Source organism: Eumetopias jubatus, unplaced genomic scaffold (genome assembly GCF_037043125.1).
Source record: "Eumetopias jubatus isolate StellerSeaLion01/CBP00866 unplaced genomic scaffold, mEumJub1_p1.0 scaffold_7, whole genome shotgun sequence".
Classification (NCBI taxonomy): domain Eukaryota; kingdom Metazoa; phylum Chordata; class Mammalia; order Carnivora; family Otariidae; genus Eumetopias; species Eumetopias jubatus.
In genome coordinates, this window is record NW_028274813.1 from 65,169,195 (window position 1) to 65,457,552 (window position 288,358).

At 36.4% G+C, this 288,358-nt stretch overlaps 2 protein-coding genes, 1 non-coding gene and 1 pseudogene across 3 annotated transcripts; all 4 read right to left on the reverse strand.

The window, feature by feature from the left end:
- Positions 1–1,081: 1,081 nt before the first annotated feature.
- On the reverse strand, positions 1,082–101,536 carry SCFD1 (sec1 family domain containing 1). The gene is made up of 25 exons (XM_028114876.2): positions 101,440–101,536; positions 95,594–95,664; positions 93,236–93,324; positions 90,442–90,532; positions 85,042–85,164; positions 83,610–83,697; positions 79,594–79,683; positions 77,350–77,405; positions 76,286–76,371; positions 73,688–73,787; positions 62,618–62,757; positions 59,638–59,728; positions 59,006–59,079; positions 58,225–58,306; positions 41,741–41,837; positions 36,986–37,056; positions 34,854–34,933; positions 30,995–31,057; positions 25,607–25,682; positions 16,383–16,436; positions 12,749–12,801; positions 10,024–10,057; positions 8,469–8,534; positions 3,366–3,434; positions 1,082–1,292 (listed from the first exon to the last, which is right to left on the reverse strand). Exons 1-25 carry the CDS (start codon positions 101,495–101,497, stop codon positions 1,269–1,271), a joined length of 1,926 nt encoding a protein of 641 aa, XP_027970677.1. The 5' UTR covers positions 101,498–101,536; the 3' UTR covers positions 1,082–1,268.
- LOC114218006 (U6 spliceosomal RNA) lies at positions 81,746–81,849 on the reverse strand. The gene has a single exon (XR_003611089.1). It is a non-coding gene; the product is annotated as a U6 spliceosomal RNA (small nuclear RNA).
- A 1,981-nt stretch (positions 101,537–103,517) lies between the features above and the next one.
- Positions 103,518–160,458, reverse strand: G2E3 (G2/M-phase specific E3 ubiquitin protein ligase). Its single transcript, XM_028114873.2, has 15 exons — positions 160,341–160,458; positions 145,549–145,589; positions 140,117–140,214; positions 137,553–137,654; positions 134,206–134,330; positions 132,858–133,023; positions 125,504–125,610; positions 124,337–124,453; positions 120,854–120,978; positions 120,623–120,755; positions 117,666–117,973; positions 115,393–115,574; positions 111,785–111,957; positions 107,660–107,850; positions 103,518–106,873 (listed from the first exon to the last, which is right to left on the reverse strand). The coding sequence occupies exons 2-15, from the start codon at positions 145,583–145,585 to the stop codon at positions 106,617–106,619; spliced, it is 2,121 nt and encodes a 706-aa protein (XP_027970674.1). The 5' UTR covers positions 145,586–145,589; positions 160,341–160,458; the 3' UTR covers positions 103,518–106,616.
- Positions 160,459–187,414: 26,956 nt separating this feature from the next.
- LOC114217942 (ATP synthase F(1) complex subunit gamma, mitochondrial pseudogene) lies at positions 187,415–188,303 on the reverse strand (annotated as a pseudogene).
- Between the last annotated feature and the right edge of the window lie 100,055 nt (positions 188,304–288,358).

The window sequence follows — 288,358 nt, forward strand, 5'->3', positions numbered from 1 at the left end:
CTCCTGTGTCTTTAATGTAGTTTTAACCTAAAAAAATTTTCTGGACATACATTAAAGTCTAACTTCTCTGTTCCTGAGGAAACTGGGACATTGCTTTATCTTCTTTACAGCTCATCACCTTGATTAACATTACTGTCTCTATTAACATTGTCTCCTTAAGCCCTGAGCATGAAACCACTTTGATCACTTTGGCAGATGATGTGGTGCTACATACTGAATGTTTGTGTTCCCTACAAATTCTTTTGTTGAAGCCCCTACTCCCAATATAATGGTATTTGGAGGTGGGGCCTTTGAGAGGTAATTGAGTTTGGTAATTGGTAATGTATTATAGCAGCCAAAACATTAAATTCTATCTCAAGACCAAGTCAGATTAGTAGGCCACTACCCAGATAGAACTCTTGGACTTATGAGGGTTGGGAGTACAGAAAGAAACAGTCTTGTGAATCTTGCTGTTTTATCTATTATCAGGATGTTATCTATAACATTACAGATTCCTCTTGATGAGGCTCATCAGGAGGAAAAGGTCTCTGGCCTTTTTAATAAGAATTTTTTCTCTGGAGGGATTGGCTTGCTTTTATCTTATAGCTGCCTTGAGTTTCAAGACTGATCAACATTCCTTATTGGTGCTGCATACCAGGAAGGTTTGAACCAAATTTAACACTTGATTTTACATACTTTTTAGAACTTCATGGGATAAATGTTTGGTCCAGTCTAGATGCTGTTAGTTGCTGCCGTTATATAAAGAAGGGATTCTGTGATAAACTGTACATAGGTGTGCCAGAGGAAAAAGAGACATTAAAGTACCCACTTCAAGTCTAGAGGCAACATGGGGGACCAGGAAAACATGGGAAGGTAATTTTACAATTAGAATGCATTCAAGTAAAAAAAAAAAAAAAAAAAAAGCATAATAGTAGGAGATTCATGAACCAGTCAAGCAACATTTGCATTTTTCTTAAATTTTCACTGGCTTCAATCGTAACAAATGACTTTTCATATTAATATTTTAATATTATATTCAGGCAGAGTTTTCTTTCCTTCCTAAGCACTTTCTCATTTGTCAAACATAACAGGAGAGAGAATGTACAATTTTAAAAATTTATTTCTGAAATACTTTATTTTAATTAGTACACATTATATTAAGTATAGAATTTCCTTAAAAATCAACTCTAAGTTTCACTGTTAGGACACTGATACGAAGAAGAAAACATCTGGCTCTTTTCACTTTTTACATTTATCCAAGTAGACTCTCATATTAAGGTTCTTCTGTGTTATTTCTGTCCAAGTTGTGACAGCTAAAACAAAACATAACAATAACTTTATTTTAATCACAAAAGAAATTTATGTATTCAAACATTTGTAAACACCTTAAATATGTATGCTTTAATCATGGTAAAATCTAGGGTTCTCATTTATTGCATTTGTACCTAAAATAATAAATTTTCACTCTTCACCACGAATTCAAATGTTTATTACCTGAAGAGTAATAAAGGCTGTCATGTTTAAAAAAAAAAAAATGTATCAATATAGGTAGAAATTCAACTAATGGACAACAAAAACTCTGAGAATAAAGTCAATATTAACTCAGTATGAAAATGTAAAGAAAAATTTCATGTGCAGCTTTACTGCTGAGAGTTTACTTCTCCACATATTTTAATTAGATATTTAATATTTAATACATCATTAAAAAGAAAAAAAAGGTTTTCAGTTCTGGAAGGCTAGGTAAACTACTGGCCGAATTCTCCTAGTATCAGATAGCAATTAAAACTTGAAACAAAATACAAAAACCAACTACTGGAAGGAAATGGAGAGCAACTGAAAGCTGGTGGGTTTTGGAAGAGAACACAGACGGGGAAGGAGACGAGCACTGGCTGAGTTCCCTGGTTCGGTGGCTCTCAGCCTAAAGAATCAGAGTATGGGAACAACTAAAGCCACTGAAGGTAAGAGGAAATAAACGAGACAGAGTGAGGGAGCCCTAAATTCTGTGTACAAACTTTTCCTAAATCTACGGTGAAACCCTGAACCACGCACAAATGAAAGAGGCTAAGAAGCAAGATGTGAGCTGCTGCCCAAGAGACAGAGCTTGACATTTGAGTCTAACCAAATTAATTGCCTGCTAAAGGCCCCAATCAACTCTCCAGAAAAACGGAATTCAGTTTCCAAAAAAACATTCACAATGTTAAGGGTACAATCTAAAATTAATATATGAAGGAACAGGAAAATGGGGGGAAAGACAGTGGAGACAGACAGTGAAATGTATGATCTGTGTGTTGCAATTAAAAGACAAGGGTTTAAAAGCAGCTTGTGACAACTATCCTCAGTGAAATAATGGAGAGTATGTTCACAATGAAAAGACAGAAAATACCAGCAGAGAAATACAAAGTCTAAAAAAAAAAAAAGACAACCCAAACAAATATTCAAGAACTGGTAAGTACATACACCACTGTTCAAAAAAGCAGAAAGGAAATAAAGGAAAGAGTGAATCTAAAGACAGTACAACTTAAATTATACACTCTTAAGAACAGAATCAGGGGCACCTGGTTGGCTGAGTTGGAAGAGCATGCTACTCTCTTGATCTTGGGGTTGTGAGTTCAAGCCCCACCCTGGGTGTAGAGATTACTTAAATAAGTAAACTTAAAAAAAATAAAATTAAAAAAATCTTAAAAACCTCCAAACAGAATCCTCAGAGATGTATGGCATAATACAAAGTGTTGAACATATGTAATAGGTGAATAAACCCATACAATATGTGGTACATTAATTTACGACAAAGATGTCAGGAATGTACAATGGGGAAAGGACAGTCTCTTCCATAAATAGTGCTAGGAAAATTAGCCACATGCAAAAGAATAAAATAAAATCGATCTGTTTTACACTATACACAAAAATTAGTTCAAAATGGATTAAGGGATTGAACAAAAGACATGAAATCATAAGACTCCTAGAAGAAAACAAGCAGTCAATTCCTTGACTGACATGGGTCTTCTCAGTGATTTTTTTAATCTGACACCAAAAGCCAAAGCAACAAAAGCAAAAATAAATGAGACCTAGCCCAATTTATGACATATTTGGCAAAGTCAGACATGTGGACAGGATATAAGGAAATGGGGAACTGAATTTTGCCTGCGTACACTACTCCAAGTTTAAATTCTCTGAATTTATCTTTTCATAGATTTGGGATAATAGAAATAATGTTATGTATCAGAGTTTTCTGTATAGTTGTTCATGGCAAAACCTTGTATTTTTATAGCTCTATGGCTTTTGGCTTCAGCTGATTCAAATGAATATGATGATTCTCTTGCTCTCTTTTGAAAAACATCAACAGCAAGTTATGGTATGTTAAGAGAAACTAACAAGGTACACTTTACCTGTTTTATGAACTGTGTAGCATTAAAAAGTTCACTGCAGCCATATAAAATGTGTTTGCCTTGTTTCCCCTGTAAAAATGAGAGAGAACTCATATAAGTAACAAGTAATATTTTCAATATTCCCAAGAAGACTGATCAAGTCTAATAAGACTTTATTAATCTTAAAGGTTTTTTTGGGGGGGGTGGTTGTTGAATTTTGGTGTACACATGTCGATCTTAAATTGCATGGAAAGAGGGCGCCTGGGTGGCTCAGTCGGTTGAGCGACTGCCTTCGGCTCAGGTCGTGATCCTGGAGTCCCGGGATCGAGTCCCGCATCGGGCTCCCTGCTCGGCGGGGAGTCTGCTTCTCCCTCTGACCCTCTCCCCTCTCATGTTCTCTCTCTATCTCATTCTCTCTCAAATAAATAAATAAAATCTTTAAAAAAAAAAATTGCATGGAAAGAAGTGGTGAAATGGGCATATTTTTTTAATGTATTAATGTACCCTGTTGGTGCCATTTATACTGAAAATAGAAGGAATCTGATGACCGCCACATTTCACAGGAACAATCGTCTATAAAGTCCTAGGCCAACATTCTTCCAATGTAGGATCTATACTACTTGAAGAAAATATGCCTAGGGTTTTGTATGCTGACAGCAAGATATGGTACAAGTAGCATGAATTGTCACTGCAGTTCCATTTGTGTCATACAGTATTTCTATATTAATATACTCCATTTTGTAACTCCTTATGAATTTCATTCCTAATTTTGGCAGAATGCTACAACCCAATTACAGCAGTCAAAACTGCAGAATTTGGTAAGTCCTTAATACTGAAATTATTATGTATTGTGTACTTAAAGGAAAATTAATTTCTTCTTTAATGTAAAAAGTTTATTCTACAACAAGCAAATACAATAATTCATCAAGAAATAGAATTATGGCTTTGTAATACAAAGGGAGAACATTTTTCTGTGACGTATCAGCTGCATTAAACATGGTTGGCTGAATAAATGTCCTAGCTGGTCATCTCTGAGAACAAATAAAACAACAGTCACATCTCACTCTCATTTTTTTCAAAATGAGATGTTATGTTCAACAACTACATAGGATTTGTCATATAAGTGGGATTCTTGAAGCTCCACAGAATATACTTACACAAGACATTTAAAAAGGTAGAGATCATAGCAAAGAAGAATAAAGAAAGCATAGGGAAACTTTAGAAGGGTCCAGATATTCTAGACACAGCTCCCAGGATCCCACCTCAGTAGCACAGGGCACATTTTATTTTCAGTTGTGAACCACCAAGTTCCTGGTTGCAGGGGAGTCCCAGTCTTGTCCATGGGGAGGATGTCTTTTATACCGTCTGATCATGTGAACCAAATCAGGCTTTCTCCATGTGGTTTCCACACTTACTTGTTTTTTTGATAATAGCCATTCTAACAGGTGTGAGGTGAACTTCACTGTGGTTTTGACTTGCATTTCCCTGATAATTAATGATGGCAAGCATCTTTTCATGTGTCTGTTGGCTATCTGTATGTCTTCTTTGGAAAAAATGTCTATTCAGGTCCTTTGCCCATTTTTAATTGGATTATTTTCTGGTGTTGAGTTGTGTAAGTTCTTTGTATATTCTGGATATTAACCCCTTGTCAGATACACTATTTGCAAATATATTTTCCCACTCAGTAGGCTGCCTTTTCCTTTTGTCGATGGTTTCCGTTGCTGTGGAGAAACTTTTTACTATGATGTAGTCTCATTTATTTTTGCTTTTGTTGCTTTGGCTTTTGGTGTCAGATTAAAAAAATCACTGAGAAGACCCATGTCAGTCAAGGAATTGACTGCTTGTTTTCTTCTAGGAGTCTTATGATTTCATGTCTTTTGTTCAATCCTTTAATCCATTTTGAACTAATTTTTGTGTATAGTGTAAAACAGATCGATTTTATTTTATTCTTTTGCATGTGGCTAATTTTCCTAGCACTATTTATGGAAGAGACTGTCCTTTCCCCATTGTACATTCCTGACATCTTTGTCGTAAATTAATGTACCACATATTGTATGGGTTTATTTCTGGGCTCTCAGTTCTCTTTCACTGATTTCTGTGATTGTTTTTATGGCAGTACCGTACTGTTTTAATTACCATAGCTTTGTAATACAGTTTGAAATTAGAACATGTAATACCTCCAGCTTTGTTCTTCTTTCTCAAGCTATTTGACTATTAACGGTCTTTTGTGGCTCCCTACAAATTTAGGTTTGTTCTATTTCTGTGAGAAAATGCCATTGGTATTTTGACAGGGATTACAATGAACCTGTGGATTGCTTTGAGGAGTGTGGATATTTCAACAATATTGATTTTTTCAATCCATGAACACAGAATATCTCTTTGTGTCTTCAATTTCTTTCATTAGTGGCTTATAGTTTTCAATAAACAGGTCTTTCAGCTCCGTCATTAAATTTATTCCAAGGTATTTAATTTTTTAAAATGTGATTGTAAGTGGGACTGTTTTCTTGATTTATCTCTTTGATAGTTTGTGTATAGAAATGCAACAGATTTTTTGGGTATTGATTTTTGCATTGTGCAACTTAACTGAGTTTATTAGTTCTGACAGTTTTTGAATAATCTTAAGGGTTTTTTCTATGTCATCTGCTAATAGTGACATGAGTTTTTTCTTTCCAATTTGGATACCTTTTATTTCTTATTCTTGCCTAATTCACACTATATGCAAAATTAACTCAAAATGGATCAAAGACCTACATTTAAGAGTAAAAATTGTTTTTCTTGTCTTTTAGAAGAAAACATAGGGATCAATCTTCATGACCTTGAATTTGGCAAAGGATTCCTAGATATGACATCAAAAGCATGAGCAACAAAAGAAAACAAATTGGACTTCAACAAAATAAAAAGAACTCGTACTTTAAAAAACACCCTCTAGAAAGTGCAAAGACAACCTAAAGGATGGGAGAAAATATTTACAAATCACATATCTAATAAGGGGCTTGTTTCTAGACTATATAAAGTACTCTCAAAACTCAATAATAAAAGGGAAAAATAACTCATTTTTAAAAATGGGCAAAGGATCTGAAAAGACATTTCTCCAAAGAAGAAACTGCCTCCTTCATTTGAAGCTGAAGGTCCAAGATGGGTTCCAGTAGTTTAAAGAAAGATTAAATCTGCAATTACCCATATTGTATGTCCTGATGATTCTCATAACATCGAGGGGACAGACAGAATAATTCTAATTCTTCTTTTTCTTGTACAGGTTTTATATATTTTCTAAGATCCCTCTAGGGAAGCAAAATTAGGATACTATTGCCACTAAAATACATACAAAATAATTTGTTCAACAACAGAGCCAAAGACCACTGTGGAACTGTTAAGAAAGGTGCGTGGATACAGGAACTTAAAATATCTGCTGCATGCCTGACTAGCCACAGTACCATGTCTCTACTACCTATACGCCATATTTTTGTGGGTGGAGGATAATAATCAAGGAAAAAAAATAGTAAGCTGAAACCACATACCTATCACTGATAGTCTGATGTTCTTCTGATCAAAGTGACCGATCAGAGAAACTAAAGAAGAATCAACTTAATACATTTCACAAAATTAAAATTTCTGTAATAGAAAAAGGTAAGTTGTCAAAGCTTATACATGATTAAAAATAAGTTTGCAATCTACCAAATGTTCTACTGTAATGTTTCTCCAAAATTATGCCTGTATTTTAGCCACCTGACTCCACAAATGATTAATATTTTGGTGTTTATCCTTCTGGTTTTTCTGTTCTACAAATATTTTTAAAAATGCAGAAAAAAAGAATGCTGGTGAGTGTAATTAAGAAAGCTTAACCAAGACTGGGGGTGGGTGGAATGTATAAGTACAGGATTAGTTTCAGTTGGTCTGTTGCAGCCCTGTATTTATCCCTGGGACCAACTAGAACAGTCATATTGTTGACTCCATGCCACACCTGAATGAAATAGATCAACTAGTGATTAATATAGTCCCAGGGTCACAGATAGACCAGGGGACAACTTGCACTAGCTTGTCAGCACTCTGTATAGAAATTGTACAGATTGATGGTGTGCACCTGGTTCCTGCTATATGACCAAAGAGGGATATAAAAGACACCTCCTTGTACAAGATGGATGTTCCCTGGAGATCATGGCATCTTACACAGATCTTGGTGGTTCACACTCTGAAGATGAAGTATGTCCTATGTAACTGAAATAGGATCCCAGGAGTTGTGTCTGATAGTTTTGAATCTCCATGACATTTGTCTTTATCTCCTGATGTACCAAAATCTTGACCTTTTTAAAGCCTTACATAACATAGGACATAGGAATGATCATTATTTGAAGTGAATAAATCAAGATTACAAAATGTCATTCCAACAACTGATAATTCTGTTGCCCCTGTATTTTAAATGGTGTTTTGCTCTTCAAGTTATACCCTTTCCTTCATATTCTTTTGCATAGTTGTCTGTCACTCTCTGCTGCTGGGAGCTTTGAGTAGCCCTCTACTTCTAATTTGCTACCTCCTGTTTGCTGAAAAAGCAGACATTCCAAGTGTGTTAGAAGTATGTTGCTGATTTAAGTCAACAGGATGGGAGACAAATACTTATTATTCAGGTATGGGTTTGGTAAATCATTTCACCAAAGGAGACTTTTTGGAAGAGGAGCTTATTTGAGGTCTCTGAGCATTTATTTTACTTTTATAGGGAGCAGGGGGAGGGGCAGAGGGAGAGGAAGAGAGAGATAATCTTGAGCCAGACACCACCACCGTGAGATCATGACCTGAGCTGAAATCAAGAGTCGGATACTTAACTGACTGAGCCACCCGGACACCCCATAGTTTATGAACATTTGAAGTCAAATTTAGATAGATAGCTTCCAAGTACATTATATTAATAAGATACATTATTTTCCAGATTAGCTACAATTTTAGGCTAGAAATGTGACGGGAATTGGAAAACAATGAGCATATGGGCATTTCCCCTTTATAAGGACTTTTAAACTACCTCCAGAAGAGGGCTATGTAAGAATCAGAAGAGCCACCAGAGAATGCTAGTATGCTAAAGACACAGAACTGTGAAACATCAAATGATTAAAGAATAAGAAGGCCAACATGTACCTTTATATAGTCAACAAGATTTTGGTATTCAATGTAGTTGCCTCCTCCCACCACAAAAACAATTGCCTAAAAATGCAAACAAAAAAAAATAGGTAAGTTGAAAGAAACAGTATTTTAACTTTTAAGCAATATGGTTTAGTTTGAAGCGTATTCTACAACTTACATAAAAAAAAATACACGCTAGCAAAAGGTCATATCCTAAGCACCTAATGCTACTTCATTTAAAAGAAATTTGTTTCTAAAAAGTGTGTAGAGGAAAATAAACCTCATTCTTCAGTTAAGTAATAGCAAATAAATCTAAAGAGCTTCCTCCGAAAGGCTTTTTAAAATTAGAGTTTTATTGTAGGTAGGAAAAACAAAACTTGGCATTTACATAATTTCCCAAACGGTTCTTTACTTATTTTTATTGAGAAGCTTTTTGTATCTCAAATGAAAACACAGTCATATCTTCACAAAAGCTTGGAAGCCAACTTTAGAAACAAGTTCCACACATATAAAACTTTTACCGCAGTCTTAAACTTCTTTTTTGTGAATTACCTTTTTGTGTCTCTTTAAAAAATTTTTTATTTAAATTCCAGTTAGTTACTATACAGTGTAATATTAGTTTCAAGTGTACAATACAGTAACACTTCCATACAACACCCAGTGCTCATCACAGCAAGTGCACGCCTTAATCCCAGTCCCCCCACCCACCTCCCCCCTTGTAACCACCAGCTTGTTCTCTATAGTTAAGAGTTTGTTTCTTGGTTTATCTCTCTTTTTTCCCTATGCTCATTTGTTTTGCTTGTTAAATTCCACATATGCATGAAATCATATGGTATTTGTCTTTCTCCGACTGACTTATTTCATTTAGCATAATACACTCTAGCTCCATCCATGTTGTTGCAAATGGCAAGATTTTGTTCTTTTTATGGCTGAGTAATATTCCATTCTATATATACCACATCTTCTGTATCCATTTATCAGTCGATGAACACTTTACATGAAAAGATGCTCAATCAACATCACGCATCATCAGGGAAATAAAAATCAAAACCACCATGAGATACCACTTCACACCTGTCAGAATGGCTAAAATCAACAACACAAAAAACAACAGGTATTGGGGAGGATGTGGAGAAAGGTGAAGCCTCTTACACTGTTGGTGGGAATGCAAGCCGATGCAGCCACTGTGGAAACAGTATGGAGTTTCCTCAAAAAGTTAAAAGAACTACTTCACAATCCAGCAACTGTACTACGAGGTAGTTACCCAAAGGAGACAAAAATACTAATGCAAAGGGATACATGCACACCAATGTTTATAGCAGCATTGTCTACCATAACCAAACTACAGAAACAGCCCAAGTGTCCATTGACTGTCAGTTATTTTTAGCTATTCTAAGTAGTTTTATAAATCAGGAAAATATGGTTACTAATATGGTTACACAGAATTGGATTTGTCAAAATTACCATACAGTAACTGTAATAAAGCCATGTTTAAGATGAAGACAATTCTTCAAGACTGCTTGGTCATCTTCCTTTCATTTCAGAGACAGAATTTGTATATAGAACTTACCTCCTGGAATGGATTTTTGTTCCTTGGAACTGAGCTACAACAAAGAAAAACGACAGTGAAAACTTCACAAAGTGCTTTCACTATGGATAAAAGAGGTATTGGGAACACACACATGTACACACAATTAGATATGTATTTGCAATTCTTCCTCCTTCACTTTCTTTGAGGCTGGGTCCTTTAGTTTTGTGTACCCAAATAGTGAATTGGGAAGGCAGAGGAATATGAGGTACATTTATCAGCATCTAAAAGGGAGTAGGGCAATCTGTTAACTTCAAAATAAAACCTAAGAGAAAACTGAAAGGGAGAAGGAAACACTGAGCAGCAGCTCTCAGAAGGAATAAAATCTGGGCATAAGGTAGGTTGATAAAATACATATTTTAGTTGTAAATTATATAAAATTTTACTATATGCAACATAATTTTGCAGTTTGTCAGTATCCACATTTGTGTAAAAACTATGTAAATACATGTATGGGAAATAACAGGAGGAAATGGGGGTTGGGAGGAGGAATCTGCATTTTGCTGTAGCTTATTTCTTTGTATTTCTATATACCATTATATATATTAGCCACTTATTTATATACTTGTATTTTATTTTATTTTATTATTTTTTTTTAGATTTTATTTATTTATTAGAGAGAGAGAATGAGAGATAGAGAGCACAAGAGGGAAGAGGGTCAGAGGGAGAAGCAGACTCCCCGCCGAGCAGGGAGCCCGATGTGGGACCCGATCCCGGGACTCCAGGATCATGACCTGAGCCGAAGGCAGTCGCTTAACCAACTGAGCCACCCAGGCGCCCTATATACTTGTATTTTAAAAATACTCATTTCGTGTCCAAGAAATCTTTCAATAAAGATATTTTTCAAAGCCTTTGTGAGTCAGACATATGTTTGTTTCAGTGATAAAACAGGCTATACAAAGAGAACTTAGGTTTTCCTCACAAACATTTTTTTATTTGACCGAGAGAGAGACAGCAGGAGAGGGAGGAGCAGGGAGCCCGATGTGGGGCTCGATCCCTGGGATCATGACCTGAGCCCAAGGCAGACGCTTAATGACTGAGTCACCCAGGCGCCCCCTCACAAGCAATTTTTTAAAAATTTCAACGAAGAGGAGAGTGCTATTATACCATCCTTAATTACTGAAAGGTCAATTCCACAGCTTTATCATCTTTTCCTCATTTCTATGGCCTGTCTGAATGAATACTCCATAAAAAGGGCCAGAAGCCTACCCGACTGAAACACCTCATCTGTGATTAACTTCCTTCCAGAGTGCTTTAAGTTCCTCTAAGAGTACACATAGAATCAGGAGAAATTTAAATAGCACAGTATTATTAGTTATTAATAACCAAGATCAACTGTGATGAAATAGCTCAGGAGAAGGCAAAGAAGTTTCTATGAAGCAAAATGTGTCTACTTGTTAGCCATATATAAATACAAGGATAAAATGTAAGCCAGAGAATATCAAGACAGGAAAAGAGTTGTAAGGCCAATGTTTTAAAGTGTACAAATCAGTGGTTTTTAGTATATTTACAGAGCTGTACAACTGTCACCACTGTCTAACTTCAGAACGTTTTTTACCACCCTCAAAAGAAGCCTCATATCATTAGTTGTCACTCCTCATTCTCTCCCTTCTAGAATTTATTCTTTGTCAAATTGTCCTTTGCCAGCTGCAGCTGCTCTTAGCAGCTTCTTCTGCAACTTTAGCAGTATTTCTGCTAAGAAAAGAAAATAACCTTTTAAGTTACAATCTAATCTAATGATCTAAAACAATCTAACGGGTGCCTGAGTGGCTCAGTTGTTGAGCATCTGCCTTCGGCTCAGGTCATGATCCCAGGGTCCTGGGATCGAGCCCCACATCGGGCTCCTTGCTCAGTGGGAAGCCTGCTTCTCCCTCTCCCACTCCCCCTGCTTGTGTTCCCTCTCTGTCTCTCTGTCAAATAAATAAAATCTTAAAAAAAAAATAAAACAATCTAACAATCAACTATCTAGTGACTAGATTATCTGTTCTATCGACAAAGATGTAAAAGCTTAGGATAAAGCAGAGACAAGGTTCTAAAGATCCCAAACATAGTAAGATGTAGGCAAGAAACCAGCTTCACTCAATTTTAGGTGAGAAAGAAGATCATTCTATGAAGGTTTTTTCCCCTCCCAATTCTGCCTGTTCTTTCTTTATGTCTTGTAGGCTATTTTTCATACTACCATGAAGTAAATCTTGAAAAATGATATCCATTATGAAGCAAACAGGTACCTTACCACACCATGTTTGTTATAAGATAGAGAAATTATCTGTAGAATGTTTCATTGCCATAAAGTATTTACAACAATCTACGGGGGCCTTGGCTTTATAGACCAGTTAAATAAAAACAACTGGTATCCAACATAAAGTTCCTGTCTTTGCTTTGGTTCAATAAGAATATGCATTTAAAAACACATTATCCAAACTCCCCTCCCCCATACAGTCTGTAATACTGTCATCTCGTCATAAAAAACAAAAACAAAACACCTAATGTATTTTTTTGGTGTGTGAAGGGAAAAGAACCAAAATGTCAAGTAAAATTAGCAGTGATTATCTGCAGGTAGTAAGATTATACATATTGTTTACTTACCAGTTTTCTATATAGTTTGAATTTTTAATAAGCACTTACTGATTTATAATAAAAAATTAAGTTATTTCCATTCTTAGCAGGGTGGAAAGACCTACAAACAAATTACAGAAGAGCTGCTTACCTGTCATTGCCCCGCAGCATTTTGGGATCAAAATATCTATAATCATCAGTTTCCTATTAAAAAAAAAAAACAACAAAAAACCAGAACTTGGTTTCTCTTTAGAAAGTTACCATTTGGCTTTGAGTATTTTAATTACTTAAGCTATTAATCCGGTACATTAATTAAATAAATCTGTGTCACCACCACCACTACTACTAACAGAGCACTTACTATATGTTAAACATTATTCTAAATGCTTTAGATGAAATTACTCACTTAAATCCCCATAACATCTGTGAGGTAGTTACTGTTACCTCTGTTTTTTCAGATGGGCAAACTGGGGTACAGAGAAGTTATGTAACTTTCCTAAGGTCACATAACTAGTAAGTACAGGGAGTCCAGGATTTGAACCCAAGTAGTCTAGTTTCAATGCCCAAGCTCTTAACCACTATACTATACTATACTGCTATACTGTCTTGAAAATATACCCATTTTATAAACCAATATAATTATTTTTATTTTGTTTCTGTTTTAGAATTTTATTATATGTCCATGATTTTATTGAATATACAGAATAACCTAATACAGGTTCATAATCTCTATTATTTGAAACATTTAGAGTTTGGTGTATTCTGGAATTTTGAATTAAAAAAATTTTTTTTGAAGATTTTATTTATTTGACAGAGAGACAGCGAGAGAGGGAACACAAGCAGGGGGAGTGGGAGAGGGTCAGAAGCAGGCTTCCCGCAGAGCAAGGAGTCCGATGCGGGGCTCGATCCCAGAACCCTGGGATCATGACCTGAGCTGAAGGCATATGCTTAACGACTGAGCCACCCAGGCGCCCCTTGAATTCAAAAAATTTTAGTTAGATGATATCATGCATATAACATTCCCAGTTATGGGAGTTGGGTTATACAAAATCCTTCAGTTTTCAGAACTTTGTAGATTTCAGAAGTTGTGGATAAGGGGTTGTGGACTCCATAAAACGGGAAACTAGCTTCTTGATAATAAAGGAGCTGGAAAGTACTGTTTTACTGCTTGCAGTGTAATCACTCCCTAACCTCTGCCTCCCTCTCCTTCCACAGCACAGTCAGCCAAAGGAATCTGTTGTTCTCTGGAGCATGGATGGCCCTATGCAAACCTGACCAGTGAGAAACTATGCATTGGTTGCCACCACCTAGTCCTGTACTCAGTGGTGGACAGTGCTTAACCAATTACAAAACTCTCAGTGCACTCAAAAGTAGCATCATAATCCTTCAACACTTTGCTTCGGGAAACCACTACCAACCAGATTTACAAGATGAAACCTATCTGATATTTTTTTAATTCCCTTCTTTCAATTTATCCAGTCAAGACAAATCAAAGGAGAACACTTAAATAAGTGATAAGAATGCATCTAGAATTAGGATATACAGCCTTTGAGATAAGATGCATTCAAGATTACTAGCCAGGTCTAACTTTGTCCACTTTGCTAAACTCTTTAGTATTTTGCTAATTTCTCTTTAATGCCTCCAAATCAAGTTGTCTATCTGGAAACAGGAAAAGGATAAGAGAAAGTGAAGGTAGCTGCCTCATCTAGATGGATAAAAAAAATGCTTTCAAAGCAGAAAAAATTTACTATTTCTAATTAGTTAAAGAATATGTCTGTAGTGAGGTGCCTGGGTGGCTCAGTTGGTTAAGCGACTGCCTTCAGCTCAGGTCATGACCCCGAGGTCCTGGGATCGAGCCCTCCATCGGGCCCCCTGCTCTGCGGGGAGCCTGCTTCTCCCTCTCCCACTCCCCCTGCTTGTGTTCCCTCTCTCACTGTCTCTCTGTCAAATAAATAAACAAATAAATAAATAAAAAAAAATGTATGTAGTAATGTGTCTTCAGTTATACGGTTAAAGTCACCAGTTAACTAATAAATGAATTTACATAACCTGGAGAAACATCAGAATAAGAACCGTAGTTCAGCCATCCATGTGGAAGGCATGTGTATGCTGGAATGAGTAGTAAACAGAAACACAGAAATAGTAGATTTTTGGTTCCAGTTGTCCTACTAAAAACAGTGTGACTTGGGAGAAGTCATTTAACATCTCCTGGTTTCCTCTCCCCCACATTAAAATTACTTCTAATGTTTCCTTAAACTCTAAGGCTCTGTGATTCCATGAAAAGCATGTTTCTTGCCCTCTTCAATACAGCACAGTGGTGAAAAATGTGGCCTGCCTAGCTCTACCATTTATTAACTTTGTGTCCTTGGGCAAGATAATTAACTTTATTGTGCCACAGTTTCTTCATCCATAAAATGAAGATCATAATAAAATGGTATTTTTCATAGAAGTTTCTAATAAAAAATAAATGAAATGTGAAAATGTTTTGAATGATTCCTGGCACATAAAAAGTATGTAATAAATGTTAGCTATCATCTTTATAACTGTCATTATTCATTATTTCAACTTAAAAATTAGGGATAGTAACAAAATATCCCAAACTTCCTTAACCCCTTGTGTATTTGGCATCTGTCTAAAATTCTCCATTTATTTATATTTTTAATCTTTATTAGTGTTTGGGATAGTATCTTCCACAAATTTAGAGCTTATTATGAAGTAGTAGTCTCTAAGATAATTAGTTACAAATGTATACTTCTCTCAGGCTTTCAGGCTTTTCAAGAAGAGCTACTTCTTCCTATATTCTAGGATGTTTTAAGGGAGTCTCTTGTTACACTACATTGTATACCATTTTCTCTGTATCAATTCCTAGACTGGAGAATCCAATCTTTTTAAGCTTATCATTATAGAACATTCTCTTATTCCTTTCATAATTGCAACTGTCCCCTTTGGGGATGTTTTATTACACTCTTTGTTTTCACATGGGCAAATTTTTAAATATGTTTTATTAATTTCCTTTAATGTTATTATCATCATGTTTTAACAATTACAAAAAGTGACACATTTATCTGAAGATTCTGTTCTTTCTTAGCATGGGATCTTAAGCCTTGCTGCCAAAATCTATAGAGATCCAGATCAATCCAAACTAGGGTTCTGATGCTGCATTTCTTGATTCTAGACTCTTGTGATAACCACCTTCTAGTTGCCACAATAATAGGATGAACTGTTTTATGAAATGGACTGTGATGATTTTCACATTCCTTTCTTAAATTGTAAACAGATAGCTTGGAAACCTAGTAAATGCTAACAATATTTACCCATTTGTCTATTCATCCAACAATATATCTCTCTCAATTTACTTTTCAGCCCAAGACTTTCGTGCCATCTGAACACATGCACTTAAAAATTTCACTACGTACTCCTCTCCTAATTTTCATAAAAGTTAAATTGGTCGGGTACTCTTTATACTACACCAGCTGATGCTCACTAGTTCTTTGTCATTTACAGAAACTTGCTCCTTAGGATGTATTTTACATTTAACTATATATAGAATATAATCTACATTTAATTTGGATGAGAGCTGGCCAGAAAAGTTATAGCAGCTGAGAAAACCAATTCTCATTATCTGTGATAATGGCTAAAAAGGCTCTTTGAGAACACAGACTCTTTCCTTTCCCTCATGCAGTCTGCTGTGATTAAGCCCACAATGAACTCAGATTTTACTGCTTTTCATGTACTGAGTTTGGTATGTTCAAGAACTTATAAGTACCATGTCATATGCTACTCACAGGGTTTGACTTCATCTCCATGAGATTGTCTAAAATACGAGTCACAGGCAGATTCTGTGGAAAAGATAAGTATTTGTTAAATATTAGAAGAATAACCAAAGTTCTTCTCTATTAACAAAACAACTGAATTTTTTTCCCCACAGTTAAGTATGCTTACTTTTCCATTAAACACATTCTAAAATTAAGTATTCTGTGAATGGTGTCATAGATGTAAATACCCCTGGCACTACTCAAGTTTCCAAAGAAAAAATATAATTCTAAATCAAAAGCTCCTTTTGATGTGAAAGTGTAACCAGGTTTTAATACAAACACGTTTGGGCTTTTTGCTTTGTTGGATGTTTGCTTTTTAATATGACCAATTGCAAACTTTTGATCAAATAAGAATCCCATTTTTTTCCCTATTTCCTTTCTGCAGGTAGTAAGAGTTTCTTTAGAAACAGAGTAACTTAAAGTTTGAAAATGTATGAGATTAAAGAAACTCAAGAGTCTTTCACTTCTAATGTACATTCTTCTAAGCCAAAAGGATACTTGTGATCTTTGAAAAATGGGGAAATGGATACATATAAATTTTATTGACCATTTTTGTTTTGCCTAGGATAAATTCCAAATTTCCAGTGACATACTGCATTGTCTTCTGACAGAAGAAATTCCATTTTGAACATGAAATATGTAACACTGGTGTTGGCATAAGACTGCCTCTTGACATGCTTACATGCCTTGGGATAAGAAATAGTATTGTTAAATTTCAATCTGTTTTTACCATTATTTTGAACATAAGACATGAAGTACAGAAAATTTACTAAGTGACTATTATGTTTATTCAAAATGCATTCCTACTGGGATGGTATTCTGCCTACTTTGAACTGATATTTCATTTGTGAACTGTAGAGGATGTTCTGTATATTTTGTATCTTAGAGACTTCCTACAACAAAGGCAACATTAAATCTGATTATTTAAATAAATGTAGATAACACATTACTATTTTACAAGAGTTTTGCTTTCTTTAGGTCATAAAACATTTTACTGTTACCAAAATGGACTACCACTACAAAAAATTCTGCCCAGACAGAAAATATGAATTTTTTTCTTTTTCTTTCTCTAGATTAGCAAGTAAAAAACCTTTTAAGATGATCTTAACCAAGTAAAATTAAAGCTATTTCATTATTCCCTGATATTTGTGTTGGCCAGAAACTTTTTAAATAAACAAAAGCACCAAAGGTTCAATCTAACCGAATGTACTTCCTGAATTCTATTATTTGGAGTTAAAAAAAAAAAAACATAGCTCAAAATTTTACCTTTTAAGTTTTGTTTCAAATAAAATTGACTTTGTACATGTAGGAATAAGTCTAAACCATGACTTTCTCTGAAGAATGGGGGCAGATTTACATCTATAAAAATGCTGTATCCCAAAGAAAAAGCTAGTTGTTATATTTGTTCCAAGTAATGTTAACAAATGATGAAGTACTTCACAAAATAAAAGGAGGGAATAATTTTTTAAAAACATCTAGAGCAAGAATGCATTAAAATTATAAAATTTTACTAAAATTAATTTTATACTAGTTTCTCTATTTACTACAGCTCTCCACTGAGATCCCTGAATTGCACTACTAGATCTGTGCCAGGGAGAAAAATTCAGAAAAGATGTTATGTAATAATAAAGCCCTAAGAGTCATATTACTTTTATATTTATGAAAATAATTGGAAATTTGAATATTTATATCAACATCTCATGATAAATCCTCATGTAGTATAAAAATGAGATTTTTCTAAAAGGTACAACTAAATTTTACTTTATATTTTATAACTCTGCAATACCTTAAGACAAACCCGCTAGTGAACAGGTCATTAAATAATGTAAGAAAAATTTTTTTCTAGCAGAAGAATCCAAAAGTTAATGAGCCCAGAAACAATTCTTTATGTTTTTGTCTGGTCTTCACAACCACATAACACCCAAAGAATCATCTACCACTGCTGTACCATTGGATATTCACATACTACCAGAGATTAAGGAAACCTTCAAGCGTGGAGAATGATAAAGGAAATACATAATTTCCTTCCCATAATGTTAAAGGCATAAGAAAGAGTACTTCAGAAAACAACTTCTGAGATCCTTGTCACAAACTAATGCTCTACCTAGCTTTTGTTCTTTACCTAAATGAAGACTTGAACTGAGTTAATCATTAAATCAAATTAGTTTTTTTTGAGAGTGAGCAAGAATGGGGATGGGGTGGGGAGGGAGGGGCAGAGGGAGAGGGAGAGAGAAGAGAGAGAATTCCAAGCAGGCTCCACGCCCAGCATGGAGCCTGAGCCTGATGTGGGGCTCAACCTCACAACCCTGAGATCATGACCTGAGCCAAATCAAGAGTCAGACACTTAACCCACTAAGCCACTCAGTTAATCATTTAAAAAAAAAAAAAAAAAATATATATATTTTTTTTTTTTGAGAGAGAGATGGGGGTGGGGGCAGGGAAGGGCAGAGGAAGAAGGAGAGAGAGAATCTTAAGCAGGCTCCATGCCCAGCATGAGATCATGACCTGAGCTGAAATCAAGAGTTGGACACTTAACCAACTGGGCCATCCAGGGGCCCCCAAAATCAATTTCATATTAATAATTTATATACAAGACTAATCAACGTTTGAAAAAAACTGAACTATGGCAGCTAAACACTAACAAAGAGAAAACATCAGAACAAAACCATACATGAGACCAGAGGGAGACAAACCATAAGAGACTCTTAATCTCAGGAAACAAACTGAGGGTTGCTGGAGTGGAGGGGGGTGGGAGGGATGGGGTGTCTGGGTGATGGACACTGGGGAGGGTATGTGCTATGGTGAGCACTGTAATTTGTGTAAGACTAATGAATCATAGACCTGTACCTCTGAAATAATACATTATATGTTAATAAAAAAGAAAAATGGGCTAAAAAGAAAAAGAACAAAACCATACAATTTTCTTTGTTCAACAAGTGTTACCTTACTCATCTTCAGAAACAAAAAATTTCTGTAGCTCAATAAGAGGTATAAATGAAATTTAATCAAATAAAAAAACTCATTAATTGTTTAAAAAAATTCCCAAGCATAGTTTTCAATGTTTTTGGAAACTGTTTTAGAAAACAATGTAAAACATTATCATATAGGTTGGTAAATAAATCTCTAGTAGTCGAAAGCCTAATATACTACATAGTGTTGAGAGACAAAAAAGTCTCATACACATGAATATCCTAAATTAAAGATCAGTATTTCTAAAATCCTCAAATTTCAGATACATGAACTAGAAATTTTATCTGGAGAAAAAAAAATCTATTTCTAAAAACTCTTACTGGTTTTATGACCATAGTCATGTTTCATGATTTTAGTCACTGGAAAAGTTTAAACAGAAACAATGCTAATTTTATCTTTGACAGTGTCATTGCTTAAAAGCAAAACTGAAATAAAATATTCACAGAAGTTAAAAAACAATCTAAGAAAAGTAATACAGCTTTACATCCAAAACAGTTAAAAAATTTTTTTCCTTTAGTTCTAGAATTAGCCACTTGTTGCCCTATATTGCCATCTGGTCTATGGTGACTATTTCTGACTCTCCCCTTGCAGCCCTGGCCTTGGGATGATACTCTGATGCTGAAGTCAGCATTGAGGCTGGGACAAGAGTTGCTGCTGTTGTGATTATCAAAGCCCTGGGTAATGAAAACTAGTATGTGGACTTCCTTGAAGAAAATGCTTATCTTGAAGACTGTATTAGCCAAGTAAAGAATAAGATGAAATGTGTGGATACCAGAAACACACTGGGAATGAGCAATTATCAATGATAATAAGGGATAGAAAGTTGTCAGTGAAGTAAAGATAGGAAAAGGGAGGAGGAATAAGATAGATCATCTATTTCCAAAATTTTGAAATTATAAATCAGAAAGGGATCTATGGGTGAATCCCATATCCACATCAATATCTTACAGATGAGGAAATAATAAAATATATAGTAGTATTTTTATTTTGCATTTTTTATACGAATAAATGTTTTAAGCTATAAATGAAATAAAAAGAATATTTATTGTCTATAGTTTCCTACATTGCTTGTAAGAGCTTTGTATACTTTATTGGGCAAGGTAAGTTTTATGCATCACAACTATCAGCTATCACATAATACCACCTGAAAGATATTTACAGATTTGGAATTTATTTGTGTGAGGATACAAGGATGTGATGAGTAATATAGCACAAAGTTGAATAATTTAGAAGTCTTATTTCACTTTGGCTTGTTTGCTAAAATAATCCCTTTTAAAAAATGAATAAATAAATTGCAAGCAGTGGAAATCAGTAGGTTAAAAAAAGAGTTAAAGATGTATCCTCTAGGGGCACCTGGGTGGCTCAGTTGGTTAAGGATCTGTCTTCAGCTCAGGTTGGGATTCTGGGATTCTGGGATTGAGTCCCGCATCGCGTTCCCTGCTCCTCGGGGAGTCTGCTTCTCCCTCTGCCCCTCCCCCTACTCTCTCTCTCAAATAAATAAACCTTTAAAAAAATTATTAAACTGACAAAGACCACACACATATACACAATATATGCACGCACCAGGTTGGGAAGGATGTCAAGAAACAAGCGCTTTAAGTCCCTGCCAGTCAGTAGGTACATCTTTTCCGGAGGGCAATTTGGTAATATTTATTAAGAACAATGAGAAATGCCCACCCCTTTGATTCCATAATTCAACTACAGGAATTTATCATATGGAAGTAATCAGAGATGAATACTCACCCAGAAAAAACTAGCATTTAAAAATTAGGCATATATCCTTCAGTAAACTCATTTTTATGGAGCACTGGTTGTTATATGAAAACAATGAATCATGGATCACTACATCAAAAACTAATGATATTCTAGGTAGCACTGACATCTTCACAATATTTGGCGGGGATGCAGAGAAAGGGGAACCCTCCTACACTGTTGGTGGGAATGCAAGCTGGTGCAGCCACTCTGGAAAACAGTATGGAGGTTCCTCAAAAAGTTCAAAATAGAGCTACCATATAACCCAGCAATTGAACTACTGGGTATTTACCCAAAAGACACAAATGTAGGGATCTGAAAGGATACGTGCACCCTGATGTTTATAGCAGCAATGTCCACAATAGCCAAACTATGGAAAGAGCCAAGATGTCCATCAACAGATGAATGGATAAAGAAGATGTGATACACACACACACACACACACACACACACACACACACACACACACACACAACGGAATATTATGCAGCCATCAAAAGGAATGAAATCTTGCCATTCGCAACGACGTGGATGGAACTGGAGGGTATTATGCTGAGCGAAATAAGTCAATCAGAGAAAGACATGTATCATATGATCTCACTGATATGAGAAATTCTTAATCTCAGGAAACAAACTGAGGGCTGCTGGAGTGGTGGGGGGTGGGAGCGATGGGGTGGCTGGGTGATAGACACTGGAGAGGGTATGTGCTATGGTGAGCGCTGTGAATTGTGTAAGACTGTTGAATCACAGACCTGTACCTCTGAAACAAATAATACATTATATGTTAAAAAAAGAAGTAGACAGTAGGAAGGGAAAAATGAAGGGGGGCAGAGGGGGAGATGAACCATGAGAGACTATGGACTCTGAGAAACAAACAAACTGAGGGTTCTATAGGGGAGGGGGGTGGGGGGGAAGGGTTAGCCTGGTGATGGGTATTAAAGAGGGCATGTACTGAATGGAGCACTGGGTGTTATATGCAAACAATGAATCATGGAACACTACATCAAAAATAATGATGTAATGTATGATGATTAACATAACAAAAAAACTAATGATGTATTGTATAGTGACCAACATAATAAAATAAAATTTAAAAAAAAATAAAGACTAGACTTACTCTTTAAAAAAAAAATGAGGGGCCCCTAGGTGGTTCAGTTGGTTAGGCGTCTGCCTTCGGCTCAGGTCATTATCCTGGAGTTCTAGGATCGAGCCCCACAGCAGGCTCCCTGCTCAGTGGGGAGTCTGCTTCTCCCTCTGCCCCTCACCCTGCTAGTGCTGTCTCTCTCTCTCTGTTTCTCTCTCAAATAAATAAAATTTTATTTAAAAAAAAGTTAAAAAAAATGAAACAAAAGATATTAAACTTTGTTTTTTAATATAGCATTTTTTACTTCACAATATAAAATGAACTACCCTCTGACCCCAAAAAAATCAATAAATATTTCCTCTAATTTGAGTCTGAAATGTATGTCTTATTAACATACACTTTAAAAAAATGACACAGCTCTTCTAGTCATGGCGACAGAATATACTACAGATAGAGATAACCACCAATCATACCAAATTTTACTTTTTATAAGTGAGAAACTGCCTATTTCAAAGTAGTTTGTTATTTGTAATGTTAAGAAAAGCAAAGGAATTTGAGGTTACAGATGCCAGGTTCTTTTTATATACTAAATGAACTTTAAACAAACCAACTTTTGTGTTAACACAATAAAATACTTAAGTTGATCAGTTCAGACACTTCTTACAAACATTAGTGGGCATGTAACATGTGACTCTAAGGTAGTAAGTTAAAAAATCGATCATTTCAAAGACTGAAGTCTATAATTCTCCATGGTATGAGTTATTCTACTACTGTGATTTCCTTGTAAGAGTGAACCGTTACGAAAAATATGTAAATCTCCTTATACATAAATTTAACTACATGTGGTTATACAACAGCCACTCTGTCTGCTGAAAGGCAGACAGTATCTTAGGGGCTGGTGGTTCCCCTTCTGTATCACATAACAAAATCATCTTGTCCATAGTTAATGATAAATTGAGTGGTGTGACAGAGATTTTCTCCTTGACAAAACTCTACGCAGGCTCCCCCGAGCCCTTTCAATGGGGCCTTGACTTCTGAACTCTGTCCATCTTTGCATAGTCTGATTTAAAAATAATCCTGTTAAGTCAGTTTAGCGAGAATTTCTTATCTTCAATACCTGATCACTCTAATATCTGATCAGGTTCCTCATCCTCTACCATCTCCCAGGTGATGTCTGATCACATTTGGCCTGCCTTCAGTAAAGATCCTATTAGGTTGGTTTAGCCAGAATCCTCTTTTATCCCTGATGTTTCCTTTTAGTAATTTTATATCCACTGATCCCTACCCTGATCCTTGGCTATAAATTCCCACTTTTCCTTGATAGATTTGGAATTGAACCCAATCTTCCTTCCCAACTGCAAAACTCTACTGTGGTGGTCCCAATACCTTTTGTAGTCCCCTTGAATGTCTGTCTTATTGTTCTTTAACAAGTGTCATGAGTAATTTTCTCTTTAACAGGTGCTAGACTAAACTGTAAAGTATAACATGTTGGTCTCTAATGTGCCCAACTTCCTATTTTGTATCTTTTCACCTTCTACAGTCGAAGAGAACAAAGAAACTGACTCAGGGAAGTACTATAATCTAGTAAAAGAGTGGATTAAGTACTTAGTAGTAGCTCCTTACTAGGAGAGAGGTAGACTGGGAGGGATTGAATAGAATTCCTAAGAGGGATAACGAACCTTAAAAGTATTCCTAATTAGGAAATAAGGTAAACTATCTGGAATGTATCTTAAGTTTGGAAAGTCATCAACCTTTTAATTAAATAAAACAAATTAGAATTTTTTCACTGTTCTTTACTAATACTACATGGCTTTTATAATAAAACGTTTCCCCAAAAAAGAACTGAATTACCTACTGTATGCAAAGTGCTATTGAAAATTCAAAGATGGGGGAAAAACTGCTTGCCCTCAAGAAGTACTTAAACATATGTCAATTTTATCTCAATAAAACTGGGGGGGGGCAGTAAAAAATAACATCAATACAAAATACTACATGTAAATACTGTAAGAAAGATAAAAGTGTGGAGGAAGTTCAGAGAAAGAAACGATCTATTTTTTTCTGAAAACAAGTAAACACTTAATATTCACATTTGAAAAACTGCTAATTAACTCTCTTTTTAAAATCTGGCCTTTAAAATCCTTCTCATTATAAATTGAAATATTTATGTGTGAAATATTATGTCTCAGATTTTCCTTAAACTATCTCAGTAAAAATAAATAAATGAATAAATGAATATATAACATATATAATATATATATATATCTTACGGAATATGAAACAAGAATGACAGGATGCTGAGTACTGAAGCCTGGTGAAGGGTTTAGGAAAGATTGCTATACTAATGTACATTTGAAAATTTCCATAATAAAAAGTAAAAAACAAATCCTGTTTGAAAAGAAACCAAATTAATGATGACTCTCTGAAGCAGAATATCTATATATTAGAATAACAGAAATTCAAAAATCATTAAGAAGTGTCTTTTGTACAAAACTAAACTATTATTCCAAAATGAAGTGTAAAATCAAGCTATAGTTTCATTACCCCAAAACATAAATTCTACTTAAAATATTTTATCCTAATTCACACACTTTTAGACTATTAAGTTTATTCCCTTATTCCCTTAATATATGATAAACCTTAAATCATAAGCATTAGGTGGCAGTTCATTATTCCAAACAGGGTAAGTTCATTTTCAGTTAATGTACTTTCAGAAACCTGACGGTAGTTAAAGGAAAATCAAAGTGTCAATAAAGTCCAAATGAACAAATTAAAAAAAGCTCTGAACTACACATGTAAAATATTCTTAAATATACCAGAAAAAAAGACCCTTTGATTTTACTTTATTCCAAATATTTATTTACTTTATTCCAAATATTTCCAAATAACTTGACTATATCTAGAAAGCTGTTCTAGCTGAGCAATCAACCTGTCAATATTTATGTTCAAACGTTACCAAAATGGGGGCGCCTGCGTGGCTCAGCCAGTTAAGCACCTGCTTTTGGCTCAGGTCGTGATCTCAGGGTCCTGGGAATCGAGGCTACATCAGGCTTCCTGCTCAGCAGGGAGTCTGCTCTCTCTCTCTCCCTCTGCCCCTCCCCACCGTTTTTCTTGCTCTTTCAAATAAATAAAACCTTTTTTTTAAAGATTTTATTTATTTATTTGAGAGAGAGAATGAGAGAGAGAGAGCACATGAGAGGGGGGAGAGTCAGAGGGAGAAGCAGACTCCCTGCTGAGCAGGGAGCCTGATGAGGGACTCGATCCTGGGACTCCAGGATCATGACCTGAGCCAAAGGCAGTTGCTTAACCAACTGAGCCACCCAGGCACCCTCAAATAAATAAAATCTTAAAAAAAAAAGTTACCAGAATGTTTTCTAATAAGTATACTCACTTGCTGTTTCAATACCAGGTTCTTCACTCCTTCCATAACAAACTGTGATCCTGTATTCATGACTCGTGATAAGAGACTAGGGACAAAAAAAGATCACACAAAGTATAAATTATCTTTCCAATTTGTTACAGATAAAATATTTGCCTGATTATACATGACCTGCTGATGCTCACTGTACCTACCACTTTTATTCTCACTAAACAGAAGTGACCTGAGAATTTTTGCTTTCATATACATCATTGCTGTAATTTTATCTAACAATAAAGGTGATAAAATACTCTAATAAATAATTATTCATAAAATATAAAAATAAAAGCTGTCTTCAAATTAAACATTTTAATTGCTTAGTCTTAGCTATATAGGCATACCTCGTTTTATCTTGCTTCAGTATAGTGCACTTTGCAGATAGTGGTTTTTTTAAACAAATTGAAGGTCTATGGAAACCTTGCATTAACAAGTCTATTGGCACCATTTCTCCATCAGCATTTGCTCACTTCATGTCCCTGTGTTACATTTTGGTTACTCTCACAATATTTCAAACGTTTTCACTATTACTGTATTGGCTATGGTGATCTGTAATCAGTGGTCTTTGATGTTACTACTGTAATTGTTTCGGGGTGCCACAAGCCTCACCCATGTAAGACAGCAAACTTAACTGATAAATGCTGGGTGTGTTCTGAATGCTCTATCAACTGCCTGTTCCCTTGTCTCTCCCCCTCTCCTTGGGCCTTCCTATTCCCTGACACACAATATTAAAATTAGGCCAATTAATAACCCTATAATGGCCTCTAAGTGTTCAGGTGGAAAAGAAGAATTACATATCTCTCACTTTATTTTTTTGATGTCTGATCTTATTTATTTGTTACTCTTAGACAATCTCCTTTTTGACTGGATTCAGACTCAGAGGTAGAAGCTCTCAGAGAGGACAGCCTCCATCCCTTGGCAATCTGGTCCTGGTGTTTTTCTTTGGCCTCCTTCATTCTCTTGGCCAAAAGTCTAGCATATTCTGTAGCTTCTTCCTTGCTTTTCTTAGTACACTGTTTCTTCAGAGCAATATGCCGATGCTTGTGTTGGAGGACATGTGGAGTAACAAGATGTTAAATCTTGGATGCTTTGGTTCCTGGTTTCCTACCTTCTTTGTTTAAGGGCTTTCTTAGAACATACTGGTGGACATCATCTTTACAGACACTGAAAAGTTTGCAGATTCTGCTAGCTTGTTTGGGCCCCATGCAATGATGCCCAGTGATATCAGTGAGTCCAGGAATATCCCTTCCCCCCCCTTTTTCACAATGACCAAGTTGAGAACATTGAGATTGGCGTTCACAATGCAACCTCAGACAGATTTGTGCTTTCTTTCTTCAGTCCTCCTTGGTCTTTCTCCAGACCTCAGGAACGTTCCTTATTCAGCAGCAGGCAGACATGGCCATGGGTCAAGACACTTTTTTTACTGGGAAGCCTTGTCATTGCCACCACTGACTCAGACCACGTAATCTTTCTTCACCCAGAGCATCAGCAGCAACTTCTGTGGCCAACACTTCTCATAAAAGAGGTGAAGTTTGTGTTTATCATCCACTTCAATGAGTTTCTGGCAGCCAGTAGCTGGGAAAGAGATGTTCAGCCGCATCCTGAAGCAGCCTACCACCTCCGGGCACCACGAAAAAGAGCACGTCTCTCACTTTAAATCAAAAGCTACAACTAATTTAGTGAGGAAGAAGGCATGTTGAAAGCTGAGAAAGGCCGAAAGCTAGGCCTCTTATGCCAGTTAGCCAAGTTGTGAACGCAAAGGAAAAGTTCTTGAAGGAAATTAAAAATGCTATTCCAGTGAACACATGAATAAGAAAGCAAAACAGACTTATTACTGATATGGAAAAGGTTTGTGTAATCTGGACAGAAGATCAAACCAGCCACAAAATTCCCTCCAGCCAAAGTCTAATCCAGAGCAAGGCCCTAACTCTCTTCAATTCTATGAAGGCTGAGAGAGGTGAGGAAGCTACAGAAGAAAAATATGAAGCTAGCAGAGGCTGGTTCATAAGGTTCAAGGAAGGAAGTCATCTCTATAAGGTAAGTGCAAGATGAAGCAGCAAGTGTTGATGTCGAAGCAAGTTATCCAGATTTAGCTAAGGTAATGAATGAAGGGGGTATACTAAACAACAGTTTTTCAATAGAGACAAAATAGGACTTCTACTGGAAGAAGATGCCATCTAGGACTCTCACAGCTAGGCGAATTCAAGGCTTGGCTTCAAAACTTCAAGGACAGGCTGATTCTCTTATTAAGGGCTAATGCAGCTGATGACTTTAAATTGTAGCCATCGCTCATTTACCATTCTGAAAATCCCTAGGAATTATCCCTTAAGATTATGCTAAATCTACTTGTGCTCTAGAAATGGAACAACAAAGCCTGGATGACAGCACATCTGTTTGCATGATTTACTGAGTATTTAGGCCCATTGCTGAAACCTACTGCTCAGAAAAAAAGATTCCTTTCCAAATATTACTGCTCATTGACAATACACCTGGTCACCTAAGAGGTGTGATGGAGATATACAATGAAATTAATGTTGTTTTCAAGCCTGCTAACAAACTATCCATTCTGTAGCCTATGGATCAAGGAGTGATTCTGACTTTCAAATTTTCTTATTTAAGAAATATATTTCTTAAGGCTATAGCTGCCACATATAATGATTCCTCTGATGGATCTGAGCAAACTAAACTGAAAACCTTCAAGGTTTTACTATTCTAGATGCCACTAAGAACATTCGCGATTCATGGGAAGAAGTCAAAATATCAACATGAGCAAAAGTATGGAATAAGGTGATTCCAACCCTGCCAGGTGACTTAGAGGGGTTCGGGACTTCAGTGGAGGAAGTCACTGCAGATGTGGTAGAAACAGAGAACTAGAATTAGAAGTAGAGCCTCAAGATGTGACTGAGTTGCTGTAATCTCATGATACAACTTGAATGAGTAAGGAGTTGTTGCTTACAGATGAGCAAAGAAAGTAGTTTCTTGAGACTGAATCTACTCCTGATGAAGATGCTGTGAAGACTGCTGAAATGATGACAAAGGATTTAGAATATTCCATAAATTTTGTTGATAAAGCAGTGGCAGGGTTTGAAGGACTGACCCCAATTTTGAAAGAAGTTCTACTACAGGTAAAATTATCAAGCCCAATGCGTTGCTACAAAGAAACTGTTTGTGAAGGAAGAATCCATGGATGCAACAAGCCTCACTGTAATCTTATTGTAAGAAATTGCCACAGTCACCCCAAACTTCAGGAACCACCACCCCGACCCATCAGCAACCATCAACATCAAGGCAAGACCCTCCACCATCGAAAAGATTATGACTCGATGAAAGTTCAGATGGTTAACATTTTTTGGCAATAAGTTATTTTTAAATACGTACATTTTTTTGACAATATGCTTTGACACCTTTAAGTGACTACAGTATTGTGCAAATATAATTTACATGCATGGGAAACCAAAAAATTAATTTCGAGTTGCTTTATTGCAATATTCACTTTACTGCAGTGGTCTGGAACTGAACCCACAATATCTCTGAGGTATGCCTGTAGTTTTTATTTATTTATTTTTTAAAGATTTTATTTATTTATTTGATAGAGACAGCGAGAGAGGGAACACAGCAGGGGGAGTGGGAAAGGGAGAAGCAGGCTTCCCGTCAGGCAGAGAGCCTGATGTGGGGCTCGATCCCAGGACCCTGAGATCATGACCTGAGCTGAAGGCAGATGCTCAATGACTGAGCAACCCAGGCACCCCTGCCTATAGTTTTTAGGCAAATTATAATTTGAAGAGAATTCCCTGCTTTCCTGATTGCCTTAATACTAAAATAACAAAATTGAAGACAGTAAATAAGATAACTTGTTTTAGGAATGCAAAACACACTAACAAGTTGAAAATATGTATGAGTGTTAAGTATTACGAGTATGTCAAAAGTTACTATTTTCTCTAAATCACAGCAGCTAGATCCAGTCCTGTGTTATACGAGCCCCCCAGAATACATAAAATCTATCATATAAAAATGTGAAGCACAACATACTTAGTGAGTTTTACCTCAATTCTGAAGAAATGTTTATTGTCTGAATTTTTAACAACAAAAATAACACCAACAAATGACCTGCTACATTGGGTTTACATTTGTGGCTTAGTCTCTCACTTTGGATCAAGGGATGCTTTGTGGGATAGAATGGTATTCCTGTATTATGATATCAGAAGGCTAGGAATATCCTTCAAATCAAGATTTTCCTAAAACACATTTATTAAAATTCTCAAGTACGAAATCCATAAGAAACCTAATAGGCTTTTAATATTCAGTTAAGATTTTAAGACATGAAACTGGAAAGTCTATTAAATAGATAAAAGAAATTTTCCAAATAAATTTCCTTTTCCCTATCTTGTCCTTACTCCTCTCTGAAATGAAGAGCTGAACAAGATGGAAAATCCTTTCTTTAATAGAAACAAGAGAAAGTAATCTTTGTTGGAATAAAGAGTTCAGAGGCAATTCCCTAGTACCAGGCAGCTCTGAGTGCTAACCTACATAGCACTGCACGAAGGTGAGGCTAGCTGGATTCATCTTATCAAGCATTTACAAGGTTCTGCCTTAGGCTGAGTGTTTTTGCTTTTTGCAAATTGTTTCATTAAAACCAGAAGCTCAGGGTGAGGCTAGAATAAAACTGTTTTCCCGTTCTAAAAATTAAGGAATTTGAAATAAGTATGGTATAAAAAAGAGTAGTTAGAATTACCTTGCTCAGCTACTTTGAAAATCATGCACACTATAGGATTCTCTGGAATCAGAAGTCAGACCCACCTCTGGGGACTTCCTCCTTGTCATTTAACAGTATACCTAGGTCTATCTTGAAGCTAAGTCTTGAGTGCCTAGCTCCAAATCTATATTACTTATCAACAATGATAAAAGAATAGCTTTAACCTTCATATAACTTCTGAAAATGAAAAATATGTTTTAAGAAGGAAGCAGAAGCCAACAGCTCATACCATGTAAAATATATTAACTTATATTTTAAAATGAGAATTTAAACTTAAGGAAGGCAAAAGCATGTTGACATTCACAGCACAATGAAAACATTCTGAATACAAAGTGTCAGTGTGTTTCTGGGCGCCTGGGTGGCTCAGTTGGTTAAGCGTCTTGGTTTCAGCTCAGGCTCCCTGTTTATCGGGGAGTCTGCTTGAAGATTCTCTCCCACTGCCCTTCCCCCCGCTCACTCTCTCTAAAATAAATAAATCTTAAAAAAAATTAAAATAAAAAAACCCCCAAACCCCCCGAAAACCAAAGTGTCAGTGTGTTTTTAAGGCATGGGAGTCTAATTATGGTCTGGAGTACCAGACTTATTCAATCAGAATTATTAAAAATACTTACCCCATTGGTTTAGTGGTAGTGTTACCATAGCTGGCAGGAGCTGAGGCCATCTTGGCAAAAGCCCTATGAAATAAAAAAGTTATATTAAAAAGTTGATTATCAGAGCTAACATTCAGCATCACAGAATTAAAAACTCTATTGACTACAACTTTTACTATGCAGATATTTTCTGAAAATAGTAATAATTTTTCAACTAATACAATGTTTCAGTACAATTAGCACTGGAACAAGTATACAGATACTGATTATATGATTTTTAATCATGTAAAATGACACCCAAGTACAGTACAATTAGTACTGAAACACTGAGATTCTTAAAAAAAACACAAATGCATTCATTTCCCAAACTTTAAGATTTTTTTCCTTTTATTGTATCTGATCCTTAACATGAAACAGACTTGCTGCCTTAAGAGAACAATCATGTATTGATTAAGTCTCTTTACCGTTCCCCACATTCCATACTCCCTCATCCCCAGACACATAGCTTTACTCATGCTGTCCTTTGAGGGGGATAAACTGACTGCTTTCTTCTCCAACAGAAATTGTGCATTTCCTTTTAAGACTCAGCTCAAAACCCCTTTCTTCATTAACACTATTCTAATTCTACTACCCAATCATTTTTCCTTTTAAGAGTTACATTCTACAACACACACTTTTATACTTAATTGCATATCATTTATTTTCAAATCTTTCTAAATGTCCAGAATCTATTTAACTAAACTACAGAATTCTTGAAGGCTGGGCAAAAAGATGTGGCACTTAGATGTGTTTTTAAAAATATTTGTCTTCTGAGAATATGTTCACGGTAGAGAATCCAGAAAACAGAATGCTCCCAAAAGAACCCTACCACTTTTAGGATCACTATTAGGATTTGTGTGTAGATTCTTCTAATCTTTGGATATATGTATATATAACATACAGACTTTCAAAAACAAAATTGATATCATATTGTAAATACTTGTTCTATAACATTTTAACAGCATACCATAAATATTTTTATGTGACTCAATATCCTATTACAATTAATTCCTAACTATTTCAACTGTTTCTGTAAAAGAAAAAAGTCTACATGTGAGAAAATTTCATGAGAGTAAAAAAGGAATGAGAATCACTAAGATGTGAGAGTTGAGATGCTAAAAATACTCTATTTCAATCTGGACAAAAATCACAATCTTGTTCAGAAAGGAGGACGTGAATCAAATGTTTTCAGAAGTAGACTAGAATTTCTGCCTTCAACCAATATTTATTTTTCACTAGATATATAATGGTACATTTTTATGGCTGAACATTATGCAAACACTAAATACCACCACTGAAGAAAATTTAAAAAACCACTATTTAAGAAAAAGAACTGGTAATGAAAGTTAATGGAAAAACTAGAATATAAAACTGTATCTATAATAATGATTTCCAAGTCTTAAAAAATACATGTAATGTGCATATAAAAAGATATACACTAAAGTTTAGTTGTAGGCTCTGGATGATGAGATTACAGGTAAAGTTTTACTTTATACCTGAGTTCTCTAAAATTTTCTTTGAAAAAGTGGTATTACTCATAATTAGAAAAAAAACTTAGAAATTCAATATTTTATAACCATATAAAATGATGCCCAAGACTGACTTTCTTCTTATAACAAATGTTTGATTAAGGAGTTCCAGACAAATCATAATGTAAAAAAACAATGACAATATGCCACACAGCCAAATGTGTAAAGGGTATGTATATAAAAATTGGAAAAGGCAGTTTTCAGTTTCTCTTTTTAAACAGACATTTGTATGTTTTTCTTATTGCAAGAACACAGTCAAATGAAAGAAATTTGAAAAAGCAGGGGTCTGTCTGGCTGGCTTAGTCAGTACAGCATGTGACTCTTGATCTTGGGGTCATGAGTTCGAGCCCCACGTTGGGGGCAGAGATTACTTAAAAAAAAAAAAAGAGGGGTGTCTGGCTGACACTCCAGTCAATGGAGTGTGTGATTCTTGACCCCTGGGTTATAAGTTTGAGACCCATGTTTGGTGTAGAGATTACTTAAAAATAAAATCTTAAGGGGCGCCTGGGTGGCTCAGTCATTAGGCGTCTGCCTTTGGCTCAGGTCATGATCCCAGGGTCCTGGGATCGAGCCCCGCATCGGGCTCCCTGCTCGGCAGGAAGCCTGCTTCTCCCTCTCCCACTCCCCCAGCTTGTGTTCCCTCTCTTGCTTTGTCTCTATCAAAAAAAAAAAAAAAAAAGATTAAAAAAAATAAAATCTTAAAAAAAAAAAACCTCATTAAAAAAACATCTGAAAAAGCAAACAAAAGTACAGATAATAAAAAGCAGTCAAACTCAAAAAGTCAGCGATAACTCCTGATAACAACTTGGCACATTTCTTAATACAGTTGAGCTTGGAAAGCATATTCAATCTTGTAGTATTAATTATTTTAAGAAATATTGTGATGGTAATGTTTGTTGTAGAAAATTTGGAAAATAAAGATAAGCACACAAAATAAAAAAATTCTACTACATGGAATTACCCACTATTAACATTTTAATGTATGTCATTTCAGCTATGTAATGATATGTTCATACATACATACACACACAGAGATGGATGGATAAATGTATAGATAATAGAGATCATACTGTAAAAACTGTCATCTAAGTTTAGCTCACATACCACCTACTCAAAGACTTTTCCTGATCTTCTCGACAAATTTAACTCTCACCCCCAAGTTAAGATCTTATCACTTGCGCTCCTATGTGGAATTTAAGAAACAAAACTGATGAACATAGAGGAAGGGAAGGAAAAATAGAGTAAGATAAGAACAGAGAGGGTGGCAAACCATAAAAGGCTCTTAACTACAGAGAAAAACTGAGGGTTGCTGGAGGGGAAGTGAGTAGGAGGATGGCGTAACTGGGTGATGGGCCTTAAGGAGGGCACTTGATGTAAAGAGCACTGGGTGTTATATGCAACTGATGAATCACTAAATTCTACCCCAGAAACTTAATACACTAAAGTTAACTAACTTGAATTTAAATAAAATCTTAAAAAAAAATCTTATCATTTGGTGTTATTTTCTTTATATCACTTAGTATATTATTCTGTTCATTTTTTGCTTATTCGTTGATTTATTGTTCCCTCCATGTAAATTCAGTGAGCATAGGGGCCTTCCACATGTTCGCTATTGTATTTCCAATGTCTAGGAGAACCCCTAGGCATAGAGAAGAGGAATCAATGAAATCAACAGTGTTATAAACTTTTTCACTTTATCATATAACATATTCCAGTGTTATTAAATAAGTCTTCTATAACATGATTTTTAACTTTCAATTGTATTCTATTTTATGGAAATGCCCACTGTAGGACATTTAGGTTGGTTGCTTCTAAGATTTTACAACACCAATTACTTCTTTGGGATAAATTCTTATGAGCAGAAGTGTGCGGTCAAAGATTTTTTTTATTTTTATACCATCTAGCAAAAAATTGTGACAATCTATATTTTTATTGGCAGAATTTCAATGCACCAGTTAAGCTGCCTATATCCTTGGCACAGCACTTTACTAAATCTTTGCCCTGTGCTAATCTGCATTTCTCTACCAGTGAAATTAAAATTTTCTTTTAATGTTTTTGAGACATTTGACCCAAACTTTTCAGTCTTTGGTGTTCTTATCTAATCAATAAAGGAAATATAAACTTGTCTAGGAAAGAAAGTTATCACCATTTTATGTAATTTTAAGTTGTGGACAGGGAGGGCCAGATAGGGAAATATTTATGCCACTGGAAAAAAAAAAAAGGTATTGTTAAATTTTCTTGGTAACACTCCCATTTTCTTGGGAACTCTACTTCCATTGTACTCTCTTATATAAGAAGAAAACAAAACTTACTTCCACTGTTTGATATATTGTAAGGGATTAAGGTTGCATCCTGCATCAATTAAAGCTTTTTTGTATTGCTCCAAATCAGCCTGAAATAAGCAAAGAATGGTATCATAAAAAATTTTACTTTTGTGAAAGAGAAGACCATTTTGTTTGTTATTATTAATCAAAAGTTAGACCAAAGGCATGAGTTTAAGTTCTAGGCACCCAAGTAGAGTGGAGTCATATTTTAAGTGAGTCTGTGAGCACCTGAGACAAAAATCACATCTAATGAAAGGCTCCCAAATCACCTATCTAGTATTTTGTCATCCCTCATTGAGTCCAACAGAGCCAGTTTTTTTCTCCATTTTAGAAACAGACTACCTTTCCTTGGGATAAGCACCAAATGAAACACTTGACTTGATTAAAAATATTTTAAAACCAGAAACACAAGGGGACATTGTGACATGACACTGACTGAGGGGAAATGCAGATTCAGGTTTTCCCCTCTCATACGCACTCTCGTGGTCCAAATTCATTAACTGAGTATCAGGTGTCTTACACTTTTTAAACTGTTGTTTTCTCTTTCTTGCTATTTTTGCTTCCTGATGAGTAAGTGTAGTTGAATTCCTGTACTTTATAAGAGACTATCATCGTAGTGACTCCATCATAAAAATTTTACAAGACAAATTTAAAGCTCACCTTCAACCAGAGATGTTTACTACTTTGCATTTTTGGGGCTATCAGGCTGACATCAGTAGTCATAATTTGCTTTAAGCCTCTTAATGATCACTTAAACTTATGAAAAGACATGGTCTTTACCAAAAATAAATAAAAATAAAATAATGTGGTCAAATTAAGGGAATATGAAATTAAGTTTTAAAATCATAAGTTCTTAAGAAAATATTATAAATAGGCTATAATCCTTTACATATATATATATATGTATATATATATATATATATATATGCCTGTAAGAATTCCCAAAAATACAGGTATGAGATATTTCTGAAAAGAAAACCACACTTTCTTACTGAATTAAAATAAAAGCTATATGCCCAAAATAAAGCAGAATTGGCCTAAAGCAAATATTGGGTTTAGCTTACTTACTGTTTTAACATACCCAAGATTTTTGACCAAAAGAAGTGTTAAGATCTACTAGGCTTTTAAAAATAAATGCTACCAGCGAAGGAAAGAAGTTTACAACAATTATATCATTCTAGATGTCATCTCTAAAATTCTTATGCTTGTTGCTCATCCATTAAAATTTCACTGAGTTAACATTAGAGAGAGTTAGCAGATCTCTAACCCAGCAACAACACTGATACCAAAATCACCATTTGCCTTCAAAATCAATTACCTATATATACTTAAAAATTTTTTTCTTCAAAAGCAAATGATGGCCTATGACAGAAAAACAAAACAACAAAATTACCCACAATCCACTCTTCCAGTGAGAAAAAAAAATCTTCTAGAAAGGAAAATTTGTCATTTTCCAATCATTCTGAAATTTATTGATATAAAAGTTATTTGATTGCAAAACAAAAAATGTCAACTTTATTTTTATATGAATCATATGACAGATACAAATCCGAAGTTTAATCTCATTAAATTAAATTATAATATTTATATAACTTTTTGGAACTCTGGGTATTTTCCTACAACTGACTCCTTATATTCTATAACGAACATTAGTTTTTAATAACCTTAAAATATTACCAAATTTATAAAAATATATTACCAAATTTTTACTTTGGGTTAAAGATAAATTCATTGGAAAACATTAGTGGCTATAACTCAAAGAAACAAGAGTTTTTAGGATTATCACATAATGAGAAATAAGACCAATGTTTCAAAAAGCATAGCAAACTTGGTTAACTTAGTTTACAATAGCTATTTTCCAGAAATAAGAATTTTGGCCATTTGAATCCAATTCATATTCCAACAATTTAAAAGTGGTCAGACATTTCATGAGTGGATAGTTCTCTTAGTGACAATAAATATTGCTATAAAACTCAGTAGTAAATAGAACCAGGCTTAACAAACTGTTTTCTATTAAAGAAAGGAATGAGGTAGTTTTTGGCCATAGTGATCTGGTCTTCTATTTTTGAAACAAACAAGTATTTCTCCTTTTGCCCAATAACTGAACAAATAGGACATACCTCAGAGGGTGCTTGCTGTGCACTTATATAATAAATAAGAAACAGCCTCATTTTATCTTCTGGAGTTCCTGCTACATAGGGGAATATAAATAAAAAAAACTTTCATAATTCTCGTTAAACATTATAGTCAACACAAGTATATAAAAATTTAAGGCACAGATACGTGACAAGATAAAATATGGTTCTTGATTTAACTGACAGGATTATAGGCACTATAACTATAACCATGTATAATACAGACATGGAAAAAAGATTAAATGCTGTGGGATTAAAGGAATGGAATATAGAAGTACCTCCATTCTATCTTTCAAAATGTAAGAGATTTACCTTTTAGATATAAACTCAGAAAGAAAGAAAGGTACAGGTAGGGTAATCACAGAATTCTAAAACAGGATACTTCTGAGATGGAAAGGGGATGCCAGTAATAATTATGTAAGGACAACAGATATAAAAATGAGACTGTTCTGGGAAAATAGCTGTATGGTCATTCTAAGTGTTGGGTTACAAAACTTTGGTACTTTTCAAAAGTGGGGTCACTATATATATGTCTCTTTCTGAAGGGTACTGTATCACAAGATTTGGGAAAAGAATACATTTATATTAAAATAAACACTGTTGTATAATACAAAATATATTTGCCTGAAATTGTTTAAGACAAAACATAAGATTTCAAAGAAATTTCTTGCTTGCAGTGGGTTTGATCTGCTACTCCTATTACCCAGAACCCAAAACTGTACAGAGAAACTCATTTATTCTCCCCTCTGCTACTGGGTGTACTGTGGTGCAAAGTGATAAAGCACTGGTCAGACATAACTCAGTTTCACCACCAACAAATAACAATATGCACTCTCACTTCAAAGTGTGTCCTAATACTCAAGATCTTGAAATTGTTATACGTTATTATAGAATAAAAACTAGGAAAATTTTTTCAAAACATGACTAATGAACCATTGATTTTTTTATATGGTTCAAAATCCAGATAACCATTCTCAAATTATCCTTACTCCCTAAAAATGGTAATAAAGATCAATGATGGGTTTTTCCAAAGTTTTAATATTTACAAATAAATATTGTATCTTGGACATTTTGAAAATTAGGTTATGGAATTCAGGGTCTTGTTTAAGTCCTAGGAGAAAGCTGCTATTTTTGTTTAGCAGGTAAGTAGCCTGGTTGGGTTCAGGCCAAAGTTCCTACAGCTTTCTCTGGGTTGTGGTTCCATCACTGATTTATATTTTCAAAACCTTCTGCAGTGCTACTGGGATCTGTCCAACTATCTAGTGGCCTCTATGGGAACTGGGAAACTGTCTAGCCCTTCAACTCTCAGTCTTTGGAATAATACTGTTTAGGATCTGATTCACGTATGTGCAGTTCAGGGGTGAGCCCAGGAATTCATAAACAACTTTACAAGGTTGCTTTCCTGAGCAACTTCCTCTCTGCAATCTCCCTGGTAGTTTCCAATTCCCTTGGCTTTCCCGTTTTGGTGCTCCATCCCAAAAGCTTCGGCTTTAGTTACCTGTTCCATTGTGCATTTCCTGCAACTATGACTAAGCAGTCAGAAGACAAAGAGAAAAAGAGCAATGAGGCTTGCTGCAGGCTCTTGGGACCACTACTCCTAAAATGGGAGAGAAAGGCTCCCCTCCTTCAGAGTTTTAGGGGCCTTGTAGATCCTTGCTATTATTTTTAATATCCTCAGCATCTAGCATAGCCTTTCTAATAGGAGGCACTTATTCTCCTTAAAGAAGAGAGAGTTCCCACTCTCTTCTTCAAGAAGAAACATATTTTATAGTTGCTATACTGTTAATAAAAGCCCTCAAAATTTCTGCTAAGGGTTTTAAGAATACTATGATAAGAGTTGGAGAGTGTCCTGATGCTTATAATGATATTAATCACAGAGACATCAAATGTAAATTATAAAAATGTATCCTTTACAACTGCAAGCACTCTAGAACCTACAACTAGCAGCCTGGTTCCTCTTGTCACACCTAAGTTTCCACTGGAACTGCTCTCAATTTTAAAGTCAGTTTTCTTACTGAGTAATCTGATATATCTTAGAGAAAATTTTAAGCAGAATTCAGAAAGCTTTTTATCTCCCTGAACAATTTGAGAGTAAGTTGTTGACCTGCTGTCCCATCATTCCCAAATGTCAGACATTCTCCAATATAATAAGCTCAATATAACAACTACCAAAATCAGGAAATCAGCATTGATATATTGCTAACATCTAATCCTCAGATGTAATTTCAAGTTTCACCACTAGTCTCTATAACATCCTTTATGACAAAAGGATCAATTTCAGAATCACTTGGTATATACAGCTGTCACACAACACACAGTTATCTTCTTCTGTATGAAACAATTCCTCAGTCTTTCCTTGACTTGCATGGCCTTGATGTTTTAGATTACAGGCTGGGTTTTTTGTTTTTGTTTTGGTAGACTATCTCACAATTAAATTTTGTTTGATATTTCCTCATGATCAGATTCAAGTTATACGTCTTTGGCAGGAATATCACAAGAGAAATACTATATTCTTTGTATTGCATCCTACTGGATGGGGCATTATTTCAATATGTCTCATTACTTATGATGTTCACTGTGATTACCTAGCAAGGGATCTATCATACTTCTCCACTATAAAGTTAGTTTTTCTCTTTGTATTTTGTAGGGAGGTAATTTGAAACTAAATATCTTGTAAAACTTCAATTTATTCATTTACTGTATCTCTATGGCCTGATGGCTTCCTATTTCATTCAGTGAGTTATAATGTTATCATTATTTATTTTGATGCTCATGATGTCATGATCTGGCCACTAGGGGCCTCTTCAAGCTGACTTCTGGGTTTCTTTGACATGTCCCATCACTTTCTGAGTACTTGCTTTCTGACACAAACAAAATGTTCTAGGCTCATTTTGTACTTTCTCTTCCTACCTCAGCCCTGGAATCAACTACTTCTCCAATGAGTCCTAGCAGAAAATGGTATTTATAAGCTAAAATCTTTACTACTGGAGTATTGTTGCCCCAGCCCTTCTTAGTTGGCTGGACCAGGGAATACATATAGGTGTACACACACAGATCTGTATTTATTTCTCTGACAAATACACAGTGAAAACCCAGGTCTACAATGACGCCTCCAATTCCAATCCAACATTACAGGGCTCATTATAGTTTTCTCCCTTTTCATATTTATACCTTCCTTCTCTGACAACAGCAAACCTAGTTCCCTTTGTATTATCTGACATATACACTTATTTAACCAGTCTGTGGTATGTTAACAAATACCCTACCTCTGCAGCCATCACCTTGCCTGCATGGATGCCTTCTCACTCCATTTGGGCTCTGATTTCCTACAATGGACTCGCTCACATGCCTGGCCACACTTCTCACCCCACTTGGACCGATGCTGGGTTGCTCCTGAGTACAGTCACCTTCCTCAATCTGTTAGGGCTTTTATATACCATGCTTTCACATGTGGATACTCTGCTCAAATTCACTGGGACTTTGACACTTCATGGTAGGTCACCAACCTCCCCTTTACCCCATATGTGGTTGCCGTTCTCAACCTGCTCAGGTTCCAACATCTTGTTCTGGGCTAAAGTGGCACCAGACTTCCACTTTGCATGAATGTCTACCTTACCCTGCCATTCTTAATGTCTTTACAAATAAACTGAGAAAGTAAGGGGAAAGAAAAGAGGAAGGTTCTGATTGTTTTTCTATTAACACATTTATTTGCTTCAACTTTACTCAAAACTTACTGTAAATAATCAGGAACATCTCTGAAGTGATGGGCTTATATATTTTGCATTTTTTTCATTACAAAGCGTATATACTTTCAGGAGTTTGAGCCCCACATTGGGGGTAGAGATCAAAAGTGTAAATACCTTCAAAATGCTAGGTTCTCACTACAAATCTAGCTTTTAAAAGTGTGAGAAATATTTATAGCTTCTTAGAAGTTTTTAGGAGTAGAATCTCTAATTACAAACAACTTGGAATTTATTATTTTTCAACTTAAACTCATACCAAACTTTAACTCAAAAACCATCATTCAGCTCAATAACTTGTATGCAAAATATAAACTGAACAGCTTATATACTCTTTTTTCATTTTGGAAAAGCACTGAGATTTGAATTGAAAGCTACTCTGAAATGATCAAATCTCTAAAGTTTAGATAATTTTAGAGGCTAAAACCTATGCAGATCCCATGATCATTATAATTGAAAGCAATAATTATAATACATATTCTAAGTACAAAGAATTGTATCTTGTTTTAAGAAAATCTAACATACAAATACTTAGGTAAATGTAAATATAAAGGGACTGATTAAGGAGTTTCTTTAAAAGCAAATTCCCTAAATATTTAAAACAGAATTCAGTTTTAGATGTATCTTTTTAGGAAACTCTTTAGGGTTAAACCAAAGTAATTAGAAAGTGTATCACTTAGAGACACCTGCTTTGAATTGTCAAATCTTCCTAAAATCAGCAGAAATTGAACTTCAGATATATCACTTTAAATAAATGAATATAACAAGTTCTTAAATACCATGAGAAAAAAGTTCAATGAAATAAAATGCAAATCATTTTTTCCACTTTAGGAACTGCTTTGCTACAAACTTCTCAACAGAAAATAGCTCATTTAGTTATCTCATTATTAGCATGGGTTGTCAGGAAAAAAAATAATTCTATTCAGATTTTACTTAAATTGAAAATGCTGGATTCATCAGCTGTGAGTCTTAACAGTAACCTCAAATTTATGGTACATACCATCAGGGTCTGATATTATATCTAGAAGAGATTTATCCAGAGTAGTTTTGCTCATTATTTTTTCTTCATATTCAAAATATACATCTAGTTTTCTTGCCTGTTTCAAAATAAATATTAGATTAGGCTACATCAAGTAATAAAAACACACTAAGGGCCTCTCAGCTTACAAGTTTCAATTTTCTATGATCAATTTTTAAAAACATTCATTTCCTAATAGAATTTATTTTCAAGTTTCTTACTTTTGATCATATACTCAATGTAAAAAACAATAACTATTTTATCATATCTGACTTTATATATATATTAGCAAAGATAAAAATCACACCAATCTCAATTACTATTAATTAGTAACTAGCATATAAATCATATTGCATTCCATGCAAATTAATGTCAAGTGGTCATGTTATGTTTACTTTTTTAGTGCGCAAATCCACACATTTTCACCTTAACTGGACAGAAAATTACCCTAAATAAATTATTTTCCATGGTTTTTAAATAAACCTAATTTTCCTCATTAATTTTCCTACTTAATACTTTGAAGTTTTAGGTAATGGAAAAGTAGTCAAACTTAGCTTTTCTCTATGATACCTCTTCTAATTTAAAATTTATTAAAATTATCCAAAAGAAGTTAAAATGTTAGGATCTTCCAAAGTAAATAAAAATCATCTTTATCAAGTATCTACTAAATTATGTTTCAATAATACAAAAGAGAAAAGAATATGATTTCTATTGAAAGTGTTAACAATCTAAATGGGAGTAGAAATCATTCATGAAATAAAATCAGAATACTCAGAGATACCAATGAAGAATCAAAACAAACAGAGAACATAAATATATTAAGCTAAAATGATAGAATGAAATAAACAGTTAACCAACTGCAGAGAAGGAAGTAATGTATTTTGACTTAAGTTTTGAAAGTGATTTGGGGACATGAACAGAGTTCCTTTCAGTGAAAGGGATCACACCATGGCATAATCAGAGAGCAGAAGTCTGAATGGTAGACTAAGGAGTGATTTCATATATAAGGTAACAGAAAATCAGTCAGAGTCCTCCAATCCCACTCCCCCACAGTGGCACACAAGGCCAGAATTTTAAATAGATGAAATACTCAGTTTAAAAATCAAAACAACATAAGAAAGTATACTTTGAGACCTGCCCTCACCCATCTTCTCTTCCACCCTTAAGCCTATGAATATTTACTTCAATTATTTCTTCTATAGTTGTCCAGTTCCTTTATGCAAAATGTAAGAAAATAGGGTCTATATCCTAATATTCTTCAGCTTTCTGACACAAAGGGAATATACTATACTCTTCTGTTCTTTACTTTAACTCAACAATATATTCTACATCAGTACACAGAGAATCCCCTTGTCAATCAACTCCTGATAGGAGTATAATAAACTCTGTAAGAGTTTTCCTTCTTATAAACCTTTTGGCCCTTCACAGTCTTCAAATAGGAACTATTTTAGCTATTGTATTAAAGCTACTTTCAGTACCAAAACAGATTAAGAGGTGAAGTCCTAGGAATGGAAAAATATAATATTAAAAATGGACAAAAGAAATGGAAAAGAGATCCTAGGAAAGAGACCATGATAGTGTCTGTGGGAATGGAAAGAAAGAGACAGATATATAATAATTAACATGTGAACGGATATGGGAAGCAAAGTAGTGAAAAAAAGTCAAAGATAACTCCAGGGAAACTAGGATGATGGCAGTAGGAACTATGTTAATGTGAACTGAAATATTAGACTGGGAAAGGCTAATTATCTGTAGAATGAAGTCAGGGAAGAAGAGGAGGGAAGGTAATAAAATAAGGTATTAAGCTGACTTTCAGGCTCTAGTCAACCTTTTCTGTTTCACAACTACTCACTGTATTTAGTTTCCTCTAGTCACATCAAATACCTCACTTTTCATTAAATATCATGTATGCTTTTGGTCCTCTAAGCATAGGCTTGGGTTATTCTCTTAGCTTTTTAAGAATATATTCCTCCTCTGTTACCTGTGCAGTGAATTCTATTCATTCTTTAAGGACGAGCTTCTCTGCAACTCTCTTCAACCTCTGTTCCTTCCCCTTATTGCCCTTCCCTCAATCTCCTTCTTGGCTGGAAGAATTTATTACTCTCTTAAATGTGTACCATCAGCACTTTACATACCTCTTTATAGTATGATCACACTTTATTACTCTCCTTTGTTTACATGCCACCCTTCTAAAAATTGTTTAATTAACTGTTTCACCCTAGGAGTCTAACATAGCATGTGGCTCATAACAAGTACTTGACAAAGTATTTGTTGAATTTCTCAACTAAGAGCAGGACATACACAGATCAAGTAGTTATCTTTAGAAGTCATGAAAGTAGACAAATGAACTTCTAGAAGTGAAAAATGTAAAGAACTGTCTTTGGTGACTTAATATATAAAATTAAGTATGCTAAATGCCATAATGGACCCTAATGTCTGTACCTACAAATCAGTGAAGAAACATGGCTCATTAGATTTGTTTTCCTTTCTTCTTGATATATCAATTTACTTATATTTAAAGTTCTAATAAGCAATGGAAATAGAATCCAAAATAAGTTAGTTTGATTGATAATGGGTAGGGAGTTTCTTTCAGAGGTGATTGAAATGTTCTGAAAGTACATTTTGGCTGTGGTTGTACAACTCTGTGAATATACCAAAAACCAACAAATCGTACACTTTAAATAGGTGAACTGTATGGTATGTGAATTAGACCTCGATAAAGCAGTTAAAGAAAAGGAACTTAGCATTTCAATATATTGATTCCCATGAAGGAGGGAAAAGAGTGAAGTCAAGATTTTCTAACCTGCATGAGAACTAGCATATGTCCAGGTTCTATCTGTGCAAGGCACTTTACTTGCAGCTATGGCTTTCAAATGTTTTTAAACAGAGAACCTCAGGACCCTCTCTCTCAAACCAAATCTTCTGCAGAACCCCATAAAATAGATACAAATGACCCATCAAATGTCCCCACAGTGATCTAGAGTACCAGAGAGTGTTTAAAAACTACTAATTTAGATAATCTCATTTAATTCTCCAAGTAACACTACGAACTAGGAATTATTAGTCCCATTTTAAAGATGAAGAAACAGACACACAGAAACATATATTTATTCAAGGTTACCAGAGTAGAAGTAGTAGAGAGTTGAGATTCAAATCCAGGTCAGACTCCAATGTACACCACAGATAAAGAGTAGGGAAAATTATATTTTCCTCAAGTACAATTTATTGCTTCTTTTGTATATGCTTTATGAAAGAAAGTATATTTGTCAATTAGTACATATTTGGTTTTTTTGGGGTAATACACATAATTTATGTATATGTGGTAAAAGGTTATTTTGGCCAATATATATATTATCTAGAGATCCTTTCTCAGTTTCTTGAAGTAAAGGAAAATACTAAGAGAAACAATTTCTGTAATCCCAAAGATTAATTATTTTTATACAATGTGAGTTCAAAGGAGAATACAATTTGGATAACAACAGTTACATGGAAAACAGACAAATTAAAAATATAAAACAAAATAACGAGGTCAAGATAATAAACAGATTTTTGGCAACTTCAATAAATACCAAGAATAAATAGTAAGAAGGGAATACTACAGAAAACCAAAGGACTATGCATGGAATACAAATTACATCTAGTGAATATGAACTCTGAAAGCCATAAATTTCTCAAAAATCCCTTTAAAAGGGCTAAGTGAAGAATCTAATTTTTAAAAAATTCTAGTGTTTTTCTCCCAATTTCAGAGTTACCAGTGGAAAATCAGCCTGTTTTTCACTTTTCAGTACACTACCTCAACATTTATATTAAATTAACATAACACACACACACACACACACACACACACACACAACTTTTTTGACTGGTGAAAGCCTATTTTGAAATGGAACAAAAGAAGAGGGCACTTTTAAAAACTGGCCTGCCCCTTCACTCACAATAATGGAGAACTCTTAAGAGTCATCTGGGATGTGCAAGTGGTATTCATATTTTGTCTTTTGAAAATCCATTACCAAGGGACATTTGTCAGATGGACTGTACAGGGCATGAAACGAATTCCTTTTTCCCTGTGAGGGATTTTTCCTTCTCTTAACCATTCTTTTCATTCTAGCTACAAACACCACCATTCTGGTGCTCCCTGCTCACTGCTAGCTCCAATTCTCATTCCTCACCTCAGTCTATGACTGCTGATGACAAAGTCTAGAGTGGTATTTCTTGGCCTTCTCTCTTTTCCAAATCCTAATTCTATCCCCTAGCACAAGTCAGCAGTGAAAGTAAAGGTAAGAAAGGATTAGAGTTGGGGCACCTGGGTGGCTCAGTCAGTTAAGTGTTCGACTCTTGACCTCAGATCAGGTCTTGATATCACAGGGTCATGGGTTCAAGCCCCGTGTTGGGCTCCATGCCCAACTTAAAAAAAAGAAAAAGAAAAAGGAAGGAAGGATTAGAGTTATACTTCCTTTTACTATTAAGAATCTCAATATTCCTCTCCTCCAACTTCTCACGGGAAAGAGAGGGGATGATAAACCCTTCTCAGTTCAAAGACAATACTAGGAATATTCCACATAATGAATTAAATAGGGTTTGAAAGAATAGGGATCTATACATCACATTTTATCTACAGGAAAGTAGAGCCTAAGCTAAGATGAACTTAAAACTGTATTTTTATTTTATTTTTTTGAAGATTTTATTTATTTATTTGACAGAGAGACAGCAAGAGAGGGAATACAAACAGGGGGAGTGCGAGAGGGAGAGGCAGGCTTCCTGTGGAGCAGGGAGCCCAATGCAGGGCTTGATCCCAGGACTGTGGGATCATGACCTGAGCCGAAGGCAGACGCTTAATGACTGAGCCACCCAGGAGGCATCCCTAGGACTGTATTTTTAGAATATAACCTATACCTAAGTTGAAGATCATTTATAACCTAGCTTTTCCTGTTCTTTCTTTCTTCTTCACATGTTTAATCCCTATCATCTTTTAGTGCTATATTTGGGTATCCGATCCCCTGGGTGGGTAGCACTTGTATGCTGTATTGTAATAGTCTGCAGTTGGTCTGTCACTAGAATATGAACTCCTTGTGACTACTTATTTATTATTATATGCCTTGTCCCCTGCAAGGTAATGAACAAATTCTCCAAATCTCAACTGCTTTTTATGATATAACAAAATAGCATGTTAATATATTTTCCATTATTTAGGTGTACATTTTGTTGCATTTCATACTGGTGGATCTGAATTGGTTGCCATCATAAAAAATTATGTGGTGCAAAGCCCAGATAACACATGAAATTATCTTTGAAGGTGTTCTATAACACAAGTGGATGAATATATTTACTCTGGAGTACTTGTTCATATGATAGAGTGACTTAGAAATCTTAAATAAAATTCATCTGTGCAGTGATGGACATTGATTGCACTGTCAGGGTGAGGAACTTGGTTAGGATCCTCAATTTTTACAACAGGCTATCAATCTTACCACTTGATTATCTCATTTCCAAATAGATGAATTTTTCTCTCAAATAAGAACACTGAATTTCTAGCATTTCAGGCCCAAATCAGAATATGCAACTTCAACTTCTCTGCTATCAAATTCCTACCAAAAGCCCAATTGAAAAAAAGTAATAACATATTATTTAAAGAATATGCAATCTTTCCACTCCAAATACTAAAATGTTATAAACTTAGACCTTATTACATTGGAAACTCCTAAAACTGCCCTCACTGAATTATATATATTTTTTAATTTTTTAAAAGATTTTATTTATTTTAGAGAGGGAGAGACTGCGTGAACAGGTGCAAGCGGGGGGGGGAGGGGCGTGCACGCAGGGAAGGGCAGAGGGAGAAGAGAGAGAACCTCAAGCAGTCTCCCTGCTGAGCATGGAGCTGGATGTGGGGCTGGATCCCCCTGAGATCACGACCTAAGTGGAAATCAAGAGTTGGACACCCAACCAACTGAGCCACCCAGGTGCCCCTGAATTATATTTTAATATTATACCTTTGACATTCATTAAAGTTGCTATACAGAATTAATTTTATATTAAAAAACAACTATAAAATATTATTTTATATATTATTTTATTTTAAAATTAAGTACACAAGAATTAAAATTATGTTATATTAAAATTAATCACACAAGAGTGTAACTGAAATTAATATACTATACCATTACATCACTTAGTTTATTCTAGATAATGCCCAATATAAGCAATGTATTTTGTGATATGATGCTAAGGAACACTTTGCTTAGAATAAAAAATATACTTAAAATAAATAAATATACTTAAATAAATAAATAAATAAATAAAGTTTAAGGGGTGCCTGGCTGGCTCAGTCAGTGTAGCATGTAACTCTTGATCTCAGGGTCATGAGTTCAAGCTCCATAGTGGGAGTAGAGCTTACTTAAAATAAATAAATAAAAAGTTTTTAAACAGAATAAAAAACAAATTCTCCTTTCTGATAAGAAGGGTTTTGTTTTTTTTTTAAACTTAATCACATCTCTCTCTCTTTTTTTAAATCTTGGTTGCCTGAAAATACAAAGCCAAATTTGAGAATTATCATTATAACTATATGTCACCTATTCCATTTTTATTTCATTATTTTTGTCCTATATGCTATTTGTGAAATCTGCCTTAAATCTGTTTTAGAATACAGAAACAACTTTAATCTATAAATGATACTATATATTGACTCCTAAAAATAAACTCTGACTAAAGTGAACTATGTAATAAAAAATTTAAAATGTATGTGAAACGATCTTTATAGATGAAAAGTATTAAAAATACAAATATTAGCAACCTTATTATAATGAAATACCAAAAACTGCCTTATTTATAATATTTCTGGAAAAAACAGATTTATATGGCACTTGTAAACTATAATAAGTCTTATTTTACTATGACTCTCAGAAGCATTTAGTTTTAATTTATAACAATAATATGTTGAACTCTTAAAAGATATAGCCAGGAAAAGAAGAGTAAATTAAATTTAAAGTAAGCACCAGAAAAGAAATAAGAAAAATTAGAGCAGAAATCAGTGAAATTAAAAACAAAAAAATTAACAGAGAACATCACTGGAACCAAAAGCCGACTCTTTGAAGAGATCAATAAAATTGATAAATATCTAGCCAGGTTAACTAAGAAAAAAGGAGAGAAAACACAAATGGAAAAATATCAGAAATAAAAGAGAGGCCATTACTACTGATCCTATGACATCAAAAGGATGATGAAGGAGTATTTTGAACAATTCTATGCTCACAAACTTGAGAATCTAGATGAAATGAACCACTTCTTTGAAAGACACAATCCATGAAAACTCACTGAGAAACAGATAATCTGAATACGTCTACATCTATTAAAGAAATTGATCAATAATGAATAACCTTCCATAACAGAAAGCATAAAGTCTAGATGTGTTCACTAATGAATTCTAACACTTAAAGCAGAAATTATAACAGTTCTCTACAATCAGTTTCAGAAAATAGAATGCAAATAATGAGAAACTAGATGCTTTCCAGCTAAGATAGGAACAAGGCAAGGATGCCCCCCTCTCACACTCCTAGTTATTTAACACCGTATGGGAAGCCCTTGTTAATGCAATAAACAAGAGAAAGAAATCAGAGGTATACAGATTGGGAATAAAAGAAACAAAACTATTCATTTGCAGAGGACACAACTGTTAATGTAGAAAATTTCAAAAAACAACCAAAAATTTCTGGAACTAATAAGCGACTATATCACAGGTGCAGGATACAAGGTTAATATACAAAAGTCAACGGCTACAGTAGGAAAAAGGCAAGGATGTCCCCTCTTGCACTCTTTCAACTGCATAATGAAGGTCCTAGCTAATGCAATTAGACAAGAAAAGGAAATAAAAGGAATAAAGACTGGGCAAGAAGAAATAAAACTGTCTTTGTTCACAGACGACACGCTTGTCTATATAGAAAATGCCAAAGAAACAACAACAAAAACTCCAGGAACTAGTAAGTGATTATTTCAAGGCTGCAGGATAAAAGGCTAATATATAAAAGCCAACTGCTTTCTGATATATTAGCAATGAACAATTTAAATCTGAAATTAAATAAAAAATGCTATTTTCATTAGTACTCAAAAAAATAAAAAATGAAAGAGTTATAAATCTAACCAAATACGTGTAAGATCTGTATGAGGAAAGCTACAAAACTCTGATTAAAGAAATCAAAGAACAACCAAATAAATGGAGAGATATTCCATGTTCTTTCTAACTTGATCTATAGATTCAATACAACCTCAATCAAACTCCCAGCAAGTTATTTTGTAGATATCAACAAACTGATTCTAAGGTTTATATGGAGACCTGGGAGACCCAGAATAACCAAAACAATATTGAAGGAGAAGAAAAAAGATAGAGGACTTTATGACTTAAAATATAGCTACAATACCTAACTATGTGTTACTAGCCAAAAAGTAGGACAAATATATCAATGGAACAGAAAAGAGATATGCAGAAATATACCCACACAAATATAGTCAACCTATCTTTCACAGAAAAGCAAAAGCAATTCAATGGAGGAAGGACAGTCTTCTCAACAAACAGTGCTGAACAACTGGGTATCTACATGCAAAAGAAAAAAAAATGAATCTAGACACAGACCCTACCTTTAGCAAAAATTAAAAATGGATCATAGACTGAAAGGGAAATTCAAAACTATAAAACTCCTAGAAGGTAACATTGGAGAAAACTTAGACGACTTTAGGTATAGCAAAGACTTAATAGATACAACACCAAAGGCATGATGCACGAAAGAAAAAAATAAGCTGGACTTAGTTAAAATGAGAAGCTTCTGTTCTGTGAAAGATACCGTCAAGAGAATGAGAAGACAAGCCATAGACGTGGAGAAAATATTTGCAAAAGATACATCCACTAGGGGACATTTTCCCCCAAAATATAGAGAATGCTTAAAACTCAACATTAAGAAAATAACCCAGTTAAAAAATGGGCCAAAGATGGGAACAGACACCTCACCAAAGAAGATCCAGATGGCAAGTAAGTATATGAAAAGATGATCCACATCATATGTCATTAGGGAACTGCAAATTAAAACAATGTGATACCACTACACATATACTAGAATCATTGAAATCCAACGCTGACAACACTGAATACTGGTAAGGATGTGAAGCAACAAGAACTCTCATTCACTGCTGGTGGGGATGCAGAATAGCACAGCCACTTTGGAAGGCAGTTTGGCAGTGGGCAGATTTGTTATGAATCTAAACATACTATTATCATATGATCCAGCAACCAACTCCTTGGTATTTATCCAAAGGAGCTAAAAATATATCCACCCAAAAACCTTCTCATGGGCATTTATAGCACCTTTATTTATAACATACATACATATGTATGTATATATACCCATGAAATCATGAACACGATCTAGACAGTGAACCTACTATTCATTACCCAGAAAAGTTTCCTTTGTAATGCCTCCCTTTTGGCCCTCCAACACTCTTCTCCAAGTTACTAGGCAAGCAGTGATATGCACTTTGTCACTACAGATTAGCTTGCATTTTTATGAATTTAATGTAAATGCAATCATAGATTATGTACTCTTCTTTAATGTGGCTTCTTTCACTCAGTGTATTTGAAATTCATCCATATTGTTGTATGTGTCAAAGTATCTTCCTTTTTATTGCTGAATAGTATTCCATTTTATGGATATAATTTATTTATCCAATTCAGCTGTCAGTGGACACTGAGTTGCTTCCAGTTTTTGGTTATTACAACAAAGTTGCTGTGGATATTTGTGTACAATAAACATAGGCTTTCATTTGCCTTGGGTAAACACCTAGGAATGGAATGGCTGGACAAATGATAGGTTTCTGTTTAACATTTCACAAACTGAGAAACTATTTTCCAAAGTGGATATACCATTTTATATTTCTACCAGCAGTGTATCAAAGTTCTAGTTCCTCTGTATCTTTGCCAAAGGTTGGCATGATTGATTTTTTAATTTTAGACGTTTTTAATAGATGTGTAGGGATGTCTCACTGTGGTTTTTGCTTCCATTTTTCTAATGACTGAGATTAAACTTACTTGTCATCTATATACCTTTTTCAGATAAGTCTGTTTAAATCTTATGCCCTTTTTTTAATTAGGTTGTTTATTTTCTTATTGAATGTTCTTAGAAGTCTTTATTTCTCTGAATTTAATCTTTATAACTGGATCTCAGTGACAATGCTTCATCTTCACAAAAGCAGATGGCAGAGAAGTGAGAGCAAAGAGCTAGAGAAAGTTAATTTCACACTTTTTTTGGAGAGTTGTGGAAATAGTCTCCTGAAATTCACAGTGAGTGAGAAGTTAAAGGATATTCCACTCATTCAAGAGCTACCTTTGGTCAAAAATTGAAGAAAACTTCAAGTGCTGATAGTGACTCATCTTATTTGGATAAGAAGAGGTAAAAGACAATGATAGCTTATCCACTGGGGACTTTCTATTACAGAATATATTATCCCCCTCCCTTGAAAAGACATCAAGATCATATGAACATTCGCTTGGTATGTATACTGAGATCATTTAAAATATAGCCAGAGAGGGGCTCCTGGGTGTCTCAGATGGTTAAGCATCTGCCTTCAGGTCAAGTTATGATCTCTGGGTCCTGAGATCCAGCCCCCCATCGGGCTCCTGGATCAGCGGGGAGTCTGCTTCTCCTTCTCCCTCTGCCCCTCTCCCCTGCTTATGCTCTTTCTCTGTTTCAAAAGAATTAAAAAAAAAAAAATACAGCCAGAGAAATGTTCTGATTTCTAGTACAGTAAAATTTCTTCCCTATTGTGATAGGGGAGTGGTGATCAGTTAATCAAAGTCAGTTAATGTAAAGAATGACCAAAAAAACCCTCACAAACCTGTGTTTTGTGTGTGTGTGTATAATATGAAACACACACATACATTCTAAATATGGACTTTTAACTTAAGACCTAAAATACACCACTATCTTTTTTTCAACTTTTATTGCATTTATTTAATAATCATGATTCCTCAGTCCTTATTAAGTTGATACAATTTGCAGAAATAAATACTCCCTTCCCTTTCTGTTGCATATGTACGAGTGGAGGAAGAGGGAACAGAATATGAGAGAACAGGCAACAGGTGTAGGGAGCAGAAAGATAAAGTTGAAGAGATACAGTGAGTGTTTCTATGAACCCTTCCTAAGTAGTACCAACCAACAAAGTATACGAAGTTGGCAATGTGAGCGTTTTCTTCTCAGTGGACTTCTGAAAGTATGAAATAATATGGAACCACATTCGGCATACATTAATTATATAGCATCGTGGTAGATGTTTTCTATCAGACATGATGTATATATTCTTTTTTCCTCAATTTTTAAGCTCCATAGATGACACTATTCATGAAGAACTTTTAGCGTATTATTCAGCAAATATTAATTATGATCATATAAACCAATCTTGCTTAGCAGAAAGCACTACTGGCTGCCATGAAAAGGTCCTCCTTTCAAGTAACACTTAAATGTACACTTGGAGTTTTCAGAGAAAGTTCTTGAAGGACATTCCTCTTTCAGTTGGGTTTACAACTCATCTGCAACACTAAATGCAGATAAAATAAAGATCACACCTTGTTTAAAGGTTTGCACATAAATGCCCCTTGCAAATGTAGCCAATATCTTGTCCAGAGAGTAATGGTAAAGAAACTGTTCTCCTTCAGCCTTTTTCTTCTCCCATTTCCTCTAAAGGTCTTTATCCCAGTGTCTCAGTGCTCCATCGGTGAGTGCGAGGCAGGGCTGCCTCCATGCTGGAGATGCCTGTCACAGAGAAGGTCGGAATGTGCGCAGATAACCCTGCCTTATGCTCATCTCATCAGCTGATATAGGTCCGATACCTTTTCTTTGAGTACAGAGGTTTCACTAAATTTTTTCTTTCCTCCATAAAGCACATCTATAAGGGATCACCTATGATTTCTAGTTTCAGATTCTTTGAAGTGGAACCAAAAAACTTACAGACGTTTGCAAAGCAATTTTAGTATTTTTCAAGATTTTCCCAATTTTTACAGTTAAATTCTTTTTTAACCTAGTACTAATTTAAATAGGTAAATCACCATCTTCAATAAGTCCAAGGTGTATAACCTAGTTTTAAAGAAACAATCCTCTTTTCCTACTCATACAACTGGCATAAATAGTTTGGAATCAAATATAAATAACTCTTAGGTAAGCAAAAAATTCAACCTGTGTGGCATCCTAGCCGCCAGCTGTCTGCATGTGTGGCCAGCAGCCGCTATGTTTTATAGAGGGAATAAAGGGCATCAGTTAATTTGGTGTGTTGACTAGTGGAAATCAGTTAAGACAGTGTATACTTTATTTTTAAAGCTTATCTTCCCCTAGAAGAAATAAAGAAGTTGAGCCAAAGTAAAATAAGCCCCCTGGAGGAGATGCTAAGGTTAAAAGCTAGCACTGCTACCAAGGGCTAAACCTTGTACAGAGTGTAGACCTAAGGCAGTAGTACATCTGCTTGATCAGATGATGTCTTTAGATCTAATTCAGTACCTCTTAACTTTCTCCACAAGAAGCAGCAAAACAAAAATAAAAATTCAGGACCAATGAAGCCTCAATCCATAATAGCTTACTAACAGCTTGTTTTTTGCTGGCTGTATTCAGATGGAGTGTTCAGATGTTAGAGAGCTTCCTCTCAGGTGGGAGCATTAGGGGAAAGAGTACATCATGCCATTTCTATCTCTCACCTACTATGACTTACACATAGGGGTCTTTTCCTTTTCTTAGGTATCGGCTAAAGAGTACTTAATTCAGTTTGACTATGCAGGTGGGACAACAATAATTGAAATAAATTAAAATCTGTCTACAAATTAAGTAATCCCAGGAGTCATTCCCCCAAAACCAGCAAGTGGTGAAGCCATATTTGTATTAGAAATGAAAGAATTGCTAAGGAGAGATTTAAAAGGTATGGATTACTCGAAACAAATGAGAACTCAACAATTTACTCTTTAATCTATTAAACTAAAGTTAACCACCTAAGCCACTAAAACCCTTAGAATATTAACATAATATTTGCCAAAGTTGTTGCAAATTGAGGTGCTACTTCTAGCTTTCCACCAAAACAATGATGGCCAGATAACTGTCACGACTTCTAAAGAAATTATTTCCTTCTAGTATTCTGCTTCAGAAAATGATCTAAGGAAATGTAAAAAGCAGCTATGATCTAAACATCCCAAAAGGAGAAATATGCAAAACTGAAATGAAGATGAATGAATACCAAGGGAAATGTTCTAAGATCTCTTCATAAAAAGTCATAATATTCTTCCTAATAGTAATAAAAAATATTAGGTGAATAAAAGTTTACAAAGAAGTAAAGCTCAAATAGTCAATAAACTCTGGGGAAAAGAGCAAGCGACCATGGAGAAAACTACTTACTTAGTTAATAGGAACATTACAGCCAGAGGTACCTGGTGTAGAATAGTAATAGTACAAATAAACATGCCACTTAAAAGTAAATATTATAAGGCTAGAAATTTAATAATTATGGAAAACTTTAAGAAGAAATTTTATAACCAGCAGTAATGAGAAATAAATAGCAGAATTTACATCCTAATTTTGACAAGGAAGAAGAATAACTTAAAAGAGAGGGTCAACATTACAAGGACTCTTCACAGAAAACATTCCAATTTTTCTCTACTAAAAGAATTTCTTGTATCAGAATATTTCTTAGAGTATGCAGTTTATTAAATACAACTATAACTGATATGTAAATATTTAAGATAAGTATTCTCCTTTATCAATGATATTTAAAGATGTTCTGATGTTGCCTGGGTTTTTTAAGAACGACCCAACGAGGAACAGTGTATCCTATAGAGGGCATCATTTTCCTTCTCCAAGTGAATGTCTTTTGTAGCACGGTTTCTTTAAATCAGACCCTGTTAAAAGTGTGTCCTCCTTGAGTTAAAGCAGAACAATCATCCCAAAATATGTGGCTTTTATATAAAATCACTTAACACATCGAATGACAAATTAGTTTGAACTTGTTTTATAAAGAGAGCCAAATTACCAGGTCTTAAAGCAGAATTATGTGGGTCAATGGTAGCATGTTAAAGTCAGACAGATAGCCTCTACCAGCACAAAATGATTCTGAAAAACTCATATAAAATCATTAAAGTAAAATTACAAATAAACATCATAAAGAATTTACAAATTTTGCCTTAAAAAAAAAAACACCATTTTTCATCTAGACAGCAGTAATAGCTGTCTTTCAATTCCACACTTATTTCTAGAACTCACCCATCACTCATACTCTTCAATTCTCCATTTGAAACGGAAATCAGATCATGTCATTAATCTCCAATGACTTCCCATCACACTTAAATTGCTATTTCTCTTGATCCCATAGTCTATCACTTTTTCCCTCCTTACCATAAGCACTATTAGTCTTCTTTTAGATCCTTAAACACACCAACCTCGTTCCTTGTCCTAAGGCTTTTGCACTTTTTAGTCCCTCTGACTGGATTGGTTGGCCCTGAGATTTTTACTAAGTGGCTCCATGTGATTCAGGTCTCAACCCAAACATCACATCAAAGGTGATTTCCCTAACCACTTAGAGTAGCCCTCTCAGCTGTTCTCTATCACCTTGTTTTTACATCACCTAAATGACTGAAGTTGTCTTATCTATTTTCTAATTTGGATACTTTGTTTATTGTTACTATAATATTAGCTCTAAAAGAATAGAGAACTTGTCTTATTTACCACAGAACTTCCAGTGCCTAGCACAACATACAGTTTCAAAAAACATGACTGAATAAGTCAATTACTTTAGCTAGAATTTTCCCAAACCATAAGCTCTAGTCTCTGACCTGGAGTATGTTCATATAAATTTGTAGCAGGATAATGTTTGTAAAGTTTTATGAATAGGATGAAACTGAGTGCTTTCCACAGGTACAATAATCAGTTACTTTGGGTTACACAAATCAGGTTTGATGGAGGAGCTGAGCTTGGCATATTCCTGGTTTTACAGCTATGAGACCTGAGGTCAGAAAGTAAAATATAAGAATAAACTTTACTAATGAAAAAATACACAAACAAAAAAAAAACTAAAGTCAAAGGAAACCCAAAGAACAGCTTAAATCTTAAAGCCCATATAGGACTATTAACAACTGTCGTTAACTTCTTAGAATTTGTTTTTAACTTCTTGTCTATGTATTTGCATGTAGCACCTAGCACCCTGCCTGGCACACAGCAAGTACTCTAAAAATGTTTAATGGATCATAAGATCCTCAGTATATAATTACAATTTAACAGATATAAACTAGAACTTATATTTTGTTTTGAAATAGTAAATTTTTAAAACTTTTTATATTAGATTCATTCTTCACCTTGTAAGCAAAGCCCTTCTTTCCTACTGAAGGAAATTCTCAATATAGCTCTCTGTTACATTTCGCCTGGTTATATACATTATCTCCATAGGAGACAATGACCTCAGGTGTTTACAGATCTGAGCAACCTTTTCCCATTTTACAAAGATGCTGCATATGGAAGGGAAATATCATCAGCGGAGTTATCTATAAACAGCACAATTATTCTATTTCTATTCCTGTAGGTACATGAAAATAGCAAATATCAATACTGAGATGTGGAACAAAAGAAATTATGCATGTTTAAATTCCATGCTGCACAATGTCCATTATCCATCTGTACTAACTCCTTCCTATTCTTATGACTTTTTAGATCATTAAAAAAGAAAAATGTTTAAGTCCCCTTTCCATAAATTCAAGGTGTTATCAACATCCTTGACAGGCAACAAGCGTATTTAGCTTTTTTACATTCCTTTTTCAAATGTAACATATCACACGGAAAGCAGGGGTCAGTAATAACCATATTCTAGCGTTTGGTCAATCTGTCTTTGAAATTCGGCTCCACACCCAGAGAATAAGTGATAGTAGAATACTGAGGGACTGATTAAGTCAGGCTGATATGGGATAATCATGAACAAAGTAATGAGGTAAAAGAGCTATAACAATATATAGAAAATACAATCTACTTTTTTCAAAATCACAGTACAACAGGAGACAGAAGCTTTAACGGTGAAAGACTCATCTAAAACTAAAAGTTAATGGACATTTTAGATAGTACTATAGTAAAAGGGGTGTCTAACTCTGTATTATTGATGGTTAGACACAGGTCTACTGTTAACAGAGTAAGTGTAGAGATAGAATTGAGGCAATATTGAGGCAACATAATAGAAATATCACAGATTCTAACTTCTATTTACTGAATGTGTGACCTTGGCAAATCACTATTCTTTCTGGATTCTTAAGCTTCCTCATTTGTAAAAAATGAAGGTAATAATGTTGCCTTTGGTAACTGTATCTCATAATGTTATAGTGAGGCCTCAATGGGATCAGGAATATGAAATCATCTTAAAAAGTATAAAACCCGACATAAATAGAATACATTAATACTGTGGGGGGGGGGAGTTAAATTTACCTTTATATGTTCTAAAACAGCAGTGGCAACATTTGTATGGAGATCAATAAGTCTTTTTTTTTCAAGGAGTTCTGGCAAAGAACTACAAGTATCAAAAAATTGAAAATTAACCATTAAATTTTCTAAGAAAATGACACAGACCTTAATAAAACACACACCTGGGTGTTTCCTCTGAGGAAACTTAGAACAGTAAAAAAGTGACAAGATGACAAGTTAAACTATCAACCGAATTTAATCTCTAAGCTTTACCATATACAGTATTCACTACTTTAATATAGGTGAAATGCTTCTTGGTTTAAAGTAATCTGTCTCTTAAATATCATTATTCCACCATTTCACTTTCTGATTCCAAAATCTGGAGGTTTAGAATATAGTCAGATTAATGGAAATACGATTTTACCTATATATCTAAAACACATTTCCTCTCTTCTTGAAGGCATTTCATAAGTATCAGAAAGAAATTGCACTTAACCTTTAGTTAATAAAATAATAGTAGCAATGATAAAATTAATAATAACTTGCATTATTTTATCACCAATACTATCTTCTTGGTAAAAATATCCCCATTATATAATTCTAACTAGTGAAAGAAGCAAATGATTTGTTATATGAAAAAGGGAATTTAAATCAGCTGGAACATGTTAAAAACACAATTTAGTTTTTTTTCAAGGTCTATGCTATTACCTACTATTTCTTATTATAAAAATATTAGCCAAGTTTTTAACGTTCAAAATAAATCTTATCAACAGAAAGACTTAAAGAGCATATATTGCTTACTTACCTAACAGCTGATGTAAGCTTAGCAGTATTGTCAGAAAGCATACTTATGGCTCCTTCATCTTCCCCTTCTAGTCCCTGAGGAGGAAAAAAAGATCTCAGAAGCATAAAAATCAATATATTCCTAAGATCAGTGATAAACACTAAGATTTAAGTCACCCAGAGTAACAGTTCTTCTCCTCTAAGGAACAAACATATCCATTTTTGACAGTTACAGAAAAGTTCTGGTCACCACCCGTCTAATAAGTTGGATGATGAAGGACCAGCGAGTATTTTCAGATAAAGAAATAGGTACAGAGACTTGCCACAGGTCATGTAGTAATAAATGGTAGAGCTGAACTCTGGGGTTAGGTCAAAGTGTGGTAGAATGAGCAGCACTGGAAAATATCTCTCTAAAAGGAAGCCACATTATATATTTTTTCAGACCATAAGTTCAGATGATTCTTTTAAAACACTTTGCTCTTCTCATTATTCAGGTTTCTTTTTGACAAAGATCTTTTATGTAAGTTGAGAATACTCTTCTTATTAAAACAATGAATGGTTTCAAATTTTCATGAGAAAAAAAACAAGTTAATCTCTTTCTCTCTCCAGATGTCCTGCTTCCCTGTAATTCTAAGAAAGCAAAGGAAATCTTACCATAATGCTTTTAAGTCGTTTAACCTCATCTTCCTGTGCTCTGTAAGATTCTAGTTCTTGCTGAACTGACTCTGCGACTTCTGGGAATGGACTGAAACAGTATTGAATAAAAGGAACTATGAGTATGACACTAAAATGTTGATTTTGTGTGCATTCTGAAATATACTCAATGAGGATTTATTTTTAATTTAAATGTACCTATTTGAATTTGAATATATTTAACATATGATATAGCATAAATTTAGCATAAATATAACCATATATCCTTGGATATCTATTTATATTATAAATACTATTTCTTTAAAATGCATATCATAATTCTTATACACCTAAACAAATTTAAATTTATTTCTATTATTTTCATTAACCATATCACATTTTTCTTCACATATACACTGTTAGGAAAAAAAAATAAAATATTTAAGTGACTGAAAAAGAAGAGAAGGTATGGTATATGAAACATCAATTAAATATTACCACCCAAATTAACACAGAGGGTCAGAAGGTTCATATAATTACAAAGATGGCATTTAAAAAATATTTCATGCAACTGTGAAAAAAAATTTTAATTCTGTAAGCTTAATTATCTTAGAACACTGCTAGTAAAAATAGAACACAGATCACAGTTTTGTTGGTCTAAAGCCTGATGTCTTCTTCCAGGCGAGTGTGGCTTAGCAGTAATTTCCATAGACTTCAGACACAAGTGATCTGCAATCATTGAGAAGCTTTGATAGAAAAAATTTCACATGGCACTAATCTTGAATAATTCTAAATAAGTGTATGTTGACCATAAAATGGTTCCTAACGTTAAGCATTTTTCATTTACAGCTTTAGAGCCCAGAAGCTTTTCTTTCTTTAATAAAGAAAAGGTCATTTTTGAGCAGCAATCAATCAAAAACCCTTTACCCTGACATTTGATAGCACTTCATTAATGATAGCACATTTCATCCAGTAGAGACTGAGAGAAATGACAGAAGACCCTGAGAGGATTTTGAAGACCACGGTCCAGTTTTATATGACAACCATAGGCGCTAACCTCAGCTTCAAGAGACTCTATGCTGGCAGAACATAGCACTGAGCATATTAAAATGTGCTGGTTGAACTAGATGATCCTGAAATCTCCAGTATTTTCAGATCTCAGGGCTAACAGACATCATTAACTGCTTATATTTATGGAGTGTTTACTGTATGCCAAACACAAAGTGCGAAGAATGTTTCTCTATTCTCTCATATAATCTAACCACAGTCTTGGTGAGGTACACTGTATTAATAATTAGGACCAGAGCCTTTTGGGATCTTCCAGGACTGGGCTTTATTCTTGCTTTTATCAATTATAACTGGATGACTCTGGGTAAGTTACTTCTTTATATTATTTCACTTCATCTTCATAAAAACCTTCTGAAACAGGGCAACAGGTAGAATTATCATACCTACATTTTACTGATGTGGAAACTGAAGCTCAGAGAGATTTAAGTTACTTGTTTTACTCTACACTATCTGCCAGTGTCTTTGTGCCCATATTACTATTACTATATTTCTAGAATACTGTAGTACGACATTCAGAGGGAGAGTTAGTCAGGGCTATTCTTACAAACAAAAAAATTAAAGTTCTTACTATTCAACTTCTTGGATTGTTCCTAAATGTATAAAGAAAATATTCAAATCTTCCATAAATGAAATTTTTTTTTAAGATTTTATTTATTTGACAGAGAGAGAGAGACAGCGAGCAAGGGAACACAAGCAGGGGGAGTGGGAGAGGAAAAAGCAGGCTTCCTGCAGAGAATAGAGGCTCGATCCCAGGACCCTGGGATCATGACCTGAGCCGAAGGCAGATGCTTAATGAATGAGTCACCCAGGCACCCCAAGATTTTTTTCTTAAGCTTTTTTCTACTAGAAAATATAAATCCTAAAATTAATTTTAAAATATCCTGCACCCTTAAGAAAAAATGTAAATGTAATTTCTTGTAGTTTGTCACTATGGCAAAAAGCATAGACTATGAAATTCCATAGAGAAGAAAATTATTTAAAATAAATTATAACTGTACCCAAATTGCCAGTCAGAAAGAGGAGGACAGGGACTTTTCTCTGAAGAGAAAATCAAATTCCTTGTTATAAGCAATGTGACTTGGCAATGTTAAAAAAATAAGTTAATAAATAAAAAGATAAAACACACAAAAAACCCAGCTGGTTGAATCAAGTCTTATCTTACTTCTGTTTAAACATAAATGAGGTCAAAAAGAACAGCCATATCAAGGACTTGGTCACATATATGGGTACAGTAATACTTGAAATACTCAAAATAATAACATTTTATTTCATAATTGTTGAGGAGCAGCATTCTTTTTCTCTCAGAAAAATGATTTTTTTTTTTTTTTTGGTTTAGAATGATTTCTCTAGCCATAATGACCACTAGATAACTATTTTAACAATTACTGAGACCATGAAATACCCTAAACTTTAAGGGGACATAGCAATGGTATCTGTATATCTGCCTATAAGAAATCACACAACTAACTATTATTTCTAATGTGCTTTAAATAAATGTTTTTCATGTTTAGGTATTCTCTTCTCCACAGAGATCTAAAACTGTTTGTATGAAGGCAAACATGGAACAAAGAGGGAAGATTACACTTCAATGTTTCTCTATCACAAAAACCTATTTTAATGAAAGGCAGAAATGGTCTTGCAGAAGGTCAGTGGGGACAACAACACAATTTAGAAAGACTACCTGTAAAATCTACAAAATCATATGGTATGAGCTTATTGAAAAGGGAAGTGGCCCCTGAAAAACGACAAGAAACAACCTAGGAACTGGGAAGAAACAGATATATCCCAACAGACTAATTATAGCTCCTACTCATTGTGTAGAAGAACCACCATGATTTTTTTGATTTTTTTCATCAAATTCATTAAGTCAGATGACATCTTCATTTCCTTATAAGGGGTGAACCTTTAACTTACTCATGTTTTTCTTACTTACCTTCCTTTATGTTTCTGCCAAAATTTATCAACTGGAGTTAAATCATAAGACTTCTTGTTTTTTCTCTTTGGTCTAGCACCAGCTGGAGAATTTTCTACCCCTGAAGATTCTTCCAAATTAACTCTGTTTAAGTGGAAATCCTAGGAAAAAGTAATCCTTTTTTAAGTGACAGTTCAAGAACCATAACATTTCCTACAACAAGGAAAATAACACAGATTCTTAATGCCTTTTCTAATAATTCTAAGGACAAAATTCACACCCGAAATTTAAAGACCTCCTTCCAATGTTTTGTTACACACAAATGTACCTTTAATATTTATGTGTTTTAATTAAAGTAGTAGATACAAATGATTAAAACTTCAAAAAATACATAAAAATCATGTTAAGGTTCTTGTGTGTCCTTCTAGAAAAATATTTTTGCATATGCCAGCATACACATATCCTTTTAATTTTAAAGAACTGCATTACATTATACATTTTTTGTACCTTACTTTTCTCAAGGAATAATGTATTTTATTATTTTTTAAGATTTTATTTATTTATTTGCCAGAGAGAGAGAAAGCACAAGCAGGGGGAGCAGCAGGCAGGGGAGAGGGAGAAGCAGACTCCCCACTGAGCAGGGAGCTGGACCCGGGACTCAATCCCCGGACCCTGGGATCATGACCCGAGCTGAAGGCAGCCACTCAACTGACTGAGCCACCCAGGCGCCCCTTCACGTAATAATGTATTTTAGAGTTCCTTCTCTGTGTATGTACATCTACCTCATCTTTATCATTGTTATGTAGTAGTCCAACATTTAGACATATCCATTTATTTAACCAGGCCTCTTGATGCTTACTTGCTTCCACTAACAAACATAATCTTAAACATAATATTTGTTTTTATTTTATTTTTTAGAGAGGGAAAGAGAGACAAAAAGAAACAGGGAGAGAGGGGGAAGGAGGCGAGGAAGGGACAGAGGGACAATCTTAGGCAGGCTCCATGCCCAGTGTGGAGCCCAACGCAGGGCTCGATCTCACAACCTGAGCAAGAGCAGGACACTTAACTGACTGAGCTACCCAGGTGCCCCTTAAATAAATTTTTAAACTCTTAGAGAGTCTTAACATTCTGATCTGTTGATTGATGGTTTGTATTTTTTAAAAATAATTATAACAGAAGCTACAATAATAATAGCACTCCCTTTTACATAAATTCTAAGAGCTAGTTGGACCATTATATAGTTATAAACTTTTCTGCCCCACTCATGTGAGGCTTGATTTTTTTTGTCCTTTCTCAGAAAAATGAACACACAAAAACCAAAATAAAAGTTTTTTGTTTTTTTTTTATCTTTCCCCCTTCCTTTTGCCTTAGACCTGGGGGGTTCCTTCATGTAATAACAGTATTTTATTATTTATTTATTTGTTTCTTTGTTTGTTTGACAGAGAGAGCGAGAGAGCACAAGCAGGGGGAAACAGTAGAGGCAGAGGGAGAAGCAGACCTCCCACTGAGCAGGGAGCCCGATGCGGGGCCCGATCCCAGGACCCTGAGATCATGACCTGAGCCGAAGGCAGACGCTTAACCATCTGAGCCACCCAGGCGCCTCATGTAATAACAGTATTTTATGGTTCAACTTTACTCTGAAGAATAGTGAGCTAAAGACAAATTATGGCTATACGGACGCCTGGGTGGCTCAGTTGGCTAAGCGTCGGACTCTTGGTTTCCACTCAGGTCATGATCTCATGGTCCTGGGAATGAGCGCCACGTTGGGCTGAGCTCAGCAGGAAGTCTGCTCAAAGATTCTCTTCCTCTTCCCCTCTCCCCATTCGCACATGCTCTCTCTAAAATAAATAAATAAATCTTTAAAATAATAAATACAAAAATAGTAAAGACAAAATATGGCTATCAATAAGTGAGTGAATGAACAAAAAATAAATTATGTGGAGAAATTATCTAGCATGGCTATATTACGATCATCTTAGCTCTAAGATATGTTCTTAATAATTAAACTTCTAGGTTTTAGCAGATTAAATGTACTGAACACAATTTAATCTCCTCTTGATATCTAGGTCAACATTACTGGGTCTAATACATTAGACCATACCCTGCAACTTTCTCAAACCCTTTATACAGTAATTTACTTCCTTGTTATCTTCCTCTATGGCACAAAAAACAAGAATGCAAAATATACAGATGTCCAATTGTCATAGTTGATTAATAAGTCTATTGACAAAGAGTATACAATGTTATATTTCAGCCTGCTAATACTATGTCTTTCCTATAGACTCTTCATATCCTCACAGGATAAATACATCAGTAATCTTACTTAATTCCTCTTACCTTCCCATCCCCATACTGTAAAAAATAGTTTATATAACATATCATCTAAAGGAAGAAAACACAATAAATAGATATTAACAGCTAAATCTGAGAAGAACTCTTGCTTTAAAAATTAACAAAAGATACTGATAGTTAAATAGTTATGCCTTATTAACTATAATTTCTTTTTTATTTTAAAGATTTATTTATTTAATTGACAGAGAGAGACACAGCGAGAGAGGGAACACAAGCAGGGGGAGTGGGAGAGGGAGAAGCAGGCTCCCTGCTGAGCAGGGAGCCCAATGTGGGGCTCGATCCCAGGACCCTGGGATCAGGACCTGAGCCGAAGGCAGACGCTTAACTAATGAGCTACCCAAGTGCCCTGTGTGCTCTTATTTTTCAACCAGTAGTTTTGTTAACAAGTTACTTTATTTTGAATGAGCTGTGTCATCACCATGGAAAGAGTACTTTACTAGAAATTCTAGTTAAGGGGAACCTGGGTGGTTCAGTGGTTAAGTGTCTGCCTTCGGCTCAGGTCATGATCCCAGGGTCCTGGGATCGAGCCCCACATTGGGCTCCCTGCTCAGCGGGAAGCCTGCTTCTCCCTCTGCCTGCTGCTCCCCCTCCTTGTGCTCTCTCTCTTTCTCTGTCAAATAAAAAAAAATCTTAAAAAAAAAAAGAAGAAAAAGAAGAGCATATACTATTACTGAAGTACTGATGGAACATGTAAAAGAAAACACAAAATGATAAAGGAATAAAAAATGGTAAGAATTTTGAGAATAATAGTGGCAAGAACACTTCCATTGTTTGCATAACAGCCAGGCAAATAAGGAAAATTTTAGTCTTGAAAATTGGGAAATTAGAACATTCTGTGCTGAACTTAATCATGTTGAAGAAAGTGAACATTTATCCACAAATAAAAGACAACAGAATTAGTTTCAACATGATAGAGTCTAACCTGTTCCTACTGATATTCATACTTTGACTTAGAAGACTGGACAATGGTGTCCCAAATCATGAGATAAAATAAATCCCACTGAGAAGAAAAACATGGATAAGTTTTCAGCAGTCTTAGTTTCCTTTTACAAGTTAAAGCAGACCAGTAAACCCAAACAGAGCTAATGTTAACAAAATTACATTTGGATGATAATGGGTGACACCCATTTACGCAGAGCTAAGATTTATATTCACATGAGGAAAAAAAGCATAAAAGTAACTTTTATTTTGGCAAACAATTGAGCCAAATCTAATCAAGTCTCTAGATCTATCAGTTTACAGAAATACTGGGGATAGAGAACCACATCAAATTGTGTACCACAAGAATACAATCAACCAAATGCAGAAATGTAGGAAATTCTTTAGAAAACCAATCCAATTCCTTCAACCAAAAAATGGCAATAAAAAAGAAGTAGAAAGAGAGGAACTGTTGTAAACTGAGAAACTTAAAAGATGTATCAACCAATGCAATGTATGGATACTGTTTGGATCCCTATTTGAACAAACCAACTGTAAAGATGTGTCTTTGAAACAATTAGGAAACACTGAATACAGAGATAGTAGCAGATATTACCAAAGAATAATTGTTAATTTTGTTAGGTATGATAATAAAATTATGGTACTTTTTTTTTAGATATATTTTTGCATAGATCATATAATAATGTCCGGGATAAGATGCATATTGTCTGGGAAACTGAGTGATGCATGTGGGGGGTTCATTACAGTATTTTGTAACTTTGTGTGATTTTATATGAAATATTCCCTAATAAAAGTCTTAAAATTTTATTCATAACAATGAAACAGGATTTAAAATATAACCCACAATCGTTTGCCCCTTGTCATAGTGACTGTGAAAGTATGTGTTGAGATGGGGCCTCATTAACCTTAATTTGGGAGTGACTATGATATGTCAGAGGTCGTCCTTGCTCATCCACATGGGACAAGAAACAAGGAATACCGTGAACAAAAAATAAGTATTTGTTATTTTAATCCACCAAAGTTCGAGGGTTCTTTTATAATGAACATATCCTAATTCAGATGCCAAGGTATTCTGTATAGATTTAGCAATGTCAGGAATTTTGATAACCTTGTTCATTTTTATTAAAGCAGAATTCCTTATAACTCTAGGAATCATGGGCCAGAAGCCACCTGAGATATATTGCTGACAATATGCAAACATTTTCTACCAGTCTTCATGTAATAATCTCAACTTAAGTAACTTATTTCGTCTCTAAACTAGTAAAGAACTTGAGTTGTAATTACTTAGAAACATGCTGTCTAATACAGCTGATACTGGTCAATGTGGCTACTGATCATCTGGAATGTGGCTAGTCTGAATTAAGATAGAAGTATAAAATATATACCAAATTTTTAAGACTTAATATATAAAAAGAAAATACAGAATAGTTTTAAATTGATTATGTGTTAAAATGCTAATAATTTAGACTTATAGGGTTATATAAAATACATTATTAGAATAAATTTCATCTATTCCTTTTTATCTTTTTAATGTGGCTATTAGAAAATCCAAAATTACATCTGTAGCTCATACTTTATTTCTGTGAGACAACACTGATTTAGAAACCCTGAACTTTGGTCAACGGTGACAAGAAGGAAAAGAAAAATATGTACAGAAGACATAAAAAAAAAAAAAAAAGGAAAGAAAAATCTAACTTAGACTATTTATAAGAATCATTTAATTGAAAAAGAAAATCTTTGTATAACGCCCCATCACAGACATAGACATGTCTCAAAATCTTATGTACTAAGCAACTGGGATATAAGGAAAAAAAATAGTAGCAACCTAAAACAGATTAGTAAATAGCAAATAATACATACAGCAATGAATATATAAACATACTAAAACAATACCATTTTTCAACAAATGAAATCAAAGATGTCTTCTTGGATTTCACATAGTCTACACACGTTTAGTAAGAAATTCCCATGAACAACCTAGATTTAAGTAAAAGTTTACCTAAGATATGAAAAACCAAAGCCCAAGTAAAGAACAAGATACTAAGATGAAATAAAGCCCATCCCTTTGCCTAATGGTAACTACTCATTACAGACGAACAATCAAATGCACCCCTCCCACAACCAAGGTATAATAAAAAGGAGTCATGACTTTCTGATTATTTTTGTTTCTTATATCCCAGTAAAAGGAAAGGGGCACTGCAAAGGTTTTCACTAGAAGAGTGTATTTCCCATGTTAAATGACAAGAATCTTTCTGGCACACAGGGAAGTTGTATAAATTTTCAGTTGTTTCCACAGTCTGATATATAAATACTATCAGTGTTCGAGATTTTCAGGCAAAGGTATTTGATATAAAAAGCAAGCTCCGATTTCAGGTTAACAGTTCCTATCTAGAACTTTTACTCCATCTTGTGGAGGTAAAGGGTATTATTATTAAGAATTTTGAAAACTCCAAAGAAACTTCAAAAGCAGCAGTTTTAACAACAACAACAACAAAAATGACATGAGAATAATTTATGATATCCCAGTTATAGTTGTTTCACATCTAGAAACTGCATTAAAATTAATTAACAGGAGCTACCATATGATCCAGTAATTGTGCTATAGGATATCTACCCCAAAAATACGAAAACACTAATTTGAAAGGATATATACACCTCTATGCTTATTGCAGCATTATTTACAGTAGTCAAATTATGAAAGCAGCCCAACTGTCCAATAGATGAATGGATATGGGCGCCTCGGTGGTTCAGTCAGTTAAGCATCTGACTTGATTTCAGCTCAGGTCGTGATCTCAGGGTCACAGGATTGAGCCTCGCAGTGGGCTCCCCTCTGAGCACCCTTTGCCCCTTCCCCCCTTTTCCCCTTTCCCTGCCTGCGCATGCACGTGCTCTCTGAAGTAAATAAATAAATCTTTAAAAAAAATAGATGACTAAAGATGTGGTATATATATATAATGGAACATTATTCAGGCATAAAAAAGAATGAAATCTTGTCATTTGCAACAATATGGATAGATCTAGAGAGTATAATACTAAGCAAAATAAGTCAGTCAGAGAAAGACAAATACTATATGATTTCACCCATATGTGGAATTCAAGAAACAAAACAAATGAACAAAGGGAAAAAAAAAAAGAGACAAACCAAAAGAGACTCTTAACTATAGAGAACAAAGAGATGGTTACCAGAGATGAGGTGGGTGGGAGGATGGGTTAAATAGGTGAAGGGGATTAAAAGCACACTTATCTTGATAAGCACTGAGTAATATACAGAACTGCTGAATTACTATATTGTACACCTGAAACTATAACACTGTATGTTAACTATAGTGGAATTAAAATATTTTTTAAAATTGAAGAAATTTTTTTAAATTAAAAAATAAAATTAATGAGCAGGAATAAGTAAAAAGAAATTGTGTAGTTTATCTTAACCAATCTCTTTAGAGACTATTTTCATAAGACCTAAATATTCTGATAATAATGCCATGAAAAGACTGCCTAAAGGTAATACGGAATCTGAGAACCTAACCTAAGAAAGTTAACTAGAGATGTGCATTGCTCTATTATTTATAAGAAAAACTAAAACCAATAATAACCCAAATGTCCACAGGTACCCACTAGTCTAACCTTCATGCATTAGGGATAACATCTGCTTGGTTCACCATGTATCCCAGAGACTAGCAGTGTCTGGTACAGAGCAGGCACTTAAAAAATATTTGTTTAACTGAATTTTTGGAGACACACGGTTGCCAACTTTTAATTGGCTTACTTGTTTATATGTATGTATGTATTTCTTGATTTATTCAAAAGATTTATTTATTTATTTGAAAGAGAGCCTGAGGGGGGCAGAGGGAGAGGAGAGCAGCAAACTCTGTACTGAACACTGAGCCAGATGCGGGGCTTGATTTCACAACCTTGAATCATGACCTGAGCCAAAACCAAGAGTTGGACACTTAACCCACTCAGCCACCCAGATGTCCCCGCCTTGTATTTCTAAAAGGATTATTTTAACTTCCAAGAATAGGAAATAAAAAATTAGTAAATTATATATCTCACAAAAATACAAGGATAATAAAAAAGGTAAGCACCCACAAATTAGCAAAAAGGTTGATCAAAAAAACTCATTTCATAGCCCTTAGTATTTTCATTTCACTCTGGAACAGTAAAAACCTCAAGGACCAGGATTAGCCTTGTCTGGTTTGGGGAGATCTCTGCCCTAAGTTATGTTTCCCAATTTTCTCTGCTAACAATACAGAATAAGAGCATATTCCTTCATGGTGCAATTACTTGTATATACATCTTATCTCCTATGCTCAAAGCATCAAATACTTTCATTAGAAAAGGAATTAAAAAGACTAAAGTATCTCAATGCTCTGTATAGCCTCCACATACAACCAGGAGTGAAGAGATGACTCCTGATCTGTACCACCCCTTGCTCCCACCCTAAAGCCCCACCCCACCAACAAAATCTAATTTGAGATTAGGGGAAAACTATATCATCATGCCAATCTCTCTATGGCTCCCTATACCACCTCTTTCAGATTCCACCTCTCATCTTATCCAATTCCTAAAACCTTTCTGTCATTAACCTCTAGAACTCATACTCAGTCAATAGCAAAATCTCCTATTCTGAACATCTACTCTAAACTTCCACTGTACTTTCTTACTCTAATTGAACTCCAACTGGATGGATCCGACACTGAGATACCTGCCTTCCTTGCTACTCCCAGACTCTTCACTCGTCTTCTTCCCTAAAACAACTACAGCTTTGAAATTCCTGTCATCAGCCTACTAACAGCAATTCTCACTCAGAGGCAATTTTGCCCCTCTTCACAGCCTGGGTGTATTTGGCAATGTGGGAAGACATTTTGGTTGTCACAACTGAGAAAATGCTACTGGCACCTAGAGGGTAGAGGCTGCTAAACATCCCAAATGCAAAAGACAACCTCCACAACAAAAAAATTATCGGGCCCAAAATGTCAATGCCAATGTTGAGAAATCCTGGTCTATAGTGATCCTGATCATTAATGCCTCCTACAGACCTGCATCAACTTTTCTCTTTCGATCACTCCCACTGATATACAAACATGCTGGAATGTTTCACATTTAAAAATCTTTTTTGACCTCACATTCCCTTCTAGCAATTACCACTTTTCTCAACTGTCCTATACAGCAAAAACTCTTCTAAGTTGCTCTTACCAAAGTTAGTAATAACCTTCATGTTGCCACATGCATTGGTGACTTCTTAGTCCTCAGCATTTGTCCAATTCCTGCCTCCTCTCTGAAAACAGTTAACTCACTGGTTTCCAAAACAACACAGATCTAGTTCTCATATCTCACTACTGGTTGCTTCTTTCTACGTTATATTGTTGGTTCCTATTCATCACCCAGAATTCTAAATGTTGAAATGCCTCAGAGTTCAGTTCTTGGCCCTCTTCTCTATTTATATTCATCCCTTTGGTGGTCTCATTTTATCTCTTGGCTTTAAATACCATCTATAAATGGACTACTCTTAAATTATTTCTCTAGACCAGATGTTTCTCCTGAACTCTAGACTCATACATCTAACTATTTAATATCTATTTGAATATCTTAATAGGCATCTCACATTTAACATGTCTAATACTCAATATCTGATCTTTCCCTCAAAATTTCTCCTTCCATGTCTCTATCTCGATAAATGACATCTGTCCATTTGCGAAGGCCAACACTCCGGGCTCATCTTTGACTCCTCTCTTGGATCTGCATCCAATTCATCAGCAAATCCTATGCTATGCATTCCATATATTATCACAACCCTCACCATTTCCACCCTGTTGTAAGCCACCATCATCTCTTGCTAAGATAATTCCAACAGCCTCCTACTGGTCTCTTGACTCTTCCTATGCCCCTCAAGGAGTCCATTTCAGCACTGCAGCTACAGTGGTACTCCTAAAATGTGTTTCAGATGCCACTCCTTCACTCAAAACTGCATTGGCTCCCCATTTCCCTCAAACTGAAAGTCAATATCCTTATAATGGCCTATAATGTCCTATGCTATACTGCTTCCCATAACCTATTTAACTTTGCCTCCTGCTATTTCCCCCCTGCCTTACTTTGGCCACCTTGGCTGCCTTTCAATCCTTTAAACATATTAGGCATTCTTCTGCCTAGAAAGCTGTTCTCTTCCACATAGCTATGTAATTCACTACCTTATTACCTCCTTTAGATTCTTCCTTAAATGCCTCTTTTTCAGTGAGGTCTTTCCTATTTTCAAGTTACAATCCTGTTCACCATTACCTGCTTTATTTTCCTCCAGAGTATTTTCCACCTTCTAAAATGTCATATATTTCATTTTAGTTATTGCCTGTCCTATCATAATGTAAGCTCCAGGAAGAAAAGAATATTTTCATTTGCTTTCTTTATTGCTAGAACCAGGATCTAAAATGTTTTGTCAGACAGCATACCCTCCAGTTGTGGCTGAATTCTTCTTCAGCCTCTTACTTGACCTCCTAAAACTAGCTTCCATGTTGCATTACTCAGGGTTTAATTCAGTAGTCCCTCTGATTCTTCTTGCCCTCTCAACTGACTCAGAGTTGCCTAGTATTTCATTGACACTCATCCTTACAATCTAAAATGACACAGGACTCTAGGATACAGAAGGGTACAGAACTGCCAATTTTCATCAGTAACCTTGAGATCTGATTTACTTAAATAAATATCTTACAGCTAGAATCTGGGCTTTAAAGAAATAAACCAAACAAAAAACCATCTATTATGTTTTCCATTTCCTTTCCATATGACATTTCAGTCACTCTTTGCAATAATGATACCATTATATACTATAATCCCTAGAGGCCTGGGCTAGAAGTCAGTAAACTGGAGTGCTAGTTTTGGCAGAGCCAATGATTTGGGTTCAAATCATTTAACTTCTGTGTCTAAAATTTTTCTATCAAATGGGAACTAGTCTGGCTTTATTACATAGTGCCTTGTACAGAATTTATTTGTGAACATATTTTCTTCCCATTGACTTTAAAGATTGGGCCTGTTTTATTTATCTGTGTATATCACATGCTATATACAATATTTAGTAGATGAATATATGCATGAATATAAATACAGATTTTTGCTTTAAGCATGATTTTACATATGTGGAATTACCTCAAAAAACATATGGTACAATATAAAAAATGCTATTTACATTTACCATAAAATGAGACTTAACTGATTCCCAGAAAAAACTGAAATTATAGCTTTCCTCCTCAGAGAGAAACTTTACTTCCTCACTATGGGAAAAAAAAATTACTTTGTTAGAAAAATTTTTTAAAGTCACTCACTGAGGGGTGCTTGGGTGGCTCAGTCGGTTAAGTGTCCGACTCTTGGTTTGGGCTCAGGTCATGATCTCAGGGTCGTAAGACTGAGCTCTGCCCGCATCAGGCTCCACACTGGGCATGGAGCCTGCTTAAGAGTCTCTCTCCCCCCTCCCTCTGCCTTACTCAGTGACCCCAACTCGTGCTGTGTCAAAAAAAAAAAAAAAAAAAAAAGCACTCACTCATTTTCCTTCATTCCTTTTCTCCCCATCACTGCCAACAATACAAATAATTAATCCTACACCTTAAAGATTATAAGTTCAGAACTTTACACTTCAATGCTTCACTATTCTCCAGCATCCACACCCAGTGATACCAAATTCCATCACTTTTTTGTTCATATTTCTCAGCTCATCCTTCTCACCTGTGTCTCTGTAGTCATGACGTTAATTTTAAATTAAAAGGACCATTGAGTATTACATTTTAGTAAAATGTGGTATATTTAGCCTCTTACCAGTACATCATGCACCAAGGCTTGGTATGTCCAAGTATGGTGTAAAGGAGTCGCCAAATCTATGTTTCTGTCAACAAGGACTAATAAAGGCCTTTGGAAGCTGTAAATACATTTAAAAAAAATTATGTAACTCAATAACAGTTTCTACATCTCAATTTTTCTAATACTTTCTGGTTTTATCATTTGGACATGAACAGTAAGTATGCTAATATTGACATTCCATAAGTATTGCTTCGGACTACTCAGAGCCTGTGTATAATGCTAGATTATAAGTCTTGATGGTCTTAAAGAAAAAAATCTATGCGAGTACTTTTACAGAGTAATTTTTATAGTTATCAAAGTAAGAATAAGTTGCTTCTACTTAGATTTGTATTTCACATTTTTTTGGAAAAAAAAGGAATAGCTATTGTCAGTTTCAGAGAAAACTATTAGAGTAGGATCTTAAAAATTTACAAAAATGTTTGAGTTCCATAAATTACAAATTACAACTTTTTTCTGTAAACACAAATTCAAAAAGCAGACTATAGAGAAGAGCGTCATGAAACCACATCCCATATAATATATAAAACTAAAACATTAAGCCACGATGGTACCTAATTATATAACTATTATATAACTTACCAAACACTTCATATGTTATTTACTGCATTATTACAACTTAGATGTGAAATAGACTATACTTAAAGCAAAGTGAGGCACAAAGTCATCTGTTGCTATATGTCTCCAAAAGTTGTAAAGGTCTGCTTTGGCAATACTGTATCAAGGGTATACATCAATTTTCAAAAGATACTGTTATATGATTATATTAACTATTCATATTTTGTCCTGCAAGGGAACTCTGACCATTTTAGTAACTCATTACACTGTACTGATTAAAAATGCACTGCACTGATTATAAAACTCTGCAATAAATAAGTAGGAGTGGCACCCTTACCACCTATTATTGTTTATTACTCCAGAGCTAGGTGAAAGGCAAGGAAAGATAGCCTATGGCAAAGTTTCTTAATTCAGCACTGCTGAGATTTGGGGCTGGATAATTCCTCATCATGGGGGCTTGTCCTGTGCATCATAGGATGTTTAGCAGCATCCTATAATGCAACCCACTAAATTCCAGTAGCATCTACCCAATTGTGACAACCAAACATGTCTTCAGGCATTACCAAATTCTCATTGAGGATCATTAACCTACAATTGGATTCAAATGTCCAAAACAATAGTCCAACAAAGTTGCTGACCCCTAATTAAAATAATTTAGAAATGCACCCAACAAATTAAAAATAAGACAACTATATTATAACATAATTAAGTTTTTAGAAATTATCCAAATAAAACAGCGCCTTTGTGTGGGTTTCTAAGGCTTTTATGAGAGCACTATAGAAAGGGAACTGTTAAGAGATGCTACAGTGGGTGCTTCTGTTGGAAAAAAAAATCGGGGCGCCTGGGTGGCTCAGTTGGTTAAGCTACTGCCTTCGGCTCAGGTCATGATCCCGGAGTCCTGGGATCGAGTCCCGCATCTGGCTCCCTGCTCAGTGGGGAGCCTGCTTCTCCTTCTGACCCTCTTCCCTCTCATGCTGTTTCTCTCTCTCTCTTGCTCTCAAAAAAATAAATAAAATCTTTAAAAAAAAAAATCAGGTGAGAATTTGATGTTTCTGTTCTCCTTAATGAGAAGCATTCTGAAGAGTATTTAAGACCAGCAATGAAATCATAAATTATGTGGGGGTTCTAGAGGGGAGGGGGGTAGGGGGATGGGTTAGCCTGGTGATGGGTATTGAGGAGGGCACGTTCTGCATGGAGCACTGGGTGTTATGAACAAACAATGAATCATGGAACACTGCATCAAAAACTAATGATGTAATATATGGTGATTAACATAACAATAAAAAATAAAAAAAAATAAAAAAAAATTATGTGGGGGCTAAGACAGTTGGAACAAACAACTGAAACATGTTAGTGTTAACTCCAAATTATAGGAATAGTACATAAGACAGTAGGAGCCATCTAAACTGACTTGAAATGAAGTCTATGGAAAGTTACCATAGACTTATTATCCCTGGAGGGCAGTTATACTGACTATCAATTTATTTTTACAGGCTTTATTAATTCACTTAAAACTGGGGGTAGGGATTAATTTTCCAAAATACTGTCTATTCCCCTTGAAATAATTCTCAGCCACTTGTGTGGGTTTCTTTACTTCTTCACCCCAATATTGTCCATTGTTTTTAATAAACAAGTATTTCAATGTAAAAATGGAAACTAGTTGATAGGTAGAAATAGACATAAGCATCACAAGTTTTTCACTTACTTCTGTCATTACCAAGAAGCTTAATGATAACTGAAATAGAATGGCTTCTGACCTTCAAGGCCATATAAACAGAAAAATTTCTCCTACAGATGAGAAAAATGCAAAACAATTTCATGGGGCTTGAACTCACAATCCCGAGGTAAGGACCTGAGCTGAGATCAAGAGTTGGACACCTAACTGACTGAGCCATGCAGACGCCCCCAAAACAGAAATTTCTAACAGAAGGTAAATTAAATAAAATATTCCATCTGTATTTCAAGAACAAACTGAGTCAAAACCCTGATAAAACATAATACCTGAATTGGCCAGCTCCAAGTGTATCACCTGTAAAAAGACTGTTTCTTGCATCTCTTAGATTTTCTCGAAGTTTCTTATCTAGTTTCTGAAAAATCAAATTTGATAATAACTCTTAAAGAAAAATTTCACAGAACTTTATATAGGCTAATAAAATGTGTTATTATGAACATTAAGAACATAATGTGTTCTTAGTTTCATAACTAAGAAATTTGGAACTTCTTTACAAAATAGCAATTCTAAAATCTAAGTATTTCAGTTTCTTTACTATTCAGTAACATCATAACTTGGACTTGAAAAGACCAATGCCTTTTTTATTGTGACTCAGGCCTGATTTCACTAACAACCACTTTCCACTGACTATTTTTACTTTAGGTACAGGAATGATTTGCAGTAATGAGCCACCCTCTTACCCAATCATGACTCTGTTTTACAAGGAATGTCTCTATATAGTGATGGCTCCAAGAGGCTCCAGAATAGAAATGGAATATGTGAAAGAAAGCAGCCCTCCACCAGTCAATGATTCATTGTGGCTAATAAAACTAAAAAATGTTAGTGTATCTTCCATCTTTGCACTTATCCTTTCCTTTTCAGTAATTCTGTAATTTCTCTAATCCCTTATTTTTTAATCTATAAAGCAAATTTTTGAATGCCCAGTTTATACTGAATATTTTACTCCAATATAATGGGATAGCAAATGTACTGCATTTTAAAAAGTTATGACTGTCAATAAACATTTGCTAAATGAAGATAAATATAAAATGATCTGGGGGATCAAATAAGCATTACTTGGAGAAACAAGGCAGAAAGACAAATATACATTTTAGTAAAAAAGAAACAGCTAGAATAGCATATTGAAGTAAATCATTTTTCTCCATCACATAACAGTATACAACGATTGCTTTTTTTTGGTGGCTTCCCAAAAAAATAAGAATATTTGCCTTTGGTACTTAATATATAACCCACAGCAATCACATACTTAATATTAACAAAAACACTTGAGGAACTTAAGGAAAACAACTGATAGAATATTATTTGTCATCAATGGATATCTGTATGAACTCACCACTGCTACCATTTCCGCTGCTGTTCCTCTTGAACATCTGATTATAGGAACAGCACCTATTTTAACAACAGATGTTAGCAATGATTTCAGCTCTTAATCAAAATGGATATTTGTAAAATACCTAACCATCAAAAATACAAGAGAAGTATACAATTTCAGGCTAGAAACATAAGAGGATTTATTATCTCAAGAGTAAAATCAAGGTTTCAGAAATAGACCTTTCCATTCAAAAAGAAAATATTAGGGAATTAAAAAAAAAAAAAAGACCATTTTTATATGGCGTTGGCTAATCAGTGTGACCAGATTTCTTTCAGTGAATTAAAACTAAATCAGGATTTGACTCCCTACAGGCAGTTCCAAAGAGTTCACTCACAGGAGTCACTTTAATTTGACTTAATGGAAAAGAATGAAAAGAGATTAGTTAATTTAGCAGTTTGGTATTATTATTCTTGATTTTACAAATTAACAATGAAGGATTGCAGTCTTTTTTAAAAAATTAATTTAAAAGATAAAAAACATATTCTTCCATTAATGTTTTTCAAAAAGCTCCTAAAACATGGCCTCAGTTCAATACTGAATCAGCTCATAGACCTCTTAATTTCTCTTTCTTTATTACTCCAAGTTTTATCAAAGGCTGAATCCTAAAATGATAGAAAAAATCCAACTGCACTGAAAATCTCAGAAAACAAACTGAGAACACTGTAATCTTTACATGCTGAAATTGGTGCATTCTAGACTCTATACAAAGCATGTTCAGTCAACTGCAAAAGTAAAATTGTAGAATATTAGCAAATTTTATAAAACTGTTTTCTGCCAATGGCAAGTTATACATGCTTGTCATATAAAATTCAAATATTAGAAATGTATAAAGTTAACCCTTTGATTCCAGCACCCTAAAATAATCTCCATTAAGAATTAGATATGGACTGTTTCAGATTATTTTTTACACGTAGTCTAAATAAATGCATTTATGAAGAGTACAAAAAAGAAAAATAGGATATTATACATACTGTTCTTAAATTTGCCTTTTTCACTTAATTTTTTGTTGATATCCTTCTATGTCAGTCAGATTGATAGTAATTTCAATTTCTCTTTTGAAAAAATCACTTTCTGAACTCTACAAAATAAAGGCTGCTCTAACACTTCAGTGGTCTTTTTTTTTAAAAAGATTTTATTTATTTGACAGAAAGAGACACAGCAAGAGAGGGAACACAAGCAGGGGGAGTGGGAGAGGGAGAAACAGGCTTCCCGCAGAGCAGGGAGCCCAATGCAGGGCTCAATCCCAGGACCCTGGGATCATGACCCGAGCTGAATGCAGACGCTTAACGAATGAACCACCCAGGCACCCCTTCAGTGGTCTTTTACACTTCTTCAATCTACCTTTACCTTGAAAATATATCCTCAAGGAAAAATAACCTTAATGTCCACAAAAAACCTAGCATTCAGTGAAATTTTGGAGTGTGTGTAGGATGGCAAAACAGGAAGGTTAATTAAAAGACTGAAAGTTGTGTATAGATGTGCTCTGTTTAAAACAACAACAACCTTGTTTGAAGCTATTGAAGGTACTTGAAAGCGGGCAGAAAGTGCAGGGGAGTGAAACTTTGAAAGAAGAGATGTATTTGAAAAATGAGATACATTTTTAACCAGCTTTTCTCCTGAGGGTACTTTGCAGTTTGCAAGGCACAGAGGAAAAACGGCTCAAGCAGAAAACAGAAGACTTAATGAGCTAAGGAATCAAAGACTGGTGTTCAGGGCTGGAAATTAAAGGAGAAAAATCCCTCAAAGAAGGGAGCCCCAAAGCTTACATGTAAATTCTCCTCAAACTTCTGTTTATATCCTAAACTATTCATGGTATCTCTCTTTTCCTCAATTTTCTCATTTGTGAAATGAAGAGAAACTTTAATAATTTAGTGTAAGAGTCATTTTAACTAGGGTTTTCAGTGTCTGCAAAATTAAAATTGCAATTAGAAGGTTTCTAAACAGTAATTAGTAATAGTAAAGCATAAAATCACACATTAGATATTGAACACAAAGTAGCTATAAGTAAATTTAGATGTACCAAAGAAATGTTTAAAATTCTGAGTATAGTGGATTAATGGTATACGTAAATTTAGTGTTTTCTGGAACCTTGGGAGCGTGCCTTAATAGTTATATTTATCTCCATACTTAAAAATGTATTTGAAATTTTTCCTAATGGAGTATTAAATATTTTGAAGAAATAACTAGAAAGATTTGAGAACTTACCCAGGGTAACAAAAAAGCAGAAGAGGCTGTCAACAATAGTGTCCATAACAGTTTCCATCTCTGTGTCTGTGATATCTGGCCTGTTAATAGCTAAAATAACATACAGAGAAAAAAGTTACCAAACTTCTATGCCTTCATAACATTTGTAATAAATACTCAAACAAGTAAAATTTTTCATGTGTTACACTTTTAAGTGAACAAGTATCCACTAAAAACTATTACTAACTCGAAAAAACCCCATAGCACTTCAGTATCAGTAGGAGTGAGTAGTACCAACATCAGAGTAGTACTAAGAAAAAAATCTGCCACATAAAGTATACAAAATTTTTGTCAGAGCAAATAATAAATATCATATTCCATAATTTTATTCACAAACACTAGACGGCCTCAAGAAACTACTGAACTTATTACCCAACTACTGTCAGAAAGGACAATGCAAATCAATTATCACAAGCCCAGTGTCCCATATAATTTTTCTTTTGTATTAGAGTAAGTTATAGGAACTTCTTTTCTGATGTACTACACTGTACTGAAATGGTTTCTAAACTTTAGTGGGTATAAGAATCACTCTAGAAATATGAAAGAAGAGAAAGTTTCACTGGAAGCTATTAAAAATTCAAGATTCTTAGCCATTTCCCCCAACGATTCAATTCAATAGATCTGGATAATTCTAAGAAATCTGCAATTTTGACAAGCACCTCAAGTGATTCTTAGGGCTATACTTAAAAAAATAACAAACATTGCCATGAAAACCATACTTGACAAAGACCTTGCCTTACTCCTCTTCCATCTCTCACAATACCTAGGCCTAGTATTTGACAGATAGATGCTCAATAAATGTTTGTTAAAAGACTGACTGGACTAAAATATTATCTATATAATATTTTAAATTTCCCAACACCCTGAATGCGAAAACAAATATAAAATTCAATACAACTTGTGATTATGAGAGGAAAGCAGAATCCAACTGTATATATTAAAGTATCTAAAGAAAGTATGAACCATCCAGAGGACATAAAAATAATAAAGAATTCAACCACGCAATACAGAATCTGGATGAGGAAATATACTGCTACTTGGTGTTGCGGATTCAAATCAGAAGATAGAAATGACCAAAAGATACAATGTGAATTATGTAAATTCAAGGGACACCAATCCAGGGAAATACTCAGCTCATTCCATCAATCAAAGATGCAGATAAAATCCAAATGGAAGTCTCCAGCCCTTAGGTTCTACACCCTGGTCTCACACCTCTAAATAAGAACTGACTTGAAGAGTCAAAACATTGCCCATCAATAACCTCAACTCACTTATACGTTGACAACTTGGTTTGTCTGAGATAGTAGCCTGACTTTGAGAAGATAAAATCTCCTTCCTTTAAAAGGATAAATTTCCAATCCATGAGAAGTAGGTGAAATAAATAAAATCCATGACAGTAAAATATTATGTTGGGACTAAACTGTTTATCAGTTGAAGCACTTGTGATAATTGAGAGGATTTGGCATATAATTATGTAATGAATAAGAGCACTGACTCTGGAGTGAGTGCCTCGGTTTAGTAATCTGGTTCTGCCATTTCCTTATCAAGTTACTCAGTATCTGTGCCTAGGTTACTTCATCTGGAAAATATAATACTACTACCCACTTCACAAAGTTACTCGGGGGAGTAAACGAACTTACATTGTAAAGTGCTTAGAGAACAATCTATTATTATTATTATAAATATACTACTGAAAATCTGGGGCATACAATTATACTTTAAAATTAATAAAATTATACTTTAAATTTAATAATTTTAGACCTGTGATTCTTTAAGTTGAGAGGTATAAGAAAATTAGTTATAAGTACCTGAAAGTGTAATGAATTTATTAGACTCACTATAAATTTAATTATTTAAAAAATTATTTAAATATTTGGGCAGATTTTGCTTATTAGATTTATAAATTTGTCTGGTCTCATATTTAAAATACTTAAAAATGAAAACACTGAATTTACAAATGCAATTTAAACTGTTTAAGGGAATTCAGCAAACCAAGTTTGCTGACTAAGCTTGTTAATTGGGGCTGACTAGAATCAAGTCTGTTCAATCTGAGTTAATTGATCAAAGAAAAAGTTAAGGTGCTTGGTTGTTTTTTTCTGTTGTTATTGTTGCTGCTTTTATGGAACACCTCATGAATTTGCATGTCATTCATGCACTGGGGCCATGCTAATATCTGTATGGTTCTGATTTGAGTCTATGTGCTGCTGAAGTGAGCACAAGGTGCTTTGTTTTTATACAACCATATTTATAAGTAACAATTTATAAGTTTCACCTAAAGGCTTAAGGAAAGCTAGGTTTTATTTTTTTTCTATTTTTTAATATTTTTTTATTTATTCATTCAAGACACAGATACAGAGAGAGAGAGAGAGAATATTAGCAGGGGGAGAAGCAGAGGAAGGGGGAGAAGCAGGCCCCTGCTGAGCAGGGAAGGGGCTCGATCCCAGGACCCTGGGATCATGACCTGAGCCTAAGGCAGACACTTAACCATCTGAGCCACCCAGGCGCCCTGGAAAAGTAGGTTTTAAACATGTAACTTAAATACTTAATAGTTAATTAAAACTCAATTAATTGTAAATAGACTTCTGTAAGTTAACAACTATTGTCAAAAATCTTTGACACGGGCAATTCAGCAAACGCTTACACCCCTTTAGGGATGTTGTTTAATTTCTAAAAGACAGTATGCTATGGAGCTCAAAAAAGTCAAAAACTGATGTTCTCTTCTCTCAGGGAGCTTAACATCTGGGCCAATATTTCCTAATAGGGTACCACTGGCATTTTGGGCAGAACAATTTTCTGTTATGAGTATGGTTTACACACTGTAGAACATCTAGCATCCCTAGTCCCTGCTCAGTGAATGCTAGTAGCAGCCCAGGCTAACGTGACAATCAAAAATATCCTTACACATTTCCAAATGCCCCCTTAGGGGGCCATACTCTCCACTTAGGAGACAATGAAATTCTAGTCAGCCCCAAACATCTCAATCCTTAAGCAGCAAATTAATGATTATTTGAATGAACTGGCTAATCATATCTACTACAGCCTGTGTTTTTCTTTAAAATATCTGAAATCATCAGTGGACATAACGTTTCAGTTAAGCAAGATGAATAACTTTTAGAGATCTGCTATAAACACTGTATCTAAAGTCAACAATACTGTATTGTACACTTAAAAAGATTAAGGGACAAAAAAAGTGTTTTGCAAAAAAAAAAAAAGCAACATAGATAATAAAATGGGGTGTGTGTGTGTGTGTGTCTACAAGTTTTAATCTACATCCAGGAATGGCCAGTTTACCAAAATTCTGAATACAAACTCCAGAGGTGGTTAGATAGCATTTGATCAAATATCAATATTCAATCCACTAGTAAATGCACAGGGTATAAGAATCAAGGGAGTCTAACAACCTGTATTTGAGAAAGGCACCTATACTTCATTCCACAATAGTGCTATAATAACTACTGACAAATAGCAATATTAGCCAACCTTTTCCGAGTCCTTATTATGTGCCAGAAACCTTTCTAGGCATTTTACACATACTAATTCATTTAATTTCCACAAAAACTCTGTGAGGTAAATAGTATTATTATCCCCACTTTAGAGATGAGGAAACTAAAGCACAGAGAAGCAGAGTAAGTTGGTCTTGTCCAAGAATCAAAGTACTAGAAGATACACTGAATCCTACTACTAAAATACTGTCTTATTTGCCATGAATGAACCACTCACGCAAGCTGCTATGTGGTACCTAAAAGGTCAGAGAATTGGTACTTCATTGAGCTGACAAAACAACTTTATTACATGTTGCTTATAAGTGACAGAATTTAGTCTGAGACTTATTTTCTTGGGTGTGCTTTAAAAACTCTTTTAGAGTTCTACTGCTGTAATCAAAGCTGGCTTTTGATTGTACCAAATATGCTATTTTTTTTTATGGTACATCACTCGTTTTGTTAACAATGAATTACAATATTCCTGTTTTTACATACCACGATATGAAACAAGCTCCTTATTTTGATTACATAATACAAACATATCATCTTCCAAAGTAATAAAATTGAGATACTGATCAAAAACCTAGAAACAAAAGAAAAGGTTCAGAAATAAATTTACAACATATTTTTTTAAGTAGACTCCATGCCCAATGTAGGGCTTGAACTTATGACCCTGGGTCCAAGGGTCACATGTTCTACCTACTGAGCCACCCAGGTGCCCCAATTTTACAATACTGAAACAACATTTAGTTTGATTTAATCAACCAATGGTAAAAATGGAAAAAATTATAATTATATTCAATAACTAAAAATTATACTATTGTAGCAGACTGCCTCCCTGGGTAAGAATGAGGAGTTAGTATCAAAAAGGAATGTAAATAAGGAGGGCAGTAATATTTTCAGAAAACAAAATTTAAGAAGATATAAAAATATAGATATAAAAATTTGTTTAAAGACTGTGGTGGGGATGGGAATTTTTATTAGTTCTGAAGAAAAAAAATCACAATTTTACATTCATTTTAATAACATTTTCCTAAGAAAGTCATAGTAACTATTTTTCCACCTTGGACACTTATAAAGAAGTTATACTAGTTCTTTAGAAGTGCAAATCAGGGGAAAAATTAAGAAAACTCTTTGAAATACATTAAATTTAATTAAACAAACTGAGAACTACTTCTATTATTTTATTTAAACTAATGATAAACTTTGAAAAGAAGAACATTAAGACATAGGCCTCAAAAACTAATCAGTAGTAGTTAGTAGACTATCTAAATCTAACCAGTGGGAAAAAATGGGAAGTAAATACATAGTTGTTTAGGCTTTTATTTGTCCTATATCATTTCCTAGAATTTCATGTCTTGTCCAAATTCAAGAAGCACAGGGCACAGTAGGGCTATAACCAAGAATACATTTACAGATTTATTTATAACTAAGCTGAACCTATCTAAAGAGCAACTGTGATGTAGAATGGCCGGCCTGTCCTAAGTTCCTTCTTTCTTATAATACGCAATATAGCTTCTTTGGGTTCTCTCTTCTAAGTAGATCTGAAGATAGTATGGCGACTACAGTGATTATAAATAAATAATGTCAATATATTTTTAGTATAATTTATAACACAACTATCAAACTATTTCTAAGTCAAGCTAAAAAGATTACAAATCCTAGCCTAAAACAAAGACAGATTTCCACATTTTATTTTTATCTTTCAAATTCACTGAATTATAGGTACCTTTAGTTTGGTTTATTTTGCCTAGTTCAAACTGTAGATAATTTGCATTATCAGAACTCTTTCTAAAAGTAATGAGTCTAAATATTTCTTAGGTTGATTTGGTCCTCTGTAAATTAGGCACCTGAGTCAATTAACAGGTTTCAGAATATGCTAAATTTTACACTAACAAAATGTCATCAGCCAACCAAAATCTCTTACCTTGGCTACTTGTGTTACTGCACTGGCCGCTAATGCTGCATTTGCAATATCTTCCAGTTTACTTCTTGAAATAGCAGAAATAAAATTTAAATAATATGATTCATAGAGTTGATTTCGCAGATCCTAGAAATACAATGAATACTTCATTCTTATGAGCCAGTATAAAGGATGACCACAAATAAAAACCTTTTAGATAACTATCGGAGCAAGATTTTGTCATTATATAAATGACAAAAAAAAAAAAAAATCCCAAGAGAAAAAAGTCATGAAGAAGTATTGGTTATTTGGTTGCCAGATATAATGGACCTATATATTAACAAAGTGATGATATAATATTATCAATAAAATTCTATTTTAATTACAATATCACATAAAACTGCTTGAAACAGTATATCTGCATTTTTCTTAAAAATATCCAGAAATGGCTCTCATATAGTAAAATGCTTATTATATTTTGCAGATACTATCTTCTACTGCTCTGGTCATGTAGTAATACTACATATTTCCTTTGCTGTTCAGACATAATTCCAATGACCAATTCCAGAAGTATTACTTCTCAAACACCCAAAAGTAGTAAAATTTAAAGTTATGCAAATTCTTAAATCAAATTTACTTATGTTTTTAAACTCTAGGCAAATAGGTATCTAAATAACCATACAGGCATACCTTGTATATGTTGTGGGTTCAGTTTCAAACAACCACAATAGAGCAAACATTGTAACAGAGTGAGTCAAAATTATTTTTTGGTTTCCCAGTGCCTATGAAAATTATGTCCATATGATACTGTAGTCTATTAAATGTGCAATAGCATTATGTCTAAAAAAAAAGAGTATACACCTTACTTAAAAAATACTCTATTGCTAAAAAATGCTAACCATCATCCAAGCTTTCAGCAAATTATTACTGATCACAGATCACCATAACAAATATAATAATGGAAGTTTGAAACAGTGTGATAATTACCAAAATATGACACAGAAACATGAAGTGAGCAAATGCTGTTGGGAAAATGGCACTGATAGACTTGTTTGATGCAGGGTTGCCACAAACCTTCAATTTCTAAAAAGTGCAGTATCTTTGAAGCGCAATAAAACAACGTATGCTTGTATTTATTTGAACCTAAGATACTGTCCATTGAAAGAAGCACCATTATGTACCACCGAGAAAGAATTAATGCTGCCAATAAAATTCTATAACACACCATCAATTTTAAGATGCATCTGGTATCAGAGATGTTTAAGTGTCAAAAACGAAGGGTTTGGAGGCTGTGTGAGGAAGGCTGCTGAGCAGGGCAGTGGTTAAACAAAGGTTGCGGGACTGATTAAAGGATGAAGGATTGAGAAATAAGGGGAATGAGAAAATAAGTCAGTATGTGGAAGATACTGGGAATTATGTTTCTCATTGTCATAAAAAGGAGTTACAGATTTGTAAAGGGAAAAAGAAAAAACTAGGATGAATCCTGTATTTCTGAAATGAAACAATTTTGGATATTACCTATCTTTTTATCTAGAGAGATAAGGAAGATTTCTAGAGTTAAACATAGATATAGAGTGTGCGTATATATACATACATATATTTCCTAGTTCTGTCCATTGAGATGTCCTAAGAACTCTAACACCCCAGTAGCAATGCCTACGCCTTATTCCCAGTTACTGATTTCTAAATACCATTCTCTACAAAAAACAACCAGGGCTCCTTAGACAAATGGCTGAATCTTGGCCTAGAACAGAGAAAGTATGAGATGAGACTGAATAATTTATTGTGCCTAAAAATAAGGAAGTGGTCCAAGAATGATGGAGACATTGCAAAAGGACACAGAAATTGAAAAAGGTTGCAGGATATAAGATCAACATATAAAAGTCAATTGTGCATCTATACATTTGCAATGAGCAATCCAAAAAACAGAATTAAGAAAACAATCCCATTCACAATAGCATTAAAAAAATATGAGAGAATATATTTAACAAAAGAAATGTAAAACTTTTATTTGCACACAAGACATTACTGAGAGAAATTAAAGAAGATCTAAACAAATGAAATGATATTCCACGTTCATGGATCAGAAAATTTAATATTGTAAAGATGACAATGTTCTCCCCAAATTGATCTACAGATTCAATGCAATCCCTATGAGATTCAAGTTCCAGGTAGCTTCCTACAGAAATTCACAACCTAAACCTAAAATTAATATAAAATTCAAGGGACCTAGGAAAGCCAAAACAATCTGGAAAACAAAGTGTAAAGTTGGAGGAATCAATTTCCCAATTTCAAACCTTGCTACAGAGCAAAAGTAGTAAAGACAGTGTGATATTGGCATGGGACAGACACAGAGATCAGTGGAATAGAACTGAGAGTCCAGAAATAAACCAATGTATCTACTGTTAATTAATTTTCAATAAAACTGCCAAAACCATTCATGGGAGAAAGAATAATCTCTTCAATAAATGATGCTGGGACAACAGGAGAGCCACATGCAAAGAATGAAGGTGGACACCTCGCTCATGCCATATATAAAAACTAACTCAAAATGGATCAAAGATCTAAATGTAAGAGCCAAAAGCATAAAAATCTTTGAAGAAAACATGGAGATTTGGCCATGGTTTCTTAAATATGACACCAAAAGCACAAGCAACTAAAGAAAAAATCAACTTAAAACTAAGTTTAAAATCAAAATTAAAAAATTTTTGTGCCCCAAAGGATACCATCAAGAATGAAAAGACAACCCACAGAATAGGCAAAAACACTTCCAAATGATATACTTGGTAAGAGTCTAGCATCCAAAATATAGAAAGTACTCTAACAACTCAACATTAAAAGAACCCAATTAAATACTGGACAAGGGATCTGAATAGACATTTCTCCAAAGATGTACAAATGGCCAAAAAGCACATTAAAAGATGCATATAATATCATCAGTCACCAGGAAAAGGCGAATCAAAACCACAATGAGATAACACTTTAGGATGGCTATTATCAAAATGTCAGATAATAAAAAATACTGACAAGGATCTGGAGAAACTGGAAGCCTCACAGACTGCTGGAAAGAATATAAAACGATGCAACCACTTTGGAAAACAGTGTAGCAGTTTCTCAAAAGGTAAACCATATACATGCATATCCATAAAAATATTTGTGTGGGGGGGGTGCCTGGGTGGCTCAGTCGTTAAGCATCTGCCTTCGGCTCAGGTCACGATCCCAGGGTCCTGGGATCGAGCCCCGCATCAGGCTCCCTGCTCCCTGGGAAGCCTGCTTCTCCCTCTCCCACTCCCCCTGCTTGTGTTCCCTCTCTCGCTGTGTCTCTCTCTGTCAAATAAAAATCTTGAAAAAAAAATTGTGTGTGTGTATTCTTCAAATGCTACATAAACAACAAAATGAAAGTAATATTCTATATAAAATTGTCTCCCGCCTTAAAAAAAAAAAAAGTTAACTATAGAGTTATTTGACCCAGCAATTCTATTCCTAGGTGTTAATGGACATAAGAAAAATGAAAATGCATACATACACAGAAATGTGTACAAATATGTTTATAGTAGCATTATTCATAATAGCCAAAAAGTGGAAGGGATTGATAAATCCTATCTCTTTAAAAAATGGCACAGTCAGGTTTATGCAAGATAAAAGAGAAAGCTGGGCATCATCAGCTACATAGGACACAAAATATGTGATCTTCATTAACAATTTAAATACAGTTGACCCTGGAACAACGCGGGGGTTGGGGCGCTGACACCTTGACAGTTGAAAATTCACATGTAACTTCTGATTCCCCAAGAAATTAACTAATAGTCTACTGTTGACCAGAAGACTTACTGAAACATAGTCAGTTAACACATATTTTGTATGTTATATGTATTATATACTGTATTCTTACAATAGCGTAAGATAGAGAAAAGATTAAAAAAATCGTAAGGGAGAGAAAATACACTTACGATACTGTACTGCAAAAAACCAGCCTTTAAGTGGACCTGTGTAGTTCAAACCTGTGTTGCAAGGGTCAACTGTAGGAATTTGATTCAACAGTCAGCAACAAGATGCTAGCAGACACTGTTAGCTACTTATCTAATATCCATTTTCCCCCTCTTCCTTGCTAAAAGAATCCAGATTTTGTTGGGGGATAATACATTCATTTAAATATTAACTTTTGCACCCTCCTTTGAAGTTAATTCTAACCAGTGAAACATAAATAAATTAGAGTCTTCTGGGCATTTCTGGGAAATCTTAGCTTTCCTGATCAAAAGGAACAGTTAGGACTGGCATCATTTATTTCTCCCTTCTTGCTTTGCACATAGATGTGGTATGAGCCTCAGCTGCCACATAACATCCAGGAAGCAACAATGAAGACATTGAAAAGGGAAACCAAAGACAACAGATCAGAAGGACTGAAGGAGCCGCAGTCTGACTACTTCATACAGCCATTATACAAGCTTGGACATCGTACTCCCAGACTTCCTATTATCTCAGAAAAATACAACCCTATTTTTTAAAGTTAATATAGTTAGATTTTCTGGGGTGCCTGGGTGGTTCAGTCGGTTAAGCAACCGCCTTCAGCTCAGGTCATGATCCCAGGGTCCTGGGATCGAGTCCTTTATGGGCTCCCCGCTCAGCGGGAAACCTGCTTCTCCCTCTCCCTCTGCCCTTCTTTGCGGCTTGTGCTCTCTCTCTCTCTCTCTCTCTAATAAGTAAATAAAATCTTTAAAAAAAGATATAGTTAGATTTTCTGGTTTTTAAAGCCAGGTTAAGTCCTAATCAATATGCTTCTTCAGCTAAAAAATTTTAAATCTTTCAGTCTCTTTAAAATTCAAAGATAGTCTCAAAAATCAAAGTGGGAAATTGGGTAAGACAATTTCTGATTTTTCACACTGGAAATCTTAAGAAATTTTTAGTTTTTATTTATTTATTTTTTATAAAGATTTTATTTGATACAGAGAGAGAACACAAGCGGGGGGGGAGAGGGAGAGGGAGAGTAGGCTCCCCGCTGAGCAGAGAGCCCCGACATGGGGCTTGATCCCAGGATCCTGGGACCATGACCTGAGCTGAAGGCAGCTGCTCAACCAACGAGCCATCCAGGCGCCCCCTAAGAAATTTTTTTTAAAAAGATTTTATTTATTTATTTGTTTGTTTGTTAGAGAGAGAGAGAGAGAGAGAGAGAGAGAGAGAGAGAGCAAGCACGCACAAGCAGGGGGAGGAGTAGGCAGGGGGAGAAGCAGGCAAAGGGAGAAGTAGGCTCCCTGCTGAGCACGGAGCCCAATGCAGGACTCGATCCCAGGATTCTGGGATTATGACCTGAGCCGAATGCAGACGTTCAACTGACTGAGCCATCCAGGCATCCCGAAATCTAAGAAATTTTTTGGAAAAAAACCTGTTTCCACATTACAGGGTCGGGAAATTAAGAACCCATATTACCTGGCACATTCTGTCAATATTTTCTTCAGTTGGCATTACAAAGTACACTGCAGGAACATCTGGTATAGGATCTCGATCAGAGTGCAAAAGCCTAAAAGACATAAAGAACATAAAATTCATGTTTTTCTTAGTCACTTATCTACAAATATAGTTTAGAACAGTATTTCTCAAACTAGGAATTAACCAGTTCAGGGACAAGAACCAGTATACTAAAAGTGCTTGCTGAAATTAATCATTTAACCCAGCTTTTTCCTTGTATCAGTGCTAATATTATTTATTAGTAAGATCCTAATGTGTCTTCATCTCTTCTACTACAATCACCTTATTTCTAATACCAATATTCTTCCTGAAGAACTAAAGCATATTCAATATCAATTTTATTTCCAGTTTTCATAGAAATATGGCTGGGGAGTGCAGTTCTTTAAGAGGGTAAACAGAAAGTTGGAAGAGTCTTTAAAAATAATGAAAAATTCTGGGGCGCCTGGGTGGCTCAGTCGGTTAAAGCATCTGCCTTCAGCTCAGGTCATGATCCCAGGGTCCTGGGATCAAGCCCTGCATCGGGCTCCCTGCTCAGTGAGGAGTCTGCTTCTCCCTCTCCCACTCCCCCTGCTTGTGTTCCCTCTCTCGCTGTGTCTCTGTCAAATAAATAAATAAAACCTTAAAAAAAATCATTAAAAAAATAAAATGAAAAATTTTAATCATAAATAAAATCAAATATATTTTTAAATGAAAGATATATGAATGCTTCCTTAAACCTTTAAGACAATCTATTTTTTTATATTTATTGCATCATAAGAAAATGAACAAGTGATCTAAGCATCTCATAGATTATACCACCTGATAGTTTTCTCCTATAATTCAGGGAGTATCTTGATTCAAATATCCCAATATCAAATCACAAAATGTCTTTATTCTTCACTGTAAGATTCTGCTATACTTATATCAGGAAATATGACAACATGATCTTTGTACAATATTCTAGTCATCCTATGAACAATCTTCTGTATGCAGTCTTCCTATACATGCTTCTCTATTGCAATCACCTCTCTATAAGGAAGAGAGTGAAAGAGGCTGCCACTGTGTCTGCATTTCATGACTTCCTTCCTTCTGTTGGGCTGCTGCTACTGACACCAAAAAGATTACACTGTTATGGCAGCCATTGTTATCTTCTTATGCTGGCTGTCCAACTGCCTAAAGGGCTACAACCACCATTTCATCTTCTGGAAACTTAATAACTATTACTTCCTACAAATCAGCCTAAACCAGCTTGCAGGATATAAAGTAACTGACGAAGTATTCTTCAGCAAACAGGGAAGAATAGTCAGAGGCACCCCGTGCAGAAATTCACAAGGGCAGCTGTGTGATCTGTCATCTTTTCATGTCCTGGTGACAACAGCAACAGGTAGCAAAAAGAATCTATTACTCTCAAACTGGCAGACTAGCTTGTCACTCCTTAAGGAAGTACTAAGGCTCATCTCTGTTAGTCACTGTTACTGAGCCATTATGGTTCAGTAGACAAACAGTACAGAATTCATGGTCAAGCAATCTGAACACTGCTAGTAACTAGCTGTACAATTATGGGACAATCACTTAAACTCTATAAACTTTAATCTTTTGTTAGTAAAATAAATGAATAGTTTGGCAGCAATAGTAACCAATGCTTATTAATAAATCACCATTTCCAAGGACGACATCAAGCCAAATATTCAAGTAGAAAGAATGAACACATTACCAACAACAAATTTTTATTTTAAGTCTGAAATAAAAATGAAAGGAAAATCCGTATTCCATATTTCATCAAACCTAAGGTGCTACCAATTTTAAAACATATTAAAATAATTTATGTTAAAATTGACAGAAAAATGCTGCCAATTTAAACATGACATAGCATTAATTAGTAGATCCTAATTTCAGAAATATAAAAAAGTGAAAAATATATTTTAGAATTAATGCAATATAATATTCTATTTTAAAACAAATGCTCAACATAAAATTGTAGAATTTAAGAATTTAACCACATTCTGATATGTTACTCACTGGAAATCTAAAACCACATTCCCACTAAAAGAGCACATTTCAATCCAATATATCATAACGTAATAGAATGAGAATTGGTTATAACTCCATAAATAGAACAAAATGCAAACAGGTTAGAATATCTTGGAATCCTTCAGTACATAAAAGTATTAGTATGTATACATGAATACAGCCCTTCTCCAAATGTTCTATTCAGCCAAGTCTACAAAGCAATGCAATTTGTTTTATTTATCAAACATATCAGAAGTAATAAAATCAAATACAGTCAGTAGTGAAGAAGACAGCACAGATAGGTCCTATGGTGATTAAGTGATTATTTCATAGATATTTATATTTTTCATATTAATGATAAACTAATTTAGATATTCTTTTTAAAAAGTATATTTAAATTGAAGAAATAAAAAATTTTCAGAGATGGAAGAGACCTTAACAGAACCAGTTCTTTTCCTTCACATAAGAGGGTAAACCAGTCTGTATGAAAAGACACAAGAGAGAAAATTTAAATTCTGAAATTATAAAGTCTCAGATTTAGGTATAAAGTAGGTATAAAGAGGTATAAAGTAACTATAAACTAAAAAACTTCAGAAGTAAACATAGAAGGAGATAAGAGAAAAAAACATTTTTTATACAAGTACTGTAGCTAGTATTATTTTCTCTATAAACGTCCCTTAATAATTTGATTTCAAGGTGGCCAAATATATCCTTTAACAAAGTATCTGAAAACAAATGTCATTATTAGAAATACATTAGAACTCACAGATGCAGAGTGATTCCCATGTCTCTCAGCTCTTTCACAGACAGCAGTGGAGAGATGATATCTTGGCCAAATCTGTCATAAATGAGCACCTAGTTAAAATTAAAAAAAAAAAAAAGTGTTTTTGAAACATCACTGTCAGTGAACAGTCGATGAAGAACTCATATTAAGACAATGTTGAAGTATATTTTATTTTAATAAATCATGTATGCTGAATTCTTTTACTTACCTCAATTTAATATTTTCCATCTTTTACTAAAATGTACATTCATGTCATAATCTATTTTTTAAAGCATGCTCACTCAAGGCTAAAATAAATTAATATTACATAAATTTATTCTAAAATATTTTTTCTAGGATAAAAAAGCATACTAGAAACTATAAATATTCATCCGAAGCTAATAATAAAGGACTCCACCATCAACAAACTCACATACCCTTCCCCACAGAGTTTGCACATATCCTTTCTAAAAAGAGAGAAGTAAAAATTAGTCCCTCTCAAAACTAATGTGTAACAAGTGTAAAGAAAATTTGCTAATTTAAGCATCTCAGATTAATAAGATACTCATTTAAAAAATTAAGTCCCTCAAGAGTACTTGCTAGCCTTATTTTGTCATACATTTTTCCACATTCTAAAATATTAAAACTGACATCTTTGAGGGATAGTAAGAACTCTGAGTCTTCTAACTCAAAATTAGTTTTAGAGTTAAAACAAATAAAAGAGAAACTTCAATTAGTGTTTCTTCATAACTACCTCAATAATTCTTTATGGAGTAAGAAATTGCTAATGAGGATGAAACATGCTGTCATAAAAAAATGCTTTTGCTATATGCCAGCATTTCCTTTAGAAAAGCTAACTGGAGGCATCTGGCTGGCCAAGAACTTGCTACTCTTGATCTCGGGGTCATGAGTTTGAGCCCCACACTGGGTGTAGAGATTACTTAAAAATAAAATCTCTAAGGGCGCCTGGGTGGCTCAGATGGTTAAGCATCTGCTTTCGGCTCAGGTCATGATCTCCAGGTCCTGGGATCGAGCCCCACATCCAGCTCCCAGCTCAGCAGGGAGTCTGCTTCTCCCTCTCCCTCTGCCTCTCTCTCTCTTAAATGAATAAATAAAGAAATAAATAAAATAAAAAAAAACCTTAAAAAAAGAAAGGAAAAGCTAAAACTCTTCTGCTCTAGTTATAAGAGGTTGGATGTTTCATCTCTCAAAAGTCTTCCCTCTTTAAACCTCAGTATATTTGTATAATTAATCTTGTATAGAAGTAATGGGAAAGGAGAAAATTTGACACAAATCTGTACCCAAGAAATTCTCAAGCTATTTAATTCAAAAGCTTAATACAGGCTTTAGAAATAATAAATGAGCATTGCTTATGCAAGGGGCAATTAAGAGGATGCCCACAAATAAACATGAAGAAGGTAAAAATTGGGGGATACTCTGAAGCTTAACTTATGAATTCAAAATAGATGACTGACCACCCTTAAAGTTAATTCAAAGGAATTAAAAGGACTCATCAGAGTTTTTGAAACATCCATAACAGTAATCAGGTTGATTTGTTCTCAATTATTAGTAAAAAAAGAGGTATAAAGTAACTATAAACTAATAAGTTTAAACCTAATCAGCTGTATTCTAATCTCTTTGAAGAAAGAAAGTAGGAAGTTTAGAATGAAGAAGCTCAAAGGACAGGAATTTTTAAAGGTTCTCCAGCATTTCTCAAAGGAGAAAGATTATAGATTGCTTTCTAGTCCAATTAACAGTTTCACTGACAGTTTTATAGATCATAAACTAATAAGCTGGCATTCTAGTTTACAGATCACTCTCTCATGAGTTGGTTAAAATGGACCAGTCCCCCTGAATCTGACTAACCTTGAACAAGCTTGCAAGACCCAAATTCAGGAACTCAAAGCTAAGGAACAAAATATCAACCAAACTAAAGACCTACTAGTGAGAGCCAAGAGATCAGGTGGATTCCCTAGATGAATATTACTATCCTTGTCTGTCTCCCTCCATAAAGTGTTTATTAAAAAGATTCACATTAAGAGGCTCCTGGGTGGCTCAGCTTGGTTGAGCATCTGACTCAGGTCATGATCTCAGGTTGTGAAATAGAGCCCTATGTTGGGCTCCTCATTGACCGTGAAGTCTGCTTAAGATTCTCTCTCTCCCTCTACCCCAACTCCACTCCCCACCGCTTGCTCACATGCGCACGCTCTCTCTCTCTCAAAAAAAAAGAAACCATGTTTAATAAAAATACATTACAACTAAAATGTGCTACTGTTCAGCATTAACAAGAAATTCCCTCCAATCACCACCAATAAGAGCCAAGAAAAAGGAAACAGTCCCCATTAAAATATAGTCTCTTACCTTCCATACTGGTTCTCCAGTGCTATTTTTAACATGAGGCACATTGAAATTCAACATACGCTTCAAAGCCACTGGAAATAAAAACAGTCTTATTAAATATTATCATTATTTTTCAGGATTTCATTCCATGCCCCCACATTTATTACTTACCACCTCAAAACAAAATGCACAAACCATTCTAGTAAAACTGATTAATCAGATGACTGGATCTGCAGAAGCAGGATAAGACTTTGTAAGACCATTTCATCAACAGTTAACTGGCAAGTGTTGGGGAGATTTTTCTGTCGCCAGATGAAAATGTGAAAAATGTTCAGGAAGAAGCCTTTCTCATTCCTCATGACAATCCCACACTACATTTTTTTAAGTTTTTAAAAATTTTATTTTAATTCCAGTATAGTTAATATACAGTATTAGTTGCAGGTGTACAATATAGTAATTCAGCAACTTTATACATCACTCAGTGCTCATCATGGTAAAGGTATTCTTTACCCACCCACCCACCCTACCTCCCCTCTGATAACCGTTAGTTTGTTCTCTCTAGTTAAGAGTCAGCTTCCTGGTTTGTCTCTCTTCTTTTTCCTTTGCTCGTTTCGCATCTTAAATTCTACATATGAGTGAAATCATATAGTATTTATCTTTTGCTGACTGACTTATTTCACTTAGCATTATACTGTCTAGCTCCATCCATGTTGTTGCCAATGATAAAGGGTTAGCATCTAAAATATCTTAAGAACTTATATAACTCAACAACCAAAAAACAAATAATCCAGTTAAAAAATGGGCAGAAGACATGAACAGATATTTCCCCACACTACATTTTATAAAAATGAAAAAGAAGTTTTATCAACTGCAAACTCGCAGGGGTCTCAAGAGACAACTGGAGCTGCTGTCTATTTACTGTTGGGCTGAAAGCACAGACGAGAATCTCTTGAAAAACAAAAATTATGTATGATATATTTAAGTGGTTCATATACAAAACCTTCAGACAATAGGTCTATGTTGTAGTTATCTTGCAGTACATTTTATGACCAATTTATCTCATTAGATTCACAGAAAAGTTGTATTGGTTTAATATTATATGCTCCATGGAAAAAGTGAGACTTTCCTATAGATACAGTAGATAACTCCTGCTAAGAAAATACAATTTCTTTTTTTTCTTAATCAAACAATTTTAATCAAGTGAATAGTAAGCAGTAAAAGTGCAATTGCATAAAGAGCCCCATATTTCACATGTTCAAACTGTTTTCCAGTGTCTTTACTTGTAAGGTGTTGAAGGTGGAACCCACTCTTGAATCTTCTTTCTAGTGGTAGAATGAGGTACATATTGTTCTGGAGTGCCACTCACACTGAACTTATGGTTTGTCCAGATGAATTTACAAGCAATAGGTGGTTTTGTTGTTGGAGGATCATCGGTCAGACAGTGAAGCCAGCGATGCACACAGAAGGCTGTGGCTTCCATCTCAGGTGATCTCTTTACTTGTTCTCAGGAAGCCACATCCAGAGATGGCCTTGTGGAGGGGCCCACAGGAATGATTGCAGAAACAAATCTTGGAGGTCTGCCTATAGCCATTCAGGGGGCACCATGCTTCCATCCACATCCCAAAATGTGTTTTTGCCACTCATTTCAGTAGTGTATATATAACCCATCAGTAACGGCCAAAAAACTGCTTGTTGTCTTCATAGTATTTGTTTCCATATTTGTCTTCCCCCACTAAGATACCAACCCTCACATCATTTGCCCTGAAGAAAACCCATAGATAGCCACGGACACCGCCGTGGCCGCTGACCTGCTGCAGCCTGCATTTCAGGACCTCAAAAATACACAGTTTCTAAAATCAAAGCAGTTATGCTCTATATGTTATTGTACTTTGAGGTTTTTATTGCTCATCTTTATGTGTGATAGCAGACTCATAAACATTTCCTAAGGAAAATAAAAATCTCAATATACTTCTATGTGAAGTTGAGAAAGCCAATATTGAAGGAAGGGTATTAGATAATTTAATTTTTAAGATTGTCAGCCCTGAAATCTACTTGGCTGATTTTTAAAAGCATTTGTATTATTAATATTAATCTACAAGTCAAAATCCTACCTATATGATATGTAATACTACATACTGTATACTATATATAGTATATATAATTTATCATATAATATTCAAATCACCAGTGTTATCAATTTATAGTAGACTAATTCACTAGAAAAACGTCTATTAAATGCTTATTTCTTACAGCTGCTTCAAAAGCTTACAGATGTTATATTATATAAACACACACATAAACATACAAAAAAACCACTTTCGTATTTAAAACTGAAATAACATAGAAGGCATAGAGGGTGCTGGAGAATTAACTCTACCACTGAGCTTTAATGAATTCTTTCTCCCACTTCCAGGTAATATAGACATCACCACCCTGGAACCCATGGCCTAACAGAGAGAAAATCTTGTTTCTGGGAACAGCTATTCATATTCTTGAAACAGGACAACTAGGAAAAACCACAGCCTGACCTGCATGTGAGTCCCAGGTGTACAGAGTTCTCTAGAGGTAGCCCTTATCTTACTGAAAAAAAGGTGTTTTAGCAGATATTCCATTTGCCTTCTCAGTCCCATCTAGGTTAAGTTTCCTCAACTCTGACCCTTGGCTAACTTGTTAACAGAGATTTTGACACAGTGGATTTGATTTAATAAAGTACAGGGTCTATATTTAAAGAATGTGTAAGAATATAATTTTACTTTCATCAGAGTAACTCCCTAAAGGCTTAAATCACTGCTTTTAACTGAAATAGCAAACTAGTTTTCTTTACTGACCCTAAATATACCATCCACAGTTCTAGGCTTGGTTAATGTAGTTTCACCCTTACCTGGAATATTTTCTTCACTCATTTGCTATATATTCAACTATACTTACTATTCATTCAACAAATGTTTAGTGATTACCATTTGCTGCTGGACACTGCTCCAGCTGTTGGCACTAAACACAACAGATTGAAAAAAAAATGACCTATCCTCAAGAAGCTTTCATTTTAGTTTGGGGAAAAAGACAACAAAGTAAGTTAAAAATGTAGCATGTGAGATCATGACAAGTGCTATGGAGAAAAACAAAGAGGGAAGAGAGAGTTGCAGTGTAATTTTAAGTAGAGTAGCCAACAAAGGCCTCCTGAGAAGGTAACATCTGAGTAAAGGTCTAAGGCAGGTGAAGGAGTGAGACACCCAGTTATCTCTGAAACACTATTCCAGAAAGAGGTAACAAATAAAAAGGCTCTGTAGTGGGAGCATTCTGGTGTGTTCAAGGAAAGAGGAGAGTAATAGGGAGTGAAGTCAAAAAAGTTAAGTGGGGAACAGATCATTTAGGGCCTTGTAGACCACTGTAAGATTTTTTTGGCTTTTACCATGATTGAAACGGGAAGCTGTTGGAGAGTTCTGAGCAACTATGTGACACGATCACTTTGATACTGTATGAAGAAAAATGAAGAGGAACAAGAATATAAAAGCAAGGAGACTATATAAGAGGTTACTGCAAAAATTCATGATGTTTTGGACCTGAGTGATAGCAATGACAATAATCAGATTGTGGATATATTTTCAGAGTAGAACTGATAAGATTTACTCACAGACCTAATATGGGATATGAAAAACAAAAGTCAAGAAACCTTAAAGGCTTTTGACCTGAGAAACTAACTACAAGGATGGAATTGACATTCTGACCTAAGCAACAAGGACGGAGTTGCCATTAATTGATATGGTAGACAGAGTTCAGAGGAAAAGTCTAGGGCAGAGATATAAATTTGGAGATCATTAGTATATATATAGTACCTAAAGCCAAGAGGCTACATGAGATCGCTGCAAGACAGTAGCTGATTTGTGGCTCTCCAATGCTGAGAAGTGGAGATGTTGAGCAAGAACCCTCAATGGAGAGGCATGCGTGAAAGGCTATGGTTACACGAGATTCTGCCTGTTGTACTAAAGGTAAGAATAAAGAGGGGAGTGTTCCAGGAAACTTTCACAAACGAGATGACTTTTGAGGTAAATTTTAAAAGATAAATATTCTTCAAGCAGGCAAAGCAAAAAAACAGGCATGCTAGTTACCCTCGCTATACCTTAGTTTCCTCATCTACAAAATGGAGACAATAATACATGTAAAATCACTTACAACAGTGCTTAGCAATATTAACTGCTCAATATCAGCTATTATCTACCCAAATAGATTGCAAATTCTTCTGTATCAGTGTCCTGTACTTAGAATATTTGAGAATTCATTTTGATTTACTTCCCAAAACATTCTCAGTAGTCATCAGAGAAATGTTTACTTCTGCTCCTATAGCACATACACAGGGTTTTACCTTTCTCTGAAAATAAGAACTCAACTAGAGTAGTAATTTGATAAATGATTAATGTGGCATAACCTATCTAGTTATAAGGTGAAATCTCATTATAATGAAGTTTATTTCCACAGAAATCAAAATTATACTATTAGATTTTAATATTCTACAAAGTTTCTGCATGTAAAAATTATGACCATACAAATTTCATTTTTCGAAAAGCTCCTTTGTATTGGTTAAGTCTTCCTTGATATGTTGTTTTATTTTAATATGTAGTATGACCTAATTCATTGGGCTTAAGCTGTCAGAACCATACTGCAGACAAGTGGGGCTTCTATTTGCTTACAGATAAAATGTACAGCAGGTATTTCCCTAATCTTACTTATTTAAATTATGCTTAACTTCATCTGATAGCTTATACTAAATTATCTAATGGGAAAAGCAGGAACACAATTCCATATGCACTCTGTGTCATTACCAGATTGAAATCTATCAATTTTTTCTTTGAATTCTAAAGGAAGGAATAAAGCACAACCAAAATTCCTTCTGTATGCCATATTAATTGTAACCATTTATTTTTCATTTCAGATTAACATGCAGAAGAACATGATTACAAGTGACAGAATTTCCAAATATGCATATTCTTGATGGTTTGTTTCTATTAGCTCCTCAAACAGCTTGCCAACTTTCAGGACAATTAGCTAATAGGCATAAACCATTAGTTTGTAGCTAACAGGTATAAACCATGTTTATCAGAAGTTTACAAAAATAAGGAAAAACAAAGTCTCTAAGATGGAAAAAATATCGACGATCAAGGGAAGAAATATGTACCTTAAAAAAAAAAAACAGATTTCACTGTACAAATGGAAGCTATATAACTGCTCTATTGAGGATGAAACTAATAGTTTTAAAATACTAATCTGTCAAACGGTTAAAATGACAAAGCTATTAATTCATTTGCTTTTTGCCATTCCTCAATTCCATTCCGGCAAGCTAAAGAAGGAAATCTTTATCACTAGGCATTTCTCTTCAGATACCCCCAAAAGACTAGTCCAAAGGAGAGAAACAGCAGAACGTAAGCTACTCTGAAAGAATACCTAAATTTTGTAATTGTGGAGGAAGTGCCAAAAACGAAACTCCTTCAACATTAAAACTAGCAGAGAACTGAACCATGCACAGAAACCCAGAGACTTAATAGGTTGCAACAGAGGGGGGAAAATGCCAGCTACCATATCTGCTTGTGATGCCCTTCTGACGCCCAGTAGAAAAGGGAAAGAGCAGGGCCGTAGCAAACTACCCACCCTGAAGCCCATTCTCCTGAACCACATATGAGGGACCGAGTTCTTAACTCGGCATCTTCCCTAAAAACTCAAAAGGGGAGGGGCTCTCAATGCTCTAGGAATCGGACTAAGCCTCTGGAGGGCCGTCTCTGAGCTGCACGCACCGCGACCGAGGGAGGGCGACAAGCAGAAGAAGAGGCTGTCTCCACCGCAGGCGTAAAACCGCAGGGAGAGGGAATAAATCGTACCGGTTTGTCTCTCTCGAATACTGGCCGCTGCAGCCGCCGCCATCTTGACTCCCACCATCCACTGCACGGTTGGCGAGCACAACCCGAGGATTACGTGGCCACCCCGACTGCCCCGGAAGCAAAGCCCAGAGGGGCGGGGCCGAGGGAGGCTCTTGGGGGTGGGATCCCGCCTCCTTCAGCTTTCTTCAGAACTTGGGACCCAGGGAGTTAATACCTGAACACCTAGTGTTTACTTTCAGCTGTGACAGAGTAGGGACTTTTTATCCTATCTAATGAAGCCACAGCTTCTCAAATCGTAGCTGCTTTAAATCGAACTTTTAGGGAGGAGCGTGGTGCTAGTAATTAAACACTAAATTGGTCGTGGTGTTAGTAATTAAATACTAAATTGGTCGTTTTCAGATCTCTTAAATGTTGAGAATGCTCTAGGGGTTTAAGGATCACTAGACTAAAGTAAATGAAGCTCCAGGAACAAAGTAAGCGTTTAAATGCTAGCTCATTTCTGTTTCCAAGTACAGTAGAGGTCTCTCCTTTGCCCACTTTTTCGGGGAAACAAGGCAGTTTTGGAGCATTGCTCTAAATTCTGGCAGATTTCTCAATCTCATCTGTTAGGCAAAATGGTTTAGTTTTATTGTGTTTTGCCTACATGAACACACGAGCTAGGAAGGTACAAAATGGCAAATTGGTATCCTACCTTCCTTTTAAGTAACTGCAAGATCACATAACGGGTAGGGGAGGTTAGTGGACAGAACTGGTATTTTAATACACGCGTGAAGCCATGTGATGACAAAACGTATCCGCTATTGATAACTGATTTTAGTTATTTTTGTGTAAAAAAAAGTTTTTCGACTTTATCGAGGTATAACTGACAGAAACATCGTTAATGATTTGATAGAAGTGTAACACTGAGAAAGGATCCCCCCATCTAGTTATCACATCCATTATCTCATATATTTAAATTCGTTTATTTGGGTGAAAATATTTAAAATCTACTCAGCAAATTTCAATTATACAATAGTTATCAACTGTAGTCACCATATTATATATTAGGTCTCAAACCTTATTCATCTTACAGCTGAAAAGTTGTCACTACATCAAATGAACTATATGGGGAATCTAAAAAAAAAAGAAAAGGTGCCAAATTCATGGAAACAGACCAAGAGTGGCTACCAGGGGCTGGTGGGTGGGAAAAATAGGTTGATAAAAGGTTATGAACCTACATTCTTTACCTTTAAGAATTGCATCATCTCTCATTTTTACAGCTAATTGGCATAATCATTAAGAAATTTACTGTTGGGAGTATTTACTGTTTTCTTCAGTATTATTTTGAAGGAATCACCAATGATCTAAGTGTACTGTTAATTAAACAGAAATGACAATTCCTGCCCTAGGGGAAAGTTCTACTTCATCGTTTGTCTTCATGGAAAGTAAAACATACACTTTTTATCATCTTCCAATATCGGAGAGCCCAATCTTGTTCATCTGGGTACTTTCATTTTCAAATGCAAATCTATCAGCTAACCATTTCAGTTCTATCACAGACTTCTTCCTCAGACTGTGAGTCATATTAATACAAAACATTAAGACAATGTTTAACATCTATATACAGTATATACATATGAAATGATAAAAACTGTTCTGACCAAGGAGTGCACAGGTGGGCAAAAAAAGTATAAAAAAATATATCCCACAAAATAGTGGCAGTAGACAAATAGAACCTGTAAGGCTGAGATTGAGAGAGGAATTTGTTATGCATTCTTAGAATCAGCAAGAATCAAACTATGGCTTCAAAGTGTTAACCTAATAATTTACTGTAGACTTTTAACTAACTGGCTATACCTATGCAGATTTTTGGCTTAAATAATTTATTCTGGCAAACAATTTTTTTACATTAGGGAATAGGTTTTAACACAGAATGTCTCAGAATGGCTCATTCAAGAGAGGTTCTCAGGTGTTAGCCAACAACTGCTTACAGGATCTCACAAATATGAAAAAGACTTGTATCTATTTAGTATTGTCAGAATCTTAACCTCAATAAATCCTAACAAGTTATTTAACTTAGTTCATATAAGCACTTCACATTTAGTAGCATGAACATATTTATTTAGGAAACGTCATTATAAGTATCATGTTTTCTGGTTACATCTGAAGTCAAAAAAGGGAGAGGGGAGAATAGGCTGCCACATCAACTATCACCTAGCATAATATCTGGCATACAGTAGGTATTGGAATATGTTTGGCAATTGGAAAAGATAACAGTCTAAATGAGAACTTGAAAATTGGATCTTTTCAAAGCAATCCAAATTCTTCTAAACTACATATACATTCAAGTAATCCATTATTCAATGTGTTCTACTTTGTATTGCATTACTTGAAGCATAAAACTTTGTATTGCATTGCTTAAAGCATAAACACTAGTTTAATAGCTTATTGTAAAACGATGAAGAATGTGATAATCCCTATATCAAAGAATTACATATAAATAGAATTTTTGTTTTAATCATTTTCTTATAATGACTAAATACTAAAGGCGAAGTCATGGAGAAAACTTACCTATTATAATCTCCTTTACTTAGCATTCAGCACTGAGTTCCAATAGCTTCCACAAATTTAGGGAAAAAATTATTACAAGTTTGGCATAAAGTAGAAGCCAAAGTGAATTCTCAGGTTAGTAATCAAATGAAAGCTTTTTACTTGACCCAAATAATGGCTTATTCATAATATGGAAATTAAATATTACAATGTATAAAATCATAACCCAGTTTCTGACAAGATATTTTAAAGAAACTTTAACCTTAAATACTAAAACATTAAAATGACTAAGTACAAGAATAGTAAAGAACTGTATAAAAGGTCTTCAGATGAAGTTCCCATACTAAAAGTTTTTAAAAGTGTCTAAAAACAATGAATTTAAAACTAACCAGACTATTAACAGTAAATGTACAATAGATGACTTTATGGTTTTCCTTAATATTGAGAGCAATAGAAAACAAACTCGAAATATATGACATTTAGATGACTGAAATAGTTAAGAAATACAAATACACATTTATAAGGCTTTATAGCATAATTACTTTTAAAAATCAGTAAGAGTTGTGTACTGACTACAACAATGAATAGAAAAAGAACATCACAGTATCAACCATGTGACCTAGTAACACTGCAGAAAATAAATAACCTATAGGATTCTCTACCATGCCTTGACTATATAAACTAACCTAAAAACCAAACTTATGTAACATCCTTAAACCTAGAAAATGCTTTGCAATGAGTATGCTTCACATTAAAATGTGAATATCCTAATTATTTACATCACACCTTATCCCAAGGCCCTGTCTACACATAAAATAGTGAAATGAGAGCTGAAATACTGTTTTTAATTATAGTCAACCCAAGCACATTGCTTCCCTTACAACCCCACCCCACCCAAAAACTGTGTGAATGTTCATCAGTTTTAATTACCACTGTAGGAGAAATTAAAACTACAAATGACCCCAGAAAATAGCTTTAATTAGATTTTTTGGTTTCTCTTGGTTTAATGGCTTTTTATAAAAACTAGGTATGGTTGAGAAATATCCAATTTATCAACACATTTGGAATAAAAGCTGTATGGCAAATTTGAAGTTTATATTAGATATTCAAACTTTCTTAATCAATCCTTGAATTACTTTTGATTATCTAACAATTCAATACAAGACAAATAAATGCCTTGTATAATGTTCTTAAAAACTTCAAATTAAAATGAAACTTTAATTTGCTGGGTTTAATTTATGTTTTAGTTTTCCTTTGGTATTAAGAGATACATCACCAGTATCAAATCAGTCCTGTTGTTTTTCTTTGAAAATATCAATAATTTAAGGATGTCTTGGGGAGGATGAGAATATGATGATAGTTGTTACCTGCTTTGTATATAAAAAAATGACGTTAAAACCAACCTCTCATGATTTACCTCTCATCCAATTTAAATTTACTTTGGTGGAAGACCCATTTATGTTTGATAATAGATTAGGAACATAAAACTTTTCCACTTTCTTCTTTTGCAAGAATATGAACATGGGGACATGACTATGGGACTATGTACCTTCAAACTGTTATTACATGATTTCTTATTACTTTTAGATATTCTTTGACTTTTAGTAACATTAATAAAGTTTGAAAGGAAAGGTAGTTTATAGAATGAATGAAACACAGTAGTTAATTCTGCATGGTGAGATTAGAGTGGGTTTTTCATTCTATTTGTATTTCTTTCTTACATATTTTTACATTGCTTATATAATAACAGATATCTTTCAAGAGCAAAGAAGGTAACTGTATAATGCAGTGGTACCAGCTTACCTATCATACAACCAACTTGATAATAAATAACTGTCAAAGAGTCAAATATATCACATGGCAATCCACAGAGATAAATTGACACACCCCACATGATTCTGGATCAGACATAATGTGGCTTAATACCACACATGGGATACAGAGAAAAAAAGAAAATCCTATGATTAAAGCCAAGCCTTTAAACACTTTTTAAGATATTTTCAACTATACTTTATCCACCTCAGAAGTGTTCTTAAGACTATGGAATGTCCATAGGTTCTAGAATATTTGTGCAATTCTGCTTTTTCATATAATACTTCCCATTAGGCATAATCTAATTGCAGTGTGGGTCTGTTTCAACATAAAACAGTAATCTAAAAACATTTTTATCCAATTTAGAGCCATCCTAGAAAAAATACTTATAACACATACCCCAGAATATATGCCTTTGATTTATATAACAGGATTTATCAATTTGCTTTTCTATTTAATGCTTTAAAATAAAATAATTTGAAAATTATATAAAACTAGAAAAATCATTGTGGCATCCTAGAGCTAATGCTAATTTGCAGAAACAGTGAATATATATACCATGCTATTATACTTGAAAAAAGTCTGTATAGCTGTTTTAAAACTATTTATATTAAAGTTTATGACACGTGTATATTAAGAAAATAGAAAAGTATCATCATTTTGACTGGTACACGTTAACAAAAAATTTTTTTAGCTTAAGTGGCCAAAACATTCCTTTATGTTCATATAAACTTTATTGGGCCAAGAAGCTGACAAGTTTGTTCAAATGGACAGATTTCTGAAACAAAAAGTATCAATAGCAGCTTGTAAAGAAGCATTTCTTTGTTCAAAACATTTTAATGTCCAATGTAGTGAGAACTTTCTTCCTTTTCTAGTCTTAGAGTGTTTCTTATGGCAAAGTCCATATTTTCTTGAAATTCTTGATATGTATTGGTGATTGGAAGAGCTAAACAGTTATTACACTTGTTTCCAACAGGAAAATCCATATGAAGGCACTCAATTGAAGGAGTGGGTTTAAATCCCGCAGGTGGAATGGAACTGCAACCAGTTGCAAAAATAAGAATGTCTTCCATTGTTATTGCAGATTTACCATCTGAAAAGTTTACCAAAAAAGAAAATCTATGTTATATATATTACTATCATCATAGACTCTTTCCCAACTAGACAGGGAATACTTAAGAGACTAACATCTATCTTGGGCAAAATAAATCACGAGATCAAGCGCAGTAACAGGAAAATAGTACACTCCATAAATGTTCAATTGAACCTCAAAGTATAACTTAGAAAGTCATTTAGCTGAACTACTCATTATATATTTGAATGTCTTCTCTAATATAAAATTATCAGATAATCCAAGAGGTTCGGGGGCATGATAGTAAAAATAATTTTATGCTATTTCTAGATCATCACTTTTTGATACACTAGTTCATCAAACTCAGAGAGAAAAACTAAATGGTATAAAACTGAATAACCTACCTAAAAAAGAATTTCAACTCAAGGTTAAATATTTCCCACTCTATTAAATGGAATGATTTTACATTGCTAATGCTCAATGATGTTTAACTTAAAACTGAAAAAGATGAAATAAATGATAATTAGCTTTAAGATTATTCTATGCTGTGGCAGTCACCCATATAGTTTTCTAGGAAGAATGTCTTTCACCTCAAATTATCCAGAGGAAAACAAATTGCAAAATTGAAATTTACTCTGTAATCTTTCCTCATCACTTTGAACTCAGTCATATACATTTGACTTGAAATAAATTTTGTAAATGTGGAGTTAGCAGATGAAAGTATTACCAAAAAGCAAAACTCAAAGAAATAAATATACTGAAACAAACGTTCTATGACACTTAAATAAAAATAAAACATCCACATACCCTCAACAGCCTGTAAATAACTGTTCCAAAATCCCAAAGCCTGTACATCAGATAATGTGCATACTGTAAAAAGATCACTAAGAATTTTTGCAGAAAGATTCTCAGGTTTATGACAGAAGATGCTGTAAAAGGCTTCCGGGTAAGTCTGAATTTTTTCCAAAACACCAAGAGTTTTCAGACCCTGCTTAAAACTTAAGAGAAGATAAACAATAAGCCAACATTCATACATGTGTTTGGTATTACAATTACAAATTAACATTTCTAGCTAATTTACTATCACATATACTTAGATGTGAGGAAAATATATAATAATATAGATATACATATGATACTTTTAAGACAATATCAAGTATATTAATATAAAATTAATTTTATCTGCCCACATTATGATTTTATAAAATAGTTTTAAATTTAAAAAATAAAAATAAGCTAACAATTTTTAAGAGGAAAAATGTAGACATGTGAAGTATTTTACACTTCAAAGCTAATTATAGTATAAAATGAAGTTTCCTAGAAACTGCAAAGGAAAAGAGCAATAAATCTTGGCCACAAAAAAATTAAACTTATGTACTGCTACAAAGAAATTAACAAAGACAAAACAAAGTGGGAATATATATGACAGAAAACTAATTTCTCTAATATACAAAAAATATAAATCATTTTTCTAAAAGAACAATTTAATAGGAAATTAGCAAAATATGAATGGATAATTAACAAAATACAAGTAACAAGTAAATTATTTTAAATGCACATTCTCACTAGTTAGGAAAGAATGGAGGTATATTTTTATCTATCAGACTAAGTCCTACCTGTGGCTCTGGTACCCTGAGGAGGCTACCCACCTCCTCAGGTACCCTGCTACAGATTCATCTCCCCTTCTACTGGCTCTTCCTCAAGAGCACAGAAATGTGCTTATCTTTCCCATCTTTAAATGGAAAAAAATTTCATTCAATCTCATGTTTTCCTTTAAGTCAACCTACCTGAAAGACTTAGCTACATTCACTGTCTTCATTTGCTAATTGCCCATTCACTTTTATTCCACTCCTGTCTAAGCCTGAGGAAAAACTGCCCTAACTTATGAATGATCTCCTATGGCATCAGTCTTCTGGTTTCCCTTATTTCTCTGGCCAGATCTTCTCAGTCTCTTACAAACTTCTTCTTTCTTTACTTTGCCTTAAATGTTGCTATTTGTGCCTCCTGGATCTTTAACAAGGCCAATTTCTCTTCTCCCTTACCCTTTCCCATGGCTCTATTTAGCAGGCATATACTCATCACTATAAAATCTATTATTTTGGGGAGCTTGTGTGGCTCAGTCGGTTAAGCGTCTGCCTTCGGCTCAGGTCATCCCGCAGTTCCGGGATTGACCAGAACTGCAGGGAACCCTGCATCAGGTTCCCTGCTCTAGCAGGGAGTCAGCTTCTTTCTCTGCTTCTCACCCTGCTCGTGCTCTCTGTCTCGCTCTTAAATAAAAAAAATCTTAAAAAATAAAATAAAATCTGGCTTGTCTTAAAAAATAAAGTAAAGATAAAACTATCTCTAGCCCAGAAATATATCCAACAGGCTAATGGGAACCATATAGTCCAAGTACCCAGACTTATTAAGTGCAAAAAAAAGTTAATGACCTTACTAAAATCTAAACCATAATTGATGGCATATGCCTCCATTATCCATCAAATGAGTATAGCTGAATCTAAAAGTCCCCCTTAACTATTTACTCTTCCACTTCTTATTACCAAGTCCTATGAATTTCCTTGTCTGTAATCCCTTTTATCTGCTCATTTCTCTATATACCCCTTTACCACCCTATTACAAACTACCTGCAGAGGAACTGCTTTACCAGGTATGCAAATTCCCGAGTTCATTTTCCATGTTGTAGCTCTAGGTATGTGCCAGAAATAAACCCCAATACTGTCATTTAGCCTGAGGTAGACTGGAGTCCTAGCCCCCCAACCCTGCCAGTAAGTCTACATCCTATGTCCTGGAACCTATGAATGTGATCTTATTTGGAAAAAGATTCTAGGCAGATATAATTAAAGATCTTGATATTATCCTATCTAGATTACTTGGGTTGGCCCAAAATCCAATGACGAATGTCTTTATAAGATACACACACAGAGGAAAAGGCCATGCGATATAGATTCTAAAAATAGATGTATTTACTACTATGGAGTGACCTCCAGTATGTATTGCCAATTTTAAAAAATGACTAGAAAAAGAGTGGATGGTATGTTACTATTTATCTAATAAAAGAAATTAGTACATATGCACACATATTTATCTGCTATCATTTAAAAAACAACAAATAATAGGAGGGTGAACAATAAAAGCCACTAAAATGATGACTTCATAAGGGGATGAAAAGTAGATGTGATAAAGATGAAAGTTATACTTCTTTGAATGCAATTTACATCATAGAGCTGAGTTCTTTCGATATACTTTGAGTTTGGAACCATGCAAATATTTTACAGAACTTTAAAAAAAAAGTGAAATTTTTAAAAATCACTAAAAGCAAAATAAAAAATGAAAATAAAATGTATATATATACAGTTGATAATATAACAACACAGAATAAATATTCCAAATGTCTTTAAAATATAGTAATTTCACTACACAGCCCTAGAAAAATAATGTTAACCTGTTTTCAATAATAATATGTTATTGGTGATAATGTTGGTAATGTTACTTGAGACTATTGTTTATGAAATGTGGAATAAATCAAGTAATTATTTCATACTCTAATTCTCCTGTGTTGTTCATAAGTTGATAACAGAGATTCTCAACATGGGACAAAGAAAAGGTTAAAAATCTTGTAGTAGTGAATTTGAAGTATCAGTAAAATGTAAGACGTATTTTACCCTAAAAAACTGAAACCAAAACCAAACCAAAACAACCCTTTTTGTCCTAGTTTGGGTCCACTGAAAAGGCCTAGAAACAATGACCAATCTGGCAAAAATAAGCATCCCTACCATCCAGATTGTAGTTTGGAAATATCATTCCCCATTCAAAGACACAAAGATTCCTCAGTCCAAAATGCACAAAATGAGCCTGAAATACCTTGCTATATACCATATGCCAAGAAAGCTATAAAAGATCATTAAGGTCAACATCAAAAAGAACTCAAAAGAAACAACGTAAGAACATTTACAATGGCCAAACATGGAGACAATGAGAACTCCAGTAAGGTTAAGAAGTGAATGGTTGTGAACACATCAAATATATTTAAATCTATGGGTTAATGATACTGAAAGTTTTTAAAACATGATCACTTCTGAGATGGTATTATGTCTGGAATCTGCTTGAAAATAATCCTGGAGTCAGGGCGCCTGTGTGGCTCAGTCGGTTAAGCATTCAACTCTTGGTTTTGGCTCAGGTCATGATCTCATTGGTTGTGGGATCAAGCCCCACGTAGGGCTGGCTCCACACTCAACGCGGAGTGTGCTTGAGCATTCTATCCCTCTGCCCCTCCCCCCATGAGTGCTTGCTCTCTAAAATATTTTTTAAAAAATTAAAAAAAAAAAGGATAGAAAAGAATCCTGGAGTCAATAATAAAGGTAGGCTAGATGAACAAGACTGGCCACAGGTTGACTGATAATTATTAGATCTGTGTGGTAACTGCATGGTGTACCATTCTGCCTACTTTCATATATATTTTACAGTATTAAAACAAGCAGAAAAATGTGAGAACAACCATAAGTTTTCAAACTTTAAGGATTATGAGAACAAAATGTCTGAAGAACCAGTGCTCTAAGCTAATGAAGAGCAAGACTCGAATCTACCTTGTTAATCAAAGAATGTTTAGTATCTATTACCTCGCAGACAACAGGTACTCAATAAATAGTTATTAAATGAATGAGTAGAAATGGAATAGTTGGCTTACATGCTAAGAATTTAAAAATTTTTTTGATTTAGAAAAATTGTAAGTTGAGATAATGATTACTTTTCCTACCCAAGCATCATACATTTACGCAGTTCTGTATAAAATAGTTAGAATGGTAATCATCCTTAAGACATTAGTTTTAAAGCATTATTTTAAAATAGCATTTAAATTTTTATGAAATACATCTCATGTTATAAGACAATCATTTTAAACATGTAATTTGAGAGAATCACATATAAACAACTTACCTTTCAAAGGGTGCTTGGACTCTCTTAATTACATGGTAAACTAGTATGTCTTTTGCCAACATATATTTATCACTTAATGAAGTTATAAGTCTTAGACATCCAATAAGCTCTAGGTAGTTATAGCATTCATTTACTACTGAGTTTAAGTCAGCCACATTTGTTGCAGTATTTACCTATAACAAAGAAGAAAATATACCCAGTTTACTCACTTAACTTGTGAATGATATTTGCATTTCAAATGACACTTATTACTTTATAGTCAATTCTGGAGAACACCACCGTGGAATAAAAGTATATCAAGAATTATTTTTCTAGAATAAAGGACAATCCAGTTTAATAAATAGTATCAATTTCTGCCTTCAAGAAACCTACAGTAAACTGCCACTTTAATATAGGAAATTATTTACATAAGAGATAATAACTGACACACAACAGTTACATAGCACTAGAGAGGCAAGTGAAATAACCTGAGATTTCATGAAAGAGAAAGAATATCAGGTATCTGGCCTTAAAGACTTAATGAAGGACTTAAAACAGGGATAGAATCAAAAGAGTTCAGGAAATAGTATAAACAAAGGAACACCTGACCATTTATGTGCCAGACACTTCCATACAGGTTAGCTCTTTAACAAAGTTACACAGGGAAAGAAAGATTAAAAATAGGAAGCAGTCAATGGTTCATTTGAATACAAAATTTCCTTTTTATCTCTTCCTTCTAATAAATTTTTTCCAGTGATTTATATGATTTCCCTCATTCACTTCAGGTCTCTGCTGAAATTCCAGAAGTTTTTCAACTACCCTGTTCAAAATACTACCTTCACACACTGTCAGAGACTAATAGTTAGGTAAATATTACCTTTGCTCCCAAACCCACCACCCTGAGTTTTAGTTGACAGCCAAACTTTCCTTGCAGCTAAATGTGGCTATATGTGATTAAGAGCTATCTAAAGGAATGTGAGTGAAAATGTGTCAAATTTCCCTGAACTCTACTTCCATTTCCTCCCTTAAGAGCAAGCTTCATGTAGATGAAGACGATATCCTAAGTGATTACACAATGAGAGGAAGGAATCAAATGCCCTAGATGTCTTGGTATATCATAACCATACTGCTAAAATACAAGCCATCTGAAAGGCCAGACAGCACGTTATGATTTGTGGGCTACAGGATGTCTGTCACAACTACTCAACTCTTCCACTATAGTGTGAAAGCAGTCATAGACACATAACAAATGGGAAATGGGTATGGCTGTGTTCCAATAAAACTTTATTTACAACAACAGAGGCAGCAGGCCAGACTTGGCCTACAGCCATAATTTGCCAATCCTTACACTAAAATCTAGATAACAAATTTTAGAGAAATAAAATATCTGTTGGGGTCTCTGTTACAGAAGCTTAGCCTAAGCTCCAACTTATTATACCTCAAACATTATCTTTCTCTTATTCTTATTTTTACATTTTATTACATGACAGTGTATTATATATTTATCTTCTGTGTTTCCTCTAAAATGTAAATTTCAAGGAGGCAGGGACTTTACTTCACTACTGTATCTTCAATGATGAAACAATATGAGGTACATAGTTATTTGTTGACTAAATGAACAAACATTGGATAGGAGCACATAAAACAGAAATAAAGCAATGAGAGGAGTTGGAAGTCTTAAATACCCTAATGAATAGCTTGAACTTTGTTCACTAGGCAAGGAGAAGCCATTGAAGATTCCTGAGGAAGAAAGCAATGTTATCAAAACTACTTTTAAAAGAATCATCCTGAATATTAGAATAATATCCTAATTGTTTGAACCTAGAAATAATTTCAGTTTGGTATAGTAAATACATTAGAAATAAAAGGGAAGGGGCACCTGGGTGGCTCAGTCGTTAAGCGTCTGCCTTTGGCTCAGGTCATGATCCCAGGGTCCTGGGATCGAGCCCCGCATCAGGCTCCCTGCTCAGCAGGAAGCCTGCTTCTCCCTCTCCCACTCCCCCTGCTTGTGTTCCCTCTCTTGCTGTGTCTCTCTGTCAAATAAATAAATAAAATCTTAAAAAAAAAAAAAGAAGAGGGAAATGCTGAAGATAAACTTCACTTTTAGAGATAAGATGACTTGACACATACTGATAAATGGAATATGGAAGAATGAAAATGGCCCTTTCTCCAGAAAGGCATGGAAATAAGAAATCTTTTGAAAAGAAAAATCAGGCAAAAAAAAAAAAATTCTGGGGAAAAAACAGTTCTGTCTTATTAAACATGTTGGGCTCAGTGTGTTAGAAAGACTCAGACACTATCTGGATATAAAGGACTGGTGGCTCAAAAACAGAGGTCTGGGAATCACTCAGAAAGGTTATGGGCAAGAAGAAGCTTTCCAAATAGTACAGAGGGAGGACTGTTAGGATAACATGGAATAATACCCAAGTTTCAGGGGTAGGAAGAAATGCAGTATTAAAGAAAACAGAAGAGATAAACTCAAAGACAGTGGTGATTATAAAAGGAGGATATGAGGAAGTAGGAAAGAAAGGCCTTTGCATGTGGTGATTTAGATCCCTGGAATCAGCTACAAACTAGCTAACTTGGGAGAACGTTCTGTGGGAACAGAAGCCTGACTATAAGAAGTTAAGAAATGAGTAGGAAAGAGGAAGCTGAGACAATGAAGTTCTACTAAAGTACATGTTTTGGTAAAGAGGAGAAAAGGAAAATCAGTTGAGTTAAAGGATCAATTTAAACTACCATTTTAGGATGACACATCTTGAGCCAAATAAAAGGACACACTTCCATGTTGTTTACTTTGTGATTTTGAAACTGAGGCTTACAAGATTAACTAACATGTCCAAAGTCACACAGCTTATAGCAATTATTTCAAACTAAAATCTGACTTCTGAGCATTTGCTTTTAGCCATTAAACTATCCTGCCTATTAATGGAGACAATGGATAGCAGGAAGAAGGTTAAGAAAGTTAAGCAGGAAGAAGGTTAAAGGAAAAAAAGTTGGATGACTTTCATGGTCTCAATTAATTTCCGAATCAGTAACATGTAGGCAATGATACTTGTAGGGCATTATGATAACTAAATTGAGTTTGTACAGGTAATATGTAGTACAGGGCTATGGTAACTACTTTTAGGTGGAAACATTGAGTCTCCCCATTTGCTTCCATAAAGAAGAAATTCAGCCTGGTCCTTCTCTCCACCTATCACACTTGTCTCCCTGTAGGAGTTAGACTAAGTTTTTTGACTGGTAAGCCAAGTCCTTCCTCTTTGCAGAACCACCTGCCTATAGAAAGTGCACTTTCATCTGAAATCTAGCAGACAATAAGAATCTGCCTTATATTGTCTCTGGCAGGGTAGATAAATCCATCTAATTCTGGGAAGTGTTAACAAACCACTTTGACCACAGACCAAAGTCACATTATCTAATTAGTTATATCAACATTACACCTGGTCCTTTGATCTCTAGTTGTCTGACCTTAACATCTATCTTGTTTGTGAACTCTGCTGGTAAACAAAAATATTAATGCCTCTTGACTACTGCACAAAGAGTATTATTCTATTGTAGATCCAGCATTTACATTAAAATATAACTAGGATGTAGTCTGTATTTTAATAAACAAGTACATTTCTTACCCTGATTATAATTTGTGCCACGTCAAAGTCTGAAACATCATCTAAAATTGGTTGGGTATTTTCTGGTCCATAAACAAGGCAGTTAAACAAGGTTTTAGAAAAGAAACCAGGTGAAGGACCACCATGAACCAAAGAAATGGCAAGGATTTTGCCAGCTTCATAGTAAAGATTCTCCTTCAGAGCTGTAGATACAGATAAAAATACATCAAATATAATTCTTTTATTATAAGATAACCATATATAATGAATACATATACAGTAAATTAAAAATCCCCAAAAAACTAAGACTTAGACAAATGTAAAATAATTTACAGAAACTAGAATCATGTATAAAATACAGATCTCACCTAAATATATTTTTCTGAATACAAAATAACCTATAATAGAAAAGATGTAAATACAGAAAATCTTTAATAAAAATCACATGTAATTCAATCACAATAACCAGTGTGCACACTTTGATGTGTATTTCTAGTATGTATATTAGTATACAAAGAGTTAGACTTTTGCTTTTTTTTACTTACTGTAACATTGTAAACTTTTTCTACATTATACACAATTATTCAAATCTACAGTTAATGACTGATTAAGACTAATTTATAGATGTGCTGCAATGTAAACCATCTTATTACTGGCTACCTTGGCTAGGTCATAATTTCAAAAATATGAGAAACAATATTACAATCAATATCTATTTTCATATTCTTTTTTATGTATCTTTGATTTGATTAGTATAGATTCCTACATATGTTATTAGTAGTTCAAAGGAGGTTGTTGATAAATAGGGCTAAATTATTTTCCAAAATAGCACAGATTTACTCCCAAGAGTATATGCTATCTTACCTTGTCATCATAGCTTTCAATATTTTTTAAATTGTCATTTAAAATGTTTTAGCTACTAAGCGAAGTAAGTCAGAGAAAGACACTGTATGATTTCATGCATATGTGGAATTTAAGAAACAAAACAAATAAGCAAAGGGAAAAAAACAAGAGAGAGAGACACACACACACAAATCAAGACACAGACTCTTAATTATAGAGAACTGATGGTTACCAGAGGGGAGAATGGTGGGGGGATGGGTGAAATAGGTGATGGTGATTAAGGAGTGCACTTGTTGTGATGAGCATAGGTGATGTACGGAAGTGTTGAATTACTATATTATACACCTGAAACTAATATAACACTGTATGTTAACTTGAATTAAAATAAAAACTTAAAAATAAATGTTTTAGCTTTGATAAATCAAAAAGATGTAAATTTTCCTTTATTTCTCTTAATACAGAGCAAATTATTAATAAGTAACATTATCAGTACATGAACTAATAATAAAATCTCAACAATGACCTTATATGCTACGTATTAGCAGTCACAGTTTCTGTATCTGTTAAATGAATTCCAGAGGTTGCATAATTAATCTAAGGATATAAAGCAACTAAAATAGATGTGTACAAAACTGAATTCAGATTTTGTGAATTTATGCATTTATCCACTGTACCAAAACTGTCTAGAGTTAACATTACTGATTATTTGGAGTGATTTTTTTTTAGGGAGTTTAGAGTTAAACAGTGTGTACAAATAAACCTTGGTAGCTTCTCAGTTATTTTAATGATGCTTCAGGCAACAGTAAGGAAGTTCTAGGGAAAATATAAGAGAAAATTCAAATGGAATGAAGTAAGTCTTCTCACTCTTTTGAATTTCCTACTACAGCAAAAGCGGTATAAAAGCTCCTAAAAAAGAATGCTAGAATTAATCACTCTTCTGAAATTCATGTTTTAATTCATCATCAGAAAACAGAAAAGTATCATATACATAAATGTGCATGAAAAATTCTTGAAAGCAAAAATATATCAAAAAAATCTGTTAGATGTGGGCCAGAAAATTATGTGATAAAAATCCTAGGTTGTGAAGAAACATCCGATCTGCAAATTCCAAATATGTGAACAAGAAGGGCTCAAATAATCATCCATTCTATTTGGCCACTCTATTCAAATGAAATTAGAATGAATATAAAGTACATTTTTAAGAAGTTACACTTAATCATAAATTCACTCCAAGGAAGATATTGCTAAAACAAATTAAGCATATTCTTAAATAAAATTTTCACTACAAAATTTAAAGAACATCACTCCCCTTTCTCTACTCTTCTGTGATTCAATCAGTATTTTACAACAAAGTGAACTATACATTTCGGCCACAGGGACTGAATATTAATTCTAACCAGCTATCTCTTTCACATGGTATATTCAGCAGATACGATAATAAATAAAATTACCTTGAGAATTTAGAGACAAATTCTTTGACAAGGACCCTTCAAATATTGGTGAATTCTCAAGATGCTGCATTAAGAGACTTAGGAATTCTTGCTTTGATCCAGGATGCTCTCTTCCAAAATTATCATTTTCATTGATATATGCTACTTCAATTGTGTATGAAGGATTAAAGTTTTGATTTCTGAATCCATCTAAGGCACTATTCCAGATATTGGCTTTATTAATCCATAATCTTTTAGTTTTTTTTTTAATTTGAAATCCCAATTCCATCATTATTGTTGAAACGTCTCTTCTAAATTTACTGCCTTGCCTATAAAACATGAATTTAAACAGAGAGGTTAAGTACTCTAAAGTACTTTACATGACACAGCAGTTAATTTAGCCAATAAAAAACAGAAAAATTAATTAAAAAGGAAATTCTTCCCCAACTCCCACCCAAAAACAGACAGCAGCTGCCACCAGAACCAAAAAGCTATTTGATTTGTTTCTAAATTCTTGACTCCCCAATTTCCTACCAATTAAAATCTAATATAAAAAATGATCTATGAGAATGTTGATAGATCATTATCTCAAATTTGATCAATTCAATGGATTTAGATGTAAGAGTCAGAGAAGCTCAGAATCTCACCCTCCTGGCCAATGGCTATAGCAAACAGTTGCTTCAACGCATTTCAAGTTTACTAGATCCTTTAAAAACAGAACAAATGTAATTTCTCTATGAGAGAACCATAGTTTTAAGAGATTTCACAATGTATTTCTAATCATAAAGTTACTTAACAGTACAGTTAATATTATAAACACAATTCACAATTCTATAGCAATAATTCTCAAAGTGTGGTTCAAAACTAGCAGCAGCAACAGCATCTGGACCCTTGTTAGAAATGCAAAATTTTCCCTCAAGACTTTATATTTAAGTAATCTCTACACCCACGTGGGACTCGAACCTACAATTCTGAGATCAAGAGTTGCATACTCCACTGACTGAGCGAGCCAGGTGCCCCAGAAATGGAAATTCTTGAGCCATACAGCAAGTAAACAGAATCAGAACCTCTGAGCATGAGGCCTAGCAACCTATGGCTTATTAAGACCTCCAGGCAATTGTATGGACTAAATCAATTGTCTCTGCCTCAATTTCTCCATCTGTAATTGAAATTAATGTACTCAAAAGAATCTTGTTTGGAGCAATGTCCCTGGATCATCTTTTCACATCAAGTATAAATTTTTCTCATCGTAAAACATTACAATGCCCCAATGTGGACCAGGCTTTGTTTTTTCTTTCTTCAGACACCCCCTAATTCATTAAAGCAGGTTGCAGGAAAACCAAAGTCTTTCAGAAGACAATCCTTCAGAAATATGCCTTTGTACTGTAGCAGGTTGATTCCTTGTTCCTGCCTGGAATGGCAATGCTGATGTTATTCTTTTAGAATATGATGTTAAAGCATGGAACAAGGAATCAAACTTCCCTGGTATAACATCTTTGGAAACCTACATATTAAAAGTTTTAAAATTAATGTAAACATCTTTTTTGATACTGAAAATATTATAAAAACATCTGTAACAAGTTTTCAGCTAACATAAGTGATATCTTAAAACAGCAATTCTTCACTTTTTGAAGAGTACTTCATATTCCACTTCATCTATAAATCTAGTTATCAAGTATTTTCACAGAAATTCTCTTTACCTTCTAAGTTTTAACTTGATAGTACTTTTTTTAAAAAGAGAGTGTACTCGTGGGTGCACGTGCGGGGAGTTGGGGAGGTGGGGAGATGGTGGGGGAGAGACAGAGGGAGACTGAGACAATCTCAAGCAGATTCCCTGCTGAGCACAGAGACCCACGTGGGGCTGGATCCCAGGACCCCAAGATCATGGCCTGAGTCAAAACCAAGAGTCAGCCAGACGCTTGACCGACTGAGCCACCCCGGTGCCCCTAACTTGATACTATTTTTAACAAAAAAGTACTTCATCATGCTTAGCTACTAATGTTAGTTTTGCTTATTTTTCTAAAAACTCCTTCGCAAAGCTACATATACTTAAAAATCCTAACTTCAGCTGAATAAATACTTGACATGATACTAAGTTGTAATTCTGGTCTTATTTAAATGTTATGATTTTCAAAGTTACTTATTTTACTATGTACAGTGGTGTACACCTGTAGTCCCAAGTACTCAGGAGGCTGAGGCAGGAGGATCGCTTGAGCACAGGAGTTCTAGGCTGTCGTGTGCTATGCCAACTGGGTGTCTGCACTAAGTTTGGCATCAATATGGTGACCTCCTGGAAGCTGGGAACCACCAAGTTGCCTAAGGACGGGGTGAACCAGCCCAGGTAGGAAAATATTTAGGCATTAATACAATACAATAATACTTGTATGTGTGCCTTAAACTTTCTAAGGAGGTGACATTTAGACCTCTGACATTGACAGCAAATATATTAAGCAAATGATGACACAATTTAAAAAAAAATCACTATATTAAATATGACTCCTTCCTTTTAACCAAGTAACATGGTATACTTGGTATTTTAATTTTTAAACTACCTTGAAAATGATTTATAATACATATTTTACATCATGACTCAGTATACAACAAAATAAATTTCATATATATTCTATTTGCAATGCAATCTGATATTTTACATTGTATTCTGTCCTGTTTTGTTTTCTTTTTTCAATGCTGGTTGCATTGACTTCATGATCAAATATTGGTCCTGCAGTTTCAAAAACACTCTTTCAGAATACTAAGATCAGCTACTATTCTAAATATATATATATATAGACACTTCCTAGTCTAATTTTCTCAAAATAGAGCTTTATAGGGATGCCTGGATGGCTCAGTTGGGAGAGCATGTGACTCCTGAGCTTATAGTAGTGAGTTCAAGCCCCACACTGAGCACAGAGCTTACTTTAAAAAAAAAGAGAGAGAGAGAGAGTGTTTTATATTTTTCTCCAATTCAAAATACATACCTCAGTAGATCTTTATGCTGGGCTCCAGGTGACTGTCTGGGTAATTTAGGTGATGATTCTTCCAACAAACAATCAGTTATTCCCACACTGTTAGTGTTGGGTAATGTATGTTTTTTGGCTTTTTGGAAATCCTCTGTAGATTTAAAACCCAATGTTAGCATTACAGATATACAGGAAGAAATCTTAATATACATTTGAAAAAAGTCTTTATTCAAAATTACAAAATATTACCTGAATTGTAGAGAATACCTCTACATTCCAAACACTCCCAATTTTGTTCCCATGATCGTAATGAGGAACAAGCTAAATGTGTTCCACTAGAACCACAACACTGACAGCGCTTTATTTCCCATTTGCTGAGGATATAAACAGAGCAGATGTTTACACTTTAGTATTAACTTGGTCTAATTCCAACCACCTGCACTGCCACAGGCCACATTGTCCATCTCACATATAACCAACACTTCTACCAAAGGAGGGAAAATAGATTATCTGCTTTGACACTACATTACTCTTTTTTTTTTCTATTTCACTTATTATGTTTGTAACCTCTTCCTCTAAATATTCACTAACTTAAAATACCTAAACTAAATATCAACATGTACATGCACATACACAAGACTATAAACACCAGAAAGAACAGGATTAAGAAGGAAAAACATTTTTTATATTTGGAAATTACTAGCTCATAGGGAAATTGCTCTAAAAATGTGGCCAACATGGAAGAAGCAACAGTAAATATATTATCTTACCTAAAATATTATCTTTCACATTCATTGTGAGGAATTACTTCCTATAAACGCTTGTTTAGACACCCAGTATTATGTAGCTCAACAGGGTCCAGACTTATCTTGCCCATATTTATATTCCCCTATTTGTTCCCTTCCACCCCCATCTCCATGTTTCTCCACTGGATTGTGTGATGTATGCCAGTCCATACTCACATTTTCTGTATAGGTGTGGGTGTGGGTTGTGGTGTGGCACCTACTTTTTGTTTGGTTATGTTATACCCTCCATGAATAAAATGGATATACTCCCTGAGTGTGTGGATGCGTAGGTGATGAGAGAGGCAGTTGGGGGCGCCTGTGTGGCTCAGTTGGTTAAGCATATGACTCTTGATTTAAGCTCAGGTCATGATCTCAGGGTCATGAGATGGGGCCCTGTGTTAGGCTCCGTGCTGGGTGTGGAGCATGCTTAAGATTTTCTCTCTCCCTCTCCCTCTGCCCGTGCATCCCGTGCCCCCACGTGTATGTACGTGATGCTCTCTCTCAAAAAGAAAAAAGAGAAAAAAAGAAAAAGAATGAGAAAAAGAAAAAGAAAAAAGGAGGTAGTTGGATACCCTCCTCTCCATTAGGTATAGGTGAATCTCTCTGTGTGGATCTGGGTATGGAGGTGTGTCCTCTCTGTGTGTCTCCCTCACTTTCCCAGATAGTTCTGCCAAATGATGAAGAGAAAAAGGACATCTAACATGAGTGCTTACTATACACCAGGCCCAGTTCTCAGTCTATACAAAAAGTTTAATCATAATTTTAATAGGAAAAATCGCTATTATCCTTCATTTTAAAAAGGAGGAAACCAAGGCATAGAGGGGTGAATAAATTGCCCAATTAAGTTCACGCTGCTAGTAAGTCCCAAAGTGGGGCTTCCAACCTAGTTTACATGGCTTCGGACCCATGCTCCTAACCACTACACCATGGTGCCTGCCTTACAGCAAAACCACCTTCCTATCACGAGAACGAGGGAGTGAGATTACAAAACAAACAAAAAAACAAAAAGCATTCAGATGGCAGGTACTGTGTCCTAGGAGAAAAGACAAGGAATAGCAACCTCAAGTAGCTGCCAGAAAGGAAGGGGAGTTTGGTAGCTACTGACTAGGCGACCAGTAATATATAAGCAATATATACAGGTTAACTAAAACAGCCCAAAATAGGGGCACCAGGGTGGTGGCTCAGTCGGTTAAGTGTCTACCTTCAGGCTCAGTCATGATCCCAGGGTCTGGGATTGAGCCCCACACCAGACTCTGCCTGCCGCTCCCCCTGCTTGTGCTCACATGCTGTGTCAAATAATTAAATAAAATCTTTAAAAAAATAATTAAAACAGCCCAAAATAAATTTAGAAAATATTGAGTGAATGTACTGTTTCTTAGAAATCTAAAGTGCCTTATTATTTACAAAGCACATTCATATACATTATCTCATCTGTGCCTTAGCACAAGCCTTTAGAAGTTTACAAATGAATAATCAGGGTCACCAGTCACGTAAGCAAGAATATACAATACTTGACATCTTCAATAAGATCTCTGCCCTTAAATAATTTTTAGTCTAATGACAAAAACAAATTCCAACAATGTCACTTGCATTGTAACAGGCACATGAAAGAAAAAAACCCAGCCTAGAATGGGAAATCAGGAGTGGTAAGAGATGCTTAGGGAAATTTTTCAAAGCTGGCAAAACATCAGCTGAGTCTTTGCAAATAAGAGCTAGCTTACCCAGCCAAATCACTTTCCATGAGAAACAAGGCTCCCAATATTCTGCTTTGCACTTTAAGTTTCAGCTTGCCATGTTAAGTAAGATTGTATAACAGGGATTAAAAATTTATTGAAATATTCTCCATAAATTCAACAAAACTGGATTTGTTACTGTTTATTCTACATCTTAAAAAATGAAGATACTCTTGATTTCTAGTATCTAACACAGTATATGTACATAGAAGGCACAAAATAATGGTTAAGATTAGAGCATCTACTGACATTACAAAAGAATAATTTTAAATATCAAACACTTTTTATAGTGATCCAAAAGAACACTGCTAGATTACTTTAGTTAAATTAAGCTCTAGAACAGTGCCATCCAATAGAAATACAATGCAAGTCATTTAATGAATTTAAATTTTTCTAGCGACCCGATTTAAAAAGGTAAAAGAAACAGGTGAAGTGAATTTCAACATTCATTTTACTTGACATGTAATCAATATAAAAAGTTATTAACAAGATACTCTTAGTTCTTTTTGTCTTACTATTATGGGCTGAATTGTGTTCCCTCCAAATTCATAAGTTGAAGTCCTAAAACCCAGTACACCTCACTATGTGACAATATTTGGAGATAGGGCCTTTAAAGAGATAACTAAGAAAATGAGGTCATATGGGTGGGCCCTAATTTAATATGACTGGTGTCCTTATAGGAAAAGGAGATTAGGACACGACAGAGGGACAATTATGGGAGGACACAGCTAGCAGGGAATCATGTACAAGTCAAGGAGAGAGGCTTCAGAAGAAATAAAACCTGCCGATACCTCTATCTTGAACTTCTAGTCTCTAAGATTGTTAGAAAACAAGTATCTGTTGTTATAGCAGCCGTAGCAAATGAAGACAGTGAGTCTTCACTGTGTATATCACACTTATAACACCTCTCAATTTGGAATAGCCACATTTCAAGTGCTCAATAGCCACATGTGGCCAGTGGCTACCACATAGGCAAGTGCAGCTCTAGAAAATGAAGGCTCATGAAAATACACCACAGAAAAAAGTTACAACTATGCTGATAGCAATAATTTCTCTGTAAACAGATGTAAACATGTATTTAATAAATATACCTCCTCTCAAGTTAAAACTTTAAACATCCTAAGAGCAAAACTACATTTCATTAACTAGAAAACTACTTCCTCAGCTGACAGTTTAAATAAGTACAATAAGCACAACTGTACTTCCCAATATACCTATCAGGTGCATTATAGTCTCGCCCTTCTTTGCAACGACATCTTCGGACATCACAATGCTCATAGTGCTGCAGAAGTTCTTGATAAGCATTTTCCTCTAATTCCCAAGATGCATCTCTGTAAATGAAGAAAGATATAAAATACACTTTGAACTAAAATGTTACATAAAAGGATTAGTAATGAAATCTAAAAACAAAAACTTTTCACATACTTAGGAACAAGGATAAAACTTTTTCTTCTTAGGATTAATCATTCTCTTCAAGATATAAATCTATTAGTGTCATTTTATCCTGCAGTTATTCTCACAGTGAATTTTCAAATGTTTAAATGAAAAATTGGATATTTTCGGGGAGGCTGGGTCTTGATCCCAGGGTCCTGGGATCGAGCCCTGCATCGGGCTCCCTGCTCAGCGGGAAGCCTGCTTCTCCCTCTCCTACTCCCCCTGCTTGTGTTTCCTCTCTGTGTCTCTGTCAAATAAATAAATAAATAAATAAATAAAATCTTTAAAAAAAAATTTTCTAAAACTTACATTTTTCCTAGTATTTCACTTCTAATTTTTAAATTTCAAGTTTAGTAACATTATTTCTGGATTCCTCATCTTTAAGTATTAAGAAAATCCTTGTTAGGGCGCCTGGGTGGCTCAGTCGGTTAAGTGTCTGCCTTCGGCTCAGGTCATGATCCCAGGGTCCTGGGATCGAGCCCCGCATCAGGCTCTCTGCTCAGCAGGGAGCCTGCTTCTCCCTCTCCATCTGCCTGCTGCTCTGCCTACTTGGGATCCCTCTCTCTCTCTGTGTCAAATTAATAAATAAAATCTTAAAAAAAAAAAAAAGAAAATCCTTGTTATACATTTTAAACCACATCTTGATTCTCTTAATTTATACATGCCATTTTGAAGTCTATTATACTTGTGTGTAAGTCAATTAGTATTGTACACATTTGAGGTATTTATTAAAGAGACTATAAGTCAACTAATGAGACATTAAAGTCATAGTCCCTGCTCTCAAGAACTAGCAATCTGGGAAGGAGAAGGAGGCAGTGGTAGGGGCAGGTTTATATTTCCCCATTTAAGATGACTGCTTCTCTATGACAGACATAAGTGATTACTTCCATTGTTATTAAATTCTACATTTAAATTATCTTTTTGTCAAAAGGCTAAATGGTACTCACTTTTCAGGAATATGAATTCCCATTCTCAGCATCTCTTTCTGAAATATATCACTATTATTGCATATTGTGCATCTAAAGAAAAACACTCCTGCATTTATTGCTTGAACCTACAGTGGAAAACAGAAAATCTATTGTTAACAATTTAACAGGGTATCAGGTCATAAATTATAATAGCTAACAGAACATGTCCTACTTTTCACTTAATATATTATGAAAACATTTTCTATGCTAGTTCTCAGGCTTTGATAAATGAAGTTATTCTACTGCTAAAATTTTGAGATCTTTTTTCCCAATGATAAAAAAAAATTAAGTTAATGAATTGGCTGTTCTTAGCTTTACATGTCTTTCTCAACCTTTTTATCCAATGTCATTTCTGTCCCCACATATCATGTTGTTCATCACTCTTAGTGAATAAAACAGTAAAAATATTGAATTACTTCAACTAGGAGGGATGTTTAAATAAGTGTTACTATAAAACATCCTTGGTTCTGTTTTTAACTCAATCTCTAAGCTAGTTTTCTTCCTAAAAGGGGAGAAGTATAGAACCTACTCTCACTGCTTCAGCAAATAGAAATACAGAACCAGCAGGCAGAGGGTACTCAGGAACAGAAAACTATAAACCTACTAGAAAGAGTAGCCAATCCCCAATTAAAAAAAACCAAACAAAAACTAGTAGCACACATTTAACAACTATTTAACCCCTACTGTGTAAGTAGCAAACACTATGCTATGTACCAAAAAGAGAAACAAAATAACTTAGATCCTACTTCAAGGAATAACTGTTAGATACAATTATAATACTTTGTAAAAGTGTAGTGTGTGTGTGTGTGTGTGTGTGTGTGTGTGTGTGTGTGTGTGTGTGTGTTTTAAAGTACATACATGGAAGAGAAAGGAATAAGTACCTAAGTCTACGTAAGAGCCTGACAAAAATGTCACAGGAATGACGAGGTCAAAGCTAAGTTTGGAAGAGGAAACAAAAGTTTGTCAGGAAACAGGACAAAAGGCATTACAAGGATAGGGAATTGCACATATCAAGTCTCCATGGCAAGAGAGAGCACAATGTGATCAGGGAACTAATTAATAATATGCTTAGGGGGCGCCTGGGTGGGTCAGTTGGTTAAGTGACTGCCTTCGGCTCAGGTCATGATCCTGGAGTCCCAGGATTGAGTCCTGCATTGGGCTCCCTGCTCAGCAGAGAGCCTGCTTCTCCCTCTGACCCTCTCCCCATCATGCTCTATCTCATTCTCTCTCTCAAATAAATAAAATCTTTAAAAAAAAACAATATGCTGGGCGCCTGGGTGGCTCAGTTGGTTAAGCGACTGCCTTCGGCTCAGGTCATGATCCTGGAGTCCCGGGATCGAGTCCCATATCGGGCTCCCTGCTCGGCAGGGAGTCTGCTTCTCCCTCTGACCCTCTTCCCTCTCGTGTTCTCTATCTCTCATTCTCTCTCTCTCAAATAAATAAATAAAATCTTTAAAAAAAAAAAAAAAAAAAAAACAATATGCTTAGGGATTACATGATGGCAATTACATGTCTAACTCAGTAATGAGGTTCAACGGGGAAATCAAAGCCAGTATTGATATAGAATAAGGTATGCAGGAGAAAAGACTAGTAGGCTCCTTCAAAAGTCTAGTCTTTTTTGTTTTGTTTTGTTTTGTTTTTTCAAGTGTCTACAGTTAAATCACAGAAGGTTTTAGGCAGAGGTTAGCAACAAAAAAAGATACACAAAAAATATCTATTAGGTAGACCTGATATACTTGGGAATAGTTTATGAATGATAAAGAAAACAAAAGAATTCAGGTTCAAAGAACACTATTAGTGGGGCACCTGGCTGGCGTGGTTGAAAAAGCATGCGACTCTTGGGTTTTGAGGTCATGGGTTTGTGCCCCACATTGGATGTAGAGATTAAATAAATAAAATTAAAATAAAAACAAAAACAAAAAGTGGGACACACACACAAAGAATGTCAGAGGAAAGCAACAAGTTACTGAAATCTCTGAATCTAATGGGCCTTTAGGAGTAATTGTACACAGATATTAAGATCTCAGTAAATAGATATGATACAAGGGAGTGTCTAATATGGAGGAAAAAAACAACATAGGGCATAAGAAAAATACAAGACCACTGCAGCGATGGAGAAATCCAAACTGAACAATAGTGGCAATTCTCTATATACACAGAATGAAGTTTCCATCAGCTTTAAAATATTAATCTGCACCCTCTCCTTATAAAATTCCAATGTATATACCATTGCAGAGGTCACAAATGATGAAATATGCTTCACTATATTTAATTCTCATGCTATTGCATAGGACTGTTCTTCTTTCAACTCATTTAATGAAGTTTAGAGATTAAAAAAATTTTTCTTCAGGTATTGTTATATAATAGGATAGACTCCATTTACTATTTAAGTATATGTGCGGCCGAAGCGAGCACATCCATTTACTATTTCAGTTAAGACTTGTGACAGAATGGAAAAGGCACTATAGCTCCTTTACAGAACATAACTCAAGAATTATTTCTAACTGGTCTCTAATCAAGTAACAATTGCATGTTCATATTTATGTCACAGACAGGTGTCCATGTGGCTGTGATTTTATATTATATTTGCATAAAGTAGACCTACATTTTTGTAAGTAATATTATTTTGACTTTTTAATGACACGATTAGAAATTTGGTATTTTCAGTGCTCACAGAAAAGCCCTATGAACACTAGAGTCAAGTATGAGAACCCCTCTGTTTCATTACTAACAAATAACTGAAGCAAATCTTTTTTTCTTATTTGTTGAATGAGGCAAATCTTAATTGTTTTGAAAATAACATATGCTTATAAAATGAACAAGATGATAGATTTGGTAGCAATTACATTCATTGAAGTATAAACTCTTAAGATAAATTACTTTTGTAAAATGCTCATACAGTGTGAACTTCTTTCTCATTAGGTAAAGGTAACTTTTCATGATATTTATGAACTGCACTCCCTGGATACTTTTACAAACACTTCTTTATAAGAACTAACAGAATTTATAAAATTTACCCAACAAAACAGGCTCCATCCTGTCACTTTTAACGGAATCCTAAATATAAAAAAGTTTGAGGCTCATGCAAAAAAAATACAAAGTAATCACCCTAATGTTTTTCTTTACCCAAATTGTTTTTATTAATAAAAGAAGTAAAAATGGATTTATCAATCTTCACACAGAACTGTGTAGGTGAAGGCATAGTTTTAAAACAAAATGCACCATATACATAAGGGTTTTGGTTCTGGTCTAATTAACTAGGATTGTCATTCTTCTTCCCATATACCAGATACAAAGCCTAGAAGTCAAGGCTTTGACATTCATATAGATCACCTGTAATAATCCTGCTTATTTTTAGCACTTCCCTTCAGCCCATTTTAAGCATATATATAATTTCATAATTCTGTTTTTTTTAAATGTATAGTTCTTTTTCTTGATTTCATTTAGTTATATACATTCTTGGCCATCTAAATATTTACTTTCTTTATAAAAATAAATCATCAAAATAAAGAGATGGCTTGAGGTTGCTTCAGTGTTCAAGTTTGCTTTTCTTTTTTCCAGCTTTTCTTCAGTTGTCCTAAATATGACTAGCCTCGTTTTATAAGTACACATGATACTGCCACCAAGTCAGGTTTAGATACTCATGGTCCCAACAGTAAGGCATTTAAACTTCTCCAGAAACCAAGGCTGTAGGTACTGCTGCTATTGCTGGTTTTGAAACCCCAATTACCCCAATAGTAATCTCTTGTGAAAATTCTGTGGGACACCAGGCAGATGAAGCCAGCTTAACCTTGTTGCTCTGTCAGTGAGTTAAAAATCTTTTAAGCTTCCTTGTGGAAGATTAACACTGTATTGTGTCACCCACTGCTAAAGTCAATATATAGTGTGACTTTATAGACATAAGTCTTGTAGTATTTCCTGCAATTCACTGGGCACCATCTGTCTGTATGTCTTCACAGAACATCGGCACTCATGAGGGCAAAGTACAGAATAAGTAAAGTTACTTTGTGCAGTTTCATTTCACTGAAGTTTTTTATTTTAAGGCACTGCTTCTCTCAGGTAAGGCTTAAAAAGGGACATGACTGTGCTTAATCACTAAAAGGAGAAAAGAAAATCAGTTAACAAAAGACTGTTACACTATAGACGTAGAAATAGAAAAAATAATAAAGAAGAAAAGAAATCACTTAAACTCAAGAGACAGGTACAGTAGGAAAAGCTTTGGGATATTTCACTACATGTTTTTACAGACAATGCATGCTGCTTTCCTTTTCATCTTTAGACCCTGGATGCTGGCTTCACAGAGCAGAGACATTTTTAAGGAAGACAAAGACAAGGCCAAGAGTACCACGAAATCATGAAGTTTTTCCCCTGTCCTTTGGCACCATGAGGCAGCAGTTTTTAAAGAGTTAAACCTTGTTTCTTTTCTTCATGTAAGTAGTGTTTCACCTAAAGCTTAAAAAAAAAAAAAAAAAAAAAAAGAAAGGCATGGGGCACCTGGGTGGCTCAGTCAGTGAAGCATCCAACTCTTGATTTCAGCTCAGGTCATGATCTCAGGGTCCTGCGATCAAGCCCCATGTTGGGCTCCATGCTCAGCAGGGAGTCCGCTTGAGGATTCTCTCTCCCTGTTCTCCCTTTGTCCCTCCCCCTACTCACACTCTCACTCCCAAATAAGTAAATAAATCTTAAAAAAAAAGACAAAGAAAACCATTGTTCTATTTCTTCCTCTTATCAAAATTCAGTAGTGACATGAGGGGGAAAAGGTATTGGGCACTGGGTGTTGTATGTTAGTGATGAATCACTAAATTCTACTCCTGAAAGATATAGTACACTATATCTTACCTAACTCGAATTTGAATAAATTAAAAAAAAAAAAAAAGGTACTGGGAATACCTAGGCATTAATACATTGAGAATTATCCACAATGGGCTACTGGTAATACTGTACATGGTTAGGCAGCAATCAAGTCTTTCAGCAGATTACCTTTCATGTGATGAATTTCAACTGCCCATGACATTAGATTGAAGTATCATTAGCTCTGTGGGCTGACATTTAACATTAGCACAACACCATCTTGCCATACCTTCAATTTGACAAAATCCTATGAGGCAGTGGAACTTTGATGACAGACTGGTTTCTTGAACTTCAAATGTGATTTTAGAGATATAGGGCCTTTTGGCTCAGAAACGCCTTGGTATCTTACACTGTTCACAGCAGATTAAGGCTGTTAAGAATGGTTCAAAGAAATACAGGCAGTACAATACAACTGAGACCCCTCATCATTTTCTGTGTCTTGAGTCCTTGGTGTTTTGAAAGTGGACCTTTGATCTTTGGGTTTTGGTGGTACAGGATCTACAAATCCAATATTGTCATAAAAGTTATGAACAGCGCTAAAAAATAAAATGTGGTCCTTGGGCTTGAAAAAGATAATTCCTTTGGTTAATGTCAGTGTCAGTCTGGAGCTGTCTATTACAGATTCTCAACTGCTGCCTTTCTTTGAGTGAAGGTATTTGGGATATAGAATTTGATCTTTTCAGGTGCGTTTGAGTTAGATTATTTTCCATTTCATTGACCTCAGATTTTAGTTTATCCAGCTTTTTCTTTTGAATCTAAAATTCTCTTTGAAGTCATTCCATTCTGGCCTTTTGGTGTACCAATAGAGCTTGAGTGTAGGCAGCAGCATCAGATCCCATACTCAACTTCTGTGCTTCACTCATTCTATCCACATGTGCTATAAAGTAGGGTCCATGAGGTGCTGAATATTCTGTTTCTACATAATGATCAGGATGGCTTAGAAGATTTTTAAGTTCAAAGGCAGGGATACCACCCCTGGTGAAACTGCAGGGGTTTACTAGGATAAACTGTAATTTTGAAAGTATATTTTGTATTAGGTTGAGTGATCACTACTTGAGAATAAGTTGCATAATTATTGCCTATTGTTCGACTCACTCATGTACTTTTAAGACTTTCTTGAAATAGAAGAGGATTTACATCTCCTAACTTTAAAAAATACTTTTGTGAATGACCTGTAATCAATAACATTTTATTTTACTAAACAATAATAAAAGCCAAGCTCTAAAAAAAAGTGTTAAACTTAATTAAATCCTTTGTTATTTGGCATTCTATTAACTGTAACTGTCTATCAGTTGGCACTTTCATACATGTACACTATTGTATTTGATGTTATCAATAAGTGAGATCTTTTTAAAAATCTTCAAGAATCTTCTGAATCAAATAAATATTAAAGTGTTTAATGTTATGTGTTTCATGATATTTACTTAAAAACTTGTCATGGGGGGACGCCTGGGTGGCTCAGCTGGCTAAGCATCTGTCTTCAGCTCAGGTCATGATCCTGGGGCCCTAAGTCTTGCTCCCTGCTCAGTGGGGAGTCTGCTTCTCCTCCTCCCTCTGTCCTTCCCCCCGCTTCTCTCTCAAATAAAATCTTTAAAAAACAAAACAAAACAAAAAAAAAGGGGTGCCTGGGTGGCTCAGTCATTAAGCGTCTGCCTTTGGCTCAGGTCATGATCCTGGGATTATGGGATCCCAGGATCATGGGATCGAGCCCCGCATCGGGCTCCCTGCTCGGCGGGAAGCCTGCTTCTCCCTCTCCCACTTCCCCTGCTTGTGTTCCCTCTCTCGCTGTATCTATCTGTCAAATGAATAAATAAAATCTTTAAAAAAACAAACCAAAAAAACCCCCAAAAAACCAGTCATCAGGTTTGACATACAAGGTGGCTTTCAAAAAGAATACCTTTAATTCATTAAACAGTAATCAGTTCCTGTCACGAAGCTGTGATAAAGTGTTTACCATAGTTTTTTTTTTTTCTAAAGGCCTCAACATTTAAATATCTTAGCTTCCAGTTAAATTATCATTTCACATATCTTGGTTTTCTAAGCTTAAATATGTAAATGAAGTTGGGAAATAAATCTGCTTTATTCATTGTGAAATACAGACAAAATCCTTAGTTAAAACAACAAAAACTTTTAAGTGTAAATATACATTAAAAGGTAGTGTTCTAAAGTATTTTAAAATATTGTACACTTCAATAGAGCAAATTTTATATGTAAAATATGCTTTGATAAAGCTGTTTTTAAGTTACAAGTAGAGGTAAAATACACAGGTCAACTCTTTACAATTTAAAATTCAAATCAGGGGTGCCTGGCTGGCTCAGTCAGAGGAACATGCAACTCTTGATCATGAGTCTGAGGCTCCCACTGGGTGTAAGGATTATGTAAATAAATAAGTAAATAAACCTTAATAAAATATAAAACAAATCAAAATTCAAATCAGCTAGGAACAAATTTTATATCAGATAAAGCCTACAAGATAACTTACCTGTAAACAGTCTCTATGAAACCAAGCATTCTTACAACAAGGACTTCGTAATATGCTGTAAGTTGGAATAGGCTCGATAAATTCCAAGCAAATGGTACATGGTAAGGAGTCTCTATAATTATTAGATGTAATTATTTGAACAGGTCGATGTTTCCAACAAAATGACCTAAAATGTAAATTATTTAAAAACAATATCTAATAAATTACAAAACACAGTGAGACTAGCATTACAATTCGCATTTATAAGAGGAAACTCATTTGTACCTCTCTCATAATTAACCTACAAGACTGGAACCTTGGCACTCTTAATCAGTCTCACAAACTATGACCAAGGAGAGCAGGATTTTCAGAATGTGAACCTTTTGGTGGTAAGACTTAACTCCTAGAGGGGTGCCTGGGTGGCTCAGTCGGTCAGGTGTCTGCCCTTGTCTCAGGTCATGATGGGATTGAGCCCCGCCTTGGGCTCCCTGCTCAGTGAGGAGCCTGCTTCTCCCTCTCCTCCCTGCTCCTGCTCTCTCTTGCTAGCTCTCTCCCTCTCAAAAAAATAAAATCTTACAAAAAAAAAAGACTTAACTCCTAGAATTTCAGTAACTAGTATTATGTTGAGAATCCTATGTAATATTGTTAGCAACACCATTATACTCAATATTGTACAAAATTAAAGGAACTTAAAAAGAAATATTTTAATTATGTAACATAAAATACAAATAAAAACTTATTCCTAACCCACTAAATTTATTTCCATTTGCATTTTCTAAACTGCAGTTTTTGTACATGCTAACAATCCATTAAATAGGTCAAGAACACAAAGACTAAAAGAAATAGAACACTCATAATATCAAATACTAAAATTCATAAATCTTGTTTAAAGCTGGATTCAGACAGTAAATACTGTCAGGGGCACTCCAGGGCACATATTTATTTTTTGGATGCCACCAAATTTAAATGCCTTCAATTTACTCAATGAAAAATACATATGGCTCTGTGGAAGAAGAGTGGACCATAAATCTAAAGAGTGACATAAAAATCTAGAATTACATAAGGTGGAAACTTTTACAAAATATTAATAAATTAACAATTTTATATTATATTCCAGAGCTGAAGATGAATATTAATTGTTAAGCCCATTCAATTCTGGCAATTCCCAAGACTTTGCAGACAGAGATGACTCCATTAGGAGGAGGGAAGCAATTTTAAATATATATAAAACATATGTAACATATATGTGTAAACTCAGTGCAGCTCTGAAAAGAAATTTTACAAAGGATTTATATCATTGGGATATCCATAGCCATTTTCCATTTTTCCTAAACATTCACCTTTCATATTCAACAATTAATTAACTCACGCAAAATTGCCAGTAAATTGGAAAATACATTCTCTCTGAAGTCCACATGGGAAATGATAACTTCGTTTACATCGGGGTGCAACACATCCAATTGAAGCACCAGTTTTCTTGCAAATACAGCATTTCTAGAAGAAAATATGAAAATAGAGGTCATAACATACAAAATCTGAGTAATATAGTATGACCAAGTTATAAATGAATATTCCTGGGGGGAGTCTGAAAATTATCTTCATCATACAACAGCTAGGATGACAGTTTATTAAAGCAAATTTCTGAAAAAACTGTTCTCCCCAGAAACAGTCTAAAGACTCTAAAGATTCACTCCTATAACAATTTCTGGTAAAAGAGTCATCGCTAATCTAAGGAAAAGAGAAGCTTCTTTTCCTTCCTACCTGGCTAAAATATTTTCAACTGAAGGGTTTGTAAACATAATGCCTATACATTAAAGTCTCAAATCTCAATAAAAAACACATAAATAGGAAATATTCATCAAGGAAAACAGCAAAACAATACTAAAAACCAATCTGTGAAAAAAATCAGCTAGGATCACCCTATCCTAACCAAATGGAAAAGTGAGATTATGACTTGAGCCCAAACCAAGAGTGGGATGCTTAGGTGACTGAGCCACCCAAACACCCCAGAAATAGAGTCTTTGTAAATGTAATTAAGTTAAAGATCTCAAGATGAAACCAGCCTGGACTTAGGGTGGTCCCTAATCAAATGATTGGTGTCCTTCTAAGTGAAAGGAGAGGGAAATTTAAGACACATACACACAGAGGGGAAGATCAGGTGAACATGTGCAGCTGGAAGCAGAGACTGGAGTTATGCTGTCACAAACCAAGGTTACCAGCAGCCGCCAGAAACTTGGAGAGAAGCGTGGAAAGGAATTCTCCCCTCACAGCTCCCAGAAAGAACCAATCCTTCTGACAGCTTGATCTGGAATTTCTAATCTCCAGAATTGTGAGAACCAATTTGTTTTAAATGACTCAGTTTGCTGTAATTTATTATGGTAGCCCAAAGGAACCAAATATAATTCCACTGCCACTAACTAAAATATAACAGTGGTATATGAATACAAAGACTATTAGATGATTCAAGCATTACTAAGATACAGAGGAGTATCTAAAACATCTTGGAACCCTTGAGATAGCCATTATAAAATGGTCACTGATGAAGGGATTATACAGTCTTATGCTGACCCATGAAATACCACTAGGTTATTAGAGAATACCTTGCCAACCTGAGGTTTTTTCCAGTAAACTGACATATGGAACTCTAGCTTAATGTCGCAAATGGAGACAACTTCTTCAGGATAAAGATATTCTCAAAGGCTCAGAATAGGGGAGCCTGGGTGGCAGTCGGTTGAGCATCTGACTCCGTTTTGGCTCAGGTCATGATCTCAGAGTTGGAGGATGAAGCCCCGAGTTGGGCTCCACGCTCAGTGCAGAATCTGGCTTGATAGTCTCTCTCCCTCCCCCACCCCTCCTGCTGATGCTCGCTCTCTCTCTCAAATAATCTGGGCACCTGGGTAGCTCAGATGGTTAAGCATCTGCCTTCGGCTCAGGTCATGATCCCAGGGTCCTGGGATCAAGTCCTGCACTGGGCTCCCTGCTCCTTGGGGAGCCTGCTTCTCCCTCTGCCTCTGCCTCTCTCTCTGTCTCTGTCTTTCATGAATAAATAAAATCTTTAAAAAAAAATAGAAAATAAAATAATCTTAAAAAAAAAGGTTCACGATATAGTCAGAGAGGATTCAAATGTTTTAAGAAAAAGATATTTCCAAACTGCAAAGAGACCTCAAAAGGTCATCTTTCACCACAAGTTCACTATCATCAGGAGGTTGAGGAATTTTGATACTAATACTCTCACATAGTCCTTAAATAAATGTCACTGCTAACCTTTCTCCCAAGGTTTTCTCTTGTGTCCTACAGCCTCTATTTTACCATGTGGTCCCCAGCATCCTCAACATCTTCAAAAATAATTGCTTCCATTTTTTTTTTTTGCTTCAACTAAGAGAAAGGTCTCTATATGCTTGCTTCCCTTACAGAATTTCTTGAATGAAGCTACTTATTTTCCCATCCTCCTTTATTTTCATCCAGACTTGGCAAGGGTTGGGATTAGGATATGGAAAAAGGCAAGGGGGACAATCAGAACATTATTTTAGTTCTCTGTTGCAGGTTGTAGGCCACAAATTTGCCTTCATATTTTAAAAAATCTGGTCCTTTGAACCTAATGATATCTACCCTCTGTCACCTACTAGCTTCCTCCACACTTTGGCACCTTTCTCTGTATCTTAATTCTTGCTACACCTTTGTAAACAACTTCGACATTGATGAGACAACCTTTGACAGTTATGATGTGTCCCTTCATCGCTACTCCAGTGTAATAATGAATCCTGTCATCACCCAAAACTGCTCCACCACTGAAACCATCAGTTCCAGTTATATTCTCTGGACAAAATTCCCTGTACTTCCAACTTTCTCTTTTTTTTTTTAACCTTCTCATTTTCTAACTCTCATTATTTTTTTTTAAAGATTTTATTTATTTATTTGACAGAAAGAGAGACACAAGTGAGAGAGGGAACACAGCAGGGGGAGCGGGAAAGGGAAAAGCAGGCTTCCCGCTGAGCAGGGAGCCAGATATGGGGCTCGATCCCAGGACCCTGGGATCATGATCTGAGCCAAAGGCAGATGCTTAACAACTGAGCCACCCAGGCACCCCTAACTCTCATTATTTCTACTCAGACCAGATGGAAATCTACAATCCTTTCCTTGCATTTAGTACAGTCGGTATCACACAGAAGGTTCACAAACTATAATTAAATGAACAAGGGGTTAAAGTGTAGAGTACTTATCCTGGAGAACATGAGAACGCAATGAACAAAAGTACACAATGTCACAGAATGTCCACAAGAGGTGGAGATATCATAAATTACTGGTCTGCAAAGCTGTGTAATTTCCACTTCAACCCATCATGCCAACCCAGCAACCGAGGTATAAGAATGAAAAGTGAACATCTGGGTTGACTCAGGATTAAAGGTCTGAAGAACAGCAGAGTGGAAGTGTGGTCATAATTCGGATGGTAGGAGTGGGTGAAATGATGGATAGGTTGGAACAAAATAAGGAAGTGAAATCAGCACTGTCACATATATTATTCAGGGTTGGTTAACCTCGCTTTTATTTGCAAATACCCAAAAAGTTCTTCTAAAATTTACCTTATTTGACAAAAATAAGCCTTTGAACATAAAATCAAAGTCTTATAAATTTCCAGTAGGGAAACGGATGGAAAAAACTTCCCTAGTATGATCATACTTATAGTATTTAGCGTAATGAGTAAAACAATTTACTTACCAGTTTAGAAGCCCTGTTCACTTCTTTCCTGATGTCTTCTATTAGAAAACCATAAACTCCTTCTTCTTCTTTACCTCTCTGCCAAATTCCACTTGACATCAACTATAAATATATTCTCAGTTAGAAAACAGATCTTAAGAAACTAGTTTGAAATATATATAAATGTAAAATGTGTGAATATATAAATATATATGTGTGTGTTTGTATGTATTAATATACACACACATATAATACATATAATGTTCCAATAAAAAATGGACATAACTTGAATTTCAAGCACCTCTTATCTATAATAGCTATTTTTCATGGTCAAAGTAAGAGGCTACTCACATTCCTTGATTTGGAAGACACTGTACATTAACAGTTCATATAACTAAAGTGGTTTCTAAAAGTATTCCAGGAAATAACAGAAAAAGGAAGAATGCAAGGCAGAAAACATCTGTAATGAAGTTTTAGAAAAAAAGGCGGTAAATACCGAAAGGTGTAAATGTAGTAATAGTAAACACTATGGCAATAATTCAGTTTATCAGTGATATTTCAGGCTAACTTTAAATGTAGCTGGATTCTGAATCATAAAAGGTATATTTATGGAAACCTACTGAATCATGGTTAACATAAATGTTTGAATTTTTAAATATCTTTTAACTTCAGTTTAAATATGTTAAGGAAATATGAATCAAAAAATGCATGGAACTGTGAATAAGAAATCCTGGCTTGCAAACCAGGCTCTGTGTCCAACTTTCTGGAATTTAATGTCCCTCACCTTAAACACAAAAATAAAAACTGTACTAGATTGTCTCAAGTCTCTTTAAGCTCTAACATTCCATTACCATTTATAACAGTACTGCATTTTCCTGTTCACAATGAAATAGAATCTTGTAAGTGTTGAGCCTAGGGTGGGTATGTTTTGTATTATTATACTCATTAATGAAAAACAGAATACAAAGGAAATTTGATCAAATTAAATATATTAAGTAATTCAAAGCTACTTCAAATTTGTGATTAGAGAAGATTATTTTAATCAATATAATATATCCTAGAGAAACAACAAAAAAAGTAGACATTACCTAAGAATTGGTTATGAAAAAAAACCCAATGGCTAATAAAATAGCTCTCCTAATTCTACTGCATAAAAAGTAAAATAAACTCTCAGAAAAATGAAAAGGTTTTCTTTGATGATACAAAATATAAGATTTCCAACTTACAAATAAATTTGGAATGCCAAATTCATGTTCCCTTAAATCTCGGTACAAAGTAATTAGGTTCCTAGACAAGTCTAGAAGTCTAACCCACAGGGTACTTGAGACACAAAACTAGTCTTAGAGAACCACCAAGAAATATGTTAGATGATTTCTCAAGGAAGCATCTAGAGTTTTAACATGGATGCTGGGGTGGGTATAATAATAGATCTACAAATTTGTTGATACTTCTTCCTTTAAGAGACAGGGCCTAATTCCCTTCCCCTTGAATGTGGGCTAGACTTAATGACTCACTTCTAACAAACAGAATAAAGTAAAAGTGACAGTAGTATGTGACTGTGAAGACTAGGTCATATGGTTCTATCTTGGTGTCTTGTCTATCCGTCCCTCCCTCCCTCTTTCATCACTTACTCTGGAAGAAGCCAGATGCCATGCTGTGAGTACCCTACAGAGGTATCCTCTGTAACCAACAGAGGCCTCCTGCCAACAGGGAGTAAGTACTAATGCCAAAAGCCATGTGAGAGAGCCATCAGAGGTGGATCCTCCAGCCCAGTCTAACCTTCATATGACTGAATGCTGGCTGACATCTCACTTGCAACCTCATGAGAGCCCCTGAGCCAGAACTATCCAGTTCAGCCAATACCAGATTCCTGACCCTCAGAAAACGTTTGAGATAATAACTGTCTAAGCTACTAAAATTCAGGATAATTTGTTAAGTGGCAATATATAACTCATACAGTATCAAGAAATATTGTGTCTATTAACTGCAGCCTTGGCAGGCTAAGGCAATGATGGTGCCATTAAGATCTTAAGGCACAGATTTAGTGAGGTGAAAAGTTGGTGGAGGGAAGGGGAAACAAATGAGAGACTAATTCTCAATATGAAATCACTTTTTCTTTCTTCCGAGTGACCCATAAATTCACCTGTTTCCTTGTCCACAAATATTTACCACCTTTATTTAGAGCTTTTCTTTCTAGGTTGTCTGCAAAATAAAATACTTTCCTTCTCCTCCCTGAACCTTCAAACAACTCTTTTCTGAGATTTATCACTAGCAACAATGGAAACAAGAAAGTGGTAAAAAGATAACTCCCTTAGAGACCTAACCATTTTTTCCTTTTTTCATTTAGCCTCTAAAGAGTTAGGCAAAAATAAACAGATAATGATGACAGGTCTTCCCTCATACATACCAAATAATTTCACAATCTTAGAATTTGATAGATGAAAAACCTGATTTTACGTATAGGCAAAATGAGATCCAGAGAAGCAAAATGACTTATCCAAGTCTCAGAAACCAGCCATCAAAATCTAACTGTCTTCTTTAGAAGAGTATCAAATTTCCAGGATTTAATTATAAATTATACTCACCAAACAATAGTAATGTACAGTGAGATTCCATTTCTCATTAGTTTTCTTTTCTCCGTATTTATTAGGACAGTCATCATTTTTTCGACAAAAAACACAAGCTAACAGTGAAAAAAGTAAATAGATATAAAAATATTTTTAAATTTTTTAAATAAAACCTATGGAATTGGAGCTTCTCTCAAGTGATGTATTCAATTCTTTCTGAGAGCAAATCACATTATTATCAGTAACTTAAATTTTTAACACTTATTTCTAAAGCAATAAACATCGTTTTAGACTTTACATTTTTAATTTTAATAATGAATTCCAGTATATAATTAAAATGGCAACTTGTAGGGCAACATCACAGAAAATAATGGATTAGAAACTCCAAAACTCTATCTCCCCACTAAAGCAAAAATTAAGCTGCCAAAAACTGTCAATCAACTTTTCAGAAATTCCGAAATCTAATTTTAAAAACATAACAATTAGGAGAATGCTCCATAAAGAAACAGAATGGTAAATTCTGATGAGCACTTTGTAGCATTTTAACTTACCTGCCTACCATCCCCCACTCTCCAGCTGAGCAATGAATGGCCTTAGGTTCGATGGCCCATTTTGGATTTGTCCAAGAGGAGGTAAAATGGTTTGGATTGTCCAAGAGGAGATAAAATGGTTTGGATTGTCCAAGAGGAGGTAAAATGAAACTTGTTCTTAAAGAAAAGTGATTGTGTGTTTTGATCTGTGTGGTGGATCCCTGAGGGATGGGCTCAGATGCTTGCCCTTGTTTTGCCTGCCTCAGAACTTTCTCTGTCAAAAGTGTTTAAGACAAATACACTAGATGAAGCAGCTTGGAGTTAAGGGTAAAAGATAGGACAAGCAGGTGACAGACCAAAAGACCTACAAAAGAAGCTGGGAAAAGGAGATATATGGGTAAATAAGGGCTTTGAAAAGCTCCCACAGATAACGGGGAATCTAGAGGACGCACATATGCTCAAGGCTGGATGCATGCTCAGAAAAGACCCCAGAAACCCTAAGCTTTCACCTCTGGCTGATCTTTATGTAAGCCAATATGAAAAAAGACCCCCAAATCAGTAACAATTTTAACCTAAAAGAGCTAGAAAAATGAGAGCATATTAAGTCAAAAGCTAGCAGAAGGAAGGAAAAAATAAACCCTACAGCATAGATAAATGAAATAGAAAAAGAGAATCAATAAAAACCGAAGTTGGTTTTCTGAAAAGATCAACAAAACCGACAAAACTTTAGCCAGACTGACCTAGAAAAAAAGAGTAAATTCAAAACTTAGGGAAAAGCTACAGAAATCAAAACAGTGTTGTAGTGGCATAAGGACAGTGATATAGATCAATAGAGGAAAAGAGGCCAGAAATAAACATATATATCTATGGTCAATTAATTTTGAACAAGAATGCCAAGGTCATTCATTGGGGAAAAACAGTCTCTTCAATAAGTGGTACTAGGACAGCTTGATAGCCACATGCAAGATAATGAAACCTAACCCCTACCTGATACCATATACAAAAATTAAATCAAAACAGATCAAAGATGGGGTGCCTTGGTGGCTCAGTCAGTTAAGTGTCTGACTCTTGATTTTGGCTCAGGTCATGATCTTGGGGTCCTGGGATCATGCCCCATATCAGGATCTGTGCTCAGCGGGGAGTCTACTTAAGATTCTCTGCCCCTCCGCCTCTCCCCCAGCTCACAGTCTCTCAAATAAATAAATAAATCTTTTAAAAAGCACAACAGATCAAAGACCTAAACATAAGCACCAAAACTAAACTCTTAGAAGAAAATACAGGGGTAAATCTTTATAACCTTGGATTGGCAATGGTTTCTTAGAGATCACATGAAACCAAGGGCAAAAGTAAAAATGAAAAAAAAATAGATAAATTGGACTTCATCTAAGTTTTAAACTTTTATGCAAAGGATACTAAAGAGAGTGGAAAGACAATCTACAGAATGGGAGAATATATTTAGAAACCATATAACTGTTAAAGGTCTAGTGTCCAAAATGCATAAGAAATTCTTATAACTCAACAACAAAACACAAACCAATTTTAAAATGGAGCAAATGATGTGAATAAACATTTTTCCAAAGAAAAAATATAAATAGCCAATAAGCATATTAAAAGATGTTTAATATCATTAATCATCAGGGAAATGCAAATCAAAACCACAATGAGATATCACTTCACATCCATTAGGATGGCTATAATCAAAATGTCAAAAAATAACAAATGTTGGCAAGGATCTGGAAAAATAGGAATCCTCACACACTGCTGGTGGAAATGTAAAATGGTACAATGACTTAGGAAAAATAATTTGACAGTTCTTCAAAAACTTAAACATAGTTACCGTATGACACAACAATTCCACTCTGGGTATATATGCCAAAGAACCGAAAATGGATGTTCAAATACTTGTATACTAATATTTATAGCAGCACTGTTCTCAACAGCCAAAAAGGGAAAACAAACCAAATATGTATCAATGGAAGGATGAATGGATAAATTAATATGTTATATCCATACAATGGAATATTATTCGGCTGTAAAAAGAAATGAAGTACTGATAACTACTACAACATAGATGAGCCTAGAAACATTATGCTAAGTAAAAGAAGCCAAGCACACGAGGTCACATACTATATGACTCCATTTATATAATAGATTACATTATCCAGAATAGGTAAATCCACAGAGACAGACAAAAAAGCAGATTGGTGGCTTCCAGGGACCAAGGAGAAGGGAAATGAAAAGTAACTGCTTAATAGGTAGTTTCCTTTGGGGATGATGAAAATGTTCTGGAACTAGATAGTGGTGATGGTTCCCACTGGCTCCCTGCTGGGCAGGGAGCCTGCTTCTCCCTCTCCCACTCCCTCTGCTTGTGTTCCCTCTCTCGCTGTGTCTCTCTGTCAAATAAATAAATAAAATCTTAAAAAAAAATGGTGAATTTTATGTTATGTGTACTTTACCACAACAATAATAGTTTTTAAAAGGCAAACTGTAGTCAGGGAGATCTGAGTTAAATCTTGGCACTACACTCTTGCTATGTAACCCTGGACAAGTATAATTAAAAGGGTGTGGAAGGTACATATAACTGAATAGACATTAGTATAATTATCAATCTTTTCTAACTTATGATGTTTACTTATACAGAAAATTTCTAATAAAACAATGAGAAAAACACTAGCTGAAAAGAAAAGACTGAGAATCTCAAGGCAGCAGATGAATACAAGATGAAAGGAGCTTGAATCTCTAAGTGATTGCATGGAGCAGAAACTCCCCATTTGCCCCAACTCCCCTAACCAATCCACACTGAATTGTAACATAAGCCAAGTAATAAACTTTTATTGTGTTAAGCAGTAGGACCTCAGCATTTACCTATTACAGCAGCTAATCTTATTTACTATTAGCTTAAAATAAAGTCTTATTACTAATTATTTAGCTAATACATGTGATCAAGAATGAATGTTATGCATTGAAACGGTACATTTGTTAACAGACTACTCACAAAATAGATTCTAGGACTGGAAAAAAACATTATGAGCTAATATTTAATGTCGTTAAAATATCTCCCCTATATTTGCCCTCCCTCACTATAGGTTAATGAGATAAGCTGTAACTGAAAGCCCTTTCTTTCCTCAATCTTTCAAAAGATTTCAACTCTCCTTCGTTCTGACCACATCAACTCTAGCAAATTGCCATTTGTTTATTGGACATCTCATACCAGCAGCTCTCATCTTAATTCCTTCATTCCCAGTGCCTATACTCTTAGTTCTAAGCGTGCATGCAGCTATCAAGAGGAAAAGGAATACAAGGAATGAGCTGAGACAATAGAACGGAAGTACTCATGATGAGCAGTGGATGGAGCTGCATTTGCTATTATGCTGTGGACCAGCAGCTTTTCCATTTGTTCCCTTCCTCCCTTCATCCAGATATGGAGGCACTGGATGCAGAACAGACTAGGTTTCAGGCATGCATTTTTTTTTTTTTTTTAAAGATTTATTTATTTATTTTGAGCGAGTGAGAATGAGAGAGAGAGAGAGAGTACATGAGAGGGGGGAGGGTCAGAGGGAGAAGCAGGCTCCTCGCTGAGCAGGGAGCCTGATGCGGGACTCGATCCCGGGACTCCAGGATCATGACCTGAGCCGAAGGCAGTCGCTTAACCGACTGAGCCACCCAGGCGCCCCGGCATGCATTTTTATAAGTAGACTGCTTTTGTTTGTATTTGTTGTTTTTGAATTCTAATATTTACAATTCAGTAACATTATTCTGACTTCACTATATTAAATAGATCACCTTCTAACTATGGCAAATGATACTGGCTGTATTAAAATAATGACATAGGGGCGCCCAGGTGGCTCAGTCGTTAAGCGTCTGCCTTCGGCTCAGGTCATGGTCCCAGGGTCCTGGGATCAAGTCCCGCATCGGGCTCCCTGCTCCATGGGAAGCCTGCTTCTCCCTCTCCCACTCTCCCTGCTTGTGTTCCCTCTCTCGCTGTCTCTCTCTCTCTCTCTCTCTCTCTCTCTCTGTCAAATAAATAAATAAATAAATCTTAAAAAAATAAAATAATGACATACACACATATAAGTAAAAAAATTGAGTCAATCTTAGGAAAAATACTAAGTAAATAATAGTAAAGGTAGTATTTGCAGTCTACAAATACATGAAGTAGACCATGAATTACTAAGTTTCAGAACAATTAGCACAGTGGATAGAAGTCTGTAAGTAAAAGCAGAAAAGCAAAGTAGAGGGAGGATTAAGAGCAAATTTCCTTATCCAACATGATGTGTTAACAGATATTCTCTATCAGTGATGGTCAAGATAGAGTTTTAAGTATATTTTAATTTGTGAGGGAATCAAAAAATAAATCTTAAAAAGGGTAGATGAGGGGAGTAGTGGCAGAAGAATATAAATTAACAATTTAAATTTCTCATTTTCCATGGTAGCAAAACAATATATACTGTTAAAACTAATAAATGAAGAAATCAACAACTAAAAGCAAAGGTCTCTGAATCTATTTTAGATTGTTATGAGCACCTACAGGTAAGTTTTCCTTTTCATGTTAAGTTCTGTGTATTGTTTAAAATGGCCTTGCCTGTATTTTTCCTTATATAAGAAAAAGTCATACAAAAAGATGAAAAAAATTGTTTATCAAATAAACAGTGCTGTTTCATTCAGATACAAAGCATACCTGATAAAATTTGGCAAATTGTCCTCTTACAGATTTTTGTTGAAATGAATACATGTAATGTATTCATTTCAAAATGTATACATGTTTTCGTATACAGATGTGTGAACAAAAGCATGGATCAGCGAACTCATTCCTATATTTTGAGCCAGCATTCTAAAAAGTCTTATTGTAATAAAAAAGCAAGAGTAAAATATCTTAATATTTTAAATTATATTTGAAAATGTTTTAAGTATTTTACTTACCAAGATTCTGTGAGGTACCAGGTTTATTTTCATTCATTTTACTAGGAAAAATAAGAACATACAATACAGCCATCTTAATTTCTAAAGTTTCAAGTTATCAACTTTAATAAAATTTAGTCACTGAATAATTACAAATAAGTTGCATAATTATTTCTTTCTCTGGTACTTAATTTTCTCACCTTTCACATATCTAAAACCATTAGTTTTCAACAAGCATGTTAAAGTCTGGGAACAGTGTTAAAATCAGAGGGAATGTTTTTTAGTTGTCAAGAAGATTAAGATGACTACTGTCATTTAGTGGAAAGAGGTCAGGATTGCAGGATAACCTGTAATGCACCAAAAAGACCTGTATACCAAATAGTCTAGACTTCCAAATTTCCAGCTGGATGTTTGAATAGGTTAAAAACACTGTAATTACATTAACCTAGAACCTAAGCCCATTTGACACATAAATACAAAGTCTTTTTTTCCTTGCTATTTTAGAAAATGAATTATTTTCAAACTACAACTTCTATGTAAGTCAAGAAAATTTGTATTTTATTTTTGTTTATAACTTTATCAAGAATTGTTCATTATTTAGGGAAAAAAGTCACATCATCAATAGCAATGCCAGTGAGTAGCCTACAAAACAATCCTTATCAAGCTATATTTGTGAATTGCATTTGCAGGGATTCTTCACAGAGCTACAAGCATCTGACTGCCATATCACATCTTCTAGTAAAATGTTCAACCTTGTGCATTCTGAAAGACATTGATCTGCCTCTGTTTCCTCACTCCCTACTCGTTAACAAAGTTACTTACATTCACTACTGAAACATACCTTTTTGTTCTCTAGTTTGAAAAGATCAGAAGATTATCTTAACATCAAAGTTTCACTTTACCAAAAATATATAAACAGCCTACTTAAAATGTTACGAGATTCAAATAGATAATGTATGTGTGAGCTCTCGGAATTTAAGTAGAAAAGAATAAACTTAAAAATGCTACTAGGTAAATGTAATCTCATTTTAGTTTTCAAACCAATGCTCAGAGAAGTTAAACAGCTGTCCAAAGTCAGAGCTAGTTGAGTGGAAATAGAATAACCCATTACTGAGTGACTATACCACTTTACATGAAAATAATAAAAGAGTATAATAAATAACACAGAATATTAAATGTCAAAGGAAGGATAAAAACCCCCTACAAAGATTACTATCAAATTCCATCAATGCTTTTTTAGAATTTGGAATTTATATTTCATACTGATTGTAAGAACTGTTTTGGGTTTAAACACTGATTTTCTCATATCATTTTTGTGTTTTTATAAAAAGTCACAGACCAAATTTGGGTCATTTTGTCTCCAAGCCTTCGGTATTTCCTGGTTCTTCCTTACAAAAAATCACATGTGCCATTGAGATTGGTAGGTTTTTTTTTCTTTTTTAAGGTTTTCTTTTTTTTAAACATTTTATTTATTTGAGAGAGACAGTGAGAGAGGGAACACAAGCAAGGGGAGTGGGAGAGGGAGAAGCAGGCTTCCTGCAGAGCAGGGAGCCGGATCGATCCCAGGACCCTGGGATCATGACCTGAGCCAAAGGCAGACGCTTAATGACTGAGCCACCCAGGCGCCCTGAGATTGGTAGTTCTTAAAAAGAATCCATAAAACAACTAAAGAGCCCCGTGTTAAGCAGTCTTTGCAATTAAGTAGGTCCAGCCTATCTTTCCCATCTCCTCCCCACAACCATTAATGCAACGTTAAAGTAGTATTTTAGTGTTTTCTAGGGGCACCTGGGTGGCTCAGTTAAGCATCTGCCTTCGGCTCAGGTCATGATCCCAGGGTCCTGGGATTGAGCCCCACATCGGGCTCTCTGCTCAGTGGGGAGTCTGCTTCTCTCTCTCCCCACCTGCCCATCTACCCCACTCATGCTCTCTCTTGCTTTCTCTCAAATTAATAAATTAAATATATTAAAAAAAGTGTTTTCTATTTTTTTTTTTTTTAAGAAGCACAGATTTTACTCTACAGGCATATGACAACACTTTTGATGTTTATACATGTTCATACAATGACTGCAGACTGCCCCACTAGCCAGACTGACTAAGGATCACAACCTGATTTTAAAACATGCTAAAAGATGTATGGAGATAGGGGTCCATCTTAAAACCGATGAAATACAATAAATATGAAGATTAAATGCCTCTTTTATTAGGACTTCTTTATAATTCAACTTTTTCCAGTTATATTTTTTTATTAGTTTCAGAGGTAGAATTTAGTGATTCATTGGTTGCATATAACACCCAATGTTCATTACAAGTGCCCACCTTAATTTAATGCCCATCACCCAATTATCTCTTCCCCCCACCCACCTCCCCTCCAGCAACCCTTAATTTATTTCCTAAAGTTCAGCCTCTATAATTCAACTTCTGACGAATTCTGCATAAAAATCTATTCACATATAAGTACATGTTTATTCCATAAACATATAACTGTAGTTCACGTAAACATAAAAATTTTAATTTATAAATGATGCTTAATCAAATCCAACAACATAGATTTATATTCGAGATCCACTCTCTCCAGTTTATAATTCCTACCTTCTCCCCTCTGTGGGTAAATTGCAACTATCTTTTTTTTACTTTTAGATTTATTGTAATTCAGAATAATGATTGAGGTCCACAACACAATTATAATAAAGATATTTAAAATTCTCTCAATGACCTTAAAGCAAACATTAATCACATATTACTTTGTATTATGTTTACTTCAATTTTTTTAATTCTTCAGCTACGCTGGCAAATTCCCCGAGGGTAAAATTCCTGTATTATTCAGCACAGTGCTAATAAATATTTGAATATGACTGATACATAGTCCAGAGATAATGATATGACGAGCAAGGTTCTAGACTACATTTTCTATGTGGCTACATCTTCTCTTCCTCTTCCCCTTCCCACTGCAAGGACCCAAGGCATCTCTTGGTGGACAGTGTGATGAAGTTCTGTTGAGATCTTTATAACATATATAATAACTATGTTACCTTAAGAAAAAAGGTGTCTGAATTTTTTGTTATTACTAGTCTCAAAACTCTGCACTAAAACAAGAGCTTTCTCATAGTTACAAATAAATGTAAAAGAATTAAAAGTGAACCAATCTCACATGACACACACACACACACACACACACACACACACACACACACACACACAGAGTATCATAGAGTATGTAGAGAACCATGCTGAAAAGCCTCCAAATGTCATAGGCTATAAGCTGACCATAAGATCTCCAATGCTAGCAAAACATGTATGGGAAAGATTTTTCCTATGTATGCCAATATCTAATAAACACTTTATGTAGTTTTTCAAAGTATATTAATATACACAATTCCACATAGACCAATGGAACAAAACTAGAAAGCCTAGAAATAGATCTTTTTCCAGTCATTTGATTTGCAACAAAGGTAACAAAGCAATCAACGGGGAAAAGTCTTTTCAACAAACAGTGCTGGAAAAAGTGGATATCCATATGGAAAACAAATGAACAAATGAACCTTGATCTATACTTCACACCATGAAAATATTAATTCCAAGTGGATCATAGACCTAACTGTATAAGCTACAACTACAAAAGTTTTAACAGAAAAAGTAATAAATTTTACTACATAAAAATTAAAAGCTTCCACTCATCAAAAGATATGACCAAAAAAGTAAATATATATGCCACCGTAAAAGATGTGTCTGACAAAGCTTTGTACCTAGAATATATAAAGAACTCCTACAACTCAACAAATACAAAGCTAACAATCCAATACAAAAAAAAAAAAAGGGCAGGGCACCTGCGTGGCTCAGTCGTTAAGCATCTGCCTTCAGCTCGGGTCATGGTCCCAGGGTCCTGGGATTGAGCCTCCATGCTCTGTGGGAAGCCTGCTTCTCCCTCTCCCACTCCCCCTGCCTGTGTTTCCTCTCTCGCTGTGTCTGTCTCTGTCAAATAATAAAACCTTAAAAAAAATTAAAAAAAAGGCAAAAGACATGAATGGACACTTCATGAAGGAAGATATGTGAATGGTTAATAAACACAGGAGAAGATGTTCAACATCATTTGTAATTAAGATAATAAAGATTAAAACCAAGGCCCTGCTGGCTGACTCAGTTGGTAGAGCATGTAACTCTTGATTTCAGGGCTCTAAGTTTGAGCCCCAACATTGGGTATAGAGATTACTTGAAAATAAAATCTTAAAAAAAAAGTTAAAACCACTATGACAGACCACTTCATACCCACAATAACGGTTAAGATTAAGAAGACTATCAACACCAAACATTGGAAAGGATATGAATCAACTGAGAAAATCATATAAATTGTTGGAGGAAATGTAAAAGTGTTAAACAGATACCCATACACTAGCCATTGATGCAGGAATTTCACATCTAGTTATTTATCCAAGAAAAATAAAAACATATACAGACAGAAACCTTATGCAAGAATGTTCATAGTAGCCTTCTTCATGATACTCCAAAGCTGAAAACCCACTAGTTCACCACTAAGAAAATGGATAAACTAATTGCAATTTATTGATAAAATACACTACTGCTTAACAATAGGGGCGCCTGGGTGGCTCAGTCCATTGGGCATCTGCCTTTGGCTCAGGTCATGATCTCAGGGTCCTGGGATGGAGCTCTGCATCAAGGTCGCTGCTCAGCAGGAAGCCTGCTTCTCCTTCTCCCTCCACCCTCCACCCCCCACCCCATGCTCACACTCTCTCTCCCCCCAAATAAATAAATAAAATCTTCAAAAAAAACTACTACTTAGCAATAAAAACGTAGGAAGTGCTGCAAGATGCAAAAAAAAAAAAAAAACCCACAAATGAACTTCACAGATATTATGCTGAGTAAAAGAAACTACATACCATTCATATTTACATTATTCCATTCATAAGGCGTTCTGAGGCTGGCAAAATTAATCCACCATGAAAATATCAGAACAGTGCTTATCTCTCAGAGAAATGACTGGAAAAGGACATGAGGAAACTTTCTGAAATATCCTACTTTTGCTAAGAGGATCTAAGTCAGTAACTGATAGATCCTTAGAAGGATCTAAGTCAGTAATTGAGAAGAAATCTCAATTTCCAACAAAGATACAGAGCTATGGATATGGGCTTTCTGAACACAACATTCCTCCTTCCTCTTAATTTTGTAGCTTTCAAGGAAACAACACCATAGGTCCACTGTGTAGTCCAGATCGATTGCTGACTCCTTTAGTTTACACACAGCCCTGGCTTTGCCTGATCTTATCAAAACACTAGTTCATTTAAATTTCACCTAAATGCCACCCTTCTCCAAAATCCTTCAAGAAATTGTTTTACCCTTTGTTTGGTGAGAAGCCCTGTGGTTCCTCTGGTCTGCAATCTCTCTCACTGCAATGAGTTAATAAACCTAACTTTATCACATTACAGGTTTATCTCTGGTGGTTTTAGGCTGACTTTTAGGTCACAAAACAATTGCTGAATATTATTCAGGAGTTCTGTATACTATTCTTGTAACTTTTCTCTAAGTTTAAAATTATATCAAAATTAAAAGCTATCCCCAAATTGGATTTTTAAAGATAGCACACAATTCATACTTTTGACCAGTTGACATTAGCCTTCTTCTTAATCCCGACCTGAAATAAAACTTTTTTCTAAATCCTGATTGATGATCACTTTATTTCAGTCTCCAAAACTTTAGCAAAAAAGAAAGAAAGAAAGAAAGAGGGGCACCTGGGTGGCTCAGGTCATGATCCTGGAGTCCTGGGATGAGCGGCTGGCTCTCTGCTCAGCAGGGAGCCTGGTTCCCCCTATCCTTCAGCCCCTCCCCACCATGCTCGCACTCTCTCTCTCAAATAAAATCTTAAAAAAAAGACTATTCATATATTTTTAATTGATTTTATCATTTGTTCTCCTTCCAGTGTATGAACTTTGAAACTTCCTAAGTAGAAGGAGGAAAATGTTATGTAAATATATGTCTCAATAACAGCCCAAGTCTTAACAGACTTGGTGTTCTAAATAATAGCAAACTATTCTCTCCTTCCTTGAGACACCATGAACAATTTAATGAAGAGTTCCAAGAAGCCACTGTCAAAAAGTATCTGAGTCTCTTCCACTGCTTACCTCCACTTGGCCAATTAGTGACACTCCTCCCTTCAAAAGATGAAGCCTGATTTCCCTCTCCTTGATTGTGGCCATGCTTAGTAACTTGCTTCTACCAAAAAGGCTGGCAGAAATGACAATGTATGACAAGGTCATAAAAGTCACCGTGACTTCCTCCTTACACTCTATCATGGAGGAAGCTAGCTGCCAGGTCATAAAGACTTTGAAGATGATCCTTGGAAAAGCCTACTTAAGCAAGAGTGAGCCATTTTAGAAGCAAATCCTTCAACCCCAATTAAGCCTTCATATAACTGAACACTAGCTAACAAACTGAGAGCAACTTCATGGGAGACCCTAAACCAGAACCACACAGCTAAGCTGCTCCCAAATTTCTGACCCACAGAAACTGTCAAGATGTTTGTTGTTCTAAGTCACAAAGTTTTGGGCTGATTTGTTACACAGCAACAGATAACTAATACAATAAAGTAAGCCAAATTCCCTCTTGTTACAGCAGGATAGCTATTCTAAAAGTTTTTTCGTGAGATTTTTTAGGATTTTCAATATATGATTGTGTCATCTGCAAATAGACAATTTTACTTCCTCCTTTCTGGTTTGGATGCCTTTTATTTCTTTTTCTTGCCTGACTGCTCAGGCTAGGAATTCCAGCCATGTTACATAGAAATGGTGATAGTGGGCACCCCTGTTCTATTCCTGATCTTACAGGAAAAGCTTTCAACCTTTCACCGCTGAGTATGTTAGCTGTGGGCTTGTTATGTTTGGCCTTTAATATGTTGAGATATGTTCCTTCTGTACCCAATTTGAGAATTTTTATCATGAAAGGATGTTGAATTTTCTTAAATGCTTTATCTGGATCTATTGATATGACCGTTTGATGTTTATTTCTCATTCTATTAATCTGATATGTCACATTCACTAATTTGCATAGGTTGAACCATCCTTGCATCTGGAATGAATTCCATTCGATCATGGTGTATGATCCTTTTTTTAAAAATTGAAGTATAGTTGACATACAATATTAATTTCACATGTACAACAGTGATTCAACATTTACAAACATTACAAAATACTCATCAAAATAAATCGTTACTATTTCTCACCATATAAAGTTATTACAATATTATTGACTATATTTCCTATACTGTACTTTTCATCCCCCATGACTTATTTATTTTATAATTATAAGTTTGTACCTCTTAATCCTCTTCACCTATTTTACCCATTCCCTCCCATACCCCTCTGCTTTGGCAACCATCAGTTTGTTCTTTGTATTTGTTCTTTGTATTTATGAGTCTGTTTCTGATTTTTTGGTTTTTATTTATTCATTTTGTTTTTTAGATTCCACATATAAGTGAAATCATATGGTATTTGTCTAACTTATTTCACTTAGCATAATACCCTCTAGATCCATCCATGTTGTCACAAATGGCAAGATTTCATCTTTTATGCCTGAGTAATATTCCGTGTAAATACACACACACCATATCTTCTTTACCTATTCATTTATAGAGGGACACTTGGGTTGCTTCCACATCTTTTAAATAATGCAATAAACATAGGGATACAGGTATCTTTTGGAATCAAGTGTTTTCATTTTCTTCAGGTAAATATCCTGATGTGGAAATAGTGGATTATGTGGTATCATGATCATTTAATGTGCTGTTAAATTTGGTTTGATGGTATCTTGTTGAGAATTTTTTCATCTACACTCAACAGGGATATTGGCCCGTAGTTTTCTTTTCTTGTAGTGTCGTTACCTGGCTTTGGTATCAGGGTAATGCTGGCCTCCTAAAATGAGGTTGGGAGTTGAATATATAGTTTAGAAAAGAAATACAAGGCCAACAAACAAATGAAAGAAAGAAAGCTGGAAAAAAAAAACACAAAACTGCGGAGTATCCCTCCACATATGAATTTCAAGGAACCCTCGACAGTCAAAACCAAAAAATAAAAAGTGAATGATTTATACTTCCTAATTTGGACACTTACCACTACAGCTATAGTAACTGAAAAAGGTTAGTACTGGCATGAGTATAAACATATAGATCAATTTGAAAAGAGTACAGAAATAAAGCTGTAAGTCTGTGATCAACTAATTTTTGACAAGGGTGCCATGACTATTCAATAGGGAAAGAACAGTCTGTTCAACAAATGGTGCTGGGACAAATGGGTAGCCACAGGCAAAGCAATGAAGTTGGATCCCTATCTTGCACTAGATGCAAAAATTAACTCAAAAAACAGATTGAAGACTTAATATGTAAGAGCAAAAACTATAAAAATCTTAGAGGGAAACATAGGGTTATGTAAATCTTTCTGACCTTGGATTTGGCAACGATTTCTTATATATGACTCCAAAACCATAAGCAAAAAAACAAAACAAATAATTTGGACTACACAATCAAGAGAGTCAAAAGACAATCCATAAAATGGGAGAAAATATTTGAAAATCATATATCTGATAAAGAGCAAGTATCCAGAAATATTTAAGAAACTTAGAACTCAACAACAAAATGACAACCAAATTTAAAAACAGGCAAATGGTCTGAATAGACATTTCTCCAAAGAAACTATTTATACGATCAACAAGCACCTAAAGAGATGCTCAACATCATTAGTCATTAGGAATATGCAAATTAAAACAACGAGATACCACCTGATGCCCACTCAAGTGAGTATAATTTAAAAACCAAGAATATAGAGGGGTGCCTGGGTGGCTCAGTCAGTTAAGTATCTGCCTTCGGCTCAGGTCATGATTCCAGGGTCAGCAGGGAGCCTGCTTCTCCCTCTCCCTCTGCCTGTCACTCCCCCTGCTTTTGCTGTCTCTCTCTCTCTGTCAAATAAATAAAATCTTTTTAAAAATTTTTTTTAAAAAAGCAAGAATAGAGAGAAATTGGAAACCTCATACGTTGCTAATGGGAATGTAAAATGGAGAACCTACTATGGAAAATAGTCTGGCAGATGCTCAACACATCACATGTAGAACTACCATATCACCCAGTAATTAAATTAAACAAGTAAATCCACAACCACAGTTGGAGACTTTAACACCTCTCTATCAGAAATGGACAGATCCAGTAGGCAAAAAATCAGTAAGGAACTGATTTGATAGTTGAACTGAACATCATGAAACTAGATATAATGGACTACTTTATCCAAAAACAGCAAAATGCAGATTCTTCTCGAGCTTACATAGAGCATTTGCCAAGAAAGACCATATACTAGGCCATAAAAAAGTCCTTAACAAATTTAAAATCGAAATCATACAATGTCTGCTCTCAGACCACAATGGAATTAAACTAGAAATCAATAACAGAAAGACAGCTGGGAAATCTGAAAAATATGTGGAGATTAAATAACACATTTTTAAAAAACACAAGAGTAAAAAAGATCTCAAAAGAAAATACAAAATATTTTGAACTAAATGAAAATGAAAACACAACTCATTAAAATTGAGGGATGCTGTCAAAGCAGGGCTTAAAGGGAAATTTAGATCACTGAATGCATATATTAGAAAAGATCTAAAATGAGTCATCTAAGTTTCTACTGTGGGAAACTATAAAAAGAGTAAATTAAATCCAAATTAAGTAGAAGAAAATAAGTAATGAGAATTAGAGCAGAAATCAATGAAATTGAAAACAAGAAATCAGTAGAGAAAATAAACAAAACCAAAGCTGGTTCTTTGGAAAGATCAATAAAGTAAGACTCTAGACAGGCTAAGAAAAAAATCAGAGAGGACACAAATTACTAATACCAGAAATTAAAGAAGGGATATCATTACAGATCCTAAGGACATTAAAAATATAATAAAGGAGGGATGGCTGGGTGGCTCAGTTGGATAAGCATCTACCTTCGGCTCAGGTCACAATCCCAGGGTCCTGGGATGGAGTCCCACATTGGACTCCTTGCTTGGCAGGGAGCCTGCTTCTTCCTCTGCCGGCCACTCCCCCTGCTTGTGCTCGCACTCTCTCTCTCTGACAAATAAAATCTTTAAAAAATATATATATAATAAAGGAATATCATGAACTCTATGCACACAAATTTGATAATCTAGATGAAATGGGCCAATTCCTTAAAAGGCACAATTTGCCAAAACTCAAAGAAAAATAAACAATGAATAGGACTGTATCAGAGAAACTGAATCAGTAATCAATAACCTTCCCAAACAGAAAGCACCAGGCCCAGATAGGTTCACTGGCAAATCCTACCAAATGTTTAAGGAAGAAATTATACCAGTTCTCTACAACCTCTTTCAGAAGATAGAAGCAGAAGGAATACTTCCTAGCTTATTCTGTCATCATTACCCTCATACCAATGTCAAAGACACTGCAAAAGAATTTCAGACCATTATTTCTCATAGATGCAAAAAACCTCAACAAAATATTAGCAAATCAAGTCTAACAACTTATTTAAAAAATTATACACCACAACCAAGTGGGATTTACCTCAGTTATGCAATCAAGCTCCTCAAGTATTTACCCAAAGGAAGTCAAAACTTATGTCCACACCAAAATGTTCACATGTTCACAGCACCTTTATTGACAATTGCCAAACCTTGGAAGCAACTAAGATGTCCTTCAGTAGGTGAATGGATAAACTATGGATGATCCAGACAAACTATGGATCATCCAGACACAGAAGAAATGAGCTATCAAGCTCATTGAGAAAGTTTTCAAGAGAAAACTTAAATGCATAGTACAAAGTGAAAGAAGGCAATCTGAAAAGGCTATAAACCGTATGATTCCAATTATATAATATTCTGGAAAAGGCACAACTCTGAAGACAGTAAAAAGATCAGTGGTTGGGAAAGGTGGAGTGTAGAGGATCTTTACAACAGTGAAAATACTCTGTATGATATCATAATGATGGACACTTGTCATCATCTATTTGTCCAAACCCAAACAATGTACAAAATCAAAAGTGAACTGTAATTTCAACTATGAACTTTGAGTGCTTATCATGTGTCAATGTAGGTTCAACGATTTCAACAAATGTACCACTCTAGTGGGGTATGTAGATAATGGGAGAGGCTAGGCATGTGGGGGGGAATCACTATTATCCTCCCCTCATTTTTGCTATGAAACTAAAATTGCTCTAAAAAAATAGTCTTAACAACAAAAGGAAAAGCAATAAAGTTATAAGCTTTACTGACTGTTATAACTAATCTCTGGAAAACAGGTTGCCCTACCCCACTGTTTATTGGCTCCCTATGCCACACTTTCTTATTTCTTCATGATTCCACTGTGATCTCAGCAATATAAAGACCCTTCTGGCTTGGCTCCAGTAGTTTTTGGTATCCCAATTCCAAAATTCAAGAAGAAATAATGTGAATGGCCTAGACATTCAGCTCTTATTCATTCATGTATCTGGTACTTCTTTGGCTGGAGAAGGTGTGTGGAATGGGAGCATATTAGGATCATAAGCTCCTTAGACCAAACCCTACCCAATGGTCTTTAGAGTGATGTCCCTGTATTTTTGGGCAGCTTTTTAAAGAAAAGGTTATGGGCAAAGAGATAAGTAACAGCTATTCAAACTCAAAAGGAAAGGCAAATTTTGCTGTTTTTTAACTCCCCAATATTTTCTTAATTTAGAACTGAATTAACATAGAAATGAATACTTATGTATGTACTTCCCTATTATTATCTAATTACACTAAACATATATTATTCTTGTAATAAAAAAATTCCACCAGGAGAAAATGGTGGAAAAAAAACTTTTTTTTAAGTTACTATATCTTTTGGTACCTAGTTTCTTCATCTTAACATGGGGATAATAATAAAAGTGAGAAAAGTGAGATTAAGTGAGAAAATATGTATAAAGCATCTGGAGTTCTGTGAATGTTAGTAAATATTACTCGTAATTTTTTACCACTTGAAATGTCTTCTGAACCTACAATTTCTATACATATTTTTCTGTATTTGTGAAATTTACAAACCATATGGTATCACTAATATCTCTACTAAGCTATCCAGAATTACATTCTATCACTTCAGAAAAAAAGTAAAAAAAAAAAACAAAACCAAAAAAAACTTCCTCAGCATTTAACAAGACACAATGTGTTAAATTGTTAAGATAACAAGCACTGGTTGGACATATACAGTTTCAGAGTACAAGGACACTCACTGTTCTGTACCCAGAACTGCAGATATAAAGACAAAGGGGACAAGAGCTCTCAGTCTAGTGCTACGTTTCCAACTAAATTGCACAGAGGAAGAAGGCCGCCTGGGGAAGTCTCGGAAAGTATTGGAAACCCACTGGGTAAAATCTTAAAGGGACCTAAAAAAGTTGATGGCTAAGTACATATAAAAATGAGAGAACAGATTTGGACAACGGTACTAGTACAGATAGAACATCACAGGTTGGAAAAGAGTGGTAGAATATTATGAAGCTGATGCTTGCAAAGAGAGGTTGGAACCAGATTGACAAGGGCTTTGTAAAAAAATGAAAAAGTTGATAAATCTGAATTATATGTGGTAGACAAAGAGGAGTCATCAGAGATTTTTAAGAGGCAATAATTGAAAGGACAGACTGCAGAGAGAGGCAGGAAGCATTATTTAAAATAATAATAATAATGACATAAAAAAGAAGCATGAATTTTCTAATTAAATCTAGTTTTTGAACCTGGTTCAAACATTTTGGTACTTGTGTGAGAACTGAACCCTCTTAGCCTCCGTTTACTTATATGAAAATAGTAAATATTGCAGTGCTATATGTGAAGATTGAGATAATGTACGTAATGTGGTTTGTACAATGCTCAGTAACTCAATATAATCGGAGATACAGGTATCATTTACTATGTGCCACACACTAAGATTTTTATATGTGTTGAGTCATTTGACTCTCACAATAATCCTTCAAGATAGGTATTGTTATTATCCCATTAACACAGGTCAGGGATTTGAAGCACAGAAAGGTAAAGCAGCTTGCTTGGGTCATACAACTACCAACTGGTGGAGATGAAATTTTGAACCGAGGCAATCTGACTCCAGCTGCGTGCCCTTAACAGTATATTATAATGCCTCTCGAGGAAAGATCAAGTCAGTGCCCTTAAAACTCCGTCAGGGTGCTCCTGGGTAGAGCAGTTGGTTGGGCTGCAGACTCGGTTTCTGCTCAGGTGGTGATCTCATGGTTTGGGAGATGGAGCACCACAGGCTCTGCACTGGGCATGGAGTCTGCTTGGGACTTTCTCTCTCCCTCTCTCTCAAGTAGATAAATCTTTAATTTTGAAGTGTAGGAATCAGCACTTAACAAACCCTTCAAGGTAATGTGTACAGAAGAAAATTTGAAATTCACTGATGATTTAGGTAGATAGAGCAAAAATAAATGAAAAAAGTCCAGGTAAGGACAAGAAACCTATTAAAATGTAGAGACTAATTTTTTTTTAATTACTATTTGCTGGTAGCGCGCATAAAATGAGCGGAACAGCTGTCTGCAATTCTTAGGAAAGTACAGCTAATGTCTTTGCTGCAATCTTACACAAATGTTTAAATTTCAACAATCATAAATACTGAATATTTAAATCTATTTTTCCTGGCTAATAATGAAACAAAAGTTCACTAGCAGGGATGGGAGAGTAGGAGCAGCAATAGATGAAGAAATGTCTATTTTTAAAAAGATATTTATGCATTGTTATGGTATGATACCCTGGTGTTAAAATCTTAAAAGGAACATAAAATACCGGTTCCTATAAAACAACACAGTATTAGTCTGACAGTGTTCAATAAGGCAAGATCGAAAATTTCTATACATTTAAACTCATTTATATTTTAGATGTAGGGTACACATTTAAACTATTCCAGAAGAAGGCAGACTTTGCTACGGGGTTAAAAAGCGTTTGTTATTTGAGGTAGTTCATCACTAAAATTAATAAAGCAAACAACAAAAAAACAAAACAAAGAAAACCCAATTCCGGAAACATTAGTAGAGTGTTTCCATAATGACTCCACAATAACCCATTTGGCCAATGAATGAAGGAGGCGAAAGGGCAGATCTGTGGAACTAGCTAAACCTTATCCCTATTGTTAGCAAACTAAGACCTTTATGAATTACCGCTGTTACTACAGTCAGTTTAAATGAGCAAGAGTCTCGGATTTTTGCGGTACAAGAAAAATGTCAATCGTGAAAGAAAAATATCCGGGTTTTAAATACAAAGGATACTCAGATTTCAGTTTAAATCCCCACCGGGCATTTCAAAGACTGTCATTTCCCTGCGGTCCAGAGTAATAAAGACGACTCTGAGTATCACTCTTAGGAGGAACCCCAAGCCACGTACAGTATCTCCTCATTCTAAACCTGCCCCCAACCTTCCATCTTTAATAAAGGAAGATTCTTTTTACCTGTAGTAACGCTTTCGCAATTAGATCTAACTACTGTTACAGCTTCAGCATTCGAGTCCAATTGGCGGAAATACTAAACTGTGTTTACCAGAACGTCAGATTAAACAAGGCTTAATCTCGGGGGCGGGTGGCCTCGGAATCCTAAATACTCAGAGTCGGCTCGTGTGCGCCGGCCCGGGAGACGCTCCCCAGCGCCCCGACTTCCCAGTCTTCAAGCCCAACCCCACCACCCGACACCCCCAAAGGCACTCCGAGGCCTCCGCTACACTGTCCCGCCTCTCGACCCCTGTCCCCTCCGACGGTCCGAATCCCCTCCCTGGAATACTCAGTTTTTTCCCAATCTCCATTCACTCACCAAGGCGCGTTGGGCAGAAGTTCCAGAATGGTCGTGTCACTTTTCCCTTCTTCCGCGGAGCCGCAAAGCCGACCGCGAGCAGCCCCATCCAACGGCCCACAAGATTCAAATTCGTCCACTTCCGCCTGCAATCCGGAAGGTGCGCTAAGTTCCGCCCCCCGTGAGGCGCGGCCCGCGGCAACGCGGGACGTGGGGGAAGGACGAAGTACGCCGGGCTCTTCTCGGAAGGAACGCGATCTCTGTTGTGCTGCCTGCGCTTCAGTGTCTTTTGTCTGTGTTCTTACTTCACAGGTCACAGGAAGAGCAGGCGCAGAGTCGGTGTCTCTGCCCGGTGACTCTTGAGAGGATCCTCTTGTTTCTGAAATGGACAGAGACGGCGCTGAAGTTTCATTCCTTCAAGGACTGGAGAGAATAAAAGCACTAATGGGGCCCTGACGGTTTTACTCCTTCCATCGCCCCCGCGTAAACAGCTACAGCGAAGAGATAAAAACAAACCGGGCACAAACCTGCTTTCCCTGAATCTCCTCAATTCCGGCAGTCAGGACATTTAACCTCTTTCCCTCCCCTCTCTGAGGAAGACAAAAAGCCAAGTGCGCCAATCACGCTTATTCGAACCACGAAGTGAAAATAAGTGGTGGTCGAGCTAGTTCCTGGTCCCAAATAAAAAACATGAGGATAAGTGTTAGAAGGCCACAACTCTTTTTCCCGCCTCGGATAAGAGACTACTTTACATGATTATTACGTAGTTGTCCTGTGAGATTCTTAGGACAATAGTGTCATTTTCCTTTACCAAGGACTGCTTCTGAAGGGGTGCATCTGGGAGCTAGTAGACAGGAAAAGAAAGACATTTTTTAGCCCCAACCCCTCCAAAAAGGAAACTAAACTCTGATTTTGACGTTGCCACCAGATCATCCTCACAACTGATTTACCTCAACAGATCATTTCAAACCAAGCCATGACAGAACACCTTGAGCTTCTGTCAAGATTGCAATTTGAAAGATTAGATTTCTATGAATTTATTTTACAGATAATCTGACAGAAGGGAGTGTAAAGCTATTAACTGGTGTACTGTTTTTAACAGTGGAAAATAGGAAATAACCTGTGTCTATCAATAAGGAAAAGATTAAGTTATGATACTTTAGGATCTGATACACTGACATTATACGGGCACTAAAAGAAGTAGATCAGTAGGTACTCAAATGAAATAAGGCAAAAAAATCAACTGTAGAAGGACTAAATATTGTATCCATTTGAAGTATGTGTATGTGCATGGCATACAAAGTTTCCAGATGGATAGTAAACTGTAAAAAGTTTTCTCTGGTAGTCAGATTGGTGAATGGATATGTGAAGAGACTTTTTATCTTTCGCTTTATAGCCAATTGAATTTTTAAAAACATGTTTTACTCTTGCAATTTTTTTGTTGAAAGAATATTGTTGGGGCGCCTGGGTGGCTAAGTCGTTAAGCGTCTGCCTTCCGCTCAGGTGGTGATGCCAGGGTCCTGGGATCGAGCCCCACATCGGGCTCCCTGCTCGGCAGGAAGCCTGCTTCTCCCCCTCCCACTCCCCCTGCTTGTGTTCCTGCTCTCTCTCTCTCTCTCTCTCTGTCAAATAAATAAAATCTTTAAAAAAAAAGTTTAAAAAATATGATTTTTTTACAACTGTATAGGCATAAGTTTTGTTTTGTTTTTGATTTTTAAAAAAATTTTTATTGTTATGTTAATCACCATACATTACATCATTAGTTTTTGATATAGTGTTCCATGATTCATTGTTTGTGTATAACACCCAGTGCTCCATGCAGAACGTGCCCTCTTTAATACCCATCACCAGGCTAACCCATCCTCCCACCCCCTCCCCTCTAGAACCCTCAGTTTGTTTTTCAGAGTCGATCGTCTCTCATGGTTCGTCTCCCCCTCCGAAACCCCCCCTTCATTTTTCCCCTCCTGCTATCTTCTTCTTCTTCTTTTTTGTTTTGTTTTACTGTTTTATTTAATGTTTGTCCTCTGAGTTTTCCTTACTCAGTTCTTCTTTTTGGACCCTAAATAAATTCTTCAATTTCTTCCACCAGGACGTTGACAAAGTTATCATCACTAGCAGCCCTGCCATCAGTCAGACCAATGATATTAATTTCTCATCTGCAATGGAAGTTCCCCTTAAAGTCACGGATATATTTTTTCCCGTAGGACTAGCCAGGCTTTTAGTGTATAAATTGTCTAGGGCTGGTGTTTATTGAGTGGAATGTCAGGTTATTTGCACTTTTTAAACTGTTACACTCCCTCCCCAAAGAGTGAATACAGATGAATTTGAATACAATCAGTATTCAAGTAATGCTACAGCATTTCATTAACAAAGAAGATCTGCAATAAATACCCACTGACTAAATCAAAGAGCCTAAGTAATTAGACTAAAGAACATTTTAAAGAAAATATTCACTACAGGATATATTTAAATCTAACAAATCTGGCCATCAAACTGGGCATTCAGATAGCTAATAAAAATGTTTAAATTAAGTAAAATACATTGATATGAGTATTCCACTTACTAAAAGCTGCAAAAACTGGAGGAAAAAAACACACAAAAGTCTTACTAATAAAAATGTTTAAATTAAGTAAAATACATTGATATGAGTATTCCACTTACTAAAAGCTGCAAAAACTGGAGGAAAAAAACACACAAAAGTCTTATTTAGTTTCTGATAACCCCTCAGTAATCTGAATTAGCTGAGAACTGCCCCATAGAAAATTTGAATCATAGCTAATATAACCTTCTCTCTTCCCTGTTTTCCTCCTCCTGTTCACTCCATATGCTTCAGAAAACAAGACAAAAACATTTCTGGGACCAATAGTCATCAATTCACACACAAGAGCCAACACAAAGTGCTTTGGCAGAAAAGCTCCTAGAACCTACTTTGAAAGGTTCTTATCACAAGCAACATGACTGACAAGAACAATAAAATGCCTAGAAATAAATTTTTTTGAAGTATAGGATATGTAAAAAGCTGTCATTGGAAAATGTAAATGATTTCAATATTAACAAATGGAAGATGAATATTTAAGAATGGTTTAAAAAAAGAAGATTAGCAGAGGCTGGTAGTAGGAAATGTGTCTTACTAGATAGTAAAACTTAACACAAAGCTATTATGATCAGAGTTGTAGTGAAAAAATTATTAGCATAAAAAAGATAAATACAGGAGCACCTGGGTGGCTCAGTCGGTTAAGCGGCTGCCTTCGGCTCAGGTCATGATCCCAGAGTCCTGGGATCCAGCCCCGTATGGGGCTCCCTGCTCAGCAGGGAGCCTGCTTCTCCCTCTCCCACTCCCCTTGCTTGTGTTCCCTCTCTCACTGTGACTCTCTGTCAAATAAATAAATAAAATCTTTAAAAAAAATACATAGAGAATCCAGAAAAATTCAACTATACAGACTATTAATATATTATAAAGGTGGCATTTCAGGTTAGTGGGCAAGGAATATTTTCATTCATAAATTAGCAAGAGAAGGCAATAACTGGCTATCTGGAAGATAAAAAGTTAGGCCTCTACCTTGCACCACATGGCAGATAAATTCTATGAGAATTATAAATTGAAATATAAAAAATATAACAAAAATGTATTGGGAGAGGGGCGCCTGGGTGGCTCAGTTGGTTAAGCGACTGCCTTTGGCTCAGGTCATGATCTCAGGGTCTTGGGATCGAGCCCCGCATCCGGCTCCCTGCTCCGCGGGAAGACTGCTTCTCCCTCTCCCACTCCCCCTGCTTGTGTTCCCTCTCTCACTGTCTCTCTCTGTCAAATAAATAAATAAAATCTTTAAAAAAAATGTATTGGGAGAAAAATTAGAAGAATAACAGTGACTTTAGGTTAAAGAGATTTCTTAAGGAAGGAAGGAAACTTAGAAGCCATAAAATAAAAGATGAATAAGCCATGCCAAAATATGACACTTCGGCATAAAAATTATTTTGAGCTGAAGAAGGCAACTGAGAAGCAGATGCAGGAAGAACTCTACCTTCCCCCATCTAACAAAAGCAGGGCATAAATTTCCCTTTGTGAAGATGTTCCTCTCCTCTCTCGTACCCAAAGGAGAACAACCCTTAGCATTGGAGATGGATATGGCGCTGATGAGTCTGCATAAAAAGTCTTACTAAATAACCTTTATCTACCATTAGGTTTCCCCCATATATTTACCTTCCCACAATTTACCACTCCTAGAAGCTCAAACTCCTCTTCCTTTGTCTACTCATTTCACAATTTATCATCCTTCATTAAAATAGTATAGAAGCTCTCAAGCCTAACCACTTCTTTGAGTTTTTACTTTTTTCTGTGGACCCCTATGCATGTAAAATTAAAAAGAAAATTTCATACCTTTCTTCCTGTGAGCCTGTCTTTGCCAATTTAGTTTGTAGGACTCCAACCAAGTTCTACCAAGAGGGTAGAGGAAAAATCTTCCCTCTCCTGCAAATACACATGGCTATGTTAAAGTTTAAAGTATTTATTGGCAAGATACACCATAAAACCTCAAAAGATAAATGAAAGAGTTGTGATAATATTTATAATACATATGATACAAGGTTAACAAACTCTAATGTAACATTGTTACATTATAAACAATGTTTATAATTTGATTTTTTCAGAAAGTAATAAAAATGAGCAAAAGAAGTGATCAAGAGAAAATGAGAAAGGACAATAAACAAGAAAATACTCAAACTGACTACCGCACAACCAAAAACTAATTTTCCTTTCTTGGATTGGCAAAAATTGAAACAAGTCATAACATCCAATACTGGGAGGGTGTGGTGGTAAAATGTACATTCTTGCCTACTGGGTGCATGCATTACTACAACTCTTTCGAAAAAATCACTCTTTGACCAAATTTTCTCAACTTTAGGATTCTCCTGTAGAAACAAACATGATAGTGTGTTTTGTGGCACTCCTAATTAGAAACAACCATCCCCCAGGAGGGAGGTGATTGAGAGTTAGGGTACATCTATACTGTCAAAAGACTTCACAAAGCTGTATTGCTGTCTCCTAAACTATTGCCTCCAAAGTTAGGGCTATTGAACCCCCAAAGACATATAAGTGAAAATGAAGAATGGCATTATTTAATTAGAAAAGTAATAATATTCTGCTCTACAGTAATACTGATAAACCTGGCCCTGGAAAATGGCATTCATTCTTACATTAGCACTCACCAAGAATTGGCACGCGTTGCTGGATTAATTGTCCTTTGCAGCAACTGAGTGGCTGTAAATTAGCCGTATTGGACTACTGGTAATCCTTTCTGCCTTTCACACAAGTCAGATTTTCTTTCTTTCTTTTTTCTTTTTTTTTTAAGATTTTATTTATTTATTTGAAAGAGAGCCAACAAGAGAGAGAGCACAAGCAGGGGGAGGGGCAGAGGGAGAAGCAGACCCTCTGCTGAGCAGGGAGCCCCACGTGGGGCTCAATCCCTGAGCGGAAGGTATACGCTTGACTGACTTAGCCGTTTAGACACCTTAGCCACCCAGGGGCCCCAGATTTTCTTGATCCTCGTCTCCTATTGACACTTAAAGCAAACACTTGACCCAGATTTTGGCAGGTCCTGGTCTCCCCTTCTCATACCCTGGTAGGTCCCTGAATGTCTGTTCCCCTTGAGGATCAATTTCTAGCTTTCTGCCCTTAAATCATTCCTTATTAATCCCTATCAATATTGTGCCTGGTACCCAAGGTTACCTCATCCATCCCTCCTGACTAGTGACCATCCCTGAGACCTTGGAATGAAACTTTTTATTATATCAGGTTTCTTGCTACTCAGAATCCTATCAGAGTCATACAATGAGAAGTGTACTTCTAGAAGGGACCATTCAAAGAGTCTAATCAGGGGTAACTTGGTGGCTCAGTCAGTTAAGCAGCTGCTTTTGGCTCAGGTCAGGATCTCGGGATCATGGGACTGAGCCCTGGGTGGTGCTCCCTGCCTGACCAGGAGTCTACTTCTCCCTCTCCCTCTGCCCTTCCCCCTGCTTGTGCAGTAAGGCTTCTGGTCAGTAGTAGGTTATTAGTAGTTAAGTTTTTGATGAGTCAAAAGTTATACGTGGATTTTTGACTGCATGGGGAGGTCGGTGCCCCAACCCCCGTGATGTTCAACAGTCAACTCTGTATTTTACACTTACAACACATCTCAGTTGTACTAGCCATATTTTAAGTGTTCATAGCCACATGTGACTAGTGGCTTCAGTACTGGCCAGCACAGTTTAAAATATGTCACAATTAGTCCCTCCAAAGAATACAGGCTACCAAGAGACTCAATTCCCAAAATTCTATTTCCCTAACTTCTAACAAACATTTGAAAGCATGAAATAGAAGTAATTATCTTTTCCCCAACTAACTTTGTATCTTAACTATTCCTTCCATATATACCTCAGATTTGTTATTTTCACTTTCTTCTTTAATGACCCTTTTCTGTTCCATAGGCTTTATTCTATGATTCTCAGTAATATTCAAGTACTTTGGAATATACTTATTTGCAAAACAAATTAGCCCATATAATTGATCACTTCTTGTGGACAAGTCATAATGAGAATACTGTACAAAAAAAGGATATGACCATTATTAGTGTCTGACTCCATGATCAATAAGTATTTATTAAGCAACTACTATGCTATCAGCAGTACTAATAAATTTCTGAACGGAGTTTTCACTGTGTACACTAAAATATTCCTTATATGAGTTTGCCTGACCAGTCTTTTACATCAGTTTTTAAACTTGAATCAGCAGACATTTTAGGAGAAGTAGGCTGTTTGCTTCCAAACAGAATTCTTTTCCTCGGTGTCTCAGTCACATAAATGTTTTGATCTAAATTTTTAATCTAACTGTGGTTTGCTGTCTTTTAAGTCAAACACACTACCTCCTGGCAGCAGGAAGCACCACCCAAAACAGCAATTTCAGGTTTCTTGTTTCAGGGTTGTTTGGATAATAAGTAGGTTTATTAACAACAGTGATTTGGAATGATACCATTCCTGCTGGGTAACTGCATGATTTTAGCAAGAAAGGCTCAAAGTTTGCTTGTAGCCAATATGAGACATGGTGTTCTAATATAGGTCAAAGTTATTATCTGTTTTGATAACATTCTTTCTCTCCAGGTTGGTGTTTCAAATCATTGTCTGGACTGCTTTTCTTAATTGCTGTCTTTTGGCCTCAAGTGTTTACATAGAAATCAGAGCCCTTTTCCAGTTAAGAGTAACTCCACATGCAGGCACACACATTGGTAATGCCACCCAGAATAAATCAAGTAATGAACAACATGTTTGAACTGAATCTTAAAAATTCTTGGATACAATTGCTGGCAATCAAAACTGTTTTCAGTGTATTTTGTGTACTTTGATTTTTTAATCCCTCCCAGAATACTCGAGGGAAATGACTTCTCAAGTGAGTTGATAAAGTGATTATAATGAGCCCAATTCTCACCTGCGTGTTTTGATGGGGCTGGAAGAAAATTTCAAATTCTTACTAAGGTCCAGGGCATAAAATTACCATTTAGGAAGCAGGTACTTGCTCAAAGCCTAGACCTTGATGGCTGTTCTTTAGGGAAAATTCTTCAAAGAGACCAACATAGTACAGTGTTCAGAACCTGGCCTTTCAACCTAGACAGCCAGGGACTTAAATACTAGCACTATCACTTAAAAGCTAAGTATGAAGGACCCAATCCTCTGAGCATCACTATTGGTTTATAAAATATAAATCGTAGTAACTACGTCACAGGTTTGTTGTAAACTTTAAATGAGAAGACATTTTCCAGGTAGTTATGAGTAGGCAAAATGGTCATAAGATACAGTCAACATCCTCTTCCTTCCCTCGGTGGCATGAAGAATGCCACGTCCAGTTCCTTTAGGCAGGTGATCTACTTAGAGTTGCCCAGACTCTCCTCCCAACTGGATCTTCACCTTGTTCCTCTCCTCTTCCCTCAGAGCCGACGATAAATTACTCGGTGACTTGCTCTCTACTTTCCACTTTGGCAGCTAATCTGAAAAATTTATCCTTGTTAATATAAAGAGCCAATGGATTAGTTTTAATAAACTCTACCTGTAGCTCAAAAGGACAGTGAGAAATTTGTGGGTAGTCAGATATGACATTTGGTATCTAACTCTCCCTCCTCTTTTTTTCAATAATTTGGGTTTACAAGTCTGGTATCTCAGAAGCAGTTCACATCTTTTTTTGGCATTTGTACAGTAATAGATATTAAATCTTCAGCATGTGGGCAGTGATTACAATGGGCAATCAGATTTCTCGTAAACGAGATTAACTAATGAAAGGCATATGATTAGAAAAGAAAAAGAAAACTAACATTTATTTGATACTTTCCATATTTCAAACACTGTACTAAAACTATTCAAAAGTTGATTTACTTAATCCTGACTAATAAAATAGGTAATGAAACTAGGTTTTAAGGCAATTAAGTAATTTATCCAAGACCACCGTAGGCAGAATTTACCTACGGTGTTTATTTAACTCCAGCTCATTTGCATACAAAACCCATTCTTTATCCATCAAAATATTTTAATTCACACACCCCATGAGAGATAGGAGCAACTTTAAGAAACCTGACATTAACCTTAAACAATCAACTAATAGTAGAGTTTGGCTTTTATGGGAAGTCTTCAGGTAAAATCTGTTTACTAACCTGCAGAATTATAGGATGTTAATTTGGTAAAAGACCTTAGATATATCATCTCTTCTCTACCCCATAGCATGTAAAATCCTCCCGACTTTCTGGGCCTTTTGTAAAACATGTATTCAAGAGAAGTGAGGAGAAAAGAAAGTGGTCCAGAATTCCCCTTGAGCAGATAGGGTTTGGATCTCAAATCAAGCTCCAGTTTTCTGCTCATTTAATTAAGCTATCTATATACTTATTTTTCTAAGAGGGCATTGATATTTACAATGAATCCTGATTGATGTCTGGCATCACTTTACCAAGGTACAATCGCTGCCCAATTTTCAGCTAGTGGCCGGTATGCTTTTGTAGCACAAATCCCATAATACCAGTTGTTGAGGACCACTTGATGATCAGTTTTCCACTAAAATACTCCCAGGAGTTGTCAAATAGTGTGGTAACATTTTGACATCACTGGTACCAGGCAATGTTATCTATAGTATTGAGATGCTTAAGATAGATATAAAGCAAAAGAGATGCAGTGTATCTCACTTATAAAATCTGTGGCAGTGAGACAACTTCCCAATATACATTATCTGCTCCTTAGAGCTCTTTAAAATTCTATTCCTCTAAATAATTGGTTCCAGAACCTAGCTCCTACGAAAGTACCCTAATTTTTATTTCAGCAAAGATAGAAAACTCCATTTCTATCATATCATATCATATCAAGATGATATGATAGGGGATTTTAGATTTATGGCCGCCTGGCCTATTATATTGTTTACCATCTAAATATTCATCCAATGATTGAGTCCAGTTACCCAGGAAACCTTGGGTTTCCTTGATTCATTACAAGAAACTGGTGCCAAGGAATGCTGTGTGTCTCCCAAAGGAAAATGTATACAAATCCATGAATCAGTAAGATTGTATGCTTTAGTCAATTCATGAGTAAATTGCAGCCAGGTGTTGGATTCATACCAGCAAGTGCCTAAAAGCACAAAAACTAACATTAAGAACAAGAGCTTTAAAGAAAAATAAATAAAAGGCATTTAGATAGGGAAGAAAGAAGTAGAACTTTATTTGCAGATAACATGGATTGTCTATATAAAATTCTGAAGGAATCTACAAACAAGTAACTAGAGCTAATACATGAATTTAACAGGTTTTTGGATATAAAATCTATGTACAAAAATGAGTTGTATTTTTATATACTAGCAATGAACACTTGGAAATTAAAATTTATGAAATTATCTGGATTAGGTAATGATTTCTGAGACTCAACACTAAAGCACAAGTGACAAAAGAAAAATTTGATAAACTGAACTTCATCATATTTAAATATGTGCACTTCAAAGAATACCACTAATAAAGGTAAGAGACAAACCCACAGGCTGGGAGAATATATTTGCAAATCATATAATATGATAAGGAACTTATATCCATGATATATTAAGAATTTATAACTCAACAATAAGACAACCCAATTAAAAGATGGACAAAAGATTTGAATTAAAGAAAAGTACACAAATGGTAAATAAACACATGAAAGAATGCTCAGTGTCATTAAGCAGTAGGGAAATGCCAATCAAAAACCACAAAAGAGGGACACCTGAGTGGCTCAGTCAGTTAAGTGTCTGCCTTCATCTCAGGTCGTGATCACTGGGTCCTGGGATCCAGCCCCAGGTGAGGTTCTCTGCTCAGCTTCTCCCTCTGCTTCTCCCTCTGCCTCTCCCCCGCACCACTTGTGCTCTTTCTCTCTCTAATAAATAATAAAAAAAAATCTTAAAAAAACCCCACAAAAGATATCACAAGAAATATAGCCACTAGAATAGTGGTAAAACAAACAAAACAGAAAATAACTAGTACTGACAAAGATGTGGAGAAAACAGAATGTAATTGTGTCCAAGTAGCCTAGAGACTACATATCTCTAACTCACAGACCTCTAGCCACTAGCGTATAACTTGTGGCCTCTAGCTTATAGCTTGACTAATTATAACTTCCTCAAGATTTCAATAGAACACTGACTCTGATGAAACAAGGAGCACTAGCCACTCACTGCTGATAATGTGACCAATTGTTGGATCAGTCATCCAAAGCCTTGGTGAGTATGATTATTCTAATCCTACAGTTATTCCTGTGTATAATTTCACTCATGTACCCCCATGTGCCAAAAATAGTCTGGCAGTTTCTTACAGTGTTTAACAGAATTGTTACATGACCCAACAAAATTACTCCGGGGAATCTCCATAATAGAAATGAAGTACGAGTGCTCACATAGAGACGTGTACACAAACGTTCATAGCAGTATTATTCATAATTGCCAAAAAGTAGAAACAACGGTTGAATGGATAAACAAAATGTAGCGTATCTACACAAAGAATACTATTTAGCAATTAAAAGGAATGAAGTGCTGATACATGCTATAACATGGATGAAAGCATTATATTCAGTGAAAGAAATAAGATACAAAAGATCAGATATTGTATGATTCCATTTATATGAAAGGTCCAGAAAAGACCAATCTATAGAGACAGTGATTAGTGATTGCCTTGAGCTGTCAGGAGGAGATAGGGATTGGTTGCTAATGGGCACAAGTTTTCTTTGTTTGAGTGATCAAAGTATCCTAAAATTAGATTGTTGTGATTTTTGTACCAGTCTCTAAATACAATAACTGCCATTGCATTGTAGACCTATCATGAGTGAGTTTATGGTATATAAATTATATATCAATAAAGCTACTTAAAAATTTGTAAATTTTGTCTTTTTGGATAAGGGTTTCCTGGAAAAATAAGTCATGTCAATAAAGACAAAGGAATGATAAAGTTTTGTTTGTGAAGACAGCAGAATAGTAAAGCCAATTTATGTAGACAATTAATTTACAGGTTTATGGCTTCAGTTTTTAAAACCGATATATATCTTTTTAAACTGTAAACATATCAGATAGTTAACACTGCAATGCAAAAATTAAAATACAGTATGTGATAGAGTGAATGGTTGGTTATTCTAGATTAAGCATTCAGATAAGAGTTTTACAAAAACACCTTTTATTTATATATTTTGCTTACTAAACCTCTGGTTTAGTAATATGAATGATAAAGAGGAGACAACTTTGTGAATATGGAGGTGGGGTGGGGTGGAAGAATGGGAAGAGCATTTCAGCAAAGGAAATAGCTAGTGCAACTAGGGGTCTCTTTGTTCGTACTTCTCTAATGAACTCTTCAATTCCATCTCTCCAGACATCAGGACAATGCATTTCTCTACTTCCTGCCGGTGCTCAGCAAACTCTTGAATTTATTGATCTTTCTTTAATTAAAAAAAAAATCTTTATTGAACCATAATTCACAAACCATAAAATTCACCCATGTTAGGTGTACAATGTAACGATAGCATATTTATAGATTTGCTCAAAAATCCAATTTTGATGACCCCAAAAAGAAACCTTGTAAATAATGTGACTCTTCTTTATACTCCTCTCCTTTTGTTCCTTTCCCTCTCTCTCTCATCAACCCAAGGTTGGTGAAAACTTTTTCACTCTTCTGCATTGGCCCACTGACCAGTAGTTAGGAGCCACAATTTTATAGCAGCTTCCAACATTAAAATTTTGGGATTCTCTGACGTATCCATTCTTTCATTGTGCTTTTCTTTCTTTCCTGAACTTCCTAACTTATTTTCTAGTTGACAGGGTAGGGGCCAAGGGCAGGTTTGGCAGGCCAAGATGGGTACTTTGGCATGAAGATTATTTTGAGCTGAAGGCAACTGAGACCTAACTTCCTTAACTATATAGAAGGATCTAAATTGGGGGTCTTTTCCAGAATAAAGGTTATCAGCAGAAATAAATTTTATATGAGTGACCCCGTGTGGTAGGGCAAACATCTAATTACCAAACAGGTGCTCTTCCTATTGTCCTGTGAAGGGCAGTCCTTTCCTCTGAAGTACCAGCCCTGACAGCCTTCCCCTTGTTCAGAATGACATATAGACCTCATTTTGCCTGTCTTCAGAATTTCCATGTCTGTATGGATTCCCCATATGTACGCTATTAAATGTGATTTTCTCCTGCTAATCTGACTTATGTCGATTTGATTCTTAGTCCAGCTAGAAGGACACTTGAAGGGGACAGGAATTCTTGCTCCCCAACAACGGCATTATCTTTATTATCTCAGGGAAAATTAGAATTGTTATGGCAGAAATCAATGCACGTTTTACTATTTTTAAGACTTCAGCTAAGTCTCTTAAGAATAAAATATTAAGGGGGTGCCTGGGGGGCTCGGTCGGTTAAGCGTCTGCCTTCAGCTCAGGTCATGATCTCAGGGTCCTGGGATTGAGTCACGCATGCCGCTCCGGGCTCAGCGGGTACATCTGCTTCTCCCTCTGCCTCTGCCCCTCCCCACTGCTAGTGGTCTCTCTCTCTCTCTGTGTCAAATAATAATAAAAAAAAGAATAAAATATTAGGGTCCTGAAAGGATAGAAACAAAAAATTAGTGCCAAAACAAAGATAAAATACTAAAATAGATGCAGATATACCTAATTTCTTCCAAGGTCTCTTGCTACCTCCTCAAGGCACCTCACTCTGCCCGGAGACTTTGTTGAGGATACAATTTAATGCACTGTATGAATACTTTCTTTTTCTTAACAGAACAGTAGTAAACTTCCTCCCCTATTGGAGGATGGGGTCCTTAATCTCCTACAGTCCCTGTGAGTGACGGTGGTAAAGAAGGGAAAGCCCTGGTGGAATCAGAGGGAGTCAGAATAGTGGGGAAACCTCCCCTGATTCTAATTCATTTAGTAAATATTTATACCAAGCATTCCAGACTCTGACTGCGCTAGGAGTTTATGACAGTGAAATTTTAGGTGAACAATGCACTGTAAAGAATTATAATTTGGTAGATTTTGCAATAAATATTCATGAAATTTATTGTTTATAACATTCTGGAATAAAAGTTTCACTATGTTTTCATCTATTCAAGTAAATTAATGTCAATAGCCCTTGTCAATGTTTTTACACTGAAAACTAAGCTTTTAAAAAACTATTAACCATCCACTAAATAAATTCCATACTTCCTCATTTGCCTTTTGAAAATAGTAAAGTCAGCAGGAGAGGAGTTCTTGCCAGCATTTACTCAGGTTCCCTCCTGCTATCCTTCTCTTGCCTCCAATCAACCCTTGCTAACTCTTGCTAACATTTTGTTTGTAGAGAGAAGATGTAAATAAAAATTTTCACTGAAGAAGAAATAATAGGCTTATTCCAATGAAATTCTGATTAGAAGCCAAATACTACACATGGTGTTTTTCTGGACTCCTAATTTTATTTTATTTTATTTTATTTTTTTAAAGATTTTATTTATTCATTTGAGAGAGAGAGAGAGAGAGCAAGCACGAGCAGGGGGAGAGGGAGAAGCAGACTCCCCACTGAGCAGGGAGCCCGATGTGGGGCTGGATCCAAGGACCCTTAGATCATGACCTGAGCCGAAGGCAGATGCCCAACCATCTGAGCCACCCAGGTGTCCCCAGGCTCCTAATTTTAAATGAATTTTTAAAGCAGATTTTTCTAGATAGCTAATACATTAGATCGTCCATAAGAATTTATAGTCAAATATATGCCAGAAAAATATTGCCTTATTAGTACCTTACTGAACTTCATATATTATCTTTTCAACACAAATTTGTTAAATGGCTATCCTCAGCTCTTAGAAGACTATTACATGTATAATATGCTGGCATAGTCTAGAGGCTAGAGAGGATGCCAGACTCCTCTCTGGTTCCTCATTTTCATTCATTACCCCACCTCAGTTTTTCTTGAGCTTTAGTTTCTGGGATTTTTCTCTCTCCACTATGGAGCAGATGAAAAAAAGAACTGTGTAGAATGTGCCTTTGAATTACCTGATGGTGAGACAGAAGAGAGGGTATTTATTCTCAAACTCCTGTTCTCCCACTTATTAAGGGTTCTGTAGGTAAACTAGAATGGCTGAAAGCGTGCCCAAAGGCATCCCAAGTGGTGACAGAAGACAAGTCTGGCAGAAAGTAAGAGAGCCTTGCTGTACCTCAGACAAGGTGCTGCCAAGCCACACCTTCCTATAGTTTCTTGTGGCAACAGTTCTGGAACCAAAAAGTGAACCACGATCATGTAAGACAAGACATAGAGGATGTGCAACACAGCCCAGCAGTTCTGGACCCAATTCCAATGTGTGTGTGTTGGGGGGAGGGGTCAGTTTTTCACACCACCAGTCAACTCTCCGACACCAGCTGTGTGTCCGGCAATTCAACTCAATTCTGACACTATCTACTGGAAGATAGCATCACATTCCCCTGGTTAAGGGCTCAGCCCCCCAAGACTGCTTCTCTGTCCCAACTTCAGACCCCAGTCAAAGCCCATCTTATCACCTGTGCTTCTGACCTACATGCTACAGATTGGGGGTTCCAACGACCCCATCCTTGGACTTCAGAAGTCAGTCCAAAGTCCAGGTCAACACTTGTACTTCTGACCAACTGGCTGTGTATCAGAGGTTCCCACATCCCCTCCTTGGGTTTGATTAATTTGCTAGAATAGCTCACAGAACTCAGGAAACTCATTTGCTCCTTAGATTTACCCATCTGCCATTTTACTATGAAAGGATATAACTCAGGAAGAGTCAGACAGAAGAAATGCATCAAGGCAAGTTATGGGGGAAGGGGGCAGATGTACCATGCCTCCCCGGGCACAGCACTGTCTCTGAATCTCCATCTGTGCACCAAAGTGGAATCTCTTCAAATCCCATTTTTTGGGGTTTTTATGGAGACTTCAGTATATCGGCATTAATCAAATCAATCTCTAGCACCTCTCCCTTTCCTGAAGGTCAGTGGGTGAGACTGAAAGTTCTAACACTCTAATCACATGGTTGGTTCTCCTGGCGACCAGCCTTTCTCCTTAGGTGAGATCCAAAAGTAACCTCACGAACATAAAAAAAAAAACACACCTTTATTGCTCTTGTCACCTAGGAAATTCTAAGGGCTTAAGAAGGTCTGGCTGCTCCTGGATGGCTCAGTTGGTTAAGCATCTGACTCTTGATTTTGGCTCAGGGTCCTGAGATCCAGCACCACATTGACCCCCACATTGAGCCCCCACACTCTGGCTCCACACTCAGCAGGGAATCCGTTCCTCTCCCTCTGCCTCTCCCCTAGCTCATGCATGAAATATCTTTCTTTCTCAAATCAATCAATGAATCAATCAATCAATCTTTAGAAAAAAGCAGCAGCAGCAGCTCTGCCAAACAGGAATGAACACCAAATATATATTTCTTATTATTAGTCACAATATCACACGGTTTACTTCTAGCCTGGGCAAAAGAAGACCGTAATGGGTCATGCCCATCTCAACTGAGGACTTTTTTTTAAAGATTTTGTTTTTAAGTAATCTCTACACCCAACATGGGGCTCAAACTCACAGCCCCAAGATCAGGAGCTGCACACTCTACCAACTGAGCCAGCCAGGTGCCCCTCAAATGAGGACTTCCAAGTTTGGAACAAAAGCCTCATGGTAACAAAGATTATATATTTGTCCAGCATTACCTTCTCTGCATACACATTCTTGGAGAGTCTGGCAAGGACATTTAGCTATGGCTTAATGAGATTAGTGTGTTTGGGGACCTGGATTCTTGCCATCTCTCGGTATAATTCTACCTGGTAGGTATGACTGAAATAGGCCATGGCTCTTGACCTCACACAGCACAAGTGTTTCTGGCATATTGTCAACTGAAATGTCTTACTGATTGTGGGATAAGTGTGAAATAAAACCTCTGGTCTTGAAGAATATACCTCCATTACAACAAAAAAATTTTGAATGTGTAAAGCTGATTCTGATTTGACTAAAAGGAAAATATCAAGATGAAAATTTAATTATTAATGTTCACAACTGGGTTTTCCATTGATGGGGTGGCAATATAATAAGAAATGCAGGGTGCCTGGGTGGCTCAGTCGGTTAAATGTCTGCCTTTGGCCCAGGTCATGATCCCGGGGTCCCGGGATAGAGTCCCACATCCTGCTCCCTGCTCCACAGGGAGTCTACTTCTCCCTCTGCCCCTCCCCCCTGCTCATGTGCTCTCTCTCTCTCTCAAAAATGAATAAAATCTTTAAAAAAATAAGTATATAAAAATAAAAAATGTAAAGATCATAAATTCTGTAATAAATAAGGAAAAATAATAATACACATTTATATCTATCTATTTTATAAAGTGCACTTTCTTACTTTACTTTCAGAAATTCCCATCTGCAATTACTTTAAAATCCTTTGAAAGAATATTCTTGGGGCATCTGGCTGGCTCAGTCAGTAGAGTATGTGACTCTTGATCTCGAGGTCATGATTTCAAGCCCCACATTGGATGTAGGGCTTACTTAAAAAAAATTTTTTTTAAAAAGAATATTTCTTTAACACCAAGCATTATATCTCAATTATATTTTAATAATCCTGAAAAATTTTTTAAATATATCACAAATGCAGGAGGCCTAGGTGGCTCAGTGGGTTAAGCATCTGTCTTCTGCTCAGGTCATGATCCCAGGGTCCTGGGATCGAGTGAGCATCAGGCTCCTTGCTCAGCTGGTAGCCTGCTTCTCCCTCTGCCTGACACTCCCCCCTGCTTGTGCTCTCTCTCTCTCTCTGACAAATAAATAAAATCTTAAAAAAAATAACAAACTTCTTCCTAAGTTCTGCTTTATTGGCTTCACACAAAATTTGATATATTGTGTTTTCATTTTCATTAAATTGAAAATATTTTCCAACTTCTTATTTTGATTTATCCTTTTACCATGGATTATTTAGAATTATGATATTTAAACAATGAATCATAGAACACTACATCAAAAACTAATGATGTGGGGTGCGTGGGTGGCTCAGTCGTTAAGCGTCTGCCTTCGTCTCAGTTCATGGTCCCAGGGTCCTGGGATCGAGCCCCACATCGGGCTCCCTGTTCAGCGGGAAGCTTGCTTCTCCCTCTCTCACTCCCCCTGCTTGTGTTCCCTCTCTCACTATCTCTCTCTCTGTCAAATAAATAAATAAAATCTTTAAAAAACAAACAAACAAACTAATGATGTAATGTATGGTGATTAACATAACATAATAAAAAAATAATTATGCTATTTAATTTCAAGTATTTAAGGATTTATCAGAAATCTTTCTGTTATTAATTGCTAATTAAATTCCACTGTTGTCAAAGAATACACTTTATATGAGTTGAATCATTTAAAATTTATTGAGACTTTTATCATGGTCCAGAATGTGGTCTCTCTTGGTAAACGTTCCATGTGTACTTATAAATAATTCTGCAGTTCTTTGGTTGTGTTTTTATAAATTCAGTTAGGTCAAGTCAGTTGATTACCTTTTTCAAGTCTTTTATATCCTTAATAATTTTCTATCAGATATAGAGACTAGGGTTTTGAAATCTCTGTTATTATAAATTTGTGTATTTCTCTTTGCTCTTCTATCAGTTTTTCTTTTATTTTGAAACTATTATTTTGTGCATACATGTTTAGGATTTTTACATAATCTTTATGATCTACACTTTTACCTTTATAAATTGGCCTTTTATATCTCTGGTAATCCTCATTTTAGAGTCTACTCAATATGATAATAATATATTAATATAGCCGCGATAGCTTTTTGGTTTGCTTGTTTATTGTAAGCATGATATATCTATTTCTATCCTTTTACCATTTCCATAGAAATTACACAAGCCAGAAATCAGTGGAGCAACATCTTTAAAGAATTGAAAAAAAAAAAAAAACCCAAAACAAAAACAACAGTTAACCCAGAGTTCTATGCCTCATGAAAAACTTTTTCAAAAACAAAAGAGAAATAAAAATATTTCTAAACTTTTTTAGACTTTTATTGCCAGCAGACCTGCATTATAAGAAATGTTAAAAGAAATTTCTTCAGACAGAAAGAACATATACATGATACCAGATGGGAATTTAGATCTGTGCAAAGAGATGAAGTGTTCTGGAAATGGGTAAGAATGAGCACAGCATTATAAGTTGTTTCCAGGAATTTTCCACTACTCATGCCTCTTCAGCCTTTAACTGTACTATAAAAATTTAAATATATTTGAGCAAATTTATGATAGATAAAAGGAAAAACATTTCTTATCCTCTGAAATATTACTGATTCATTTTTCTACACCTCAGGTTTTTCAAGCTTTATCTTTTATGTATGTAATATTTTTCATTTCATATATAGAATTCATCATCAATGTTTCCTATTAAAATCTCTTTACAGCCCTTGTGTTTCTGTAAACAGACATAAGTCATAGGGCTAACATCATTTACTAACACTCTGGTGACTATCAGAATGAGTATAAATGGCATCTTGACTGAATAAAATCCAGTAATATATGGCTTAAAACCATTTATGTCTTTGCCTGGGTGGCTCAGTCAGTTAAGCATCTGACTCTTGGTTTTGGTTTGGGTCATGATCTCAGGGTAGATCAAGCCCTGTGTCAGGCTCTGTGTTGGGCATGGAGCCTGCTTGGGATTCTCTCTCTCCCTCTCCGTCTGCCCCTCCTTCTGCTAAAACAAAAAGAGAAACTATTTATGTCTTGGATATTGTCTTTTAGAATATTCATTTATTTAAGAAATTTATTCATTCATACAATGAATCATTCAACAATGATTATTGAGTGCCACGTACTGTTCTAAACCCTGAAGACAGAAGAGTAAACAAAATCCTTATTCTCATGGAGCTCATAGTCTAGTGGAAAGAGACATAAAATAAACAAGTAAACTATATATATATATATATATATAAAATATGTCAGATGATGGTAAGTACTGTGAAGAAAAATATAATAGAGCATAGTAATAGAGAGGATGGAGGTTTTAAAGTGAGAGATCATTGAAGTCCTTTCTGATAAAATGACATTTGAATAGCTATGAATAAGATCAGAGAATGAGGGGTGCCCGTGTGGCTCAGTCGTTAAGCGTCTGTCTTCAGCTCAGGTCATGATCCCAGGGTCCTGGGATTGAGCCCTGCATCGGACTCTCTGCTCCGCAGGAAGCTTGCTTCTTCCTCTCCCACTCCCCTTGCTTGTGTTCCCTCTCTTGCAGTGTGTCTCTCTCTGTCAAATAAATAAATAAAATCTTTAAAAAAAAAAAAATCAGAGAATGGGGTCCTGAGACAGAAATGTGCTTGACATGTACTAGGAATAGGAAGGGTGTCAACTGGTTGAAATAGAGTGAATGAGACAGAATTGGAGGAGATGAGGTAGTTGGGGAGACCAGATTATATACACTCTTGGGCTATAATAATGACTCACATTTTATTCCGTGTGAGATGGAAAGCTACTGAAGGGTTTGCGGCAGGAAAGGGACACTATTTGACTAGTGTTTTAAATGTGTAACTTCGGCCATTCTGTTGAGAATAGAGTGAAGGCACGTTGAGAGAAGAAGCAGGAAGACATGTTACAAAGATAAATAACATGACACAGAAAAGCTTTAGATCAACTCTATGCACCTTGTGCTCTGATGATAATACAATCCAAGTGTCAGTTTAAGGAGCAACTGAACCAGTGCTACTTTGGAGCTTTCTGGGTTTGCAGCTCTGTAAAATGGCCTTTGTGTCCATTTGGCAGCTACTCTGAGGAACTGTTCTAAGCATTTGGGTTGCAATTCATCTTGGTGGTGTTCCAGTTATCTATTGCTACCTAATAAATATCCTTAAAACTTAGAGGCTTAAAATAATGACATTTGTTTTGTTCACAAATCTGTCATTTTGGCAGGACTTGTCAATTCAGATCTCTGTTCCACTTGGCAACAGCTGAAAGGGCTGGAATCATCTGAAGCCTGGGTCACTCACATCTGGCATTCGATGCTGTCAGCTGGGTCCTTGGCTGTGGTTGTGGTCAGAATACTTACATATAATCCTCCCATGTAAGCTCCATGGCTTCCTCACAGCATGGTGGCTTTGTTTTAAGAGCCAGTATCCCAATGGTGGCTGGGTTCCAAAGTGAGCCACATGGAAGCAATATCACCTTTTCTAACCCGCCTTGAAAGTCATGCAACAATCCTTCTTCTGCCTTCTAGTCATTAGAAGCAAGTTTGTAAGGCCAGCCCATATTCAGGAGGCTGGAAATTAGTTGCCACCTTTATGATAAGAAGAACATCAAACCCCACTCTGAGGCAAGTTGAGTTGACAGAATGGATGGCCTTAGTAATATCTCTAGGCCTTGATAAAAAAAACCTTTCTTTGCCTAGCTTTAAGAGGACACAGAGTTTTGGAAGAAAAACATGTGAAATACAAGGTTAAAAAAGAGAGAACGCATCAGAACCAAACTTGATAATTTATTTTCCCAACAGACAGCTGAATCCTTGTCACATTTTAGGAAACCCAAAATGCAAATGCAAGTCTTTGAAGAGCTCATGATCTAATGAAGAGAAAACACACAAACAGATCGTGAGGTCGTCAATAGAAGGGCCCATTTCTCACTCATGTATCCTCAGTGCCTAGCACTGTTCCTGCAACATATTAGACACTTAACAAATGTTGGGTAGTTGAATATTCCACTTTAACAAGTGTATATACAAATATTTAAGAGAGTACAGAGGAGAGGGAAATATACCATAAGGGGATCATAGATTTTGCAGAGGATGTGGCATCTAAATTAGGTTCTGGGGGTGCCTGGGTGGTTCAGTCAATTAAGCTCTGACTCTTGATTTCTGCTCATGATCTCAGGGCTGTAGGATCAAGCCCAGAATTGGGCTCTGCACTCAGTGTTGAGTTTGATTTAGACTCTTCCTTTCCTTCTCCCTCCTCCACCACCCCTCTCCCCTTCTCCTGGCTCACACATATATTCTCTCTCTCTAAAACAGATACATAAAAGATCTTTTTAAAAAATTAGATCCCAAATAATAAAGAGGCATCAGAAATATGTGCAAAGACTTAGAAGCATGAAAGACCATGACTGATTAAGAGAACAGCAAGTTCAGATGACTATGTGGCCAAAATATGTCCTTGATACAGAGTGGGCATTCAGAAAATAAATTGCTGAATAAATGATGGATGAAGAGCATTGGATGGTCAGCCTAGAAAAGTGAGGTTTATGTTGGGTTGTGAATCTTTATGTCATGTAAAGAATGTTGGAATATATCCTACATGCAATATGGAGCTATATAATGATTTTACACAGGAAAGTGATATAATTAGAGATATGTTTAAGAGTGAGAACTCTTGTAACAACAAGAATGGATTGAGACAAGGGAAGATTGAACCTTGGTAAAGCAGACTAGTTTGGAAGCTACTGCCAGAGTAAAGTAAGACAGTAAAGTAAGAGGAAGAGCGAATAGACAAAAGAGATAGTTTTGGTGGTGGAATTGATAGGATTCAATAAGTTGATTAAATCTTGGGGAGTAAAAGTGAAGGAGAGAATACTTCTTAGTTTTCTAGTTGGGTGACTAGATGATGATTATGCCATCAAATGAGATAGAAAATATGGGGGTCAGGATATGCTTTGTATGTTTTGTTTTGTGTGGATGTGTGATATAATCTGTTCAGTTCTATGTATCGTATACTAGATCCTCAAGTGGGACATACAGAGGGAATGACTGGTTTACATTTAGAATGATGTATGTAGTCTTGGTTTTTCTAGGGCCCACAGGCTGGGACATACAATAATATTCAAACAAGAGACTTAAAATTGCATCTCATCTAACTAACTGGAAATCTAGCTTCATATTGTTTCTTCCTGGTTCAACGATATTTCTGAGCTATTTAGTGTGTCCTAGCAGGTGGTGGTAATAATCTGCTTCTTACTTCCCTGAAACATTTTCTCAGTTTTCCCCTGCTGCTATCAGTATCAGGAACTAGTACTGTGGTTGAGCACAGATTCTTTTAATTTTTTAAAAAAGATTTTACTTATTTACTTTTAGAGAAAGAGGGAGAGAGAGAGAAAAGGAGAGAGAGAGAAGAAGGGTAGAGGGAGAGAGAAAAATCTCAAACTCCACACTGAGCGTGGAGCCCCACATGGGGCTTGATCTCATGACCTTGAGATCATGATCTGAATTGAAATCAAGAGCCAGACGCTCATTCGACTGAGCCATTCTGGCGCCCCTTTAAGATTTTATTTTTAAGCAGTCTCTACACCCAACATGGGGTTCGAACTCACAACCCCGAGATCAAGAGTCGCACGCTCCACTGACTGAGCCAGCCAGGTGCCCATCACTGATTCTTCAAGAAAGGTCTTGTTTCTGTTTCATTCCTTGCTTTTTCACATCCATTGTGGGGACCTCATGGAACTGAGATGACAATTCGGAAATTTCTGAAGGTGGCATGGCTGTTCTTCCATTCTAAATCAGGAGGCACCATCATGATGAAATAAGAAAAAAGACTCTCCCCAGCAGTTGTGTGCTGGCCGTGGAGGTGTGCCTTCTACATGTCCCTTCAAGATAATCTATTGTTACTTGCTTATTGACTGACAGCCTGCAGCTGCTGCACCTTGGGATCCGCTGTGGTACTTATGCCAAAGTTATGTTTCTTAAGGGCTGCTCCCAGCCAATGACTGAGCATGGCTGGGATACTAGAACTGAGCAACCTCAGTCCAACATGGGACGCCTCTAATGGCCACCTTTGCTCTGAGACACCCCACTGGTTTGGCCAAGTCTTTCTCAAAATAGCACTGTCATTTGAAAATCTTCCTGCCTTGTGATCCGAAGCCTCTTCTCATCTATTCCTGTTCTTTCCCCCTTTATTTTTCACAGGTGTTTTCTTCCCAGGAAGTTTCTTATATGTCTAGTCCTGTTTGGGCATTTGATTTTTGGAAGACCTGAACTGACAAGAGTGGTCCCGAGAGTGGGGTTGTGATAGCAGGAATTCCTACTATCTATGTGTTCCCTTCCCCCAGATCAAAGGTGAGGTTTTTTTTTTAAAAAGTGGCTCCAAGTTGGTAGTTCCAATGGGCACTTTTTAGATGCAGACTCAAATCTTTCTGAAGAAACTCACTTTAAATTCGGTCCTCAAATAAATTTCATATATGAAGTTCCAATAAGTGTGAGTTCACAATAAGAAAATCACAAAACACTTGAAATATATGCCTTTCAAGAATTAAGCTCATACCTGTAAATGGGAACAAATGGAGCAATAATGTCCTATACAAAGATGCATCACAATTGAAAGATTGATAATGCGTATAAATGGAATAAAAGCAAGAATTACAGACAATTTTATCATAAAAATAAGGTAAAATTTCCTGGATATTTTAGTTTATAACAACTGAACACAAAGATAGGATTCTTGAATTCTGGTTTTGTCAATAGAAAGAACATGGGCTGATAATGAGAAGCAATAAATAATAAAATTAGTAAATTCTTCAATGCCTAGAATTGTTCAGAAAATATACCCCCTAGGAGTACTTTTGCTCTCCAAATGGTATTTTTTAAATCACTCAGTAAAACTTCTCTTCTTTTAAAAATGAGTTATCATTTTATATTTGCAGAAGTTTTGACACTGATGTCTTTTAAAAAATCCAATACCCTTGAGACTGGTGTAGCTAATTAATAAAATGCTCTTCGCAAACAAAATAAATTCGGCAAAATTCATGCCACAATTATAACATTGAGATAAACATTTGCATCAAAGCAATTTGATTTCAGATGTTGCATCAAATAAGCTGAACACTTCACACTGTATTTATAGACATTCCGAGAGACTAAATTATGCATAATTTATTGTAACTTTGAGCTTGCCACTCACTATGTAGTGTTAGCAGCAAATACTGTGGGATACATATAAGTATCAAAATAAATTATGGAAGGTGGGAGAATATGTCTTTAAAGCTAAAAGCCTCATCAGCTCTTTTTGCGTTTTCTACAAAACAAGAATTAAAGCCTTGTCCGTTAAGTTACTGAGTAATGGTAAATAAAAACGCTCGCGATCAATTCCTTCTAGAGTTTCTCACTACAAAGATGCTTTTTTTCCCAGGTTAATTTGACAAATACTTTGGTAAGCTTGAAAGTATGCGTCTTTTCTTATGTTTCTCTCTTCCATGTTTTGGATCTATCTGCTTTCTCCAGATGATTTCTGCTATGGACTATCAGCTGAAAACAGGCCTAGATTGTATGATAAGCACATCGAGATTATACATCATTAGACTCTTATATTGCATTACCACCAGCAAGTCCAGTTCAGGAAACTGTTGAGTCATTCTTTCCAGCTGCAGCAAATGTGGGACCAGGGGCTTCTTTTGCTATGAAGAGGGAGGGACTGGCCTGAGGAATTTCAGAGAAGGCAGGGTCAGCAGCCTCTTGCAGCCCTACGCCATCAACATGGTGGGATCTCTTTGGGGAAGAAGAAACACAGGAGGAAGTGCAGGAGATTAGGAGTGTGTGAACTGCCTGATATAAATGTGGTGTTCTTTGCTCACAAGAAGGCACGGTACCTGTTTTCAAGAGAGACCACTGTCAATTCAGACTCTGGTGCCAGGAATGCAGGGACCAAAGAGAGATGGAAAGAGAACACTTGAGGTTTTAAATATATGCGATATATGGTAGGTGGAGAATGTGGCTTCAGAAAAAACTTTATGAGTAGACACACCTAGGGACAAATCTTGGCTTTAACAACTGCTAACTGTATCACCTTGGGCAAAGTGTTATAAATTCTTTGAACCATAGTTTCTTTGTGGCAAGAGGATTAAACGAGCTAATGTATATGAATATATATAAAGGACTCGATGGAGTGTCTAGCATGATAAATGCTCAATAAATACTAGTTTTCTCACTCTAAAAAGATTATTATTTACAAAAGAACTGTAAATACAATTATATGTCATTTTATAATTAGTCCCACTTGAAAGGGTCTAAGTTTATATACATATATATACACACAGATATATGTAATATTATAATAACAATAGCTAGCTTTTGTTAAATTATGTAATTTGTGCCCAACATTGTGCTGAGCACTATATATGCATGATATCATTTAGTCCTCCCATCTGCCATATGAGATACATGTTTTCTTTTTTTTATTGTTATGTTAATCACCATACATTACATCATTAGTTTTTGATATAGTGTTCCATGATTCATTGTTTGCGTATAACACTCAGTGCTCCATTCAGTACGTGCCCTCTTTAATACCCATCACCAGGCTAATCCATCCCCCTACACCCCTCCCCTCTAGAACCCTCAGTTTGTTTCTCAGAGTCCATAGTCTTTCATGGTTCATCTCCCCCTCCGATATACCCCCCTTCATTTTTCCCTTCCTGCTATCTTCTTCTTCTTCTTCTTCTTTTTTTTAACATATAATGTATTATTTGTTTCAGAGGTACAGGTCTGTGATTCAACAGTCTTACACAATTCACAGTGCTCACCATAGCACATACCCTACACAATGTCTATCACCCAGCCACCCCATCCCTCCCACCCCCCACCACTCCAGCAACCCTCAGTTTGTTTCCTGATATTAAGAATGCCTCATATCAGTGAGGTCATACAATACATGTCTTTCTCTAATTGACTTATTTCACTCAGCATAATACCCTCCAGTTCTATCCATGTCGTTGCAAATGGCAAGATTTCATTCCTTTTGATGGCTGCATAATATTCCATTGTATATATATCTCCTCCATGATTTCCTTGCCCTAATCCATTCTTATTTCCAGCTGCAAGAAAAAACTTCCTGAAGTTCAGCTTCAAGCATTCCTCCTCTTCCCACTACTGACTGAATTAAGTCCAAATATATCTGACTTTCTTTCAGTATTCTTAATAAACAAGTGTAAATCCTTCTTTTCACCCTAATTCTCAGTTTAGTGCTGCATTTTGGATGCCCCAGTTAACCTGGATTACCCATGGTATCTTGGATAATGCCCAGCTACCCTGGACAACCTTAACTACCTTGCTTTGCTGCCTTTAACAGCTCCCTGTTCACCTCAGTCCCTAAAACCTCCCCTCCTCTGGCCCCATCAGAATTTTACTCATATTCTGGGGTTTAGAGCAAATATTGCTTCATTAATCAAGGCTTTGCTAATCTTTTACCTCTCTTTGTGATCAATCCCTCATTTCAATATACACAGCTCTTTATTTTTGCCTCCATTATGGTACCTTTCTTTCTCTGCCATATTACTATTTTAGGTTAACATATTCTTAAAAGTAGAAACTGAGTCTTATTTATTAAACATCCCAGTTTTTGAATATAGTAAGTCATAGTCAACACATATATCTCTTAATTCTGTTCCAGGCATTGTTCTAAGATCTTCTACATATATTAACACAACCCATGCAACAAACCTGCTAGGTAGGTGTGGTAGGTGGCCTTTAAGATGGCCCGCAATGATCCTGGACTCCTAATGTTCATACCTGTCTGTAATCAACTCTTTTTTTTTTTTCTTTCAGTAAGTTGTTTATTGTAAGATAATTTACAAACGTCTTGCTGTCCTCAGTAGTTTAAACAATGGACCAACAATTTCTTCTGACAAGGACAGTAGTAAGCTAAAAATAAAAGCAGCTGGCTGAATTTTCCTTCTTTATCTCTTGTCTGAGGATGAAACTTGGTTTTCATTAATCCAGAGCTGCTGCACTGGAAATGATTTCAATCAACTCTTTCGTGAGCCTGGCGGGTACGGTTGAACGTCAAGGTCAGTTTGCCAATCATCTTCGGAAGCGTTCTTGCTAACGTTGTCCATGGCCGTCATCCTGGCACTTTGCTCACTTGTGGTGGATTCCTTTAGAGAAGAGTAGATGATGTTGGCCAAATTGTATTCTTGGTAATTCTGCAGCATGTCAGCATCAATATCATCATAGATACTCATGCTCTCAGCACTTGCAATGTTTTCAAGGGAAAAGATGGGCTTTTCTTCTGTCTTGTAGGAGATGACAGACAGACCTGAACCGATTAAAGATGATAGACCCTTCATCAAATTCATATCCGGAATTTAGTAGTTCAAGTGCAACGATGGACGCATCCCCCAAAGTAGGAGATTTTCTTCTCAATTCTTTGAAGGACACCAGAAACTGGTCAGAGTGAGTCCTATGAAGTATACCCCTGATTTTATCACCAATTCCAACAAGCATGACTTCTTTCCCAGCTGCTGTGAGCGTGGCCACCTCACTTTTCATCTGTTTAGCAACCGAGGAATGAATAGCACCACAGAGCCCTCGATCTGAGGACACACCAATAAGGAGGTGTTTCTTCTTGTCTTCAGGCACCTTAATATCAGCTTTTTCATACAGAGCCAAAGATCCTGTCCCATATGCTCGAGCTGGTTTCAGCTCCCTCTCAGCTCGGGCATATTTTGCTGCCGCTACCATTTTCATAGACTTGGTGATTTTCTGGATGTTTTTGATTGACTTTAGTTGCCTGGTAATATCTTTTAAAGTTGTCATATTTTGAACTTGGATCCATTGTGGCTGCATGGCGCAGGCCAAGAGCCCAGTGACGCCCGCCCTGAGAGAACATGGTGGTACTGGCCTGGTTGAAGGTCTGAAATCAACTCTTTTTGAGTATGAGCTGGACATAGCAACTTGTTTCTAATGAATACATATGGCAAAAGTGATGGGATGTCACTTCTGAGGTTAGGTTACAGAAAAAACTCTGGCTTCCATCTTGTGCTCCCTCTGTTCATTTGCTTGAGGGAAGCCAGTTGCCATCCCAGGAGCTGTGTCACCAGAAGGCTCACGTAGCAGGGAAATTCAAGAAGCTGCTGACCAACAGCCAGAGTAAACCTGAGGACCTCAGTCTGATAGTCCATGAAGAACTGAATCCTGCTAAGAATCATGTGAGTGTGGAAGTAGATCATCACCCAGTCAAGCCTTCAAGTGAGACCACAGCCCTTGCTGACATTCTAAATACAGCCTTAAGAGAGACCTTGAAGCAGAGGTACCCAGCTAAGCCATACCTGGATTCCTGACTCACTTTTGTGGTAATTTGTTATATAGCAAAGGATGATGAATACAGTATTATTATTGTTATTCCTTCTTTTCAGATGAGAATGCTGAGGCTCATGTACTTAGTAAGTGATGGGGACGGGATTCAAACCAGGGCAGTATAGCTCCAGAGTTCCCATTCTTAATCACAAAGTTAATTTGCCTCATAAATGATGAATAAAAGTTCTTTCCTTAAACTGAATCATTGACTATAACACAGCAAAGTGATTAACTCAAACAAACAATTAAGAGTTGACTGCAAAAGAGTTTATAGTATACTAATTCACAATTATACCAATGGATCTCTGATGATATCAAACAGGCTTATATTAAATATGCTTATTTCAAAAAAAAAAACCAACCAAAACAACTTTATGAGTAGAGGTGCCCAAAATGCAATTTCTGAAATGTGAAAGAAAACAGGAGTGTTTCAATTATGTATTCTCTGAGAGAGGCAGTGCTGCAGTATGCATAAATGATGGATTTCCCATTGGATCCCCCCATCCCTTCCGAATACGGAATTATAGGGTCACACCTCCTCATGGGCTCTTTATCCTAAGTGAAATTTAAGTTCACAGATGGGAACTGGCATGGATTGACTAGCATCCCAGTGAAACTGAAGCCATTAAGTTTCTCTTCTCTTCTCTTCTCTTCTCTTCTCTTCTCTTCTCTTCTCTTCTCTTCTCTTCTTCTCTTGTGTGTGTGTGTGTGTTTTGTTTGCTATAGTTTTGGCTGGTAAAATCATGTGGGTCCTGATTTTAGTATTTCCTGATTTGGCTGCATTGGTTTTGTTGGGGAAATGATATTTAACAAATAATTTATCTTGTGTTGTAAATTCCTGAAGCAGTGGTCACATTTGTTCTGGAAGTTAATTGTGTTTTGTAATTTTTTTGTTGAGTGTGAGGTTTGCTAACATATTGTTCATTCCACCATACTGTACCTCCAGCATTTAAAAAAAGGAGACATGATATGTTTGTGGTCAGAGAAACTCAATTTTGTAGACGCTGATGGAGCTACATTAATTCCAATTGAAGAGTGGAGGGGGTCTATTTTTAGTATTGTAGCTTGCTTAAGCCTATCATTGTGATAACAAATTTTCCCCAAACATGGGACACTATTCTTCAGTGTCTTTAGTAGGAGTGTTATGGTAAGAGAATTCGTGGCCAAACAAGTTTGAGAAAAACTTTCTTGAGCAGACTTATCTCATTTTTCTTTTCCTGCAGAACTTCTCAGTTTTTAATTCATTAATATGCACTTTTATTTTTTAAAGATTTATTTATTTATTTTAGAAGGGGCGGGGGAGGGGCAGAATCTTTAAGCAGACTTCCCGCTGAACAGGGCCCTGGACACAGGGCTTGACATGGGGCTCCATCTCAGGACGCATGAGATCATAACCTGAACTGAAATCATGAATTGGGTGCTTAACCAGCTGAGCCACGCAGGCACCCCTAATATGCACTTTTAAGTGCCAAGAGGGAAATACACAATGCAGTATTTCCATGATATTTTTGGTCATAGAATACTTTAATATGCATACCAGTTAACATCTTTTAAATAGTTTCTTAGGAAAAGAGTTGAAGAAGCATCAAGCTATGGAAAGGAACTTAGCTACTTGTTCCTGCTTAGTTCATACTCTGGGGCTTTGGACAAAAGCTTCATAGTAATAAAGAAGGGATATTTACCTGGCTTTAGGCTCTGCCTAAATTCCTTAGGCATCTTGCAAAGGGCCTAGGGAGGTAAGAGTAGTTTGGACAGAGGGAAAGGAAGGGAAAGAAGAGGTATGGTTATGGCAGGACAAAATACAGGCATTCAGAAATCTTGCATCCTGGCCAAATAACTGTATCACTTCCACCTTTGACCACTTCTTATTGAATCAGAGAGATCTGGGTTGAAATCAAAGCCATACTAGCTATCAACAAGGTGACGAAGGGAATGTTACTTAACCCCTTTAAACTTTAGTTTCCTCATCTATAAAATTGAGGGACTATAACTAGCTCATTGAATTAGCGTAAGAATTACTAACAACCTACCTGGCACACAATAAACATTCAATAAGTATTCATTGAACAAGTGTACCTAGTTTAGTGTCTGGCATATAATCCTTAATGAATAGAAGTTTTTATGCTTACTACTACCATTATGACGTCTGAATCCCAAATATAAATGCAGTCATAATGGACATCAGTGTTGAGAAAGATGTATTCACCAAACCTAATTTTAGACATGCTTATGGATATTTTTTGAAGGAATCATATATGGGTCTATAAATGATCATAGAGCTAATTCTACACTTACAACATATCATAAGGAAGTATTAAGTGCCCAGATCAGCGAGGAACAATATACCATGTAACCAGGGCAGTAGACATCTCATCATTGCTTGTGCTAGGGAAAAAATGGGCCCAAATGTGAATAATAAGTTCTCTGCTCATATCAAACTGTCCTACACACCAGAGCCAGAAGAATCTTCCCAAATCTCAATATGTCAGTTTGCAACTCAAAACCTTTAATATTTGTCTATTAACAGAGCAATGAGCCCCAGTTAGAATCTGATGACACTTATGGATATCCTCCCTAGAGAAATGCATGTATGCTTATGCACAGGATAACTTCCCTATTCTAAGAAATTCTTGGACACACCCAAACACATATGAACCATGTATGGTCCATGGATGCCTCCAACATAATTCCTAGGACTGAATCTAACAAGATGTAGCCCAGCGTTTTAATCTTGACTAGGACCCTATACAACAGTCTACAATAATTTTATTTTCTATCCTTCCCACCCCTGTTGACCACACACATAAACTCCTTTTTTGCAGGGAAAGGATTTATCTGCTGTCTTTCAAAAATGCCAGAGCCAGAAAATTCTTGTCTCCCAATCTTGTTTGTAACTATTCCTCCAGCCTGAAATACTGTTCTCAGTCTTCTTTGGTTATGTAATTCCCACCCTCTCTTCAAAGACTATTTTATTTTATTTTATTTTAATGAATTAATTAATTTTTAGATGGGGGAGGGACAGAGGGAGAGGGAGAGAGAGAATCTTAAGCAGGAGCCTGACATGGGGCTTGATCTCACAATCCCGAGATCATGACCTGAGCTGAAATCAAGAGTCAGATGCTTAATTGACTGAGCCACCTAGGCACCCCTAAGACCATTTTAATCCCATGTATTCCTCGAAGACTTTTTCAAGCAAAGGTGACCATCGAAAGCAAAGGTGACCACACCTTCCTCAGAGTTCTTATATCTGCCTTTATCATTTGATAATACATGTTGTCTTTTATCACCTTTTTGTACACATATGTCAAGTCTCCCTGATTTGTAATCAGGGACTGTGTTTTATTTCTGGGCTCAAGGGTGAAATACTACAGGTAGTAGTGCCATGTTTCTATAAACTGTAATAAATTCTTTCAGAAAGCATACAAAATTTAGCCTAATTCTTCATAAATGCAATTATCTGATACAAGCATGGATACAAAAATAAAATGACATTAAAAAAAGGTGAAATGTATTTTAGAATTTGGGAGAATTACAATCATTTACCACTAGATGGAGGAAGTGATTTTCTTAGTCTCTGAAATTGAAGTTTTTCCTTTGAAGAATTACAAGTGCTTGCTTAGGCCTCAGATTGTTATGGATAGGAATTTATCAGATTATCAATATCTTTAAGAAACTTAGTTTTCTTCATAGTTTTATAAAGAGTATTTTCTATCTTCCTTTCTCAAACCCCCACCGCTAACAAAGGCAAACCAAAAAAAGCAAACAGGTAAAATTTGTATGAAATGAAATCCACTAAATAAGTGGTTTAAAATATACCTTTAGACTCAGGAAGAAATTTTATTATGATTTCATCACATGTTAGCATAATTAATGTCCTTTTATAATAAGATAAAATAAATGTGCCGATGTTTATAGACTTTCATAGACTTCAGTGTCTTTCAGGGTAACATGCTGTTTGACTGTATTTATTGCTAGTGTTGTATTTTAGACATCAAACATGCCAACTTTTGCTTCAAATTACTTTTATTTGAAAAGCCCTTTGTGTTCCTTCAAAAAGGTAAACTTGCAACTTGGAAAAAAATGAAACCTATATAACGGTGAAAATCACTTTTCACTAAGAGCAAAATTGGTATCATTGCAATTGGTTAGAAAGTGAAACCCTTCACCTTTCTTTCTTTCTTTTTTTTCATAAATGTTGTTACTTTTCTATAACTCTAGCAGAAATGTTAGAATTATCATAAATGAGCTTTTGCGCATGCTGTTATTTCATCTTCTGTAAAAAATTTCAATCATATTCTTAATGTTTCTGTTTCCAAGCCAACTGTTTAATGCTCAAGGCTTTATTTCGGATTGCAGCTCAGACTATTCATTTAGGCTAACAGTAGAGCTTGAACAATACTCTAAATTAAAGAAAATGTAATTTTGGGATTTGTCTTATAATTTACCATTTTCAAAAAGCACTCTCTGGAGAAATTAATAGCTTAAATATTACTGGAATAATGAGGATCAAGTTTGAGGAAAATATAGCTTGAAAGTCTATTACTGAAAATGATGGAAATAGGCATTTTTGTATTGCTATCTGAGCAATTATAATACCATACCATTTATCTCTAATTATCCCTAAGAAAAAGAACAAGAAGCACTGAAAAAACAAAGAATAAAGATTTAAATGGATCTGTTATTCTCCTGCTTTCCCTCACCTACTATTTCTGTTATTATAAATATTAACAAAAATCAGCAAATAGAGCTAGAGAGTAAAAACAGAAGGCCAATATAGTCTTTGGGCCAACAAAGAGCTTCTACCTAGCACATTGAAAAATCTTGAGCCTATTATTCTGGGAAAATATCCTCACATATAATCCAAATGTTCATTTTCAAATCTATTCATGTTCAATGAAGTGTGTGATTTTTCTATTCAAGTTAAAGAAAGCCAGATTGAGAATTTATCTAAATTCAGCTAATTACATTTGGTCAAGCATTGTCCTTGGCACGATTAATCTTCAGATCTAAATTTTTGTACTTTTAATCAGCTATGGCTGAAGGGGCCATTGGCTGCAAAAATAGGCATTTTAATTACCTGCAAAAATACAGCGCTACCACTAGACCTCTATATTTTTGTGTTGCTTCTTCCTGTCCAAATAAATGGTTAGGTTTATGCAACAAATGTGTCCTAAAGAGGTAAAAGAGGGACAGACAACATGGAACAGTTCAGTGAGATTAATTGGTATCTCAGTTCAGCTTTGTCAAGTTTAGAACTTAATTTCTGAATGGTAGGGTAGCTTCTGACAGCCATTTACGTTGTTGTATCTCTTATGGCAGAGTCATCATATGGGCCGGGCAGTTTTACCACCACCCAATTAATTTTTAAATTATACCACAAGGAGTTGACACATTGTCTTGATGCATTTGTAACTGTGATCTTGAAGCTTTGATGCTTCACTTACTGCTGCCCTCCCCAACTTGTGAGAAAGACTTCTCTCCTTTGTAAAGGCGGGGATGTGAAACAGAAAAGAAGCAGGCAGAATTTTTACCCCTCCTCCTGTCAGTCTGGATGATTCACTAAGCTTGGTAGGCTGCATGCCCTGTATCAATACAATTACATAATCATTACCTGTAAGTTAAATCACTTCACACACCCACTGGCAAAAATATAACAATAAAGCTATTCTTACAACTTTTCCCTTTCTAAGTAATTATATGTAGTTGAAAAACGAAACTGCCTTCAAACTAATGTAACTTCAAACATTACCTTTCCCCTTATAAAACTTTTTGCTCTTCTTATCTTGCACTATACTGAATTAAAAAAAAAACTAGTTAGTGTGAAGAGATAAAATGAATTTCTCAGCTATTCAGCAGATATATTCAGGAAAAAAAAAATAGAAACTGGTAGCATTTTCACATTGCCTAACAGGTAATAGGTGCTCAAAAAGCACTCATCAAAGCAATGTTAAATACATAAATTTCTTTCAAAATGACTTGAGAAAATGCCAAGATTTCCAAGAATAAAAATGTGTTTCAGGGATTATTTTTCTGTAATAAATGTGAGCATTAATACAATTTCCTTGAATTAAGGGAAATAAGGATGACTTTCTGATTTTTATAATTAGTTAGCTTTGAAAATTAGAGTGCCTAAATTCTGAGTATTTAAAGGATTTAGTGATAGGAGAGGAAGCCATGTAATTTCCAGGGGCATGCCTTTGAATCCAACGAAGGTTGTCACAGAAAGTTGATACCATTTGACAACTATTTTGTGAAATGAGCTGGTCTCAGTCCAGTGGACAGATGTCCATACCACAAAATGTTCTAATTGGCAGTCTTAGTGGCTGAGCCAAGAATGGAACGGGCCTGGAATCTGAACCCTCTTCTCAATCTCTAGAGGGGCAGATAGAGGTTCATTCAGAAAGGGAGCTCAGAATTGCTAATGGCAATCATATACATGTTTTATGGATAAACAGAAGACTTTGTGTTTAAAAGCTGCCAGTCTAATTTTTCAATATACTGAAGTACTTTTAATAAGGCTCCCCCAAGTTGAAGCAAGTGTTCATTACTTTCTGCTACAAAGTAATATTGCAAGCTTGCATTTTGTTAAAGAAAAACCAGAGCCGGACAGTATTTAAAGCAGTAGAAACAGATTTTTTATTCAGAAACGGTTGCAATTTGAGAAAAGGACCTTGACAGAGAACAGGGCTCAATTCTAAATACAGCATGGGTAAGTGAGGATCTATAGCCAAGGAACAGGGTGGGGGGCAGCAAATGGAAAGTTACTAAGAGGAAACATCAGCCGTAAGGAAAAATTCTGGCTAAAACGACTTGATAGGATTCTTGCTGAAGGCAGGCCTGGGTCATCAGATATCACCTGCGGGATGAGGAATTTGATCAGATATCAAGGGTGATCAGACACTGAGGGTGGGGATTCTTGCTAAACTGACTTACCAGGGTGTTTGCGAAAATTGGGTGATATAAATTAGCAGGGAAGTCTGAAGGTTGAGGCTTAGTTGAGAAGGTAGTTCAGAGAAGCCTGACTAAAGCTTGGTCAAGGAGAGAGTCTTTGTCAAAACACTAGTGTGTTTCTCATATAACATGTGCACTATTGTTGGGTTAATGACTATCAGTAGTTAGCTAAAAATATCACACATGGCATGAAAACTGGCAAGTAAAATCCAGTAAGTACTTGAACTTAGAATATTTTGCCTGTGGCTCAAAATATGCCCAATCTGCTGTAGCTTTTCTGTGTGCCACACTGAAGCAGATATCCCCAAGGCGTGGGAAATCAGATGGACTGAATTACTGGCCATATCCTTTTAGAATTAATGACAGAGCAGTAGGCCTGATCAGGGTCTTTATACTGAAAAATAACAAATGACTGCCTGTTGATATGATTTTAACAGCTATGAGAATGCCTATTGTCTCCATATGCCTAAAATTCCAACCTGAAGGGTCATTCTTGTAGCTTTGGTTTTGTGCGTTTGGGAGAGGTCATTTTCCACAGTCCACAGAACACTGCTAGCTCTATGGCTGTTCCCCTAACCTCCCCCTCCCCCCTCCCCCAGAAATGGGGGATGTATATGTGTTTGCGATTCTGTGGTCATATAAATTTGGGGAAAACTTAGTTAAATAATGTTAAATAGGTTTATTTATGCAACATTTGCAAAGCCTTTAACATACAAATATGTCTTTTGATTCTCAAAGAAGAGAGACATATCTAACTCAACTGAAGCCCAAGGTGGCCCCAGACTGGCCCATTAACAACACAGGGACCAAACCCTGCCTACAAAAGGCAGAGAGCACCACTGTGACTGAATGCAAATGCAGCTTAGCTGCAACAGGAGGGAGCATGCAGCCCACATAGGAGACCCCCCTCTGAAGTGCCAGGTTCTGGTGAACAGGGCACATCACACTGCCGGGCACAACAGGACCTCGTCTTCATAAGGCCACTACTTTTAAGAGCAGGAGACGTAGCTGACTTTCCTAACACATAGAAACAGATGCAAAGAACTAGGCGACATGAGGAGACAAGAGGAATAGGGCTCAAATGAAAGAAAAGGAGAAAATCCTAACAAGAGAGCTAAATGAAACAGAGATAAGTAATATGCCTGATAGAGAATTTAAAGTAATGGTCATAAAGACACTCACCGGACTTGAGAAAAGAGTGGAGGACCCCAGTGAGACCCTCAACGAAGAGATGGGAAAACATAAACAAGAATCAATTGGAGATTGAGAACTCAGTAACAAAAACATATAATAGCCATTAACATTGCTGGAGACTAGTGTTTCAAAGACCACAGATGGAGACATGCTCTTCTCAGTCATTTAGAGGATGGTGTGTGCTAATTGCTAATTATTACCTGACAGAAGAATTTCCAAAGGAAAGGGGGGAATAGGCAAAATTTATTACCTGGAATTACTGGGGACTGTTTTTCCACAATTTTGCTGACATCAAAACATTGTTAAAAGAAATAAAACTTTTCCGGGCGCCTGGGTGGCTCAGTCGTTAAGCGTCTGCCTTCGGCTCAGGTCATGATCCCGGGGTCCTAGGATCCAGTCCCACATCGGGCTCCCTGCTCCACGGGAAGCCTGCTTCTCCATCTCCCACTCCCCCTGCTTGTGTTCCTGCTCTCGCTCTCTCTCTCTCTGTCAAATAAATAAATAAAATCTTAAAAAAAAAAAAAAAAGAAATAAAACTTTCCCCAGAATGAAAAACAGTTCCCTCTCTGAGACGTTTAGTAGATTCTCAGTAGTGTGTTGCTACAGGTAAACTATTCTCAGTAAATCCTCGGGACAGTTCAATTTTTTGTTATCAATTTTCTTTGAAATGTTAGATGAGTAAAGTACTATTTGGAGTCCTTCAGTGCCCTTTCTCTTTAAGCCTGCAGTCCTCCTCTGCATGAGATTGTCATGGCAGGCTACCACCAGTAACATCTGCGAGGTAAAGGAAAAATACACTGGACACGTATTGAGGAGAACCATCTGTGGAAAATTCTTTCATCATCATATGTGGAAAATTTTGGATTTGATTCTCACTAACTCTAATCAATTTTTCTCCTGTCAGAAATATATTTGATAATGGAGCAGAGACAATTACAATTACAAATGGGCCACTTATTTTTCCTTTATTAATAGGAATTGCATGAGGTAAAACTTATTTCATGTTCCTATTTATAGGGCACAAACTTGTAGCAATACTATTATTCCTTCTATAGAGAGTATTGTAAAATCATTGCCATATGAAGAAGGATTCAAAGAGTAGGAATCCAAAAGATGTGGGGGAAAAGTGTCATAGAGGTGTGTCAGGTAGTTAATTCACAAAAATATTATATTATTTTTCTGGCATTTGAGATATACATAGCATTGGTAAACTTTTATTATTTTTTAATTGCTTTGATTATTCTCATTAAGAACAAATATTTGCTTTTATACTTAATTTTGTACTATTTAGCTTTAGGCACCACAAAACCTCTCTCTCTCCCTGATATACTGATCCTAAAATGAGTTAAAGTAGTATCTTTTATATGTTTCCATTATATTGATCAAGCATGCTTTAGATTAAAAGAGTCAGAAGACAATTCTCTCTTTCTCTCTCTCTGTCTCTGTCTCTCTCCAACTTAGAAGGAAATCCTTAGTGGATGAAAGTTAATTGTTAAAAAATTGCGATAGCTTCCCAAAAAGACATGTGTTTGATTGGGTGAAGAAGCGGAGCTCAAAAGAAGACTAGAAATAAGGAAGATGAGGGAAAATGAAAAGAGGGGTAGTGCAATTTGAAAAGGAGAAGAAAGAAAGTTAAGGCAGAAGAGACATAAGAAAAGAAAGGAATTAGTGAGAACAAAAAAAGAAAAAAGAAAAAGGCAAGAGAAGAAGAGAGGATGGATAAAATACTAACTGGCTTTATAAATAGTTACTGACCGCTGACTTCCATAAATTACAATCTCTGAGTAGGATACATAGTGTAATGATCAATTTTCTGTGGCTTTACTTCTTTCTTAGTTTCATCTTCTGTGTTTCATACCATACACACCCCCCCTCACATGATCTAATGCTCATTCGTATGAAAGTGCTAGAGATCAATTGTATTACATAAGAAATTAGGAATTACCACATTTGGGTGAGATTTATGGTCTCTCAACTCAGCATTTTGTTTAAACAGGGCCTCCAAGATGTGGGAGAAAGTGTTCTCAAACTGTGTTTATATAGATTTGAAACTGCTGGAAGTACTCTTTATTTCAAGCAGTCTGTAAGGAAAAGCTAGACCAAGAGAGTTTGAAGTATTCTGTTTATCAGGAGAACCTAAGTAATACAGGACCAGTGAGTTTGTTCATGTGCACCTTAAATGAGCAGATTTAACTTCTCCTAACAACTCTACAGATTAAATGGAAAAATACAATTTTATATTAAAAATGTTTATTACATACTTTGTGATCAAAAATAGTTAATGTATTGAAACAATTAGAAAAAAACTATTAATTCATGACCTGGTGAAATCTTTGCATTGCTGACCTCCTGATCCTCTATTGATGGAAGCATGATCTCTCCAGTCATTTAAACTATAAATTTTGGAGTTCTCCCAAATTCCTGCCCCCTCAGCCACAATATCCAATTGGTCACCAAGTCCTGCCATTTCACCTTCTTAATGTTTCTGGAATTGTCTCCTCTGTAATTTCATGTCCACTGCTCTAAATCAAGCTCTTATTATCACTCATGTGGATTATTGCCGTCACTTCCTAACTGATCTTGTTGATGTGGGATAAATCATCTAATCCAGGGGTTGGCAAACTATATAGCTCATGGGCCAAATCCAGCCTGTTGCCTGTTTTTTCTTTTCTTGAAAATAAAGTTTTTATTGGAATACAGTCATGTCTATTCATTTACCTATTGTCCATGGTTATTTTCATGCCACAGCAGCAGAGTAGAGTAGTTGTGACAGAGACTGACGTATAGGCCCCAAATATTTACTATCTGGCCCTTTAGAGACATTTGGCAACCTCTGATACAATCCATTCTCCACTCTGCAGCCAAGGTGATATTTCAAAAACTCAAATCTGGTAATCACTCCCGCTTAATATCTCGTACAATTTCCCATAATCCATAGATGAAAATTCATATACTTGAATACCAAGTATAATTCAAGGCCATTATTTTTTTTTGGCCCATGCCTACTTCTCTAGTCTCATCTTCTACTACTTTTCCACTTGCTTACTGTATTCTATTATGAAAAAGTACTTGCAGTGCCCTGGAGTTGCAATGTTTTTCCTCAAGTTCTTGCTTCTGATAAACTCCGTCATTTTTCTTTTTTTTAAATATATTTTATTTTTTATTGTTATGGTAATCACCATACATTACATCATTAGTTCTTGATGTAGTGTTCCATGATTCATTGTTTGTGCATAACACCCAGTGCTCTATGCAGAATGTGCCCTCTTTAATACCCATCACCAGGGTAACCCATCCCCCCACCCTCCTCCCCTCTAGAACCCTCAGTTTGTTTTTCAGAGTCCATAATCTCTCATGGTTCGTCTCCCCCTCCGACTTACTCCCCTTCATTCTTCCCCTCCTGCTATCTTCTTCTTTTTCTTTTTTCTTAACATATCTTGCATTATTTGTTTCAGAAGTACAAATCTGTGATTCAAAAGTCTTGCACAATTCACAGCGCTCACCATAGCACATACCCTACCCAATGTCTATCACCCAGCCACTCCATCCCTCCCACCCCCCAACTCCAGCAACACTCAGTTTGTTTCCTGAGATTAAGAATTCCTCATATCAGTGAGGTCATATGATACATGTATTTCTCTGATTGACTTATTTCACTCAGCATAACACCCTCCAGTTCCATCCATGTCGTTGCAAATGGCAAGATCTCATTCCTTTTGATGGCTACATAATATTCCATTGTGTATGTATACCACATCTTCTTTATCCATTCATCTGTCGATGGACATCTTGGCTCTTTCCACAGTTTGGCTATTGTGGACATTGCTGCTATAAACATCGGGGTGCACGTACCCCTTCGGATCCCTACATTTGTATCTTTGTGGTAAACACCCAGTAGTGCAATTGCTGGATCGTATGGTAGCTCTATTTTCAACTGTTTGAGGAACCTCCATACTGTTTTCCAGAGTGGCTGCACCAGCTTGCATTCCCACCAACAGTGTAGGAGGGTTCCCCTTTCTCCACATCCCCGCCAACATCTGTCGTTTCCTGACTTGTTAATTTTAGCCATTCTGACGGGTGTGAGGTGGTATCTCATTGAGGTTTTGATTTGGATTTCCCTGATGCCGAGCGATGTTGAGCACTTTTGCATGTGTCTGTTGGCCATTTGGATGTCTTCTTTGGAAAAATGTCTGTTCATGTCTTCTGCCCATTTCTTGATTGGATTATTTGTTCTTTGGGTGTTGAGTTTGATAAGTTCTTTATAGATTTTGGATACTAGCCCTTTATCTGATATGTCATTTGCAAATACTTTCTCCCCTTCTGTCGGTTGTCTTTTGGTTTTGTGGACTGTTTCTTTTGCTGTGCAAAAGCTTTTTATCTTGATGAAATCCCAATAGTTCATTTTTGCCCTTGCTTCCCTTGCTTTTGGCGATGTTTCTAGGAAGGAGTTGCTGCGGCTGAGGTCGAAGAGGTTGCTGCCTGTGTTCTCCTTTAGGATTTTGATGGACTCCTGTCTCATGTTTAGGTCTTTCAACCATTTGGAATCTATTTTTGTGTCTGGTGTAAGGAAATGGTCCAGTTTCATTCTTCTGCATGTGGCTGTCCAATTTTCCCAACACCATTTGTTGAAGAGACTGTCTTTTTTCCATTGGACATTCTTTCCTGCTTTGTCAAAGATGAGTTGACCATAGAGTTGAGGGTCCATTTCTGGGCTCTCGATTCTGTTCCATTGATCTATGTGTCTGTTTTTGTGCCAGTACCATACTGTCTTGATGATGACAGCTTTGTAATAGAGCTGGAAATCTGGAATTGTGATGCCGCCAGCTTTGCTTTTCTTTTTCAATATTCCTCTGGCTATTCAGGGTCCCTTCTGGTTCCATACAAATTTTAGGATTATTTGTTCCATTTCTTTGAAAATAGCGGATGGTATTTTGATGGGGATTGCATTGAATGTGTAGATTGCTCTAGGTAGCATTGACATCTTCACAATGTTGGTTCTTCCAATCCATGAGCATGGAACGTTTTTCCATTTCTTTGTGTCTTCCTCAATTTATAGTTTTCTGAGTACAGATCCCTTGTGTCTTTGGTTAAATTTATTCCTAGGTATCTTATGGTTTTGGGTGCAATTGTAAATGGGATCGACTCCTTCATTTCTCTCTCTTCTGTCTTGTTGTTGGTGTATAGGAATGCCACTAATTTCTGTGCATTGATTTTATATCCTGCTACTTTACTGAATTCCTGTATGAGTTCTAGCAGTTTTTGGGTGGAATCTTTTGGGTTTTCCACATACAGTAGCATATCATCTGCAAAGAGTGAGAGTTTGACTTCCTCTTTGCCGATTTGGATGCTTTTGATTTCTTTTTGTTGTCTGATTGCTGTGGCTAGGACTTCTAATATTATGTTGAACAGCAGTGGTGATAGTGGACATCCCTGCCGCATTCCTGACCTTAGGGGAAAAGCTCTCAGCTTTTCCCCATTGAGAATATTGGCTGTAGGTTTTTCATAGATGGCTTTTATGATATTGAGGTATGTACCCTGTATCCCTATACTCTGAAGAGTTTTGATCAAGAAAGGATGCAGTACTTTGTCAAATGCTTTTTCTGCATCTATTGAGAGGATCCTATGATTCTTGTTCTTTCTTTTGGTAATGTATTGTATCACGTTGATTGATTTGCGGATGTTGAACCAGCCTTGCAGCCCAGGGATAAATCCCACTTGGTCATGGTGAATAATCCTTTTAATGTGCTGTTGGACCCTATTGGCTAGTATTTTGGTGAGAATTTTTGCATCCATGTTCATCAAGGATATTGGTCTGTAGTTCTCCTTTTTGATGGGGTCTTTGTCTGGTTTGGGGATCAAGGTAATGGTGGCCTCCTAAAATGAGTTTGGAAGTTTTCCTTCCATTTCTATTTTTTGGAACAGTTTTAGGAGAATAGGTATTAATTCTTCTTTAAATGTCTGCTAGAATTCCCCTGGGAAGCCATCTGGCCCTGGGCTTTTGTTTGTTGGGAGATTTTTGATGACTGCTTCAATTTCCTTAGTGGTTATAGGTGTGTTCAGGTTTTCTATTTCTTCCTGGTTCAATTTTGGTAGTTGATACATCTCTAGGAATGCACCCATTTCTTCCAGGTTATCTAATTTGCTGGCATAGAGTTGCTCATAATATGCTCTTATAATTGTTTGTATTTCTTTGGTGTTGGTTGTGATCTCTCCTCTTTCATTCATGATTTTGTTGATTTGGGTCCTTTCTCTTTTCTTTTTGATAAGTCTGGCCAGGGGTTTATCAATCTTGTTAATTCTTTCAAAGAACCAGCTCCTAGTTTCTTTGATCTGTTCTACTGTTCTTTTGGTTTCTATTTCATTGATTTCTGCTCTGATCTTTATTATTTCTCTTCTCCTGCTGGGTTTAGGCTTTATTTGCTGTTCTTTCTCCAGCTCCTTTAGGTGTAGGGTTAGGTTGTGTATTTGAGACCTTTCTTGTTACTTGAAAAAGGCTTGTATTGATATATACTTTCCTCTCAGGACTGCCTTTGCTGTATCCCAAAGATTTTGAAAGGTTGTGTTTTCCTTTTCATTGGTTTCCATGAATTTTTTTAATTCTTCTTTAATTTCCTGGTTGACTCATTCATTCTTTAGTAGGATGCTCTTTAGCCTCCATGTGTTTGAGTTCTTTCCGACTTTCCTCTTGTGATTGAGTTCTAGTTTCAAAGCACTGTGGTCTGAAAATATGCAGGGAATAATCCCAATCTTTTGGTACCGGTTGAGACCTGATTTGTGACCTAGGATGTGATCAATTCTGGAGAATGTTCCATGGGCACTAGAGAAGAATGTGTATTCCGTTGCTTTGGGATGGAATGTTCTGAATATGTCTGTGAAGTCCATTTGGTCCAGTGTGTCATTTAAAGTCTTTATTTCCTTGTTGATCTTTTGCTTAGATGATCCATCCATTTCAGTCAGGGGGGTGTTAAAGTCCCCCACTATTATACTGTTGTTGTGAATGTGTTTCTTTGCTTTTGTTATTAATTGCCTTATATAATTGGCTGCTCCCATGTTCAGGGCATAGATATTTACAATTGTTAGATCTTCTTGTTGGTTAGACCCTTTAAGTAGGATATAGTGTCCTTCCTCATCTCTTATTACAGTCTTTGTTTTAAAATCTAATTTGTCTGATATAAGGATTGCCACCCCAGCTTTCTTTTGGTGTCCATTAGCATGGTAAATGATTTTCCACCCCCTCACTTTCAAACTGGGTGTGTCTTTGGGTCTAAAATGAGTCTCTTGCAGACAGCATATCGATGGGTATTGTTTTTTAATCCAATCTGATAGCTTGTGTCTTTTGATTGGGGCATTGAGCCCATTTACATTCAGGGTAACTATTGAAAGGTATGAATTTAGTGCCATTGTATTGCCTGTAAGGTGACTGTTACTGTATATTGTCTGTGTTCCTTTCTGATCTATGCTGCTTTTAGGCTCTCTCTTTGCTTAGAGGACCCCTTTCAAGATTTCTTGGAGGGCTGGTTGCGTGTTTGAAAATTCCTTTAGTTTTTGTTTGTCCTGGAAGCTTTTTATCTCTCCTTCCATTTTCAATGAGAGCCTAGCTAGATATAGTATTCTTGGCTGCATGTTTTTCTCGTTTAGTGCTCTGAAGATATCATGCCAGTCCTTTCTGGCCTGCCAGGTCTCTGTGGATAGGTCTGTTGCCAATCTAATATTTCTACCATTGTAGGTTACATATCTCTTCTCCCGAGCTGCTTTCAGGATTTTCTCTTTGTCTCTGAGACTCGTAAGTTTTACTATTAGATGTCTAGGTGTTGACCTATTTTTATTGATTTTGAGAGGGGTTCTCTGTGCCTCCTGGATTTTGATGCTGTTTCTTTCCTCACATTAGGGAAGTTCTCTGCTCTTATTTGCTCCAATATACCTCCTGCCCCTCTCTCTCTTTCTTCTTCTACTGGGATCCCAATTATTCTAACGTTGTTTTGTCTTATCGTGTCGCTTATCTCTCGAATTCTGCCCTCGTGATCCTGTAGTTGTTTCTCTCTCTTTTTCTCAGACTCATTATTTTCCATCATTTGGCCTTCTATTTCGCTGATTCTCTCTTCTGCCTCACTTATCCTAGCAGTTAGTACCCCCATTTTTGATTGCACCTCCTTAATATCCTTTTTCATTTCGACTTGGTTAGATTTTAGTTCTTTTATTTCTCCAGAAAGGGTTTCTCTAACAACTTCCACACTTTTTTCAAGCCCAGCTAGTATCTTTAAAGTCATGATTCTGAACTCTAGGTCCGACATTGTACTAATGTCCGTATTGAGTAGGTCCCTGGCTGACGGTACTATCTCTTGTTCTTTTTGCTGAGGTGATTTTTTTCGTCTTGTCATTTTGTCCAGAGGAGAATAGATGAATGAGAGAACAAAATGCTAACAGGTTAACAACGTCCCCAGCAAATATACTCTACAAATCAGAAAAGACCTGAAACCAGGGGAAAAGAAAGGGAAAGAGAGAAAAAAGAAAGAGAAAAGAAAGAAAAAAAAAAGAAAAAGATAAACACGAAAACAGAACAATACAAAAAAAACCCCGAATATGATCAAATATGATCAGGCTAGTGCATAGATCAGTGCCACAGACTAGATTTTGGGCATATTTTGGTCTGTTAGAAAAAAGCGCCTCCTAAAAGTTTAAAGGAAGAAAGAATTATACATGTACAAAATAAGGGTTGATACAATGAAGGGATGGAAGATGACTATAAAGAACCAAATTATAAAAGATTTTATAAAAGGAATTGATACGATAAGAAGTTGTTTGAAAAAGAAAGAAGAATTTTTTTTTTAAAAAAAGGGAGAGAATGTGATCAGGCAGGAGACAAGAACAAAGCCATACAGTAGTGATTTAGGGTATATTTTGATCTCTTAGAAGAAACTGTATCTCAAAATTTTAAGGAGAGAACAACTTATATATATATGCCAAAAGTAAGGATAACTACTATGCAGGGATAAAATATGACTCTAAAAATGAAAAATAAAAAATGTTTTTTTATAAAAAGGGATTGATAAGATGTTGGTTGAAAAAGGGAAAAAGAAAAATTAAAAAAAACAGTTAAAAAATTAACTTTGAAAAACTAATGAATCATGGTAAAAGAAAGCCATGAATTCTATGTGCAGTATTCCCCTAGCGCTGGAGTTCTCCCATTCTCCTTGATCGGTAAACTTGGTCTTGGCTTGCTGGTTATTCGTGCTGATCTTCTGGGGGAGGGGCCTGTTGCCATGGTTCCCAAATGTCCTTGCTGGAGGCGGAATTGCCCCGCCCTTGTCATCCGGGCTAAGCAAGCTGCTTGGGTTTGCTCTCAGGAGCTTTTGTTCCCTGCAAGCTCTGGTACAGCTTTGTAGGACCAGGGTGAAAATGGTGGCCTCCCAATCTCCACTCGGAGGAGCTGAGAACTCGGGGCCCCGCTCCTCAGTGAGCCCCCAGAGAAAAGCAGTCACTCCTGTCTCCCTGGTCTCCGGCCGCACTCCGTGCTCACCGGCCTGTGACCGAGCGTTTCTATCTCTGGCACTCGATCCCGTGTGGAGTCTCCAAACCCAGCAGATCCCTGCCGTGCGCTCCCGCGCCGCTCCTCCTGGGGGAGAAAGGGGAGTCTCCCCAGCTCTGCCACTTGTTGGGTCCCTGCTGGAGGAGCAGTTGCCTGACTGGGCCGCGGATCACAGTTCATGGACACCCCGAGCTGAGAGCCCACGCCTCGGCTCCGTCTCTGCAGCCGGCTTCCCCGCTCTGATACCTGGGAGCTGTGCTGCACTCAGGCACCCCCGGTCTTTCTGTGACCCCGAGGGTCCTGAGACCACACTGGCCCATGAGGGTTCCACCCCCAGCTTAGCCACTGGAGCGACGTCCCTCAGCGGAGCCGACTTCTAAAAGTTCCGATTTTGTGCTCCGCGGCTCTATCACTTGCCAGAAGCAGCCGACGGAGGCCGCCCCCCCCCCGCCATCTATCCTTCCGAATATCGCCTCAGATTCTCCACATGTCCTGCCTTCCAGTAAGTGGTCGCTTCTCTGTTCACAGAGTTGTTGCTACTCTCTTCTTCGGTCTCCTGTTGAGTTCGTAGGTGTTCAGAATGGTTTGATCCCTATTCAGCTGAATTCCTGAGACCAGACGAAATCCAGGTCTCCTACTCCTCCGCCATCTTGCTCCGCCCTCCAAACTCAGTCATTTTTCAAGCATATGCACACTGTTGATCCTTCTCTAGACTTTCTAGATCTCTCCATGCAGAATTAGATTCTTCTTGTGAATTTATCATTTTTAAAATACTTATCAATTTTGATTTGTTGTCATTTTTAATTACTTCTCTGACTTTCCTAATAGGTTATGAGCCTTTGAAGAATCTGGAGGGTTTCTTATTTATTCTAGTATCCCCTGTGTCTAACAGTGCATTATATATAATGAACACATATGAAACATTTGCTTAATAAATGAATGAAGAAGCTTTAGCTGAATCTTTCTTGCATAAACTTTAATGTGATATGTGGGAAAGTGAACTTTTTGCTTCAAAGACAGTAAAACACTACTGAATGTTTTTATACCAAAATTTGCTGAGGACTGTAAACATAAAACAGAAAAATAGCACTTCTCTATAAATTTATGTAGAAGAACAAAAATCATTGTTTTAAAGTCAGAGGAATGAAAAAAATTTTTAATGAGAAAAACAAGAAAATGTTTTTATTATTGATTGTGACTATAAATATACTATTATTTAAATTAAATTATGTTGTTATAAGTTGAATTCATGAAGAGATTCAATTTGGATTCATAACATAAGATGATTTTTTACCTTCTAATAATGCTTTACCAGGTTTAATAGACTGAGCTGATTTACACAGACTAATGTTAGGACTTGAAAGGCTTCACATTTTTTTTTAAGATTTTTTATTTATTTATTCATGAAAGACAGAGAGAGAGAGACGCAGAGGAAGAGGGAGAAGCAGGTTCCCCGCAGAGCAGGGAGCCTGATGCAGGACTAGATCCCAGGACCCTGGGGTTATGACCCAGGCTGAAGGCAGATGCTTAACTGACTGAGCCACCCAGGCACTCCTGAAAGCCTTCACATTTCTTATGTGAAGGTCAAATTAAAGGCTCTGAATCCAGATAGCCAACAGATGTAATGAATATACCTATCAGAGCACACAAAACACATCATATGGTAAATATCCATGTAAAAAGCCAGATAATATAGTAATAATCGGAAAAAAACAGAATATGAAAATATATATTAGATTTAAGATTTTAGAAATAGCAGAGCAAATTAGCCAGAATAATCTTGCAGATAACAATTATAATATATATATGACAAGATATATTCAACACCCTCCCCCATGCCATATTTAAGAAAGACAGAACTGCAGCTAGTGAGATTTGGGAATCTGTACTTTTTGCCTGAGGGTACATCCCAATCTGTACCACGCTGTTGGTAACGGAAAGTTGCAACTTTATGGCTTGAGATAAAAGAAGACAGAGTTCTAGGCTGGCAGAGAAGCTAGAAAAACTAGGGGGGTAAATCCTGGAAGAAAGGAGGCTACGAAAGGAGTGAACCTCAGGATCTGTATATAAATTCCTCTCAAACCCTTGATTGACCACTAAGCTATACATGCCCCAGAGATACTCCAATATGCCTGGTGAAAAAGCCGCAGCTGGAAGAGGAAGGACTTGGGCAGAGATTCTAGCTGCTGCCCACTACAGGGAGATACATTTTGGGATTCTAAGCAGAGCCAAGTTAATTACCTGCTGGAATAAAAATCAATACTCTTCAAAGAACTGTAACTGAATCCAGGGTCTTTTAAAATATAGTTTTCTTTTTATTAATAAAGATTTTATTTATTTATTTGAATAGAGAGAGAGAGAGCACAAGCAGGGGGAGCAGCAGGCAGAGGGAGAAGCAGGCTCCCCAAGAAGCAGGGAGCGCAAGGCGGGGCTCGATCCCAGGACCCTGGGTTCATGACCTGATCAGAAAGCAGATGCTTAACTGACTGAGCCACCCAGGCACCCCAAAATATAGCTTTCAGTATATGAGGGGAAAAAACCCACCAGATATACAAAGATATAGGAAAATGTGATCCAGAGTCAGGAGAAAAAGCAGTTAGTAAAATCCAGGTCCATAAAGCCAAAGCAATCTTGAGAAAGAACAAAACTGGAGGTATCACAATCTCAGATTTCAAACTACACTACAAAGCTACAGTAATCCAAATAGTATGATTCTGGTACAAAAATAGACACATAGATCAATGGAACAAAATAGAGAACCCATAAATAATTCCATGCTCATACAGTCAATTAGTCTATAAAAAAGAAGGAAATAATATATAATGGGGAAAAGATAGCCTGTTCAATAAATTGCATTGGGAAAACTGGACAGCTACAAGCAAAAGAATGAGACTGGACAGCTACATGCAAAAGAATGAGACTGGACCACTTTCTTACACCAAACACAAAAATAAACTAAAAATGGATTAAAGACTTAAATGTAGACCTGAAACCATAAAACTCCTAAAAGAAAACACAGGCAGTAAATTCTTGGACATCAGCCTTAGCGATATGTTTCTGGATGTATCTTCCTAGGCAAGGGAAACAAAAGCAAAAAATGAACAATTGGGATTATACCTATTTTGGATATTAACTCCTTATTGGATATATCATTTGCCAACTATCTTCTCCCATTCAGTAGGTTGCCTTTTCATTTTGTTGATGGTTTCCTTTGCTGTGCAAACTTTTAGTTTGATGTAGTCCCAATTATTTGTGTATTTTTAGAAGTTTTAGGTCTTACATGTAGGTTTTGGGTATTACACTTAGTTTTTCATCCATTTTTATTTTATTTTATATTTTATTTAAATTCAGGTTAGTTGACATATTGTGTATTATTAATTTCAGGGGTAGAACTTAGTGATTCATCAGTTGCATATAACACCCAGCGCTCATTATATCAAGGGCCCTCCTTAATGCCCATCACCCAATTACCCCATCCCTCCACCCATCTCCCCCCCAGCACCCCTCAGTTTTTTCCCTACAGTTAAGCGTCTCTTATGGTTTACGTCCCTCTCTGTTTTTTTTTTTTTTTTAAGATTTTATTTATTTGAGAGAGAGAAGGAGAACATGCACAAGCAGGGGGAACTGCAGAGGGAGAGGGAGAAGCAAGCTCCCCACTGAGCAGGGAGCCTACTGTGGGGCTCTATCCCAGGACCATGGGATCATGACCCGAGCTGAAGGCAGACACTTAACCAACTGAGTGGCCCAGGTGCCCCTCCCTCTCTGTTTTTATTTTATTTTATTTTATTTTATTTTTCCTTCCCTTCTTCTATGTTCATCTGTTTTGTTTCTTAAATTCCATATATGAGTGAAATCGTATGGTATTTGTCTTTCTCTGACTGACTTAATTTCCTTAGCATAATACATTAGTTCTATCCATGTCATTACAAATGGCAAGAATTCATTCTTTTTGATGGCTGAGTAATATTTTATTGTGTATATAGACCACATATCCTTTATCCATTCATCAGTTGATGGACATCTGGGCTCTTTCCATAGTTTGGTATTGCGGACATTGCTGCTATAAACACTGGGGTGCATGTGGCCCTTTGAATCACTATTTTGTTTCTTTTGGATAAATACCTAGTAGTGCAAGCGCTGGGTCAAAGGTAGTTCTATTTTTAACTTTTTGAGGAACCTCCATACTGTTTTCCACAGTGGCTGCACCAGCTTGCACTCCCACCAACAGTGTAGGAGGGTTCTCCTTTCTCTGCATCCTCACCAACATCTGTTATTTCCTGAGTTGTTAATTTTAGCATTCTGACTGGTGTGAGGTGGTATCTCATTGTGGTTTTGATTTGTATTTCCCTGCTGTTAAGTGTTGTTGAGCACTTTTTCATGTGTCTGTTAGCCATTTATATGTCTTCTGTGGAGAGATGTCTGTTCATGTCTTCTGCCCATTTCTTGACTGGATTTTTTTGTTTTTTTAGGTGTTGAGTTTGATAAATTCTTTGTAGATTTTGGATACTAGCCCTTTATTTGATATGTCATTTGCAAATATCTTCTCCCATTCCACAGGTTGCCTTTTAGTTTTATAGATTCTTTCCTTTGCTCTGCAGAAGTTTTTATCTCGATGAAGTCCCAATAGTTCATTTTTGCATTTGTTTCCCTTGCCTCTGGAGATGTGTCTAGTAAGAAGCTGCTGCAGCTGAGGTCAAAGAGCCTGCTGCCTGTGTTCTTTTCTAGGATTTTGATGGATTCCTGTCTCACGTATAGGTCTTTCATCCATTTTGAATATATTTGTGTGTATGATGTAAGAAAGTGATCCATTTTCATTCTTTTGCATGTGGCTGTCCAGTTTTCCCAGCACCATTTGTTGAAGAGACTGTCTTTTTTCCATTAGATATTCTTTCCTGCTTTCTCAAAGATTAGTTGACCATACAGTTGAGGGTCCATTTATGGGTTCTCTACTCTGTTCCATTGATCTATGATACAGGAATTTAGGAAAGTTGCAGGATATAAAATCAATGCACAGAAGTCTGTTGCATTTCTATACACCAATTACAAAGCAGCAGAAAGAGAAATCAAGGAATCGATCCCACTTACAAGTTCACGAAAAACCATAAGCTACCTAGGAATAAACCTACCCAATGAGGTAAAAGATCTGTACTCCAAAAACTATAGGACACTTATGAAAGAAATTGAGGAAGACACAAGAAATGGAAAAAGATCCCATGCTCATGGATTGGAAGAACAAATATTGTGAAAATGTCTATGCTACCCAAAGCAATCTACACATTCAATGCAATCCATCAAAATACCATCAGCATTTTTCACAGAGCTGGAATAAACAGTTCAAAAACTTGTATGGAACCAGAAAAGACCCTGAATAGCCAAAGTAATGTTTGGAAATGAAAACCAAAGCTGGAGCCATCACAATTCCAGACTTCAAGCTGTATTATAAAGCTGTAATCATCAAGACAGTATGGTACTGGCATTTTTAGTTTATTTTTCTGCATGGTGTAAGAAAGTGATCCAGTTTAATTCTTTTGCATGTAGCTGTTCAGTTTTCCCAAGACCATTTATTGACTGAATGAAATTCTTATTTATTGATCTGGGTGCTGTATATATGGATATGTTTACTTTGTGATAATTCATGGAACTGGACATTTATGATTTGTATACTCTTCTTTATGCATGTTATACTGAAATAAAAATGTTTACTTACAGAAATGGGCTAAGATCAGGCTGTGTAAATCTAGAAAGATACTATACAAATAATCATTTCCCTAATAAAAGCATATCAGTGCAAAGAAATAGTATATTTTAAGTCAAATATGTAAAAGCAATGTTCAAGTATAAAAATTAAATTTTAAAAAATCTCCATAGTTCAGAGCTATGGGTAGTGAAACCCAATCATGGGTGACTCTATAGAATCCTCTGTAAATGTTTTTTTCAAAGTTCACTAAAAAACAAAAACAAAAACAAAAACTAGAAAACTGGTACCATAAATAAGGAGAGTATCGATGTCATTTTGTAAATCTTGAATTTGTAATAATGTTTTTATTACCATCTTTGCTCTTCAAGATTGCCTTCCTTTTACATTCTTTTACAAAATACTTGCAAATTTGTTGTTATGTTGCAGATAATATTCATAATAAGAGCATTGTGTTTTTCTTTGTGGTATTATGACTCAGAACAGTCAACTCCCAGACTAGGGTCATGTTTTTGGTGTCAGAAATCTGTAGTTATTTGGATGTTTGAGATGGAAAAATCTTTGACTTATTATTTAATTAACTCAGCTTAGCTGGGCTCATATTTTTCAAACCTGCTCCTCGATATACGAGGTTATCTGATGTTTCACTTAATAGTATCTTGCCAAAGCACATGTCTTCCACTCCTTCATCTTCAGTTCCCTTGAGTTAATAGATTCAGGAATACAATTCTAATTTTGGAGTTTATTTTCTTCCAGCTTTAGCTATCTAAGAATTCATTGCTAGATGCTCTACGAATTCTTAGCTAGTTTCTTTACCCTTCCTTTTGAGTTTCAAGTCCTTCTTTTTCTGATATTCCCATTAGGAGTGACTCCAGTTTGAACATATGTTGAAACTTCTCTGGTTTCCAGAAAGGTATACTGAAATAAATCCAGATATTTTGTAAGGGTTACTTGTAGTAGGCACTAGTACCATATATCATATTAACAATGACTATCTCTGGCTTTTAGAATTGTAGGCTATTTTCTTCTCTTCTTTTTAGTATTAATCATTTTCAATTTTGTATGCCAATTACCTTTATAATAGAAAAAAAAATCCCTAAAACAGAGTTAGTAACCACTTGTGGAGTGCTGGAACTGACTCTTATTGGATCAGGGGAGCAGGCTATATACATTTCTTCCCAAATTCCTGCTCAGTGATCTCATGTTGGTACCTTGAAATCAGCCATGGTGGGAACATTTATACCATGAAGATTGCCAACATTAAACATCAGGGCTCTAGTTTTAGAAAGTCTGCTCACCAGTGTACCATAGGCAACCAGTATCTCTATATGAACTGCAGAGGTAGTCAGTTGGCTCTATAGACAACAACTAGAAAATCCACAGACACACAAGAGTTGGGGCAGGGCTGCCCTTATACATCACTCATGATAAAACCCAACCACAAGCAATCTTGGTGAAGGGCTCACTAGAAATGAAAACGTTAAACTACTGGCTGGTTGGGTAGTGAATTCTGGGATGAGAAAAGTAATTGCAGCTCTCAATCCTTTGGTTCACTGTAAACAAAGCCACAGAAGGCCTGAGAATTATCTTATTCCTTACATTAAAAAAAACTATTAGTTTAATTGAAGGTTAAATCAGAAAAGGTAAGTTCACATTTAGGTGTATGTGCAGTTTGGATTACATATAGATCTTGTGAACTGCTAGAACACGTGACAAAATTAATCACCTAAATCTCTTCTTTGGTGACTTTTCAGATAATAGAATGCTGTTTTGGGGGGTTTGGGAAATTACATGGTATTTTCATGTTTCTTTTGGACTTTGTGCTTATAAAAATTATTTTGGTGGACACATTTTTATAAGAATTACAGTCACTTAAAAATAGTGGGAGAAATGCTATTTTCTTCTCAGTCAGAGTTACTGGGTCTTAGTATAGTGCTTTTCTCACCATGGAAGTGTCAGGGAAAAAGACTACTGCTGAGGATGCATTATTACTATTCATAGAATATTTAAAGACACAAAAATAGAAATGTTGATACTCAGCTTTAATGCACTAATCAAAGCGATTGGAAATTGCTTAAGTGGACCAATTTTAAATCTTCTAAATGCAGAAGACTTCTAACCCAATACCAAGCAAGAAATGTGTTAGAACCTAATGATTAGAATGTTGTGCTTAAAATGATTTTACTTGGAATTTAATTTGGTTAGATTAAACAGACATTTGTGAGTTATTTTTTATGTGGTGGCCACTGTTTTAGAAATTAGAGAACATTGGGGAGACACACAGTGCTGGTTCTCAAGGAGTTCAAAGACTAATTGCAGAGGCTGTCATGTAAAAAAAAAAAGCCACCATTGTTACAGAACTACGCAAATCCCAAAAACCCTAGATTCATGATATTTGATAAAGTATTTCAGCTCTCAGAACCCTGAAAAAACAGGTTGCCTGGTCATATAATAATTACTACACTTGAAAGTCTTTTTATATGCCAAAATAATCAGTCAATTCAGGAAAAACAATTCAGTTATACTGTACAATAAAAAATGTTACTGAAATTGGTTGTTTTATGAAATTCAAAAAATAAATTGACTTATTTTAATAAAATGTTTGCTAGATTATCCACATAATTGCTTTTCTGATTCTGTCCTGGCTGTTTGACATAATGAGTAGAGTGAACCTCAGGATCCTGAAAATACTGCCATTGTGACAGAGAAGACAGCAAAATAGACACGCCTGCCACCCAGTGCTGGCAAAGGCAAATTGAGAGTCTTGTGGTTGTTATGAGCACAACCTACTTGAAATTATCTAGACAGATGAAGTCAGTGGTTACGTTTTTTTGGTTTTTTTTTTTTTTTGAAGATATTATTTATTTATTTGTCAGAGAGAGAGAGAACAAGCAGAGCCAGGGGGAGCAGCAGAGGGAGAGAGAGATAAGCAGACTCCATGCTGAGCAAGGAGCCTGATGCGGGGCTCGATCCTAGGACCTTGGGATCATGACTTGAGCCAAACACAGACGCTTAACCAATTGAACCACCCAGGCATCCAAGGTTAGGTTTTTCTTCCACATTATTTAATTTAAGGAAGCTGGGACTAGGGTGGCCTTTTTAGTTGTTTTCTTAGATAGGGGTTATTATATTCAAAATATTTTTGCCAAATATACTAAGAGTTTTATGTGCTCTATACAATAATCAACAATACCTTGGTTTGCTAGGTAAGTAGGTAAAAGAGTAAAGAAACCATTTGAAAAAGGAGCCAGAGACATGAAAGGAGAAGTAATTTTCATAAGAAAACAAAGCATCATCTAAAAAATAAATTGTGATTTATCTTGGACAATTTTCAATGGTCTGCATATTGTATCAAGTTCTCTGATTTCCAAGACATTTCTTCTTTTTTTTTTAAGATTTTATTTATTTTAGGAGAGAGAGAGAGAGCGAGTGCAGGCAGAGGGGGAGAGGGAGAGAATCTAAAGCAGACTCCATCCTGAGCACGGAGCCCAATGTGGGGCTTGATTCCACAACCCTGAGATCATGACCTAAGCCCAAACTAAGAGTCAGGTGCTTAACCCACTGAGTCAACCCAGTCGTCCCTAAGATCTTTCTCTTCTGATGTTCCTTGGATTTATACAGAAGCCACCTTAGACCGACAAGTTAAAAAAAAAGTAAGGTTCTATGCAATAAACCCATTCTGTTCCTCTCCAAAAATGAGATATGAATAAACCAAATCAACAGAGACTTTCAAATTCATTTTAGATACTACTTTTATCTTCTACCTTGGCACCTGTATGTAAGGGGGGCAGGGAAAACCACCCCCTGGAAGTTTCAAGTTTTCTCTTCCAATTCTTCCTGATCTATTCTTGATTGCAAAAAAACTAATAAGGACCAAAAGAAACAAAAACTATCTCTCAAAGGAGATATCAAGAACAAGAACAATTAACAAACCTGTCAGTCTTACCCTAAAAATGAGAGAATTGTTCTTAACAACTAAGAGAATAAACAGAAAATCCTAAACCTGTAGTGGCATATTTTTCCCCATGGTAGAACATCAGCAACAACTAGGTCTAAAGTGAAATTACCTACTCACCACAAGAAAGTATTACTGAGACAACACCCAAGAGGGTTTTGGGGGTAGTGTCTCCACAGCATTTCACATTGAAGAAGGGATCAGTTTCAACACCTATTTCAGAAAATCTTTTGGTTGGCTTATTATGTAGGTGTGCTTTAGATGTAAAGATATAAATTAGGTTCTTTCTCAGTTCAGTTAATTAGTTTTACAGGGAGAACTCAGAGTTATTTAAAAGGAAGGGTTTTTTTTTTTTTTTTGGTGTTCAGTGCAGGTGATATTTATTAACAAGTAGACTATGTGCATAAAGAATATGTTTGTATGCATGCAAAGTGGTATTTCATTGAATAACACAAGGTAGGTTGTCATGGAGATTAAAAGCCTTGAAGTGCTATTCACTGGTGCTAGTTATGGTTGCTGGGCACTAGGATATTAGGTTCTGGCACCCTGAATCTCTCATTGTTGTAAAAATAATTACACTTTTATCTTCACTGTAAGCGCTCTTCAAGTAGGATAAATAAATACAGACGCAAGAACAGACCTAACTTAAAGGTAAATATAGCAACCCTATGACCCATCCCAGTGTAAAATTATGTAGCTGTAGTTACCATACCATCAAAATGCTTGATTTTCATTGCAGGGTCATTGAAGCTGTTTATAAAATGAAATTACAAAATGCACAAAATCTGCACTTACATTAAAAGGCAAAAGAAGAATGAAAGCTATTGACCGTTAGTATGGTCACTGGTAAATATAAAGGTTTCCTTCAGAAGAAGAGGAAACAAATGAAAAGCTTGTAATATGTTTTGCTAGCGTTTTCTTGAAATACTATATTTATATGAGATTTCCAACCTCACTTTGAGCTCTATGTAAAGCACAGAGTGATTTTTCTGGTGTTCTTTTCTCTTCGACGATTAGATGAAATGATCTTGACAAGTTTACCTCAGTGAGAAACTACGTATTTTCTCTATAAAGAGAACACTTATGTCTGGCAGAATCAGTATGGACATTTTCTTAACCAATAAATCAATAGAGAGAGTTGGAATATAGCAAACTACACAACATACACAATATAACACTGAAATTTGCAGCAGTAAGTAATGTGGTTTTCAAAACTGCCTTAAGTGATGATTAACTAGAATTATATATATTTATACTTAAAATGACACCATGGAATTCTTTTAAGTCTTGACAGATATGTGGAATATTTAAATGTAGTAATTGCAGTTGCTAAACCTCCTGGGATTAACCTGCTGGAGAGATAGTGATATCTTAGGCAGAGAAAAATGATTTATACTGTGGGGGAAAAAACTAAAAATGAATTCCATGTGTGTTTTATATAACTCTTCAGAAAAAAAGTTTATTGTAGCTAATGAATTGGTAATATTCTGTAATAATCCACCATGTGAATAATTACATAATTTATATAAATGTAGGCATATAATTTAGTTTTTCAACATTGATTTTTAGGTTTCACGATATAGCACAGTTCACAAAAAGTAAAACAGAATGAGAAGTAGCTTAGCACTGTATTCATGTTAATGGTAGGAATCTCAGATTTTTGTTTAAAGGTAGGCTCCATATTACTTTATCTTCCATCAATGGGGAAGGATGTAACACAGTACTTCTCAGATCATTTTAAGAAACAATTGTTGTGTGCTTATATAAGCTTATATATGCTTCAAGCATATGTTTCAATGAATTTAATTGAAGTCAAGGAGCAAAATCATTAGTAAAGGGAGATACTATTGATATATTTTCATCAGATTAAATTATATAAAATAAGTTTATAGTATTGCCGTATTATCTGTAAATAGCAGATGTGTTAGTCATAAAGATTGTTGTCCCTGGTATTTAGAACTTCTGAGGAAGTTCTTTGAGTTGTATCTACATAACATAATCAAATAGTCTGCAACTTGAACTTCCGAAGCATTTTAATGATCTTGACAAGATATAAATCTTTGTGCATCAGTATAGCGGGAGAAGATATTAGCAAATCTCTATTTGGGTGGATACTTTCTAAATTTAAGTCTGTCTAGGATTCTAAATATCAAATTGTATCTCAAAGCTTTAACACGCTTTCAAAATTGGCAAGTTTATATCCATAATATACCTGAGATAGAGGGATAATCTGTTTTACATTATGGTAGACTGAGGTAGGTATTTAGTAGAAGTATATGTTGCAGTTGTACACAGAGAGAGGGGCTATTGGATTGAGAACCATAAATCTTAATTACAACTGTGCTACTAACCACTTGTGTGATTTAAAATTTGTTTATTGCATTGGTGGAAAATGCTGGGCCACTATGTTATGGAAATTTCTCTAGCATAGCTGCCATTACTGCCATTGGAAAAAGGGATGTTTTTCCATTCAACAGCCTGAAGGCTGGCTTTTCTGACTACCTGTTCCCAGAATCCCTACACTGTAGGGAGTCTACTGGTTCCCTTTCTAAGGATAGAACAATACTGTCCTCATGAAATTTACAATTGAGTAGGGAAATACCAGCACTGAACAAGGTATTACAAGTGTGAGATGATTTACAAAAGCTAAGTTCAGGATGCACCGAGAGTATGTATCTGCTTTAAAGAGCTGTAGATGGAATATCTGTCCCTACTAAAATGACTCCAAAATGGCTTTAACTCTAATCTCAGCCTCTTTTCTGGTTATAGACCTATGTTCCCAATTACATTCTTGCAGTTTCAACCTAAATGGAATTAGCTCTTCTAACTCAACATGTCTAAACCCAAATTCACCATCTCCTTTCCACACAACACTTTCTAACTTTCTTACTTATTTTAGTGGCCCTGTCCTTTTCCCAGTCACTTAGGTCTGAATCATCAGCAGACCTAAGATCCATCTTTCATTCTTTTTTTATTTTGTCTTTCACATCCATTCTGTTGCCATCTGTTAGATTCAATTTTGATAATGGTCCTCCTAGCTCATTATTTTTTCCATTCCTGTACCCACCAGCATTGGGCTTTTAAGTAAATTAAAATCATTATTTATTCATCCCGTAAATATTCACTTGTTTATTCAACAAATATTTGAGTGCCCATCATAGACTATGCTTTGTGCTAGGGATATACTAGCAAAGCAAAACATCTATTGTCTTGCTTTCATGGAGTTTACAGGGTCATAGATGAGGTAGATAGTAAATGAATGATCTCTCCTATAGTATATATATATTATCTACAAAATATAAATGCTATGAAGGGAAAGTATGGGCTACCATGCAAAATGATAACAGGGGTATTTTGTTGGGGGAAATCCTCTCTGAGACCTAAGGGATGAGTAGGAGTTTGCCAGAGGAGGAGTGGAAGGAAAAGCACTCTAGGTGGAGGGAAAAAGTCTTGTGAAGTTTCTGTTTCTAGAGTGTAGGATATTTGAAGCTGGAAAAAAAAGGCAGAAGTCACGCTGTGCAGGATATCAGCAGTCTTTTTAAGGAGATTGGATTTTATTCTAAGGGAGATGGAAAGCCACTGACGTGTTTTCAGTAAGGTAGTAAAAATAGAGATTTGAGATATATATAAAAAGTAGAATGAGCAGAATTTGTTGAAAGATTGTATATGACAAAGTAGAGGAGAGGCTAGATTTCTGACCGAGGTAACTGGGTAGCTGGAATGCTGTTTGGTGAGACAGGGAATCCAGGTTTGGAAGGCAGGATGATGAGCTCAGTTTTGGACATGCTAAGTCTGAGGAAAATAGGGGTATCTAAATGTTTGTTTAGGAAGTGACTGGATATTTGGATATGTACCTCTGTCAAGGAGAACATTTATCTAACGGGTATTAAAACAGGTAGAATAACTGCATGAGAAGGTAGGTTATGTTTAATGCCGCATTACATTGATGGCTCAGGGAAAAACTTATGGAGAAAGTGACGTTTGAGAAGACCTTGAAAGAGAGAATTTTGACAAATACTACTTGGTTGTCCACATTTGAGAATGATGCACTCTAATGCTGACAAGATGTTCTAAATTTTTTTAAGTTAATTAATTTATTTGTCAGAGAGAGAGAGAGCACAAGCAGGGGGAGCAGCAGGCAGAGAGAGATGCAGGCTCCCCACTGAGCAGGGAGCCTGATGCGGGGCTCAATCCCAGGACCCTGGGATCATGACCTGAGCCGAAAGGCAGCCGCTTAACTGACAGCCACCCAGGCATCCCAGGATGTTCTAAATTTTGAAGTTGTTTACTAACTGGTGTAGAATGGTAGGGGGTGTATTGATCCTTTCTTTGAAGGGTCCTCAAGTGACAGTTTCTATAGATTATTTCTTTTGGCTGATCACTTTCTTCCAGTTTCTGGCCCTGGAGGTTATAAAGTTGGCTGCCAGTGTTCTGGAAGTCAAATGGGGAAGAGAGTTCTGGGTATTACCATTTCATAGATGAACTTTTAGTCAATTTCTCTGTTTTAATTATGACACCTCTGCCTTTGGCAGTATCTGATGACCCAAGACCAGAGTTCTTTAGGTTTAACTTCCCCAGAGGGTAATCTCTGCCAGGGTGGGAAAGAGGAACTCATCTTTTTCCTTGGGGAGGAGATCTGGAAATCTCACTGCTATTTACCTTTCAACAAATACTTCAGTCCTTCCAAAGTTCCAGGTGCTTCTAATTCACAAGCCTTTCTGGGGTTCTGAGGGGAGAGTAAGAAACCTCCTGCTGCTTATCTTCCTCCTCCAAGCTTAAGTTTATACTTCCTTTAGCCTGTTAACTCAGTACCATCATTTATTTCCTTTCCAGCTTCCAAACTTTGTCCAGTTCTTCTGTTCTCTTTGCCTTTGTGTGCTATCCTCCTTTACTGTCTGCTGTGGTCTGAATGTTTGTGTTGCCCCCAAATTTATATGTTGAAATCATAGTGCCCAGTATGATGGTATTTGGTGGTGGGGCCTTTGGGAGATGGTTAGGTCATAAGGGTAGAGCCTTCAAAAAATGAAATTAGTGCTTTTATTTTTTTAAGAGGAAAACATTTATTTATTTATTTGTTTACTTATGGGGGTGGGGGTAGAGGGACAGAGAGTAAGGGAGAGAGAATCTTTTCTTTTTTTTTTTTAAAGATTTTATTTATTTGACAGAGAGAGCGAGAAGCAAGCCCCCTGCTGAGCAAGGAGTCCGATGTGGGACTTGATCCCAGGACCCTGGGATCATGACCCTGGCCGAAGGCAGCCGCTTAACTGACTGAGCCACCCAGGTGTCCCAGGGAGAGAGAATCTTAAGCAGGCTCCACACAGAGTGGAGCTGACGCAGGGCTCAATCTCACCAACCTGAGATCATGACCTGAGCTGAAATCAAGAGTCAGATGCTTAACCGACTGAGCCACCCAGGCCTTGGGATTAGTGCTTTTTTTTTTAAAGATTTTATTTATTTATTTGACAGAGAGAGACACAGCGAGAGAGGGAACACAAGCAGGGGGAGTGGCAGAGGGAGAAGCAGGCTTCCCGTGGAGCAGGGAGCCCGATGCAGGGCTCGATCATGCCCTGAGCCGAAGGGAGACGCTTAACGACTGAGCCACCCAGGTGCCCCAGGGATTAGCGCTTTTATAAAAGAGACCCCACAGAGGTTCCCTAGCCCCTTCAGCCATGCAAGGAAACAAAGAGTTCTGCAAGAGGAAGAGGACCCTCACCTGACCAGGCTAACACCTTGATCTCAGACTTCCATCCTCTAGAATTGTGAGAAATAAAATTCTGTTGTTTAGAAGCTACCCAGTGTGGTATTTTATTATAGCAGCCCAAATGGACTAAGACACTGCCATTCAGAGAGAGTTGGAATAAACTTGGGTTTAATCGGCCATGTGTACCAGTAATGCAATTTCTAAAATGTGTCTATAATGATAGTAAGTATTGGAAGATGATATAATAGAGTATATATTCTAATTTTCTCCTATAATAACATACTTTTTTTAAAAAATATTTTATTTATTTTGAGAGAGAGAGAAAGAACATATGTGTGAGCAGTGGGGGTGGGGGGTTGAGGAGGGTGGGACAGAGGCAGAAGAAGAGAGAGAATCTCAAGCAGATTCCACGCTGAGTCCGGAGACCAACTGGGGGTGGATCTCAGGACACTGAGATCATGACCTGAGCTGAAATCATGAGTTAGATGCTTAAATGACTGAGCCACCCAGGTGCCCCAATAATATACTTCTTTAAGGGAAATATTTCATAAATTCAGACAACATTTTGAGCTTCAATATTTTACAGTTCATTTCGTGCCATTAGTGCCTTATATAACTTCAGGCATCCTTTTTCTCTCTGAAGTCCATCTGCATCAGATGATCACTAAATTAATGAAAGCATATTTATATGAAACTGTTTTTAGAGAGTGAGCTTTGGTTAAAAAAAAGCTAAAGCTATTAGAAACAAAAGGCACAAGGACAAAAAGCTACATTTAATTGACACTAAAGTTGTGAAATAGACTGACAACAAATTATGACATTGGGAATTTAGGCTGGTACTATAGACTGAAGTATAATCACTCTGTGCCTGAGGATGGGACTTAGAATGATGGCATCAGGTAATATAGGTTGTGGGATGGTCCAAGAATGATTTCTCAAGATCCTAAGATAATGTCAGCTTTAAGGAAATAATTGAAGGTTCTGTGCCTTGTCTTTTTTTTCTCTCCATGTCTTTTCCCATCTTACCAAATGCTTTATTTAAACTACAGATTAAGGGGCACCTGGGTGGCTCAGTCAGTTGGGCGTCTGCCTTTGGTTCAGGTCATAGTCCCAGGGTCCTGGGATCGAGCCCCGCATCGGGCTCCCTGCTCTGCGGGAAGCCTGCCTCTCCCTCTCCCACTCCTCCTGCTTGTGTTCCCTCTCTTGCTGTCTCTTTTTCTGTCAAAAAATAAATAAAAAATCTTAAAAAGATAAACTACAGATTAAATTTCTTCAAATCTTCATAATTAAACCTTATGAAAATCAGAACAAGATGTTCTAAGATGTTCATAAAATTTTCCTTACTTCTGTTAGCTTAATAGTCCCAAACTCCAGCTAGTAAAGATTGATTCATTTGTCACTCCATCAACTCATTCACTCATTTACTCATTCAAGAAATAATGAGCACCAATTTTTTTAAGCACCAATTCTGTTTGGCATATTTGAAGATACTGGTGGACATAGTGGTGAACAAAAGGAAGTGCAATCCCTGTTGTCAGGTAGCTTTTAGTCTAGGAGAGGAGACAGATATTAATTAAGTAAACCCAAGAATCAAATAAACTGAGATAAGTGCCCTGAGGAACAAAAAACAAGTTTTGTTGGTAGGTGTATAACCAAAGAGTCTTACCTACACCAGAGGGCCAGGGCAAACTGGAAGGAAATGATAGTTGAGCTGAGATCTTAAGAATGCCAATTTAAATAAACTAAACGGTTAGTGGCATGGTGGGATCAGTATTTATTTATGTGTATTGTATTCAGAGTCATTAGACCTACAGTTTTTCCTATGTAATACTCTTGATTTATTTGTTACATATCTAGATTTTCCTTGGGCAATCCTCCTGGTATTTTCCACTAATAATGACCAGAGTCCTTTCAAATCACATTTTAAAGGAAGTTACATATAAAGGTATTGTGTGGTTTTGCTATGGATCATTTATGCAGAGTGGAGCACATACTGAGAGTTCAATTCAAAAAATAAAACAAAAAAAGCAAAGGCTTTCTTACATTAGTGCATTGTAATGTGTGAATATTGGTTTGGATGGAAGTCATTGTAGAAATCAAATATGGGCCTGGGGAAACATTACCTATTGCTCACTTAGCATTGATCGTAGTGACAGCGGGTTTAGATAAAATCTGGGATCAATGGACTGTCACAACTAAATGATCTCTCTCATTTCCAAAGGAGGAGAAGAAACCCTGACTCTTTTCTTAAAATAAATTTTTCTTTTCTTACAAAAGCAATATGTTTTCAATATAGAAAATATGGAAGACAAAAGTTTTTATTCTAGAGCCTTTTTTCTTTTTCCAGATAGATGTCAGTTAAGAGGTTCAGAACAGGGCGCCTGGGTGGGTCGGTTGGTTGTCTGCCTTCAGCTCAGTTCATGATCCTGGGGTCCTGGGATGGAGAGTCCCTTGTTCAGCTCCCTGCTAGGCGGGGAGTCTGCTTCTCCCTCTGCCCCCCACCTTGTGCTCTTGCTCTCTCTCCCTCAAATAAATAAATACAAACTTTAAAAAAGAGAGAGGTTCAGAACAAGTCTCCCCAAAATGTTCTACTTTGGCACGTGGGCTATTTTGAGCTGAAGGCAGTTGAGACCCTGCAGCCTCAAGAGAAACTTTTGCCCCTCTCTTAGCTACCTAGAAGAATTTAAATCGGGGGTCTTTCTCAGAATAAGAGTTATTACCAGAGATAATCTGAGTGACCCATCTGTATGGCAGGGCAAACATCTAATTGCCAAATATCTGCATTTCATATCACCCTGTGCATTGCTCTCCTGCCCTTTGAAGCCCCAGGCCCCTATCCCATTCTTTAGCTCAGGACGGCAGATAGATCTCATTTACCCTGTTTGTCTTTAAATCCCTCATGTATGTGGGCTTCCCATACATACGAGGTTCAATCTGATTCTTTTCCTGTTAATCTGTCTCATATCAATTTAATTCCTTAGAGTAGCTGGAAAAACCTTTGAAGAGTAGAGGAAAATCCCTGTCTCTCCCCCCCGCCCCCATTAGTGAGGCTTTTGGGTTTTCTTTTCTTTCTTTTCTTTTTTTTTTTAAAGATATACAGGGAGTGGGAAACAAACCAAAAAACTAAACAGAATCTCTCAATCCTATTTGTGACCCACAATTCTAGTTGTTTCAAAATTTTAATTCACAACTAGATTATCCTTAACACCATAATGTGACTAGATAAGAAGTAAAATAACATGCTTACGTCTGTTATTCCCCCTAATATAGAATTGATCTTTAAGGAGCTAATGTTGGTCGTATTTTTGGTAAACCTCTAATGTTCACTTTTAAGGTATTGGTGCAACTTTTCTTCCTTCCTTCCTTCCTTCCTTCCTTCCTTCCTTCCTTCCTTCCTTCCTCCCTCCCTCCCTCCCTCCCTCCCTCTCTTTCCCTCTTTCTTTCTTTCTTGTAGGTCCCAAGACCAGTATGGAGCCCACCATGGGGCTTGAACTCACGACCCTGAGATCAAGACCTGAGCTGAGATCAAGAGTCAGACGCTCAACCCACTGAGGCACCCAGGCATCCCTGGTGCTGCTCTTTTTTTTTTTTTTTTGAACTTCTTTTTTTAAAAATTTTTATTGTTATGTTAATCACCATATATTACATCATTTGTTTTTGATGTAGTGTTCCATGATTCATTGTTTGTTCATAACACCCAGTGCTCCATGCAGAATGTGCCCTCTTTAATACCCATCACCAGGCTAACCCATCCCCCTCCCCTCCTCCCCTCTAGAACCCTCAGTTTGTTTTTCAGAGTCCATCATCTCTCATGGTTCGTCTCCCCCCTGACTTACTCCCCTTCATTCTTCCTCTCCTGCTATCTTCTTCTTTTTCTTTTTTCTTAAAATATGTTGTTATTTGTTTCAGAAGTACAGATCTGTGATTCAACAGTCTTGCATAATTCACAGCGCTCACCGTAGCACATACCCTCCCCAATGTCTATCACCCAGCCACCCCATCCTTCCCACCCCCAACCACTCCGGTAACACTCAGTTTGTTCCTGAGATTAAGAATTCCTCATATCAGTGAGGTCATATGATACATGTTTTTCTCTGATTGACTTATTTCACTAAGCATAACACCCTCCAGTTCCATCCACGTCGTTGCAAATGGCAAGATCTCATTCCTTTTGATGGCTGCATAATATTCCATTGTGTATATATACCACATCTTCTTTATCCATTCATCTGTCGATGGACATCTTGGCTCTTTCCACAGTTTGGCTATTGTGGACATTGCTGCTATAAACATTGGGGTGCACGTACCCCTTCGGGTCCCTACATTTGTATCTTTGTGGTAAATACCCAGTAGTGCAATTGCTGGATCGTATGGTAGCTCTAATTTCAAGTGTTTGAGGAACCTCCATACTGTTTTCCAGAGTGGTTGCACCAGCTTGCATTCCCACCAACAGTGTAGGAGGGTTCCCCTTTCTCCACATCCCCGCCAACATCTGTCATTCCCTGACTTGTTAATTTTTGGTGCTGCTCTTTTTAAAAAATAATGTATTGTTCCTGTTTTATATTACTTATCACCTTATCTCTTTAAGTTTATTATATTTATATTCTTTTTATTGTGTTGCAATATTTCTACTTTAACTATATTGTAGAGACTGTTTTTAGGCAACAGGCTTGAACAATGGTAACCTGAGTAAGGTAAAAGGGCCCACAGTGACCACTGGGCTGAATGCAAACAGCTCAGCAGGCGACCCACCTCAAAATATCCATAGGCCCTAGCTGACAAGTGGGCCTAGGTATCGAAAAGGGAAGATTCCATAGTTCCCATACCTCACTCCCCCGCTTAATTATTGCCCCCGACCATTGCCTCCTGGCAGACAGTTTGTCCTTTGCTGTACTCCCCGCTGTTCCCTTACAGTGTATTCGATAAACTTCTATTTTGTTTGTTTTGCACTGGGTAAACCTTTTCACTGCCAGACCCACAGGCCTCCACCTAAGCCGGTCGCCCAACATGTATTATGTTGGTTGACCTCCTTAGCTATCTCAATATTCTGGCCTTTGAGCTGAAAGGGAGCAGAATATGATACCCCAAAATATGCTTTTGTGGCATAAGGATTATTTTGAGAAACTGGGGCTGGATGCTTGGTTCCTGGGACCTATTTTGAAAGCATAAAGCAGCACTATAGTTGTATTAGTTATATTCTTAACTTAGCTGCATGTTCTGTTTTGTTCCTTACTTGTGTTTTTTACGTTAATTAAGCCCTGTGCACTATTAATCATTACTTTTTGCCCTTTGGACTCTACCCCTTGGTTGCACATTGATTACAAGAATCTAATGGGAAACAGATGATAACATTTGTCTTAAAATTATTTAATGTGCCATGTCCCAGTGGCACCTTACTGTCTGGAAGAATGCATACCTCCAGATTGTGTCAAGGACCCATCCCCCACAGGCTTACAAGGTTTAAGACACTCTTCACTCTCCTCATATATTTACCTTCTTCCCCAAACAATAGGCTGTGCCTAGGCTCAACAGGGCAAGGCAGCTTTAGGAATGATCCCCTATCTCCTCATTGGGCTGCCCTTCTGATACAAAAGTTTTCCTTGCTCCAAGACCTGTGTCTCAGACACTAGCTTACTGCGCATCGGGGGCACAGAGAGTTTGAGTTTGGTAATAAAACTGCAGACAATGGAGTCTCTGAAAATAGAGAACTTACCTTTTGCGAGGGAAATTTATATTAGAAAGAGGGCCTATATGGGGAAGAGAGCCAATACCAGAGATAACACTGGTGACTACTGAGAGACTCACCGGCATGGCAGGGCAAAATTTCTTTACCACATAATTCCTCTTCTCATCTTCCTGTGACTTGCTTTCCTCCCTTTTGAAGCCCCAGATCCCTACCCCTTTCCTTAGCTCAGGATGGTATATAAGGCTCAATTGCTTGGCTGTCTTTTTGGAGTCTCATATCTTTGTGGGGTTTCCGTACATAATTAAAATGGCTTTTCTCCTGTTAACTTGACTGACTATTGTGTTTCATTGTGACTGGTTCTAACTACCTGAAGCTGATAAAGGACCATGCAGATTGGAGATGACCCCCACTGTCTCTGCCCCTCCTGCCTGTCATAACTAGACCTGGCTGAGGACTCCCTTCTGACTAATAAACAAAGGAGCTTGTTTTAACCAATTATATTGAAGGGGAGCAGAATATGCCATTCCAAAATACTCTTCTTTGACATAAGGATTATTTTGAGCTGATTATTTTTAAGAAACAGCAGACACAGGAATATTTCTGAAAACAGAGTAGAAGTTGCCTTTTTGTGAGGGAAATTTACATTTATGAGGGAAATCTCCATTTGTACAGGGTGTCTCCCTCTCTGTACCAGCAAGAGGAGGATGCTAAATTTCTAGAAACTCTTACTAATGAGAAGGCAGAGACTTAAGTCTATATACCAAACATATACTTGTTTACTGTGCTTTTCATGGTAATCTCCCATAACTGGCCTCCCCTTTCCCCCCCAACATCTTTTGTCTTTAGATAAAGAAGGTGTTAAAGGTGATGGCTCGGGCGGGCCATTACTCAGTTTTCCTGGGTATCTCCCATGAATATAGGAGGTATCCATGTGATTAAACTTCTCTTTGTTTCTCTTCTGTTAATCTTTTTTTACAGGGAGGTCTCAGCCAAGAACTCAGAAGGATAGAGTTCCCTCTACCTTTTATTATTTTTTTCCCCCTACAGTTTATAAATTCAAAGACTCTTTTCAATTCTTAATGAACTCAAACACCATAAACTGTCTTCCCTCTCTGCTTCCTAGCATTTAAAACCCCTGACTTTTCTCCCTCAGTAGCGTACTCAATGAGTTTCTTCTAAGATACGTGTTCCTTTGCCTGGCTGAGTTTGTTTGACACTTATTTCTAAACTTGCCTTTCTAAGACTCCTCTTTGCTCTCTGCTCCAGGCTGCAATCACCCTTCCCCACCTAGTTCACACCGGCCTTCCATCTGTCCTAGCATTTCTCAGGGTTTCCTCATCTTCCTCTTATTTTTACTAGTTTTCCTACCCTTGCTTCTTTAATTTTCTCCAGGGTTGATTGGTGGCTAGTTCACTTTTTTAAAGGAAATGAAAACTCTTGTTCCAGTTATCAAAGAAAATATTTCTTTTTTTCTCCTCCAAGAAAACTTTTGTAAATAAGCATCTTCTAAAGAAAATGGGCACCAGAAAAGGAAATGCCTATTTTCATAAACTCTCTCCTTTAGGACCTTGAAGCACTATCTTTTTGCCACCTGTAGTATTTAGCTCATTGTGACTGTTTACATATTCATCCATTTACTTTCCTGTAATAATTATGTGGGCTGGCTTATGAGGAGCCTTTACATCCCATGTAAAGATAATTTTGCTCAGCATCTAAAATTACTACTTCTAGAATATGATATTTATATCATTTGGGGGCTACTTGGCAAACATGTTGATTCAACTCTACTGATTTGTTTTTTTAGTTAACAAATTTTCTATTCTAGCTATATATTTAAGTTAGGTCTATCTTACTGATGCATGAACATTAGAAATCTAATGGCTAGGCTTGGCTCAGGGTCTTTTGCTGTGTCATTATACGATTCTATTTTGCCAAAACAAGTTGTAACTGAACTAACATGAGTCCACCCCTTGGTGAGTTACAGGTGGAGACTGCACCAGGTGTTGTCATACAAAGAAAACTTTATTTGCAGCAAATAAGGAGATCACTGGAAAAACTTCCAAAGCTATGACTCCTCTAGTGGGAGTGAATGGATTTCTTTTATTTAGGTTCAGGATGAATATTCAGAAAGGGCAGTTTTATCATTGCAGGCAAAGGTGGGTATAAGGTCACACAGGCATACTTAGAAAACATGCCTGAACGTGCATCCTATGTTATGTTAATGAAGCTTGTGTTCCTCCTCCAGTGGAGATTTTAACATTATAATGAGGTAGAGGTAACTGTTGGATACATCATTGTCCATCTGTGCAGGGGTATGAGTTGGTGGTGGTGGAGCTCCAACTGGGGTAGGCCACTGGAGCTCTTCCTGTTGTTTGCCTCTAAAAGGTAAGATTAACATTCCTGTGAAGAAAAAGGGGGGGCCACCGGGGGTCTTGCCGGTGACAGTTTTAACCTCATTAACCCTATGGGGTACAGTTTCAAAGTTACCAAGCTTTAAGGTATTTGAATGTTATCCTTCCTGCCCCAATACCACCAAAACAGCCTGTTAATAAAACACAGTTGACTTTATTGTAGGAAGGGAAATCACTACATTGACAGAGTCTTAGGGTCTTGAAAGGTAGAAAGAAAAGTTGAGAAGTTGTCCTACTGGGGAGAAAGAATTCCTGTCCCTTTCAAGGTCCTTCTAGCTAGACTAACAATCAAATTGACATGAGACAGATTAACAGGAGAAAATGAAATTTAATAGCCTATGTACTGGGAATCCACAAAGATGTGGATGTTCAAAGATAGGCAAAATGAGATATAAATATTATCCTGAAGGCAAGAGAGGAGGTAGGGGTCTGGGACTTCAGAGGAAAATAATACAATTTACAAGAAGATAAAAAAGATTAAATGTTTGGTAAACAAATGTTTGCTGGGCCACTCAGAAAAAATGGGACAGAGAGAGGACTTGATCAAAGTGGCCTTGCTAGGTTTCTCATTGTCTACTATACCTAGTTTATATCATAATGTTCTTAACAATGGTGATAACTCTCTTCCTGGAGCAGGTTCTCTATCTAAAGTCTTTTAAGCAGTTGAGGGGGAGGTAAAGAACTTTTCCTGAATTTTCAGGGTTTTGATTGCTTTTTAAGTCAAAATAATCTTCATGCTAAAGTGGCCCATCTTGAAGTGGTCTGCTCTTGGTCCCTATTGTCTCTAGGTACCCTTCTAGTGAGTGGCCAACATGCAAGCCAAACCTCCATCTGGCTGACTCTACAGCCCCCATCATTAACCACAAGATTACATGGTGAATTTTGTCTTAACCGTGGTGGGTAATTTCACGTAAAAAGTTGTAAAGTTAAAATTGAGAACCTCTGGTGCCACCAAGGGAGCTTCCCCTTCAAAGGATTATTTTCTCTTTGCTTGTAGGACTGAATTAGAGTCCCATCTATTTCTACATGAAATGCTTTTGTGAGAGTCTCCAAAAAAATCTTCTCCAACATCTATTGATTTTCCAGACTTCTTGGATTGCCCATGAAATTTAGGGTCCTGAAGTTATCCTCAGGGTCTTTCTATTTTACCTTTTTTTTCTCTTGTTTTTTTGCATCTGAGGTTCTCACAAATAAATAAATCAATTGTTATAGATCTGGGAGCTCTGAAGTTTATGTTCCTAAAACTATACTACTAGAGTGTTCTGTAAATTCCTCTCCATCTTGTCTAGGCTTTGGGAAGTCTTTGACAATGATTCATCACTTAAAATGGTACCAGGCCATATAGTCAACCATGAGGGATTTTCCTGTGGAAAGGTTAATTTTAAGAGGTAATTGAGCCTTGGGTGTTACTGGCTGGCCAGAAAGGAAGGGAAGTAGGTCAGAAGGAGAGAGAGAATGATATGCAGGAGCATAGAATGGGGGGAAGAACAGTAGGATAGGAATCTTTCACTTCAAGTTGAGATTTGAAGTATTTTGAAGAAAGCTAGTTTTAAGTTTTTTCAAATTTTGCTTTGCCCAAGGAATCTCTTAATTAAAGCAATTCTGGAATCTGAATTTCTTTGGCATGCTTCCTCAGACCAAGAAAAATATGCTGACCATTGGCACTTAGTATTTTGTTCCCTTTTCATTCTATGATGCCTATCAAATGAGCAATTTTGTTGATATCTAAAGCTCACCAAAGTGGCCACTGTAAATTCTATATTGGTGAAATTATATTACTTGAAAACCTAAGTAGAAGAATTTGAGATGTAGTATAAATACACATGAGAAGGAAGAGTCCAGCCCAGAGTAGATGACCTGGATTTAGAATGAGACTAATCCATGAGCATCTGGGAACATTCAAAATTGCTGCTCATGTACTTTGTGAATTTATTCACCAGCCTAAATGGCCATACCATCTCCTACTGTGATACAATAGAAAATATATATTGCTTTCTGCCCCCAGTTGCTGGCACAAAGCTCCTGAAACCTTTGTGATGCCCGAAGTGATAAGAACACTAGGAGTATCTCTTGTTCTAATATTAGTCTCTGACCTCTGTTCCTGACACAGAGCTTCTGCAACACCTGTAATTTCCTGGGGATAGGAGTGTCTTTTGTTCTAATGAGGTGACTCTGGGTGGGCTCCTGTATGGGGGTGGTCATCAGGAAGACCAACCCATAATTAGAAGCTTGGCATTTTCAGCCCCGTTCCCCCCATTCTTTAGAGAGGGGAATAGGACTGAAAATGGAATTCATGATTGATAATGCCTATGTGATGAAGCCTGCATAAATCCTAAAAGTATGGGGTTTGGGGAGTTTCCAGGTTGGTAAACACGTCCATACCTGGAGAAGGATACACCCCAAGTCCACAGGGACAGAAGCTCTTGGACTCAGGACCCTCCCAGAGCTTGCCCTGTGTATCTCTTCATCTGTATCTTTTTTCATATTCTTTAATAAACTGGTAAATATACAGTTGGGGAGCAAGAATTTCTGTCCCCTTCAATGTTCCTTCTAGCTGTACTAAGAATCAAATCAACATGAGGCAGATTAACAGGAGAAAGTCAAATTTAATAGTGTACATATGGGAAATCTATACAGACATGGAAAGACAGGCAAAATGAGGTATATACGTCATTCTGAACTAAGTGGTCTGGGACTTCGGAGGGTGATAAGAAAAGTAGATGTTTGGTTAATTAGATGTTTCCCCTGCCATATAGATGGGTCAGTCAGATAAAATATATTTCTGCTAGTAACTCTTATGCTGAAGAAGACTCCCAATTTAGGTCCTTCCGTATAGTTAAAGGAGAAGCAAACATTTTTCTTGAGCCCAAAGGGTCCCTATTGCTTTTGGCTCAGAATAATTTTCATGCCAAAGTGGCCCATCTTGGGGCTGCCTGCCTTCCACTCCTATATAGGAGGTAGGTGTTTCTCTGAGTTCTGCGAGCCACTGTAGCAAATTAATTGAACCCAAGGAGGGGGTTTTTGGAAGCTCTGATCTATAGCTGATTGGTCAAAAGCACAGGGAGAACCTGGGCTTGCAACTGGCATCTGAAGTGTGTGTGTGTTGGGTGGCGGGGGGGCGGGGACGGTCTTATGGGACTGAGCCCTTAACCTGTGAAATCTCTGTGTTGATGTCAGAATTCAGTTACATTGTAAAACACCTAGCTGGTACTGCAGTGAATTGCTTGGTGTGGGGAAAAACCTCCACACATTTGGTGACCACAAGTGTCAGAAGTGTTCTGTGTGAGTAGTAAAGGAGACACACAGGAAAGAAACACAGTAGGGAAGAACTGTTTTTTTCCTCAACACAGAAAAGTGGAAAAAGCTGTTTTTTCTTTACACCAATGGAAAACTCAACTTACTTATAGTTCTTGGTGGAAGGAAAGGTTAAGAGGAAATCTGACCCAGAACCAGAATCTCAGGGACATCTCAGGATTGAAGGAAGTTCCCATGATGTTTTGATAATTGACCAAGGGTAGAGTCTGTCCAAAGGATACCAGTCTGATAAGAAATCTTCAGAAATTCTCCATTCCCAGGGCAGCTCAATGAATGATCTTAAAATGGACCTATGCCCTTTCTCTTCCCTATTACTTTTCTTTCACAGATACACAGCAAAAAAGGAAGAATAGACAAAGATAAATAGTAATTACTGTTACTAATTAGTCAGGTTTCCACTAAGGGCAAAATGTAAATCTGATTAAATAATCAAAGAATTCCTAAAAAGGGTTTCCATATTCCAAGGGAGTCAAAATAAACTCACCATGTGGGGAAATTAAAAAGAAAGAAAGCAATTGAAGCTTAAACCCAGTGTCGACTTACATCAAAACTATCATCTAAGAGACTTTTGAAAAGAAAACACTCACCCAGCCTTTGAGGAACACTCCCTGTGGATGGTTAAGCCACTGTGGTGAACAGATTTCTACCGTATCTTGATGGGATTGTGAAGATTGTTGAAATACCATCAAAATAGCCTGTTGATAAAGCAAAGCCACATTTGTGTTTACTGCAGTATGGGAGATCACTACCTTAACAGAGTCTTAGCACAATGTCTCAGAGGGGATACTAAGAGTGGCAGATTTATGAAGTTTTATGGGTTTGATTTAAGATAGATTTTTAATGCTTCATCAGGACTGGGCAAAACTCATGATATAATAGTTTCAAATTAGTAAATACAGCCAGGTACTGTTTTCAAGGCCAATCTTTAAGAGTAAACAGTCATTTGAGGAGCTTAATTAAACTATCCATTGTCTTGAGAAGGGGATATTTATTCTAATGACAGTAAGTGGAGCAGTCTAGTGGTCAGATAAATGGAATTTTGGCAAGTTCCTGAAACAAGCTATAGTTATTGCAATTTTCATCTTCTTGGGCAAGAACTTCCTACAATAGTAAATTTATGTTAATGAACACAGTTGAATAGTAATGTCCTGTTGTAGACAGTAAGTTGTGGAGATGGTCTCATTTGTCAATACTTACCCCCCAACACACACACACACACACACACACACACACACACATACTTTTTTTTCTTGTTGAAACTTTGGAAATTTAGGTTCAGGAGCCATATGAAATGTTGCTTCAGTTTGCAAAGTTCTTTCTGTTTGCAGTGACACTTTTTCGCTTAGTTGACTTAGAATTTGCTTTATTCTGTTGTCAGTTGGGATTTATTTTGTAAAATGAAATTAAAATGCCAACAGTGAATTTAAAGCGCATAATGGCCTATAAAAATGAGAACATTTAGCCACAATCAACATAACTTTTTCCATTTTAAATCATGGTCAAATTTGGAAAGGAAAATTTAAAAGTATGATTTCTTTTTTTTTTTCTCCCAGCAGGCATTATTAAATATAGAAAGCTTAAAATTTCAGAAACAGTCTATGTTAACATGATTTAAATAAAATATTCTGTTAAGATCATTTAAAAAATAGAAATCTGGGGTAATCTTGGTGCTATATTTTCATTGTACACTTTAAAAAATGTTCTTTTGCCAAATTCAAAATCAGTTAAAAATTTGCAGAGCATACTTATTTTTTGTTTCCAGATGATTTGTTGAAAATAACATCTTTTGATTTTAAAAGCAATGAAATTTTTATTATAACATTTTAGAAAATGTAGCAAAGTACAAATGAGAAAGGAAAATTTGTAAAAAAAAAAAAAAAGGCTACTTTCTAGAGACAGCCACTGTATTAGTTTTTTATGCTGAATTGTAAATTGTCACAAAAGCAGCTTAGAACAACACATTTATTACCTCACAGTTTCTGTAGGTTCGAAGTCCTGGCACAGCATAGCTGGGTTCTCTGCTCAGGGGCTCAGCAGGCTGTAATCCAAGTGCTGGCTGGGTTGTGTTCTCATCTGGAAGTCCATCTAGAGAAAATCTGCTTCCAGGCTCATTCAGATTGTCTGCAGAATTCACTTCTTTGCAGCTGTATGACTGAAGGCCCTGGCTTCTTACTGATTGTAGGCTGGAGGCTCCCTTCAGGCCCTAGAAACTGCTTGCAGTTCCTAAAGGCTGTTCACAGTTCCTTGCCACATGGCAGCTTGAATTTTCAAAGCCAGCAGGATAATCTTTCTCTCTCCAGTCTGCTAAAATGGAGTCTTATACAATGTAACATAATCACGAGAGTGATATTGCATCCATTGCTTTGCCATATTCTATTGGTTAGAAGGAAGTCATCAGTTCTGTAAGCACTCAAGGATTAAGGGGATTATATAAGGGCAGGACTCTCTGGGGATCAATTTAGGGTGTCCACCACAGCCACTTTATTTTGGGGGGATATACTTTCTGTGCCTTTTTCTATGATTGCCTGCATTTAGTATATTACAAATATACTGTAAATTGACATTCACCTTTTGTCCATATTCTTCAAGAAACTGTTTTTTATTTAATATACATATATAAAGTACATAAATGTTCCTATGTACTATAGTATATAATAGTGCCATAATTTGTAATAAAAATACATCAGTAGTATATATCAGTTGTAAAATATGTAATATAAAAACAATGCATCAAATCTAAATGCCTGATAAGAAGAGAATGCTTACATAATTTTTACTTTTAAATCTCCTCTTATTGTATATTAAGATGATTTCTAATTTTTATATATTACAAATAATTCTTCTACAGAGATCTTTGTGTATTAAAAAAAAGCCATTAGGATAGACCAGCAGCAGGGAAATTCCTAGGTCAAATGTCAAGAACATCTTAAAGGCTTTGGATTTATAATCCCAAATTACCTACCGGAATGGCAGTACCATTTTAAACTTGTCCTATTCCTCCAATTTGATAAGCAGAAAAATAGTATCTAGTTTTAAATTTCCTTCCTTTCCCTGTAAGTGAGCAAGACATTTTCCATATGATTTATTCTCTATTTACATTTTTTCTTTTATGATTACCTGTTCATTCGCTTATATTTCAATTAGTTTGTAGTTCCTTTTTATTCTTTATGAAGAAAGGATGTTAAGGGATATGGGAAGCATTAAAAGTTTGTTTTTTGCAAGTGAAAAATACTTTTAAGATAGGCTTCAAAATATATAGATAATAATGAATACTAGCACCTTATAGCATTGCCCACTGAAACACTAAAAAGTACAAGAAGTTCACAACATATTGTAAGGAAAATTCATCAAGAATCTGCTCTGTTATCTTGGAGGTACCAGACATACCATATGCTGTGTCTAGGAGTTGCTATGGCAACTACTTTTAAAATTTAAGAACAGGGTAAATTGTTGCCTAAAATCTCCATAACTTAGTGAGTCAATTAAGATCTTGTCAGAGCACTGCATTCCTTTTACCTGGTAATGCTTTATTTCTTGTAGTTTTCTCGCATGTAAAGTCTCCGGGTCAGAGAAGAATGTGTTTATTTCTGGCTATTTAAGATCCTGGAAAAGGAGCTGTTCACTTGGGATTTTTTTCTGATTAGCCAATGAATCATTGTAAAGGAGACACAAGAAATAGCCTCACTGAAGATGGGCAGATTTGAGCATGTAAGTGTAAAATTGAGAGAAATATTTAAAGCCCTGGCTTTAAATAAGGAAACTAAAGTGAAGAGAGTTGGCCACAGTTTTTTGGATTTGGCAGAGCTGGGACTAGACCTCAGTTTCTTGCTTCCCATTGTATCACCACGCTAGACAATTGCCACAGTTTAGTGACTTTTTAGAAAATTAAATTATGTTTTTATTAAGCTAATGCATTAACCCACCTGCCAAAGCCCCCAATGTGAACTCAAAGCTTTATAAGAAAATGATCAGTTTCTGACCCTCCCCTACCTCCTGCTAATTTCGGGTTTTCAAATTTTGATATTATCTACAGATTTTTATGATGGTAATGGAGGTTTTAACTCTTTTATACTTTCCTCTGTCCCTTTCCTTCTCTTTCATACTCCCCAAATAATTATAAAATACTGTTAATTCAGTAATCAAATTTACAAAAATCATGATCTTATAAAATCATTGTTGACTACAGAAACAAGTAGAATTTTTTCTCATACAACTTTTTATTTTCCCTGGAGTTAATAATTGTCCCCTTTAAAATTTTCTATGTATTCATCACTATTTTTTTTGTCATACAGCTTTTAATATATTGAAACAATATATTGAAACACAATTCTAAACACTAGGACAGTTCAAGCTCCCACGCTGAGATATACCTCCGAAGCCATCTTTCCTCTTGTTTCCATCTTGACTAGTGGCTTTCTAGGCTGCTGCATAGTTGTCAACCTGGATTTCCCTTCATTGTCCTCATATGCTGGAGTCATTGCTTTCTGAAATCCATGTCTTCCTCTTTCTCCCATGTTGCTGAATATTCTCCACTAGCTTCCTAGAAGACAGTGTATAGGAGGAAAAATTTTAAATTCCTGAATGTTTGAATTGACTTTAATTTAATCTTACAGTTAACTGATAGATTAAGTACACAATTTTTAGTTGAAAATAATTTTCTCTGAGAATTTTGAAGGCATTGCTACACAACTATGTAGCATTCATATTGCCACTGAACAGCCATTTTTTAAACCCGGTGTTTTGAAATTCCACAATGATGAACCTTGGTTCATCATAATGAACACTCATTATGTAGACCTTTTTTTCCCTAGAGATTCATAAGCTTCAGTTCTGAGAAAGTTTCTAGTGTTATATCTTTGAGAATTTCCTCCCCTTGGTTTCTCTGTTCCCTCTGGAATATCCTCTGGGAGATTTACCCAATTTTACTTGCCTATCCTACTACTGAAATTTTAAAATGTGGGGGGGTGCCTGACTGGCTCAGTTGGTAGGACATGCAACTCTTGATCTTGGTGTCATGAGTTTGAGCCCCATGTTGGGCATTAGAGAGTACTTAAAAAAAATTAAATGGTTTTCTTTCTTTTCTTTTGTTGTATGTTGTATGCATTATCTCTATTTGCTTCAAATTCCTAAGTTTTCATTAGAAACTCCAAATATGCCTTTCGAAAATTAAAAAAAAATATAGAATTATGAGATTTTAGTTCGTTTCTAGTTTAGTTCATATTTAGTTCAATCTTTTTGGTAAAAGATTTTATTTTTTTAAGTAATCTATACACCCAATGTGTGTCTCAAACTTATAACCCTGGAAAAGAACAAACAAACACAACACTGAGATCAAGAGTTGCATGCTCTACTGACTGAGCCAGCCAGGTGTCCCTGACCTTATTCAACATTATGACAGAAAAACACTTAACTACTGAAATATGTTCAAGAAACTTCTTTATAAAGAAAGTTACTAAATAGCAGTGAGTATGCATTTTACTTTTTTAATGTCCTACAATACATACAGTAGGAAAACTTTTATACCTATGGTGTATACAGTATATATAAAATACATACTGTAAGTAAAATTTTTAAAGTGCTGATTCTGCACACTTTGGCAGGAGTCTTCAAGGAGTGGAAAAAATAGTACTCTCTACTCACCATGTAGTTTCTATTTATCTATTTATGTATTTGTAATTTTTAAAAAATATTTTATTTATTTATTTGGCACAGAGAGACACAGCAAGAGAGGGAACACAAGCAGGGGGAATGGGAGAGGGAGAAGCAGGCTTCCCTCAAAGCAGGGAGCCCGATGCGGGGCTCAATCCCAGGATCCTGGGATCCTGACCTGAGCTGAAGGCAGACACTTAACAACTGAGCCACCCAGGTGCCCTATATGTAACTTTTTAAGTAAGCTTTATGCCCAGTGTAGGCAATGTGGGTCAAATTCACGACTCCGAGATCAAGAGTTGTATGCTCTACTGCCTGAGCCAGCCAGGCGCCCCTCACTATGTAGTTTTTAAAAATTTTTATTTCTTTTTTTTCTTTCAAGGTTTTATTTAAATTCTAGTTAGTTAATATATAGGGCAGTATTAGTTTCAGGGGTAGAATTCAGTGATTCATCACTTGCATATAACACCTAGTGCTCATTACAACAAGTGCTCTCCTTAATGCTCATCACCCATTTACCTCATCCCTCCATCCACCTACCCTCCAGCAACCCTCAGTTTGTTCCCTAATGGTCATTCCCCCCCCCCGCCTCCCCCGCCCCATCTTTTTCTAAAGCTTCCTGCTCTAAGTCTGTGCTGAGAATTTATTACTGTTTCTCATTTCTAAAGGTAATTTCCTGGCCAACCTCTCTTTCTAACATATTATATAATACCTAATGAAAAGGTCAGGGCAAACCAGTTAAAATCTTTGTATAATTGAATATGAAAAAATTGTTCTTATAGAAATCATCATAATAAAACATTATTAAGGTACTCTTAAATATAAAAATACCTGCTTCCAGTAAGCTGAGGACTAAAAAGATTAATTGTGACTTACATCACAGAAAAAGGGAGAAAATATACTCTATACTACAAATTTTATTTTTGGATTAGTAAAATTTTGGCAAAAAAGTATTTTAAAATGATCTGTGCTAGGGGCGCCTGGGTGGCTCAGTCGTTAAGCGTCTGCCTTCGGCTCAGGTCATGATCCCAGGGTCCTGGGATCGAGCCCCGCTTTGGGCTCCCTGCTCAGTGGGAAGCCTGCTTCTCCCTCTCCAACTCCCCCTGCTTGTGTTCCCTCCTCTCTCTCTGTGTCTCTCTCTGTCAAAAAAAAAAAAAAGATATGTGCTATAATGGTAATCAAAGAAAGAATAGATTTAGAGTAGTGACAATAACTTTCAATTTTTTTTTTCTAGTACCTGGACTTTGTTTGAATCCCATCTTTAAAAGGATTAAAGTTAACAACAAGTATTTTGAAACTATTTAGACTTTTGATCTTCATTTTAAAACTTTCTAGATAGTAGAGATCGATTTGCCTCTTCCTTAATTTGTTGTTTTGGTAGGACTACAATTGGCTCCTTTGTAAATATGTGATGTTAAGGTGCGATATTGTAGTATAACAAGAAATATATATTTTGGTCTTCATCTCTGGCTTCTGGCCAGGCCTCCTAAAACCTGTGTAATTTCCTAAGCAGTAAAGGTGCAGAAGCATCTTTTGTTCTAATATTTGTTCTTTGACCTTGGTTCCAATACAGAAGTCTTTAATCTCCTGGAATTTCCTAGATGATAGGAACATCTTTTCTAATGAGGTGATGTGTGGTGGGCTCCTGGATAGCTCCTAGATGAGGGATGGTCACCAGAAAGACCAAGCCATGATTAGAATCTTGGAACTTTCTGCCCCACCTCCCATGCTCCAGGGAGAGGAAAGGGGCTAGGCATTGGGTTAATAATTGATGACACCTAGATGATGAAGTCTCCATAAAAGTTCCTGAAGTATGGGATTTGAGAGCTTCTGGGTTGGTGAGCACATGGAGGTGCTGAGAGGGTGGCATGCCTGGAGAGGGCATGAAAGCTCCGTCTGTGCCCCTTTCCACATACTTTGTCTTATGCATCTCTTCCATCTGGCTGTTCTTGAGTTGTATTATATTAATAAACTAATAACCTAGTGAGTAACCTGTTTTCTTAAGTTCCGTGAGCCATTCTAGCAAATTATCAAACCCAAGGAGAGTGTTGTAGAACCCCAATTTATAGCCAGCCAGTCAGAAGTACAGGTGACAAACTGGGGTTTATGATCGGTGTCTGAAGTGTGGGTAATCCTGTGGGACTGAGCCTTTAACTTGTGGGATCCGATGCTAACTCCAGAGTGATAGTGTCAAAACAAAATTGAACTGCAAGTCATCTAGTTGGTATTGGCAGAGAATTGGAGAATTGCTTGGTGTGAAAAACCAGACTTAGTGTCACATAAATGAGTAGAGTTGTAGAGGAAAACAGTGCATTTTCGTTTTGTAAGGAAAAAACAAAAACAAAATTCAACTGAGTAAATTTTTGAAGGTCTTATTGGCTTTTTGCAATGATTCATGAATAGGGCAGCAACTAGTCTGGCCGGTAGAAAGGAGTTCTGAGGAGCTGTACAAAATGAAAGACTTTCATGGGCAGAAGTGAGCAGGGACAAGAAAGTTATACTAGGTAAAAAAGCAGGTTGGTTGTTGCAAGGTTACTTTCTTTTAGGGGAAGGCAGGGGACTATCAGGCAGATGACCTAACTAGTGTTGATCAAGTGATTCTTTTTTTTTAAATCAGGTGATTCCTGATTGATTGGCTTAAGATTCCATTTCAGGGACAGCCAAACTGTAATTAAGTCTCAGTTTGGTGATGTAGGGCTTAGCATGAGAGACTCCATTTTGGGCCTGTTGTCTTATTTTTAACAGTTTGCTCATATTTTGAACTCTATTTAAAAACTGAGTCAACCAGGGGCACTTGGCTGACTCAGTCGGAAGAGCATGTGACTCTTGGTCTTGGGGTCATGAGTTCAAGCTCCATGTGGGGCTGGAGCTTACTTAAAAAAAAAAAAATAAAAGCACTGTTTAAAAAAAAAATTGAATCAAGTTAGTCATTTTATCAACACAAAAGATGCGTCTTCTCCAATTGCAGCTGATCTCTTTGGTTCACGGGAGGACTTTTCCCGGGAAGTAACTTTCTGGCTTTTCTGTTAAACATTCCCCACAGACAGTTTCAGCATCTTTTGGTCACGATGAGTAGATGAAAAGCAACAGAGGATAGAAAAATAAGAAGTGGTAAGGCTGAAACAGAAAGTGGCTGCAGCAGAGGCTAAAGATAGGTAACTGTGTATTCATTGTATACTCAGAGACACTGTGGCCCTTTGGTCCTTGGAAAATCCTGAACAGATCCTATTTACAACAGGGTCAGAAAATATTTGCTTTTCTGAGCAAGCAATCTAAGGCTATGGACTATTCATAGTGTAGTTAGTTATTTTAAGCAAATGTTTTCCCTTTCTCCATGCACTCTGCACTTGTCATTTGTCAAATGGGGGTAATGTCTACCTTAGTGCACTGTTTTGAAGATTGCAATTAGCTAATGGATTTGAAAGTACTGTAGCAAGTTAAAAATGTTCCACAAAGGCAAGGCATTTAACATATTCTTCAAGGGTCTGTGCTCTTCTAATTTGATGTTAGAAGGAGAGTCTCCTTGTCCCCCTGCTGGGCCCAGATCAGTGGCAATTTCCCAGACTCCCACATCACTCCGTGTGGCTAGCCAGGTAATATGAAATTACATATGCCTCAACCCAGGGCCTGGGACCCCTATGGCTATAGGCAAGTTTACTATTTCTGTTTTGTTTTCTCTTAATTTCAGAGTATCTGTTGATATAGTTCTTATTCTTGAAAAAAGTAGGGGAGAAAAGGGTATCATATGATTAAATAGAAAGTCAATGCTTATGAGAATGAACAGTATTAAAATATGATATCTGTTTAGAGGCAAATAAAAAAGAAATAAAATTAAAAAAAAGAAAGTCATCTTTTATTCTGAACCAACTTTTTCTATTTCTCTTCCCTTTTATCATTACCACCTTCTTTTGAAATATTTCTTCCATATAATCAAACCTATAAAAACTATCTAGTCTAGGATGGAATGCCCAGGTTCAATCATCACAAAGCATTTGTTAAGATACTTTTAGCAGGAAGTTACAAAAACTAAATAAAAAATGAAACCAAAACCAAACAACAACAAACCTCAAACAAACAAAAACAAAAACCCCTGACTCAAATGTGTTATTGTATGATGAGCAGTTTACAAATGTCATAGAGGACCCAAGTCCCTTTTATCTCCCTGCTCTGCTGTCCTCACTGTTGGCTTCCTGAGGAGACTGGTATTAAAGAAAAGCAGTGCTGGACAGCAGTAAAAGCAGATTTGAAACGGGAACTATTGCAATAGGGGAAAAGAGACCTCAGTCTAGAACTAGGCTCAATTTTGTATATAACAAGGAAAAATGAGGATTTATAGCCAAGGAGCAGGGTTGGTGGGGAGGAGTTCGTAAAAAATTACTAAGAAGTGAGAATAATTCTTTGCTAATTGATCTAATAGGATTCTTGCTGAAGGCAGGTTAAGGTGATCAGATCTTACCTGGGAGATATGAAATTTGGTCAGATATCAAGGGTGATGAGATATGGAGTATGGGGAATTCCAGATAAACCAACTTAGTAGAATTCTTGCTGAAACTGGTCTCTATAAGTATGGTGATGGAAGGCCAAGTTTGGGCCTGGTCCAAGTTGGTGACAGAATACAGGTAGAACCAGTGGGGATTTAGAAGACATAGCCAGATTTCTAGGAACTTCTGATTGTCCAGGCAGGCAGTAGCCACCCCTAGTCATTGCAGTGATCTCACAATAATGCAAAATGCATTTTACATGATTAATTTTTTTAGGTTTCACTTATTACAAGTTTTACTGCATTTGGTTTCTAGTCATCATATTGGTAGTGTGGTGTAGTGGAAAGAAAACTGCTAAAGCATAATTGTTTCCATTAACCTGGGGACATTATTGATTCTTCCTATATGTCTCAGAAATTCTGAATCGGTAAAAAAGGAAATAGTAGGGCAGAAGAAAGAGTACAAACAGCAAGGCACAAAAATACAGAGGCTATGGGACATTGCTCCAGGGAGATTATCACAGAGAAAGAAAACTTAGACATTCTTTCCAAATAATTATAATTAGTAAGGAAGAAAGCTTAATTAACCATGGCTAAAATTTAAAAAAAATTTTTTTTATTGTTATGTTAATCATCATACATTACATCATTAGTTTTTGATGTAGTGTTCCATGATTCATTGTTTGTGCATAACACCCAGTGCTCCACGCAGAACGTGCCCTCCTTAATACCCATCACCAGGCTAACCCATCCCCCCAACCCCCTCTCCTCTAGAACCCTCAGTTTGTTTTTCAGAGTCCATAGTCTCTCATGGTTCGTCTCCCCCTCCGACTTACTCCCCTTCATTCTTCCCCTCCTGCTATCTTCTTCTTTTTCTTTTTTCTTAACATATCTTGCATTATTTGTTTCAGAATTACAGATCTGTGATTCAACAGTCTTACACAATTCAAAGCGCTCACCATAGCACATACCCTACCCAATGTCTATCACCCAGCCACCCCATCCCTCCCACCCCCCATCACTCAGCAACACTCAGTTTGTTTCCTGAGATTAAGAATTCCTCATATCAGTGAGGTCATATGATACATGTATTTCTCTGATTGACTTATTTCACTCAGCATAACACCCTCCAGTTCCATCCACGTCGTTGCAAATGGCAAGATCTCATTCCTTTTGATGGCTACATAATATTCCATTGTGTACATATACCACCTCTTCTTTATCCATTCATCTGTCGATGGACATCTTGGCTCTTTCCACAGTTTGGCTATTGTGGACATTGCTGCTATAAATATCGGGGTGCACGTACCCCTTCAGATACCTACATTTGTATCTTTGTGGTAAACACCCAGTAGTGCAATTGCTGGATCGTATGGTAGCTCTATTTTCAACTGTTTGAGGAACCTCCATACTGTTTTCCAGAGTGGCTGCACCAGCTTGCATTCCCACCAACAGTGTAGGAGGGTTCCCCTTTCTCCACATCCCCGCCAACATCTGTCGTTTCCTGACTTGTTAATTTTAGCCATTCTGACGGGTGTGAGGTGGTATCTCATTGAGGTTTTGATTTGGATTTCCCTGATGCCGAGCGATGTTGAGCACTTTTGCATGTGTCTGTTGGCCATTTGGATGTCTTCTTTGGAAAAATGTCTGTTCATGTCTTCTGCCCATTTCTTGATTGGATTATTTGTTCTTTGGGTGTTGAGTTTGATAAGTTCTTTATAGATTTTGGATACTAGCCCTTTATCTGATATGTCATTTGCAAATACTTTCTCCCCTTCTGTCGGTTGTCTTTTGGTTTTGTGGACTGTTTCTTTTGCTGTGCAAAAGCTTTTTATCTTGATGAAATCCCAATAGTTCATTTTTGCCCTTGCTTCCCTTGCTTTTGGCGATGTTTCTAGGAAGGAGTTGCTGCGGCTGAGGTCGAAGAGATTGCTGCCTGTGTTCTCCTTTAGGATTTTGATGGACTCCTGTCTCACGTTTAGGTCTTTCAACCATTTGGAGTCTATTTTTGTGTGTGGTGTAAGGAAATGGTCCAGTTTCATTCTTCTGCATGTGGCTGTCCAATTTTCCCAACACCATTTGTTGAAGAGACTGTCTTTTTTTCCATTGGATATTCTTTCCTGCTTTGTCAAAGATGAGTTGACCATAGAGTTGAGGGTCCATTTCTGGGCTCTCGATTCTGTTCCATTGATATATGTGTCTGTTTTTGTGCCAGTACCATACTGTCTTGATGATGACAGCTTTGTAATAGAGCTGGAAATCTGGAATTGTGATGCCACCAGCTTTGCTTTTCTTTTTCAATATTCCTCTGGCTATTCAGGGTCCCTTCTGGTTCCATACAAATTTTAGGATTATTTGTTCCATTTCTTTGAAAATAGCGGATGGTATTTTGATGGGGATTGCATTGAATGTGTAGATTGCTCTAGGTAGCATTGACATCTTCACAATGTTGGTTCTTCCAATCCATGAGCATGGATCGTTTTTCCATTTCTTTGTGTCTTCCTCAATTTATAGTTTTCTGAGTACAGATCCCTTGCGTCTTTGGTTAAATTTATTCCTAGGTATCTTATGGTTTTGGGTGCAATTGTAAATGGGATCGACTCCTTCATTTCTCTCTCTTCTGTCTTGTTGTTGGTGTATAGGAATGCCACTGATTTCTGCGCATTGATTTTATATCCTGCTACTTTACTGAATTCCTGTATGAGTTCTAGCAGTTTTGGGGTGGAATCTTTTGGGTTTTCCACATACAGTAGCATATCATCTGCAAAGAGTGAGAGTTTGACTTCCTCTTTGCCGATTTGGATGCCTTTGATTTCTTTTTGTTGTCTGATTGCTGTGGCTAGGACTTCTAATATTATGTTGAACAGCAGTGGTGATAGTGGACATCCCTGCCGCGTTCCTGACCTTAGGGGAAAAGCTCTCAGCTTTTCCCCATTGAGAATATTGGCTGTAGGTTTTTCATAGATGGCTTTTATGATATTGAGGTATGTACCCTGTATCCCTATACTCTGAAGAGTTTTGATCAAGAAAGGATGCAGTACTTTGTCAAATGCTTTTTCTGCATCTATTGAGAGGATCATATGGTTCTTGTTCTTTCTTTTATTAATGTATTGTATCACATTGATTGATTTGCGGCTTTTGAACCAGGCTTGCAGCCCAGGGATAAATCCCACTTGGTCATGGTGAATAATCCTTTTAATGTGCTGTTGGACCCTATTGGCTAGTATTTTGGTGAGAATTTTTGCATCCATGTTCATCAAGGATATTGGTCTGTAGTTCTCCTTTTTGATGGGGTCTTTGTCTGGTTTGGGGATCAAGGTAATGGTGGCCTCCTAAAATGAGTTTGGAAGTTTTCCTTCCATTTCTATTTTTTGGAACAGTTTCAGGAGAATAGGTATTAATTCTTCTTTAAATGTCTGATAGAATTCCCCTGGGAAGCCATCTGGCCCTGGGCTTTTGTTTGTTGGGAGATTTTTGATGACTGCTTCAATTTCCTTAGTGGTTGTTATAGGTGTGTTCAGGTTTTCTATTTTTTCCTGGTTCAATTTTGGTAGTTGATACATCTCTAGGAATGCACCCATTTCTTCCAGGTTATCTAATTTGCTGGCATAGAGTTGCTCATAATATGCTCTTATAATTGTTTGTATTTCTTTGGTGTTGGTTGTGATCTCTCCTCTTTCATTCATGATTTTGTTGATTTGGGTCCTTTCTCTTTTCTTTTTGATAAGTCTGGCCAGGGGTTTATCAATCTTGTTAATTCTTTCAAAGAACCAGCTCCTAGTTTCTTTGATCTGTTCTACTGTTCTTTTGGTTTCTATTTCCTTGATTTCTGCTCTGATCTTTATTATTTCTCTTCTCCTGCTGGGTTTAGGCTTTATTTGCTGTTCTTTCTCCAGCTCCTTTAGGTGTAGGTTTAGGTTGTGTATTTGAGACCTTTCTTGTTTTCTTGAGAAAGGCTTGTATGCTATATACTTTCCTCTCAGGACTGCCTTTGCTGTATCCCAAAGATTTTGAACAGTTGTGTTTTCATTTTCATTGGTTTCCATGAATTTTTTAAATTCTTCTTTAATTTCCTGGTTGACCCATTCATTCCTTAGTAGGATGCTCTTTAGCCTCCATGGATTTGAGTTCTTTCCGACTTTCCTCTTGTGATTGAGTTCTAGTTTCAAAGCATTGTGGTCTGAAAATATGTAGGGAATAATCCCAATCTATTGGTACTCTTTGAGACCTGATTTGTGACCTAGGATGTAATCAATTCTGGAGAATGTTCCATGGACACTAGAGAAGAATGTTTATTCCGTTGCTTTGGGATGGAAAGTTCTGAATATGTCTGTGAAGTCCATTTGGTCCAGTGTGTCATTTAAAGTCTTTATTTCCTTGTTGATCTTTTGCTTAGATGATCCATCCATTTCAGTCGGGGGGGTGTTAAAGTCCCCCACTATCATTGTATTGCTGTCAATGTGTTTCTTTGCTTTTGTTATTAATTGCCTTATATAACTGGCTGCTCCCATATTCGGGGCATAAATATTTACAATTGTTAGATCTTCTTGTTGGATAGACCCTTTAAGTAGGATATAGTGTCCTTCCTCATCTCTTATTACAGTCTTTATTTTAAAATCTAATTTGTCTGATATAAGGATTGCCACCCCAGCTTTCTTTTGGTGTCCATTAACATGGTAAATGGTTTTCCACCCCCTCACTTTCAATGTGGGTGTGTCTTTGGGTCTAAAATGAGTCTCTTGCAGACAGCATATCGATGGGTCTTGTTTTTTAATCCAATCTGATATCCTGTGTCCTTTGTTTGGGGCATTGAGCCCATTTACATTCAGGGTAACTATTGAAAGGTATGAATTTAGTGCCATTGTATTGCCTGTAAGGTGACTGTTACTGTATATTGTCTCTGTTCCTTTCTGATCTGTGCTGCTTTTAGGCTCTCTCTTTGCTTAGAGGACCCCTTTCAATATTTCTTGGAGGGCTGGTTTCGTGTTTGCAAATTCCTTTAGTTTTTGTTTGTCCTGGAAGCTTTTTATCTCTCCTTCAATTTTCAATGAGAGCCTAGCTGGATATAGTATTCTTGGCTGCATGTTTTTCTCGTTTAGTGTTCTGAAGATATCATGCCAGTCCTTTCTGGCCTGCCAGGTCTCTGTGGATAGGTCTGTTGCCAATCTAATATTTCTACCATTGTAGGTTACATATCTCTTCTCCCGAGCTGCTTTCAGGATTTTCTCTTTGTCTCTGAGACTCGTAAGTTTTACTATTAGATGTCTGGGTGTTGACCTATTTTTATTGATTTTGAGAGGGGTTCTCTGTGCCTCCTGGGTTTTGATGCCTGTTTCCTTCCCCACATTAGGGAAGTTCTCTGCTATAATTTGCTCCAATATACCTCCTGCCCCTCTCTCTCTTTCTTCTTCTTCTGGGATCCCAATTTTTCTAACGTTGTTTTGTCTTATCGTATCGCTTATCTCTCGAATTCTGCCCTCGTGATCCTGTAGTTGTTTCTCTCTCTTTTTCTCAGCCTCTTTATTTTCCATCATTTGGCCTTCTATTTCGCTGATTCTCTCTTCTGCCTCATTTATCCTAGCAGTTAGTGCCCCCATTTTTGATTGCACCTCATTAATAGCCTTTTTGATTTCGACTTGGTTAGATTTTAGTTCTTTTATTTCTCCAGAAAGGGTTTCTCTAATAACTTCCACGCTCTTTTCAAGCCCAGCTAGTATCTTTAAAGTCACGATTCTGAACTCTAGGTCTGACATCATACTAATGTCTGTATTGAGTAGGTCCCTGGCTGACGGTACTATCTCTTGTTCTTTTTGCTGAGGTGATTTTTTTCATCTTGTCATTTTGTCCAGAGGAGAATAGATGAATGAGAGAACAAAATGCTAACAGGTTAACAATGTCCCCAGCAGATATACTCTATATAAATCAGAAAAGACCTGAAACCAGGGGAAAAGAAAGGGAAAGAAAGAAAAAAGAAAGAGAAAGGAAAGAAAGAAAGAAAAAACAAAAAGAAAAGGATTAAAAACAAAAACAGAACAAAGAAAAAACCGAATGTGATCACATATGATCAGGCTAGTGCATAGATCGGTGCCACACACTAGAGTTTGGGCGTATTTTGGTCTCTTAGAAAAAAGTGCCTCCTAAAATTTTAAAGGAAGAAAGATTTATATATGTACAAAATAAGGGTTGATACAATGAAGGGATGGAAGATGACTGTAAAGATGAAAATTATAAAAGATTTTATAAAAGGAATTGATACGATAAGAAGTTGTTTGAAAAAAGAAAGAAGAAGGTTTAAAAAAAAAAGGGAGAGAATGTGATCAGGCAGGAGACTAGAACAAAGCCATACACTAGTGATTTAGGGTATATTTTGATCTGTTAGAAGAAACTGTATATCAAAATTTTAAGGAGAGAACAACTTATATATATATATGCCAAAAATAAGGGTAACTACTATGCAGGGATAAAATATGACTCTAAAAATGAAAAATAAAAAATGTTTTTTTTTAAAAGGGATCGATAAGATGTTGGTTGATAAAGGGAAAAAGAGAAATTAAAGAAACAGTGAAAAAAATTAACTGAAAAACTAATGAATCATGGTAAAAAAAGCCATGAATTCTATGTGCAGTATTCCCCTAGCGCTGGAGTTCTCCCGTTCTCCTTGACCGGTAAACTTGGTTTTGGCTGGCTGTTCGTGCTGATCTTCTGGGGGAGGGGCCTGTTGCCGCGGTTCCCAAATATCTGCCGGAGGTGGAATTGCCCCGCCCTTGTCGGTCCCAGCTAAGCAAGCTGCTCAGGTTTGCTCTCAGGAGCTTTTGTTCCCTGCAAGCTTTCCGTACGGCTTTGGAGGACGACAGTGAAAATGGCAGCCTCCCAATCTCCGGCCCAGAGGAGGCAAGAACTCGGGGCTCCGCTCCTCAGTGTGCCCCCAGAAAAAAGCAGCCAGTCACTCCCGTGTCCCCGGTCTCCGGCCGCACTCCGTGCTCACCCGGCCTGTGACCGAGAGTTTCTATCTCTGGCACCCGACCCCGTGTGCAATCTCCAAATCCAACAGATCCCTGCGGTGCGCTCCCGCGCCACTCCTCCTGGGGGAGAAAGGAGAGTCTCCCCGACTCTGCCGACTGTTGGGTCCCTGCTGGAGGAGCAGTGGCCAGACTGTGCCACAGATCACGGTTTATGGCAACCTCGAGCTGAGAGCCGGCGCCTCGGCTCCCTCTCGGTAGCCGGCTTCCCCGCTCCGATACCTGGGACCTCTGCTGCACTCAGGCACCCCCGGTCTTTCTGTGACCCCGAGGGTCCTGAGACCACACTGTCCCGTGAGGGTTCCACCTCCCACTTAGCCACTGGAGCGACGTCCCTCCGCAGAGCCGACTTCTAAAAGTTCCAATTTTGTGCTCCGCGGCTCTATCACTTGCCAGAGGCGGCCGACGGAGGCTCCCTCCCCCGCTGTCTATCCTCCTGAATCTCGCCTCAGATTCACTTCTTCGCACGTCCTACCTTCCAGTAAGTGGTCGCATCTCTGTTCAGAGAGTTGTTGCTACTCTCCTCTTCGATCTCCTGTTGAGTTCGTAGGTGTTCAGAATGGTTTGATCCCTATTCAGCTGAATTCCTGAGACCAGACGAAATCCAGGTCTCCTACTCCTCCGCCATCTTGCTCCGCCCCCCCAACCATGGCTAAAATTTTAAAGCAAGAAAAATTTCAACCAAATGAGAAAAAGTTGTTTGGTATGGGCATGAATAAGTTAGCTTTTATAAGGTGTTAAATAGAAAAGAAACTTGGTAATAATGTGCCATCATTGGTTGATTTATAACCAAATGTTCTTAATTTTCTCCATATTTATTTTCAATCTTGATGAAATATATGATTTTTACACTGTTGCAGAATAAATAGAATAGAACTTATGGCACATAATTTATGTAGCTGATTTCGTGTGTGTGTGTGTTAGAGTTTTAAAAATAATTCCTTTAAAAATAACTTCATTGAGATATAACTTATGCCATAAAATTCACCCATTTAAGTGGACCATTCAATAATTTTTAGCAAATTTATAAAATTCAGGGTAAATTTTACTGTGACTCAGTTCTAGAACATTTTTCTTACCCACTAAAAGTTTCCTCAATGTTACTTGACTCCCTGCTGAGCAGAGTCAGTCCTTTCCCTCCTTCCCAGCTTTAGGCAGCCATTTATCTGCTTTCTGTAAATCTGCCTTTTCTGGAAATCTCATATGAATGAAACCATATAATATGTAATATTTTATGTTTGGCTTCTTTCATTTATCATACTGTTTTGGGGGTTCATCCAAGTTCTAGTATGTATCAAAAGTTTATCCTTTATTGCTCAGTATTATTTCATGGTATGAATATACCTACCACATTTGGTTTTACCATTTACCAATTAAAGAACATTTGTATCATTTCTACTGTTTGGTTTTTATGAATAATGCTGCTATGAACATTTGTGTACAAGTTTTTGGGTGGACATATGCTTTCATTTCGTTTAGGTATATTCTAGGAGTGGCATTGCTGGGTCATAGGGTAACTCTAGGCTTAACCTTTTCAGAAACTGCTAAACTGTTTTCCAAGTTGCTATATACCATTTCATATTCTTTAAACATTTTATTTTATTTATTTCTTTATTTGAGAGACAGTGAGAGAGAGAAGGAGCACAGAGGAAGATAGGGAAGCAGACTCCCTGCTGAGCAGAGACCCTCCCCCTACCCAGTGCAGGGCTCAATCCCAGGACCTTGAGATCATGACCACAGATGCTTAACTGACTGAACCACCCAGGCACCCCACCATTTCACATTCTTACCAGCAATGTATGAGAGTTCCAATTTCTCAATATCCTTGCCAACATCATCTATTGTCACTTTTTTTGCTTAAGGTCATTTTAATGTGTAGATATGGTATTTTACTATTGTTTTACTTTGTATTTCCCTAATGACTAATGACATTGAAAATGTTTTTATTTGCTTATTAGCCATTTGGGTATTTTCTTTGGTAAAATGTTTATTCAAATCTTTCGACTACTTTTAATTGGGTTATTTTACTTCTTATTAAGTTGTAAAAGTTCTTTATATATCTTAAATATCTTTCAGACATATGATCTACATATATTTTCTCCCAGTCTTTTCATTTTTCTTACTGGTAACTTTTGAAAGCCAGTTTTAATTTTGATGAAGTCCAATCTGTCATTTTTTCCTTTTATATCATGCTTTTTGATATCAGATCAAGAAATCTTTTCCTAATCCAAGTTTTCTCCTTTGTTTTCTTCTAGAAGTTTTATAACTTTAGCTCTTACAATTATGTCTAGGTTTTTTTTTTTTTTTTAAGTAACACCTATGCCCAACATAGGGCTCAAACTCATGACCCCAAGACCAAGAGTCACATGCTCCACTGACTAAGCCAGCCAGGTGCCCCTCTATGATTTGTTTTGAGTTAATTTTTGTGTAAAGGCTAAAGTAAGGATCTAAATTAATTTTGTTGCAGATGTGTACCCACTTGTCCCAGCAATATGTATGTGTTAAAAACCCATTATGTTCCCACTGAGTCAATCGACTAGAATAGTAAGGGTTTATTTCTGGACTCTGAATTCTTTTTCATTGATTTATATATCTATCTTTACACTTATCATACTGTCTTCATTATTGTTGTTTTATGGTAAGTTTTAAAATTGGATAGTATGAATTCTCCAAATTTGTGGTTTTTTAAAAAGTGTTTTGGCTATTCTATGTCCTTTGCATTTCTGTATAAATTTTAGGATCAGCCTATTTCTACAAAATGACTTGTGGGATTTTGATTGGGATTGATTGAATCTATGGACCAATTTGGGAAAAATTGCCATCTTAACAGTCCATGAACATGGAATATAACTTCATTTATTTAGATCTTTAATTTCTCTCAGTTTTTTTTTTTTAATTTAAATTTTAGGTAGTGCATATACAGTGCAATATGGTTTCTGGAGTAGAATTCAGTGATTCATCACTTACATACTACACACAGTGCTCATCACAGCAAGTACCCTCTTTAATACCCATTACCCATTTAGACCATCCCCTCTCCCTCCATCAACCCTCAGTTTTGTTTATCATCTCTTATGGTTTGTTTCCCTCTCTCCTTTTTTTTTCTTTTCCCCCTTCCCATATGCTCATCTGTTTTCTTTCTTAAATTCCACGTATAAGTGAGATCATATTGTATTTGTCTTTCTCTGACTCACTTACTTCATTTAGCATAATACACTCTAGTTCCATCCACCTTGTTGCAAATAGCAAGATTTCATTTTTTGGAATAGCTGAATAATATTCCATTGTATATATCTATATATCTATATATATAGATATATCACATCTTCTTTACCAATTCATCAGTTAATGGACATTTGGGCTCTCTCCATAGTTTGGTTATTGTTGATACTGCCTCTCAGTAATGTTTTATAGTTTTCAGAGTACAAGCCTTCCAGTTCTTTTGTTAAATTTATTCCCAAGTATTTACTTATATTGATTTTGAGAATGAAATTGTTTCTTAATTTCCTTTTTGGATTTTCTTTTTCTAAGAAAACAATCAGAATGGGTGCCTGGGTGACTCAGTCAGTTAAGCATCTGCCTTCAGCTCAGGTCATGATTCCAGGGTGCTGGGATCAAGCCCTGCATTGGGCTCCCTGCTCTGTGGGGGGCCCACTTCTCCCTCTCCCTCTGCCTGCTATTCCCCTGCTTGTGCTCACTCTCTCTGTCAAATAAATAAATAAATAAAATCTTAAAAAAACCCAAGAAATAGTTAGATTTTATATATTGATCTTATATCATGTGACCTTGTTAAACTTATATATTAGTTCTAATGGATCTTTTCTTTTCTTTTCTTTCAGATACCTTAGGATCATGTTCTCTGTGAATAAAGACAGTTTTACTTTGTTTTCTATCTGTATTCCTTTAATTGCTTTTTCTTGCCTGACTGTAGTGGATACAGCCTATTGCATAATGTTGAATTGGGGTGGTAAGAGGGAATATCTTGCTTAGTTCTTGATCTTGGGGGGAAAGCATTCACTCTTTTACCACTATGATGTTAGCTGTAAGTTTTTCATAGATGCACTTCATCAAGATGAGTAAGTTCCTTTCTATTCCTAACTTGAGAGTTTTTATTGTAAATGGGTATTGGGTTGTCAAATACTCTTCTGATACCTATTGAGATAATCATGTGTTTTATTTTATTAATATTTTATTAATATTGTATATCCATTAATTGATTTCTGGATATTCAACTGACCTTGCATTTCTGGGATAAATCCCACTTGGTCATGGTCATTGGTAGTCCAAGACAACAGAATTCAAATCCAGCATGTTGTTGGATTTGGTTTGCTAATATTTTGGTGATGACTTTCACATCAGTGTTCATGAGGGAAATTAGTCTGTAGTTTTCCTTCTTTAGATGTCAGTGAAAATCTTTTTCTTACCACTAGCCCTGCCCTGGTAGAACTACCTCACTGGCAGTGTTGGGAATGGTGGAGAAGATACAAGAAGCTTTAGGCAAGAACACCACTGTCTCCCACGGTTCTTACAAAGTTCAGTATTTTCTTTTTTCTGAATATATACTTCTCTTTTATTTGGTCAATTTCCAGAGTCTTGAAATGATTGTTTCTGACAATGTTGTCCAGTTTAATAGTTGCTCTGGGGAAGAGGATTTGTTGCCCTCTTCACTCCTTTGTAGCTGGAGTTCCATTATGTGTTTTAGATGGATTTGGCATGTTTTGAACAACGATGGATAGTGTATATGAGACTGTAATAAGGAGTTAATGAGGCAAGTGTCTCTGATTTTCTGACTTATGTTCTTGAGGAATATGTAATCAAAACAACTTCTGAAGTCTCTATTGCATTGGATAAGAGGGCTTTTATGTCTCATTCTTTTTATTTTTTTTAATAGCTGCTTCAGTTTTAAAACTTATTCCTTGAACATATTCCTGGAAACCTAAGATGGATATAAAACCCTCATGAGCACTAAAATTTTTTCACAAGGATTTAAAAAAAATCACTTTCAAGATCTTGCCTCTAAGATTAGCTAGCCTTAGGATTTATAAGTATCCTTCCCTGTGACGAAGATCAATGGATGAGATGGATACTTTGTTGGGAAGAAGACTTCTCCTTTGCCAATTTAAGTCCTCGGGTTTGGGGCCTGTGACTTAATTGACAAAAGACAGGTTAACTCAGATTAACTGGAGAAAAGTTTATTACACATGCAGAAGAGAGTAGCTCCTTGAATAGTTAGAATTAAATATTTATATGCCAGCTTAATGAGGGGAGGGGAGCTAGGGCTTCAAATATTGGAAGGTTCTGAAGATGCTTGTTTACACAATTTTTTTTTTTTTGAATGTCCTGGTGCCCAAGGTCAGCTTTGTCTCTGACTGGAGACCTCCTAGGGGTAGGGAGGTAGTTTGTGGTAGCTGACTCTTGTAAAGCTCTATGAAGCTTTTTTTTTTTTTTTTTTTTTTTTAAGTCAGAGAAGATTCTTCCCTTTGCATATGCTATAGCTCAGAAGTTATCACTTTGATACCATTTTGGTAGGTTTTCAGTTCCTTCAATCCACTTATTGGTTTTACTCAGTTGTTATTTTTAACAAATAAGAAATAGCAGGTGATAGAATCCTAACAGTGGCTAATGTGGAAAAAAAGATGAGAGAAACATATGTGTGACTTCAGAACCTACTTAATATGGGTTCTTGATATAATTTGCTATAGTTTAATTCATTTCTTTTTTTTTTTAAAGATTTTATTTATTTGACAGAGAGAGCAAGAGAGCACAAGCAGGGGGAGCAGTAGAAGGAGAGGGAGAAGCAGACTTCCCGCTGAGCAAGGAGCCCAATGCTGGGCTCGATCCCAGGACCCTGGGATCATGACCTGAGCCAAAGGCAGACGCTTAACCATCTGAGCCACCCAGGTGCCCCTAGTTTAATTCATTTCTGTTTGATTATACCTCTTTTAAATACCCTGGAAATCTTCAGAGGTTATGATGAGGAGTTTGGCTTTTATTTGATGATACTACAGAGTCAAATATTTTTATCAAAGAAGGGGCATGTTAAGAGTTATTCTTTAGAGAGGTAATTCTTAGAGTAAAAATGTGTGAGAGGGTACAGAAAAGGAAGATTGGAGATAAGAAGGCCAATTAAAAGTCATTAACAATTCAGGTCAGATGGTTCTTGAATTTTAGCACACTTCAGAACGAACTAGAGGTCTTGTTAAAAAACAGATTGCTGGCCTCACTACCAGAGTTTCAGATTAAATAGATCTGGGGTGGGGTCTGAGAATTTTTATTTGTAATAGTTTCCAGGTGATTCTGATGCTGTTGGTTCATTTTGAGGACTACTGGTCCAGGCAAAGGAAATAAACACTTGAACTTGAATGGTGGTAATAGGATGAAAAGACATCAAAATGGAAGAATTTGCATGCCCTGGTAATTAATAGGATATGGAGAATGAAATTGGTAGTCCAAGATGACAGAATTCAGATTTTGATGTTTGGTAGTCCTATTAATGGAAGTTGTTGTAGAAGGTTATTTGGAGAGGTAGGTTGATGATGAGTTTATTTTGGACATAACTGAATTTGAGATGCTAGAAAGACACTTGGATGAAGATTCTCAGTAAACATTTGGAAATATGGCTTCTTATCTGTGAGAGGTTGGGTCAGAAATGGGAGTTTTGAAGCTATCGCACTAAAAGTGAACTTGAGGCTGTGGCAGTGGTTGAGGCTACAGTGGGACTCAAAGTCTCAAGCCAAGGACAAAATTGTAGAGATTCTTACCTTCTGGAAGTGGGAGAAATAAGAAAGAGGGTTGGCCAGGAGAATACAGTGCTACAGTGTGGAAAAGAACAAGAAAGTGTCAACAACGAGCCAACAGGATCCAATTCTGCAGAAAAAGATGAGTGTCTTCCAGTGTCATTAGATTTTGTGATGAGGAGGTAGTTGATGACCTTTAAGGGAGAAATTTCAGTGAAGTGGGAGAGCAGAGGCAAGATTATAAAAGTTTAGGGAGTGAGTAAATGGTTACAAAGTGAAGATCATTAGATCTTTGTAACCAAACATGAAGTTGAAACTAATGGGACTTCAGGAAAAAAAAAAAAAGCGATCCTGAAAACTCAACAGGACTTTAAACATGCCACTCCTGGACAAAGAGAACCAACTCCATACTTTTTGGGAGTTTGAAAAGCTAATATTTGGGAGTTTGGTGAAGCCAGAGAAGAAGAGTTGTGATTAGCAGCAAGTTTAGGTCTAATGAATGGTAAGGAAGAAATGGAGCAGTGGTTTATTAAATACAAATTCCATTGAGTGCACAGAAAGAAGAATGATGGGTGAAAAAATGGAAGGGGGGGAGAAAAGGGACCAAAATGTGTCACTGGAGGATGTATTTTTAAGGATGTCGTAGCAGGGACACTATTGTTCTATCTGGGTTGCCTAATTGCCTAGTAATAACAAAGACAGTATTTTCATACTGCCAGAATTTACTCTTATATATATATCTGTTTCTTTCTTATTAACACCTGTCAACCTTAAAGAAAACAGCCAGCTATTTTCACCAACAAAATGAGTTTATTTGTGAATAGCAGAGGAATTGCAACTCAGGACATGCAAGCTATGGCAAACCAAGGCCAGTCTGGAGATTAAAGGAGAGGAAGTCTACTTTATAGAGAAAAGGAGGAAGTTGGGAAGGGCTGCTTTGAATGAAAGTCCATTGGAGGAAAGCAAGAGTTCAAGATGGTAATGGTTTCCCATTGACAGAATTGTGGTACTCTCTTATTGGCTGAGTTTATTGCTGGGCAAGGAGAAAGTCTTCCTTTCTCCTGCTGGAGTAGTAAAGTAAGCTTCTTCCTCTTGAAAACGCAAGGTAGTTTCTTCTTGTTGGGGTCTGTAATTGACTTTGAGTGGTAAGGTTGAAAGCTTCCCCTTGCTGTCCTCCCGAGTCCATTTTATTTTTATTTATTAAAAAAAATTTTTAAAGATGTATTTATTTTGAGAGAGCGAGCGCACATGAGCATGGGGGGAGGGGGCAGAGGGAGAGGGAGAGGGAGAATCTGGAGCAGACTCCTCATTGAGTGTGGAGCCCAAAGCAGGGCACGATCTCATGATCCTGAAATCATGACCTTGAGGTCATGACCTGAGCTAAAATCCAGAGTCAGATGCTTAACTGACTGAGCCACCTAGGCGGCCCCCCATTCCATTTTAAATGAGTTTGCCTTTATTAATTTTCACAGACCAAAAATTAGTAGCACTTCTCTCATCTTCAAGTGCAGTTCATAGGAGTCTAAAGCGTGCAACTGAGATATTTTAGTTTCCTAGTCCTGGAGAGTAGTAATATGATGCCCCTTTGCAAGTGCCACTGCTATTTTTATTGAAAGGGCTGTGGGTTTGGGACCAATGAGAATGGTGGGGATCACCCATATAACCCAATGAAAGAGGAGTGCAGACAGAGTACTTATAAAAATAAACAATACAGAAAAATACTTTTGCCATCATTTGCACTCCCTTCTCCTTTTTTAGGTCATTTGAATAAGTAGTTAAAAACATATGTGGTTTAGCACCAGACCTTGCGATTCTTTTCTTTTCTTTTTTTTTCAGGCACAGAGAAATTTTTTTAGCTGAACTGTTTGCTTAGTGTACATTAAAGAACTGATGTTCACAGTATAACTGATAGCTGGTGGAAATGAAATAATCTGTATTGACACATTTGGAAGTTTCACATCTTTTTCCACTTAACATGCTAACGTGATAATTGCCAGACTGATGATTTTTCCAGTGACACATCTCCCTTTGTCAATATTTAGACCTGTGTATAGAAAGCTTATCTAACACACCTGGCTAATTTTCACTTCATTTAAAAATAAATGGAACATGTTTAGCTTACAGGGTTAGAACAAAAAGAAAGAGGTTTCATAAATAATATTCTCAAAACATGTTTTTGGTCAGAAAATACATATAAAAAGTAACTTTATTAATTGTATTTGATCAGATTTAAAATCTTAACTGAAGTATGTATTAAGATCATCTTAAAGGATTTTGAGGCTTTTTTTTTTTCTTCAGAAAAAATCTTTGGGAACTCAAAAAAATCACTTGGAATATTCAGAGTAACCTCTGATTTGGATTTTGCAACTTTTAAAGGCCATTCCAGAGCCTGGTCAATTTGTTACTGTTTTGTAATGTTCCACTTGTGATCATTCACCAGTGTCCACCATGTAGAGGAATCTTGGTCTTAATTTAGTGGCTTGGAAAATTAAAACTGATTGTAGGGAACCTCTTCTAGGATTAGCTCAAGGTGACCCATCTTCTCTAAGAATTCTGGTGAGTCACTTAAGAAGAAAAAGGCATAAAAGGAACTTAACTCAGAGTACATTGTTTCCTGACTGGGTGGGTGGTCCATGTTTTACTTCATTTTTCCTTGGGTTTGGAAAGCAGGAGTTTCAGTTTAGCATATGAATCCCTTTGGTGGCAACTTCTGATATTCCCCAGGTCCCTCAGGCTGATAAAGTAGAGGGTGCTAAGGACAGGAAACGCTTATTTCAAAAAGCTGAGGTGAATGGAGATCTTAAACTGCTTTCTGATTGGTTTCTCATCGTCATGCTTTTAGGGGTTTTGATGTTCTTCTCACTCCCTCTTCTTCCCTTTTCATAAAACATAATTGCTGTTTAAAAATGTTAGTCTGGCTTTCTTTTGAAAGTAGAATTGCACTGACAGTAACTGGGTTAACTGTATTGCTAGATTTTTCTGGTTTCCAAAGAATGCTTCAAAAGTGTGGAAATAAAGCTCTTTTTCTTTTTCTTTTTTATGGCTAACAACTTCCCAGCCTTCTAATTTGCTGTCCTGTTACATTGGAGTTCATTATCTTTGTATTACAGTTTAGTCATTCTGTTTGAGTTTCCATCCTTTCATTCGCTCCTGAATTCTTGCTGAAAACGGCAATAAAAGTAACACAGCTGAGGCTTGCATACAAACTGAAGACATAATGAGAACAGTACTTTCATAGGAATTCTATCCTACATCATGGGTTTCATTTCAAACATTTAGAATGAGGAGCATGCTTAAAGTATATTGAGATCTTTTTCCCTCTCCTCTCTTACCTTCTATCCTTCCAAATTCAATTATACAATAAAGCACATAATTTTTATCTTCACTTGCCTATAGAGGAAACAAGGTCACATAAAACCTCTGAAGATTTGGAGTAATAGTTCAAGAAATCATTAAATATGATGGTTTTGTTGAGTCAAAGAGCAATACACTGTAATGCCAATATTTTAAGTTATGGAATAAAGTTGGAATTTTGAGTTAAAGCTGAGTGGCTAGACTTTGCTAGTTGTTCTGGAAAGTTAAGTAGAAAAATGATTATTAATTGATATTCTCAAGCAGATGCAATAGTAAGTAAAGGTAGCCCATAGAATGAAGACCATATAGTAAAATATCAGTAGTTGTTTGATTCAAAATATCCCATGAGAAGAGATCCTCTAAAATAGTGCCTGCCATTCTTTCTGTGACCTCAAGGCAATGAAACCAGGTAATTAAAAATAATGTACGCTTTAAAGTAATAGTTCTAATACCCCCATTAACTATGTGGGATAACATTTTTTAAGAGAAATAGAAGTCTCTGGCATTTCTAATTAATAAGACCTGGTTTTCTATTGACTATTTTAGCAAAATAAGGTTGGCAATAACAATCAGGGACTTTCTAGAGAGTTGATTTTTTAAAAAAAGATTTTATTATTTTTTTAAAGTACTCTCTGTACCCAACATGGGGCTTGAACTCACAATCCTGAGATCAAGAGTCACATGCTCCACTGACTGAGCCAGACAGGCACCCCTAGAGTTGATTTTTGATTGGAACATCACAGGTCAGGTAATTAGAGAATCAAAAGTAAAAACAAGCATTTCTGGAAATGGGTAGTGAGTAAAAAGAATGGCATAATTTGAATGGAATAAATTACATGTCAAATACAGTGTTTTTCGTACTCTCATAGAATATAATAAAGTCCTGTTTTTGTTTAGAAATTATCAATCTCCTTCTATAGGCACAACCATGTGGCAACCCAAATTATCATAACAAAGTTGTTTTGTGGGCAAAGTATCAAATAAATGGAATGAGGTTATTTAATGTTTAATGGCAGAAGGAAGACATCAGGAACCATCCTTCTTGGGGGAGGGTTAATTCTATCAGCAGGACCAGAATACCTGAAGTCTCTTGATTATTGTTCCCTCTGTACTGGAAAAAAGCTCAGAAGAGCTGCTTGGTCTTTCATTCTAGCCACCCTCCCCACCAATCCAAATGTTCATTGCTTAGACGAGTTGCATCATTTAATTGCTGTGTAGTATGGCCATTCCGTTTCCTTCAGTTCACTTTACATGTTTATATTTTGGTCCTGTTCATGCTTATTTTATAGTTCCTCTAATACTTTAAGTATTACAGTATCACCAGAGAACTTTTAAATGCACATTTCTGGATCCCAAACCCAGGGCTGGGGCTCAGGACAAGTGACTATTGCAGAAGATACCAGAATAACACTTCAAAAAATATCACTAGAGAGTATTTTCATATTTAATTTTTGAATACATAATAAATTTATATGGTTCAAAAATAATGATTCAGCTCCACATCTGCCTCATTTTACACTCCTCAAAAGCTAACTTTGGTCCACTGAGAAGCAGACACCAAAATAGGATGAGATGTGCAGGTCTGTTATCTGGAGGGAGAGAGAAGGAAAGAGAATTGGGTAGGAGGAATTTCAGACTATAGCACAGTTCCATGAAAGACAAGCAAGGCCAATGGGGGAGTTTCTTGTAAAAGGAGTCCCCTGGCTTGCTGGAATGGGCTTAGTCTTAGTACCCCAATCTTGCTTGGCCATTATTTGGGAAGTAGGCTTTGACACAGACATGGTGGTAGAGCCAGAGGGACCACAGCTAGGGCCATATGTGAATTATGCTCCCTGCAGCAACAGGTCTGAGTGACAAAGTTAATGGCTGCTACACATTGGTTATTAGTTTCTTGTGAGTGCTTTCAAAGTATTTTTTTCACGTATAATATAAGGGAAGTTCTATTTTTCCATCTTTTTACTCAGAAGTTAGGATTTTAAGCTTTTTTGTTCACTTGTTTCACTTGCTTTTTTTTCAGTTAAATCTTGGGAGATCTTTTATAGCAGTACATTCTTTTACAGTGGCCAAGTGTTCTGCTGTATGGCTGTACCATGGGTTTTAACTTATTTTTTTTAACCAGTCATCACTGACGGACATTTAAGTGTTTCTGTTCTAAATAATGTTGTTGTGATTAAACTTGTACAGACATAATTTTGCACATACGCAAATGTGTGCAAAATTGTGCAAAATGCAAAAATGAAAATTTACCTGTAGGATAAATTCCAGAAAGGAGCTGTTGGGTCAAAGGATATATAAGTAATTGTGACAGATGTTGTCGAATTTTCTCCATAGAGCATAAAGACCATAAATAGGGTTATACCTATTTACATTCCTGATGTATAGAGTGCCTTTCTCCACAGGATTGCCAATTGAATGTGTTGTCAAATGTCTGCATTTTTGCTAATATGATAAATGAAAATGGTATTTCAGGGTAGTTTTATTTTGCCTTTATCATTTTATAAAGAGTAGGTTTGAAGGGATGCCTGGGTGGCTCAGTCCAGTTGAACGTCCAACTGGTGATTTCGGCTCAGGTCATGTTCTCATGGGTTGTGAGATCCAGCCCTGACTTGGGCTCTGCGCTCAGTGGGAAGTCTGCTTGAGATTGTCTCTCTCCTTCTCCCTCTGCCCCTCCTCAGCCTTGCATGCACATATGTGCATGCATGCATATTCTCTCTCTCAAATAAATAAATCTTAAAAAAAAAGAATAGTTTTGAAGATGGATATTTGAGAATCATTTGCATTTCCTTTTCTGTGAGCTGGTTGTTCTTATACTTTGACTGTTTTTCTATTGAGTTTTATGTCTTTTTCTTATTTTCTTTTTTTATTTTTCTTATTCTTTTTCTTTTTTTAAAGATTTTATTTATTTATTTATTTGACAGAGAGAGACACAGTGAGAGAGGGAACACAAGCAGGGTGAGTGGGAGGGGGAGAAGCAGGCTCCTGGCCGAGCAGGGAGCCTGATACGGGGCTCCATTCCAGGACCCTGCGATCATGACCTGAGCTGAAGGCAGGTGCTTAACGACTGAGCCACCCAGGGGCCCCTCTTATTCTTTTTCTTTATGTGACTTAAAAATATGTAAATATGATTAGCCCATTATCTATGATATAAGATGTGAATACTTTTCCAAGTTTGTTGGTTGTAGTTCTCCTTTGTGTATATAGTGTTTTACATGTGGGAGGAAAATACATATACACATGGTATACACATATTTAAGAGTTTTAAGTTTAGCATTTATTTGGTGGAGGGGTTTCTGGATTTTTTAGTCATGGTTAGAAAGATCTTCCTTACTTCAAAGATGTAAAGGAATTCTTCCAAATTTTCATCTAGTACATATGTGATTTCATTTTTTATTTTTATTATTTTTTAAAAGATTTTATTTATTTATTTGACGCAGAGAGAGAGAGAGAGAGAGAGAGAGCACAAGCAGGGGGAGTGGCAGGCAGAGGGAGAGGGAGAGGGAGAAGCAGACTCCCAACTGAGCAGAGAGCCTGATGCAGGGCTCAATCCCAGGACCCTGGGATCATGAGCTGAGCCAAAGGCAGATGCTTAACCGACTGAGCCACCCAGGTGCCTGGTGATTTAATTTTTTACAGTGAAATCTTGAAGTCATTTGGTTTAAAGTGTGAGGTATGAATACAGCATAATATCCCCCCCAGATTTATCCCAACTCATTTAATGAGCTATCTTCTACCCACAGATTTAAGGTGTCACTCTTGCTATATTTCAAATTATGCTAAATTCCCTATGTACCTGGGTCTATTTCTCTTAGTCACATTGTTATATCTATTTATTCATGCTCTGGTATTATTTTTTAAATTATTGAGACTTGGGATGCCTGGGTGGCTCAGTCGGTTAAGCGTCTGCCTCGGCTTAGGTCATGATCCCAGAGTCCTGGGATAGAGTCCTGCATCGGGCTCCTTGCTCAGCAGGGAGCCTGCTTCTCCCTCTGCTGCTCTTCCTGCTTGTGCTCTCTCTCGTTATGTCAAATAAATACATAAAATCTTAAAAAAATTTTAAAACAAAACAAAAAAAAGAAATTATTGAGACTTTATAATATATTTTAATATTTGATGAGACTAATCCATATAAGCTCTTAACTTTTATTGGTTTCCTGACTATTCTTATTTACTTTTTCCAAATGAACTTAGAATTATTTCAGAAATCAAACAACAAATAAAAAAAGGAGAAAAAACTTGATGGTGCTTTGTTAGGATCCTGAAAAATTTATAAATTAACTTATGAAGAAGAATAAGTTATGAAGAATGACAACTTCAACACATTGAATCACTGTGTTAAAGAACATGATGTAGTTTTCTTTTATGTTCTAGCTGAAAATCTTATTTCTCTCTTTTCTGAGCTCTTGAGACATTTCATCGGAGTTCCCAAATACTAAAAAATGATAATTGATTATTGACATGTTAAGATATAATTTTCAAAAAGGCTAAATCATGATTCTCAAAGATATGTAGAATGAAAACATGTCAAAGATTTTATTATCTTGGGGTGCCTAGCTGGCTCAGTTGGTAGAGCATTTGGCTTTTGATGTTGGGGGGTGAGTTCAAGTCTCACTTTGGGTGCAGGGATTACTTAAAAAAATTTTTTTAAAAAGATGTTATTCATTTCATGAGCTAATAAGGGAACCAGTAAGATGTTACATTAGTCCAAAGGGCTTTGAGAAACTAGGTTCCTATAAGAAATTTAATTGGCTGCCAGGTTAGATACAAAATTAGTTAATGTCCAATAGGATCACGAACCTTTGTGGTCATCTGTTCCACTGGATAAAGTTATTTGCATATCTACTGAACAAAACACCTACACATTAACCTCTGCCCCTACAGAGGTAGAAAATAACCCAGGCAGTAGAGAAGGTTAAGAAAAAGTTGGATTCTGGATATTTTTTGAAGATATTACCAATATGGTTTTCTGGCAGATTGGATGTGTTGGGTGAAAAAAAGGAGTAAAGTATGATTGACGGATTTTTGGTTTGGGCTACTGGAAGGATGGAGTTGTCATCAGGTGGGATGGGGAAGGCTGTAGGTAGAACAGGTTTGGTGGAAAAAAATCAGGAGTTCAGTTTTGGGAGCTGTTGTCTTTGAGATGGCTATTAGACTTCTAAGTAGAGTTCTTAATGAGGCATTTGGATCTATGAGTAGTAAGTTTGGGAATGAGAGCTGTGTTGAAGATATAAATTTGAGAGTCATTGGACTACAGATGGGATTTAAAGCCAAGAAACTGGATGAAAAATTATAGGTAGAGAACCAAGGATTGAGTCCTAGGGTCCTCCAACATTAAGGAGGTCATTTCTTGAAATGACCAAGCAACATGTGTTTGGTAGTATCAACTGAGGTTTGATCTCAGTATCAATAGCAAAAATATAGCTGAGATTTTTAAACCACCTATTACTGACTAAAAGTTAAACTAAGCATATGTTGAATCAAATCCTTCTCTAATCTCAATAAATAAAATTGTAAATAAGCAATTAGTATAAGATTCTTTAAAAATAAACACAAAAAATATTTTGGCATTTGGTAATGGCTAAAGGAGTTAATATCTCTTACAAAGAAACATATACTCTATACTTAGTTTCATTTTACATCATATTAAACTTCTGAGGCTCATCAGAGAAATATATTGGATATGTATTATGTACCTTGAACTTTGGAACTCATTGTCTAAATGTTGCACAGGTTCACAGATGCAATTACAGCATTATATTGTCTATGATATTTGATAGGCTTTGCAAAAAGAGCTGGTAGTTAACAAAAACTCTATTATTTGTACCATATAATTATACAGAGGGTGTGAACTGTCCTTTTTTTTTTTTTTTTTTTTGGTATGTGTGGTCTATATGCAGCTCTCTGATTTGGTCAGGTTGAACAGTGTTTGAAGGAGAGCCAAGCATGTTCTGGAGATAGCAGGCAGCCCTTGAAAACAGCTTAGCAATTAACATGGGAACTTTTCTTCTTCTAGAAGGTCAGTGTTTTCTGAAGCCCATCAAGACATGGTATGGCAGCTCGGAAGGCCCTCTGCTCTCCTGTGGGTTGGCATAGGGGTTCCACACTACAGTTTTACTTACTCCTTCTGTTCAGGAACATGACTTTAAAGTCTTAAAATTGTCTTCTTTTGCTATCAGTTGAAAACTCTGCATACCTTATTTTTTAAATTTTTAAAAGTTTTAAAAAACTTTATTTTTTAGGGGCACCTGGGTGGCTCAGTCATTAAGCATCTGCCTTCGGCTCAGGTCATGATCTCAGGGTCCTGGGATCGAGCCCCGCATTGGGCTCCCTGCTCGGTGGGGAGCCTGCTTCTCCCTCTCCCCCTGCTTGTGTTCCCTTTCTGTCTCTCTCTGTCAAATAAATAAAATTAAAAAAAAAAACTTTATTTTTTAGAGGGCACAGCTACGTGATTAAGACAAACCAAAGATATTAAAATAGGGAGAAAGCGCCTGGGTGGCTCAGTCCTTAAGCGTCTGCCTTTGGCTCAGGTCATGATCTCAGGGCCCTGGGATCGAGCCCCGTATCGGGCTCCCTGCTCAGCAGGAAGCCTGCTTCTCCCTCTCCCACTCCCACTGCTTTTGTTCCCTCTCTCACCGTGTCTCTCTCTGTCAAATAAATAAATAAAATCTTTAAAAAAAATAAATAAAATGGGGAGAAAGCATTTTTACTCCATATGAGTGAAATATATTCAATTTTACTTTTGAGTCTTTATCATAAATTTTATTATATTAAAATCTACAATGATGACAGTAGTCAACTATTACACAGCCATAACTGTTCTGGGCATATACCAAATAAATTTTAGGGCTAAATTCCTCACTGGTTTGAACAATATAAGCTCAATTTCTATGGTTACTATGTATCTCTTTACTCCGTGCTATGGACTGAATTGTCTATCTCTCTGAATTCACATATTGATGCTTTCACCCCCAATATGACTATTTGAAGATAGGGCCTAGATGGAGGTAAATAAAGGTTAATTGAGGTCACAAGAATGAGGCCCTCATGCTATAGGACTGGTGCCCTCATAAGAAGAGGAAAACTCCACAGAGCTCTTTCTTTCCACGTTTGCAGAGAAGAGGCCATGGGAGGACAGAGAGAAGGTGGCCATTTACAGGACAGGAAAAGAAGCCTCACTAGACACTGAGAGCACCTTGATCTTGGACTTCTAGTCTCCAGAACTGCAAGAATATAGATTTATGTTGTTTAAGCCACCCAGTCTGTGATATATTATGGCAGCCTGAGTAGACTAATTTATTCTGCTTCATTTTTCCTTGCAACACTTATTACCACATGATTTGTGAATGATGATATATATGCTAGAATGTAAGCTAGGACTTTCTCATTTGTTACTGTGCCATTGCCTGGCATGTAGTAAGCATGCAATAAATATTCGTTGGATGAATGAATTAAATGTCTAGTGACAGGAGATCATATACAAAGAAACAAAACATTGCATTTTTTAGCATACGGTATCTGACCATGATAATTACATTTACCATAAAATCGATCTGTCTTCTCTCCCCTCCCCACCTTTTCCCTTTTCTTCCCCCCTTTCATCTCCTCTTTTTTTTGCTCCTCTCCTGCTCTCTTCTAATCTTATTTCTCCCATCATACTGTGTGCCCTTTGAAGGCAGCTACCTTGTCTTCATTTGGATTCCCCACGAGCAGATCCTGAGACAAGGAGTCCAGATTCAGAAAATATACCTGTAGAGAAATAGGGAAGTGATTCAAGGAAGCAAAGGCAGCCGATAAAGGATATGGTATTAAGCCAGCTACCACTGTAGGCAACCGGAGCTCAATCCTGTGGTGAAACTCTGGAAAGGGTAGAAGAAAACACATGTTGCAAATGATCCCATCTGAGGGGTAAGGGAGCTGGGGTAATTATTCATCAATTCCCGAGAGTCATTGGCCTGCCACCATAGGCAGCATGGCTTTCTACAGTTCCAGGAAAAAGTCTGAGGTACAGAGGTGCTGATACTGGCAGCTGGAAGTCTGCCAATGAATTGGGAGGATCCTAGGAATATGGGTGGGACCCTTATAGTGTCTGCTACAATCCTCATTCATTTGTCTGCATACCAACTGCTTAGCAGCACCCAAAAGCATATTGACAATATGAAACATCACGTCTTTCTTGCCTTTCAATTAGGGGGAATACAGTTCTCGTATTCATCTCTGGTTGCAGAAAAATAGAACTTTGTCATGAAAGAGCAATGAAAATAGACCTAAAACATTCTTATCGTCAGCTCCATTCAAAACCAGTTCATTTTATATTTTCATCCACACATGCGAAATGTATCCCAATTATCTACAAATATTTATGGAATAGATAGGGTGGGCTGATCCCCAAATTAATGGTGATGCGATCATACTTTTGGGTTGCATGGCCCTGGTTTGACCTTCCATTTTAGGCATTGTTCTTAAGCTGGGTGTTATTCAATATAAGTTTTACAAAAAAACTCCACCTCCTTTTATTTATTTTTTCTTGGATAAAGCTTTTAAAAAATGTTAATCTATAGATCCTCCTCCTCCATAATTACACTTGCCAGAGGAGTAGGAGCCAGACAATTAAATTCCCCATAGGTGTTGGGTGTAATAATTTCTTGTGAATCAGAAGATTAAGCATGGAAACAACAAATGGAACAAGATGGTCTAAGCTCTGTTTTTACTGCAGAACAGCAAATAGTTGCAAATCAAAAAACAGTTCTCCTTAATTACCACTGTATGAGCAGTGGGCTAAAAGCAGGCTCATTTGGTAATGTTTTCTGTGTGGCTACAGTGTGTATGCACAGTGTAGGCCTTTATGCACTGTCTAATAGACAATATTATATACCAGGGTATTGCTGACATTCATTTTATGTGGAGATACAACTGGTATGCCCAGGACACTGGCCTCCAAGCTGTGTGTGCCCCGAACTAAAGGAACAGTTCACTTGCTCAAGCCAGGCAAGGCTATTTATACTTAAACACTTTCTTCACCACTTATGACAGGCCCTACTAGGTGAAGAAGGTCCGGGAACAGGACAGGCTGCAGTCATAGGCTGTGATCTCAGGGAGGCCTGCAAGCTGTGGCTTGTAGCACGCTTCCCCACATTGACACATTTTCCTCTGTCTTTCCCCTTTAAGTCAATTACCGTGTGGGTCTGGAGGCCTTTGAGTACCAAACTCTTACATCACGAATTAAAGAACTGATGTAGCAGAGCTGTAGTGTTTTATCCCGTCTTTTTGCTCCCGAAATTAGACCTGCTTGTTTGCTGAAATTGGTCAAACAGTTTAATTAGCATTCCATGTTTGTTATTTCTTTCATCAAGGTTTCAAACAGAACAAGGCAACAAGCCAGGCCAGTAATGAGTCTCCTCCACCTACTCTTAAGTTAAATACTTGCTGAGATTCCCATTCATTTCCCAGGGACATCTCATCGCTGATGTACTTTCACTTATCATCAGGGTTATTGGGCACTGCTTGTAAGTGCATACTAATTGGCAGTAGGCGATGTATATATTTATGTTAATTTATAGTTATATATAGGTACCCATAAAACATGCATTTTTTTAAGTGAAAAGAGTTGAATGTTTTTCTGGTGGAATTTGTGAGATCGTGAGGGCCATCAATGAGGAGAAATGATTCACAGTATCTACTGACTCATGTTTGAAAGCCTGCAAATTAACCTTCCTACTTTTATAAAGTTCACTTAAGACATAATAAGCAAGGAGATAAAAAATAATTCCCTGAAAAAGTGCTCAAGTATCTAATTACTTGAGTTCCCATAACAAGTTGAGATGCTTAAAAGAAATGCCGAAGGTCAGGTGAGCTTGGCAAATGGATTTCATTTTATTTCATCCAAAATACTGCCCTACTTTTAGCTGCGAATGCGGATAACTTAGGCAGTGTTAAAGAAATTACGCAAATCCTAATTGCAAACAGTTTTCCTTTTAGTTTTTTTACATTTAGACTAACTGTAGTAATTCTTTGAAAACCTTTTTGAATCCCACACTTAATAAAAGGAAACTTTATGCAAACAATGAAAGAATTTCAAAGCGGTAAGTGAGGGTGATTCTGGTTTGCCTTCAGGGGCTAGTTAACAGGGGAGGAGTTTATTTCTGATCTTCCTACTTTCAGTATCACCACCTATTGAGGTCTTGGCAGCTCCACAAAGAACAGCAAAGGGAGCAAAGATTAGTTCCTGCCGAGCCACTTGAGAGAAAGGCTGTGGAGGAGGAAGGGTCAGGGACCAGTGTGTGGCTTATACGGCCGCTTCAGCTTTGGAGGTATCCTAGGCAGAACAGAATAGAGGATTATAGAAACTGGAATTGGACATCTTGCAACCATATCCCACCTCTGCATCTTGTTGGCTATGTGACCTCACCTCTCTGAGCCTCACTGTCTTCAACTGTATGAGGACAATACTAGAACCTGTGTCTTGTGATTGTTGGGAGGACTCAGTGTGTTAATGCATACAAAACAAAGCCCTTGTAATGGTGCCTGGCACAAACCAAGGGCTAAATGCCCATTATTATTATTACATGGGCTGTGACTTCTAAAATGTGAACTAATCAAAGTACCTAACCGTGCCCCTCGTTGGAGCTACTTTCTGGGAGTGAGTAGTGTCTATGGCTAGGGAAATGATCTGTTAGAAGGCATGGTGGGACTTGGGAGGGGTGGTAGTGTGTGGTTTCTGAATCAAGTGGATCTGGGCTTGGAGATGTGCTCTGCTAGTCACGGGCTGTGTGACATTGGGACAAGTTACTTAAACTCTGTAAGCCTCTATTGTCTTCATGTATAAAATGAAGAATATAATAAAGTCCATTTCAGAGGTTCTTGCGAAGATTAAGTGAAATTAGGCCTAAAAAGAGCATTTGGCATTAGTACCTGGCACATTTTAAGTGCCAGATAACGGAGACATTGTTTCTCAAACTCAATACTATTGACATTTTGAGTCAGAAAATTCTTTGTTGTGGAGCCTATAGAATGTTTAGTAATATCCCTAGCCTCTATCCACTAGATGCTGGTAGCCTTCCCTGCTAATTGTCACAACCCAAAATACCTCTAGACATTGCCAAATATTTCCTGGAGGGCAGGGGATAATTTGTCTGTGGTTGAAGGTGAGGAAGTGTATTAAGAAACAGGAATACCCACATACGATTTTCCTCTTTGACAAAGCCAGCCTGCTGTCAGTAAGAGAGGAAGGGGGAGGGGTGAAGTCAAAGGAAGCAATTATTGTATCCAGTTTGTCCCAAGGTCCTGGGGGCTCTCAAGAGTTCTGTAGGCAAGGATGCTTCATAGCTCAGATCCTCCCACTGACTTCCTTACCAATTGACGGGGCCTCCTGGGTCCCTTTCGCTTGGTCCTAGAGAACATCCCCCACTAGGGGAAGGCCTGCTGAATAAACCTGTGTTTTTCATCTCAACTAACAAAGCAAATTGCAGGAGTGAAGTCATGAACTTCAGTGTTAAATCCTTCTTGGAAGCAGGTAAGGAAATCGAGGCCATACCTTACATTTTCAGGCTAATTTTATTCGGATTTATTTGCCCTCATTAATGCTGCTTTAGTTGAGGTACTAATTTATAGCCTGATAGGCTCTGCTGGTTTTTCTAATTTAAACAAAGATGTAAAGATTTAAGGATTAAAATGGCAGAAAATAGAGTTAAATGGCTTTATTCATATATTCAACAAATATTCATCAAGAGTTGACCATGGGCCAGGCATTGTTCAGGTTTGGGATACATCAGGGATCAAAACAGGCAAAGTGCCCCACCCTTCTGGATATTAGCTAATCAACCTTTTAGGGCAGTAACAGCCCCAATGAACAAGGAAGTATCTACAGGCTAAAATACCTCAAACCTAATTGATTCCCTTTCATTCTTCCACTTCCATTCTGCTCTCAATTTTCTTTCTCCTCCAGGCTTTCTGCCCTTAATTTTCCATACCATGGAACAGAAATGCAATAGGTGAATTGGATATGACTTTTTGTATGTAACTCCCGATCTTCTTTCTATCAGTTGTAGGCTCTCAAGGTGAAAAAGAATCATCTTATCTTGATCGAAAGAGATGTTTGCTCCGGGGTTAAGAACCTGGTCATTATGCTATAGGCTTCAGGGTGCTTGAATCTCTGTGATTCTGAGTTACAGTTTCAAGGATTATAAATACTGGTGAACCCTCCCCCTTTCCCACCTGCCTTACCCAGCCTATATAGGTGAGCCAGCCCTTGGGCTGTTTCCCACCCAAACTCCTTCTGCTCTAGCTGCTCTATGGCTATATAAAAAAATTTTGACAGAGCAAAACATCTCAGTAAACAGGCCAAACTCTGGGGATAAGATTCTAGCCTTCTTGGCACATTAGTCTCTAAGATATAAGAATATTCTTGTGGAGAATTGTCCATTATCTTGGATCAAAAGCTTGTCCACCTGCCTGCAGGCTGGGTATTAAATGTAATGAGAATTGGATTAACAAAGAAAAAGATAATTATGAAACAGGTCTTAGACTAGACTTCCTGTTTGTGAGAACAAGGCCTATGAATTCATCATTGGTTGGTCAAGCAATAATGAGCAGCATTTCAAAAGAAACTTAACAGGAGAAATATTTGAACCCTAGATTTAAGTGTGGGAAGAAATGAGAGACGAAATAGGTGTTTGATTTTATCTTAATTCCCAGTTTCTTTGGCATCTAATTTTATGATAATATTTACCTAGCATAGTCTGTAACGTACTAGGGGTAGAAACTGTCCTTTTAAAACTCATCTAGAACACTGGATTAAAAGGTACTAATGAAGTTTTTCATTCCACATTGCCCCCGACATACTAGGCACAATTCCCCCATCGAAAGGGCTATTAGCTGACTTGGAAAGATTTGTGAATAATACTGAGAACAGAGATTTCTCAGAATCATGTCCTCTGGGACATCTTCATCTTTTTCATAGTTCTATAAGTCCGTTTAAAAGTATTATTTGGTCCTATAGTCAGCTTCTAGTAATTAGCCACATGTCGCTATTCAAATAGTCATTGAACTTGGACCATGATTGTGCCATACTTGGGATTATTTTCTTCACACTCTGATTAAGGGAAAACAAGTTTAGATCGTCTTATAGGAGGGAAATGTGTATCTTGAATTTCTTTTTTAGCTTTTTTCTTTCTGTGACTCATCTCCTCTTCCTTCTCTTAAATCCTTAAGAAGTCAGGCTTTACTTAGCTCTTTGCAGCAAAGTGAAGTTGTCTAGGCAGAGTTTATACAAAGATGATAGGCCGTTGTGAGCAGAGAGAGGGTATAAAGGGTTGTGCCCCCTACAGGGAGGGGGCAAGTCAGATTTTCAAGTTAAACAGAAATTTGCTGCAGTAATTACCCTTTATCATTAATGACAGGCAATTGCCATAGCAACCGGCTGCCACCTGTCTCTCACATACCAGTTCTGTGTGCTCTGAAACAAAATAAGAGCACACCACAAAGTCATTTGTGGAGCCACTAGTCTGAAGAAGGAATGAAACTCTATGTTGATATTCAGAATTTAGCTAGTGGCATGCAGGGTTCATTGTATTCATGAAAGCATTAGATAACAACAAGATTTAAGAGAATTTGATTTTTTTTAAAGATTTTATTTATTTATTTGACAGAGAGAGACACAGTGAAAGAGGGAACACAAGCAGGGAGAGTGGGAGAGGGAGAAGCAGGCTTCCCATGGAGCAGGGAGCCCGGATGCGGGGCTCGATCCCAGGACCCTGGGATTAAGACCGGAGCCAAAGGCAGACGCCCAATGACTGAGTCACCGAGGTGCCCCAAGAATTTGATTAAAAAAATGAATGAACAGTGCTGACCTAGGACAGTGTAATGGTTAAGGGCACAGCTCTGGAGTTGGAGGGGGGTTTGAATCTGAGCTTCTCCATTTACTGGCTGAGTGACCTTGGGCAAATGGCTTAACCTCCCTAAGCATCGTGGGATTAAACTCCTAGGTTGTTGAAAGGATTAAACGAGATAATGTTCGTAAAGCACTTAGCCCAAGGTGAGCACTCCATCAGTAGTAGCTGAAAAAGTCTACTGCCTGGCAGCAGGTGACTCTAGCACATAATAAGTACATGCTAGTGGCTCCTGTCTACTTAGTGAATTCAATTGCTAGTGGACCACTGCTCAGGGAATCCAGGTCTTCAAGTTACATCCTCTACAAGCTCTCCCACCACTTTGTATGTGTGGAGGCATATGCACAGAAACCTGGAGGAATGGCCTTTGAATAATATAATTTTGATCTTCTCTACATTTTAGAAATGTCTTCTCAATACCAAAGAGTTCAGCAGGTCATTTACTCTTTCTAATGACACTGCATGTAGACATATCTCTGTGACAGCTGAAATCGGTTTTTCTTTTGAATCTCCTTGATTATTTCTCTAAACCTCTTTAGCACTCCTCCCATCCTGAGTCTTGGCTCTGTGCTGAGGCCAATTAGAGACATTAACCACTCCTCGCCCACAGTGGAGGCATTTATTTATTTAATCACTGGGGTGGTGAGGACATGCCAAATTTTCTTTTTCTTTGACCTCTAGGTCAAAACCAGGACCAGCCTGATAAGGTGTGCATACAGACCTCTTTCCCTGCTATCTATCATATGATCGTAAGATAAATTAGGATTTGTCCAATCTTATACTATGTTGCAGTGTGCAATCTAAAAATCATATACATTTCCTCCATAACTAGTAATTGTCTGAATGCTGTTCTAGATATTAGTTACCTAAAGCAGGACTCAGGGTCATTCTTATCACCTATGTGCCCATCACCCAACATATTTAAATTCCACAATTTGTCCCCTCTTAAAGAGCCCTACACTCTGTTTTCTATCTAAACTCCCAGCTTTTTCTCTGTGCAGGCCTCACCATCTCCTTCCTGAGTTGCTGTGGCAGTCTATTGGCTGGTCCCCTCCTCTCCTATTCATCTTCCACACTGCAGTCAGCATGATTTTATAAAATGCTAATGTAATCATGTTGCTGTCCTTAAAAAAGAACTTTTAGTGGGTTTTCATAACCTCCACGATAAAGATTCTTAGCCGTCTGCCATCACCTCTCTAGTCACATCTTCCATTGTTACGACTTTCCTCCAGGGACACCAACCTACACCAAGCCATTCCATGCTTCTTGCCTTTGCTAACACTCTTTATCCTTCTTCATTCATCAAAGGCCTGCACAGCTGTCATCTCTTCTTGGAGGATTTCTCCATTTCCTTTCCCCCTAAAGATCATAACTTCCTCCTTTGTTATAGTTCTATATCTTGGTTACAGTACTATTATTTAAAACATACTTAATTCTTCCTTATTAGACTACTTGTGTTTCACAGGTAAGGTATGCATTTTATTCATTTTCAATACCCCTAGGGTCTGGTGATGTCCTTAATAAAGTTTTGTTGATGTAAAACGCACATTTAACATTTCTATGGATCGCATGCTCTTTTTTTTATTTTTTATTTTAAAAGATTTTATTTATTCATTTGCGAGAGAGACAGAGAACAAGCAGGGGGAGAGGCAGAGGGAGAGGGAGAAGCAGACTCCCTGCTGAGCAAGGAGCCCGATGCGGGACTCGATCCCAGGACTCTGGGATCATGACCCGAGCCGAAGGCAGACGCCCAACCATCTGAGCCACCCAGGCGCCTGGATCGCATGCTCTTTTATTTATTTATTTTAAAAAATCATTCTTTTTTTTTTTAAGATTTTATTTATTTATTTGAGAGACAGAGTGGGAGCATGAGTGGGGGTGGGGTGGGGTGGGAGGAGGGTCAGAGGGAGAGGGAGAAGCAGACTCCCTGCTGAGTGGGGTGCTAGATGCAGGGCTCAATCCCAGGACCTTGGGATCATGAGCTGAGCTAAAGGCAGATGCTTAACTGACTGAGCTTTTAAAAAACAGTGTTAATGAGGGGCGCCTGGGTGGCTCAGTCAGTTGGGCGAGGGACTCTTGATTTTAGGTCAGGTCATGATCTCGGGGTCCTGGGATTGAGCCCCATGTTGGGCTCCCCAGTTAGCGGGAAGTCTGCTTGTCTCCCTCTCCCTCCACCCCTCCCCCTGATCATGCGCGCTCTCTCTCTCTCTCAAATGAAAGAACTTTATTGGAATCATGTTTTTACATCATTCCTGGATCCTCATATAGAATTCATAAAATTATAGGCTTGTAATGTCCTACTCTGAAAATAAGTAATATTAATGTTCTCTGCTCATAATTAAAATTATTTTTATATCTGGTAACATGCAAAAAATGCTCACAGAATGTTAAAAAATTAGGATATAAAATTGTATATTCAGAATATCCAAATTTAGTAAAAAAAAAAAATCAACAAAAATATATAAGCCTGGAAAAGAAGGCACATAATTTTAATGAGTGTTTATTGGGGGGGATGTGTGTGGAAGGATTAGAGATAATTTTTGTTTTCCTGTTTTTTTTTTTTTTAAGATTTTATTTATTTGTCAGAGAGAGAGAGAGTACAAGCGGGGCGGGGGGGGCGGTGGCAGGCAGAGGGAGAAGCAGACTTCTGAGCAAGGAGCCCCATTTGGGATTTGATCCCAGGACTCCGGGATCATGACCTGAGCCGAAGGCAGCCGCTTAACCGACTGAGCCACCGAGGTGTCCCTTCTTGTATGTTTACATTCCAAATTTTTTACCAAGACCATGTATTTTCTGATCAGAACATTTTTTTTTAATGTAGTTGTCACGGATGTCAAGTTACTTTTCCTCAGGAGGATTACCTAAACGTGCTTACTCTAGCTACCTGGGACAGAAGGTAGGAAAATGTCTCTGATTGTGTATCCATGTTCTTGGTCCCAAACAACTCCCTTTTGCTATGGGATTTGAACTTTACTGTAGGCTACAAATCACTATTTCCACTAGATGTCACCAAACTACTGACAAAAGTAGCTCATATGCTCTGCATATTCATACAGCTTTTAAAAACATTAAAAATCCCATTATTCAGTATTCCTTGGTATCACACAAAGCATTCAAAATTTGAAGAATTAGTAAGAAAATGCATATTACATAAGGTTCTGGCCCTTTACATAACAAGTGAGGGCTTAAATGGATCCTTTGGCTTTATTTAATCTATATGTTATTAGTTTCTTAATATAAATGTGAAGAGAAAATTGATATCAGGGGCCCTGCTTAAATTTTTTTTTATTATTTCCAGATGATTTCAAGCACTCTTTTTATATAATACACAGAGCAAAAGAAGGTCAGAATCCTGAAACTCCTTTCTGAACTATGTTTTTTAACCTAACGCAGCTTTTATCATTCAGAATGACTAGCTCCTTGGTTAATGAGTAGAAATATCTCTCAGTATTAGGATTCTTTTCAGAACATTTTAATTTATTGTAAAGCTGTTTACAGTTCACTTTATGTTTCAGAAAGCAAAACAAATAACTTTTCCTTGAGGAATGAAATAAAGCATATCTTCTCTAATCTAACAAAGGGCAGTTAGAGAGCCATGTTTCTTTAAATGTATGAACCTATTTACTCTGTAGGTTCAAAACTGGTCTTTTTTAGGATTGGCTCAGTTAACAACTAAAGTGGGGGTTGGAGGAAGCTTGTTTCCAATCATTTCTGCTTGGGAATGAAAATGATTGGCCAATCAAAAGACATTTAAATTAGGCAGTGAGCTCTTAGAAAGAAATCCATGCGCTGTCTCCTACATTATTGCTATCTTTTAAAGATGTGATACATTATTTTTCTTATGCTTCACCATGGAATGACAAGGAATAACAACAGTTTGTAAACAAAAAATCTGACTAAATTTCTCAGGTTCTTTCTTTCTCTAAAATATTTTTTTTTCAATTGTTACTCTTTTAAAATAGCACATGCTAATGTTTTAGTCTTAAGGATTTTTAACTATTGTCTATTTTAAATCTCCTCTGTTCCTTTTAATGGCTATTGTACCATATTCTCAGTGTTAATTCAAAAATAACAGAGCATTACTGATGATAGCCATGAGTTTGTCTATAGGAAAATAGTCACTCTTAATTTCAAAAGGATAGAAACCAAACCAAACCAAATCATCATCCACATATCTCAGATAATTTTGGAAACATTTTTAAAGAAATAAAAGATAAATGACATCAGTCATCCTATTTCAAATATTATCAATCCAAAGTAAATAAATGTGCACTTCCTTATCAGGGATCTTGACTTTCACTAACTGAGGAATATTAGGATTAGTATAACAAATTATTATCTCATTTTGTTTTGTGTAAAAATTATGATTTAGAAACACTATGAATATAAATATGGTGGGGAGAATAACCTCAGTATTACGGGATTCTAGTTTCTGCAATCATTCATCAGTTACAACCTGAAACTGGTATGGTTTGCACCCTGAACACTGTTTCGCTGATGACACGTGTACAGATTCATCACAGAATAAAGTCAGATCTGTGTTAGATCCTGTTGCAATACTGTAGTATGTACTCGCAATTTAGTTCTGCTGCCCTAGGCATCTCCTTCAAAATTCTCTACTTGAACCTTTCACATGAAATATTCATCTGAGTCCCTCTGATATGGTGGCAAGCCTCATCTGTAAAGTGGAGAAGCTTTTTTTGAATGTCCTTCTCCAGATATCTGGATTTGCTTTTCTATAGTACTTGAAAAATGAGTAGCTTCCATCAGCTATATATAAGACCTGATAAGCTTATGCACTTAACATGTTTTAAAATGTTATTATTCCTTTCCTGTGGCCACCAAACCTTCTCTATTTTAGCTCCAAGGAATGCTGCATTTACTCTAATTACATTATTTTCATATTCACTGCCTCCTTGCTACAACTGATTACTGAAATGTAGGTAGAGACAGGATTTTATTGGTGGGCCCTCATCCATGTAATTACTGAGATTACTCTGATTCCTCAGAGTCTAAGACTGCAACTCCACATCTTTGGAAATAAAAGTTCATTTTAGGGTGGGTTAATATCTTTAAAAGTATTTGTGGTAATTTGCTGCAGTTCTTTAACTTCCCGTATTTTAATGAATGTTCCAGGGCAGACTTGCTGTGAGGGAGTCTGTTTTTAAAAATTAAAGGTATTGGTATCCACACAATTTGATGAAAAAGAAGTCCGGCACTAAATTTTATATCATTGTTTGCTTTGGGAGTCAGCCATAAAAATTTGCTCAGCTCATTGCTAAAGGATATTGAAACACATTTCTTGCCGACATGGCGTCATCTGTGGTGTGGATAGAACCTTCATGCTGACAAATACTGCATAAATGGTTGTTAGAGCCAGTAGGCACTCCTGATGATTAACTATAAAAATGTTTTTGACTCTGGTTGCTGACAAGAATGACAATGCTTTGGCCAGACTGGCCTCCTTCTGGACACCAAAGGATGTTCCAGTCTTGGTTTTACCATCTGGTTTCAATACAAGCCAGGAACGATGAAGAGAAGAGAGAAGAGAGTCTTTTAAAGAGGCAGCAATAGACCAATTCTTCTGGCTGTATAGTCTTTCTTTGGTAAATGAAAAAATTCACTAGGCTTGGAGAAAAAAAGCAACAATTTCTGAAATTTTATTTTCTAGGATAGACAGAGGTGTTTTGAATATCCTCATAAGGCAAAGGAATCAGACTGTGTGAGTCACAAATAAGCTTTATGCAGAAAAGACAGTTAAACGCTTATACCAGAGAGCTGAAGTTTAGTATGCCTGAAGGGAGACAGCATATATTTTATAGGAATCATTTCCTTCGAAGCAATCTTAAATTTTTTCATTTGATGTAACAATACTTAGTTCTGCAAATGGTAATAAAAGCAGCAACAACAATAATATTTCTATAATGCTTTTGAATTTCCAAAGGCATTCAACTAGATTATTTCCTTTAATCCTCACAAAAATCCTCTACTACGGGTATTATTTTTATACCTTCAATTTACATACAAGGAAACAAACTCAGACTAAATTATTTATCCATGGTCACACAGCAAGTGAGCAAATGGGTGGGGGGAATGGAGGAATTCTAATTCTGGTGACCTGTCACAAAGCCAGTATACTTTCTACTGCTTCACACTGCATCATTTCTTCCTGGCAACATTCCCATGGCTCGAGGAAAGTCAGGTTAATTCCATGACTATCACTCGAAGAATAAAATATTCTTATTCCTCATGTAACTTGCCATAATTTTGCATAAAGTGCTTTTTAGACTTGAGAGTCTAATGCCATGGTCTATTTTATCAATAAATGATGAGAACTTGAATTTGTGTAGGAAATATGGCTTAGACTATAATTGACTTGGGTGGGAAAGTATAGATAAAGCCTGGTATGTTGGGGCTCAGAAGGGCTTATTTGTAGAGTGGTGTTGCTTGAATAATGCATGAAACAAATTCCTACATTTCTCTTGTCTCAGAATTGCTTCTTTTCCCATTCTTGTCTTGTATACCTTACATCTGCAATGTCCTTGTCTCTCTGCAAACTGAATGGTACTTTCATAAAGAGGAAGAGAGTAATGATAAAGATAAAAGATAAACCTATCTCTGTTTGGTATAATAACTGACACAGAGTAAATAACATGTAAGTGTTTTTATTTCAGAGCCAAGATTAAACTCTGACTTATTCCTTGACTCTTTCTCTGGAAATTCAGACCCATAGATTTCTCCTTTCTTTGAATTGCTATTGTACTTATGTATGACCCAGCAGATAATTTTTAATAAATTAAATAATAAATTGAATTACTTAATAAATAAAATTTAATAAAATTTTCTTTGTTCCCCAGTTGTTACATGCATGTTAGTTTTCTCTTTCCTATCAGATTATACATTTGTTGAGGTTATAAATCATAATTCCTATTTTTATTGTAAACTCCATAATAAATATGTTCATATGTAACGATGTTTTGAACAAATTCTTATTGGTTATTTAAAAAGTAAGACATAGAAACATGTGTGCTAACAGTCCTATTCAGACACGGAAAGATAGAAATTGGGAGTAAGGATGGGTGAGGGTAGAGAGGAAAAGAGAAAGAAAATGACTGACCACCTGTATTATGTAACAGGCATTCTGCTAAGTCATCAAATGTAATCCTCCTAACAACCCTATCCTTATTTTATATAAGAAGAGAAAAGTGATGTATGATAGCATTTGTTTTCTCATCTGAGGCTCGGGGTAGCTGGGTAATTGGGAACCATTCTGAGAAGAGCTGGATATAGATGTACCAGGAACTACACAAGCCCAAACTACATGAAATCAAGCTTAAGAGTGGCTCTTTACTAGTATCATTTGTCTTTTCACTTTGAATGCTCCTTTCCCAGGAGCATTGGCTTCTAGGTCTCAGTTGTTAAATTTGCCAGTGACTCTTGACATTTCCCTGCTGATCTTGAAGAACCTTCTGAGGGCCACCTTCTTCAAACTTTCACCTGGGTCTGTTGGTTTTGGGCTGCCCACTAAGGACAGCCAGAGATATGGAGTCTGTTTAGCTCTGCCTTCACGGGCTTTGACATTGGCACACTTTTTGGAGGCTACTCCCAGCCTGCCTGTGGGCATTCAGATCAAAGAGAATGAGACAGAGTGATAACATAATGTTTACTTTTGGTCAAAATCAAGCAGACCAACTCGGTTCCTACCATGCTGGGAATAGGTACCAGAATGGAATTTGGCGTGTATGGGTAGGTACCAGGATAAATGTTTCATTCTTGTTTCATCGCTTCTTCCCCCAAATCAGCAGAAAGCCTGGCTAGCTTAGCAACAATGCATCTTCTACTAATTAGCAAATATTATGGATAAATTATAGGGCTCCGAGTTTGTTTTGATTGGTTATATCTTTTAAAAAAACATTATTGAGTCACAGGACTGGAAAGAACCTAAAGAGTTCTGGTATTAATGAAGCAAAGACTCCAGAGACCAGTGGCTATCAGGATGGCACACACACACTACCTGTGTCAGGAATGGTAGTGGTTGGAAGGTGGTAAATAAAAATTAGATTCCTGGGCCCTGATCAGAACTTCCTGAATCAGAATCTCTGCAAGTGGAACACAGAAATCTGCATTTTAAAATAAGCTCCCCAGGTGAGAACCACTGCCATTGACTGTGAAGCCCTCTTAATTCTATCTGCCTGCAGTGGTGACCTCCAGAATTGATGAGAAGCAGAGCCATAGTTGAAATTCAGAAAAGGTGGTGCTGTTTAAAAAAATAGATGTGCTTATTTATGTCAGAAGGAAAGACATAGATATTCACTAAACAAACATTGATTGAGCATGTATTCTGTATCTGTCCCTGTGGTAGTCACCCAGAAAACAAAGATGAAATGAGACCTCGAACTCCTCTTGAGGACTTCACAGGTTAATTCTAGATACAAACCAGTGCATACCTTATTACAGTATAATGTAATATTGCTCTTGGGAATTGTATACTTTGAAGGCAATTAGGCAACATGTATCAAGAACCTTAAAAATGTCCATGAGGGGTGCCTGTGTGGCTCAGTCGATTAAGCATCCAACTCTTGATTTCGGCTCAGGTGATGATCTCACAGTTGAGATTCTCTCTCTCCCTCTGCCGCCCCCCAAATAAACAAATGAAATCTTTTTTTAAAAGATTTTATTTATTTATTTGAGAGAGAGAGAATGAGAGAGAGCACGAGAGGAAAGAGGGTCAGAGGGAGAAGCAGACTCCCCGCTGAGCAGGGAGCCCGATGTGGGACTCGATCCTGGGACTCCAGGATCATGACCTGAGCCGAAGGCAGTCGCTTAACCAACTGAGCCACCCAGGCACCCCAAATGAAATCTTTTTAAAAAGTACATGAATAAAATAATTCCATGTCTATAAATTCATCTTAAGGAAATAAGTATAACTAGTACATTAAAAGAAAATTAACATTTATGTATTATGAATTGACATGAACTTCCTCACTGGATCCTCTTAAAAGCCCTAGGAATTGGGTGAAATTATCTTCCTTTTAGAGATGAAAGAGCTAAAACTTTGAGATGTTAAGATATTTATCCAAGATTACACCATTAGAAAATGACAGGACCCAAACCTCAGTCTGCTGGGCACCAAAGATTAAGCTCTTAACCATTGAGATTTATCCTTTTGAGAGTACAACTGCATGGATAGTCATGGCAGAGCTACTTATAAATGTCAAAATGGAAATATTCTAATGCCTAGCATTGGGGGATTGGTTAAATAAATTATGTTATAGCAACATAATGGGATATTATATTCAGATACTAAAAACTGCCCTAGAGATAGTGTGTCTTAGGCAGAATTTAAGCCAAAACATGAGATATTTTCAAATGGTCCATTATATTTTATGTCTGTTTCAATGCAGTCATATTAAGATAGAATTACAAAATTGGAAAGCTGATAATTTAGCCAGAATTAACCAAATCATCCTGGTCTGCCACAATGGACAACCTCTTGATGACTTGAATTCTAACTGTCGTCATTGGAGGGCCTAAATACCATGGTGGTACAGAAAGGTAATCATAAATAAAGAATTGGGTTCTTGTCAGTCTAACCTAATTGGATTCCTAATATTCTCCAAGGGCCTCACCTAGTAGAATGACTCTGACTCTGAACCCTATTTGGCTGAATGAAAGATGATGGAGGAGGGTATGCCCAAAGCCTAGATCATCATCAGTGGTCACCTTGACTACCAAAGTGTGAGCTGTTTCTGATTACCAGAGCCAAGAGCTGATTGCCTAATGGGTTGTCAGGTCAGTATACACCTGGCCTGGCTATCTTACTCTGTACATGATTTTTTTTTTTAAAGATTTTATTTATTTATTCATGACAGGCAGAGAGAGAGAGAGAGAGAGAGAGAGAGAGAGAGAGACAGAGGGAGAAGCAGGCTCCCAAGGAGCAGGGAGCCCGATGCGGGACTCGATCCCAGGACCCTGGGATCATGACCTGAGCCGAAGGCAGACGCTTAACCATCTGAGCCACCCAGGCGCCCTACTCTGTACATGATTTTGACATAAATGCTGGGAGTATGCTTTATTAAGCTCTCCAGTAGACCAGGAAGACATTAACATTTAAAAACACAAAATACTGGGGCGCCTGGGTGGCTCAGATGATCAAGTGTCTGCCTTTGGCTCAGGTCATGATCCCAGGGTTATGGGATCGAGTCCTACATCGGGCTCCCAGCTTCTCCCTCTCCCTCTGCTGCTCTCCCTGCTTGTACTCTCTCACTCTCTCTGTCAAATAAATAAATAAATAAATAAATAAATAAATAAATAAAATCTTAAAAAAAACCCCACAAAATACTGTACTTGTAAAACAAAATTAGGTGCAAAGCTGGGATACTTATGGTATATTCTCAATTTGATGGTGTTTACTTAGAGCCCTCTATTAACTGGTGTGTGTGTGTGTGTGTGTGTGTGTGTGTGTGTGTGTGTGTACCCACAGGCATCTCACCAATATTATGAGAAAGAAGTGATTGATAATCAGTAAACTTGTGTCAGGACTATAATTTTTTTTAATATCAAGACAAAGATATATTCCAGGTTCAGTTCATCTTTACCAGGGATGGAAATTGTTCTATAAATTTAGCTGAATTATTCATATTTTTAATTTCATGGGTTAAAGGAGAAAGTATGTACTGGTTAATGCTGAATTAATCAGACTATTAAATTAACTAGGACATTTCAATTCCATAATCATTCTAGATAATGGAAGGTTTTTTTTTAACAACTAAAAAAATACTTTACTGCAGAAAAGTGCTACCCATCATCTGAGTTTTTATTTATTTTTATTTTTATTTATTTATTTTTTGCTTCAAGTTTTTATTTAAATTCTAGTTAGTTAACATATAGTGTAATATTGGTTTCAGGAGTAGAATTTAGTGATTCATCACTTAAATATAACACCCAGTGTTCAAAACTGGGCAGCAACATGTAGAAGAATGAAACTGGGCCACTTTCTTACACCATACAAAAACATAAATTCAGAATGGATGGAAGTTTTATTATCTAAGCCAAATTCATTGTTTCTTACCTACATCTTTTTTTTTTAAAGATTTTATTTATTTACTTGACAGAGAGAGACACAGCAAGAGAGGGAACACAAGCAGGGGAAGAGGGAGAAGCAGGCTTCCTGCTGCCCAGAGAGCCCGATGTGGGGCTCAATCCCAGGACCCCAGGATCATGACCTGAGCCAAAAGCAGACGCTTAACAACTGAGCCACCCAGGGGCCCCCCTGTCTGTTTTTAAGAAATAACAGGGCATATGAGGAATTTATGTCTCAGGTATTATCAACAACCTCTAATTCTACCAGATAATGCCTCAGTATTTTATTTTCTTCTGTGAAGACTCTATGTATGTGTATACATAAATACATGCATCTCCTTGTTTTCAAGAGATAAACATATTTAAATAAGGACATACAGAGTTTTCCCTGTAACTGTAAACTGCAACAGCACTGAACTTTCCGTGACTTAAGATGAAGCACTTCATTATCCAAGTCACATTATCATCTGGAAAGAGTTGGCTGTGTTTAAACTGTGCTTAACTGTATTTAAAATGAAATACAACATATTTACATGTTCTCCCCTAGTTTATTATAAAGTTTACACTTTAAAATTTTTAAAAAGAAAATGTTTCCCAGAGCTAAGATTTGTATGTGTTCCTTTGACTTAGCTGCAAGAATCAATCAGATCATGTTAAGGTGCACAATAAGGCTCTTTTTGAAGCCTGTTATTAAATATACATAAGAATAGACACTTTTTTTGTGTGTTCAGAAATAAAGAGAAAGAAAGTGCTCTATGTTTTTAAAGATTGAAATCCTTCAAAGCTCTTTCGTTTGCAAGAAAACAAAAGGCTATTGTAAACTGAAGCTCTGAAACAGCGACAGCAGCTAAGTAATTAATTGCTCATTCATGAAAGAAAAAGTATAAGTGAGAGGCAAAAGTTAACCCCTCAAAATGAAGTGTGCAGCTAACAAAACAGCTATCAACTTCTGTTTTTATACATGATGGTCCTCTTTGTGCTGCTGGTTGCTCTGTTTTGAGGACTAGTGGCAATGGTTGATGTCACCACACCTATCTTGGAAAAGAAGACACAAACATGCATCTAAAGATTTAATTTTTTTCTCAGAGGGAGAGCTTGCTGCTTATGGTAACATATTGTGAAATCCAAGCTAAGGAATATTCTGTAACTAGTGTCTAACATTTTTAATACAGTATATTGATGAGCATTTCCATGATTAGATTATCTAATTAAAATATGCATGAATATATATACACACACATGTATGGTAGAAATGATTATTAAGTTTCCAGGAAGCTGTGAACAAATGCTAGACATTGAAGACCATGTAGGATTTTCTCTAAAACAGTCAAATTAAGTGATCAATCCTATTTAGAAAGGTTTTTCAATATATTTCATGCCCCAGGGAATCTTGCTCCAACCAAGAGCTGTGGCTGGTAGCTACTCTGTCTACATCTGCAACAGCTTGAGCTATGCCATGTCACAGGGTTTAGGGAAATTGCTGCCAGCATAAAGCAAATAATTCCCTCCGTTTGGTCCTCAAGAATGGCAGGAAACTATAATTTCTCATTATCAAACCTTCTGCTCTATACCATCCTGCTCTAACTTCGAACTGTGAGCCTTATTCACAATCACCTTTTTGTCTTAAGCACAGGTGTATATGTATTTTGATGTGACAAAATCACACCTAGTTGTCAGCAGTATAACATCTTCCTAAGGTGATGGAGAGAAATCTAAAGCAGAAAGAAGGGCAGCTAAAAAGTTCTCATCATTTTAATATTAAAACCTTGAATGATTTCACTTACAAAGGTTCACACATTTAAGTTAGTTGGAAAATCAAGTATCCATTTGGGTTTCACCCAAAATATTTGTTCACTTTATCCAAAAGAGCCTAAGGCACAGTTTCCCGAATTTCATCACTAAAAGTTAATTTAACGGGAGCGATCTTTTTTCGGATTGCATTGATTCAGTCTCTTGAGTTGATAGCAAGAAAACATAGACTAGAGTTCAGGATTTATAATAATAAAAATAAAAATAACACCATTCTATTCAAGGGTAAATGAAATTCCCAATAGATGCATATCTTGTTCTACAATTAATTTCATTGTAAATTCATGTTTAAAACTCTGAAGCGATTTTCCCATGAAAATATTGTAATAAATGGTTATTGAGTCTCTTGGTTGACACGTGAAATATATTTGAAATGTGGAAGGTAATTATTATTTTAAATAATATTTCTATAGGAAAATGCCCTAGAATGTGAGCGCAGGTCATTCTTCCCATCCCAGGTAGGAGCAGGAACACTCCCTCCCCAATCTGTGACCAGTGGTGGCTCCTATGGCCAGAGAAGAATTTTTAGCGGGACAGGGGGTTGAATGAGCATGGCTGAAGGACTGGAATGGGAGGCAGGGAACTGAGATGCCCAGAGTGAGAGGGATGAAAGGAGAGGGCTGGGGGGAAATGATAATCCCCAAGAGCCTGAAGTTTTGACCTCACCTTGACCAATTCCCTGACCATGGCAGGAAGAGGGGGTGAAGTAGCAGTGGTTTTCTCCCTCTGGGGTAATAAGAACTTTGTGGTGGCAGTAACAGCAGAGGGAAGGGGAGTTCCTATTTTAGTCCAGATGGGGTCCTATTTGTATGTGTAGGATATAAGTAAATCTGTGATAATTATTTTTTTCTTTTAATCTTCTGAATTCTGGCTGCAAGTTATCAGTGATACTTAAGAGAAGTTCATGTTAAAAAAAAGATCATGTGAACATCTGTTCATTGAACAAATAGTTATTGAAGGCTTACTTTGTATAAAGCACTAGCTATCTTAAATTCCTTTAGGAACTACCACAAAGCAATGTAGTAGAAATATTAAATTGCAAAGTATATCTAGTGGTTATGTTTCTTAACTTCAGGAGCTTCCCAT

Coding starts and splice junctions, on each gene's coding strand:
- SCFD1 (XM_028114876.2), bottom strand. CDS start 101,497: ATGGTGGGAGTCAAGATGGCGGCGGCTGCAGCGGCCAGTATTCGAGAG. Junction 93,325..95,593: donor CTGGAGAACCAGTATGGAAG/GTAAGAGACTAT, acceptor AATTTTAACTAG/GTGCTCATTTATGACAGATT. Junction 83,698..85,041: donor CAGTAACACAAGTAGCCAAG/GTAAGAGATTTT, acceptor TTTTGTTTCTAG/GTTTTTGATCAGTATCTCAA.
- G2E3 (XM_028114873.2), bottom strand. CDS start 145,585: ATGAATGAAAATAAACCTGGTACCTCACAGAATCTTG. Junction 111,958..115,392: donor TGGCACAAATTATAATCAGG/GTAAGAAATGTA, acceptor TCTTTGTTATAG/GTAAATACTGCAACAAATGT. Junction 107,851..111,784: donor GTCCAAGCACCCTTTGAAAG/GTAAGTTGTTTA, acceptor TCTTCTCTTAAG/TTTTAAGCAGGGTCTGAAAA.